The sequence below is a fragment of the Bombina bombina genome, chromosome 3, assembly GCF_027579735.1.
Source record: "Bombina bombina isolate aBomBom1 chromosome 3, aBomBom1.pri, whole genome shotgun sequence".
In the NCBI taxonomy this organism is placed as follows: Eukaryota; Metazoa; Chordata; class Amphibia; order Anura; family Bombinatoridae; genus Bombina; species Bombina bombina.
In genome coordinates this window covers 192996912-193266800 of record NC_069501.1, presented here as the reverse complement: position 1 = coordinate 193266800, position 269889 = coordinate 192996912, and the positions used below count along the sequence as shown (strand labels likewise).

At 39.2% G+C, this 269889-nt stretch overlaps 2 protein-coding genes across 2 annotated transcripts; one reads left to right on the top strand and one right to left on the bottom strand.

The window, feature by feature from the left end:
- Window positions 1-73400: 73400 nt before the first annotated feature.
- On the top strand, window positions 73401-200430 carry TOMM70 (translocase of outer mitochondrial membrane 70). Its single transcript, XM_053706062.1, has 12 exons — window positions 73401-73677; window positions 90164-90337; window positions 97955-98081; window positions 98335-98444; window positions 98837-98985; window positions 101263-101470; window positions 110136-110270; window positions 134973-135080; window positions 136647-136763; window positions 156125-156222; window positions 195469-195591; window positions 196298-200430. The coding sequence occupies exons 1-12, from the start codon at window positions 73456-73458 to the stop codon at window positions 196449-196451; spliced, it is 1725 nt and encodes a 574-aa protein (XP_053562037.1). The 5' UTR covers window positions 73401-73455; the 3' UTR covers window positions 196452-200430.
- A 45769-nt stretch (window positions 200431-246199) lies between these two features.
- Window positions 246200-246616, bottom strand: LOC128651556 (histone H2A, sperm-like). Its single transcript, XM_053704578.1, has one exon. The coding sequence runs from the start codon at window positions 246614-246616 to the stop codon at window positions 246200-246202; it is 417 nt and encodes a 138-aa protein (XP_053560553.1).
- Between the last annotated feature and the right edge of the window lie 23273 nt (window positions 246617-269889).

The following is a 269889-nucleotide window of genomic DNA, read 5'->3' as shown; positions in this document are numbered from 1 at the left end:
TACCAAGTTGCCTGTAAAATAAATATTAATCCTAAAATAGCTACAATGTAATTATAATTTATATTGTAGCTATATTAGGATTTATTTTACAGGTAAGTATTTAGCTTTAAATAGGAATAATTTATTTAATAAGAGTTAATTAATTTCGTTAGATGTAAATTATATTTAAGTTAGGGGGGTGTTAGTGTTAGGGTTAGACTTAGCTTTAGGGGTTAATCCATTTATTATAGTAGCGATGAGCTCCGGTCGTCAGATTAGGGGTTAATAATTGAAGTTAGGTGTCGGCGATGTTAGGGAGGGCAGATTAGGGGTTAATACTATTTATGATAGGGTTAGTGAGGCGGATTAGGAGTTAATAACTTTATTATAGTAGCGCTCAGGTCCGCTCGGCAGATTAGGGGTTAATTATTGTAAGTAGCTGGCGGCGACGTTGTGGGGGGCAGATTAGGGGTTAATAAATATAATATAGGGGTCGGCGGTGTTAGGGGCAGCAGATTAGGGGTACATAGGGATAACGTAGGTTGCGGCGGTGTACAGAGCGGAAGATTAGGGGTTAATAATAATATGCAGGGGTCAGCGATAGCGGGGGCGGCAGATTAGGGGTTAATAAGTGTAAGGTTAGGGGTGTTTAGACTCGGGGTACATGTTAGAGTGTTAGGTGCAGACGTAGGAAGTGTTTCCCCATAGGAAACAATGGGGCTGCGTTAGGAGCTGAACGCTGCTTTTTTCCAGGTGTTAGGTTTTTTTTCAGCTCAAACAGCCCCATTGTTTCCTATGGGGGAATCGTGCACGAGCACGTTTTTGAGGCTGGCCGCGTCCGTAAGCAACTCTGGTATCGAGAGTTGCATTTGCGGTAAAAATGCTCTACGCTTCTTTTTTGGAGCCTAACGCAGCATTTGTTTGAACTCTCTATACCAGAGTTAATTTTATGCTGCGGCCAGAAAAAAGCCTGCGGAGCGTTAACAGCCCATCTACCGCCAAACTCCAAATCTAGGCCTCTGTGTGATGGAGAAAAAAAAGGAGCTTTTTGAGGCCTGTTTCTCATTGAAATTGCAAATCACAAAAACATTTATGAGTGTTTCAATGTACAGATAACATTATTTATGCTACATTTATTGGTCCGATGTATAGGAATATTTGCACCCATGTTTTCATAGAAATATCAATATGTATGTACATAGAAAAATATATGCAAGCATATGTCACCTTTTCAAGATGCAACCTTTGCTCAGGGATGCTATAAATATTCTCAATACATATAGAAATATAATTATATCTAATAATAATAATAATCTTTGCCTACATGTATATATGTATGATAATTGTATACACATCTTTGACCTATATAAACCATATAATTATATTTGATTTTTTTTTAAATATATATGTTCTTGCAAAATAATGCAATCAAATATTTGTGTTATGTCACTTTAAATTAAAGGGATAGTGTATTCACAATTAAACATTTAGGAATCAGATAAATCATTCAATTCCAATCAACTTACATATGTACTCATAATCAATTTAATTTTGTTATGTTTCTTATTTTAATCATGTATTTAAGTTTAGGAGCTGTTCCATTTAATCTTCAGCACCTGTGTTGCACTTGCTGATTGTTGCCTACATTTAGACAACAATCATCAAGTGCTCCCCATGTGCAGAATCAAAATGGGTAGATTCCTAAGCTAACATTCCTGTTTTACAAAATTACAGATGATAATGAAGTTAAATAGATTATAGGAGTACATATTTAAGTATATAAATACTGCATGTTCTGATTCATGAGTTTAATTTTGAATAGACTATCCCTATAAAAAATATGTCAGATGCTCATTTCAAGGAGACAAATCCAGATATAATATAATCCTTAAAATAAAGATACATTATCAATACATACAATCCCCTGAGATTGCACACTTGAATGGTATGTTACCTGATAGAAAATAATATAGAAAAATAAGTAAAAGGAAATAAGTTGTTTATCATGAAGATGAGTTTTATTATTACAGATTTACCCTCATTCAAATGTAATTTTCAATATGAAAATCATTGAACATATTTATTCAATACAAAACGATGACACATTAAAGTATAATGTGGCATAGTACTATTATTTATAAAAAATATGTAATATGTCTGCTAAAGCAGAGGATACATTTGCAATATTTAGAATATTAACCAAAATACATAAGTGCTAAATATTACGTACTTCAAGAGATTTGAAGTATTGTCTTTAACATGGAGTTATTGAATTTAAAAGTGCATTGTGCATTGGTCCCAGGGAGAGTCTGTGTCTGTTCATATAATGTCAATTAAAATGTATTAATAACCTCTATATCATGGCAATCACATATATGTTGTGCATACATCAGTGCTTAAATATCATAGAGATACATTTATCTAATTATTCTAAATATTTAATAATATTCTTGACAAAAAGGAGTGCATTAGTCATGATAGGTATTAGTCATGATTAGTGATGTTGCGAATAGTTTGCCGGCGAATAGTTCCCGGCGAACATAGCATGTTCGCCTTCGCCGCCGACGGCGAACATATGCAATGTTCGGTCCGCCCCCTATTCCTCATCATTGAGTAAATTTTGACCCTATACCTCACAGTCAGAAGACACATTCCAGCCAATCAGCAGCAGACCCTCCCTCCCAGACCCTCCCACCTCCTGGACAGCATCCATTTTAGATTCATTCAGAAGCTGCATTCTTAGTGAGAGGAGGGACAGTGTAGCTTCTGCTGATTTAATAGGGAAATCGATAGCTAGGCTAGTGTATTCAGTGTCCACTACAGTCCTGAAGGAATCATCTGATCTCTGCTGTAAGGACAGCACCCCAAAAAGCCCTTTTTAGGGCTAGAACATCAGTCTGCTTTTTTTTTTTTTTCCTGTGTAATCTAATTGCAGTTGTCTGCCTGCCAGAGTGTGTGTCAGGCTCACAGCGTATACTATGCCCACTTGCCCAGTGCCACCACTCATATCTGGTGTAACAGTAGTGTACATTTAAAAAAAAAAAAAACTTTTTTGACTGTGAAATAATAGTAGACAGCTGCCAGTACCCAAGATGGCCGCCAATAAGGCAGATGGAGAGGGTTAGAGAGCTGTTTTGGGGGGATCAGGGAGGTTGGGGGCTAAGGGGGGATGCTACACCACAGCATATTTAATATGCTATAAAAAAATTTAAAAACCTTTTATTTTAGTACTGGCAGACTTTCTGCCAGTACTTAAGATGGCAGGGACAATTGTGGGGTGGGGGAGGGAAGGGAGCTGTTTGGGAGGGGTCAGGGGGTCTGATGTGTCAGGTGGGAGGCTGATCTCTACACTAAAGCTAAAATTAACCCTGCAAGCTCCCTACAAACTACCTAATTAACCCCTTCACTGCTAGCCATAATACACGTGTGATGCGCAGCAGCATTTAGCGGCCTTCTAATTACCAGAAACGCCAAAGTCATATATGTCTGATATTTCTGAACAAAGGGGATCCCAGAGAAGCATTTACAACCATTTGTGCCATAATTGCACAAGCTGTTTGTAAATAATTTCAGTGAGAAACCTAAAATTGCAAAAAAATATAAGTTTTTTTTAAATTTGATCGCATTTGGCGGTGAAATAGTGGCATGAAATATACCAAAATGGGCCTAGATCAATACTTTGGGTTGTCTACTACACTACACTTAAGCTAAAATTAACTCTACAAGCTGCCTACATGCTCCCTAATTAACCCCTTCACTGCTGGGCATAAAACACGTGTGGTGCGCAGTGGCATTTAGCAGCCTTCTAATTACCAAAAAGCAACGCCAAAGCCATATAAGTCTGCTATTTCTGAACAAAGGGGATCCCAGAGAAGCATTTACAACCATTTATGCCATAATTGCATAAGTTGTTTGTAAATAATTTCTGTGAGAAACCTAAAGTTTGTGAAAAAGTGAACAATTTTTTTTTATTTGATCGCATTTGGCGGTGAAATGGTGGCATTAAATATACCAAAATGGGATTTCCGGTGGGTGGGGCGACTGGAGAGTAGCACGATAACGGAGCTCCATGCCTTTGAGCTCAACATTTGTTTAAACTGTGCTCTCCCGGTCGCCCCCGCAATATCTTCTTGCCAGATAGGCAGCGGAATACAACGTGGACCTTTCTTGCCCGAAAACGGCACCCGCGCAGGACCCTGATATCAGTCCTGGCCCACGGAAGGCAGAGGCGCAGGCAGAGGCGCGAACAATCGCCATCTTGGACAGCGCTCCGCATCGGTCCCTGGGGTAAGAAAAAGTGACAGCTTCCCCCACATAACATCACACTGCCCACAGAAAGCTCTATGTGACTGGGCAGACCTCAGGCAAGCTGCCATAATAATTTGCTGTGACGCAGCTACACCTCAAGGCCCTCATGCTACCAACTTTGGGTTCAAATCACTCTCCCAGTAACCTGAATGGAAATAGAGGGGCTCATGCTACACACCACTCTGTTGCTCCTTGACTGAAACAAGCACAGAGGCAAAACAGATCACTATAAAGCACCATTTTTGGAACACCTGCTGCCTTACAAATCCTTCTTCTTTCCTCCTTTTCAAGCTTTGTATCGCAGGCTGCTTTATGTGCTGGAGGGGAGATAAGCTGGTAACCCTATTAGAAACCTTTATTGTCTAGAAGCAGGCTTATGCTATACCTATTTACCCTGTTTGGACCAAGTGTGGGTTGGAATGCTTGGGACTAGAGACTGTTGTATACCATTGAATTGAGCTGTGGCCCATACTAGACTGGATGCATTTTGTGGTCAACAATATCTTAGCTGCAGCAAAGTTTAAGAACGCTATTGCATTCAAAGAAGGAAAAAAACCATACACCTATTTTTGAGTCCTTTTTTTTTTCTGCTCTATGAAAGTTAACGACTACTTTAAAAGGCTGTCTCCGCCTCTAACAGACAATATGAGTCACAGATCCAGGACACATGACAAAAAACTCAAAAATTCTACGGAAACACCTGCATCTAGCTCCGCAACCTCAGATGGTGAAAACACACCTATTGGTGATCACAGCTCCCTACTACAAGAGCTTAAAGCTTTTTTCTTACCGAAGATGGATTCGCTACAAGCTGGCGTAGACACTCTGACAAGCGAGGTAAGAGCATTCTCCACATGTCTCACGTCTGCAGAGCATAGAATCTCAGAGGTTGAAGATCGCCAACAAGAATCGGCAGGATCAATAAAGAACCTCTTAAAACAGAATCAATACTTGCTAGACAAATTAGAGGATTTGGAGAACCGCAGCCGCAGAAATAATCTGCGGGTAGTGGGTGTACCAGAAACTGTTAGAGATAAGGATTTACTGGACTTTGCTGCATCTACTCTCCCCAGACTGCTGGGAATGTCATCTGACTATTTACCAATAGACATTGAGCGGTCACATCGTATGGGCCCAGACAGACATCTGGGTAACTCCAAAGATAAGCCTCGCCAAGTCATCTTTTAAATGCCTGAATTATCAGGATAAGCTAGCCATGTTGAGAGCCTACAGAACCACTAAAGAGCTTAAGTATGAAGACCGCCGTCTCTTGTTATTCCAGGATTTCTCAGTTGAAGTAACTAGACGGCGAAAAGACTTTGCTCCACTTTGCTCACAGCTACATGAACAGGGTCATCAGGTTACCCTCCTATACCCGGCCAAGTTGAAACTCCAAACGAACTCAGGAACCAAGATTTTTCACTCCCCTGCCGCAGCACAGGCCTACCTGGCTTCAGAGAGAAGACAAGATGCGGGTTGATGCTGTTTCACCACGGATTTGTATTGTTTCTATTATGTCCCTTTTTTTCTTCTTCTCTCTTATTTTCAATCTCTATAGCAATATAACATAAAAAATGTATGCAAATTTAAATACATTGATGCCAGCGCAGGCCCCTTGGACATTATTCCTTATATTGAATTTGGAAAATCTGTTGTATATTATGTTGTATTTTTTGTTGTGTCATGCATTTAAGGTTTTTTTAAGTGTCAGTTTTACACCAGACGTGAACAGGCCAGTCCCACCTCATGGCCCACATAGGCCGAACACACTGTATTGTCAAGGTTTCTATTGTTGCTGCTGTTACAGTTATGTCAGATTTATTCACTATTGTTCCACCCTCACCACCGCCCCAAAAATGTCTTGCCCTGGCGGGGGCGCCCCTAGGGTGTCCAAGCTCTCTTATATACCCTGCTCCTTTTCAGTGAGACTGCACGAGCCTATGTTCCCCGTGGAGGCGCTCCCGCCCTGTGTACAAATAGCCTTCATGTTACTCAGCCATGCTCAGACCCCTGCAAGGCCTTGCCACCCAAGAAAAGTCTGCACATTGTGTACACTTTATTTGCCACACAATTATATTGACAAAACAGCAATGATCTACTATAATAGAAGTACAAGTGAGGTACACCCCCAGAAACACGAGACACTTAGCATAATGCAAGCCTATAACTCCATGCTCAGGGATGGGGAACGATGGGATATCTGTATCATTATGTCTAAAGATGTGTTGTTTTTTTCTCTTATTAGCCTTTCCGCTTTCTGAAGTTGCTGATCAGAATGTAACCTGGGTGTCAGTCCTCTCACCCCCCACAGACTGCGTACATCGGCTGTCTTCTCTACGATACCGCCTAACTGTGAGTTTTTCTACAACTTTGACCTCTCTTTCCAGGTTGTGTTGCTGTGTGGTGCCCGTCCTCTTCTTTCTCACTCAGGGGAATCACATGTTTATCCTCCTACTTGCCAGACCTTGTATACTCCCACACAATAACTTAGCTACACTTTTCACACTTAGCGCTCCATGACTACACAGCTTAAGGTGGTCTCGTGGAATGTGGGGGGAATCACCTCACCCGCAAAGAGAAGCATGATTATTCAGCACTTACAAACACTACATGCAGATATAGCTTTACTTCAGGAGACTAAACTATCCACAGAGGAACATGAAAAATTTAAAATCCGCTGGGTGGGACAGATTCTCTTCTCCCCTACAGAGGGCAGGAAAAGAGGAGTGGCCATTCTGGTCAGGAAGGGTCTCCCAGTTTCATTCTCAAAGATAGAGATAGATCAGAAGGGCAGATTTATATTAGCCTTATTACAAATTAACTCTATCAACTACACCATCTGTAATGTTTATGGTCCCAACAAGTATAGTCCTGTTTTTTGGACGACACTATCAGCTAAAATAATTACTAATAATGCTCCCATAATTCTAGGGGGGGATTTTAATTTGGTTCAGGCGTTGCCCCTAGATAGGTTCAAGGATCCCGCCACAGCATCCACTTCCAAAACGGGTACATCCAGATATAAAAGAGAAGTGAAATTGATTAAATCCTTTAAAGACACACTAGACCTGGTAGAAATATGGAGGACGCAAAATCCGATTAGCAGAGATTACACTTGTTTATCTAGAACACATAATACTCTTTCACGAATTGATTACTTCTTAACTTCATCCACCCTATCACCTCAAATCCACCATGCTACTATAGGTCCGATCACAATCTCGGATCACGATTAGTCTAGTATTCCAGACACTGCCTAACAAACCCCCCAAGAAGACATGGAGATTTCCAACTTATTTATATAACAATATTGATTTCCGTCAGCACCTTAAATCATCTTGGATCCATTATGCATCAGATAATGCCCAGCATAGTGTTGACCCAAATTTATTCTGGCACGCCTCAAAGGCGGTGATGCGAGGACACATCACCTCCTTCACAGCCCATCACAACAAAACTCTTAAAAGGATAGATAATGAATTCCTCTCTAGACTTAACGAGGCATATAATACATATTTGAATGACACCACACCAATATCTAAGCAGAATTATTATGACCTTAAGCAATCCCGAGATACCTTCCTGGCCCAACAGAACAACACCTTTCACATACATAGACAGGGCAGGTACTTCAGACATGGCAATAGATCAGGTAAACTTCTGGCAGACTTGGTCAAGCTATATAGACCGAAATCCTACATCATAGCTATTAAGTCTCACTGTCGCATAACTTCGATGCCCACGGACATTATGACAGAATTTGTAAACTATTACACTAATCTATACGCTAGTCAACCGGTTAACATGGAGGCAAAAGGGCATTTCTGGGGTTCCATAAAAATCCCCAAGATAACGACCGAGCAAAAATCCCTACTTAACGCCAAAATACAAACACGCGAGGTGATTAAAGCCATACGTAACGCCAAACTTGGGAAGGCAGCTGGCCCTGATGGGCTACCATCAGAGTTTTACAAAATCCTAGGCGAAGAAATAGCGCCTACTTTATCATCCCTATACTCGGCTTACATGGAGGGTACCACAGGAATAGATAGTAGATTCACTGACGCAAATATTTGCCTCCTACTCAAACCAGATAGAGAGCCTACCCTTACATCATCGTACCGACCAATCTCACTTCTGAATGGGGATTATAAGATATTAACAAAAATTTTAGCAGATAGGCTAGCGATGGCTTTGCCCTCAATTGTCCACCCAGATCAGACTGGATTTGTTAAGTATCGCTCCTCAGTAACAAATATTAGGAAAACATTAGCAATCATATCCCATTACTGGTATAACACCCATTCTCCTAAACCTCCCACACTGCCAGATGCATGCCTCTTAGCACTAGACGCTGAGAAGGCATTTGATAGGGTTGAATGGGACCATTTACACACTTCTTTAACAAAATTTTACATTACCGGTAACTTCCCAGGCCTCCTTCATAGAATATACAATGCTCCTAGGGCCTCCCTGATCATAAATGGTGAGCGTTCCCCCTCATTTGAACTGCAAAGAGGCACGAGACAGGAGTGTCCCCTCTCCCCCTTATTATTCGACCTGGCCATAGAGCCCTTAGCATGCTACATCAGGCAAAATTGTGAAGGGTTAAAGTTACTGGACCATACACAACATTTGTCATTATACGCTGATGACCTACTACTATTTATAGGAAATCCTAATGCCAACCTACAGCCAGTTTTAAACATAATCGAGAGATTCGGCACATTTACTGGATACAGAATAAACATTGACAAATCGGAGGTTGTATGGCTACAAAACAAACAGAATATCCCATTACAGCACACAGGACTCAAAATTACAGAGGGCTCACTTAAGTACCTAGGTATACAACTACATGTAAATCCTAATAAACTATATCACCTCAACCTCAAAGAAACGGTTCAAAACATCAAAGTCTTACTTTTGGGTTGGGCAAAGCTACCAATAGCTCTCTCAGGCAGGATCCACCTCTTTAAGATGGTTGCACTGCCTAAACTTTTATATCCCCTACAGATGTTGCCACTGCTTCTTACACGACAGGATGCCAACACACTACAAACTGCTCTGGGACAGTTTATCTGGAGATGGAAAAAACATAGGATAGGGAAGAATTACCTGATGATGCCAACGAATAGGGGCGGTCTTCATCTCCCTAATATTGTATGGTACAATTGGGCTACCTTAGCAAAACTAATTCTCGACTGGCTAGTTAGTGATAATCATTTCACGGTCCCTGTCCTGGAACAGCGTCTTATTGCCCCGATACATCTTGTATTTCTCCCCCATGCGGACATGTCCTCGCTGCCACCACATATACAGAGCCATATTCTTTACAGGGACTCTTTGAGAGCATGGGCCAAACTTTGCAGATTTTGGGGGGGTGGATAAGTCGGTGAGTAAATATTTACCAATCCAAGGGAATCTATGGTTTCTTCCTGGTTATACTACAGAAGCCTTTCGGTTATGGCAGGAGAAACACCTCACTACACTTAGGCAGTTGTATAACCCTGTAACCTTGGAAATCCTATCCTTTCAGGAATTACAAAACACGTAGGCCCTCCCCAGCACTCACAAATTCGCATATTTTCAGTGTAGACACTACATAAATAAATTGAAATCAGATGGCTTACTTACCAGGGACGCATCTAATATAGATAAGCTTTGCATATTGGCAAGACAAGGGTCTTATAAACTCACGCATATATACAACCTCTTGCTCCTCCATCTTGAAGACACTGCCATGCAAAAGATATTATCTAAATGGTCTGGATACGATATCCTAACGGTAGACAAACCTTTGATCGAAGATAGCTTAGATAAAATACAGGCCATAACTATTTCCTCCACCCTACGAGAATCCCATTTAAAAATACTACAGCAAGCTTACATAACACCCGGTCTTCGTTCTAAATGGGTACCGGGGGCAAGGAATATGTGCACCAAGTGCAGCTTTGTGGCACCAGATTGGATACATCTTCTGTGGAACTGCCCTAAATTGAAAGGTTATTGGCAGAAAATATCTTACTGGCTGGCCAAGGTCACCAAACTGCGGGTCACACTCTCTGCACAACATATAATATTCTTAGTATCCACAAATGAGAGACTTAATTCAGACACCTTTATCTCCACAGTTATCACACTGGCAAAACAGCACATCTTGGCAGGTTGGGCCAGCAATAAGTCTCCTCCATTCCAAAAACTAATCAGGAACATACATACTCAGATGTTAGTTGAGCAAGCAGATACAAAGGGAGACCCTGAGAAAAGAATTAAACGTTTTCTCCACAAATGGGAAACATATCTACGGTATTTGCCAGAAGCAGTTACAGAAAGGGTTATTTTCCCATTTCGGAATAGCCTATATATCCTAAATGAAAATCTGAGGGGTAATTGGTGCTTCCCAAATAGTGAAACCTAGACAAGCGATACTTGTGTATGAATGTTCTGCTGACTGAACTCTTACCTATCTTAAGATGTTTCTGATGCTGGCCTGCGGGGGGCAATCTGGACGCACTCTGGGTAAGTTAAGTTGAATTAAATAGTTTTACTGTTTTATTTTGTTTTCTTTTTTGTCTATCTTTCTTTCTTCCTTTCTTCCATAAATGTTAAAAAAGAGATCCAGGCCGCTTCATGAAGGACATTTCAACTAAAAGCTGACAGAACTCAGGGTCATGGTATCTTATTATAATACAGCTTGGGAAGTATTATTGTTGATATGTTTGCATTGTGTGTTTAAATATTGTAAGCTACTGTATTCCCATATATTTAATGCCACCCTTCTTGCTGTTGTAACTAATCACAAAGTATTTGCACTACTTGAAATAACTGTGTTGTAAGTAAAATGGATCTTTATATTATAAATAAAGTTATTAAAAAAAATATATACCAAAATGGGCCTAGATCAATACTTTGGGTTGTCTACTACACTACACTTAAGCTAAAATTAACTCTACAAGCTCCCTACATGCTCCCTAATTAACCCCTTCACTGCTGGGCATAAAACACGTGTGGTGCGCAGTGGCATTTAGCAGCCTTCTAATTACCAAAAAGCAACGCCAAAGCCATATAAGTCTGCTATAATGGCATGTCTGGCACACAGTGTTGGGGCAAGCGTCCATCTGACCACTGATACCTGGTCTGCAAAGCATGGTCAGGGCAGGTATATCACCTACACTGCGCACTGTGAAGCGGGCGTAACCCTTACACTACCTGATCGATACAACATCATACCTGATGTTTTAAAGCACATTATTCCAAACAATTTAGGAATGTTAGGTGATTTATGCCCTTTATAGATTAAAACCAGACTCTGTACTTTTCCATGGGAGTTTTGCCATGGATCCCCCTCCGGGATGCCACAGTCTAGTTGTTAGTCCCCTTGAAACAACTTTTCCATCACTATTGTGGCCAGAAAGAGTCCCTGTGGGTTTTAAAATTCGCCTGCCTATTGAAGTCTATGGCGGATCGCCCGGTTCGCAAACTTTTGCGGACGTTCGCGTTTGCCATTCGCGAACCTAAAAATTTGGGTTCGCGAATGGCAAACATCACTAGTCATGATAGGAATAGGTTTCAGATATTACATTCCACATATGACTATAAGAATGAATGTGAGGTATTTGGCCATGTCAACAGGAAGAAGTATTTATTTTTCAACTCTTCTACAACTGGATAACCCTTATTAGCTTCATCTGAAGGAGCAAACAACATATGCTTGTGGAATATAAATTATAACATTTACACATGCCACGTTGACTGATCTTAGATAGCATATACTGTATTGATTTCAGACACCTATCCCCAAGTATTCTTAAATGGCATAATATTCTCGATAAAAGGACACATACATTTATTAACAATGTACACCTGCAAATTAATTGACATCATGTGAAATCAAAATGAATAAAGGTGTGAATTTTTAGCAAATAAACAGCTATTAGAATAATATTAAGATATATTTTCAAATTTGGATTAGAAAAATGTATGCATATTTATGAGATGGAAATCGCACTTAAAAAAGTGCTTTAGTGCAAAGATTAGATATGATATAACTTGGGGGGGGGGAATAATATTACTTAATTCTTGCGGCGGGATTTTGACTTTAAATGAGAGAAACTTGGGGGGGAAGTGTGGCGTCTTGTGCGACGCCCACCAGCTGAATGTGAGGCTAATAGGATTCAGGGTCCTGCAGGGAGATGACGGAGGATGCACGCGAGCCTCTCCACTGCCTCTGCCAGGCGGACGAGTGAGGCATTATGCATGTCCATTTGGCTCTGTATCCTCCTGAAAGTCTGCTGCTGCTGGAGCCTGGACACCCTAAGCTCTCTATGAATCATCTTCAGCAGATCATCCTGCTGGGACTGTGCCGGACCCTGTTGTAGAGTTGGTGTCTCAGGAACCAATTGTTGGATGGTTCCAGGGGTGTCTCTCCGTATTGGTGATTGGGAGGTTGTCTGTGATGGCACTGTTGGTAAAGCATTGGTGGGTGCAGTGGGTGGTGGTGTGGATTCCTGTTGTGCCACAGGAGGGGGAGGCATATAGTACAGATGATGCAGATCTGTATTGCTGCTGTGGTGGGTGCATCATCTGCTGCGGAGGATGATGATGATGTTGTGGGGGGTGCATCATCTGCTGCTGAGGATGATGATGTTGTGGGGGGTGCATAATCTGCTGCGGTGGGTGCAGATGTGGGGGGTGCCATTTGTTGCTGCGAAGTATGGATGAACTGCCAGTGTTGAGGAGGATGAGTCTGCTGGGGTTCAGAACCCAGAACATGATATGTTGTCTCTGAGGTAGATGGAGAAGGGCCTGATACATCCTCCACCTCATATGCCCTGGGCTGCTGCCTTCTAGGAGGCTTATAAAGTGTCACCATAAACATCCTCATCCCCCTCAGTGAATGCAGGAACATCCTGCTGTGGTGTTGGTGCTGCTTCATACTCCTGTTCGTATTCTACAAATAAATATATGTATACATTATCTATCTAATAGAATATATTACTTTGTAGCATAACAATACAAACTATTATATTCCATATTTATGTGTATATATGTACATACATATACATACACACACACACACACACATACATACACACACATATACATACACACATACATATAGTGTGTTTGGTATGAAATCCAAGCATATATGACCATAACTGATGAATCTTTATAGACTGTGTCTTAAAGGAACACTGTCAATGACAGATTTATATGAAATGTTTGATATTCTTGGATATTATATTATCAATTTATCAATATTCTTGCTTGTCAGAGCAGATATACAATACAGAGTGCTTGCTGAACATATTAAATACAACTATGTAAATTGAAATTCGTAGCTAAAAACAGATGGATATTTATGATCTACAACATATATATGGTTATATTTAATATAGAATATTCACCTTCATATACCTTTTCAGGTGGCACAGAGGTGTCCATAGTTCTCTTACATCCTAGGACAGCTTCACCCAAGATGACATTGGACAGCATCTCCTCCCATGACTTTAGGTGAATTCTCTTGCTAGGACCACCACCTGTCTCACGTGCGTATTTGGCCTGCTGTGTCCTCTTCGCTTTTGTTTCCCTCCTGCAATCATGATATCGGTGTTTTATGCTGGCAGTAGAACGATTATGTCCTAAACAGCTGACTGCCACTCAAATCTCCTCCCACAGCTTATTCCGGACACCCGTCCTCAGGTTAGGGTTCTTCAGCCGAGTTGCCCTATCCAAGTAGGCCTCAACAAGAGCCTCTTTCTCCTCCTCAGAGTACCTCTCCTCTCTTAGCGGAAAAAAGGAAGATGGGAATATGGTGGGTTAATGAAAAAAAATGTGAATGTGTTTGTATCAAATAAAAGTGTATGTGTGTGTGTGTTTGTATGTATAAACTAATGTGTGTTTATTAACTAATGTATGGATATGTGTGTGTGTTCCTACTTTCCTAATATATAATATGAGATTACAAATAAATTAATGTATTAAACAAAAATCTCCAACTCTCCACTAACAATAACTATCCAAACCACCAAACTCCTATCAGCGCAACTAGCTCCTGTGTCTTTCTCTCTCGAGGTGATCACAGGTAAAGAGCCCAGGCTCAAACCATTATTCTTATAGACAGAGGTTGGGTTACCCTGGCAATGCACTTGTTATGGCGCGCTTTTCATCGAATCCAACATCGGTTGGCAGCGCAAACTTATGTACGGTCGAAAAGAGCGACTGCACGCAACACGCTATCCTTGCTCCCTAATTAACCCCTTCACTGCTGGGCATAAAACAAGTGTGGTGCGCAGTGGCATTTAGCAGCCTTCTAATTACCAAAAAGCAACGCCAAAGCCATATAAGTCTGCTATTTCTGAACAAAGGGGATCCCAGAGAAGCATTTACAACCATTTAAGCCATAATTGCATAAGTTGTTTGTAAATAATTTCTGTGAGAAACCTAAAGTTTGTGAAAAAGTGAACAATTTTTTTTTATTTGATCGCATTTGGCGGTGAAATGGTGGCATTAAATATACCAAAATGGGCCTAGATCAATACTTTGGGTTGTCTACTACACTACACTTAAGCTAAAATTAACTTTACAAGCTCCCTACATGCTCCCTAATTAACCCCTTCACTGCTGGGCATAAAACACGTGTGGTGCGCAGTGGCATTTAGCAGCCTTCTAATTACCAAAAAGCAACGCCAAAGCCATATAAGTCTGCTATAATGGCATGTCTGGCACACAGTGTTGGGGCAAGGGTCCATCTGACCACTGATACCTGGTCTGGAAAGCATGGTCAGGGCAGGTATATCACCTACACTGCGCACTGTGAAGCGGGCGTAACCCTTACACTACCTAATCGATACAACATCATACCTGATGTTTTAAAGCACGTTATTCCAAACAATTTAGGAATGTTAGGTGATGTATGCCCTTTATGGATTAAAACCAGACTCTGCATCAACTATGTAATTTTCCATGGGAGTTTTGCCATGGATCCCCCTCCGGCATGCCACAGTCCAGTTGTTAGTCCCCTTGAAACAACTTTTCCATCACTATTGTGGCCAGAAAGAGTCCCTGTGAGTTTTAAAATTTGCCTGCCTATTGAAGTCTATGGCGGTTCACCCGGTTCGCCGGTTCGCAAACTTTTGCGGAAGTTCGCGTTCGCCGTTCGCGAACCCAAAATTTTATGTTCACGACATCACTAGTTTCTATCTCCAAAGATGTGGGAGGCCTCCCACCAACCCAAGAACAGGTTGGCATAGGAGGGGGTGAACTTAGCACCCATTGCTGTCCCACATCTCTGGAGATTATAACTTCCTTCAAATTCAAAAAAAGTTATGCTCAAGTATATATTAAATCACAGATACAAAACATTATATCTGATCATGTGTAAAGCTTGTAGCTGAAGCCATAAAATATTCAATAGCTTTTATCTCCCAGTGATGGGGGCTAGAGGAATACAGGGAGACTACATCTATGGTGACCCAACTGTAGTTAGCTTCCCAGGTAAAATCCTGTAGGAGGTTCAAAATATGCTTAGTATCCCTCAATAACTCCACAGTTGGCTCACCATAGGCTGCAGTGCTGAATCAACCCACTCAGAAAGGGGTTCTTGCACTGAATCAATGCCAGACATAATTGGTCTCCCTTGGATGCTATCAAGTGACTTATGCACCTTGGGAAAATGTTGAAAGACTGGTGTTTTGAAGTATTGCACACACAGGAAATCATCCATCTTGCCATCGATATAGCCTTTTTCTTTCCTTCATCTACCAAGGACTTGATCTGATTCTGTATGGTTTTGGTAGGATCGCCCGAAATCGGGATATAGGTATTTTGGTCAGTAAGCTAACGTAATGCTTCTGATACATAATCTTTCCTTAATAGCACAACTGTGCTTCCTCCCTTGTCAGATTTTCTAATGGCAATGCTCTCTTTTAGTTAATCTATGGCAACCCTCTGATCGTTTTGAGAGGTTTTGTATCTATTTCTTATCATTGTGATAGAGGTTAATCAATTCCTGTGCTACACTTTGGTGAAAAGGCTCCAATATATTACCTCTACTCTGAATAGGATAGAAATTGGATTTATTAGCCATAGTGTGGGCCAAAGGTTGCATATTTGGAGATTTAAATTCTGGTTATGTGATCTCACTCTCTACCAATAGTTCACCTAAATCCTGCACACTACATATTTAATCAAACCTCAATTCAGGATTCTTTTGTGCAGATTCATCTTTATTACCATAACCTACAGCACCCAGAGTGATTTTATCACCAAAAAAAAAATGCCTTTTCAAGTTCAGTACTGAATATTGAATATCAAAGAGTTGTAATCTTGATACATTGATTACATGTCCTACTATCTCAATCATTCTACCGTCCTCAATGGCATAGGTTTCCTTCTCTAAGTCCTTTTCCTGACCCCCCCACTTCTGTTTTTTCTTGGGGTATGTAAAAAACCTGTTCCGTACTCTCTATATTCTCTTTATCTTCCAAATATCTATTTCTAGCTTCTTTAGTAGCATCATCTTGCCTATTCCTAAAGTTAGAATATTTCATAGCAGAATCTCTCTGTCTACCATTAACCTGTGTACAGTATAGGATCTTTCACTAGTGTCTAAACTCTTGCTCATACTCATCTGTCACTCCTTAACCTGTGTATTAGATCTCTCTGTGTGTGCTACGCTACCAGATCTCAAAATGGACTGTTTCTTATTTATCCTGCATAGTTCACGAGTTTCCCCATGAGGTTTCAAAGTGTCTCTTTGAAATACATTCAATTGTGCCCCCACATGATCCATCTTCATTTTTCCATCTTCCTCACAGGACTCAGCCTCTGTATCAGAGAAGTTCACTATTTTATTATGTTGGATAGGACCCTTCAGTTCACCCCCTCCCCGAGGTTTAGAACATGTTCTCCATCTCCTTGCCCATCCTATTTTGAAAAAAAAACTCTTGTTCCTCTTCTAAATGAATACTTGGTTATTTCTGTAATCTTCATTATCCCTCAAGTATTTGGAATGTTTGACATCATGAATCTCTTTTTTTGTGCTTTCCACTATAGTTTTAAGAATTACATCCATTTCGCTATAGTTTGGATCCTGTGTAAAGGTGTCTAGAGATAACTGTAACTCCACAATCTTTTCCCTAGTCTTAGAGAGTTCTGTAGATTTGTATTGTATGACCAATAACAGTAATTTCAGGGAACATTCAGCTAAAACCTTGTTCCATTCCTCAACTAACTCATTTTCTGTTACATCAAAGGTAGGGTACTTATTGAACCTCAGCCCCCTAAGGATCATATTTAAATTATGGTTCCTTTCAAGAGTCCATTTGTCAAGTTAAAATGTAAATTTCTTTTATTTTTAGATTCTCCATCTCAAAAAATGGATCACCCAGGGCTGACTATGTTCTACTGGTGGAAAAGATATTTTCAAATTCTGTGCTTTCCAATTCTCGATCAAAGGATTGATCTACAGAATAGTAAGTAACCTTAGCATTACTAGCCTCCATTGTTATAATGGGATAAGGAAATTCAATAAAAAGGAGCTGAGTAGGCTAAATCAGGGAAAATATTGCAGCCCTGAGCCTCAAGTGTTATTATATATTAAATCATATGATTTGCAACTCCATAACACCAAGATTGAATAGTATCATCATAGAGTGAACCAAAAGGAAGAGTTCAGCTGTGCAAATAAAGCCATTAACAATCATCATGTCAGCACTAGCAGTCCTCAGGTAAGGTAAGTCCACACTTCATATAATCAAACCTCAATTCAGGGTTCTTTTCTGCAGATTCATCTTTACTGCCACAACCTACAGCACCCAGAGTGATATTATCACAAAAAAAAATGCCTTCTCATTGTTAAATTTCTAATGAGGCCATTCACATCTGTCAGTGTGTTAAACAAATTAAAGTTACATGAAGGAGCAAAACCTAAACCCAAGTTCAGTACTGAATATTGAATATCAAAGAGTTGTAATCCTGATAAATTGATTACATTTCCTACAATCTCAATTATTCTACCATCCTCATTGACATAGGTTTCCTTCTCTAAGTCCTACTTGTTCTTAGCTGATATCGATCAAATTTAGCCAATCAATTAATAGGAGAGGGTTTAAAAAGACCTACAGACAGCTTAGCCAGTTAACTGTGAGTATGGGTTAATCCCGAAATGCGTCCTATAGCTGGGATGTTGTCGTGCTTATGCTTTGTTGTTTTTTTAATGTCTTTTTGTATGCTTATGCCCACATTGGTACTTTTTACTCAAGAATAAATGTGCTGGAGATAGAGCCGGTTTTTGTTATGTAAACATTTTGGATGATACCATTGGGCTCTCTCTAACATACCGAGATTGTGAACGCTCACCTGGAAGTGATTCGCCCTATAATACGGAAAGTGGAGAGACAGGGGACCGTGCACTGGAGACAGTGTGTAGCCGCTAACTGTGAATGTGAAAACATTGAAGATTTACCAATTTGAACTATCATTAGTGCTCTGTTCTTTATATATACCTTGGTCCATTATTGCCTTACCTTACCTGAGGGTGTCAATTTGTTAAGAGGACTACTAGTGCTGACACGCTGATTGTTGTTGCTTAAAATATAAGCACTCACAGGTTAGCGCTGATATAGTTTAAAGGGACATGAAACCCAAAATTTTTCTTTCATGATAGAGAATACAATTTTAAACAACATTCCAATTTACTTCTATTATGTAATTTGGTTAGTTCTTTATGTATCCTTTGTTGAAGAAATAGCAATGTATAAGGGTGAGCCAATAACACGAAGCATCTATGTGCAGCCACCAATCAGCAGCTATGATCATATTTAAATATGCTTTTCATCAAAGGATATCAAGAGAATAAAGCAAATTTGATAATAGAAGAATAGAATTTGTTTAAAATTGCATGCTCTTTCTAAATCATGAAAGAAAAAATGTGGGTTTCATGTCCCTTTAAAATAAAAAGTTAGTGCATGAACGAAAGTCTTGGGCACGCTAACTTCTAGACATCAGATATTGCAACCACTCTAATCACAGACTTCTATGGGGCGCACCAAAGAAATCCTTTTCATTTTATAGCTCACACAATAACCCGAAGCTGCACAAGACCATCTGCGGTAAAGCCGAAATTATGCTAGGAATACATACATATAGAAATATACTTTATAAGTAAATATTTTTTGTAAAATATATTTACACCTATATATCTATATAAATATATACAGATAGATAGCTAGATAGCTAGATAGATAGATAGATAGATAGATAGATAGATAGATAGCTATAACAGGGCTCAAAATTTCCACTAGCCATTGGCGAGTCGAAATTTAACGGTGGCGAGTGAAAGTTAGTTAGTGAATGTTGAGTCTGAAGTCTGGTGGCATGCTGTAAGTAGCAAAGTTGGCACATTGTATTTGCAGAATGTACATTCCTATTGCAACATTGACAAACACACATTTTGGGCTTTGGGATAAAATAATTATCTAAAGGAATATTATATATCCATGAAATTGCAAGGATATGTCATTCTTCTAGGACTGTAGGGACCCCATTGGTGCTTAGACTGTTATGTCTGAGAGGGTAAACGAGGCAGAGAGAAAGAGAGAGAGAGAGAGAGAGAGAGAGAGAGAGAGAGAGAGAGAGTGGAGAGAAAAGTAAAAGGGGAGAGGAAGGTAGAGTTAAGAGACAATGGAGAAAAAAAGAGTGAAGATATGAGAGAAGGGAAATAAAGGGGAAAGAAAGAGTTAAAGAGAAGATACGGGGGTCGATTCATCAATCTCTGAATCAACCCGATCATATACAATCAGGTTGATTGACAACCCCTGCTAGTGGCCAAATGGCCACGAATCTGCAGGGGGTGGCATTTCACAAGCAGTTCACCAGAACTGCATGTGCAATGATAAATGCCAACAGCATATGCTGTCAACATTTATCGATGTGCGGCATACATGATCGCTACAGCGGATCATGTCCATCCGCACTTTCATAAATTGGCCCCATGGCCTAAGAAAGAAGGGAGAGGGTAAAAAGAGAGATTAAATAGAGGAGGGAGTCGAGAAAGATAGCTAAGAGCGAGAAGGGAGAGATGATAATTATATATATATATATATATATATATATATATATATATATATATATACACCTGTATATATAAAATCTACAGGTCTGCTATGACCTTCCATGACTGTCAGCACTCTCTGCATCCTCAATAACTTACTTTTTCTATCCAGATGTGGTCTTCCCCATAACATCTAGTTGATGTTTCAAACTGCTATGAACTTATTTTTGTTAATTTATAACTGTATGTAGGATTATTTAATTTGTCATGGTATAAAAAAAAGAACAATATTACAAAATGTTTCACAATAGCTAAACATATGCAAAGAGGGTGTGAAGTAGTGGGTGTGGTGTTGGTGGGATTAGAAGTGGCGAGTAACATTTTGTTCTGGCTAGTAACTTAGGACTTGACATTTTTACTGTGTTTTATATATATATATAATGTATATATATATATATACTGCAAATACTATATATATATATATATATATATATATAGATAGATAGATAGATAGATAGATAGATAGATAGATAGATAGATAGATAGATAGATATATAGATATATATATATATATACAGTATACTCATGTATACACATATACATCTTTAGACGTTTTTTTAACCTTTTAAAACATTTTTTAAATATACAAATATTGTTTTTTAATTAAAACATATATCTGAGGGAAATACTTCATTTTAATATGTTGTACGTGTGTTTTGTGAAACTTTATTTTGAATCCTAACACTTTACTTCCGGTCTCAGATTGGCTAACACTTCAAGTACTATTTGGGCTTTCACTTGAGCACAACTCATAACTTGTAATATTAGCGATATTTAGCTCGGTCACGATATCCATTACAGTATAGAGTGTGCTAGAGCAATTTAGAGCTAGGATTAGGCGACCACTGGGCAATCTGGGCCATGCTGTTTTCTGGAATTTCCTCACACAAGATAGCTTTCTCTCAAGCATGAAATCTTTGCTTTCATACATTTGTTTTTAACAGAAATGAGAACAATTCTTATAGATAATGTATTAAAATAGTGCACAATATAAGAGGTTATTTATCATGATGTATACTGCAACCAGGTAGTAATAGTCAGTACCCATGTATATTGTTCAGTGCAAAGGAGTTTTAAGACATGGTCTGGACATTTTTTGAAAGCACTGGTGTTATTTGAATTCTGTCACACGGGAGTCTGTACTTCAGACATGTTCTGTTTATTCTATCTGTCAGCTGTTAGGAAGGTTCTATTTTAGTCTGCAATGTAGTCACAGACATGTAAAAGGCACTTTGTGAATGAGAAAATATTTAGAGATCTTAAAAATTCTACTTTAAAATGCCAAATATATCCATTTATGTGGTTAGGCAAATTTGTAATTAGAAAACTATCTTAACATGATCACAAATTATCAATATTCTTATTTTTGTACTTTAATATGTTACTTTGCATATATTCTTAATTTCTTTTTTATTTTGTTTTGAGTGACACTTCATGGATACCCTGAGATACACACGTGTGTTAAGAATTAAACAGGATTATAAAAAAGTAAATCTGAATGGCTGACAATTTTGAGTATTGTGCTGAATTCCCTGTCTTTTGTATAAGGACTACTGATCCTTATTGCCTCTTTCTATTTATTGTGTATTTATATTAGTTATAAGGGTCTGCACCTCTGTTGTCTATTTAATTAATCAGTTTTACTTTACTATTTTTAGTTCCCTCCATCCTTTATATAGTTTATATATTAAAAAAAGAAAATTAACGTTACTTGGTTCATATTTGATTTAATTCTGTAGTGCTTTTGGGGTAGTAGATAAAAAAGTGTTTTTGCACAGCCCTGGCTGCAGATATTGGATATATACAGCCAGATTACGAGTTTTGCGTTAGAGGCTATGCGGTGCTAACGAGCAGTTTTCTCTCACCACTCACTTACATGCAGCGCTGGTATTATGGGTTTTTACAAAACCGGCGTTAAAAGGCAAGAAGTGAGCGTTGAGCAAAATTGTGCTCCTTACCGCACTTCAATACCAGCGCTGCTTAAGCCAGCAGTGAGCTGGTCGTACGTGCTCGTGCACGATTTCCCCATAGGAATTAACGGGGAGAGCCGGCTAAGAAAAAGTCTAACACCTGCAAAAAAGCAGCGTAAAATTCAGTAGCGCAGCCCCATTGATTCCTATGGGGAAACACATTTATGTTTACATCTAACACCCTAACATGAACCCCGAGTCTAAACACCCCTAATCTTATACTTATTAATGCCTAATCTGCCGCCCCCAAAATCGCCGACACCTACATTATACTTATTAACCCCTAATCTTCCGTTCTGGACACCGCCTCCACCTACATTATATGTATTAACCACTAATCTGCTGCCCCCAACATCGCTGCCACCTACATTATATTTATTAACCCCAAATATCCCTCTCCCAATGTCGCTGCAACCTACCTACATTTATTAACCCCTAATATATGCTGCCCCCAACGTCGCCGCCACTATAATAAACATATTAACCCCTAAACCACCACACTCCCGCCTCGCAAACATAAGTATTATTAACCCCTAATTTGCCGTCCCTAACATTGCCGCCACCTACCTACATTTATTAACCTCTAATCTGCCGCCCCCAACGTCGCCGCCACTATACTAAATGTATTAACCCCTAAACCTAAGTCTAACCCTAACACCCCCTAACTTAAAATATAATTTAAATAAATCTAAATAAAAATTAATATTATTACCTAAATAATTCCTATTTAAAAAAAAATACTTACCTATAAAATAAACCCTAAGATAGCTACAATATAACTAATAGTTACATTGTATCTAGCTTAGGATTTATTTTTATTTTACAGGCAAGTTTGTAATTATTTTAACTAGGTAGAATAGTTACTAAATAATTATTAACTATTTAATAACTACCTAGCTAAAATAAATACAAAAGTACCTGTAAAATAAAACGTAACCTAAGTTACACTAACACCTGACACTACACTACAATTAAATAACTTACCTAAATTAAATGCAATTAAATACATTACATACAATTATCTAAAGTACAAAAAAAACCCTCTAAATTACAGGAAATAATAAACAAATTACAAGATATTTACACTAATTACACCTAATCTAATAGCCCTATCAAATTACCCCCCCCCTTTCCAAACAAAACAAAAACCCTAGCCAAAACTAAACTATCAATAGCCCTTAAAAGGGCCTTTTGCTGGGCATTGTCCCAAAGTAATCAGCTCTTTTACCTGTAAAAAAAAATACAAACAACCCCCCCAACAGTAAAACCCACCACCCACACAACCAACCCCCCAAATAAAATACTAACTAAAACAACCTAAGCTCCCCATTGCCCTGAAAAGGGCATTTGGATGGGCATTGCCCTTAAAAGGGCAGTTAGCTCTATTGCAGGCCCAAACCCTAACCTAAAAATAAAACCCACCCAATACACCCTTAAAAAAGACCTAACACTAACCCCCTGAAGATCGACTAACAGTTCTGAAGACCGGACATCCATCCTCAAGGAAGCGGCAGAAGTCTTCATCCATCCGGGCTGAAGTCCTCAACGAAGCCGGGAGAAGTCTTCATCCAAACCGGGCGAAGTGGTCCTCCAGACAGGCAGAAGTCTTCATCCAGACAGCATCTTCTATCTTCATCCATCTTCAAGACATCCGACGTGGAGCATCCTCTTCATCTGGAATCTTCTTACTGAAGGACGATACCTTTAAGTGACGTCATCCAAGATGGCATCCCTTAGATTCCGATTGGCTGATAGAATTCTATCAGCCAATCGGAATTAAGGTAGAAAAAATCCTATTGGCTGATGCAATCAGAGAAGATGCCGTCTGGATGAAGACTTCTGCCCGTCTGGAGGACCACTTCGCCCGGCTTGGATGAAGACTTCTCCCGGCTTCGTTGAGGAGTCGGACTTCGGCCCAGTTGGATGAAGACTTCTGCTGCTTCCTTGAGGATGGATGTCTAGTCTTCAGAACTGTAAGTCGATCTTCAGGGGGTTAGTGTTAGGTTTTTTAAGGGTGTATTGGGTGGGTTTTATTTTTAGGTTAGGGTTTGGGCCTGCAATAGAGCTAACTGCCCTTTTAAGGGCAATGCCCTCCCAAATGCCCTTTTCAAGGCAATGGGGAGCTCAGGTTGTTTTAGTTAGTATTTATTTGGGGGGTTGGTTGTGTGGGTGGTGGGTTTTACTGTTGGGGGGGTTGTTTGTATTTTTTTTTTACAGGTAAAAGAGCTGATTACTTTGGGACAATGCCCCGCAAAAGGCCCTTTTAAGGGCTATTGATAGTTTAGTTTAGGCTAGGGGTTTTTTTTTGTTTGGGGGGGTTATTTTGATAGGGCTATTAGATTAGGTGTAATTAGTGTAAATATCTTGTAATTTGTTTATTATCTTCTGTAATTTAGTGGGGGGTATTTTTTGTACTTTAGCTAATTGTATGTAATTTATTTAATTGTATTTAATTTAAGTAAGTTATTTAATTGTAGTGTAGTGTTAGGTGTTAGTGTAACTTAGGTTAGGTTTTATTTTACAGGTACTTTTGTATTTATTTTAGCTAGGTAGTTATTAAATAGTTAACTATTTAGTAACTATTCTACCTAGTTAAAATAATTACAAACTTGCCTGTAAAATAAAATCAACCCTAAGCTAGATACAATGTAACTATTAGTTATATTGTAGCTAGCTTAGGGTTTATTTTATAGGTAAGTATTAATTTTTAAAAAGGAATTATTTAGGTAATAATATTAATTTTTATTTAGATTTATTTAAATTATATTTAAGTTAGGGGGTGTTAGGGTTAGACTTAGGTTTAGGGGTTAATACATTTAGTATAGTGGCGGCAACGGTGGGGGCGGCAGATTAGGGATTAATAAATGTAGGTAGGTGGCGGCAATGTTAGGGACGACAGATAAGGGGTGGTGGTGGGTTTTACTGTTGGGGGGGTTGTTTGTATTTTTTTTTACAGGTAAAAGAGCTGATTACTTTGGGGCAATGCCCCGCAAAAGGCCCTTTTAAGGGCTATTGATAGTTTAGTTTAGGCTATGGTTTTTTTTATTTTTTGGGGGGGGGTTATTTTGATAGGGCTATTAGATTAGGTGTAATTAGTTTAAAAATCTGTAATTTGTTTTTTATTTTCTGTAATTTAGTATTTGTTTGTTTTTGAAATTTAGCTAATTTAATTTAATTTATTTAATTGTTTTTATTTAGTTAATTTATTTAATTGTAGTGTAGTGTTAGGTATTATTGTAACTTAGGTTAGGTTTTATTTTACATGTACTTTTGTATTTATTTAACTAGGTAGTTAGTAAATAGTTAATAACTATTTAATAACTATTCTACCTAGTTAAAATAAATAGAAACTTGCCTGTAAAATAAAAATAAACTCTAAGATAGCTACAATGTAACTATTAGTTATATTGTAGCTAGCTTAGGGTTTATTTTACAGGTAAGTAACCAGAAGCATTACTATGACTTGATACACAGACCTAGTCCAGAATACAAAATAGGAGACTTTGTCCGGTTGTCCACTATATTCTTGAGATTAGATCTACCGTCCAAAAAATTGGGCAATCAGTTTATAGGACCTTTCCAGATTAAAAAGATTATTAATGAATCTACTATGTTCTTGGATCTTCCGGCAACTTATAAAATTGATCCGGCCTTTCATGTCTCACTCCTTAAACCTCATGTACCGAATCCCCGTTTTGATAGCAACAGATCCAAACCTCCTCCTTTACAAGTCGCAGATCATGAATAATTTCTAGTTGAGGACATACTGGAGTCTGGCTTCAGGAGGAGGAAATTGGAATATCTCGTCTGATGGAAGGGGTATGGTTCTGAGGAAGACTCTTGGGTGTCAGTCACTGATGTTCATGCACCCGAACTCTTCCAACATTTCCATTTGCGCTATCCACAGAAAGCTCCCTCTGAATCCTCGGAGAGGATTCCTTGAGCAGGGGGATCTGTAAGGCTCATATACCAATACCTACATTTCATTATAAGCCCCTCCTTTCACCTGTATAAAGACTGCATCCTGTGAACCCATCTTTGCTTGATTATTTTGTTCCATACTTCGTACTAGAACTTCCTGCTAAGCATCTCTAAACAACTTCCGTTCTCTACGGAGTCAAGCTATCCTGTGCTTCAACGCACTTCCACTTTTGTTCCACGCTACGCTCTGTTTCAGCTCACAGTTAACCACTCCTTACGGATCTGGGGTTACCTGTCAGAGAAGCCTGATTCTCTGGAGCAGTTTAGTTTCTGCAGCTGCAGTTCCTCAATGTGCTAGGCAGCTCTCACAAGTCTCCAAGCAACAGATCCTCATAACCATGAGCTGTTTTCCGTTTGTACACAATACCTTACTACGGATTCATCTGGACTTGATCTAAGGGATATCATATAAACCGCAAGTATACTGCATGTTAAAAACTGTAACCGTTACTCGTACTGCTTCTCATGTGTCATATTAACCACAAGTAAAGTGCATGTTGTATTCTGTAACTCTGCTTCAGCTAACTGCTACTTAGTTAAGGTGAACATTATCACACTAAATTTATCCTTTTAAAAAAAACAAATCTTTTATCTCATTTCAGGTGAATTCCTGAATGTTGAGATTCTTCACTGTTGAATCAATTGCAAAATGTATAACTCCCATTGTTTCACATATTTACTTTGGGTAATTAAATCTTGCTACAAAACTAACGCCTAGATTACGAGTTTAGCGGTAAGAGGGGTGTGTTGCTAACTTGCACTTTATTCTCACTGCTCACTTACCTGCAGCGCTAGTATTACAGGTTTTATAAACCTAGCGTTAATAGGCAAGAAGTGAGCGTAGAGCAAAATTGTGCTCCATACCACACTCCAATAACCCCTAATCTGCTGCCCCCAACATCGCCGCCACCTACCTACATTTATTAACCCCTAATCTGCCGTCCCCAACGTCGCCTCCACTATTCAAAATTTATTAACCCTTTAAACCTAAGTCTAACCCTAACCCTAACACCCCCTAACTTAAATATAATTTAAATAAATCTAAATAAAATCTACTATTATTACCTAAATTATTCCTATTTAAAACTAAATACATACCTGTAAAATAAACCCTAAGCTAGCTACAATATAACTAATAGTTACATTGTATCTAGCTTAGGGTTGATTTTTATTTTAAAGGCAAGTTTGTATTTATTTTAACTAGGTAGAATAGTTACTAAATAGTTATTAACTATTTACTAACTACCTAGCTAAAATAAATACAAATTTACCTGTAAAATAAAACCTAACCTAAGTTACACTAACACCTAACCTAACCCTACAATTTAATAAATTACATAAATGAAATACAATTAAATTAATTAAATAAAATTAGCTAAATTACAGAAAATAAAAAACAAATTACAAGATCTTTAAACTAATTACAACTAATCTAATAGCCCTATCAAATTAAAAAAGACCCCCAAAATAAAAAAAAACCCTAGCCTAAACTAAACTATCAATAGCCCTTAAAAGGGCCTTTTGTGGGGCATTGCCCCAAAGAAATCAGCTATTTTACCTGTAAAACAAAATACAAACAACCCCCCAACAGTAAAACCCACCACCCACACAACCAACCCCCCCAAATAAAACCCTAACTAAAAAAACCTAAGCTCCCCATTGCCCTGAAAAGGGCATTTGGATGGGCATTGCCCTTAAAAGGGCATTTAGCTCTATTGCTGCCCAAAGCCCGAATGTAAAAATAAAACCCAACCAATACACCCTTAAAAAATCCTAACACTAACCCCAGAAGATCCACTTACCATTAGAAGTCTTCATCCAAGCGGCAAGATGTCCTCAACAAAGCCGGCAGAAGTGGTCCTCCAGACGGGCAGAAGTGGTCCTCTAGACGGGCAGAAGTCTTCATCCAGACAGCATCTTCTATCTTCATCCTTCCGACACGGAGCGGGTCCATCTTCAAGACATCCGGCGCGGAGCATCCTTTTCAATCGACATCTTCTTCTGGAATGAAGGTACTTTTAATTGACATCATCCAAGATGGCGTCCCTTAGAATTCTATCAGCCAATCAGTATCTATCAGCCAATCGGAATTAAGGTTGAAAAAATCCTATTGGCTGATGCAATCAGCCAATAGGATTGAGCTTGCATTCTATTGGCTGATTGGATCAGCCAATAGAATGCAAGCTCAATCCTATTGGCTGATTGCATCAGCCAATAGGATTTTTTTCAACCTTAATTCCTAGTGGCTGATAGAATTCGGTCAGCCAATCGGAATCTAAGGGAAGCCATCTTGGATGATGTCACTTAAAGGTAAATTCACTCCAGAAGAAGACGTCGATTGAAGAGGATGCTCCGCGCCGGATGTCTTGAAGATGGACCCACTCCACGTCAGAAGGATGAAGATAGAAGATGCCGTCTGGATGAAGACTTCTGCCCGTTTGGAGGACCACTTCTGCCCGTCTGGAGGACCACTTCTGCCAGCTTCGTTGAGGACATCTTGCCGCTTGGATGAAGAATTCTCACTGTAAGTGGATCATCGGGGGTTAGTGTTAGGATTTTTTAAGGGTGTATTGGGTGGGTTTTATTTTTAGGTTAGCGCTTTGGGCAGCAATAGAGCTAAATGCCCTTTTAAGGGCAATGTCCATCCAAATGCCCTTTTCAGGGCAATGGGGAGCTTAGGTTTTTTAGTTAGGGTTTTATTTGGGGGTTGGTTGTGTGGGTGGTGGGTTTTAATGTTGGGGGGTTGTTTGTATTTTTTTTTACAGGTAAAAGAGTTGATTTCTTTGGGGCAATGCCCTGCAAAAAGCCCTTTTAAGGGCTATTGATAGTTTAGTTTAGTTTAGGCTAGGGTTTTTTTTTTATTCTGGGGGGGCTGTTTTATTTTTTTAGGGCTATTAGATTAGGTGTAATTAGTTTAAAGATCTTGTAATTTGTTTTTTATTTTCTGTAATTTAGTGGGGGGATTTGTAATTTAGCTAATTGTATTTAATTTATTTAATTGTATTTTATTTAGGTAATTTATTTAATTGTAGGGTTAGGTAAGGTGTTAGTGTAACTTAGGTTAGGTTTTATTTTACAGGTACATTTGTATTTATTTTAGCTAGGTAGTTATTAAATAGTTAATAACTATTTAGTAACTATTCTACCTAGTTAAAATAAATACAAACTTGCCTGTAAAATAAAAATAAACCCTAAGCTAGCTACAATGGAACTATTAGTTATATTGTAGCTAGCTTAGGGTTTATTTTACAGGTAAGTATTTAGTTTTAAATAGGAATAATTTAGGTAATAATTGTAGGTTTTATTTAGATTTATTTTAATTATATTTAAGTTAGGGGGTGTTAGGGTTAGACTTAGGTTTAAAGGGTTAATAAATTTTGAATAATGGAGGCGACGTTGGGGACGGCAGATTAGGGGTTAATAAATGTAGGTAGGTGGCGGCGATGTTGGGGGCAGCAGATTAGGGGTTAATAGGTGTAATGTAGGTGGCGGCGATGTCCGGAGCGGCAGATTAGGGGTTAATAAGTATAATGTAGGTGGCGGCGATGTTAGGGGCGGCAGATTAGGGGTTAATAATATTTAACTAGTGTTTGCGAGGTGGGAGTGCGGCGGTTTATGGGGTTAATATGTTTATTATAGTGGCGACGATGTCGGGAGCGGCAGATTAGGGTTAATAATTTTATTTTAGTGTTTGCGATGTGGGAGGGTCTCGGTTTAGGGGTTAACAGGTAGTTTATGGGTGTTAGTGTACTTTTTAGCACTTTAGTTATGAGTTTAATGCTACCATAAAACTCTTAACTACTGAATTTAAAATGCGTTAGGAATCTTGGAGGTAGAGGGTGTACCGCTCACTTTTTGGCCCCCCAGGACAAACTCGTAATACCGGCACTATGCAAGTCCCATTGAAAAAAGACTTTACAAAATTTACGTAAGTTGATTTGCGTTAAGGCCAAAAAAGTGTGCGGTGCCCCTAAACCTGCAAGACTTGTAATACCAGCAGGTGTAAAAAAAGCAGCGTTAGGACCTGTTAACGCTGCTTTTTCAGCTTACCGCAAAACTCGTAATCTAGCCGTATGTATTCTGTATATAAATAACCTTCGTTAATCAGACTCTTACAACTATCAACCCAACTTTGTAGTATGTAAAAGTAAGGCTCATAACTTAAAAAAAAAAAAAATACATATGTGGCTTAATGTAACTCCAACAGACATCAACTATCCAAAAACCCTCAACACAATAAGACTTAATCCTATATAAAAATTATTTATTGGGGTTCACCTAAATGCCGCATCGTTAAGCTGCATCACTTGTTGGTCTTAGGGATTACCAATACAAGAAGTCCTCATCTCCTTGTATGAGTGTATAGGGTCAAATAAATGAAGATCTTACCAACAACCCAGTACCCAAGGCCTCATACCAATGTGCAAAAAAATATTTATGTGTAATAGTAGGAGGCACCAAAACGCCACTATAGTCACTATAGTGAAATTAATCTTATAATATATATCTTATAAAATATCAAAAGCTCATATATTGTAGTAAGCAATGTTGCCACATATCTACAAGTGATCCACTAATAATTAATCATAGGTATGGCCACCTATATAAGAGTATAAATATAAAACTTGCAAGCCACTTCCTTTTGATACAAATTTAGTTGCAAATTTAGTTGTGGAAAAAAGTCTATAAAATGTATAAAATACTTTATTTAAAAACAGGTGTTTTTAAATAAAGTATTTTATACATGATGGAACATCCACAGCACCTTCTTCCAAAATAAAGCTGGCTTGTCCAAATGTGCGTTTGCATACCTCAAGCGACTCTGTTTGTGGCGTGTGTGCAGAAAAGGCTTCTTCCGAATCACTCTCCCATACAGCTTCTCCTTGTGCAAAGTGTGCTGAATCATTGAACAATGCACAGTGACACCATCTGCAGCAAGATGATGTTGTAGGTCTTTGGAGGTTGTCTGTGGGCTGTTTTTGACCGTTCTCACAATCCATTTCCTCTCCGATATTTTACTTGGGCTGCCACTTCTGGCCTTAACAAGAACTGTGCCTGTGGTCTTCCATTTCCTCACTATGTTCCTCACAGTGGACACTGACAGCTTAAATCTCTGTGATAGCTTTTTGTAGCCTTCCCCTAAACAATAATGTTGAACAATCTTTGTTTTCAGGTCATTTAAGAGTTGTTTTCAGGCCCCCATGTTGCCACTCTTCAGAGGAGAGTCACAGAGAACAACTTGCAATTGGCCACCTTAAATACCTTTTCTCATGATTGGATGCACCTGTCTATGAAGCTCAAGAATTAATGGGCTCACAAAACCAATTGTTTGTTCCAATTAATCAGTACTAGGTAGTTACAGGTATTCAAATCAACTAAATGACAAGGGTGCCCAAATTTATGCACCTGTCTTATTTCGTTTTGATGCATATTGCACATTTTCTATTAATCCAATAAACCTCATTTCACTACTGAAATAATACTGTATCCTTTAGTTATTTGATAGATCAAAATGAAATTGCTGATCCAAACACCCAATTATTTATAAATGAAAATTATGGAAATTGTCAGGGGTGCGGTGCCTAAATATTTGCATACAACTGTATACTTATATTTATATATATATATATATATACAGTATATATATATAAGCGCAACCCAGATTCAAGGAAGTAACACAAAATTTATTAAAACGCAGTGTGCTATATTGCACTTACAAGATTGCAGGTAAAAACAGGCACATCAGAGATATCCTGGCCATAAACAGCTTCACTGACAGCTCAGGATCCACTGCGAGTCCAGTCTTTCAAAAGTCTAATTTTTGCAGATTTAAACAGCTGATTGCTTCCAGGACCGGTAATACATGCAGATCCTTTTGAGATCTTTTAGCTCAAAACTCTAACTCTACGCGTTTCATCTGCCTTCTAAGCAGACTTTGTCAAGATATTTCCAAACAGAACACAGTATGTTCTGTTTGGAAAAGGATCTGCATGTATTACTGGTCCTGGAAGCAATCAGCTGTTTAAATCTGCAAAAATTAGACTTTTGAAAGACTGTACTTGCAGTGGATCCTGAGCTGTCAATGAAACTGTTTATGGCCAGGATATCTCTGATGTGCCTGTTTTTTTACCTGCAATCTTGTAAGTGCAATATAGCATACTGCGTTTTAATAAATTTTGTTTTACTTCCTTGAATCTGGGTTGCGCTTGTGTTTTTTCCCCAGAGTTTGTTCCATTTGATGAAACAGCAGCAACATGTTTCCTAATTCAAGCAGCACCCAGGGAAAAGTTCATTGGATAACACTGTTATTGGAAAATACTGGAATTGATCAGACATATCTACTAGCAAGTTCATTTTGGATAGCATTCTCTCAGAATTGGAGCTTTCCTTAAAGGGCCACTAAACCCAAACTTTTTCTTTCGTGATTCAGATAGAACATACAAATTTAAACAAGATTATAATTTACTTCTATTATTTATTTTGCTTCATTTTTGAGATATCCTTATTTGAAGAAAAAGCAATGCACATGGGTGAGCCAATCACATGAGACTTCTATGTGCAGCAACCAATCAGCAGCTATTGAGCATATCTAGATATGCTTTTCAGCAAAGAATATCAAGAGAATAAAACAAATTAGATAATAGAAGTAAATTAGAAAGATGTTTAAAAATGCATTCACTTTCTAAATCATGAAAGAAAAAATGTGGGTATCATGGCCCTTTAAAGCATTATACCAAATTGGTGACTATGACTCTATGGGGCCCATTTATCAAAGGGCTTGCGGACCTGATCCGACACTGCGGATCAGGTCCGCAAGACCTCGCTAAATGCGGAGAGCAATACGCTCTCCGCATTTAACATTGCACCAGCAGCTCACAAGAGCTGCTGGTGCAACGCCGCCCCCTGCTGACTCGCGGCCAATTGGCCGCCAGCAGGGAGGTGTCGATCAACCCGATCGTATTCGATCGGGTTGATTTCCGGCGATTCCTGTCCGCCTGCTCAGAGCAGGCGGACAGGGTTATGAAGCAGCGGTCTTTAGACCGCTGCTTCATAAGTTGTGTTTCTGGCGAGTCTGAAGACTCGCCAGAAACACGGCCCTTCAAGCTCGTACGGAGCTTGATAAATGGGCCTGTAAGTGTCCTATTCTAATTCATGGACATTTTTTAATAACTTTTTAATACATATATTTTTATACACACATTTTTAAAGGCTAATAGTGATTTCAACTAATATCCATTTGTGCTTCTTCCTATATATTAAGCATTATATTTATCCTATACTGTTAGATTCCTGGTTGCCTTTTCAGCGCTGTGTCTTTGTTTGTTTATATATATATATATATATATAAATATATATATATTACAAAAAAAACATTATATACAGTTGTGCTCATACGTTTACATACCTGGAAGAAATTATGATTTCTTGGCTATTTTTCAGAGAATATGAATGATAACACAAAAACCTTTCTTTCACTCATGGTTAGTGTTTGGCTGAAGCCATTTATTATCAATCAACTGTGTTTACAACAAATGACCCTGATAAAAAGTGTACATACCCTGGTGATTTTGGCCTGATAACATGCACACAGGTTGACACAAAAGGGTTTGAATGGCTATTAAAGGTAACCATCCTCACCTGTGATCTGTTTGCTTGTAATTAGTGTGTGTGTATAAAGGTCAATGAGTTTCTGGACTCCTGACAGACCCTTGCATCTTTCATTCAGTGCTACACTGACGTTGCTGGATTCTGAGTCATGGGGAAAGCAAAAGAATTGTCAAAGGAACTGCAGGAAAAGGTAGTTGAACTGTATAAAACAGGAAAGGGATATAAAAAGATATCCAAGGAATTGAGAATGCCAATCAATCAGTAGTGTTCAAACACTAATTAAGAAGTGGAAAATGAGGGGTTCTGTTGAAACCAAACCACGGTCAGGTAGACCAACTAAAATTTCAGCCACAACTGCCAGGAAAATTGTTTGGGATGCAAAGAAAAACCTACAAATAACTTCAGGTGAAATATAGGACTCCCTATATGTGGTGTGGCTGTTTTAAGATGCACAATAAGGAGGCACTTGAAGAAAGATGGGCTGCATGGTCGAGTCGCCCGAAGAAAGTCATTTGGAGTGATGAGACCAAAATTGAGCTTTTTGGCCACAACCATAAACGCTAGATTTGGAGAGTAGTCAACAAGGCCTATGATGAAAGGTACACCATTCCTACTGTGAAACACATCGCTGATGTTCTGGGGATGTGTGAGCTACAAAGGCACAGAAAATTTGGTCAGAATTGATGGCAAGATGAATGCAGTATGTTATTAAAAAATACTGGAGGGAAATTTGCATTTATCAGCCCTGAAGCTGCACATGAGACGTACTTGGACATTCCAACATGACAATGATCCTAAACACAAGGCCAAGTCGACTTGTCATTGGCTAAAGCAGAATAAAGTGAAGGTTCTGGAGTGGCCATCTCAGTTTCCTCACCTCAATATCATTAAGCCACTCTGGGGAGATCTCAAACGAGCAGTTCATGCAAGACAGCCCAAGAATTTACAGGAACTGGAGGCTTTTTACCAGGAAGAATGTGCAGCTTTACCATCTGAGAAGATAAAGAGCCTCATCCACAAATACCACAAAAGACTTGGAGCTGTCATTGATGTTAAAGGGGGCAATACACGGTATTAAGAACTGGGGTATGTAAACTTTTGATCAGGGTCATTTGGGTAGTTTTTGTTGTCATTATGATTTAAAAAGAGTAAACACAGTTGATTGATAATAAATTGCTTCAGTCAAACACTAACCATGAGTGAAAGAAAAGTTTTTGTGTTATCGTTCATATTATCTGAAAAAGGGCCAAGAAATAATAAATTCTGCCAGGGTATGTAAACGTATGAGCACAACTGTGCATATATATATATATAAATAAATAGAACATATTTTGCTCTGTGAAGAACATTGGAATTTGAAATATTAATATTTTCATGTCCGGTTAGGGTACTCGGGTTTGCTCACGAGTAGGTTTTTTTCCCACTTTTCTTGCTCCATTGACTTCTAAGGGTGAACACGTTAACTCAATCCTCGTTGTTCAGAGGAGGATTGCCCGGAATTTCTGCGCTGGACTTACGTACTATGCAGGATCAGACTGATATACTTCAGGAAAGTTCTCCTCTGTGAAAAGCAAAATTGAGCTAAAAGAGGCTGCTGCTAGGTGGTAACTTGCCATAGAATAAGCTACTGAGCTGTTTGTTTATGGTAGCGCACTTCTCTTTCTGTATGTATTTGTATTATGACCCTGGGGAATTCCTGGCCCAATGTGTTTAGAGGGATATGGATGCACCTCCCTGACGAGACCCACAGAAGTAATATATGAAATTTGAAAAATAGTTACAATAAGGCAATCAGCTGCTGGCTATTAATAAATATAAAATTATCTTTATTACAACATACAATCAATCTTACAATCAATATTCCATTTGTCTGTATAGATAAAACTCGCTACGACACCGGTGTCAGAACCAATCTAGGTTTAAAACCAATTTTAAATTATGTTTGATTTAAATAATCTAAGCTAAAAATGCAACAGATGAGATAAAAGACTTGGCACATTAACAAATTAAATACAATGTTACGCTACTTTCAGAACCGGGTTGAATTAAACCTATATTGCACTGCCTTAGCGGCTCTCAATAGACACTAGTCTTTTTCCTTTATGCACAGTCTTTTAGGTAACAGTGTTCATGTAGATAAGTATTCATCCAAAAGTACTTGTAATTTAGCGACAGGGTCCTTTATAAATAGGAACAGATCTTAGGACTTAAAGTCTTCTTACTCACTAGTGAGCATCTTTCCAATTACACAGGTTGTCAGTCAATGGCAAGTTCCACTTACCCGGTGTTCCGGTGATAAGGGCGGTCTTATTCGATCCGCTCACCTGTATTCCACCTTATACTCCTATTCCGTTGGTAGTGGACTTTAGAAAACTCCAAATGTTTTTTCAAAGTGTGAAAAAACATTTGGAGTTTTCTAAAGCGGAGGATTTCCTGGTATTTCTGGGTTGGACTGACCTTGTTAGGTGGGATCAGACTAATATACTTCAGGAAAGAACAATTGGGCTTAAACAGGCTGCTCCTACGTGGCAACTCGCCATATGCATGCATATACATTATTGCTGTTATACTAGAGGTCATGATATATTTGTAACAATGATTATTGTGTATTTTTGTCATGAAACTATTTTGAAAACAAGTATTTTCTATTGAGAGTGCAATAATACATTCACAGTCTGAAAGTGGTTATCTCTGTTTTATTATTATTATTATTATTATTATTATCAGTTATTTGTAGAGCGCCAACAGATTCTACAGCGCTATGTATATATGTTTTAAATTAAAATATATTTATTTAAAAAAGGAATATTTATATTAGGATACTACTGCTGCTGTAAATTGCATATTGTATAAATAGAGGTCTTAAACTAAGAGTAGCAATACAAAACATGTAATAGACACCACAGTGAGTAGAAAAGTTTTTGCTCTAATGTGACAATAAAAAGGACACATTACTGTGATGTCCTGTACCTACACTGCCATCTATTGGTCAATGACCTAAAACTGCAAGTAGAAGTCACTGCCGATATAAGGCATTCCTGGTTTAAATAATTTCTTGAGAGCTTTTTTTTATCTCTTAATTCTGCAAAAACAAACTGTAAAGGTGCAATGTTGAATGGATGCAGGCATCTTTATATATGTAATGCTGACCATGTATACAATGAATTTACAGTACTTATACACTATGGGCCAGATCACAAGTGGAGCGGTATTTAATGCTCCCGCTCAAGCGTTTAATTGCGCTAGAAATATGTTTTTGCGTGCGTCAGGTTGCGCTCATATTATGAGTTGAATGTAAACTATTTTCGCTCATGCGCTATCCCAACGAGCGCAAAAGGCCAAAATTAGAATATTGTGTGCACGTTCGCGTATTCCCTCATAGAAATCAATTAAGAAAAAAAAAGTGGGAAAAAAACCCCACTCTTGTGCAAACCCGATCGCATATTCTCATGTGCGCCAATCCAACATGAAAATATGAATATTTTACATTCCAATGTTCTTCACATAATAGAATATATTCATAAATAAATATTTCTACATATATCTGATGTTTATTTGTACAATATATATCAATACCTATATATATCCATGATTATGTATAGGTATAGATATATATATATATATATATATATATATATACACACACACAGAGAGAAGCACACTCACAGGAACAAACAACTGGCTCAATACTATTGTTAGCCTGTTCTATGGCGATTTACTACCTGGGTGCAGCTTCTTTTAGCCCAGCAATGCTTTTCACAGAGAAGAACTCTCCTGTAGTATATCAGTCTGATCCCGCCTATTACGGTCAGTCCAGCGCCGAAATACCAGGCAATTCCTCTCTGAACAAGGAACACAGCAACCCCAGACGATCGTTTCAGCCTTCATTGGGCCTCATCAGTGAGGAGTAGCCATATTCCCCTAAGCACACTGAGCAAGGAGTCCACGTCTGGTTTCCCCTTTTTTCCCATAGGGAGACTAAATACACACAGAGAGAAGCACACTCACAGGAACAAACAACTGGCTCAATACTATTGTTAGCCTGTTCTATGGCAATTTACCACCTGGGTGCAGCTTCTTTTAGCCCAGCAATGCTTTTCACAGAGAAGAACTCTCCTGTAGTATATCAGTCTGATCCTGCCATTACGGTCAGTCCAGCGCCGAAATACCAGGCAATTCTGCTCTGAACAAGGAACACAGCAACCCCAGACGATCGTTTCAGCCTTCATTGGGCCTCATCAGTGAGGTGTAGCCATATTCCCCTAAGCACACTGAGCAAAGAGTCCACTATATATATATATATATATATATATATATATATATATATATATATATAGAGAGAGAGAGAGAGAGAGAGAGAGAGAGTAATGTCTGTTTATAAATGCATAGAACATATTTCTTCTATGTGCAGAACATTGGAATGTGGCATATTTACAGTAAATGCATAGTTAAAAAAAAAATTAAATATGAATATTTCATAAATATGATTTTCCATGTTTTCATCTACTAAACTGCTCCAATGCACTTATATATATGTGTTCATATGTATTTATGTGTGTGTATATGTCTGTAAATATATACAGTATACATATATAGGCCCCGATTTATGAAAGGCCTGTCGGACATGATCCGACATTGCAGATCATGTCCGACAGACCTCGCTGAATGCGGAGAGCAATACGCTCTCCGCATTCAGCGTTGCACCAGCAGCTCTTGTGAACTGCTGGTGCAACGCCGCCCCCTGCAGATTCTCGGCCAAGTGGCCACTAGCAGGGGGGTGTCAATCAACCCTATGTTAAAGACCTTTGCCTGCCTTTTTTTTCTAACACCTGAGACCTCCTATCTTTGAGCCCTTATAACTTTTGTGAGCAAAATTGTTTTAAATAATTGTTATTAGATGGTGTTATTATGAGTGTAAGTGTACTTTGTAATGTATTTTGTATGTGTTTTGTGCAACTTTTATGTTTCCTGATACAGTTAACCAGAGCTCTGAAGTCACGGTAATCATTCTAGCGTAAATCGCAATTGCGCTCAAGCGATCGCATTTACTTTCAACTCATAATACCAGCGGTAACCCCGAAGAGCGCAAACCGCCAAGATAAACCCAAATGTTTGCGCTACACTCGGAATCTGGACCTATATTTTTAGCCTGTAAACACATTTTTTTAGTTCTATCACTAGTTAAGTTGTTGGTAAGTAGCACTTATGACTTAAAAAAGACATCTGAGTAAGTAGCTCATTGCATTAGATTAGACATTTACTTAAATGCTTCTTTAAATATGTTATTTTTAGATGAGTCTTTATGTTTGTAAATGGTTTTAAAGGGACAGTCCCAATTTCATTTTCATGATTCAGTCAGAGAATGTATTTTTAAAAAACATTCAATTTTAATTTAAGATTTAACCTAGGTAGGCTCAAAAGCATTAATGAATTACTGGGAGGTAGCTGAATACATTGGATGAGCCAATGACAAGATGTATATATGTGCAGCAACCAATCACTAGCTAAAGCACAAGGCTACATTGGTATGCTTTTCAACAAAGGATACCAAGAAAACAAAGCAAGTTTGTTAATATAAATAAATTAGAATGTTATTTAAAATTTCATGCATCTAGATCATAAAAATTAAATTCTGACTTTACTGTACCTTTAAAGCAAGTTAATTCAAACAAGAGCCAAACAGTATAATGAGGTATATAGCTTACAGAGGAACCCCAGGGCTGGCTTTAAAACACAAACACTGGATCAGCATTGATAAAATGGTAACCCATGGACTGTGTTATGAAAACACAGAAATAAAGTGCATACTATGATGCATACAAATGACATAATAGGATTGTAAAGCAATTGTGAATGAAAGGGTTAATATATCTAACCTCATGAAGGGTGTCTGGGCACACATGCTTTGCAGACGCAGTAGATTGTTAGAGGAGAAAGTTTAACTGAGGCAATGACCAATTTGCTGCATTGTTAATGGACTTAAAGTGCAATAAATTCTACTGGCCTTTTCTACAAAGCAGCTGTATAAGTGCTTGTTTCTCTGTAAGAGGCTTGGGAATGTCTGTGAGTGCACGGTATTAAGCACATTAGGACCATGGTTACCTTCCGACCCACACTCCTTTGCAGGATTATACACAATGTAACTCAGGTTGGTGAACACTGGCAGATTTTTCTTTCCAGATAAAGCACAGATGGTACAGTGTTTTGCTGCCAGTCTTAGGGAGTACATGAAAATAATTAGCATTACCATCACATGGCGTCACATATGTTTTTAATGCCTTACACTAAGTAGGTTTTAAGTCACCAGATAGTGCAACGCTTCAGTTGTTTTCTAAATAGACAGGTCATCCGGATTAAGTTATCCAGATTACATGGTTTTAACAAACTGTGAAAGTGTATTGTTTAACCCACATCTTTACAACATCCATGAATGTTAGGTACAATAACAGCCTGTGGTCTTATTATCAAATATTGATTATGCATTACATAGATGTGTGTGTATGTGTAATCAAAAATCTTGTATAAAACCTAGTAATAGCTTCCCTAATTGATAGTGTGATACAAAATATTATTACATCTGCATATTAATAGTTATTACCAGACAGATACATTCCATATCTCCCAAGACTATTTGGATTCCAAAAGAGAATGAGTGTGGAGAATGATACAGTGTCACCAGTATTCTCTCTAAGGCCACATTTTGTGGGCGGCCCAACAGTGAAACAGTAAGTTAGGGAACCACATCCTGCAGCAATTAGCAAACACTACACATTGCAGACCGCAAGGTACGGTTGCCTTATTAACTGTTTCACTGCTGGGAAGCTCACAAAATGTGGCCTTAGAGAGAACCCAAATGTTTTTCTTTCATGATTCAGACAGACTTTGCAATTATTTTTTTTTTAATCCTTTTATTTTTATTAAGCATCAGGGGTATTTAACAGAACATAAGATCAATTACAATAAGAGAAAAAAAGAATGCATAAAAAAAAGAAAAACCCACAAACAGTGCCGGCCCTTAAAAACACCAGGGCCACATCATGCATAAACAGTAATAAAATCATCAGTTAGTACAGTTGAGTAAGTTATTCAACTACATTCTTTAAGCGTACCACCTGATGCCCCCTTTTTTCTTGTTTTTTTTTTCCCCTCACCCCTCCCTCTAATTTTCCCCAGATTTTATATCAGTTTATTTTAGTAATGTTACATCATCAGTCTTGCATAATATCCATCCATTGTGGAAAAAAAAATAAAAAAAAATAAATAAATAAATAATAAAAAAAAATTTGTGTCGCTCTATTGGCTACGTGGGATTTACCAAACTCCCAAAAGAAGCAGTTCCGTATCTCTGAATGGGTAGATCAACTGATCAATCTCCCTAGGAGGTAAGATTTTAATAAAGTTAGACCATTTAGAGAAAAAACTTCTTACATCCTGGTCGTTCTGTATGTTGGTATCTAATTGTTCCATAATACACTGTTTCTTCAAACAATTTTTTATTTCTAAGATACTCGGGATTGCTCTCGAATTCCACTTCTTCAGAATTAAATATCTCATTGCCAAAATTACCATAACAACAAGTTTAAGATTCTCCTGAGGAAGGCCGAGGTCCTCCGTGGGGAAAATTATGTTTGCAGGAGATAGCTTCAGTGGGGTGATGCCCATCAAGCTAGTAAGCCAGTATTGCGTTCTTAACCAGCAGTTCCTAATTCTTGGGCAGTACCAGAACATATGAATGAGATTAGCCGAGGGATATGAGCATTTTGGGCATTTGATAAAATTATGACTTCGACATTTGACTCCCTTCTCTGGCGTAAAGTACGTCATATGTAATAGTTTAATATGAGCCTCCCGCCAAGTAGCAGAAAGTGTGGCACTTGAAATTGCTTGTATTGATGGAGTTACTACAGGAATGACCACTGAGTTTTCCGGGAGGGTTGCTCTCCATTTAGTCTGGATTTTTTCTACTATTTCTGGGCCTTTGAATGAGGTCAATTTTTGGTATATATATGAGATTGATGACCGGCCATTTTTAACTAATAGTATCCAGTTCTCAAGTATGCCCAGAGACCAATCCCATCCATAATCATTTACTAATTTAAGTGCAAGATGTCTTGCTTGAAGATAAGCAAAGAAGTTTTTATTAGAAAGCTGAAAGTTCTCTTTGATAGAATCAAAGGTTTTGATGCATTTTCTTTGAAAATCGAGTAGTTGAGTGATGTTTGCCAGGCCCAGATATTCCCATTTAGAGAAAAGAGCCGATTGTATCCCAGCCTGAAATTGAGGATTATTTAAGAGTGGTGAGAAGCGTGAAACTCTAAATTGAATATGCAACATAGAGCATATCTTTCTCCACATCTGAATTGGATTATAAATGGACTTTATTTTTTTTATTTCAGGTGGAATTATGTTATTATTACAGTGTAGTAGCGCTATTAAAGAATGTGGATAAGCTATGTTGTTTTCAAGATCAAGACTCGTAATGTAATTAGAACCTGTTAACCAGTCTACCACCACTCTAGCCTGGAAGACTATATTGTATAATCGAATATCTGGTAGCGAAAGACCTCCGTAATCTGTAGAAAGCATTAATTTAGAGAGGGAAATCCTAGGTTTCCTATTCTGCCATAAGAAAAAACGAAGAGCCGAGTTAAAGGAAAGAATATCTTTTGTTTTCAAGACAAGTGGAGTATTCTGAAGAACGTACAGAATTTTGGGGAGAAGAGTCATTTTATAGAGAGCAATACGTTCTGACAAGGACAAAGGAAGTTTATGCCAGTTTTTGAAAGCTTGCTTGACTCTGTTGAGTACCGGGAGAATATTTAAGTCATACCAATTGTTAGGGTTGGGAGAAATCCAGATACCTAGGTATTTAAATGCATCTGTAACTATGGAAAATGGAATATCTACATAGGACTCCTTCGTATGTTTAAGCCAGCATAACTATGATTTTAAAATGTTCACTTTATAACCAGAAAAAGAGCTAAACTGATCTATAATATCAAGAAGTATTGGGATATTTCTGGCAGTATTTGAGATATAAATCAAAACATCATCTGCATAAAGTGCAATTTGCAGTTCTTTTTCCTTAATTTTAATCCCTTCAAGTTGATGACGAATTTGAATAGCAAGGGGTTTGATAGCTAGGTCGAAAAGTAACGGGGAAAGGGGACACCCCTGTCTGGTTCCTCTCGCTAATCTTATATCCTGTGTTAAACCATCATTAACCATGATTCTCGTGGAAGTATTACTATACAGATTATTAAATAAACGAAGGAAGTTACCTCTAAGTCCGAACTGTTGTAACGCAAAACTTAGGTGGTCGTGGTGTACTGAGTCGAACGCTTTTTCAGCGTCAATAGATATGATCGCCATATCAGGGGTGTCCCCTCCCCCCGCCGCCCCCGCCTCAAGCATCTTAAGGTGTTCTATTAGTGTAAATACTTCCCTTATTTTGGCTGATGAATTTCGGTTTGATAAGAAACCAGCTTGGTCTTTATGAATAATAATGGAGATCAGTGGTTGGAGTCTATGCACTAGAATAGATGTAAGAAGTTTGTAATCCGTGTTTAGAAGGGCAATAGGTCTATATGACTCCTTTTTATTTGGGTCTTTCCCCTGTTTTAAAATAAGGGTAGTATATGACGCAACAAATTCTTTAGTTGGTAAGTTACCTGAAATGTAGATGTCATTAAAAAGTGAAGTTAGATGGTTTGTTATTTCAGGTGCTAATATTTTGTAAAACTCGTTTGGAAGTGCATCCGGTCCCGGAGCTTTATTGGAAGACAGATTTTGAATTGCTGTTGAAATTTCTGCTTCCGAAAAGGGGGATTGCAATGTTTGAAGCAGATCAGGCGGCAAAGATAGGAAAACTAATTTATCCCAGAAATTCTCTCTCTGGAATTTATTAGAGATCTTAGAGGTATATAGGGATTCATAATATTCTGCGAATACTCCACGAATTTCTTCAGGAGAATTAAGACTTTTGCTGCCGTTTATGATAGATTTTATTATGCGAGAACCTCTTTCAACTTTAACCAGGTTGGCCAGAAGCTTCCCTGTTTTATTGCCATAATGGTATAGTTTAGACTGTAGTCTAAGGTCTCTCTGGGTAGTTTTATAAAGAAGAAAAGAATCCCTTTCCACTAATGCTGTATTATATCTAGACCAATTTTCTGGAGTCTTATGTAAGATATAACGATTGTATGCATTCGTAACCGCCCTTAACACTTCATTTTCCCTCCTTTTGATTTTCTTAGACCTGGAGATGGTATATGCTAATATTTCCCCACGGAGGACCGCCTTTGCAGTTTCCCAAAATAGGGCAGGTTTGGAGGTATGTTGTTGATTAAACAGTGTAAATTCCTGAAATCTGGAAATAAGCCAATTTTTAAATTTTAAGTCTGATGTTAAATATCGTGGAAATACAAAGCTACCATTCCTGATCCCTATGGAATTTAGGTGGAACTCGAGAGTGATCGGAGCATGATCCGATATGGTTATAGGTAGAATTTTAGTGGAGACTTTCATTCTACATACTCTTTCATCTGCTAGAAAAAGATCAATTCTCGAAAGCGTTTTATGCGCTCTCGAGTGGCATGTATAATCCCTGTTATCAGGATTTTGTAGTCTCCAGATATCACAAAGTTTTAAATTACGAAGCAGTCTAATGAATAATTTGGATTCCAAATTGTCTCGCTTAGTTTTGATTAGAGTAGGGTTCTGTCTAAGCCTATCCAACGGGTGTTGAGGAGCCATATTAAAGTCGCCTGCGAGTATCAAATACCCTTCTGTAAATGAAAAAAGCTTATTTTGCAACGTTTCCCAGAAGGGGAGATTAAAAACATTAGGGGCATATACGTTACATAATGTAAATAGTGTATTTGAAATCTTAATTTTTATCAGTAAGTATCTTCCCTCCTGGTCTGTGGCTATTTGTATTACCTCATAGGGGAGTTTCTTCCCGATGAGAATTGCTACCCCGCCCTTTCTTTGTGTAGAAGAAGAAAAAAAGACTTCCCTAACCCAGGAAGATTTAAGTTTCAAAACTTCCTCTGGTTTTAAGTGAGTTTCCTGTAGGAAAGCTACATCAGTATTTATCTTTTTTAATTGGGCAAGTATGGCCTTCCGTTTAATGGGTGAGGTGAGGCCTCCAATATTCCAGGAGGTCATTTTTAAACTACTCCCCGCTGCCATTTTGATTTAAAATGGAAAAAATAGCGACACACAAAAAACAAAACAAAAAAAAAAAAAAAAACAAAAAAAAAAACAAAAAAAAAGGACAAGGATGGGGGGGAATGAAAGGTGATTTTAACCCTGTAGCCCCTTGTGGGGCAGTTGGCGTGGGAAGACTTAACCTTGCTTCCCAGCGCCTTCCCGTATGCTGTCAACTCATTCATTGGGCTCACTCTAAGTGGGTATCTCTGTATAGCTAATCAGCTTTGCTCAGTTTTTATCCTGAGGGAAAGATTCAGCATAAAATTTAGCTGCTTCTCGTGCTGTATCAAAGAAGTGTGTATGACCATCAAGGGGGAGTTTCAACCTGGCTGGGTATAGCAAGGTTGCTTGCACACCTTTCTTTATGAAATTAGTGCAATGTGGAGCAATTTCCCTTCTTTTTGTAGATGTGCCTATAGAATAATCCTGAAACAGGTATATTTTAGCCTCATTTAAGAAAATAGGTTGCTGTTTGCGAAAAGCTTGAAGTAGTAGCATCTTATGTTGAAAGTTTAAAATTTTTACAATGATAGGTCTTGGTCGGATATTGTTTCTAGGTGTGTTGGGTTGGCCTACCCTATGTATTCTTTCTATGGTTATAGACGAATGAGGTTCTGATATTTGCAATAGCCTGGGAAGTATGACCTTAATTAATTTCTCCAAGTCTTCGTTTTGCCCTTCCTCAGGAACCCCTATGATCCTGAGGTTGTTCCTTCTCGATCTATCCTCTAGATCATCAATTTTGTTTTGCATTTTTGATACAATGTTATTTATACATTCAAAATTTGTTTTATAATTAACAGTCAGGTCTTCCAGATCTGAAATTCTTTGTTCAGCCTCAGATAATCTGCAGGCGAACTGTTTTACCTCATTAGATAGAGAAGCAATGTCTCATCTAATTTCATTTTCTAATAAGTCAAATTTAGGAGATAATGCTTCAGAAATTTTAGAGACTAGTGAATGAATATCTAGTTGTTCTGAGGTAACTAAGGGAGAAATAGAGAGTGGTTGTGTGTCGGCGGAGGTTTCTAAAACGGCTTTATTCCTTTTTTCTTTTTGTCTCCCCGTCATGGCCAAAGGAGAGGTTTTGGGGTGCCCGTGTAGAAATCTATCCATAAGTAATATAATGAATTAAGGATAACTGTGTGAGATTATCCAATTCGTGAAGTGAATAGTGAATAATAGTGCAGTGATTATAAATTAATCGGAGGGGGTAGAAGATACCCAGTGATCATAGGTGTGTCTAAGAACATAAATTTAATGTGAAGTTTAAGGGGTAATGTTACCCTTTTGTGCCATTAAAAAAATAGGAGTGAAGGAAAAGACATGTGTAGAGTGAGGGGAGAGTAAGGAGGAAAAAAAAAAAAAAAAAAAAGGAAGAAAAAACAACAAGGAAAAAGAGAGAAATTCCAGCAGAGAATAAAAAATTATAATTATTCTCCTTTAGGCCGTGACAGGAGGAGTATGCTGAGTTCAAAAGATCTATGTGCCAATGGGAAGACTCAACAGAGAATATTAATTTCTTCAAAGTCAAGTGGATTTCAAATTGAGAAAGATAAAGGATTCCTGAGTGCAGAGGCAATTGTTCTCCAACCCCGCTGTTGAACAGCAAGGAAATATTACTTTACAGAAAATAAATAGACTTAGGGAAATATCAAGGTCTATACTCTTATACAAATTCCCGGGATGGTCCCAGGGAGTATGTCAAGAGGGGAGTCTTAAATTAATTCAGTTAAGACTTCTAAACTAAATTATTTTAGTCACTCCTTCATTTGCCGCCCGGGAAGAGTTGGTTAGTTTGTAAATTCTGAGGAGGAGGAAATGATACCTAGAGGATATGAGATAATACCGTTATCTAGTTCAGTGATTTTTAACCTTTTTTTGCCGTGGCACACTTTTTTACATTAAAAAATCCTGTGGCACACCACCATCCCAAAATTTAAAAAAAATCACACATTGTAGCCTAATACAGCATATATATATATATACACATACACACAAACACACACATACTGTATGTATTGTGCTGTTATGCCATGCCTCCTACAAACTACCCCTGCACTGGGAGTAAAAAACAAGCAAAGTTTAAAAAATATGTCACACTGTTGTCAGTCTGCCGTGGCACACCTGAGGATCTCTCACGGCACACTAGTGTGCCATGGCACACTGGTTGAAAAACACTGATCTAGTTAACCTTCTTCGATTGAAGCAGTATATCTGTACAACTAGAGCAATGAAAACATTATGATTTTAAACAAAATATCTTAGAGTATTATCTCTTGGCCTCCTAAGTGAGGGGGGACTTTATTGAGAAGATATAAGATTTTGTACAGTTACTCTCCCCCTATTCTTTTCCCCTCCTTCTTCTTACTCCTCCCCTCTTCCTTCCCTATCTCCCCCTGTCCCCCTCTGTTCTTCCCTTCCTTCCTACTTCCTTAACTCTTATTAGTTTCCCACAATGAGAAAGCCTGGTTAGTTTTAAAAATAACAACACTATAACCAGTATTCTGCTGTTCAGTAAAGTACAAAATGAAACTTTGTTGTTAGCTTGCGTGAGCAGCTATCTGTAGCAGCCTCAAATTATAGAAGGATATATCTTGTTATTAAATAAAACGAGGAGGTAGAATAATAATATAGCTATCTAGTTAACCTCTTTCAATTGTAACAATATATCTGTACGGCTAAAAAAGAGAAAAATAAAGGCATTATGATATTAAACAAAGTATTTTAAAGTACAATCTCTTAGCCTCCTGAATAAGGGGGGATTTTGATGAGGGAGTATAAAACTCTATGGGTTCCCCACAACAAGACAACCTGCTTAGTTTAAACAATCACAATACTTCAACCAGTACTCTGCTGTTATTAATATACAGACTGCAAATTTGTTATCAATTTGTGAAAAATAGCTTTCTGTGGTAGAATCAAGTTAAACAAAAAAAAACAAAAAAAGAAATATCTCTTGTTAAATAAAGCAGAGTGTGGTTAAGCCAGAGTGACATATAATATTTAGTAATTATCCTCTGCAGTAAAGATAGATACTCAAAAAAGAACTTCTAATTGTGCTCTTTTTTTAACCACAATAGTATCCAATATAGTTATTTTATATACAAAGTTCTGTACTATTGTCCCGTGTATTAAGTTTAATGAGTTCCAAAGAGTTTCAAACGTGGCACCTTTTGCTGATATCCAGAGGGTGATATCCGCCCCGCTAAACCACCAGAGAGAGGGGGAAAAGTAGAACCAACATATACTATGTATATACGTTACCACCTCTCTTTGTGTCCGTCTCCAGGTGTATTAGGTCTCTCTCCACTTTTTTTCTCTTTTTTTCCTTCTTTATCCCTCTCCGTACACTCTGAACCAGGCAGAGATCAAGGAAAGCGGTCTAGCAGGGGTTACCAGCGGCCCAACGGAAGCAAAAAAAAAGAGATCTGGAGGTTCTTTACAGTAACTCCTTTGGAAACAGCTGAGGTGAGGTCTTCCCTGGGTTTTTTAGCAAACCAGCTCTGCAGATTTGCCCAGCACCTGCCCCTCGCGCAGCACCGGTGGGAGGGGGGGTTTGGGTGGCCTTATCAGATGGCCATGGATGCTGTTGATCTCTGACCAGGGGTTGTATCGGTAGCTGGTGAGGAATCACAGGTGTGCCCACACGGAAAAACTTTTGCTGGTATGCAAAAATCCTATCCCTCTCGCAGCTTCGGTGGGAGGGAGCTTCGTGAGCGTTGTTTGAGCCGACCGGTGGTCCACAGTGCAAGTACCTTGACAATGCTGTAGCAGATAGGATTTTTCTGGGCAGCCAGGAAACAGGTGACAACAGGATTCGAACCGACCCGTCAGGCTGCGGTTAGGCAGACACAGCCAGGATTCAAGCTGTATGTGCAAACAAGCAGCGAGAAGTGAAGTCTTTCTTACCCGCCGGGCTGCCGGGAGGCAGATACAGACAAGCTTCAAGCCTGCAGCAACAGGTGGGATCTTTCTTGCCGGCCGGACTGTCAGAGCTCGATTACAAGCGAGGTTTAAGCCAACCTGAGAGGGAGGAGTCCCCTACCAAGACGCAGGTAGCTTCTGTGAATCCAGGTTTGGAAATTCCGATTTATCGATCGGCTTTCCCCTATCGCTGCTGGGTGGGTTATTTCTCCTTTCTGCTGCAGTTATGATATCAGGAAAGTTATTATTCTCAGTGAGTGTGAAAGTTCACTGTAGCGTCCCGGTGCTGATCTCTATATAGGGCTCAAAATGTCTATTCGTTTGTAAAATTAAACATATATAAGAGTGAGCCTTTTGAAGATAGTCAATTATAGCTTTAAAGTGCGGTGTTATGGCACTTATGGAGGTTCTGGTAGCGATGTAATCGGCTGTTCAAGCCACCCTTGGTCTGTGGGTTTGGGCGCGAATCTCTTGCCAGCAGCTTGGGGGAAGGTGATGCAGAACAGGTGCTGTACGTGACCACACACCTGAGCTCCTCCTCCAGAGCCTCTCTCCAGACTTTGCAATTTTAAGCAACTTTCTAATTTACTCCTATTATCATTTTTTCTTCGTTCTCTTGTTATCTTTATTTGAAAAAGCAGGAATGTAGCAAGCTTACAAGCCGGTCCATCTTTGGTTCAGCACCTGGTTAGCCCTTGCTGATTGGTGGCTAAATGTAGCGACCAATCAGCAAGCGCTACACAGGTTACTGAACCAAAAATGGGCCGGCTCATAAGCTTTACATTCCTGCTTTTTCAAATAAAGATACCAAGAGAATGAAGAAAAATTGATAATAGTAATAGATTAGAAAGTTGCTTAAAATTGCATGCTCTATTTGAATCACAAAAGAAAAAAAATTTGGGTTTAGTGTTCCATTAACTTTTATTGAAGTTTCAAATGTATACAAGCATGTAATAAAACAGAAAAACAGGAACAGACATTAAAGTGAATGTAAAGTCACCCTTATTGCTAATCGTCATATTATTAATTTTCAAAAATAAGAGTGACTTTAATTAATCGTTTTGTTATTTACCTTGATATATGTTTATTCTGTGCCTCGATTCCTCCGCCCGCCATTTTTTCCCAGTTTTGCCTTTTGATTGAAAACAGGGATTTCAAATCAATGCCCCCCCCCCTGGGGGGTTCAACCCCTTTTTTGTAATGTCATACGCTTCTCCTGCGCATGCGTTAGGAAGCATTTTCAGCCTCAGAAGCGATGCGCGTCCACGCAACGCGCATGCTCTGTATGATTTATTTAGAGCTTCTGGGAAGATTGAGAGTAGCCGACATAAACGCGTGCGCAGAGTAAGTTTACTTTTTTCAAACGCATGCGCAGATTTCGGCGATTATAATGTAACGCATGCGCGTTGTTAATTACTCATGGGGACGCGCTTTACAGATACGTACAGATCGGGTGAGACCGCTCTATACGTCACTATGTTCAGATACAGGAAGTCGCGAGTAGGAGGAGTCCGGGTGCGACAGGATCAATTCTTAAAATAATAATATTATTTAATATTATAATATATATTATAATAATAATAATAATAATAATAAATAAAATATAACTAAAATTATTCATTTATTTAAAAAAAAATTGCGGTTTAGGTTGTTATATGTTGATAAATCATTACCCAAAGTAAAGGCTGCTAAAATTGCCATTCAGTTTAAAGGGACATTATGCACTCATTTTTTCTTTTCATAAATGTTTTGCAGATGATCTATTTATATAGCCCATAAATGTATAGTTTTGCTTATTTTTAAATAACATTGCTCTGATTTTCAGACTCCTAACCAAGCCCCAAAGATTTATGTGAATATGTCAGATACGTACCTGTTTGTGTAAAGGGTCTTTTCATATGTAAAAGAAGGGGGAGGGGGGGAAGTGTCTTATTTCCCACTTGCACTGGGCTTTCCAGCTACCTTTTCAACAGAGCTAAACTTAGAGCTTCTAAGTAAGTTTTTAAACAGTTTTATACTGGATTTTTATATCAGTATTTGTGCATCTTATTCTTTATAGTAGTGTCTATTACATGCAGTTATATGAAAATTGGTGTATACTGTCCCTTTAAGCACAGGCAAGTTAATATTAGTACAAATCAACATATCAAAATAGTATGAATAGGCAACTTGTGTAAGTCTGGACTGAGATCTCAACTAAGGATTTAGTAGGTTCATAGATGGTCTTGACAACAACTTGATAGAGGTAGCAAAGTGACTCTTTACCAATAACATAAATATTATAGTAAAGTAACTGCGGCATTCAATCTATTAACTTATGGAGAATATATATTCTTCCCAAATAAACTTCATTAAATGGAAAAAATATGAGCGTTTGATCAGTTGGTATTGATAACTCCCCAGGGACAACATTTTTGTAATTTGATTCCTCCATTCATTTAGGTTAGGTAGTGACATTTTTTTCCAGAATCGTGGAATTAGTAGTTTGGCTCCATTAAGTATAATCAGTAAAACTGTAAGCTTCCGATTACATTTCAATTTGAGGGGTTTATTAAATAAAAATAACAAGGGGTTAAATTGAATTTGATGTGCCAGGACTAGTTCTCCTTGTGTATATTGTGCCAATATACTTTTATCTCTGGGCAACACCACCAAATATGGGACAAGGTAAAAATATCCGCACACCCCCCAGCAGATAGTTCTATGTTCTTATAACATTTCTTACATCATCATGTGATATCTTCATCACATTAGGCTATTGTTAATAAGGTTGCTTCTGCTATACCTGGCATATGCTGATTTGATCTGCTTTACTTCTTAGGCACTTACGTAAGGACAGCACATGTAGGAACAGCTCATCTACATACAGTTTAACTCAACAGAGTGCACACTGCAACAAAGATCAATCTAAGGACTTTGTACACAGAGCTTGGGGAATAACCAACCTTCACAAGACAAAAACTGTAGCTGAAATGCAATGTTTCAAATTGTATACAACAACTACTTGGTGTAGAAATGAAAACTAGGATATGACAATCTTTTAACTGTATTTAACTATATTAAAGGAATAGTCTTCTAGTCAAAATTAAACTTTCATGATTCAGATAGATCACCCAATGTTAAGCAACTTTCTAATTTACTCCTATTATCAATTATCTTTATTTGAAAAAGCAAAAATGTAAGTTTAGGAGCTTGCCTAGTTTTGGTTCAGAACCTCGGTAGCGCTTGCTGATTGCGCTACCCAGGTGCTGAACCTAAAACGGGCTGTCTACTAAGCTTACACACATTTTATTTTTCAAACAAAGCTACCAAGAGAACAAAGAAAATTGGATAATAGGAGTAAATTAGAAAGGTGCTTAAAATTGCATGTTCTATCCAAATCATGAAACTTTAATTTGGACTAGACTATTCCTTTAAACGATATAAAGTTTGTTTTGAATACAAACTTTTTTGCAATATATTTGTATTACAGTAAAAACTATCACTATTTCAGAGATGATATGAGCAAATACTGCATGTGATGAGAGCAGGATGTGATGTCACTAGTTTGGGGGCGGGGCTTAGGTCCGGTGTCTGTGTTGCAGTTAGTTTAGTACTATCAACCTGACTAGATGTGAATTGCTATGCTCTGTAATAAAATAGAGTTGTACCATCATTGCTGTGTCCTGCATATATCCTGCATCTCATGACATGGTGTCAGAAGTTCTGGACTACGCTTCTGTTCCTGATCGATTGCAATGTCAAAGTTTACCCCACCTGAGCCTTTTGACTTCTCTCAGCCTGCAGCTTGGCCCACATGGCGTCAGCAGTTTCAGCGCTTCAGGATTGCTTCCAAACTGAACAAGGAGAGTGGTGAAGTACAAGTTAATTCTCTTTTATACTCTATGGGGAAAGATGTGGAGCCAGTGTTCAATGCTTTTACTTTCCAAGAAGGGGAAGAATTTAACTTTGATATAGTTATGGATAAACTCAGTGCCCACTTTGTGCCCAAAAGAAATGTGATCCATGAGAGAGCTTGTTTTCACAAACGTAATCAGCGTGTGGGAGAATCTGTGGAGTCATTTGTGCGCAGCCTGTATGAATTAGCTGAATTCTGTGAGTTTGGTGTTGCTAAAGAAGAGCAAATCAGAGACAGAATAGTTATTGGAATTGCAGATGCTGAAGTCTCCCTGAAGCTGCAGTTAGAGCCTGATTTAACGTTAGATGGGGCTATTAGGATGGCCCCTCAGAGTGAACTGGTGAAAAAGCAAAGTGCTGATCTGAGGTCTGAGAGTATTGTGGATGAAGTGCAACAGTCTAGGAAAACTGCTAGTGAAAGGCACATTGTGAGCGGTAGATCTAAAGTACTGGAAAGGCCTAGAAGTGGATCTGAGAGTATTGTGGATGAAGTGCAACAGTCTAGGAAAACTGCTAGTGAAAGGCACATTGTGAGCGGTAGATCTAAAGTACTGGAAAGGCCTAGAAGTGGATGGGCGCAACATGGCCGATGCACACGGTGCTACCGGGCTCATGATCAGAGTGCTATATGCCCGGCCAGAGATAAAAGATGTAGAAAATGCAACAGAATAGGCCATTTTGAAGCGGTGTGTAAAACTGAATACATTAAGGAGATGCAGGTGGACAGTGACCAGGAGGGTCAGGAAGTGTCTTTTGTGGGGTCTGTTGTGGAACGGACAAGCTCAGAGGAAGATTGGAAAGTTACTTTTACTGTAATGGGAGCCAAAGTTGATTTTAAGATTGACACAGGAGCAGATATCACTGTAATGTCTTTTGCTGAATTTATGAAACTGCCTCGACAGCCCCAGCTGGCGAAGGTTACTACAAATGTCCATAGTCCTGGTGGCCGCATTGATTGTGTGGGGAAATTTCTTGCCAGTTGTGAGTACAAGCAAAGGAAGTTCACCATGTGGGTGCATGTGATCCGAGGCCAGTGTGTTAATAGTTTATTGAGCAGAAAAGCAGCCTGTGACTTGGGCCTCGTGGCCAGAGTGAATGAGATTTCCGAAGATATGTTTGGCGAGTTGGGCCTACTGAACTGCAAACCTGTCCGTATAGCGCTCAAAAGTGACGCAGTCCCATACAGTATTTCTACTCCTCGTAGAATTCCGTTCCCGCTCATGCCTCAAGTGGAGAAAGAGCTTATGCGCATGAAGTCTATGGGGGTTATTGAAGAGGTTGTTGAAGCGACTGATTGGTGTGCTCCCATTGTTCCAGTTGCAAAGAAAAATGGAAAGGTGCGCATCTGTGTGGACCTGAAAAGGTTGAATGAGGCAGTGAAGAGAGAGAGATTTGTGCTGCCGACTTTAGAAGATATAGCTCCGAAGTTGGCTGGGGCGAAGTTCTTTTCCACATTAGACGCTTCTAGCGGCTTTTGGCAGATCCCCCTGGATCCAAAGTGCCGCAGACTGACTACCTTTATCACACCAGTAGGTCGGTTCTGCTTCTGCAGACTCCCCTTTGGGATATCCTCCGCTCCTGAAATCTTTCAAAGGGAAATGAGTTCTCTCCTGAGTGACCACGTGGGCACAGCGGTCGTCATGGACGACATTCTAGTGTATGGGTCTACAGTGGAGGAGCATGATCAGCGTTTAAGTTGTGTGCTACAGGCTATCAAAGAGTCTGGGCTGAAGCTGAATAAAGAAAAATGTCATTTTAGGAAAACTGAATTATGCTACTTTGGGCATATCATCAACGGGGATGGCATCAAGCCAGACCCCGAGAAAATTTGTGCTATTGAACAGATGAAGAGCCCTTCTGATGTACATGAGCTGAGACAGATATTGGGCCTTGTAAATTATGTGGGCAAGTTTCTTCCAGATTTATCAACAGTTTTACACCCTGTCACAGAGTTGCTTAAGAAAGACGTTGCCCGGGTCTGGGGACCTTCACAAGAAAAAGCTTTTCTGCATGCCAAGTCCCTGCTGGGGTCTGCCCCAGTGCTGGGGTTCTACGACCCTTCAAAAAAGACTGTGGTTAATGCCGATGCAAGCAGTTATGGGTTGGGGGCTGCACTCCTGCAGCTGAATGACGACAAACTACAGCCCATCGCCTACTGTTCCAGCACACTGACGGCTGTGGAGTCAAAATACACTCAAATTGAGAAAGAGTGCCTGGCTGCAGTTTGGGCCTGTGAGCGCATTCAGCGTTATCTAGTGGGTTTGGAGAAATTTAGTCTGGAAACTGACCACAAACCGCTAGTCCCTCTAATCAATTCTTCTGACATTGACAAGACACCCTTGAGATGCCAGAGACTTTTAATGAGACTGCTCAGGTTCAATGTTCAGGCAGTGCATGTGCCAGGGAAACAGCTGGTTGTGGCAGATACACTATCCAGGCTCCCGCTGGCTGCTGCTGAAGAATCCTCCACAGAATCGGATGTGAAAGTGTATGTTGATTCAGTTCTGGCCTCTAAGTCCATTTCTTCAAGGAAACTGGAAGAGATAAAGAGAGAGACATATTTGGACACAGATCTGCAAGAAGTTATAAGGTACATAAAAGAAGGCTGGCCCGAGAGCCGGGCAGCCTGGATGTCTTTAAGTGCTTACCTGCCAGAGAGGTCGCAGCTCACGGAGCTGGAGGGGTTGGTGCTGGTGCAACTTTGTTATCAATTTGTGAAAAATAGCTTTCTGTGGTAGAATCAAGTTAAACAAAAAAAAAAAAAAAAAAAAAAAAAAAAAAGAAATATCTCTTGTTAAATAAAGCAGAGTGTGGTTAAGCCAGAGTGACATATAATATTTAGTAATTATCCTCTGCAGTAAAGATAGATACTCAAAAAAGAACTTCTAATTGTGCTCTTTTTTTAACCACAATAGTATCCAATATAGTTATTTTATATACAAAGTTCTGTACTATTGTCCCGTGTATTAAGTTTAATGAGTTCCAAAGAGTTTCAAACGTGGCACCTTTTGCTGATATCCAGAGGGTGATATCCGCCCCGCTAAACCACCAGAGAGAGGGGGAAAAGTAGAACCAACATATACTATGTATATACGTTACCACCTCTCTTTGTGTCCGTCTCCAGGTGTATTAGGTCTCTCTCCACTTTTTTTCTCTTTTTTTCCTTTTTTATCCCTCTCCGTACACTCTGAACCAGGCAGAGATCAAGGAAAGCGGTCTAGCAGGGGTTACCAGCGGCCCAACGGAAGCAAAAAAAATGAGATCTGGAGGTTCTTTACAGTAACTCCTTTGGAAACAGCTGAGGTGAGGTCTTCCCTGGGTTTTTTTAGCAAACCAGCTCTGCAGATTTGCCCAGCACCTGCCCTGGTGGGAGGGGGGGTTTGGGTGGCCTTATCAGATGGCCATGGATGCTGTTGATCTCTGACCAGGGGTTGTATCGGTAGCTGGTGAGGAATCACAGGTGTGCCCACACAGAAAAACTTTTGCTGGTATGCAAAAATCCTATCCCTCTCGCAGCTTCGGTGGGAGGGAGCTTCGTGAGCGTTGTTTGAGCCGACCGGTGGTCCACAGTGCAAGTACCTTGACAATGCTGTAGCAGATAGGATTTTTCTGGGCAGCCAGGAAACAGGTGACAACAGGATTCGAGCCGACCCGTCAGGCTGCGGTTACGCAGACACAGTCAGGATTCAAGCTGTATGTGCAAACAAGCAGCGAGAAGCGAAGTCTTTCTTACCCGCCGGGCTGCCGGGAGGCAGATACAGACAAGCTTCAAGCCTGCAGCAACATGTGGGATCTTTCTTGCCGGCCGGACTGTCAGAGCTCGATTACAAGCGAGGTTTAAGCCAACCTGAGAGGGAGGAGTCCCCTACCAAGACGCAGGTAGCTTCTGTGAATCCAGGTTTGGAAATTCCCCAGGCGGGTTTTATCGATCGGCTTTCCCCTATCGCTGCTGGGTGGGTTATTTCTCCTTTCTGCTGCAGTTATGATATCAGGAAAGTTATTATTCTCAGTGAGTGTGAAAGTTCACTGCAGCGTCCCGGTGCTGATCTCTATATAGGGCTCAAAATGTCTATTCGTTTGTAAAATTAAACATATATAAGAGTGAGCCTTTTGAAGATAGTCAATTATAGCTTTAAAGTGCGGTGTTATGGCACTTATGGAGGTTCTGGTAGCGATGTAATCGGCTGTTCAAGCCACCCTTGGTCTGTGGGTTTGGGCGCGAATCTCTCGCCAGCAGCTTGGGGGAAGGTGATGCAGAACAGGTGCTGTACGTGACCACACACCTGAGCTCCTCCTCCAGAGCCTCTCTCCAGACTTTGCAATTTTAAGCAACTTTCTAATTTACTCCTATTATCATTTTTTCTTCGTTCTCTTGTTATCTTTATTTGAAAAAGCAGGAATGTAGCAAGCTTACAAGCCGGTCCATCTTTGGTTCAGCACCTGGTTAGCCCTTGCTGATTGGTGGCTAAATGTAGCGACCAATCAGCAAGCGCTACACAGGTTACTGAACCAAAAATGGGCCGGCTCATAAGCTTTACATTCCTGCTTTTTCAAATAAAGATACCAAGAGAATGAAGAAAAATTGATAATAGTAATAGATTAGAAAGTTGCTTAAAATTGCATGCTCTATTTGAATCACAAAAGAAAAAAAATTTGGGTTTAGTGTTCCATTAACTTTTATTGAAGTTTCAAATGTATACAAGCATGTAATAAAACAGAAAAACAGGAACAGACATTAAAGTGAATGTAAAGTCACCCTTATTGCTAATCGTCATATTATTAATTTTCAAAAATAAGAGTGACTTTAATTAATCGTTTTGTTATTTACCTTGATATATGTTTATTCTGTGCCTCGATTCCTCCGCCCGCCATTTTTTCCCAGTTTTGCCTTTTGATTGAAAACAGGGATTTCAAATCAATGCCCCCCCCCCCCCCCCGGGGGGTTCAACCCCTTTTTTGTAATGTCATGCGCTTCTCCTGCGCATGCGTTAGGAAGCATTTTCAGCCTCAGAAGCGATGCGCGTCCACGCAACGCGCATGCTCTATATGATTTATTTAGAGCTTCTGGGAAGATTGAGAGTAGCCGACATAAACGCGTGCGCAGAGTAAGTTTACTTTTTTCAAACGCATGCGCAGATTTCGGCGATTATAATGTAACGCATGTGTGTTGTTAATTACTCATGGGTACGCGCTTTACAGATACGTACAGATCGGGTGAGACCGCTCTATAAGTCACTATGTTCAGATACAGGAAGTCGCGAGTAGGAGGAGTCCGGGTGCGACAGGATCAATTCTTAAAATAATAATATTATTTAATATTATAATATATATTATAATAATAATAATAAATAAAATATAACTAAAATTATTCATTTATTTAAAAAAAAATTGCGGTTTAGGTTGTTATATGTTGATAAATCATTACCCAAAGTAAAGGCTGCTAAAATTGCCATTCCCTTTAAAGGGACATTATACACTCATTTTTTCTTTGCATAAATGTTTTGCAGATGATCTATTTATATAGCCCATAAAGTTTTTTTTTTAAAAATCTATAGTTTTGCTTATTTTTAAATAACATTGTTCTGATTTTCAGACTCCTAACCAAGCCCCAAAGTTTTATGTGAATACCGTCAGCTACCTTCTCCAGCTTGCTCCTGTTTGTGTAAAGGGTCTTTTCACATGCAAAAGAAGGGGGAGGGGGGAGTGTCTTACTTGCAGTGGGCTTTCTAGCTACCTTTTCAACAGAGCTAAACTGAGAGTTTCTAAGTAAGTTTTTAAACAGTTTTATAATGGATTTTTATATCAGTATCTGTGCATCTTATTCTTTATAGTAGTGTCTATTACATGCAGTTATATGAAAATGAGTGTATACTGTCCCTTTAAGCACGATACAGGCAAGTTAATATTAGTACAAATCAACATATCAAAATAGTATGAATAGGCAACTTGTGTAAGTCTGGACTGAGATCTCAACTAAGGATTTAGTAGGTTCATAGATGGTCTTGACAACAACTTGATAGAGGTAGCAAAGTGACTCTTTACCAATAACATAAATATTATAGTAAAGTAACTGCGGCATTCAATCTATTAACTTATGGAGAATATATATTCTTCCCAAATAAACTTCATTAAATGGAAAAAATATGAGCGTTTGATCAGTTGGTATTGATAACTCCCCAGGGACAACATTTTTGTAATTTGATTCCTCCATTCATTTAGGTTAGGTAGTGACATTTTTTTCCAGAATCGTGGAATTAGTAGTTTGGCTCCATTAAGTATAATCAGTAAAACTGTAAGCTTCCGATTACATTTCAATTTGAGGGGTTTATTAAATAAAAATAACAAGGGGTTAAATTGAATTTGATGTGCCAGGACTAGTTCTCCTTGTGTATATTGTGCCAATATACTTTTATCTCTGGGCAACACCACCAAATATGGGACAAGGTACCAATATCCTCACACCCCCAGCAGATAGTTCTATGTTCTTATAACATTTCTTACATCATCATGTGATACCTTCATCACATTAGGCTATTGTTAATAAGGTTGCTTCTGCTATACCTGGCATATGCTGATTTGATCTGCTTTACTTCTTAGGCACTTACGTAAGGACAGCACATGTAGGAACAGCTCATCTACATACAGTTTAACTCAACAGAGTGCACACTGCAACAAAGATCAATCTAAGGACTTTGTACACAGAGCTTGGGGAATAACCAACCTTCACAAGACAAAAACTGTAGCTGAAATGCAATGTTTCAAATTGTATACAACTACTTGGTGTAGAAATGAAAACTAGGATATGACAATCTTTTAACTGTATTTAACTATATTAAAGGAATAGTCTTCTAGTCAAAATTAAACTTTCATGATTCAGATAGATCACCCAATGTTAAGCAACTTTCTAATTTACTCCTATTATCAATTATCTTTATTTGAAAAAGCAAAAATGTAAGTTTAGGAGCTGGCCTAGTTTTGGTTCAGAACCTCGGTAGCGCTTGCTGATTGGCGACTAAATGCAGCCACCAATCAGCAAGCGCTACCCAGGTGCTAAACCTAAAACGGCTGTCTACTAAGCTTACATATTTTTTATTTTTCAAACAAAGCTACCAAGACAACGAAGAAAATTGGATAATAGGAGTAAATTAGAAAGGTGCTTAAAATTGCATGTTCTATCCAAATCATGAAACTTTAATTTGGACTAGACTATTCCTTTAAACAATATAAAGTTTGTTTTGAATACAAACTTTTTTGCAATATATTTGTATTACAGTAAAAACTATCACTATTTCAGAGATGATATGAGCAAATACTGCACTTACAGCACACGCCATAAATTCTTTTTAAAATATATCAAATACTGAAAAAAATGGAAGCTAATCAATTTTTCATAGTAAATACAACATAATATCAGACCCCCCAAATATCATAGATTCTGACCTGCTTCCCACCTGCAGCATCTCAATACTCAAGTTTTAAGAGTGTGCACAAGCTCCACCCAAGGTACTCCCAGTCACGTCCACACCCCAGCCATCCGCATTGCCTCCGCCATTCTACAGCCGGTCAGCAAATAAACCACGACCCTGCTCCTCACAATGTGATTCTGTCCACAAAACGCTGGTGACCTCACAAACCTCCCCATCTGGGAAAGCCTCTGGGAAAAGTTAGGAAGTATAAATGTCCACAAATGGACATTTGTGAGTTTGCACACCCAAATTCATAGCACAGTGTTTGTTCCAACATGGAGGGACAAGAAATTTAGTGCACAAAAAGGTGTTTGCCTATTCAGATGTGGAAGCAGCACGTATTACTACTCTTGTGCGTGGTACAAGAGATTTTTTGAAAACCTCACTAACAACAACTGTGAGTAGCAAGTATGAGAGATTGGCTAAGAAACAATTGGCCTTTGAGTTACATTCAACCACTCTAGCAGAATACCATCGGGTAGCCAGGATACCCAGAGGCCTGAGAATGCATGCACGCTCCACCTTAATGTGTGAGAATTAGGAGTACTGTCACAAATTTGAATTTATCCTAAACAAGTGCTCCTTTGATCTTATAGTGCTTACCGTTGAGTTTTTGCAAAAGGAACTTTCTGCTACTGATGCAGAACTATTGCACTTGGAGACTGAACTGAGGTCTGGCTGGTCGACAGAGGACATGGATAAATTCCTTAAATAAGTGAATACCACTATTGTAGAATTGAAAGCCTCTATCCAGGAACGCAAAAGATCGAAATTTCAGAGGGATGAACAAGACTACACCGGAGGGGAAGTCTATCGCTGGCGGACCGGTAATACCGGAAGACTGGGACGCAACACTTCCGGCTGGAATCAAAGGAAGAATTGACGTCCTGGTAAAGATACAGATGGGTCAGCATCTACCTCAGATTCCACGACGGGGGACTCAGAAAACGAGGTCGCCTCAGGAGAGGTGGCAAACGCTACAAAAAGCAACGGAACAGGACCAGTGGATCAAAGGAAGGAGGGCCGGCCCAAACACATGCCGAGGAAACGCTAGTGGTAAATATATCACATTACACACCGTCATCTGTAGAGACGGCCACACTTGAAAAAGGATTGTCCTTTTGTCCGGTAACCAACTGTGACTTTTTTCTCTTGCAACAAGAATTATTTCTGTTTTTTAGGACACTTAAATTGAAATCGTTTTTTTCTGAGGGTCCACAATATCCATGTAATACTAATTTGGACACTAATCAGTCTGATAATGCTAATTTATCTCTCAATCATTTAGGTCTGAGAAACAAAAGTGTATTTTTGCCAACCCGGTATGACCCTAGCATTGATGTGTACATAAAAATTGGTGTCCCAATATATTGAAAAATTGAGACATGATTTACATGCCTATAAAAAAACGATAGTAAATAACTTCACTAAGCAAAATAAAGAAGCTGTGGATTCCTTGGTTAAAAATAAAGAGATCTTGTTAAAGGAGGCTGACAAGGGGGGTGTGCTATTGTTTTTATTAAACAGGGACTACTATATTGAAGAAATCAAACAACAGTTGTCTGATAGAGAGGTATATTTACTTATGGATAATAGTCCGCTGTTAAAAATACAAAGAGAAATACAAGCTTGCATCTCTAGAGCAATTAAACATGATATTATCTCAAAGGATACTGCTAAATTTTCAACTATTGCTAAACCTAGACCTGAACAGACCCCCTGGTAAGCCTATTGCCTCAGGGGTGGGCTCCATTCTTTCCAACATTGCAATTTATTTGGATAGGCTCCTCAGACATTTTGTGGAAAAATCGAACTCTTATATTAGAGACACTAGGGACTTTCTGAATAAATTGCAAAATTTGGTCTTACCCACTGGTAAATATATTCTATATGGTCTAGATGTTTCCAGTCTATATACCTTCATTCCCCATGCTAGCGGGGTTGGGGTAGTGGAAGCCATATTGTCTCAGATGAAAATGCACAATCTACAAGAAATTGAATTTTTTATTGAACTGATGGGAATTGTTTTCCACTGTAATTTTTTTTATTTTTCAAGAAAAATATAACTGCAGTTACAGGGAACTGCTATGGGTTCCAACGTCGCCCCTACATATGCCAATTTATACATGAATGCTTTTGAAGAACATTTTTTTTATGAAAATGTATTATTTATTCAATATGGTGCCACTTGGTGGCGCTATATTAACGATATTTTTGGTATATGGCTGGGCGACGTTGGAACCCTGTTGGATTTTGTATCTTCCATTAAATGCATTAGTTTCACTTTGGAGTACAATGAATGCTCCATTAATTTCTTAGACCCAAGGGTATACAAGGGTCATAATGATCTTGAAATTGATTTATATAGAAAAGAGGTGGATTATGGGGCGTATTAAGGCATAGGCCAACAAGGCCGGTGCCTAGGGCAGCAGATTTTTAAGGGGCAGCAGAATTTTGAGTCCCTAGGGCCACTCTACTGAACTTAGGGCCGGGTGGCTAAATTAACCAATTACTAATGACTTAAATGGCTGGCCCGGCTATTGCTATCCTATGGGATTGTATGTGGGTGCGCATGACGTGGTGACAGTGGAGGCAGAGCTAACTTGCGCAGCCTGGCCTGGACTGAGAGGGAATGCGGTATTCTTCCTGGCTCCACCGCGTGATTGAGACTCACACAGACTACACAGTGCAGTGTGCACTACAACGTGACCACTGTGAAACAGCATAGGCCTTTTTCCCTTCAATACATCTTCATTAGGCATTAACATAACTAAACGGATTAGTCACTAAATACTTGTGCATTTACTGTTTGTCTATCTGTTATACATGCAAAGAATAACTATTTATTGCTGAATCTATACAACTATGTGACTTAAAACACAACTGAAAATATGTTGTATGCATTTAATATATTCAGAAACAATACAAGTATATACTTTATTATGATTGTATCATAGTAACATAGTAGATAAGGTTGAAAAAAGACTGAAGTCCATCGAGTTCAACCTATACAAATCTAAAATACTTACAAAAAGCTCCAGTTAAGCTTAAATAACCCCATTAAAATGTGACCCATTTAATACTAGCAATCATATCCATGAATTTTGTTTATATACAGAAATTTATCCAGACTATTTTTAAATGTATCTATGGTATTGGCATTCACTACCTCCTTTGGTAATGAGTTCCACAATTTTATTGCTCTTACAGTGAAAAAACGTTTCCGTTGCAGGAGATTAAATCTCCTTTCCTCCAACCTTAAATTATGACCTCTTGTCAGAAACAATTTTCTTGGAATAAACAGAGCTTCTGCCATCTCTATATATGGGCCTTGAATATATTTATATAAAGTAATCATGTCACCTCTCAAGCGCCTTTTTTCTAAAGAAAACAGACCCAGTTTGGCTAGCCTCTCCTCATAGGTTAATTTCTCCAATCCCCTTATTAGCTTTGTGGCCCTTCTCTGAACTTTTTCTAGTTCTGCAATATCTTGTTTAGCAATTGGTCCCCAGAACTGCACTCCAAACTCAAGGTGAGGTCTTACCAGGGTTTTATATAATTACAGAATTATGCTTTCCTCCCTTGAATCAATGCCTCTTTTAATACATGCTAGTATCTTATTAGCCTTTGAAGCCGCTGCCCTGCATTGTGCACCCATCTTTAGCTTGTTATCTATTACTACTCCCAAATCCCTTTCCTCCTGTGTTTGGCTAAGTCTTGTCCCATTTAAAAAATACGTAGCCTGCTTATTTTTACTTCCAAAATGTAGAACCTTGCATTTTTCCGTATTAAATCTCATTTTCCATTCACTTGCCCATAGTTCTAATTTTAGCAAATCCCTTTGTAAAGAGAGTTCGTCCTGCTCTGACCTTATGACCTTACTTAACTTAGTATCATCTGCAAAAATAGAGATGTCACTATTTAATCCTTGCTCCAAGTCATTTATAAAAATATTAAAAAGAACAGGGCCCAGTACTGATCCCTGGGGGACGCCACTGATTACCTTTGTCCATTCTGAGTATGATCCATTTACTACTACTCGTTGCTCCCTATCTTTTATCCAGTTATTTATCCATGAGCTAACATTTTCAGCTATTCCCAGTCCCTTAATTTTGTGCATTAATCTCTCATGTGGCACTGTATCAAATGCCTTTGCAAAATCTAAGTATATCACATCAACTGATTCCCGTTTATCTATATTTTTACTTACTTCCTCGTAGAATCTAATTAGATTAGTTTATCCCCTAGGATACAATTCCTAAACCTATCATAACTACTGTTGTATTTTTTAAGTACTTTTAAAGGCCAGTTTGTATATTCATTACATATTTATCCAAGCAGATATTTTGCTTAAATAACTGTCAATCACCAAAGAAGATGTTTAAGGTTAAACAACTACCTACTGACAAACTATCATACAGTGAAGGATATTTTTTCTGATATAAACACTTTAATCATCTGACTTGCAAAATAATGTCTATATATATATATATATATATATATATATATATATATTATTTTTATATATATATATATATATACTGTAAATATATATATCTATATATAAAATTTTATATATATATATAAAATGTGTGTGTGTGTGTGTGTGTGACCAGAGGGAATGCAAGCCCTGGTGAACATCTACTTAAAAAAGACATTATTTTTTTAATTTTTTACACCCTTAAACCTGGGGTGGGGTGGGGGGTGGGCAGCAGAATTTTGAGTGCCTAGGGCAGCACAAAACCTAAATACGCCCCTGGGTGGATATGAATAATCTTTTACATTATAAGAGTTCACACCCTTTAGCTTTAAAGGAGTCTTTACCTAAAAGTCAATTTCTCAGGGTGCGTAAAATAGTCACAAATACTGAAGTACTGGACACCAGATTGAAAGAAATGGCTATGCTTTTTAGACATAGAGGCTATCCAGAGGAGCTGATAGAGGAGAGGAACAAGTACTAAAAATTCCTAGATCTACACTTTTGGCTAAAAATGTGCAAAATAAATAAATTTGAGAATAGGGACAGAATAGACTTTGTCTCTCAGTTTAATAATCAAAGTCCAAAAATGTTGAAATGTATTAACAAACATTGGGGTATTTTGCAACAGAGCAATCCTCTAATAATAGACTTTTTAAAAAAAAAAAAATTATGGCAGCCTACAATGGTTGCTTTCCCTGTTTAGGGTGTATTACCTGCAATAGTTTAATAAGGGGTTCTTACTTTTTCCATCCACAAACTGGGAAAAAATTTGCTATTAATGGATGTTTTACCTGTAACACTGAATATGCCATTTATATCTTTAAATGTCTGTGTTCAAAACTCTATGTTGGTGAGACAACGAGAAGGGTCAGAGACCGTATTGTGGAACATAAATCTAACATTAGGAACGGATATGAAAAATCGCCAGTAGCCTGTCATTTTAAGGAAGCAAGACACTCAGTGAGTCAATTAATATTCCAAACAATAGAACATATATCTGTAGATAGACGAGGGGGGGATAGAGAAAAGAGGCTCAAACAGAGAGAGGCCTTTTGGATCTATCATCTAGAAAGTAGGATACCCATGGGGATGAATAAAGAATTGGATTTATCCCTATTTTTGTGAAATTATATATATTATCTATTTAAGGTCGTATAAAACAATATGTAAAATATACAGATTTTAGGTAATTTTACCTATGTGTTTATATTATGTACTGCCACTTTAAATGTGCATTTGTTTTTTCTATATTAGAGGTTGAGTTGCTCTGTGATGTCAGAGGGGGTGGGGTTTTGAGTGCTATTTAAGTCTGCCACATCTGTAACAATTTATGCATGATTAAGGACTATTGTTTTCGAAACGTTGCTGTTTTAATTTTGTTGCACTTCCAATAAATTTGGAGATCATTTTAAGTGGTGCTGCTGCCTTTTTTCTAAAGTTAGGAAGTATGTAATATCATTCAGTCACATTCCTGTGCACATTGGTTAGAAGACAGTGGTGATAACTTTTACAAATTAACAATACCCTTTATTAGACATGTGCAATTCGTTTCGGACGAATTTTGGTCGATTGTGAGATTCAAATTAATCTGAATTTCCAAATCGGCACCATAACGAAAATTCCAAAAACAAATAAATCAGTTTCCGAATTTTCGGATCCATTCTTTATACATATTTAGAATTTTTCATTGTTCTATTCTAAACCTCCGCTCCCCGACATCGCCAACACTAACGAAAACACTAAATAAAGCTATTAACCCCTAAACTGCCATTCCCCGACACTAACTAAACCTATTAACCTCTAAATCACAGTTCTCCGACATCGTCGACACTAACTAAACCTATTAACCCCTAAACCGCAGTTCTATTCTAAACCTCCGCTCCCCGACATCACCAACACTAACTAAAACAATAAATAAAGCTATTAACCCCTAAACCGCAGTTCCCAAACATCGCAAACACTAACTATACCTTTTAACCCCTAAACCACAGTTCCCCAACATCGCCGACACTTACTAAACCTATTAACTCCTAAACCGCCCCCCCACATCGCCGACACTAACTAAACCTATTAACTTCTAAACCACCGACCCCCACATCGCAACTACCTAAATTAAACTATATTAACCCCTAAACCTAACACCCCCTAACTTTAACATAATTAAAATACACCTTAATTAAAGTTACAATTATTAACTAACTACCTATTTAAAAATAAATACAAACTTACCTGTGAAATAAAAATAAAACCTAAGCTTAAACTAAAAAAACCTAACATTACTAAAAATAAAAAAACTAAGATTACTAAAAATAATAAAACCTAACATTACAAAAAAATTAAAACTACAATTACAAAAAATAAAAAACATTGCAAAAAACGAAATTATCCAAAATAATAAAAATTATTTCTATTCTAATACCTCCATTTAAAAAAAAAAACAACAAAAAAAAACATCCCAAAATAAAAAAAAACTAATCTATAATAAACTACCAATGGGGTGCCCAAAAATGTTTGACCCTTGACAGTGGTATTAGTGTGTGCATGGACCAATTTCTTACCCATGGTATTGCCTTTGCGGTAAGCCGCTCTGGGAAATTCTTTAAATTCCTGTATGTCAGGGCAGGCTTCCTTCAGCATAAACCAATTTTTCTTAATAATTTGGAAGACACTGTTGCTCATAGTGCTAAATGTACTAACAAATGAGATCCTATTAGGAAACCCTCTAGTTTTAGTCAAAGCATCAGCAGTAGGATCCATCTGAATCTGACTAAGTTCATGTAGGCTATACCCTCTCTTGATGAATTTCTCCACCATTTGGCCTGATCTTTCCTGACGTTTCTCAGGGTCACTAACAATTCTATTTACTCGTATGAGCTGGGACTTAGGAACACTTCTAAATACTCTATGAGGGTGAAAACTAGACCTGTGCAACAAAGTGTTGCGATCAGTCGGTTTGGTATACAAATCCGTCTGTAATCTGTCATCAGAAACATATACCATGGTATCAAGGAACTCAATGTTAGTTGTGCTTGTTTTCACACTAAACCTCAAAAATGGGACTTCCCTTTCTATGTCAACTGTTAAAGCACTGAGTTCCTCAAGGGTGCCCCGCCACAGGATGAACAGGTCATCTATATAGTGGACCCACCCTATACACCTTTGCTGAAACAGGGGATGAGTGTACACATATTTCTCCTCCACCCAATTCATAGTAAGACATGCATAAGATGGGGCCATATTCGACCCCATCGCCGTCCTCTTCTTTTGTAAAAAGAATTGATTGTCATACATGAAATAATTATTTGTAAGTACCATCTCAAGTAACCGGATTAGGAAATCACATTGTATATAACTGTACTGACCACATTTGGACAAGGCACTCTGCACACTCTCAACTCCCACACCATGGGGGATGACAGTGTACAGAGACGTCACGTCCCAAGTAGATAACAGAACATCATGTAAACCCTCATATTGTTGAGTTTTAGAAATAAAATCCAAAGTATCTTTGACATAAGATTTGCCAGTACTGACTAAAGGTGACAAAATTTTATCCAGGAACTGGGCTGTAGGGCTTAACACTGAGCCTATGCCTGCCACAATAGGGCGGCCAGGGGGATCAGTTAGGCTCTTGTGAATTTTGGGCATCACATAAAAAACTGGAGTGACACTTAATTAACAAAAACTGGGCTAGTTTTTGACTGATAATCTCATAGCATAACCCCCTTTTAATCTCTTTCTTCAGTAATTTCACAATATCTCTTAAAGGATCACTGTCCAATTTTTTGTAAACAGCAGAATCTCCCAGTTGTCTCAGTATCTCAGTGTTATATTTGTCAGAGTCTAAAATAACCAGGGCCCCACCCTTGTCAGCCGGCTTGATGGTAATGTCTTTGTTATTTTGTATGGATCTAAGGGCTTGGCATTCTTTTTTGCACTTAAGTGCCCGTGTGGCCTATTATACATAGGTGAGACCACTCAGAAGGTCAAGGACCGCTTCTGTCAGCACAAATCAAATATTGGTAATGATAAACAATCCCATCTTCCTGTCCCCTCCCATTTTTTGGATAAGGGCCATCAAGCTAATCAATTAAAATTTATGGTCATAGACCATGCCAGTAAAAAATCCAGAGGAGGCGACAGATTGAGGGATTTATTATACAAAGAAGCCAAATGGATTTGGTTATTAGACACTATGTCACCAAAGGGGCTTAACAGAGAATTTGACCTCATGCCATTAATCTGATCTGTTTGCTCTAGCTTAATAGTGTTTATTTGATCCTATTGTGCTTGCCTCCTATTCTGTTCTGCTATATTGTTTTTAATTGTATATATTTGTTGGACCAATCCCCGTGTCAGTCTCTATTGGGTTAATAACTGATGAATTTTGACACTAGTAGTTGTGTGATGTCACTTTGTTGCACACGCCCCTTATGAGCCTGGGGATTGGCCCTTCATTAATTGCCCTGTGAATAAAGTTATGTTCACAACTCAGTACATGTAAGCTTGAGAAAGAGGCAAGTAGCCTCGAAACGTTGCTCCAATAAAGGTGTTTCCTGTTACAAGAGTGCTACCTTCTCTCCTTTTTGTTCTACTTATACTATTGGACCTTGGAGGGGGTCCTTGAAGGTTTGAGCACCTATATCCTGTGGACTTTGCAGTGTTTTATTTGGATGGGGATGACCCTGGAGTGCTGATCCAAACGCTGACTTTACCTATTATTTTTAGTAGTGTTAGGTTTTTTTTAGTTTAAGCTTAGGTTTTATTTTTATTTCACAGGTAAGTTTGTATTTATTTTTAAATAGGTAGTTAGTTAATAATTGTAACTTTAATTTAGGTGTATCTTAATTATGTTAAAGTTAGGGGGTGTTAGGTTTAGGGGTTAATATAGTTTAATTTAGTTTAATTTAGGTAGTTGCGATGTGGGGGGGCGGCGGTTTAGAGGTTAATAGCTTTATTTAGTGTTGTGATGTGGGGGCGGTTTAGGGGTTAATATCTTTATTTAGTGTCGGCAATGTGGGTGGGGTTGTGGTTTAGGGGTTAATAGGTTTATTTAGTGATGGCGATGTGGGGGGCGACGGATTAGGGGTAAATAGGTTTAGTTAGTGTTGGTAAAGTGGGAGGGTGGTGGTTTAGAGGTTAATAGCTTAATTTAGTGACAGCGATGGGGGGGCGGTTTAGAGGTTAATAGCTTTATTTAGTGTTGGTGGTTTGGGGGCGGTGCTTTAGGGGTTAATAGGTTTAGTTAGTGTTGGCAATGTAGGGGCAGTGGTTTAGGGGTTAATAGGTTTAGTTAGTGTTGGCAATGTGGGGGCGGCATTTTAGGGGTTAATATGTTTAGTTAGTGTCGGCAATGTGGGTGACAGCGGTTTTTTAGATAATTTTGTTTCGGGAATCAGCATATTCCTTATGTTTAGTAAATTCGTTTTCTGATCCATTCTTTATTTCGGATCCAATCTTTATTCATATTCATTATTCTATTCTAAACTTCAGAATAGAATAATGAATATGAATAAAGAATAGATCTGAAATAACGAATGGATCCGTATAACTATTTAACTTAACATAACTTATTTGCCGAAAACGATTTTTTTTTTTAAACTTAACTTATCTAATTTCCTGAAACAATATTATTTATTTATCCAATGAAAACGAAACAAACTAAACGTAATTTTTCGCGTTGAACATGTCTACCCTTTATAAATGCTGCAAGAAAAATCAAATAATTTTCAAGCTCAAGCTCTCCTTTAGATACTAGCTAATATCATTATCATATCACTATAGCATAAATAAAAAAAAGTATTGCTTTAATGGAACATGAGACCCCTTTCTTTATTTCATGATTTAGATAGAGTATACAATTTTAAATTGACAATAGGAGTAAATTAGAAAGTTGCTTAAAATTGCATGCTCCATCTGAATCATTAAAGGGACATAATACTCATATGCTAAATCACTTGAAACTGATGCAGTATAACTGTAAAAAGCTGACAGGAAAATATCACCTGAGCATCTCTATGTAAAAAAGGAAGATATTTTACCTCACAATCTCCTCAGCTCAGCAGAGTAAGTTCTGTGTAAAAAGTTATACTTCACCTGCTCCCAGCTGCAGGTAAAAATAAAAAAAAATGAAGAAATGAACAGCAGCCAATCAGCATCAGCAGTGCTGAGGTCATGAACTCTTACTGTGATCTCATGAGATTTGACTTAACTCTCATGAGATTTCATAGTAAGCTTCCTTTACCTGATTGGTGAAATAATATGAGAGTTCACGAGGCTCATCCCCTAAGCTGTCCCAGGACAGACACACTAAAATGCTGCTTAGAAATCCTTTACAATGGAAGGTGGCTACTGAGGAACTTTTGAGGTAAAATATCTTTCTTTTTTACATAGAGATGTTCAGGAGATATTTTCTAGTCAGCTTTTTACAGCTATGCTGCATCACTTTCAAGTGTTTAAACATTTGGGTATTATGGCCCTTTAAAGAAGCAATTTTGGTTTAGTATCCCTTTAATTCTGCTATTCTGTACTTAATATGTATAGGGTAAAAAGTAGATTTTTCTTATAATTTATGGAGCACCTTAAACACTACATTGACAATTATGCCCTTCTCCATGAGCCTATGAAGTCACTAGATCATTTAGCAGGAAAAATATCTTGTAAATCCAGTTTATCTGCATTTGCCCCACGAGCAACAATGTCACAAGACTGTATTCGTAAGAAACACCAGCAAACTGAAAGTATGAATCCCCAATGTAAATAAGCAGTTCACACTTTAATTTTCTTAAGAAAAAAAAAATCTTACTTCTCCTAAATCTTCTAATTATAAAAAAAATGCAGGTAAAAAACTTAAATAGACATACAAAGCAATAGTGTGCTAGAGCTATGGCATAAATGCATTGTATAGTGCTATCTCTAGAGAGGAGGGAGTTACTACATTGGCATCCAGAATGCCCTTGACATCTATAAGAGAGTACAGTACAAGTCGTTCCCTGGACGCACATGCCATGATTAGAAATTAGCTGTTAGAGCTATACTGTATTGGATACATTCTTTGTTTTCTAAAAAAAAAACATGCATTGTTACTAATTATCATGCTTGCTATTTTGCTAATATATTATAGAAACCATGTAATTGCACAAAGCCAGTGGACTTCAAGTCCAGAGCGTGTGACTAGTGCAGGGCATTAAAAAGTCACAAAAATTAAAATTTTTTACTATCTGATCCTAACTTACTATTTTAATAATTGTATGTGACAGCTATTCATGGATCCAAAGTTCCTTAAATAACTGGAAAACTCTAAAAAAAAAAATATCAACTACACACATGAAAGATGATTATTAAAATGGCTATATATATATATATATATATATATATATATATATATATATATATATATATATATATATACTATATATATATATATATATATATATATATATATATATATAATTTTTTGAGTGAAAAATGCCCCACAAAAGTATATATAATTTTTTTTTTATTTAAAAAAACAAATAAAAAATAACTATAATATCCCTTCATGGTCTTCTCTTCTCAGTATATCAGTCATATACTAAATTATATATCTAAAAACTTAAAGGGATAGTCAACACCAGAATTTTTGTTGTTTTAAAAGATAGATAATCCCTTAATTACCAATTCCCCAGTTTTGCATAACCAACACAGTTATAATTATACACATTTTACTTGTGTAATTTCCTTGTATCTAAGCCTCAGCAGACTGCCCACTTATTTCAGTTCTTTTGACAGACTTTCATTTTAGCCAATGAATTAGAACTGTCTCCATGGTAATTTCATGTGCATGAGCTCAATGCTATCTATATGAAACACGTGAACTAATGCCCTCTAGTGGTGAAAAACTATCAAAATGCATTTAGATTAGAGATGTCCTTCAATGTCTAAGAAATTAGAATATGAACCTCCTAGGTTTAGCTTTCAACTAAGAATACCAAGAGAACAAAGCAAAATTGGCGATAAAAGTAAAATGGAAACTTGTTTAAAATTACATGCCCTATTTGAAACATGAAAGTTTTTTTGGACTTGACTGTCCCTTTAAGTTACAGTTGGGTTGCTCCTCTGATCCTAGGTAATGCAATATCCTGTCTAGTATTGAGACTATAATACCCTGTGTATGTCTCTGGAGTAGGAATATGTAAATAATATGCTAGTAAAATCCATTTCTGCTACAGGTACCATGGCAGAGCTTGGTCCTCCTTCTGTTGTAAGATAAGTTTTAGTCTACACATTTGATGTAAATGCTTCCAGTTAAAAGTAAATGAGTTATCTCTCATTGCCACAGGACTATGTACCTGTGCTTTCCTGAGCGTGCAGTAAGTTTGCCAGCCAATAGGGGGCAAGCGCTCTTTCGCTCTCACTCACAACAACCTCAACACCTCTCTCAACTGCCGGTTACCATCGTGCATTGCGTTTCCGGTGCTCTCCTTCCTGTCTTTCCCCGTGTCCGCAGCTTTCAGGGACGGATTAATCATGGCTGCTTCCAAGCCAGTGGAACCCCAGACTGGCACCGGGATTCCACACTGGAAACTGGCTCTGGCAGTGGGAACGCCCCTGCTTTTGGGAGCCGGAGCCTTGTATCTATGGAGCCGTCGCAGTGCGAACAAGAAAGATAGCGAAAGGCGGACACCTGATGGAAAGGCCAGCCCTGTACCTGAGAAAGGCAATTTGGACCCAGAACGCCTGCAGGATATGGTGAGGGGCTATGGAATCAAAGTGTGGGGCTTGGAACAGGTTAATCTATTGACTGTTCAGTTTGTGCTGATGATAGAAAACATTAGAGCAGTGGCACTGCAGAGAGAAAGACAGTATAACGAGGTTCATCTGTGTATTAGGAAGGCGAGGAAAAAGCGTGAGATAACAGGTTAGGCGAAAGGCATAAATTAGATGTTGAGGATACATTGAGTGGAAGCAGTATGCTGAGAAAACAGTATGTGACAGGTAGTAAAGAGACAGTTTGACAGCAGATTAGTGAGGATAGAGTATGTTGCAACAGGTTCGGATGTTGAAGAGCAGTGTTTTGCAACAGTTTCGGATGTTGAAGAGCAGTGTTTTGCAACAGGTTCGGATGTTGAGGAGCAGTGTTTGCAACAGGTGAGGATGAGGGGTGCAGCAAGTGACAGGTGTGTGATGATAGGTTAGGATGACAGATGCAGCATATTATAGCAGGTTAGGCTGGGAATGACAGTGTAACAGCAGTAGGATGTATATAGCACAGCGCATGCAAAGGCAGAATGGGCTGCAGGCGACGCATCCTGTGCCACGACAGGCAGGGCTGCAGGCAACGCAGCCTGTGCCACGACAGGCAGGGCTGCCGGCGACGCAGCCTGTGCCACGACAGGCAGGGCTGCCGGCGACGCAGCCTGTGCCACGACAGGCAGGGCTGCCGGCGACGCAGCCTGTGCCACGACAGGCAGGGCTGCCGGCGACGCAGCCTGTGCCACGACAGGCAGGGCTGCCGGCGACGCAGCCTGTGCCACGACAGGCAGGGCTGCCGGCGACGCAGCCTGTGCCACGACAGGCAGGGCTGCCGGCGACGCAGCCTGTGCCACGACAGGCAGGGCTGCCGGCGACGCAGCCTGTGCCACGACAGGCAGGGCTGCCGGCGACGCAGCCTGTGCCACGACAGGCAGGGCTGCCGGCGACGCAGCCTGTGCCACGACAGGCAGGGCTGCCGGCGACGCAGGGCTTGAATTATGGATTCCAATTGCTGTTGTATTCCATAAAGATATTATCTTGGTGGTGTGGTCTTTTAAGCTTGTCTGGTCTTGCTTTTAATGAAAATGATCTGATTTCAGGAAATCTCTTTAGTATGCCTTGTACTGCTCTCTGAAAGGGATACTAAACCCAATTTTTTATTGAATGATTCAGATAGAGTAACTTTCTAATTTACTCCTATTATCAATTTTTATTTGTTCTCTTGCTGTCTTTATTTTAAAAGGAGGCATCTAAGCTTTTTTGGTTCAGAACCTGGGTTATGTTTGCTTATTGGTGGATAAATGTAGCCACCAATAAGCAAGTGCTATCCAGGGTTTTGAAGCTAAAATTGGGTGGTTCCTAAGCTTCCCTGCTTTTTAAATAAAGATACCATTTGAACGAAGAAACATTGATAATAGGAGTACTCTAATATTCATTGATGCTTACAACCAACACTAACCTTTCCTAACTCCATTGCTTTCTCCTTGAACCACTTAGTATGTAAGCCTATGAGCCCAGCTGTTTGCAGATCGCCTTCATAAGAGCCGACTATAACAGTGAAACTCTCGGCAGGGCCCTCTACCCACTTGATCCCTGCAAAAGCTATCCTGTATATTGACTATGTTTACAGCGCTGCGGAATCTGTTGGCGCTCTGCAAATACCTGATGATGATGATAATAATAAAATAGAAAGTTGCTTAAAATTGCATGCTCTCTTAATCATGAATGAAAAATTTTGGTTTAGTATCGATTTAAAGGGATATGGAACTCAAAAAAAAAAATAATTGTGATTCAGATAGAATATACAATTTTAAAAACATTTTCAATTTACTTCTGTTATCAAATTTGCTTCCTTCTCATGGTATTCATTGTTGAAGAGATGCCTAGGTAGGTCTCTAGAACACTACATGGCAGGAAATCATGCTGCCATCTCGTGCTCTTGTTAATGGATAACATTCTTGCAAAACTGCTGCTATATAGATCTCCAGACATGTGCACACTCCTGAGCTTAACTTACTACATTTCAACAAAAGATACCAAGGGAACAAGGAAAATATAATAGAAGTACATTAGAAAGTTATTTAATATTTCATGGGCTATCTGAATTATGAAAGTAAATTTTTAGATTTCTTGTCCCTTTTAATATTGAACGTAGCTGCAATTTGGCACTGAGAAAGCTTTCAGGAGAACGACATGTCATCTAATTGCTTCATAAAGCTCCTTTGATGTGGTTACAAATAGTATTCCAATTAATGTCTTTCATCAAATGTCCTAACATAAGCACGTTTGTCGAGCTCAGATTTAGACACACAAGTAGGATTTTTGTGTTTCCCTGGCTCCTAATAAAGTTTCATATAAGCTTATCAACTCTTGGGTTAGGAAGGGGCTGTACATTGTTGGATTGCACTACAGGATAGTTTGGATCTCAAGGTCTCAGTAATTTAAACTGATCTCTCTCTATGAATTTGAAGGTCAAAGTGAAAGTTGTAGATCATTTGTCAGAGTAGAAAAGTTAGAAGTGGTATAAGTGCCAAAGGGCATTTCAGCTATAAAAGTAACAATAAGACACTGGCAGTGAGACAGAGCTAAGGAAAAGAACACTTCTAGAAGGCTGGTGCAGTGAGGTTTTGTTTGTATTTGTGTATACTATATGGATTTCTTTAGTTTTACTGTTCTGTTAAACACGTGGCGTGGGTGATCTTATTATTTCAGTCTCACACTTTAATATTATTGTTTGGGGTCTCCCTCCTCCAGTCTTCAGGACCCACTGACAGGTGAGATTGTCAGGTTACCTTGGTTAAAGGGACATTATGCACTCATTTTTTCTTTGCATAAATGTTTTGTAGATGATCTATTTATATAGCCCATAAAGTTTTTTTTTTTTTAAAATGTATAGTTTTGCTAATTTTTTAATAACATTGCTCTGGTTTTCAGACTCCTAACCAAGCCCCAAAGTTTTATGAGAATACCGTCAGCTACCTTCTCCAGCTTGCTCCTGTTTGTGTAAAGGGTCTTTTTATATGCAAAAGAAGGGGGGGGGGGAGTGTCTTATTTCCCACTTGCAGTAGGCTTTCCAGCTACCTTTTCAACATAGCTAAACTAAGAGTTTTTAAACAGTTTTATTATGGATTTTTATATCAGTATCTGTGCATCTTATTCTTTATAGTAGTGCCTATCACATGCAGTTATATGAAAATGAGTGTATACTGTCCCTTTAAGATCAGGTTAGATCACACAGCTATTGTGCAGCTGATTTTATCACGTGCAGTACTTAAGGTATCCAATGAAACCATGCAATAGCAGCTTACCATGTGCAAACATAGATTTAAAATTTCTGAAAAGGTCTGAATTAAATTGGCACTGAACCCAATTTTAAGCAAATTTCTAGTTTACTCCTATTATCAAATTTTGTTCGTTCTCTTGGTATCTTTATTTGAAATGTAAGTTTAGATGCCGGGACATTTTTGGTGAACAGCCTGGGTTGTTCTTGCTGATTGGTGGAAAAATTAATCCACCAATAAAAGTGTTGTCCAGAGTTCTGAACCAAAAAAGCTGATACCTCCTTTTCAAATAAAGATAGCAAGAGAACGAAGAAAAATTGATAATAGGAGTAAGTTAGAAAGTTGCTTAAAATTGCATGCTCTATCTGAATCACAAAAGAAAAAAAAATTGGGTTCAGTGTCCCTTTTAATGTTTTACAGATCTTCAGCCACAGCACTATGGCAAGGCATATATAAAAAATACCTTTACATGGTATCTAAAATTATATATCTGGCTCATTAAAATTTGTTCTGGCATCTGATTGTGATATACATGTGCCAATTTCTTCTTTTCTGAATAATAATGCAGGCCTTCCTGTATTTAATACTTATTAGATTTTAATGCAACATTTCTCTCTCCACTTGTAAAATAAAATAATGTCGTCATTAGAAAGAAATGCCATGATATAAATCAGGGCTCAACAAATCCAGGTACCAGTAAACCACTGGCTCCCTGATTTAGAGCCCACCCCCCACTTCCCCCTTACACACTTAACATTTAGGTTGGTTAGGCTGGATTCTCTTTGACATTTGTCAGAAAAAATCTACTACTCATTTGAAGTTCAGACAATTGCTATTGCATTGTCTTGCTATCATGCATTTGTTGATTATGCAAATCTATTGTATTAACTGGTCCTTTAAAGTTAAACAACTTTGCAATATTCATTATTTAGTTTGCCCCTTGTCATGTGATTTGGCTCTAAGGACTCAATTTATCAAGCAATGGCAGACAGGGGTGTACATATGTGCCCCTGTCCACCGCAGCCTGCCTCTGGCGGGCTGAATTGAGCTGTCAGAATTCAGCATTGCACAAGAGCGATATTTTGCGCTCTTGTGCAACGCTGACCGCACACAGCCAGTCATGCGCTGGCAGGAGCTGTCAATCTCCCCAGTCTGATGATACCGGGGAGATTAAAATTCTCCACCTAAGAGGGAAGGGAAGCAGCGGTCTGATAAATACTGACTGCAGGTTCTCTTGTGAGAACCTGCAGTCGTGGGGGGCGAAGGCAGGTGAAGCCTTTGATAAATCAACCCCTAAAAAGGTGAGGATTTACTAATTCTCAGAACGGGAAATGCTCCCTGGTGCCTTCTCAAGGCTATCTCTGCTACATACCCTTGGCTTATAGGGTATTCTATAGTAGCACAACAGAAATGTCTTTTAAATACAAGGTGTTTAGTGCACCGTTAACTGCATGAACATATATTTATTTGTGTACACACCAATAAATTTTGCGATCTGAGTCTGATAAAGGTTCTGCTCAAGTTTCTACAATTTCCTACTGCAACAAAATGCTCAATTTTTACTCTGCTTTTGAAGCTATTTAGACAAGAATATACTGATCAAACATATGTCTCTAAATGTTCATATATTTCACTGGGTAATTCCCTGATGCTCTTTAGACAGGAAATCTCTACATTAGTAAAGATGGAATATGCACTTTTCCAAGCTTTGCTGGTCACTCGCTGAGGTTGAGTTAAACATTAATTGCAGTTGCTTTTCCATTGTTTATTAGCAGTTATTCATCTATTGAGTGAGATCAATCGTGAAAGTACATTACAGAATCAAGCTTTGCATCTCTGTGAGAATTCCAGATCTCATAGGGACCAGTTATAATTTGTTAGTGTGGGTACTATTCATTTATGATTAGGTACAGCTCTTACATATGGTTACTATTGCTTGACAAAATTAAGCAATTTCTCTATTATTCCTGGGAAATTTCATTATGTCATTTTCTGATTGCTGCTAGTTAAGAACTGGTGGTTGTACAAGGGCAATTATATCACAATTTTCTGTTTCAAGGAAAAAAGTCAAAACCTGGTCTTTTGAAGGGTCAAGATAATAGGTGCTTTGGGATTTGTATGTGTAATGTTGATTTTATGGCTCATAAATGTTTCTCCTGATTTATGTTTAGATTATATGGTCTAATCTTCATTTGTTTGAAGCTCATTAAACTTTGATTTCTTAGAGGTCCTTCTTGTGTTGTTATTAGCCGTTAATGTCCTACTTCTGATTTTAACAAAATATTTTATTTATCCACCCCCTTAATTGAAAAATATGACATACTTTTCCTCTAGTTAGTGTACACTATCTGAAATGACATACATTTTCAAATGCTTGAGGTTTGGGACTATATGAGCACATGCAATAGTCATCAGCACAGTAAGTTTCCTCAGTATAGGAGTGAGACTTATTGAAGGGACATTGTACATTAGATTGTTCTTTGCATAAATGTTTTGTAGATGATCCATTTATATAGCCCATCTGGGGGTGTTTTTGTTAAAATTTATAGTTTTACTTATTTTTAAATAGCATTGTACTGATTTTCAGACTCCTAACCAAGCCTCAAAGTTTTGGATACAGACTTCAGATTGCTTCTATTTGTATAATGGGTCATTTCATACATAGGGGAGAGGGGGTCTGCTCTTAGCCCCTTTCAGTGGGTGGGTTTCCCAGGCTAATCTCTAAGTACGTTTTTAAAAGGTTTTATACTGGATTTTTATATCAGTATCTGTGCATATTATCCTTTATAGTAGTGTCTATTACATGCAGTTACATGAAAATTGGCGTATATAGTGTCCCTTTTAATGGTGCAAATGTTATACACTTTGATGAAACAGTAGGTAACAAAGTGCTGTTCAAACATTATCAAACAGAGTCTTTTAGCTCACAGGGCTGTGAAGCATAAGCTTTATTTACCTTAAAGGGACACTGAACCCAAATTTTTTCTTTCATGATTCAGATAGAGCATGCAAATTTGAGCAACTTTTTAATTTACTCCTGTTATCAATTTTTCTTCGTTCTCTTGCTTTCTTTATTTGAAAAAGGCATCTAAGCAATTTTTTTGATTCAGGACCATGGAAGCATTTGTTTATTGGTGGGTATCAATCGGTTATTTTCTTCCCATATGCTACTTCTGTCTACTCCTTGTATTGATCTCTGCCCTTGGCTGTATATCTTTTTATTTATTTTTTTACCTCCTGGTCTTCCCTCCGAATCCCACAATAATATATCTGTTGTAGCCAGTGGCACTCTGAAAGTGTAAATGTGCATGCAACCTGCCGCTTTATAAGCAGAACTCACATGCACTTAAAATAAGTATTTTTAATATATTGCAAACATGCTTCTAAATGAGTTTGAAATGCATTGATATGTATTTTAAATACCATTTTGTACCTTTTACCATGTTTTGTTATTTACACAATGACAATGTGTTTATTTTCATTGTAGTTTCCTATTTTCAGAGCTTGACAAACCCAGGAGCCAAGCACTAACTTTTTGGGTGATTCTCCATGTATCTATATACAAATACCACTGTCTGGCTCCAAAATATTCTTACTGCCTCCTAAATTTTTAACAGATTTGTCAACCACTGTCTATTTTTTATATATTTGTACCCTTCAAATGGTTTTGAGTACCCAGTATAATTATTTCAGTTTTATCAGACAGATGCATCCCTTTTTTGCCAGACTCCTACAAATTAATGGGATTCTACACCCAAACTAAGAACATTATAGAACTCCCTGTGAATGAAACAGCTTTAGCTCAGCATGTAAAGATATATACATACCTTGGTCCTTTTCTTTCATGTAATTAGCAAGAGTCCATGAGCTAGTGACGTATGGGATATACATTCCTACCAGGAGGGGCAAAGTTTCCCAAACCTCAAAATGCCTATAAATACACCCCTCACCACACCCACAATTCAGTTTTACAAACTTTGCCTCCGATGGAGGTGGTGAAGTAAGTTTGTGCTAGATTCTACGTTGATATGCGCTCCGCAGCAAGTTGGAGCCCGGTTTTCCTCTCAGCGTGCAGTGAATGTCAGAGGGATGTGAGGAGAGTATTGCCTATTTGAATGCAGTGATCTCCTTCTAAGGGGTCTATTTCATAGGTTCTCTGTTATCGGTCGTAGAGATTCATCTCTTACCTCCCTTTTCAGATCGACGATATACTCTTATATATACCATTACCTCTGCTGATTCTCGTTTCAGTACTGGTTTGGCTATCTGCTATATGTAGATGAGTGTCCTGGGGTAAGTAAGTCTTATTTTCTGTGACACTCCTAGCTATGGTTGGGCACTTTGTTTATAAAGTTCTAAATATATGTATTCAAACATTTATTTGCCTTGACTCAGAATGTTCAACTTTCCTTATTTTCAGACAGTCAGTTTCATATTTGGGATAATGCATTTTAATTTAACATTTTTCTTACCTTAAAATTTGACTTTTTCCCTGTGGGCTGTTAGGTTCGCGGGGGCTGAAAATGCTTCATTTTATTGCGTCATTCTTGGCGCGGACTTTTTTGGCGCAAAAATTCTATTTCCGTTTCCGGCGTCATACGTGTCGCCGGAAGTTGCGTCATTTTTTTGACGTTATTTTGCGCCAAAAATGTTGGCGTTCCGGATGTGGCGTCATTTTTGGCGCCAAAAAGCATTTAGGCGCCAAATAATGTGGGCGTCTTATTTGGCGCGAAAAAATATGGGCGTCACTTTTGTCTCCACATTATTTAAGTCTCATTTTTTATTGCTTCTGGTTGCTAGAAGCTTGTTCTTTGGCATTTTTTCCCATTCCTGAAACTGTCATTTAAGGAATTTGATCAATTTTGCTTTATATATATGTTTTTTTTTCTCTTACATATTGCAAGATGTCTCACGTTGCATCTGAGTCAGAAGATACTACAGGAAAATCGCTGTCAAGTGCTGAATCTACCAAAGCTAAGTGTATCTGCTGTAAACTTTTGGTAGCTATTCCTCCAGCTGTTGTTTGTATTGATTGTCATGACAAACTTGTTAAAGCAGATAATATTTCCTTTAGTAAAGTACCATTGCCTGTTGCAGTTCCTTCAACATCTAAGGTGCAGAATGTTCCTGATAATATAAGAGATTTTGTTTCAGAATCCATAAAGAAGGCTATGTCTGTTATTTCTCCTTCTAGTAAACGTAAAAAATCTTTTAAAACTTCTCTCCCTACAGATGAATTTTTAACTGAACATCATCATTCTGATTCTGATGATTCCTCTGGTTCAGAGGATTCTGTCTCAGAGGTTGATGCTGATAAATCTTCATATTTATTTAAAATGGAATTTATTCGTTCTTTACTTAAAGAAGTACTAATTGCTTTAGAAATAGAGGATTCTGGTCCTCTTGATACTAATTCTAAACGTTTAGATAAGGTATTTAAAGCTCCTGTGGTTATTCCAGAAGTTTTTCCTGTTCCTAATGCTATTTCTGCAGTAATTTCCAAAGAATGGGATAATTTGGGTAATTCATTTACTCCTTCTAAACGTTTTAAGCAATTATATCCTGTGCCGTCTGACAGATTAGAATTTTGGGACAAGATCCCTAAAGTTGATGGGGCTATTTCTACCCTTGCTAAACGTACTACTATTCCTACGTCAGATGATACTTCGTTTAAGGATCCTCTAGATAGGAAAATTGAGTCCTTTCTAAGAAAAGCTTATCTGTGTTCAGGTAATCTTCTTAGACCTGCTATATCTTTGGCTGATGTTGCTGCAGCTTCAACTTTTTGGTTGGAAACTTTAGCGCAACAAGTAACACATCGTGATTCTCATGATATTATTATTCTTCTTCAGCATGCTAATAATTTTATTTGTGATGCCATTTTTGATATTATCAGAGTTGATGTCAGGTTTATGTCTCTAGCTATTTTAGCTAGAAGAGCTTTATGGCTTAAAACTTGGAATGCTGATATGGCTTCTAAATCAACTTTACTTTCCATTTCTTTCCAGGGTAACAAATTATTTGGTTCTCAGTTGGATTCCATTATTTCAACTGTTACTGGTGGGAAAGGAACTTTTTTACCACAGGATAAAAAATCTAAAGGTAAAAACAGGGCTAATAATCGTTTTCGTTCCTTTCGTTTCAACAAAGAACAAAAGCCTGATCCTTCATCCTCAGGAGCAGTTTCAGATTGGAGACCATCTCCGGTCTGGAATAAATCCAAGCCAGCTAGAAAGGCAAAGCCTGCTTCTAAGTCCACATGAAGGTGCGGCCCTCATTCCAGCTCAGCTGGTAGGGGGCAGGTTACGTTTTTTCAAGGAAATTTGGATCAATTCTGTTCACAATCTTTGGATTCAGAGCATTGTTTCAGAAGGGTACAGAATTGGTTTCAAGTTGAGACCTCCTGCAAAGAGATTTTTTCTTTCCCGTGTCCCAGTAAATCCAGTAAAAGCTCAAGCATTTCTGAAATGTGTTTCAGATCTAGAGTTGACTGGAGTAATTATGCCAGTTCCAGTTCCGGAACAGGGGATGGGGTTTTATTCAAATCTCTTCATTGTACCAAAGAAGGAGAATTCTTTCAGACCAGTTCTGGATCTAAAAATATTGAATCATTATGTAAGGATACCAACGTTCAAGATGGTAACTGTAAGGACTATCTTACCTTTTGTTCAGCAAGGGAATTATATGTCCACAATAGATTTACAGGATGCATATCTGCATATTCCGATTCATCCAGATCATTATCAGTTCCTGAGATTCTCGTTTCTGGACAAGCATTACCAGTTTGTGGCTCTGCCGTTTGGCCTAGCTACAGCTCCAAGAATTTTTACAAAGGTTCTCGGTGCCCTGCTGTCTGTAATCAGAGAACAGGGTATTGTGGTATTTCCTTATTTGGACGATATCTTGGTACTTGCTCAGTCTTTACATTTAGCAGAATCTCATACGAATCGACTTGTGTTGTTTCTTCAAGATCATGGTTGGAGGATCAATTTACCAAAAAGTTCTTTGATTCCTCAGACAAGGGTAACCTTTCTGGGTTTCCAGATGGATTCAGTGTCCATGACTCTGTCTTTAACAGACAAGAGACGTCTAAAGTTGATTACAGCTTGTCGAAACCTTCAGTCACAATCATTCCCTTCGGTAGCCTTATGCATGGAAATTCTAGGTCTTATGACTGCTGCATCGGACGCGATCCCCTTTGCTCGTTTTCACATGCGACCTCTTCAGCTCTGTATGCTGAAGCAATGGTGCAAGGATTACACGAAGATATCTCAATTAATATCTTTAAAACCGATTTTTCGACACTCTCTAACATGGTGGACAGATCACCATCGTTTAATTCAGGGGGCTTCTTTTGTGCTTCCGACCTGGACTGTAATTTCAACAGATGCAAGTCTCACAGGTTGGGGAGCTGTGTGGGGATCTCTGACGGCACAAGGAGTTTGGGAATCTCAGGAGGTGAGATTACCGATCAATATTTTGGAACTCCGTGCAATTTTCAGAGCTCTTCAGTTTTGGCCTCTTCTGAAGAGAGAATCGTTCATTTGTTTTCAGACAGACAATGTCACAACTGTGGCATACATCAATCATCAAGGAGGGACTCACAGTCCTCTGGCTATGAAAGAAGTATCTCGAATTTTGGTTTGGGCGGAATCCAGCTCCTGTCTAATCTCTGCGGTTCATATCCCAGGTGTAGACAATTGGGAAGCGGATTATCTCAGTCGCCAAACGTTGCATCCGGGCGAATGGTCTCTTCACCCAGAGGTATTTCTTCAGATTGTTCAAATGTGGGAACTTCCAGAAATAGATCTGATGGCGTCCCATCTAAACAAGAAACTTCCCAGGTATCTGTCCAGATCCCGGGATCCTCAGGCGGAGGCAGTGGATGCATTATCACTTCCTTGGAAGTATCATCCTGCCTATATCTTTCCGCCTCTAGTTCTTCTTCCAAGAGTAATCTCCAAGATTCTGAAGGAATGCTCGTTTGTTCTGTTGGTAGCTCCGGCATGGCCTCACAGGTTTTGGTATGCGGATCTTGTCCGGATGGCCTCTTGCCAACCGTGGACTCTTCCGTTAAGACCAGACCTTCTGTCACAAGGTCCTTTTTTCCATCAGGATCTGAAATCCTTAAATTTAAAGGTATGGAGATTGAACGCTTGATTCTTCGTCAAAGAGGTTTCTCTGACTCTGTGATTAATACTATGTTACAGGCTCGTAAATCTGTATCTCGAGAGATATATTATAGAGTCTGGAAGACTTATATTTCTTGGTGTCTTTCTCATCATTTTTCCTGGCATTCTTTTAGAATACCGAGAATTTTACAGTTCCTTCAGGATGGTTTAGATAAGGGTTTGTCCGCAAGTTCTTTGAAAGGACAAATCTCTGCTCTTTCTGTTCTTTTTCACAGAAAGATTGCTATTCTTCCTGATATTCTTTGTTTTGTACAAGCTTTGGTTCGTATAAAACCTGTCATTAAGTCAATTTCTCCTCCTTGGAGTTTGAATTTGGTTCTGGGAGCTCTTCAAGCTCCTCTGTTTGAACCTATGCATTCATTGGACATTAAATTACTTTCTTGGAAAGTTTTGTTCCTTTTGGCCATCTCTTCTGCCAGAAGAGTTTCTGAATTATCTGCTCTTTCTTGTGAGTCTCCTTTTCTGATTTTTCATCAGGATAAGGCGGTGTTGCGAACTTCTTTTGAATTTTTACCTAAAGTTGTGAATTCCAACAACATTAGTAGAGAAATTGTGGTTCCTTCATTATGTCCTAATCCTAAGAATTCTAAGGAGAAATCGTTGCATTCTTTGGATGTTGTTAGAGCTTTGAAATATTATGTTGAAGCTACGAAATCTTTTCGTAAGACTTCTAGTCTATTTGTTATCTTTTCCGGTTCTAGAAAAGGCCAGAAAGCTTCTGCCATTTCTTTGGCATCTTGGTTGAAATCTTTAATTCATCTTGCCTATGTTGAGTCGGGTAAAACTCCGCCTCAGAGAATTACAGCTCATTCTACTAGGTCAGTTTCTACTTCCTGGGCGTTTAGGAATGAAGCTTCGGTTGACCAGATCTGCAAAGCAGCAACTTGGTCCTCTTTGCATACTTTTACTAAATTCTACCATTTTGATGTATTTTCTTCTTCTGAAGCAGTTTTTGGTAGAAAAGTACTTCAGGCAGCGGTTTCAGTTTGAATCTTCTGCTTATGTTTTTCGTTAAACTTTATTTTGGGTGTGGATTATTTTCAGCAGGAATTGGCTGTCTTTATTTTATCCCTCCCTCTCTAGTGACTCTTGTGTGGAAAGATCCACATCTTGGGTAGTCATTATCCCATACGTCACTAGCTCATGGACTCTTGCTAATTACATGAAAGAAAACATAATTTATGTAAGAACTTACCTGATAAATTCATTTCTTTCATATTAGCAAGAGTCCATGAGGCCCGCCCTTTTTTGTGGTGGTTATGATTTTGTATAAAGCACAATTATTCCAATTCCTTATTTTATATGCTTTCGCACTTTTTTATCACCCCACTTCTTGGCTATTCGTTAAACTGAATTGTGGGTGTGGTGAGGGGTGTATTTATAGGCATTTTGAGGTTTGGGAAACTTTGCCCCTCCTGGTAGGAATGTATATCCCATACGTCACTAGCTCATGGACTCTTGCTAATATGAAAGAAATGAATTTATCAGGTAAGTTCTTACATAAATTATGTTTTTTGCCAGACTCCTACAAATTAATGGGATTCTACACCCAAACTAAGAACATTATAGAACTCCCTGTGAATGAAACAGCTTTAGCTCAGCATGTAAAGATATATACATACCTTGGTCCTTAAAGGGACAGTCAAGTCCAAACATATTTTTTTTATGATTTAAATAGGGCATGCAATTTTAAACAACTTCCCAATTTACTTTTATCACCAATTTTGCTTTGTTCTCTTGGTATTCTTAGTTGGATGCTAAACCTAAGAGGTTCATATGCTAATTTCTTAGACTTTAAAGAATGCCTCTAATCTTAATACATTTTGACCACTAGAGGGCATTAGTTCACATGTTTTATATAGATAACATTGAGCTCATGCATGTAAAGTGACCTAGGAGTGAGCACTGATTGGCTAAACTGCATGTCTGTCAAAAGAACTGAAATAAGGGGACAGTCAGCAGAAGCTTAGATACAAGATAATTACAGAGGTAAAACGTGTATTATTATAACTGTGTTGGTTATGCAAAACTGGGTAATGGGTAATATAGGGATTATCTTTCTTTTTAAACAACAAACATTCTGGTGTTGACTGTCCCTTTATGGACCGGGCATTTCAGACAAAACTTCCCCAAAAGACCAGAGCATTTTCAGCATTTTTGCCATCACTACGTTTTAAACAGAAATAGAGCCATTTTTTTATATTTCCCTATCAAAACTATGTATATATTTTTTTTTTAGTAGACAACCCAAAGAATTGATCTAGGCCCATTTTGGTATACAGGGAGTGCAGAATTATTAGGCAAATGAGTATTTTGACCACATCATCCTCTTTATACATGTTGTCTTACTCCAAGCTGTATAGGCTCGAAAGCCTACTACCAATTAAGCAAATTAGGTGATGTGCATCTCTGTAATGAGAAGGGGTGTGGTCAAATGACATCAACACCCTATATCAGGTGTTCATAATTATTAGGCAACTTCCTTTCCTTTGGCAAAATGGGTCAAAAGAAGGACTTGACAGGCTCAGAAAAGTAAAAAATAGTGAGATATCTTGCAGAGGGATGCAGCACTCTTAAAATTGCAAAGCTTCTGAAGCGTGATCATCGAACAATCAAGCGTTTCATTCAAAATAGTCAACAGGGTCGCAAGAAGCGTGTGGAAAAACCAAGGCGCAAAATAACTGCCCATGAACTGAGAAAAGTCAAGCGTGCAGCTGCCAAGATGCCACTTGCCACCAGTTTGGCCATATTTCAGAGCTGCAACATCACTGGAGTGCCCAAAAGCACAAGGTGTGCAATACTCAGAGGCATGGCCAAGGTAAGAAAAACATGATTTTCATGCAGGACAATGCTCCATCACACGCGTCCAAGTACTCCACAGCGTGGCTGGCAAGAAAGGGTATAAAAGAAGAAAATCTAATGACATGGCCTCCTTGTTCACCTGATCTGAACCCCATTGAGAACCTGTGGTCCATCATCAAATGTGAGAATTACAAGGAGGGAAAACAGTACACCTCTCTGAACAGTGTCTGGGAGGCTGTGGTTGCTGCTGCACGCAATGTTGATGGTGAACAGATCAAAACACTGACAGAATCCATGGATGGCAGGCTTTTGAGTGTCCTTGCAAAGAAAGGTGGCTATATTGGTCACTGATTTGTTTTTGTTTTGTTTTTGAATGTCAGAAATGTATATTTGTGAATGTTGAGATGTTATATTGGTTTCACTGGTAAAAATAAATAATTGAAATGGGTATATATTTGTTTTTTGTTAAGTTGCCTAATAATTATGCACAGTAATAGTCACCTGCACACACAGATATCCCCCTAAAATAGCTATAACTAAAAACAAACTAAAAACTACTTCCAAAACTATTCAGCTTTGATATTAATGAGTTTTTTGGGTTCATTGAGAACATGGTTGTTGTTCAATAATAAAATTAATCCTCAAAAATACAACTTGCCTAATAATTCTGCACTCCCTGTATTTCATGCCACCATTTCACCACCAAATGCGATCAAATAAAAAATTGTTAACTTTTTCACAATTTTAGGTTTCTCACTGAAATTATTTACAAACTGTTTGTGCAATCATGGCACAAATTGTTGTAAATTCTTCTCTGGGATCCCCTTTGTTCAGAAATAGCAGAGATATATGGCTTTGGCATTGCTTTTTGGTAATTAGTAGGCCGCTAAATGCCGCTGTGCACCACACTTGTATTATGCCCAGCAGTGAAGGAGTTAATTGGGTAGCTTGTAGGGTTAATTTAAGCTTTAGTGTAGAGATCAGCCTCCCACCTGACACATCCCACCCCCTGATCCCTCCCTGACCCCTCTCAAACAGCTCTTTCTTCCCCCACCCCACAATTGTCACCGCCATCTTAAAAAGAATGTGTTTTATTTTTTTGTTTTAATATAAATATATATATATTTTTTAATATTTTCTGCAGTGTAGGGTCCCCTTTTACCCACAACCTCCCTGATCCCTCCCCCTCTACCTATTTGACATCATCTTAGGTACTGGCAGCTGTCTGCCAGTACCCAGTTTGCTGCAAATTTAGGCAGATTTTTGTAAAAAAAAATACCCTTTTTTTCTGTAGTGTAGCTGCTCCCCCTCATTACACTCCCCCTCCTAGATCCCCTTCCCTCAATGGATCCCACATATGACCCCCCTTATTGCCCTTCCTCCTACCTCACTTCCCTGCTCTTATTTTTTTATTTTATTTTCCCTGCTGTGTAGCGGTTCCGCTCTCCTCCCGCCTTCTCCAGCGATGGGCTGCCCAACCGCCTCCCTCCTTACGCTCCCACCCACCAACGACCGGCACCACCGATGTCTGATGCAGAGAGGGCCACAGAGTAGCTGTGCAAATCTATTTCTGCAGCCCAGGACTGCAGCGACGTACAGGGTACGACGCTGGTCATTAAAGGGATACTAAACCCAAATTTTTTTTATTTCGTGATTCAGATAGAGCATGCAATTTTAAGAAACTTTCTAATTTACTCCTATTATCAATTATACTTAATTCTCTTGTTATCTTTATTTGAAAAATCGGAATGAAAGCTTAGAAACTGGCCCATTTTTGGATCAGCACCCTGGATAGCGCTTGCTGATTGCTGGCTACATTTAGTCATCAATCGGCAAACGCTACCTATTTTCTAAACCTAAAATGGGCCGGCTCCTAAGCTTACATTCCTGCTCTTCAAATAAAGATACCAAGAGAATGAAGACAAATTTATAATATGAGTAAATTAGAAACTTGCTTAAAATTGCATGCTCTGTCTACCATGAAAGAAAAAAATTGGGTTTAGTATCCCTTTAAGTAACCACTAATAGTAATCGCACATTTGTACTCGGTGAAATATCCTAATTAGTTTTACTTTAGAATTATTGTTATACATGTCTCTTTTTACTAAATTAGGGTGTTACATTTATGTTTAAGACTCCTCAAGATTTATTTTTTTTCTTTGCAATTTGTTTTGATTTAAGTATGTTTTTTTTGTTTGTTTTTTCTAGAACCCTCTTGAAAGAGCCCAAGCAGCAAAGAACAAAGGTAACAAGTATTTCAAAGCTGGCAAATATGAACAAGCCATTCAGTGTTATACTGAGGCTATCAGCCTCTGCCCCTCTGAGAAAAAAAATGACTTGTCTACATTCTATCAGAACAGAGCCGCTGCTTATGAACAGCAAGTAAGTATATAAACAGAACCTTCACAGGTGATAATTAGTATCTTGTGTATTAAACACATGTGACATAAGTGTATGTCAGTAATGTTTATTAACAAAGTTTGTTGTAATGACATCTTCAGTCTGTTATACAGAATCCTAACACCCTGCAGTTGAAGATAAAATAGAAATATTCTTTTAGTGCATTTCCCCGCCTCCCTCTAGTCATGGGAGGCACCACATGTGCAGCAACTCTTATTCAGATACCTTCAGTGTAACCTAAGTTCCAAAATGGTGGCACTCATGATTAGAGGTAGTTGCATGAAATGTATTTAGTGTTTAATGTCCTTTTTTATCGGTTTAAGTGATATATGCACAGAAAAAGCTTGTAGTAATGCCCTTTCAAAGAAATTAGCAAATTATAAACCTATCTTCTCAAGTATGTGTTTACTTATTGCTTCTGTGCTTTTCCTTGGACCCAATGAAACATGATTTTTTTTTTATTTTTTTTTTTTAAAAAAGCTTGAACTCTGTGCTCCCCTCATACGAAAATATTTGTATTGATTTATCTGATGGGTTAGCATGCAGTTTGTTCAAACAATGCTGCTTTAATGTGACCGTGTCTTTTCTACATAACTAACTTAAATTCACCAAAGTACTTTAACAGTGTATTTTCAAAATTATTTATCTTTGCTATAATAATTAGGGATTCTTAGTGTTGCCATAAATACATAAACATATTTTAGCTTAACACACACGCATTCAGAACTTCATTTAGATTGTGCTAGCTGCACAGTATATTCTCATTTCCACTTGCATCTAAATGTAACTAGTGCAATGGTAATGTAGAAAACTAGTGTGTGTGTATGTATATGTGTGTATATATATATATATATATATAACACCGAGCACTCACCAGCTAGCTCACAGCTAAGATAAAATCACAACTGGAAAGGTTAGTCACCGCATCTGGCCAAATGGGAAAGCTCAGGCACCACGTCAAGGTCCTTTCCACCGCCTGAGTCCCTAACACAGGCACACCATCATGCGAGCTCACAAAGCTAAACAAACTGAAAACAAAGAAGGGGTGCACAGGTGGCTGTAATCACCCATAGAAAATACAAAACATGGAAGGGAACTGCACTCCAAGACCGGATCAGGTACACATCCTGTGACTCAGTAACATCCAGCCCTGGGTGCTAAATAGCACTCCAAAAAAGCTGTGATGTCACCAGAGCCACAGGCAGTTAACCCCAGTCCGGAATGGGTGCAAGAACCAAGGGAGATTACAAAGAAAAAGTAATACAACACACCGGATCAGGTACACATCCTGTGACTCAGTAATATATATATATATATATATATATATATATATATATATATTCTGGATAAGCTTAAACACAACAAATAATTTATTCGCCAGTGACGTTTCGGGGCATTCACCCCTTCCTCAGTCTGAGGAAGGGGTGAATGCCCCGAAACGTCACTGCCGAATAAATTATTTGTTGTGCTTATCCTTGTCCAGATTGAATATCTTGTTAAGCACCCTGGTCTGTGTTTGGGTTGGCAAGTGAGAGTGCACTTATTTGGAGTATGTATGTGTGTGTATGTGTATATATATATATATATATATATATATATATATATATATATATATATATATATATATATATATATATATATATATATATATATATATATATATATATATATGTGTGTGTATATATATATATATATATATATATATATATATATATATATAGCGTGTATGTAAATACATACGCGCAAATACACACCTATACGTACCTGGCTCTTAGATTTTGAACATATTTATCGAGCACTGACCTAGCATCAGGTGGTCGTCAAGAATGTAATTTATGCAGGAATTTGTACCCTGTGGGTGGGGAAAAAAAGGGGTTGTCGCAAGGTGTTTGGATGTTCTATTATCTCCATGTATTCTGCAACACTAGAAAATGGAAATTAAACCATATTGTTTTCAGGGTACATTTAGCAATGTGTAAATGATTGTTAGAACTGTTCATGATGGGGTTTAATGTAAGATTGAGTTACCCCGCTACAATTAAGACGTCTTTGGTAAAATTTAAAATTGCATTCGTAACTTTATGGTAAAAAGGCATTTGTTGGGAATTCGAAGCATAGAGAATTGGCTAAGGTAATTTGGCACTCAAACATCAAGCCATGTATTCCTAAGTATCTCCCTTCTTGGTCGTAGTCTAGTTTTAACAACTGAAAGGGTATAAAGTTGTAAATGAGTATGCTAACCCCATTAATCTTCCTGTCTTGGTTGCTTATATGGAGATGGGTGGGAAAGTTGTGTGGAAAATATTACAGCTCTTTACCTTTTTTGAAAATTTTTTTTTTTTTTGAAGGAATAAAATTACTCCAAATTGAAGCTTACAGGCTAAAATTGCTATGGGTTGTTTGTGATGTATATTCAGACCTTTGGTGTGTTTATTTACCTAATAGTATAGTAACAGGCTTGTATTTAAATCCTTGAGTTTTATAAATAATATAGTATAACCATGTTTAACAAACTCATGAGAGAAAAAGAACAAAAGTAGAACATAAAAATGTAATTTTACTTTTCAGTTAACACTTTCTAGAATTAGGAGAGGGCACATCCCTGTCCTCCTCAAATGTATGAGTTAAAAATATAGTTCCAGTAAAGCAAGGAAATTACCATAAAAACAGTTATGAGAAACTATAAATAACATATAATGTATAAGTAACTGTCCCTCAAGCAGAGTTCCACAGATGCATTAAAAAAAAAACTTACCCTTTCTAAGCGTTCTAGTTCTTACCACAGTTCATCACCCAGCATCCTTAGAGGGAGAAGGTTTTGAGATCTTGGCCTTTTTTGCTGGAACATTTTGCAATTTAGGACTTGGTAGCTTCAAACATAGAGGATCAGAGGGCTCCATTGGGATATTAGTTAAAGGAGGTGAAACTTCCTTCAGTGAACTCAGATTGAGTTCCTTACAGAAAGTATCTATATCAGCAGGATCTTTGCAGATAACGTTTTGTCCCTCATGCATTACAAATAGAAAACATACAAAACCCCAACGATATTGGGTGCCCTTAGACCTAAGTAGTGATGTCGAGGGTTGGAATTTTTTCCGTCGTTAAAGGGTGAGTGCAGCTAAGTATTTGAAGGTCATGGTCTGTAAAAGAGATTTGATTAATTAGCCTTGCTGCTCTCAATATATCCTCTTTAACTTGGAAATCTCTCAGCTTGAGGACTATGTCTCCAGGTGGCTCATTGCAGGTGGTTTTAGTTGTAGTGCTCTATGGGCCGTATCAATTGCAGTTGGTGTCACTTTATCGGGGCCCAAGCTATGGGCAAACAATTCTTGAAGAAAGTCCTGCAGGGAAGGCAGTAAGGACAGATTCAGGGACTCTTCTGTTTCGCAAGTTCTGCCTGCGTTCTCTGTTTTCCAGGTCCTCCAAGTTGTCCTGTAATTTTAGAATGATTATATCTTTTCCTTGTACATTTTGTTGAACGTTGGCCAGTTCAGTTTGGTTACTTTCATTTTCCTTTTCTAGATATTCTGCACGGTTTCCTATCTCAATGATTTATTTGCATATTTTGGAACTTTCCTCCTTTAACCATTTAATGGTATGTCGCTAGTCTTTCTATGGGAATTTTTTTCTCAATATCGTGGTCTTGCCTTCAGCAGCGAGACCGCAATATTTTAGGAAGTATGCAGAAGGGAGGGAGGGTCTAATACGGTGGTCTTGCCATTTGCTGCAAGATCTGCTCTATTAGCAGAAAAGACTTTAACGACCAGCGACATACAGGGTACATTATGGTCGCTAAGGGGTTATACATTGACATACTTTATTTACTGGAGAACACTCGGGTATCAACACAGGAGTTTGAACCAGGCTGCAGTAATAAATGCAATACAAACGCGTATAACTTTACAGTTGTAAGAAAAACATAGATGTTGAATCTAAAGTGAGCCAATCATGATAATGCAAATGATAAATGCAGTGTCTGTGATACATGAGCACTTTTGTAATTATGTCCCAAGGAGGATTACTCCTCAACTAAAACAATTTAAACAAAAGAAACCATTAAACCAAATAAAAAATAGGAAGTAAGGAATAAACAGGTCTCTGTTACATTAAAGATGAATAAGAATGGACATGTGAGCAAACGTGCATCCCTCCAAGCCTCCGCCTGAGATAGGACAATCCTCATGATATCAACCTGTAGTCAAGTAACTAAGGGACACCATCCGCCATGGAAACTCTTCAATGTAACTTTAAAAAAAAATAAAGTTCATGCCATATTTGTTATAAAAACCTCTTTTTATTTGTATTACTTCTTTTAAATACTTTCTTTTTATTAATCTAATATCTTATGCTCCCCTGTCAGTTGCGCTCTCTCTCTCTCTCTCTCTCTCTCTCTCTCTCTCTCTCTCTCTCTCTATATCTATATATATAATGATTCAACTTACTTGACTTTATTGCTTAGGTATTAGTCAGTAGAATACACGTTCTGCCAGTAAACAGAGAATCTTCTAATCATCTGTTCACTTAGCAGAACTGATAGAAATATAAGAGGCTTGTGAATACCTGTTACTAGGGGAGCTTGATCGCTCCTGTGTAGTAACAGGTGTTTAGTTGGCCCTAAAAGCTCGTAATTTTAGACAAGAGCTGATTGGAGGTATGTGCTTAGATAATAAAAAACAGCACACAATTAAATAATACAGGTTCCACTGCTATTATGCTATAAAAAATTGGAGGAGAAGTGGGTAAAAGCATCCACTAGTTGAACTCCCCCATTTAGTGTGAACGGTTTCTTCCTTGTGTCTAAAAGTCATTCAACATCTGCCTGTTCAATAAATAACAGTGTGTGTAGGGCAGTTAATAAATTTTTTTTAAAAGGAGGGTCTCTACTTTTGATCCAGCATTGAAGGATACGTTTTCTGGCCATAAGCACAGCCATACTGATAAACTTTAGATTTTTGTGTTTACTTTTGTCATCTTGTAAGAAAAAAACATGTTTTACGTACAGTGTTATCTGATCTTTAAGGACTTTAGAAAGCCAATATGACACTTTGCCACAGAACCCTTGCAATTTAGGACAGTCCCAGATTAGATGTATAAAGATCCAAGGAGGAGGCCGAACATTTGTTAATGTCATGTGCTTCGGGTATCCTTTGTGAGCGTAGTTTAGCTGCGATATATGCCTGGTGTATGAATTTTGCTTGAGTTTCTCTAAGATAAGCCGATAATGGCCTCTTGCATCCTGAGAAAGTACGATCTTTTCATGTGATAACACTGAAGAAATGACACTTTGCTACAATGTAAAGTAGTGAGTGTACAGCGTGTATAACAGTGGAAATTTGCTGTCCCCTCAAAATAAGTCAACACACAGCCAATAATGTCTAAACCGTTGGCAACAAAAGTGAGTACACCCCTAAGTGAAAATGTCCAAATTGTGCCCAAAGTGTCGATATTTTGCGTAGCCACCATTATTTTCCAGCACTCCCTTAACCATCTTGGGCAAGGAGTTCACCAGAGCTTCACAGGTTGCCACTGTAGTCCTCTTCCACTCCTCCATGATGACATCACGGAGCTGGTGGATGTTAGAGTGCTCCCCCACCTTCCGTTTTGAGGATGCCACACAGATGCTCAATAGGGTTTAGGTCTGGAGACATGCTTGGCCAGTCCATCACCTTTACCCTCAGCTTCTTTAGCAAGGAAGCGGTCGTCTTGGAGGTGTGTTTGGGGTTGTTATGTTGGAATACTGCCCTGCAGCCCAGTCTCCGAAGGGAGGGGATCATACACTGCTTCAGTATGTCACAGTACATGTTGGCATTCATGGTTCCCTCAATGAACTTTAGCTCCCCAGTGCCGGCAGCACTCATGCAGGCCCAGGCCATCACACTCCCACCACCATGCTTGACTGTAGGCAAGACTCACTTGACTTTGTACTCCTCTCCTGGTTGCCGCCACATACGCTTGACACCATCTGAACCAAATAAGTTTATCTTGGTCTCATCGGACCACAGGACATGGTTCCAGTAATCCATGCCCTTAGTCTGCTTGTTTTCAGCAAACTCTTTGCAGACTTTCTTGTGCATCATCTTTAGAAGAGGCTTCCTTTTGGGACGACAGCCATGCAGACCAATTTTATGCCGTGTGCGGCGTATGGTCTGAGCACTGATAGGCTGATACCCGACCCCTTCAACCTCTGTAGCAATGCTGGCAGCACTTATACATCTATTTCCCAAAGACAACCTCTGGATATGATGCTGAGCATCTGCACTCAACTTCTTTGGTCGACCATGGCGAGGCCTGTTCTGAGTGGAACCTGTCCTGTGAAACCGCTGTATGGTCTTGCCCACCGTGCTGCATCTCAGTTTCAGGGTCTTGGCAATCGTCTTATAGCCTAGGCCATCTTTGTGTAGAGCAACAATTCTTTTTTTTTTTTTTTTTTTTTTTTTTTTTTTTTTTAGATCCTCAGAGTTCTTTGCCATGAGGTGCCATGTTGAACTTCCAGTGACCAGTATGAGAGAGTGTGAGTGATAACACTAAATTTAACACACCTGCTCCCCATTCACACTTGAGACCTTGTAACACTGAGTCACATGACACCGGGGAGGAAAAATGGCTAATTGGGCCCAATTTGGACATTTCCACCTAGGGGTGTACTCACTTTTGTTGCTAACGTTTTAGACATTAATGGCTGACTTATTTTGAGGGGACAGAAAATTTAAACTTTTATACAGGCTGTACCCTCACTACTTTACATTGTAGCAAAGTGTCATTTCTTCAGTGTTGTCACATGAAAAGATATAATAAAATATTTACAAAAATGTGAGGAGTGTACTTACTTTTGTGAGATACTGTATGTGATTGAGTGAGCTCCCTGCTTGGCTAGAATACAAAGCCTGTCTACATTCGACATTGTAGAAGTGAAATGACCAATAGAGAGGAGAGAGTGTATACAATGACAGCATTGAAAGTAAACAATTTTATGGGTGTTAGGTAGTGTTAACCGTTCCTGTAAAGGGAAAGACTTGCAGAGATATACAGGGTGTAACTATTGTGCCACTGAAGAAAGTCACAGATTTCCCCATTTTTGAAAGCCTTTGTAGTAAAGCCAGCCTAGATGTGCTAATTGCCTATACCATTATTCTATGGTTTTTATATATATATATATATATATATATATATATATATATATATATATATATATATATATATATATATATATATATATATATATACTCTCACACATTAAATTCATCCAATTAATTTGTGCTTTAGATAGAATAAAATGTTAGAACATTACACTGCCCTTCATAATGCCACCCAGCTGGCAACATTTTCTGTGTAGAACACTGATATACGTTTGTGTCTTTCTGTGTGGCTCGTTTAGTTTTAGACTGATTTGTCAACCTCTAACATTATTCCTTGTCCAAGATGAAATTAGGTTTTAATTGTCTGGCCAGTCACCCAAGGTTACCATCTTTTCATTGGCTTCCTGAGTTCCATAACAAACTACAACTATCTTAAAACCTTGATGTTGTTACAGAGCAGCATAAAGTGGTATTTCATGCACCTTCTTTAAATCATTTATTCATCTTATTCTGTCTTTTGCAGCAATCCTGGAAAGAAGTCGTACAAGATTGCACTAAGGCAGTGGAGTTAAATCCGAGATATGTCAAGGCTCTTTTTCGAAGGGCAAAGGCCCAAGAAAAGCTTGACAACAAAAAGGAATGCTTAGAAGGTATTAATATTTCTGTTTTAATATTCTTGATCAGTTTTAACCTTATTTAGTACCAATTCTGATCTTGATGTTGGAAGGCGTGGGGAGTCCCCACACTTGTATCTTTCTTTTTCATTCATTTAGCACTTTAAAATGTAGAACATCAAAGCACAAGTGAGGCCGTTTTTTCCATTAGTAATATCAACTGAACACTTCTATTTATTTTTTTATCATTTTTATTTCAGAAGATTAGAATTTATGTTCTTGTTTCTAGATGTCACAGCTGTCTGTATATTGGAGGGTTTCCAAAACCAACAGAGCATGCTGCTTGCAGATAAAGTCCTTAAGCTGCTGGGAAAAGAAAAAGCCAAAGAGAAATACAAGGTACTGTTGATCAGTGCATCACAAAACAATTCATTTTCTCATTACCATGAACAACGTATACATTATCAAATGAGTGCTGCATTGCAAGGATCCTTGTACCAAAGAATTGTTTCACATTAACGGCCCTTTGTCTTCATTATGTAGTGTGTGATTATCTTGCAGCTTTGTGCCACCATGGTCCGAGTATGTTAAAAATGACCTTGTTTTTTGTTTCTCCTGTGCATTTTTGGTTTTGTATTCTTACAATTAGTCTTACAGCTATTGACATGAAATCCTGCACTTAACACTGGTTGTGTATCACTGTTTTATTGCTATGGTTTGTGAAAAGTAATGTCAAATGTGGTATGAAAATTGGGGGGGAAAAAGCACTAATATTAGTAGTTCCTTTTCAGAACAGGGAGCCACTGATGCCTTCTCCACAGTTCATAAAGTCATATTTCAGTTCGTTCACTGATGACATCATCTCCCAACCTCTTCAAAAAGGAGAAAAGGCTGATGAGGATAAGGACAAAGAGGGAGAAGCATCGGTTGTTAAAGAGAAGTAAGTTGCTTTACTAGCCAGCTGCAACCTACACAAATTGTTATATAGTTCTATAAGCACATAAGTTAGGTATATGAACTTAACTGTGCTCTATGTTGGTTGCTAAAGCCACCATCAGTTGGGAAATAGAGGGCTGCAGTGGAGCAGCATGCACATTCTGTTGAGTTGGCTGAGCCCAGACAGTAACCTTATGTAGAGAAGCATAGTCCTAACTTTTGTATGCTCGATGGACTCCATATTAAAATGCAATATGGTAATAAATTTGCAATATACGTAATACTAGAAATGTGCCAAAATAATTACAATAAATGGGGGAATCAGTGAAAATAATTCAACATGTGACAACAATGTTCTTTGTATTTAAATCTTAGTGAATAGCATCCTGATATTTTTATAATAATCAGTATGCAAGATGTATCAGATGTTTTTCTTGTGTCCTAATCATTACAAAACAGTTTTCTAATGTGACTCGGTATTCTATGAATATCTTCTTTACGCTTACTTATAATAATTATGTACATAATATTTATGTGTATACTTATCCCAGTGTCTAGACACCAGATGATTACCCTTGTTTATCCTCATTTATACAAGCTATATTTAAACTTAGTGCCGGTTAACTGACGGACTAGGCAGCATCCACAAAGGCAAGACCCAGTATTTTTTAACAAATAATTCAATGTAACACTTAAGATATAAATAATATACTCCCTAAATAATTCACTCAGAGCTTAAGTGCTAAACAGCAGATACATTCTAAATCAATATGAATATATTGTTTATGGCAACAGAATGAGATCACTTTGTGCCCCTCCTTTGTGTTTGAGTACAGTCCAAAATAAGCTAATGTAAAACGACATTAATTGGGGGGGCATAATATAATATATGCTATATATAACTAGAGGCATCGTAAGTGCTGGTCAACTCATCTGGGAAAAAGTATTGTACATATCTGGAGGAGAAATATGGAGATGAGCACAATTGGACTACAACTTCTCTTCTTAACCAAACGCCTATATGCAGTTATAATCTGCAGAATAAAACATGAGGATCCTAAATTTTATTATCTTTGATCCATATGAAATACTTTAAATCACAAATTGCATTACACACTCTATAGATGGTATTAAATCCTATCTATGTGAAGTATATAGCGTTTAACTTGTAAAATTACAAGTATAAAAGTATAAACCATAGTCATCTGTTTTTATCACAGTACTTAGATGGAAAACCCAGACATCAGTCCAAAGTCCCTTTGATTGCCTGGAACACAAGTACCTGTGTCAACCTTTGATTGCCTCTGGTGACACCCCTATATATATATAATTTTATTATTTATGTATTTAATTTTATTTATGCCTAGGGCACCTTAGAGTCTGTCGCTGCCCTATTATAGTCAATCAGTTAAGTCACTAAAATGGTGCCCAGAGGAAAAAAATGCCATTTTGTCTCTAACACACCATTCATAAAAAAAAAAAAAAAAACAGGGTGTGTAGAAGGAAGTGACACCAGTCACCCCAAACTGTGCCTCAATATCACTGTCAATATTCCCACCACCACAGTAAGGCGTATGTATTGAGGGGGCACCAGGAGGTAGGCACATCTAGTGTTTAGGGTGACAGTTTCTGTGTTCCAGAAAACAAAGGATAAAAAGCACACGGCTAATCTATGCGTCACACAGGGGCTAGCCTTTTGGCGTAAAGAAACAAAGCCAAAAAAATAGAGCATGGGCAGTCAGATGGTTAAATTGCTGTGTGTTACATAATTGTAGTAGTGTTTTCGCCCTTTGATTGCCCTGAATGCTTACAGTACTGAATTAACCCATTGCTTGTGACACGTGCTCTCTTGGCAGTGAAGTTAGTAGGACATAATTAACTCTTGCACTGTATTTTAGAATTGTCTCTTTTGGAAGGATAGTTTTACAAAACTGAATATGTACTTGTCGGTGGAATGTTCTGAGAACAAATGGCTAAAATACTGATGTATATTTACTATGTCCAGTTTATGTCAGTTTGTATTCCCTTTCACCATTTAAGCACTAGTTTATTTTCATTAGTGGGTTGGATTGTTTATATGCCAAACTAATGAGCCAGATGGAATGTTTAAATGGCAGGAAAAGAGCAATCTCAGCTGAAGGATACCATTTTGAAGGATACCATTTTAAATATTTAGGAGTCCATCTCGCAGTGTTCTTAATATGTATATAGTGTGTATATTCACATGATTTATAGGTTGAGAATAACCAATTTTTCAATAAAAATTTTGTTTCTTTAATAGATCTGGTTATTTAAAAGCCAAACAGTATATGGAAGAGGAGAACTATGACAAAATCATCAGCGAATGCACAAAGGAGGTGGAGGCGAAAGGCAAATATATGGCAGAAGCCTTACTGCTAAGAGCGACGTTTAACTTACTCATAGGCAATGCAGCTTCCGCAAAACCGGATTTAGATCAGGTTATCAGCATGGAAGAATCGAATGTTAAGGTATTCCATTTTTGAGATAAGCTGTGTTTGACATTTAAAAATAATTTTATGGCAAATAAGACGCTGGTGGCTTATATAGTCCTCTGATCTGATTTAAAACCACATATAACTAGATTGGCCGTTATCCCCACCATTTTTGATTTGTGCAATAGAACATTTTCCAGATTTCGTATCCCTCTTAAAGCTTTCATACCACCCCTTCTGCCATCAGCACCACAGTGTCTCCTCACTGTATCTTTTACTATGTTCTATTACTACAACATCAGTGATGAGTATTATTGCCAATAAAGAAAATAAGTGGGTGCATTAAAGGGACAGTCTACAATAGAACTTTTACTGTTTTAAAAGATACATAGTCCCTTTATTACCCATTCCCCAGTTCTGCATAACCAACACAGTTATATTAATATACTTTTTACCTCTGTGATTACCTTGTATCTAGGCCTCTTCTGACAGCCCCTGATCACATGACTTTGTATTTATTATCTGTTGACTTGTATTTAGTACTGTGTTGTGTAAACTCTTAAATAACTCCCCGTGCCTGAACACAGTGTTATCTATACGGTCCACATGAACTAGCAGTCTCTTGTTGTGAAAATCAATTTAAAAAGCATGTAATAAGAGGCAGCCTTCAAGTAATTAGAAATTGGCATATGACCTACCTAGGTTTAGTTTCAACTAAGAATACCAAGAGAACAAAACAAATTTGATGATAAAAGTAAATTGGAAAGTTGGTTAAAATTACAAGTCCTATCTGAATAATGAAAGTTTAATTTTGACTAGACTGTCCCTTTAAGCAAACACTTTTCTGAAGTCTATAGGTAAGCATGTGATGAATAAAGATGGTTTCCTATGCTTTACTTTCTTTCACTCAAATGTTTTCTAAGTTCCTTTAATGCATTGAATACTTTTTTACTGTTTTTACTTATTCATAGCATATATAACCCTGGTGTTTTACACTAAATCCTAAGTATAAAATCTCCCTGAAATTAAATAAATTGGATGATTATTCATATGTAAAATGTCATTATTGATTCCACATATTTTCATGTATATCTAGGGGGGGGGGATTCAAACTGAATTGTCTTGTTTAATAAATGTATTTGTGTTAAGTAGAGAGTTTAATAATAGAAGCCATCAAAATGAATATAGCATCTACCTTTGAACAAATACATTTTCTAAGATATTTACAGCATAGTTTTAGCATTGTACATTAGTCTGATGCTCGTGAACATCCTAACCCTTGTTGTCGCAGGCTACCTGCTGGTGATGCATGGTTTTTGTTAAAGCTCATTAGATCTAGTTCTTATTATGCATCTTTCTGGTCCATGTAGGTTTTGCTGATGGAATTTGTAAGTGTTGAATTTTATAGCTCCTTGTAATCCAATTCCATTGACTCTTTGATTTGAACAAGAAAAAATTAACTGAAAAAGGCCAGACTTGAACATATGTTTAACTGGGTAATTAATAAACGTAGTTCTAGCATGAGCCAAATGAAAAATCTTTATTTTTATTGATGGATAGATAGATAATTTTATTCTGGAGCTGAATTTATGGTGCAGTCATTGGAATGTTTATTTTAAAAAGTAGTGTCTTTACGGTGTGCCTAAATTATCCTATCCTAAAAGTTTTAGTTGTACATATGAAAGCGTGCCAATAAAATGTGTAAAATATTTTTGCACAACTGAATACTTCTGTATTAATGTTTACTGTTAAAGGGATACTAACCCCAAATGTTTTCTTTCATGATTCAGATAAAGCATGGAATTTTAAGCAACTTTCTAATTTACTCCTACTAACAATTTTACTTTGTTCTCATGTTATCTTGATTTGAAAAAGCAGTAATGAAAGGTTAGGAGCCGGACCATTTTTAGTTCAGCACCTGGGTAGGGCTTGCTAATTGGTTTGCTACATTTAGCCCCAAATCAGAAAGTGCTACCCAGGTGCTGAACAAAAAATGGGCTGGCTCTAAAGCTTACAGTACTGCTTTTTCAAATCAAGATAGCATGAGAACAAAGAACAATTGATAATAGGAGTAAATTAGAAAGTTGCTTAAAATCTCATGCTCTATCTGAATCATGAAAGAAAAAAATTGGGCTTAGTGTCCCTTTAAGAATTGGAACACATGCTCTTGCGAAAATCACTGTCATGTATCTTAAAGGATTACTTTCTGTTATTTTTAAGCTAAACAACTAACATATTAAAGTTAATAAACATTAATTAAAACCTACTGACCTATATTTTCTCCAAAACGAAGTTTCATAACGTTCTAAAAGTTATATCTTTTATTCGCCGATGATGTCACATTATCCTGCCCACTATTTTCAGCACTGAGTGTTCAAAATACTTAAACCAATAACTTTGTGTTTAAAGCGCCATTTTGAAACCAAGGTATTGTAAACGGATTGGTACAGAGCAAAGGATACCCACGGAGTGGGTTTGGAAAACAATTAAATTTGCAGACAAGATTTCTGATATACGGTAGAGATATGTTAATGAAATGGTATTGATAAAAAGAGTATTTGGGGTAGTTAGTTAGTACCAGGCATAGAAAATATTTACTTACAGTGGCCCTTTAAATGGATCTGTTTCTATATTATTTTCTCCAACATTGGTGTGTCCGGTCAACGGCGTCATCCATTACTTGTGGGATATTCTCCTCCCCTACAGGGAAAGGCAAGGAGAGCACACAGCAAGAGCTGTCCATATAGCTCCCCCTCTGGCTCCGCCCCCCAGTCATTCTCCTTGCCGCTCTGAACAAGTAGCATCTCCACGGGGATGGTGAGGAGTTTGTGGTGTTTAGTTGTAGTTTTTTATTCTTCTATCAAGAGTTTGTTATTTTAAAATAGTGCTGGTATGTACTATTTACTCTGAAACAGAAAGAGATGAAGAGTTCTGTTTAAAAGAGGAGCATGATTTTAGCAGCAGTAACTAAAATCAATTGCTGTTCCCACGCAGGACTGTTGTGCTGAGAGAACTTCAGTTGGGGGGAACAGTTTGCAGACTTTTCTGCTCAAGGTATGACTAGACATTTTTCTAACAAGACTGTGTAATGCTGGAAGGCTGTCATTTTCCCTCATGGGATCGGTAAGCCATTTTCTTAGACTTAGAAAGAATAAAGGGCTTATTATGGGCTATTAACTGGTGGACACTCTTAAGGGCTAAATCGATTGTTTATTTAAGTTGTTTTTTAAAAGTTTGAAGTAATTTTCACACTTTTATTGTTTGGGGAACGTTTTTATCGCCAGGCACTAGTTAAGACACCTTCCCAGTCAGGAAGGGCCTTTCACTATAGTAGGTAGAGCCTCATTTTCGCGCCATTATTGCGCAGTTACTTTTGAGTACAGTGCATGCAGCTGCATGTGTGAGGGTCTGGCATCCACTGAAAACGTTCCTAGAAGGCTTGAATTGGTATCGTATACCCCCCTGGGATAGGTGAAGTCGCAACAAAGGCTGTGGCTGGGACTGTAGTGGGGTTAAAATTGCAAACGGCTCCGGTTTCCGCATTTTAATTAAGGGTTAACAGCTTGAAAATTGGGGTGCAATACTTTGAATGCATTAAGACACTGTGGTGAAAATTTGGTAAAGATTGGATAATTCCTTCATAGTTTTTCACATATTCAGTAATAAAGTGTGCCCTTTTTAACATTTAAAGAGACGGTAACGGTTTTGTTTAAAAACGGTTTTTGTGCTTTATTAACCAGTTTAAGCCTGTTTAACATGTCTGTACCTTCAGATAGATCATGTTCTGTATGTATGGAGGCCAAGGTGGTTCCCCCTTCAAATGTATGTGATAATTGTGCCATGGCGTCCAAACAAAGTAAGGACAGTGCTGTCACATTTAGTAAGATTGCCCAGGATGATTCCTCAGATGAAGGAAGTAGGGATAGTTCTGCATCCTCTCCTTCTGTGTCTATACCAGTTATGCCTGCGCAGGCGACCCCTAGTACTTCTAGCACGCCAATGCTTGTTACTATGCAACAATTGACGGCAGTAATGGATAACTCCATAGCTAATATTTTATCCAAAATACCAGGTTTTCAAAGAAAGCGCGATTGCTCAGTTTTAAACACAGCAGGAGGGCGCTGATGATAATTTATCTGTCATACCCTCACACCAGTCTGAAGTGGCAGTGAAGGGAGGGTTTGTCAGATGGAGAAATTTCTGATACAGGAAGAATTTCTCAGCAGGCAGAACCTGATGTTGTGACATTTAAATTTAAATTAGAGCATCTCCGCGCATTACTTAAGGAGGTGCTATCTACTCCGGATGATTGTGACAATCTGGTCATCCCAGAAAAATTGTGCAAGATGGGCAAGTTCCTAGAGGTCCCGGTGCACCCTGATGCCTTTTCAATACTTAAAAGGGTGGCGAACATAGTGAATAAGGAGTGGGAGAAGCCAGGCATACCTTTTGTCCCTCCTCCTATATTTAAGAAATTGTTCCCCATGGTCGACCCCAGGAAGGACACATGGCAAACAGTCCCTAAGGTCGAGGGGGCGGTTTCTACACTAGCCAAACGCACGACCATTCCCATTGAGGACAATTGTGCTTTCAAAGATCCTATGGATAAAAAATTGGAGGGTTTGCTTAAAAAGATTTTTGTACAGCAAGGATACCTCCTTCAACCTATTTCGTGCATTATTCCTGTCACTACAGCGGCGTGGTTCTGGTTCGAGGAACTGGAAAAGTCGCTCAGTAGGGAGACTCCATATGAGGAGGTCATGGACAGAATTCACGCACTTAAGTTAGCTAATTCCTTTATTTTAGACGCCGCTTTGCAGTTAGCGAGATTAGCAGCGAAAAATTCAGGGTTTGCAATTGTGGCGCGTAGAGCGCTCTGGCTAAAGTCTTGGTCGGCGGATATATCTTCCAAAACAAAATTGCTTAATATCCCTTTCAAGGGTAAGACCCTGTTTGGGCCAGAATTGAAAGAGATTATTTCAGACATCATTGGGGGAAAGGGCCATGCCCTCCCACAAGATAGGCCTTTCAGGGCCAAGAATAAGTCCAATTTTCGTTCCTTTTGCAATTTCAGGAACGGACCGGCTTCCAACTCTGCAGCCTCTAGACAAGAGGGTAACGCTTCCCAGACTAAACCAGCTTGGAAACCAATGCAAGGCTGGAACAAGGGTAAACAGGCCAAGAAGCCTGCTGCTGCTACCAAAACAGCATGAAGGGGTAGCCCCCGATCCGGGACCGGATCTAGTAGGGGGCAGACTCTCTCTCTTTGCTCAGGCTTGGGCAAGAGATGTTCAGGATCCCTGGACACTAGAAATAGTCTCTCAGGGTTATCTTCTAGAATTCAAGGAACTACCCCCAGGGGAAGGTTCCACATTTCTCACTTATCTTCAAACCAAATAAAGAGACAGGCATTCTTACATTGTGTAGAAGACCTGTTAAAGATGAGTGATACACCCAGTTCCAACTGTGGAACAAGGTCAGGGGTTTTACTCAAATCTGTTTGTAGTTCCCAAAAAAGAGGGAACCTTCAGACCAATTCTGGATTTAAAAATTCTAAACAAATTTCTTAGAGTTCCATCGTTCAAAATGGAAACCATTCAAACAATTTTACCTACAATCCAGGAGGGTCAATATATGACTACCGTGGATTTAAAGGATGCGTATCTACATATTCCTATCCACAAAGATCATCATCATCAGTTCCTAAGGTTCGCCTTTCTGGACAAACATTATCAGTTCGTGGCTCTCCCATTCGGACTAGCCACTGCTCCCAGAATTTTCACAAAGGTGCTCGGGTCCCTTCTAGCGGTTCTAAGACCAAGGGGCATTGCAGTGGCACCTTATCTGGACGACATTCTAATTCAAGCGTCGTCTCTTCCAAGGCAAAGGCTCATACAGACATTGTTCTAGCCTTTCTCAGATCTCACGGGTGGAAGGTGAACGTAGAAAAGAGTTCCCTGTCTCCGTCGACAAGAGTTCCCTTTTTGGGAACAATAATAGATTCTTTAGAAATGAAGATCTTCTTGACAGAAGTCAGAAAGTCAAAGCTTCTAAACGCTTGTCAAGTTCTTCTCTCTATTCTGCAGCCTTCCATAGCTCAGTGCATGGAAGTAGTAGGGTTGATGGTTGCAGCAATGGACATAGTTCTTTTTGCTCAAATTCATCTAAGACCATTACAACTGTGCATGCTTCAGTAGACCAGATGACCAGAGACTCACTCCGTTGGTGGTTGTCCCAGGATCACCTGTCTCAGGGAATGAGTTTCCGCAGACCAAAGTGGGTCTTTGTCACGACCGATGCCATTCTATTAGGCTGGGGCGCGGTCTGGGATTCCCTGAAAGCTCAGGGTTTATGGTCTCAGGAAGAGGCTCTTCTCCCGATCAACATCCTGGAACTGAGAGCGATATTCAATGCTCTCCGGGCTTGGCCTCAACTAGCGAAGGCCGGATACATAAGATTCCAGTCAGACAACATGACGACTGTAGCTTACATCAACCATCGGGGGGGGGACAAGGAGTTCCTCGGCGATGAGAGAGGTATCCACAATCATCAAATGGGCGGAGGATCACTCCTGCCACCTATCTGCAATCCACATCCCAGGAGTAGACAACTGGGAGGCGGATTATCTGAGTCGTCAGACTTTCCATCCGGGGGAGTGGGAACTCCACCCGGAGGTGTTTGCCCAGTTGACTCAATTATGAGGCATTCCAGACATGGATCTGATGGCGTCCCGTCAGAACTTCAAGGTTCCTTGCTACGGGTCCAGATCCAGGGATCCCAAGGCCACTCTAGTGGATGCATTAGTGGCGCCTTGGTCGTTCAACCTAGCTTATGCGTTTCCACCGTTCCCTCTCCTTCCCAGGCTTGTAGCCAGGATCAAACAGGAGAAGGCCTCGGTAATTCTGATAGCTCCTGCGTGGCCGCGCAGGACTTGGTATGCAGACCTGGTGAATATGTCATCGGCTCCACCATGGAAGCTACCTTTGAGACCGGATCTTCTAGTACAAGGTCCATTCGAACATCCAAATCTAATTTCTCTGCAGCTGACTGCTTGGAAATTGAACGTTTGATTTTATCCAAGCGTGGGTTTTCAGATTCATTGATAGATCCTCTGGTCCAAGCCAGAAAACCTGTGACTAGAAAGATTTACCATAAAATATGGAAAAGATATATCTGTTGGTGTGAATCCAAGGGATTCTCCTGGAGTAAGATTAAAATTCCTAAGATCCTCTCCTTTCTCCAAGAAGGTTTGGATAAGGGATTGTCAGCGAGTTCTCTAAAAGGACAGATTTCTGCTTTATCTTGTTACACAAACGACTGGCAGCTGTGCCAGATGTACAAGCTTTTGTACAGGCTTTGGTCAGAATCAAACCTGTTTACAGACCTTTGACTCCTCCTTTGAGTCTAAATTTAGTTCTTTCAGTTCTTCAGGGTCCGTTTGAATCCTTACATTCCATAGATATCAAGTTGCTATCTTGGAAAGTTCTGTTTTTGGTTGCTATTTCTTATGCTAGAAGAGTTTCTGAATTATCTGCTTTGCAGTGTGATCCACCCTATCTGGTGTTCCATTCAGATAAGGTTGTTTTGCGTACCAAGCCTGGTTTTCTTCCAAAAGTTGTTTCCAACAAGAATATTAACCAGGAAATAGTTGTTCCTTCTCTGTGTCCGAATCCAGTTTCAAAGAAGGAACGTTTGTTACACAATTTGGATGTAGTCCGTGCTTTAAAGTTCTATTTAGAAGCAACAAAGAATTTTAGACAAACCTCATCCTTGTTTGTCGTTTACTCTGGTAAGAGGAGAGGATAAAAAGCTACTGCTACCTCTCTTTCTTTCTGGCTGAAAAGCATTATCCGATTGGCTTATGAGACTGCCAGACAGCAGCCTCCTGAACGAATCACAGCTCACTCCACTAGGGCTGTGGCTTCCACATGGGCCTTCAAGAACGAGGCTTCTGTTGATCAGATATGTAAGGCAGCGACTTGGTCTTCTCTGCATACTTTTGCCAAATTTTACAAATTTGATACTTTTGCTTCTTCGGAGGCTGTTTTTGGGAGAGAGGTTTTGCAAGCCATGGTGCCTTCTGTTTAGGTAACCTGATTTGCTCCCTCCCTTCATCCGTGTCCTAAAGCTTTGGTATTGGTTCCCACAAGTAATGGATGACGCCGTGGACCGGACACACCAATGTTGGAGAAAACAGAATTTATGCTTACCTGATAAATTACTTTATCCAACGGTGTGTCCGGTCCACGGCCAGCCCTGGTTTTTTAATCAGGTTTGAAAAATGTTTCCTTTTCTTTATACACAACAGTCACCACGGCACCCTATGGTTTCTCCTTTTTCTCCTAACCGTCGGTCGAATGACTGGGGGGCGGAGCCAGAGGGGGAGCTATATGGACAGCTCTTGCTGTGTGCTCTCCTTGCCTTTCCCTGTAGGGGAGGAGAATATCCCACAAGTAATGGATGACGCCGTGGACCGGACACACCGTTGGAGAAAGTAATTTATCAGGTAAGCATAAATTCTGTTTTTTGGGTAGCAGGTTTTTTTTTTTTTTTTTCGGATTGACAACAGCCTCTTGATGTAAAATTATGTGCCATATTTTATGTTGCTACTTAGTCATCCAGTTTGTATATGTTAACTATAATATTTTTGTCTTCAGAAACATACATTTTGATTTTTTTAAATTTATTTATTTTTTAATAGCTACGTGCAAATGCCCTTATCAAACGTGGCAGCATGTACATGCAGCAACAACAGGCTCAGCTTTCTACACAGGACTTCAACATGGCAGCAGACATAGATCCACAGAATGCAGATGTTTATCATCACAGAGGACAGGTGTGTGTGATGCTTGTATATGAAAGCTGCATGTTTTACCGTAAACACTGGTGCTGGCTCCTAGCTTAATGCATCAGTTTAACAGAATGCAGATGTTTATCATCACAGAGGACAGGTGTGTGTGATACTTGTATATGAAAGCTGCATGTTGGGAGTTTTTGGGAAGTTTATTTTAAATTGAAAGTTCTTAAAGGTGCGAAGCTCATGTTTTACCGTAAACAGTGTTGCTGGCTCCTAGCTTAAAGCATCAGTTTAAGAGCATGGCACAAACAGAATTCAGTTAATAACATTTGAAAACAATCCGTATAATATACAGTTTTATGTTAAATTAGGAGTTGTGGGTTATTTGCCAGAATTTGCTAAATTTGTTACTTTACCCTTTTTGTATGCACAGGAACATCTACAACAAATAGACTAAGACTACTGTGCCAGATTATTTTATTATTAATCAAATTAATGCATAAAGGGACAATCTACTCCCGAATTATTGTTGTTTAAAAAGATAGATAATCCTTTTATTACTCATTTGCCAGTTTTGCAGAACCAACAGTTATATTAATATACTTTTTTTTACCTCTGTGATAACCTTATATCTAAGCCTCTGCAGATTGCCTCCTTATTTTTGGTTCTTTTGACAGACTTGCATTTTATCCAATAAGTGCCCCCTCATAAGTAAGTGAGCACAATGTTATCTATATGGCGCACATGAACAAAAGTCCTCTAGCTGTGAAAACTGTCATATGCATTCAGATAAGATGCAGCCTTCAAGGACTTAGAAATTGGCATATGAGCCTACCCAGCTTTCAACTAAGAATACCAAGAGGACAAAGCAAATCTGATAATTAAAGTAAATTGGAAAGTTGTCCACCTGCAATCTTGATCATTTTTTCCGATTGTGGCCTTAAACTTTATTAATTTACAAACAGTGATAAACTTTTCTTTAGGGACATAAATTCCTAAATTTTATTAACAAGCCATGAGATATGACAATTTTTTGCAGCTTTAAAGGGGCACAAAACTTGAAAAAAGATTATATATAGTAGTTATCTATCGAAGCACGATTCTATTCAGACTTCTTGGAAATACCCCCTAACCCTGGAATAAATTACCCGCAGTCCACCTCACTTTTTTATTTACTGCATTATGCATTAACTGGTGCAAACAATCATTAGCTTTATAATTTCCTGCTACTAGCCCTTTACATTGTAAGCAGTGATGGGTCTTGCATTCGTGGTGGTCTGCAAATTGGAATGTTATTGTGCTATGGTAGATAAACTATTGTACTTATTTTAGGCTAAATTACAAGTGGAGCGCTAATTTATCACCTGCAAACAGGCAAATTCACATTGCAAGTGGCTGGTTATTGCTACCGCGAGCTTGCGGTATCAATTAGCACTCAAAAAAATTAACTGGTTAATTTTATATATATATTTAAAAATTCACTTAGCAGTTTTCCATCTAAAGGGGAGGAGAGTCCATGGCTTCATTCATTACTTATGGGAATTAAGAACCTGGACACCAGGAGGAGGCAAAGACACCCTAGCCAAAGGCTTAAAGTGAAGGTAAAGTTTTCAGAGTTGGAACACATCAAAGCATTTGTTAATCCTTAGATAAGTTAATTGCTAACTTTTTTTCTCTATATCATTTATATTTTGCAAAATATAAAGATTTATAATTCCCTACCGTTTCCATTATTGACGACTCCTAAACCCTATTTCCTGCTTTTCTGATCTTTGACGTATAGAGCGGTCCCACCCACTCTATACATCTCTCTAAAGCGCGTTCACGACATCCCTCTCTACCGCGCATGCGCTAACCAGCAAACCCCTTCTGAATTGCGCATACGTTAAATGACTGTAAACACATTTATAATAATGCCCAAAATATTACTTTAGCTGCTATAAGTAAAGGCGGCTGAGTGATAAAGTACGGTGACAGTTAGAAGTCAGTCTGTTAGGATCATGCATATAATTGTGCCGCTTACATTGACAAACAGTTCAAACCAGCTCCATTAGCCCTGTGCCCCCTTACCACACTTCCGACACAAACAGCGATATCTGTTTACTTCATGTGTCCGTGGTATCTCTATGAGGCTGGCATCCCTGTGGAGCTGGAAACTCTACTCCTCCTCTTTTCGGGGGGGGGGGGTGTCCGTCTTGGCCAATCTCTAGTCAATGCGGCAATGTGGTTATGATCCTGCTCCAATCACATTGCAGGATACCGGTTTCATCTGGCGGCTCAGCTGATTCCAAGCAGGTACACAAAGAAAATGTTTGCCAGATAAAGGATATATTAAAACTCACTCTTTATTAGCATCTTTAAAATTGCACAGTTTTTGGAGGACTGCAACAGAGTAAAGAAATCACACAAGCACACTGGCGTAGCACAGAACGGCTTACGTGTTTCGGCTTAAACAGCCGTAGTCATAGCCTGATTTCTTTACTCTGTTGCAGTACTCCAAAGACTGTGGAATTTTAAAGATGCTAATAAAGACTGAGTTTTAATATATCCTTTATCTGGCGAACATTTTCTTTGTGTATCTGCTTGGAATCAGCTGAGCCGCCAGATGAAACCGGGTAAAAGTAATTTCCTCACCGCTTGTAGCCGTCCGTATTGTCTGTAGGAAGCCTAGTTCGTATTATTATGTTTCAAGATAACATTATGCATGCGCGAATCTGGAGCGCGTGTGGAGTCAGAGATGAGGAAAGAAAAAATATAACGCATGCGCATATAGTAAAGGAGGCGAATGACGTTGATTGACGGCCGCCTAACGGCCAGATTTTCAATAGGCTAATATAAAAACGTGATCCACACAGGAAAAAATAAATAAAAAATTTGGGTTGAATTTACAGACCATCAAACAGTTAGTAAAAAAGGGCATAACTTTATTTACACTCAGAATTAAAAAAAATGATGAATTAAACTCACATTCATTTTGAGGAAAGCATATTATTCCGGATAGAGATGAAGGTACCTTTACCTTCACTTTAAATACCTCCCCCACTCCCCTCATCCCCCAGTCATTCTTTGCCTTTCGTCATAGGAGGATGGCAGAGAGGTGCCGAAGTTTCGGAGGTCTCTTATGGAGAGTACTGCTCTTCGCTATGGGAAGGGAGTTTAAGTAGCCCTAACAAGCCTTTCAGTTGAGGGCCTGGGTGAAAGTTAGAGTCCGGAGATGCAGGGAGAGCTCTCCTCTGCGACACCATCCTGACTCCTATTAACAGCTCCTACAGCAATTGGTGTTGACGAGTTTCGCGGACTGCTTTCTTCTCTCAAGTCCATATCAGGAACGATGCTACGACCTGTCGCTCTTGAAGGGCCATGTTCCTGTTCCACGGCGTGGATTCTGGTAAAATCGTTGAATTTTTTTATTATATAATAACACAGAAGACAGGGTCACAGTTTGGCGCCTTTTATCTTTGTAGAATCAAGGGTTAATATTCCTGGTAAGGGGATTATTGAATAATGTGGTGGAACTGACAAGTTCTTTCCGGGAGTTTTGCAGGCCCTTTTTTTGGCGTGTTTTCAACCTTTAGGCAGGGGCGGTTCTGTGAGGGCTCTTCACTTCCGGTCTGATAGGCGACGGAGGATACAAAGCGGTTTCTCTAGTCGGGGTCATAGGAGGTGGTGAGTGCCCCGGCCATTGGCGGTTATAGAGGTGCCTGTTCTTAATTTTGCTAATTAAGATAAAAGCTATGGAGGATTCTGACGCCTTGGATGGTACTCCCTCTTTATCTAAGTATTTTTCCTGTGTTTATTGTAAGGTTATGATAGACCAACCTGCGCAACTATGTTCCACATGCCTTGATAAAGCTGCGACTGCTAAAAATAAAAGAATGTCTAGTATTACTGAGCTGTCCACCTCCGTCCCGTGAGGTGCGTTCCCTAATTGCATCCCCTATTCCACATGCAGTGCCCCAGGGCCCAATTGTTAACCTTTCGGGGGAGATTTGCTGGCCGCCAGATTTTGTGGACCAACTTCAAATGGCAGTCTATAAAGTGATCCATGCTTTACCGCGTTCTGCTAAGCGCAAGCGTAGAGCCTTTCAGAGTGGCCCGAATCAGGATTCCTCTGTCAGAAACTCCTGTGGAGTGGTACGACGATGAGGCCCACTCCGACGCTTCGGTGGGGGTCCTTTCCGGTTTGGATTCCGTGTCATCTAAATCTCAGGCGGCGGAGGAGGAGCCTGTGTATATAGGTTTAAAATTGAGAATTTGCGCTTTTTGCTGAAGTAAGTGCTTGCTACTCTGGAGGTTCCGGAGCCGAAGCTTCCAGAGGAACCTTCCATTCCTAAGCTCGGCAAGGTGTATAAGGACAGGGTGGTGCCCCAGACCTTCCCGGTTCCTGTAAAGATGGCAAATGTTAAAAAGAATAAATGGGAGTGATTAGGTTCTTCCTTTTCCCCTTCTTCTAACTTTAAGAAGCTTTTCCCCATTCCAGAGTCCCGGCTTGAGCTGTGGGGAACCATTCCCAAGGTGGATGGAGCTATCTCCATGTTTGCTAAGCATACGACTATTCCTCTTGAGGATAGCTCGTCGTTAAAGGAACCCATGGATAAAAAGTTGGAAAACATGTTAAGGAAAATGTTTCAGCACATGAGGTTTGTTTTTCAACCGGCAGCAGCCGTTGCCAGAGCTGCATCATATTGGTTGTTCAAAATGGAAACAATCAGGTCCATTTTGCCTCTAGTTCAAGAGGGGCAGTTCATGACCACAATAGACTTGAAGGATGCCTACCTGCATGTTCCAATTCACAAGAACCACTTCAAGTTTCTCAGATTTGCGTTTTCGGACCAAAATTTTCAATTTGTGGCCCTTTCCTTAGGTCTGGCGATGGCCCCAAGAGTCTTCACAAAGGTTCTGGGGGCGCTGCTTGCAGTGGCCAGATCCAGGGGTATTGCTGCGGCGCCCCACCTGGACGACCTGGTTCAGGCACCGTCCTTTCATTTGGCAGAAGTCCACTCAAGGGCTTTGCTTCTGTTACTTCAATCTCACGGTTGGAAGATCAACTCCGGAAAGAGTTCCCTGGTTCCCCAGCACGAGAGTGGAGTTTCTGGGCACGATACTAGACTCCGTGTTCATGAAGATATTTCTCACAGATCAGTGATGCTGGAAGATTGCATCTGCCTGTCCTCAGGGAGTCCCTCAGTAGCTTAGTGTATGGAGGTGATTGGGCTCATGGTCTCCAGCATAGACGTCATTCCATTCGCAAGATTTCATCTCAGACCTCTTCAACTGTGCATGTTGAGGCAGTGGAACGGCGATCATTCCAATCTGTCACAGCTGATATCCATCTTCCCTCTCTTGGTGGATCCGTCCGGTCCAGTTGTCCATGGGGACATCCTTCTTGAGACCGTCCTGGGAAATTGTGACCACGGACGCGAGTCTGACGGGATGGGGAACTGTTTGGCGTGCCAGGAGGGCACATGGAAAATGGTCTTGTCTGGAGTCTCTTCTTCCGATTAAATATCCTAGAACTGTGAGCGATCTACAACGCTCTGAAGGCGTGGCCCCGTCTGGGGGTGTGCAACTTCATCAGGTTCCAGACGGACAACATTACCTCGGTGGCATACATCAACCACCAGGGGGTACGAGGAGCTCCCTAGCAATGAGGGAGGTGTCTCAGATTCTGGAGTGGGCAGAGGCCCACAGCTGTTCGCTTTCAGTGATCCACATCCCTGGAATGGACAACTGGGAAGCGGATTTTCTCAGCGGACAAACATTTCATCCGGGGGAAGGGTCTCTTCACTCTGAGGTGTTTGCAGAGATTTGCCGCAGATAGGAAATGCCAGAGATCGATCTCATGGCGTCTCGATTAAATTGCAAACTTCCCCGATACGGATCGAGGTAGAGGGACCCCCAAGCGGAGCTGATAGATGCGTTGGCGGTACCTTGGGGGTTCAGTCTAGTGTACATTTTTTCCTCCGTTACCACTTCTACCTCTTATAGTGGCACGCATAAAGCAGATGAGAGCGTCGTCCATTCCGATTGCTCCTTCGTGGCCGCAGAGGACGTGGTTTGCAGATCTGGTGGAGATGTCATCCTCTCCGCCGTGGAGGTTACCCTATCGCAGGGATTTGCTGGAACAGGGTCCTTTTCAACTTTAGAATCTAGATTCTCTGAGGCTGACTGCGTGGAGATTGAACGCTTAGTCCTAGCCAAGAGAGGTTTTTATGAAACCGTGATTGATACTGTGGAGAGTTGACCTGGTGTGAGGGGCATGGTTATCCTTGGCACAAGGTGAAGGTATCCAGGATTTTGTCCTTTCTCCAAGAGGGTTTGGAGAAGGGTCTTTTCGCTAGTTCCTTGAAGGGACAGATCTCGGCTCTACCAGTGTTGTTGCATACGAAGCTCGCTGAGCTCCCTGACATTCAATCTTTTTTCAGGCCCTGTATAGAATCAGGCCTGTCTTTAAGCAGTCTTCTCCCCTGTGGAGCTTGAATTTGGTTCTTAAAGATTTACACAGGGCTCCGTTTGAGCCTATGCATTCTCTTGACAAAAAGATCCTGTCTTGGAAGGTTCTTTTCCTGTTAGCCATTGAATCGGCCCACAGAGTTTCCGAACTAGTGGCCTTGCAACCTGAGCCCCCTTATCTGGTGTTTCACGCGGATAAGGCTGTTCTTCGCACTGGCTTGGGATTTCTTCCCAAGGTGGTGTCTGACCGTAACATCGAGGAAATAGTTGTTCCTTCTTTGTGTCCTAGCCCCTCTTCTTCTAAGGAGAGGCTACTTCATAATCTGGATGTGGTTCGTGCCTTGAAATTCTATCTTCAGACGACTAAGGATTTCAGACAATCTAACTCTTTTTGTAATCTATTCAGGGAAGCGCAAGGGTCAGCGGGCCTCTGCTGCTACTTTGTCTTTTTGGCTGAGGAGCTTGATCCGCCTTGCCTATGAGATGGCGGGACACAAGCCCCCTCAGAGGATTCCGGCTCATTCCACTAGAGCAGTGGCTTCATCTTGGGCCTCCAAAAATTAGGCTTCTATGGAGCAGATTTGAAAGGCGGCTACCTGGTCCTCCTTGCATACTTTAACAAAGTTTTACAAATTTGACGTTTTTACTTCTGCGGACGCTGTTTTTGGGAGAAAGGTTCTACAGGCTGTGGTGCCCTCAGTTTAAGGGTCCGCCATTACTCTCCCGGTTTTCCCTTCCGCCATGGACTCTCCTCCCCTTTAGATGGAAAACATAAATTATGCTTACCTGATAATTTCCATCGTGGGGAGGAGAGTCCACGGCTCCTGCCCATATCTCCGGTGGGCGGCCCTAAAAAAATTTTTTATTTATTTTTTAGATTGTTTTTATTGAGGTTATACCATCTACAAATCCAATATTGGCAGTATTGTAAATGTTACATTGTTGCATTAAAAGTTCAACATATAATAAAAGTTTGACCTTAATTGGAAAGTTGGTATAGATTTTCAGCTAGACAAAGTAACAGCTAATGACACTTGTACGTAATTACCTTACAATATAAAAAGTAAACCTCTTATTTATCCATTTTTTATATGTGGTCATATATCCCTGTTAAGTCATAATGAAGCCGCTCACAGACCTTTACCCTTCTATAGTAAGCTAGGGTCACCTATGGGCCCTCAAAGTAGTGCCTTTGTCAAGGAAGGAATTTACGGGGGATGGAGAAACAATAAAATAGAATTTCCATAAGATGTAGTTTCTGATGCTTATCTAATAAGGCAATGGGAGGGAGGACACAAATGACGTTGGGAAATTGATAAACTCTGAAAAAACAGAACAAAGAAAATAGGAGTCAACATGATATATCATATTAACCTCACATGAACAATAACAGCGTTCTGGGTAGTTCCTTGTTAAGCTAAAGACATATATATGTGGAGAAAGAGTTGTCTTCTATGGATTGACTTATATATAAATTATAGTCATACCTAGAGTTACACTTCAGATACATAAGGGTTGGGGTGGGGAGTTATAGTTATGGTCAATACTGCACCATCTCGGCCGCCAAAATCCTGGTTTAAATATCGTATCCCCCTCCAATACATCAACTGCATACAAAAATATAACCTGCAGTGAGACGTAAATAAATGTGTTATATTTTCACTTGCAGGGTATATGAGCTAATAGAATCCTAATCTCATTGTGTAAAGCTGAAAGGGGGACCGCAAAAGTATTAACAAACAAACTATGTAGCCTAACCTGTTAGGTTTGAGAGGGGATTCTCAACACATATCTCAAGCCATACCCAACATTGAGCTTGAAGTATATGAATTCCTCTACTGTGAAAAGTATGTAACCCTGCGAACAGAAAGGATGACCTAAAGTATACTGTCGATCAATCTCTGAAGTTTTTCCCCATTACCCTACATATATATCATATGGTTCATCAGGCTGTGACTGCTATCCAGTGGTAGAAGTTGGGAACACGTATGTATCTCAGGCTGCTTTACTATGAAAATCTCTATCAAGCCATAACTTAAAATCCAAAAGAACAGGTTAAACAACATATATCATTCCCAGTTAAAAGATCTGCAAGAGTCACATGTTTAAAGATAATCTATTAACTAACTGTGTGCGGGATATATACTAAAAACGAAGCTGAATGCTTCACTGTTAATGTGGCTGCTCATAGGTCAAATGTTGCCACTAGTTATATTAGCATGGGAGAGGGGAAGTGCTTAGGTTCTTAATTGCAGAAGTAGATTATAGTATTAGGTAGGGTGCAAGTATCTTTAATATAGTAGTATATTAGCCTCAGCCTGCTATATACAACTATCACCCACAAAGTGCAATACATATAGGTTTTACAGGTTAAGTAGTGAAAAATCTTCAATAGATAGAATATGGAAATATGCTATTATTCAAATTATGTTGAAATCAAAAAACAATTAAGAGCATGATAAAAAAACATGAACCATCTCCCTATAATCAAGTATAATTGACATTATGCATAATAATAGCAACAACATCTACGCAATCCCTTCTATGGGATATACTATAAAAGCAAGACCTAAGGTTAAAATGAAACGTAGCTTAGTTCTTTCAGATAGTAAACAGGCACAGTATAGTTACAATTAACGTTTTCTCAGTGCACAGTGCATAAACTTGTAATTTAGACCTGCATGGTAGAAAAACGAGCAGTTTAAACGTGGGAGGGTAAAACACATAAACATATAACTTGGTATCTCGTGTTAACTAGATATCGGGCTCTTTAACTGATGTCTCTGATCAGAGCTAAGTAGCTCCCCAATAAGCTCATATCTTTTAGTACACTCCACATCTTAACAGACTATGTCCCATAGTGGTAATATGCTTCTCTCCGGGGCCCGTTAAATTAGTCACTGGTTGACCCTGGATCATTGGAAGCTGAACGAGCACGGAATGTCTACCTCAGAGGGAACAAATAATGTTCCTCTAATGCTGGCTGCAGAGCTAGCCGGGTCAGCGGGCCGCTGTTTCACACTAATCCAGCCCACAGCTATCTGTCTCCACTGCAGCGATCCCAAAAGCAGCGTTTCCTGGTGTTCCCGTGCCCCACCGCTATTGTCTGCCTCGTTGTTTGACTCTCCGCTCATCACCTCCCCCGGCTGCATCCAGTGGACCTCCATGGGACTGCTGTCCTGGTCTATGGCTTTGGCTTCTTCTCTACACGGACCAGCAGGCAGGGTAAGTGTAGTGTTCGCTAGTCTGTAAGGTTGTAGTGGGGAGTTCACCAAATCACCTACATCCAATGTGGAGTCTGCAAAGGGCTGCATATGACCGCTGTTGTTCTGAAGTTGTACACTACTGGTTTCTTCCGCCATTATGGCGTACTTAGGTCGAGTAAACTGGGTTAGGTGGACCAACTCCTGTATAAACGATTCCCTAAACTTTTCAAAGATTTTATTCAATGCGGCAGTGAAATCCTCCATGCTGCAGGTTGAAATGATTAAAACAGGGTCAATTCTAATAATAGTTGCTCTTACAAGCGTGCTTGCAGGGATAAAGCCAGTTATCTAGGCTTCAAAACCAGCCCCTTGTTCCGTCCGAGGAGTCTGGATTAAAATATGGACATGGCCAATAATCTTAATATGATACTGGTGGTGAGGAATGATGTTCTCACTATCTTCATATTTCTGCGTTCCAGAGAAATGTAATATGTTGTATATTAATCTCAAAAAAGGTAAATAAATTCAGGAGCTCTCATGATTCACGTCCTGTTGCTTTGGCTGCAGGCTCCGCCCCCCCCCGGGCGGCCCTAAATTTAATATTCTGGCACCATTTATACCCAGATATTTCCCCTACTGTTGCTTGTTCCCTCAGCAGAATGACTGGGGGAGGTATTTAAGCCTTTGGCTGGGGTGTTTTTGCCTCCTCCTGGTGGCCAGGTTCTTAATTCCCATAAGAAATGAATGAAGCCGTGGACTCTCCTCCCCACAATGGAAATTAAATTATCAGGTAAGCATAATTTGTGTTTTTTGGGGTCTAAAGTTGGCGGGAGTGGGGGAAAAAGCGTTACATTGACCTTTACATTGCGGTCTATGGGGACTGTATGTTGCCAATAAATAAATATGTATATGTTTACATACACATATTAACACATAAATATATATGGTTATAATAAGAAATTATTATTAGATCTAAGATTTAGCGCTGGTGACTCTTTCCTCATTCACATAAATATATATGTATATATTTATGTTTGCTGTCCATCACTGTGTCTCTTACCCCCTTCGCTGCGCTAGTTCTCATGCCGTATCTTACTGTCCTGCTGCAAACAATTAGCTATAAAAACTGACTAATACAAACCAGGTTGTGTAGGATTTCAAACGGCCTTATTTACACAAACTATGTATTGCCTGATTTATAAATCTTTTCCTAATCTCCACAGAAAACAGATATACAGGTGGCCCTCGGTTTACAACGGTTCAATTTGCACCGTTTCAGAATAACAACCTTTTTTTTTTTGTCATGTGAGTGCTATTGAAAAGCATTGAGAAGCAGTGCATTAATTTTAATAGCCAGTAGATGGAGCTGTCTGCTTGTGTTGCAGCAAAGATATGCAAGCCAAGCAAGCTGAAATTAATCAGTTTAACCAGACCTGAGCTATCTAGCAGCTTGCAAAGGAACATGATCTTTCTATCTATAAATCAGTCCAGATTGGAATGTATAGAAAGAACTGTTTGCAGAAAAATGCAAGTAAAGTCTGTTGTGTGATTATTTTATTAGGTTTATAATGCTGTTTAGCAAATGTTTTTGTTCATTTGACTTAGTTTAATTATATATTCTGTGTTGTGTGATTATTTTATTAGGTTTATAATGCTGTTTAGCATTTAAACTCTTCATTTCAAAGCTTTAAAAATAATGTATTAGGTGTTACTTATGCCAATTTTGAGAGGGGCCTGGAACTTAAAGGGACACTGAACCCAATTTTTTTTCTTTCATGGTTCAGATAGAGCATGACATTTTAAGCAACTTTCTAATTTACTCCTATTATCAATTTTTGTTTGTTCTCTTGCTCTCTTTATTTTAAAAGCAGGAATGTAAATCTTAGCAGCAAGCCCATTTTAGGTTCAGCACCATGGATAGCGCTTGCTTATTTGATGCTTTCATTTACCCTCCAATAAGCAAGCATAACCCAGGTTCTCAACCAAAATTGGGCCGACTCCTATGCATCATATTCCTGCTTTTTAAATAAAGATAGCAAGAGAACAAAGAAAATTTGATAATAGGAGTACATTAGAAAGTTGCTTAAAATTGCATGCTCTATCTGAATCATGAAAGAAATTTTTTGGGTTTAGTGTCCCTTTAACTTCCTCACTTCCCATTGACTTACATTATAAACTGGGTTTCAATTTACAATGGTTTCGATTTACAACCATTCCTTCTGGAACCTAACCCGGCGTAAACTGAGGGCTACCTGTACATAGAAAACTTTTTCAAACATGGCAGCACCCATTACTTTATAGAAACTAAACTTTTACACTTACATCATCACTATTTAAACGACTAATATAATGGTAATAAAATACAGCTTCATATTAACCTAAGGCTAATCTTTGCTTTAAATACATCATTATGTGTAGCATGTACTTACTGTTTAATATCCTAATTAAATATATAGGGTTTACCAGAGGATACAAGGCGGCAAATACTTGTATATCTGTTTTAAAACAAAGTCTAACAGATGTCCCCCCCCACTCCCCCTCTGCTTTACAAACATGACACAACAAACTGGCCTTATTTGTCAATAAATAGTTGTTCAGCTGTATCCAACATGAACTTTTACTATTGAAGACTACATTCAAATGCTATCTACCATGGTAATGCAAATAGTACATGCTGTAATTAGCAAATTTCACAATTGCACTACTCACCATAGAACTTTGTGTTTAATCCTCGCAAAAGGGCAAAAAATATGTCCCCCTGAGCTAAGCACAGCTTGTGATTGGCTGTGTCATGTGACTGCTAATTGTCTCGCACCCGTTTCCTTTTTCCTCCTGTATCTGTGTTTACCATGTTCCATTGTTAGTAGTTTAAAAATGACACATTCTAACAAATTAGAGCATTGATTTTTTGCACTACAATGTTCCTTTAAAAGGAATAGGAAAGACAATAATTAAGTTGCATAAATCATGCACTTTGTTTTCTTGGTATCCGTTGTTGAAAAATAAGTACATATCCTACACTACTTGGTGCTAGCTGGTGATTGGTGCCTGCACACATTTGTCTTTTGTGATTGGCTTACTAAATGTATTCAGCTTGCTCTCAGTAGTGCATTACTGCTCCTTCAGCAAATGATACCAAGAGAATGAAGCACCGTAGATAATAAAAGTAAATTGGAAAGTTGTTTAAAATTGCATGTTCTTTCTGAACCACGAAAAAAATAATTGTACGTTTCATGTCCCTTTAAATATATATTGTACAATGTGAAACATTCTATGTAGTTTTCTGTCCAAAAAATATTTTATTTAAAATACTGCACAATACCATGCAAGAAAACACTGAAGACTATTTTCTGTTCACAGTTTATCAAGCAGTTTTTTCTTTACCATGAAAGTCAATATGTAGTTTGATACATTTCTCTTGTGGAATATAGCTTAACATTCTGTATTTAAAGGCAAGCATACATGCATAGTATATATCTTAATATTCCTTTATTATGATCAGGCTATCTGTAATTGACTTACACTTCTTCTGTAAGCAATCACTATGTACTATGTAGCCAGGTCAGATCATCTGAAGCGCTTTTCAACATAACTTAGTTACAGGCGTTGACACTAAATTTGAGGTATTTTATAGCAAATGCAATAAAAACATGTATATCACAATGTAGTCTTTATTTTACTTAAAGGGACACTAAAACCCTGATGCAGATTCTGCAAACTAACTTTTGCTGTCAGTCCATAAATCTACTACAAATCTAGTAAAGGATTTTATTTCATGTAATTGGCAAGAGTCCATGAGCTAGTGATGTATGGGATATACCTACCTCCTACCAGGAGGGGCAAAGTTTCCCAAACCTCAAAATGCCTATAAATACACACCCACAATTCAGTTTTACAAACTTTGCCTCCTATGGAGGTGGTGAAGTAAGTTTGTGCTAGAGTTCTATGTTGATATGCGCTTCTCAGCATGCTGAAGCCCGGTTCCTCTGAGTGCAGTGAATGACAGAGGGAATTGAATGGAGTATTACCTATTACCTAACGGGGATCTATTTCATAGGTTCTCTGTTATCGGTCGTAGAGATTCATCTCCTACCTCCCTTTTCAGATTGACGATATGCTCTTATATACCATTACCTCTGCTGAGTCTCGTTTCAGTACTGGTTTGGCTATCTATCTATTGTAGATGAGTGTCTTATGGTAAGTATGTTTTCCTTTATTAAGACACTCTCAGCTATAGTTTGGCACTTTAATTGAAAAGTTCTAAATATAATGTTTGTACTTATATTTGCCATGATTCAGGTTTATCAGTATATTTCCTTTTTGCAGACTGTCAGTTTCATTTTGGGAAATGCACATATTAAAAAAAAAAAAAAAATTCTTACCTGAAATTTTCAAATTGACTTTCTTCTAAATTGCGGGCTATTAGGCTCGCGGGTGCGCAAAATGCTATAATTTATTGCGTCATTCTTGGCACAAGACTTTTGGCGCAAGAATTACGTTTGTTGACGTATTTTCGTCATTTCCGGCGTCTTAGTTGGCGCCGAGAATTTTCACGTAGTTGCGTCATCTATGACACTCGTGTTTGTTGCAGACGTTTTTGGCGCCAAAAATATTTTGTCAGTTGTGGGCGTCATACTTGGCACCAGACTTTTGACATTATTTAAGTCTTCATGTATTTTTGCTTCTGGTTTCCAGAGGTTTCTGTTTGCATTTTTTCCCATTCCTGAAACTGTCATATAAGGAAATTGATAATTTTGCTTTATATGTTATTTTTTCTCTTACATATTGCAAGATGTCTCAATCTGATCCTGTTTCAGAATCCACTATTGGAATCCTGCTGCCTGATGTCGGTTCTACCAAAGCTAAGTGTATTTGTTGTAAACTTGTGGTAACTGTATCTCTGGCTGTAATTTGTGATAGTTGCCATGACAAACTTTTACATGCAGAAAATATTTCCATTAGTAGTAATCCATTACCTGGTGTTATTCCTTCAACATCTAATGCTCAGGATATTCCTGTTAATGTGAGAGAATTTGTTTCTAATTCTATTCAGAAGGCTTTGTCTGTCATACCACCTAAAAAACGTAAAAGGTCTTTTAAAACTTCTCATAAAATTGATGAATTTTTAAATGACCGACAACATTCTGATTTATCTATCTCTGATGAGGATATATCTGGTTCAGAAGATTCTGCCTCAGATATTGACACTGACAAATCTTCATACTTATTTAAAATGGACTATATTCGTTCCTTATTGAAAGAGGTGTTGATTGCATTAGATATGGAGGAGACTAGTCCTCTTGATATTAAAACTAGTAAACTTTTAAATTCAGTTTTTAAACCTCATGTAGTTATTCCAGAGGTTTTTGAAGTTCCTGATGCTATTTCAGATGTAATTTCTAGGGAATGGAATAGACTGGGTACCTCTTTTACTCCTCCTTCAAGGTTTAAGAAGCTGTACCCTTTGCCGTCTGATAGATTGGAGTTTTGGGAAAAGATCCCCAAAGTTGATGGGGCCATCTCTACTCTTGCTAAACGTACTACTATTCCTACGGCAGATAGTACTTCTTTTAAAAATCCTTTAGATAGGAAACTTGAATCTTATCTAAGGAAGGCTTATTTATGTTCAGGTCATCTTCTTAGGCCTGCTATTTCTTTGGCTGATGTTGCAGCTGCTTCAACTTTTTGGTTGGAAACCCTAGCGCAACAAGTATCAGATCATAATGTGTATAGCATTGTTAAGTTAATTCAACATGCTAATAATTTCATTTGTGATGCCATTTTTGATATCATCAGAATTGATGTCAGATAACACAATTTATGCTTACCTGATAAATGTATTTCTCTTGTGGTGTATCCAGTCCACGGATCATCCATTACTTGTGGGATATTCTCATTCCCAACAGGAAGTTGCAAGAGGACACCCACAGCAGAGCTGTAATATAGCTCCTCCCCTAACTGTCATAGCCAGTCATTCGACCGAAAACAAGCCGAGAAAGGAGGAACCATAGGGTGCAGTGGTTACTGTAGTTTAAATTTAAAAATTACCTGCCTTAAAATGACAGGGCGGGCCGTGGACTGGATACACCACAAGAGAAATAAATTTATCAGGTAAGCATAAATTGTGTTTTCTCTTGTAAGGTGTATCCAGTCCACGGATCATCCATTACTTGTGGGATACCAAAGCTAAAGTACACGGATGAAGGGAGGGACAAGGCAGGAACTTAAATGGAAGGAACCACTGCCCGTAAAACCTTTCTCCCAAATATAGCCTCCGAAGAAGCAAAAGTATCAAATTTGTAAAATTTTGAAAAAATATGAAGCGAAGACCAAGTCGTCGCCTTGCAAATCTGATCAAAAGAAGCCTCATTTTTAAAGGCCCAAGTGGAAGCCACAGCTCTAGTGGAATGAGCTGTTATCCTTTCAGGAGGCTGCTGTCCAGCAGTCTCATAGGCTAAGCGGATTAAGCTTCTTAGTCAAAAAGAAAAAGATGTTGCCGAAGCCTTTTGACCTCTCCTCTGTCCAGAGTAGACAACAAACAAAGCAGATGTTTGACGAAAATCTTTGGTAGCTTGTAAGTAAAACTTTAAAGCATGGACCACGTCCAGATTGTGTAACACAAGGATGGAACGACAATCTCTTGATTGATATTCTTGTTAGATACCACCTTAGGTAAGAACCCAGGTTTGGTACGCAGGACTACCTTATCCGTATGAAAAATCAGATAAGGAGAATCACATTGTAAGGCAGATTGCTCAGAGACTCTACAAGCCGAGGAAATAGCTACCAAAAAAAAAAGACTTTCCAAGATAAAAGCTTGATATCTATGGAATGAAGAGGTTCAAACGGAACTCCTTGAAGAACCTTAAGAACCAAGTTTAAGCTCCATGGTGGAGCAACAGGTTTAAACACAGGCTTATTTCTAACTAAAGTCTGACAAAATGCCTGAACGTCTGGAACATCTGCCAGACGCTTAACCTCTTAAGGACATATGACGGAATTTTTCCGTCATAAAACAATTGAGCAAACTGAAAGCTGTGTCCTTAAAGGGTTAACTAGCTGACAATCCTTTTTCCAAACCTTCTTGGAGAAAAGATAATATCCTAGCAATCCTGACCTTACTCCATGAGTAACCCTTGGATTCACACCAATAAAGATATCTATGCCATACCTTATGGTAAATTTTCCTGGTGACAGGCTTTCGTGCCTGTCTTAAGGTATCAATAACTGACTCGGAGAAGCCACGCTTTGATAAAATCAAGCGTTCAATCTCCAGGCAGTCAGCCTCAGAGAAATTAGATTTGGATGGTTGAAAGGACCCTGAAGTAGAAGGTCCTGTTTCAGAGGCAGAGACCATGGTGGAAAGGATGACATGTCCACTAGATCTGCATACCAGGTCCTGCGTGGCCACGCAGGTGCTATCAGAATCACCGATGCTCTCTCCTGCTTGATCTTGGCAATCAGTCGAGGGAGCAGAGGAAACGGTGGAAACACATAAGCCAGGTTGAAAGACCAGGGCGCTGCTAGAGCATCTATCAGTGACGCCTTGGGATACCTGGATCCGTAACACGGAAGCTTGGCGTTCTGGCGAGACGCCATGAGATCCAGTTCTGGTTTGCCCCAACGATGAATCAGTTGTGCAAATACCTCCGGATGGAGTTCCCACTCTCCCGGATGAAAAGTCTGACGACTTAGAAAATCCGCTTCCCAGTGCTCTACACCTGGGATATGGATAGCTGATAGGTGGCAAGAGTGAATCTCTGCCCAGCGAATTATTTTTGAAACTTCTAACATCTCTAGGGAACTTCTCGTTCCCCCTTGATGGTTGATGTAAGCTACAGTCGTGATGTTGTCCGACTGAAATCTGATGTACCTCAGAGTTGCTAACTGAGGCCAAGCCTGAAGAGCCTTGAATATCGCTCTTAGTTCCAGAATATTTAATGGAAGGAGAGACTCCTCCTGAGTCCACGATCCCTGAGCCTTCAGGGAGTTCCAGACTGCACCCCAACCTAGAAGGCTGGCATCTGTCGTAACAATTGTCCAATCTGGCCTGCGAAAGGTCATACCTTTGGACAGATGGACCCGAGATAGCCACCAGAGAAGAGAATCCCTGGTCTCTTGGTCCAGATTCAGTTGAGGGGACAAATCTGTGTAATCCCCGTTCCACTGACTGAGCATGCATAGTTGCAGCGGTCTGAGATGTAAGCGTGCAAACGGCACTATGTCCATTGCCGCTACCATTAAGCCGATTACTTCCATACACTGAACCACCGAAGGGCGTGGAATGGAATGAAGAACCCGGCAGGAATTTAGAAGCTTTGATAACCTGGACTCAGTCAGGTGAATTTTCATTTCTACAGAATCTGTCAGAGTCCCTAGAAAGGAAACTCTTGTGAGTGGGGATAGAGAACTCTTTTCCTCGTTCACTTTCCACCCATGCGACCTCAGAAATGCCAGTACTACATCCGTATGAGACTTGGCAATTTGGAAGTTTGACGCCTGTATCAGGATGTCGTCTAAATAAGGGGCTACTGCTATGCCCCGCGGCCTTAGGACCGCCATAAGCGACCCTAGAACCTTTGTAAAGATTCTTGGGGCTGTAGCTAATCCCAAGGGAAGAGCTACAACTGGTAATGCCTGTCTTGAAAGGCAAACCTGAGAAACCGATAATGATCTTTGTGTATCGGAATGTGAAGATAAGCATCCTTTAGATCCACTGTAGTCATATATTGACCCTCCTGGGTCAGTGGTAGGATGGTATGACTAGTTTCCATCTTGAACGACGGAACTTTGAGGAATTTGTTTAAGATCTTTAGATCCAAAATTGGTCTGAAGGTTCCCTCTTTTTTGGGAACCACAAACAGATTTGAGTAAAAACCCTGTCCCTGTTCCTCCTTTGGAACTTGATGGATCACTCCCATAACTAGGAGGTCTCGTACACAGTGTAAGAATGTCTCTCTCTTTATCTGGTGTGCAGATAATTGTGAAAGGTGAAATCTCCCTTTTGGGGGGAAGCTTTGAAGTCCAGAAGATATCCCTGGGATATAATTTCCAACGCCCAGGGATCCTGAACATCTCTTGCCCACGCCTGGGCGAAGAGTGAAAGTCTGCCCCCTACTAGATCCGTTCCCGGATAGGGGGCCGTTCCTTCATGCTGTCTTAGAGGCAGCAGCAGGCTTTTTTACCTGCTTACCTTTTTTCCAGGTCAGGTTTGGTCTCCAGACCGTCTTGGATTGAGCAAAAGTTCCCTCTTGTTTATTATTAGAGGAAGTTGATGCCGCACCTGCCTTGAAGTTTTGAAAGGCACGAAAATTAGACTGTTTGGCCCTAGATTTGGACCTGTCCTGAGGAAGGGCATGACCTTTTCCTCCAGTGATATCAGCAATAATCTCCTTCAACCAGGCCCGAATAGGGTCTGCCCCTTGAAGGGAATGTTAAGTAGCTTAGATTTTGAAGTCACTTCAGCTGACCATGATCTAAGCCATAGCGCTCTGCGCGCCTGTATAGCAAAACCAGAATTCTTAGCCGTTAGTTTAGTCAAATGAACAATGGCATCAGAATAAAAGAATTGGCTAGCTTAAGTGCTCTGTTTGCCAAGTATGTCATCCAATGGAGTCGCTACCTGTAAAGCCTCTTCCAGAGACTCAAACCAGTACGCCACAGCAGCAGTGACAGGGGCAATGCATGCAAGGGGCTGTAGGATAAAACCTTGTTGAATAAATATTTTCTTAAGGTAACCTCTAATTTTTTATCCATTGGATCTAAAAAAAAAAGCACAACTGTCCTCGACAGGGATAGTAGTACGCTTTACTAGAGTAGAAACGGCTCCCTCCACCTTAGGGACTGTCTGCCATAAGTCCCGTGTGGTGGCGTCTATTGGAAACATTTTTCTAAAAATAGGAGGGGAAGAGAACGGCACACCTGGTCTATCCAATTCCTTATTAATAATTTATGTAAACCTTTTATGTATTTGGATAAACATCAGTACACACCGGCACTGCAAAGTATTTATCCAGTCTACACAATTTCTCTGGCACTGCAATGGTATCAGTCATTCAGAGCAGCTAAAACCTCCCTAAGCAACACGCGTAGGTGTTCAAGCTTAAATTTAAATGTAGAAATATTAGAATCAGGTATCTTTCCTGAGTTATTAACATCACCCACTGACTGAAGATCTCTTTCCTCAGCTTCTGCATATTGTGAGGCAGTATCAGACATGGTTCTTAAAGCGTCAGTATGCTCTGCATTTTGTCTCACTCCAGAGCTATCTCGCTTACCTCTAAGTTCAGGTAGTCTGGCTAATACCGCTGACAGTGTATTATCCATGACTGCCGCCATGTCTTGTAAAGTAAACACTATGGGCGCCCTAGATGTACTTGGCGCTATTTGAGCGTGAGTCCCTTAAGCGGGAGTCAAAGGGTCTGACACGTGGGGAAAGTTAGTCGGCATAACTTCCCCCTCGTCAGATTCCTCTGGTGATACATTTTTTAAAGACAGAAAATGATCTTTATTGCATAAAATGAAATCAGTACATTTGGTACACATTCTAAGAGGGGGTTCCACCATGGCTTTTAAACATAATAAACAAGGAGTTTCTTCTATGTCAGACATGTTTATACAGACTAGCAATGAGACTAGCAAGCTTGGAAAAAAACTTTAAATCAAGTTAACAAGCAAATATAAAAAATGGTACTGTGCCTTTAAGAGAAACAAATTTTGTCAGAATTTGAAAAACAGTGAAAAAATGCAGTAAATCAAACGAAATTTTTACAGTGTGTATAATAGGCTAACAGAGCATTGCACCCACTTGCAAATGGATGATTAACCCCTTAGTTCAAAAAATGGATCAAAAAAATGAAATAGACGTTTTTTAACAGTCACAACAAACTGCCACAGCAAGCTGTGGCCCTACCTTCCCCAATAAACGACTTTGGAAAGCCTTTGGGCCCTTTAGAGATGTCCTATAGCATTCAGAGGGCCTTTGAGGGAAGCTGGATGTCACGGTTTGTAATTTTAACTGCACCAACTGTAACTTTTATAATACAACAGTGGAAAGCTGTTTCTAGTCAAAATTTAAGCCAGCCATGTGGAAAAAACTAGGCCCCAATAAAGTTTTATCACCAAAGCATATATAAAAACGATTAAACATGCCAGCAAACGTTTTATATTGCAATATCATAAGGGTATTACCCCTGGGAGTAAGCATGATACCAGTCGTTATTAAATCACTGTATTCAGGCTTAACTTACATTAATCTGGTATCAGCAGCATTTTCTAGTGTTTTCCATCTCTAGAAAAAATTATAACTGCACATACCTGATAGCAGAATAAACTGCACGCCATTCTCTCGCTGAAGTTACCTCATCTGTGTAATCCCCTCAGACATATGTGAGAACAGCAATGGATCTTAGTTACAACCTGCTAAGATCATAGAAACCTCAGGCAGATTTTTCTTCTATTTACTGCCTGAGATAAAATATCACAACTCCGGTACTATTTAAAAATAACAAACTTTTGATTGAAGAAAATAAACTAGCTATATTTAACCACTCTCTCCTACAACGTCCTTGCTTGTTGAGAGTTGCAAGAGAATGACTGGGTATGACAGTTAGGGGAGGAGCTATATTACAGCTCTGCTGTGGGTGTCCTCTTGCAACTTCCTGTTGGGAATGAGAATATCCCACAAGTAATGGATGATCCGTGGACTGGATACACCTTACAAGAGAAATGTCTTTAGCTATATTAGCTAGAAGAGCTTTATGGCTTAAATCTTGGAATGCTGATATGACTTCTAAATCAAGGTTGCTATCTCTCTCTTTCCAAGGTAATAAATTATTTGGTTGTCAGTTGGATTCAATTATTTCAACTGTCACTGGGGGGGGGGAGGGAGCTTTTTTGCCTCAGGATAAAAAATCTAAGGGTAAATTTAAGGCTGCTAACCGTTTTCGTTCCTTTCGACAAAATAAGGAACAGAAACCTGATCCTTCCCCTAAGGGAACGGTTTCCAATTGGAAGCCTTCTTCAGTCTGGAATAAATCCAAGCCATTTAAAAGATCTAAATCAGCCCCCAAGTCAGCATGAAGGTGCTGCCCTCATTCCAGCTCAGCTGGTAGGGGGCAGACTAAAATTCTTCAAGGATTTTTGGATCAATTCAATCCAAAATCATTGGATTCAGAACATTGTTTCTCAAGGGTACAGAATAGGTTTCAAAGTAAGACCGCCTGTGAGAAGTTTCTTTCTCTCACGAATTCCAGTGAACCCAGAAAAGGCTCAGGCTTTCCTGAAGTGTGTTTCAGACCTGGAGGTATCTGGGGTAATTGTGCCAGTTCCTGTTCAGGAACGGGGTCTGGGGTTTTATTCAAATCTGTTCATTGTCCCAAAGAAGGAGAATTCTTTCAGACCAGTTCTGGATCTAAAAATTTTGAACCGTTATGTGAGAATACCAACATTCAAAATGGTGACTATAAGGACTATTCTGCCTTTTGTTCAGCAAGGGCATTATATGTCCACAATAGACTTACAGGATGCATATCTTCATATTCCGATTCATCCAGATCACCATCAGTTCCTGAGATTCTCTTTTCTAGACAAGCATTACCAATTTGTTGCTCTTCCTTTTGGCCTAGCAACAGCTCCAAGGATCTTTTCAAAGGTTCTCGGTGCCCTACACTCTGTAATCAGAGAGCGGGGTATTGCAGTGTTTCCTTATTTGGACGATATCTTGGTACTTGCTCAGTCTTAACGTTCTGCAGAATCTCACATTAATCAACTAGTGTTGTTTTTTCAAAAACATGGTTGGAGGATCAATTTACCAAAAAGTTTCTTGATTCCTCAGACAAGGGTAACCTTTTTAGGTTTCCAAATAGATTCAGTATCCATGACTTTGTCTCTAACAGACAAGAGACATCTGAAATTGGTTGCAGCTTGTCGGAACCTTCAGTTTCAATCATTCCCTTCAGTAGCTATGTGCATGGAGGTTTTAGGTCTCATGACTGCAGCATCGGACGCAATCCCTTTTGCTCGTGTTCACATGAGACCTCATCAGCTTTGTATGCTGAATCAATGGTGAAGGGATTATACAAGGATATCACAATTAATATCCTTAAATCCCAATGTTCGACTATCTCTGACTTGGTGGTTAGATCACCATCATTTGGTTCAAGGGGCCTCTTTTGTTCGTCCAACCTGGACTGTGATCACAACAGATGCAAGTCTTTCAGGTTGGGGAGCTGTCTGTGGATTTCTGACAGCGCAGGGGGTTTGGAAATCTCAAGAGGCGAGATTACCAATCAATATTTTGTTACTCCGTGCGATTCTCAGAGCTCTTCAGTTTTGGCCTCTTCTGAAGAGAGAACCGTTTCTTTGTTTTCAGACAATGTCACAACCGTGGCGTATGTCAATCATCAAGGTGGGACTCACAGTCCTCAAGCTATGAAAGAAGTTTCTCGGATACTTGCTTGGGCGGAATCCAGCTCCTGTCTAATTTCTGCGGTCCATATCCCAGGTATAGATAATTGGGAAGCGGATTATCTCAGTCGCCAGACTTTACATCCGGGAGAGTGGTCTCTTCACCCAGATGTGTTTTTTCAGATTGTTCAGGTGTGGGGGCTTCCAGAAATAGATCTGATGGCTTCTCATCTAAACAGGAAACTTCCCAGGTATCTGTCCAGGTCCAGGGATCCTCAGGCGGAAGCAGTGGATGCGTTGACACTTCCTTGGAGTTCTACCATTTTGATGTTTTTTCTTCTTCAGAAGCAGTTTTTGGTAGAAAAGTACTTCAGGCAGCTGTTTCATTTTGATTCTTCTGCTTATAATTTCATTTTTTTTTTCATTATAAGATTAAAACTTTTGATTTGGGTTGTGAATTAATTTTTCAGTGGAATTGGCAGTCTTTATTTTTATCCCTCTTTCTCTAGTGACTCTTGCGTGGAGTGCCACATCTTGGGTATTTGCTATCCCATGCGTCACTAGCTCATGGACTCTTGCCAATTACATGAAAGAAAACATAATTTATGTAAAAATTTACCTGATAAATTCATTTCTTTTATATTGGCAAGAGTCCATGAGACCCACCCTTTTTATGGTGGTTATGGTTTTTTGTATAAAGCACAATTATTCCAATTCCTTGTTGATGCTTTCTCTCCTTTCTTATCACCCCACTTCTTGGCTATTCGTTAAACTGAATTGTGGGTGTGGTGGAGGGTGTATGTATAGGCATTTTGAGGTTTGGGAAACTTTGCCCCTCCTGGTAGGAATGTATATCCCATACGTCACTAGCTCATGGACTCTTGCCAATATGAAAGAAATGAATTTATCAGGTAAATTCTTACATAAATTATGTTTTTAGGCAGTCTGCAGCTTTACCCCCGTTGTATTCAAGAAGAGTTTTGTTAAACAGAATGGTGATACTGAGCTCAAAGCTGCCATGTTGTAACGCACGTTGCACACAGGCACAGCAGTCACGTGATACACATGGCAGATAATCTTATTAATGAGTTTAGAGAAGTATTACCAGAATGCTCTCTCACAGTGGTGCTAAGTGAGTGCTGCATTAGCTGTATAAACATTTTTCATATGTGCCTCATATTTATATAAAAGAATATTCTGTTTGTGCATGCATTGTATTAATATCAAAAACTCTAAACTTTTTATAAGTTAGAAGAAATACGTCTGCACTATTAAGTGCACGGCTAGAGGAACTGTTGTTTTAGCTAATAGCCGTGCACTGAATAGTGCAGACGTATTTCTTCTAACTTAGAAAACGTTTTGAGTGTCACGTGACTGCTGTGCCCATGTGGCAATATGGTAGCATCACCAAGCTGCGGATCAGCAGTCTAATTAAAGACACTCTTATTGAACTGTTTGGAGTAAACTGAGTGACAAGAATAGAAATTCATGATTACTTTGTTGTTGTTATTAGTAAATATAAGTTAGTTTAAACAGTTTTTAGAAGGTGTTATAGGTCCCTTTAAATTCTAGGTCATTGTTTTTTTGCATTTAATATCCCTTTAATCTTATATCAAGTTCCACTAATATATCTTCAGAACGCAGTTGTTGATCAGTATTCAATTTTTTTTTCCAGCTGAAAATCCTTTTAGACCTAGTTGAAGAAGCTGTTTTAGACTTTGATGAATGTATACGACTGCGACCTGATTCTGCTCTAGCGCAAGCGCAGAAATGTTTTGCATTAGTAAGTGCCTGTGTGTTTGTTATATGTATAAGATGTATTATGTGTCTGATAAAATGAAAAAGCCATAAATAAACCCGTTCTTTCTTGGAATAGTTGTAAAATCTGCACATTTGGGCATTATATCCAGTGTATTACTAAAAGTCACCCCACAGGATCCACAAGGTCTAGATGAGCTTACTGAACATTCTGATATTTGTGAGATCTAATTTGTATAATCCTTGTAGAGAGGGCACCATCCAATCCTGTATACTTCTAAAGTTTCCCACCCTCACTAATAATGGTAAGTGTGGTTAAAGGGACACTGAACTCATTTTTTTTCTTTCATGATTCAGATAGAGCAGGCAATTTTAAGCAACTTTCTAATTTACTCCTATTATCAATTTTTCTTCATTCTCTTGGTATCTTTATGTCAAAAAGAAGGTATCTAAGCTTTTTATTAGTTCAGTACTCTGGACAGCACTTTTTTATTGGTGGATTAATTTATCCACCAATCAGCAAGAACAACCCAGGTTGTTCACCAACAATGGTCTGGCATCTAAACTTACATTCTTGCATTTCAAATAAAGATACCAAGAGAATGAAGAAAATTTGATAATAGGAGTAAATTAGAAAGTTGCTTAAAATTTCATGCTCTATCTGAATCACAAAAGAAAAAAATTGGGTTCAGTGTCCCTTTAACATTCACAGTGTGATGTCCACACAAAGTAACATTATTTATAATGTATCAGGGATTGACAAATATATATCAAGCTTAGCAGCCATTAGTAATATGAAGTAGCCAATATTGAGATAGGTAGTGTGCAAGACAATATACAAAATAAGTATGGAGCACTACATGACCGGAAATAGTGCTGCCATCTAGTGCTCTTGCAAAACAGCTGCCATATAGTGCTGCAGACACGTGCACGCTCCTGAACCAAGAAAATGTGAGACTAGAAGTTACTTGGGACGTTATTAAAAATTATATGGGAAAAAAAAGTTGGGTTTTATGTCCGATTAAATTTAATATGAGTTAGTAAAAAAAGGTTTTGACTGTTCTTAAACCACATAGGCTGATAGATGCTTAAAGTGAAGGTAAACTTTGGTGAATGAAAGCCTGTTTTTTAAAATTACTATTAAAAACAGGGGCACTTTCATTCATCAAAGATTACAAAGCAGCCGTTTTGTTAAAAAAATTACCTTTTTTTTTTCTTTTCACAGCCAGAGCAGCTTCCCCCACAAAGAGATCCTCTATTCACACATCAGCAATGACTAATCCTGCTTCCTCCAATCACAGTATGGCCTCAGGCAATGACTACCCTGGGGTGAAAGCTGTGATTGGAGGAAGCAGGATTAGTCATTGCTGACGTGTGAAGAGAGGATCTCCGGGTGGGGCAAGCTGCTCTAGCTGTGAAAAGAAAAAAAAAAGGTAATTTTTTTTTTTAACAAAACGGCTGCTTTGTAAACTTGGATGAATGAAAGTGCCCCTGTTTTTAATAGTATTTTAAAAAAACGGGCTTTCATTCACCAAAGTTTACCTTCACTTTAATGTACTTAATTTGAATCTGTGTTTTCTTTCTATTTTAGTACCGTAAAGCTTATACTGGCAGTAACCCACTACAAATTAAAGACGCAATGAAAGGTTTTGAAGATGTAATTAAAAAGTTTCCAAAGTGTGCTGAAGGCTATGCCCTATATGCTCAGGTAAGTGTTGTGCTTTTCTGCTCTTTAGTTAAGCTGTAATATTGTGTGTTATATTTCCTTATGTAAAATTATTCTTAAAGGGTCATTATAATGAAAATATTACATGATCTAATTCTTATGGGCATGTAATCTTAAGCCTAAGCACTTTGCAATGCTTTGTGTTTTTAACCACTCACAAATGGGTTAAACACACAGTTAAAGTACCCCTTTCAGGAGCCATAAAGCATTGTAGGTCCTGAGCAGACACTTTGCAGGGGTAAAAGGCGTTTCTCCTTTGGGAGCTTGTCTCCCATTTAATTAGCTTAACGTAGCATTATTATTAATGTTGATACATATACAATAATCGAATACTTGACTAATATGTGAATATTTCAGCCAAACAGGCTTTTTTCAGGTGCTTGATTGCAGTACATAACGTTAAGATTTTTTACAGTCACAGATTGAAGGGACTTGGCTTTTTGATTTATATTTGCTAACAGCAGCCTTTATTTCTAGCAATATTGCGAATCACAATGAATCCTTTAGTATTCAATGCATTTAGTGTGCTTAGTTTACATGTACTAATACCAGCACCCTAGTTTATTTATGGGTATTACCCTCTCTCCGTCTCATATCTTTATACCAGTTAAACACATAGCATCGCAGGGTCAGTAGTGTTAAAATTGCATGCTCTCTAAAAATTAGAGCAACCTAAGTTTCCAAATGGTTTATTTGTTCATCATATACTTTAGAATTTGTGAAAATTTTGTTTTCTTTCCTAAAATATGGTGAGTCAACAGCATCCTCAATTACGGAGGAGAAGGTGAAGTTTAGTGTCTGTAAAAGATTTTTCTTCAGTCAAGATTTTTCTTCAATCAAGATTTTATTATTTTGAAAGCCAGAGTAGGTTTGCTCGGATCTTTCCTGTCAAGATTGGGTCTAGCTGTACTCCACGTTGGTCTCTTCAGTAGGGCGGTGGTAGCTTTCAAGCAGTTAGGAACACGCAGTGAGGCCCACCTCACAAGTTCCTAACAGGTTGCTGCCCTTGCATAGAAAACCAGAGTAGGCTTACTCTGTCCTTTTCTTGTTTTCACAGGTCTCTGTGAAGCGTGGCTTCCTCTCATACCGGGTGAGCTGTCCTCCTGCCGTACAGCCAGAGGTGCAGGCAAGTGCCATTTTTTTTTTTTTTCGTGAGGAAACAGAACACTGGCACTAAAGCTGAATAAGCTGTACTTTATCTGGGACTAGATTCCTGCATTAACTAAACAGGATTCATTTGGCAGGGAGCAGGCACTGGGGCTTAGAGAGTTTGTGTTAAATCACTGGTGGCTCAGTATATTCCCTGGGGATCCGGTTGTTAAAATGGATGGGTCTGATACATGTCTCAGTTTAGAAAAGGAATATAACGCCTGAGACATGTCACGGAACGTGACGCCGGGACCGCCTCTGTCATACTGAAGAGAGGCGGATCCATCTTTAAAGTGGTAACTTTTCCAAAAGTGCACATTTTTGTTATTGTGGTGTAGCTTATGGTGGAAGTGGATGTATTTTCGTCACGCCTCTGCAGAAATTATACGCACCTGCTAGAAATTACTACAGGCTCTGTCTTCAAGTCGGCTTACTATTCTGGAGTGCAGAGGGGGCAGGTAGGCACCTCCCAGTAATAATGCTGAGGTGTAGAAGTATCCTGTTCTAGTCTAATTTCTCCTTAGTTGGTCTGGGCATTAATTTAGCTCACAATTTATATTGGTAAATTAAAACAGAGGTTATATCAACCCTGTCTAGCAGTCTGTATTTTCTTTTGGGAACAAATGCTCTTAAAGGGACATTAAGAATTTTTATGTGTGTGTGTGTTTTTTGTTTTTCGCTTGTGCTGTCAATTTTAATTGCAATATGGACCAGGAGTCTGTGCCTCCTGCTGAATGCAAGCTTTGTCTAGATAACCAAGTTGAACCTCCTTTGCCCTTTTTGTTCTGCTTGTATTAAGAGAACATTAATATACAAAGATATCATTTTTGTTGCTGAGCCACCACTCTCTCAGGTTGATGCTGTTCAGGCAATGCCACAGCTTTCTCCTCAAGCGTCCCAAGCTTTAACGCATGCAGTGCCCTGTGGTTCCTCGCAATCTCCTGGAGGAGTATTTCTTTCATGTAATTGGCAAGAGTCCATGAGCTAGTGACATATGGGATATACAATCCTACCAGGAGGGGTAAAGTTTCCCAAACCTCAAAATGCCTATAAATACATCCCTCACCACACCCACAATTCAGTTTTACAAACTTTGCCTCCTATGGAGGTGGTGAAGTAAGTTTGTGCTAAGATTTCTACGTTGATATGCGCTTCTCAGCATTGTTGAAGCCTGATTCCTCTCAGAGTACAGCGAATGTCAGAGGGACGTGAAGGGAGTATCACTTATTTGAATACGATGATTTCCTTAACAGGGGTCTATTTCATAGGTTCTCTGTTATCGGTCGTAGAGATTCATCTCCTACCTCCCTTTTCAGATCGACGATATACTCTCAATTTACCATTACCTCTACTAATAACTGTTTTAGTACTGGTTTGGCTATCTGCTATGTGTGGATGGGTGTCTGGGTAAGTATGTTTTTATTACTTAAGACACTCTCAGCTATGGTTTGGCAATTTATGCAATTATATAAAGTTCTAAATATATGTATTGTACTTATATTTGCCATGAGTCAGGTTCATGTATTTCCTTCTGCAGACTGTCAGTTTCATATTTGGGAATATAAACACTTTAAGAAATTTATTTCTTACCTGGGGTTTAGTTTTTTTTTTTTTCAATTTGACTACTTTTTGCAATTGCGGGTGTTAGGCCCGCGGGTACGTCAAATGCTAGACTTTATTGCGTCATTTTTGTCGCGGAAAAATACGTTTATGACGCAACTTCGTCATTTCCGGCGTCATACGTGACGCTGAGACCTTTCACACGGCGGCGTCATTAGTGACGCAAGTGTGTCATTTCCGGTCATTTTTGCCGCCAAAAAAGTTTACGTTACGTTGTGCGTCATACTTGGCACCAAATTTTTTTCATTATTTCAATACCCCATTCATGTTTGCCTCCTGCTTTCTTCTCTATCAAGAGGCCTTTGCTTTTGCATTTTTTCCCATTCCTGAAACTGTCATTTAAGGAAATAGATAATTTTGCTTTATATGTTGTTTTTTCTTTTACATTGAGCAAGATGTCCCAATCCGATCCTGTCTCTGAAGTTTCTGCTGGAACATTGCTGCCTGACATCGGTTCTACCAAAGCTAAGTGCATTTGTTGTAAAATTGTAGAAATTATTCCACCGAATGTCATTTGTAATAGTTGCCATGATAAACTTTTACATGCAGATAGTGTTTCTATCAGTAATAGTACATTGCCAGTTGCAGTTCCTTCAACTTCTAATGTGCATGATATACCTGTTAATTTTAAAGAATTTGTTTCTGAATCTATTATGAAGGCTTTGTCTGCATTTCCACCTTCTAATAAACGTAAAAGGTCTTTTAAAACTTCTCATTTAGCTGATGAAATTTCAAATGACCAACAACATAATTCATCCTCTTCTGATGAGGATCTATCTGAAAAAGAAGATCCTTCCTCAGATATTGACACTGCCAAATCTACTTATTTATTTAAAATAGAGTATATGCGTTCTTTATTAAAAGAAGTGTTAATTACTTTGGATATTGAGTTAACCAGTCCTATTGACGTTCAGTCTAATAAACGTTTAAATGCTGTTTTCAAACCTCCTGTGGTTTCCCCAGGTGTTTTCCCCATTCCTGAGGCTATTTCTGATATGATTTCTAGGGAATGGAATAAGCCAGGTACTTCCTTTATTCCTTCTTCAAGGTTTAAGAGATTGTATCCTTTACCAGCAAAATCTATAGAGTTTTGGGAAAAGATCCCCAAAGTTGATGGGGCTATTTCTACTCTTGCTAAACGTACCACTATTCCTATGGAAGATGGTACTTCCTTTAAGGATCCTTTAGATAGGAAGCTTGAATCTTATCTAAGGAAGGCCTATTTATATTCAGATCATCTTCTCAGACCTGCTATTTCTTTGGGTGATGTTGCGGCTGCATCAACTTTTTGGTTGGAAAATTTAGCGCAACATGAATTGGATTCTGACATATCTAGCATTGTTCGCTTATTGCAACATGCTAATCATTTTATTTGTGATGCCATTTTTGATATTATCAAAATTGATGTTAGATCCATCTCTTTAGCTGTATTAGCTAGAAGAGCTTTGTGGCTTAAATCTTGGAATGCTGATATGACATCTAAATCTAGATTACTATCTCTTTCTTTCCAAGGTAATAATTTATTTGGTTCTCAGTTGGATTCTATTATTTCAACTATCACTGGAGGAAAAGGAGTTTTTTTGCCTCTGGATAAAAAACCTAAGGGTAAATCTAAGGCTTCTAACCGTTTTCGTTCCTTTCGTCAAAATAAGGAACAAAAACTCAATCCTCCTCCCAAGGAATCTGCTTCCAGTTGGAAGCCTTCCTCAAATTGGAATAAATCCAAGCCATTTAGGAAACCAAAGTCTGCCCCTAAGTCCGCATGAAGGTGCGGCCCTCATTCCAGCTCAGCTGGTAGGGGGCAGGTTAAGGTTTTTCAAGGATTTTTGGATAAAATCTGCCCAAAATCCTTGGATTCAGAGCATTGTTTCTCAAGGGTATCGAATAGGATTCAAAGTAAGACCTCCTGTGAGAAGATTTTTTTTCTCTCACGCATCCCTGTAAATCCAGTAAAAGCTCAGGCTTTTCTGAAGTGTGTTTCAGACCTGGAGTCTTCAGGGGTAATCATGCCAGTTCCTCCTCAGGAACAAGGTTTGGGGTTTTATTCAAACCTATTCATTGTACCAAAGAAGGAAAATTTGTTCAGACCAGTTCTGGATCTGAAAATTTTGAATCGTTATGTAAGAGTACCAACTTTCAAGATGGTGACTATAAGGACTATTCTGCCTTTTGTTCAGCAAGGACATCATATGTCCACAATAGACTTGCAGGATGCATACCTTCATATTCCGATTCATCCAGAACACTATCAGTTTCTGAGATTCTCTTTTCTAGACAAGCATTACCAATTTGTTGTTCTTCCATTTGGCCTAGCAACAGCTCCAAGGATCTTTTCAAAGGTTCTGGGTGCCCTACTATCTGTAATCAGAGAACAGGGTATTGCGGTGTTTCCTTATTTGGACAATATCTTGGTACTAGCTCAGTCTTTACATACTGCAGAATCTCACACGAATCAACTAGTGTTGTTTCTTTGGAAACATGGTTGGAGGATCAATTTACCAAAAAGTTTCTTGATTCCTCAGACAAGGGTCACCTTTTTAGGCTTCCAGATAGATTCAGTGTCCATGACTCTGTCTCTAACAGAAAAGAGACGTTTAAAATTGGTTGCAGCCTTACGGCCAGATCTGCAGGTTACGTCTGAAAGACTATGGTGTCGTAGGTCAGTTTGTGACTTTACAGATGGATCAGATGTAATTTGGTGGGACTTTTCATCACACTATTTGTATGCACATCATTAGCGTGTAAGACATCACAGAGGATGTTGCTATTACTTCAGAATGCATATTGAATTTAGTAAGAGCATTAAAATATCTGCATGTTTGTGGTTGGAAAGATGAGATATTTGTTAAAAGCTACGATATCTTCTAATCAGTCTACATATGTTATTCTACAATAGAGTATATTTGTGCGCACGTTTGCCTTAATAATTACACTGTACCATGCTCATACAAGCTACCACCTTGCCTCTCTTGAAGTACCCCACAATATAGTTTCTAGAGGTCTTACCACACCTTCTCTTATAGGTGTCAGGTTACCTGCTGAGAGTCGTTTGCTTAGCAGCCAGTAGATTTTTACATCTTCTAATCATTACTAGGGCTTGCATCTTTATAACTATAACATAGCCGCCCTTGGGTGTAGGGCCCATACCTAGAGGGTAGTCCTAATTTTATAAATAGCCCCTGTCTTGAACGAATAAATGCTATGATATTATATATCTATATACTGGCGGTAAAAATGTGGGTACGTGGCCATTAATGCAGATCTGAGCTGGTCATCGGCCTGCAGCTCAAAGTGACTTTTGGGTTATCTCACCTAGAATTAAGGATCTTCCTTCTTTTTTGGATGTGCACATCTTTCCCCCCCCCCCCCTCCCCCTACTTCAATTTTAAGAGGCATTTCTCTAATGTTGAATGTAGTGCTCCAAGGTGGTAAAACCTACTTAGTTATTTCATATCTATACATTCACTTCCGGGAGGGGGTGACTCTATATTATTTCATTATTGTTCACCCAATATGGTGAATTCTACTGCGGTACTAATCCGCTACCTTCCATATATTTAAGCCAATTTTCCTCTTATGTGACATAAACACGAATAGGTTCTAGAGTAACCTTATATGTTAAGTGAAGAAACATGGTTTATGGTGTCAACTATATTGTGTATTTTATCTCTTTATTATTACTACTATACTTTAATTAGTATTTTGCACCCTACGGGGTAAAAATGTATCTCTCATTTATAATCTTTATTCTACATATGACAGTTGAAAATATCATTCTAATGGACAGAACGCTTTGCTAATGAGGTACTATAGTAATATTATGTAAAAAATAAAAATATAAGGTATCACTGTAAATCTTACAATGTATATATCCGAGATATACTGGTGATATAGTAGGATATGCATGTTCTCAATATGTCTAACATGATTTACTATTGATATTAGCCATGTTCATTTTGTAATAACTTGTTTTCTTGTCTATATGTGACTCTTGTTTGTTTTTCTAATTACCTTAATAAAAATCTTTGATTTAAAAAAAAAAAAAAAAAATTGGTTGCAGCCTGCCGGCACCTTCAGTCTGTCATTCCCTTCAGTGGCTATGTGCATGGAAGTTTTAGGTCTCATGATTGCAGCATCGGACGCAATCCCCTTTGCTCGTTTTCACATGAGACCTCTACAGCTTTGTATGCTGAATCAATGGTGCAGGGATTATACAAATATATCACAATTAATATCCTTGAATCCCAATGTACGACACTCTCTGACATGGTGGATAGATCACCATTGTTTGGTTCAAGGGGCTTCTTTTGTTCGCCCAACCTGGACTGTGATCACAACAGATGCGAGTCTTTCAGGTTGGGGAGCTGTTTGGGGGTCTCTGACAGCACAAGGGGTTTGGAAATCTCAAGAGGCGAGATTACCAATAAATATTTTAGAACTCCGTGCAATTCTCAGTGCTCTTCAGTTCTGGCCTCTACTAAAGAGAGAACCGTTCATTTGTTTTCAGACAGACAATATCACAACTGTGGCTTATGTCAATCATCAGGGTGGGACTCACAGTCCCCAAGCTATGAAAGAAGTATCTCGGATACTTACTTGGGCGGAATGCAGCTCCTGTCTAATCTCTGCGGTGCATATCCCAGGTGTAGACAATTGGGAGGCGGATTATCTCAGCCGCCAGACTTTACATCCAGGGGAGTGGTCTCTCCATCCAGATGTGTTTTCTCAGATTGTTCAGATGTGGGGGCTTCCAGAGATAGATCTCATGGCCTCTCATCTAAACAAGAAATTTCCCAGATACCTGTCCAGGTCCAGGGATGTTCAGGCGGAAGCAGTGGATGCGCTGACACTTCCTTGGTGTTATCAACCTGCTTACATCTTCCCGCCTTTAGTTCTCCTTCCAAGAGTGATTTCCAAAATCATCATGGAACAGTCTTTTGTGTTGCTGGTGGCTCCAGCATGGCCACACAGGTTTTGCTATGCGGATCTGGTTCGGATGTCCAGTTGCCCGCCTTGGCCACTTCCGTTACGGCCGGACCTACTATCTCAAGGTCCGTTTTTCCATCAGGATCTCAAATCATTAAATTTGAAGGTATGGAAATTGAACGCTTAGTTCTAAGTCATAGAGGTTTCTCTGACTCAGTGATTAATACTATGTTACAAGCTCGTAAATCTGTCTCTAGAAAGATTTATTATAGAGTTTGGAAGACTTACATTTCATGGTGTTCTTCTCATAAATTCTCTTGGCATTCTTTTATAATTCCTAGAATTTTGCAGTTTCTTCAGGATGGTTTGGATAAGGGTTTGTCTGCAAGTTCCTTGAAAGGACAAATCTCCGCTCTTTCTGTTTTATTTCACAGAAAGATTGCTATACTTCCTGATATACACTGTTTTGTACAGGCTTTAGTTCGTATTAAGCCTGTCATTAAGTCAATTTCTCCTCCTTGGAGTCTTAATTTGGTTTTGAGGGCTTTACAAGCTCCTCCTTTTGAACCTATGCATTCTTTGGACATTAAACTACTTTCTTGGAAAGTGTTGTTCCTTTTGGCTATCTCTTCTGCTAGAAGAGTTTCTGAGCTATCTGCTCTTTCTTGTGAGTCTCCTTTTCTGATTTTTCATCAGGATAAGGCAGCTTTGCCGACTTCTTTTCAATTTTTACCTAAGGTTGTGAATTCTAACAACATTAGTAGAGAAATTGTTGTCCCTTCTTTATGTCCTAATCCTAAGAATTCTGTGGAGAGATCCTTACATTCTTTGGATGTGGTAAGAGCTTTGAAATATTATGTGGAAGCTACTAAACATTTCAGGAAGACTTCTAGTCTATTTGTTTTATTTTCTGGTCCTAGGAAAGGTCAGAAAGCTTCTGCTATTTCCTTGGCTTCTTGGTTGAAACTTTTGATTCATCAAGCTTATTTGGAGTCGGTCAAACCCCGCCTCAGAATTACAGCTCATTCTACTAGATCAGTCTCTACTTCATGGGCTTTTAAGAATGAAGCTTCAGTTGATCAGATTTGCAAAGCAGCCACTTGGTCCTCTTTGCATACATTTACTAAATTCTACGATTTTGATGTATTTGCTTCTTCGGAAGCAGTTTTTGGTAGAAAAGTTCTTCAGGCAGCTGTTTCAGTTTGATTCTTCTGCTTTTTGATTTAAGTTTTTTTCTTTCAAAAGTGAAAATAAACTTATTTTTGGGTTGTGGATTATTTTCTCAGCGGAATATGGCTGTTTTTATTTTCCCTCCCTCTCTAGTGACTCTTGAGTGGAAGACTCCACATCTTGGGGTATTGATATCCCATATGTCACTAGCTCATGGACTCTTGCCAATTACATGAAAGAAAACATAATTTATGTAAGAACTTACCTGATAAATTCATTTCTTTCATATTGGCAAGAGTCCATGAGGCCCACCCTTTTTATGGTGGTTATGATTTTTTGTATAAAGCACAATTATTTCCAAATTTCCTTTTTTGATGCTTTCTACTCCTTTCTTTATCACCCCACTGCTTGGCTGTTCGTTAAACTGAATTGTGGGTGTGGTGAGGGGTGTATTTATAGGCATTTTGAGGTTTGGGAAACTTTTCCCCTCCTGGTAGGATTGTATATCCCATATGTCACTAGCTCATGGACTCTTGCCAATATGAAAGAAATGAATTTATCAGGTAAGTTCTTACATAAATTATGTTATTTGCATACAGAAATGGCTGCCCAGGTATCCTCGGCGGTATCTGAGGCATTAGTTACAGGGAAGACACAAGAGGAAAATTAGAGAATCAGATTGTAAGGTTTCTGATCCAGTCCCGGCTAACCAAGTTGCTCTTTCTCATAAGTCTGAAGAGGAAGATATTTCGGTAGCCTCTGAGGGTGAGATTTCAGATTCAGATAGTATAAATCCTTCTGATGCTGAAGTTGTTTCCTTCAGATTTAAGATTGAACACTGTGTTTTGTTAAAGGAGGTTTTGGCTACCTTGGATGACTGATACCCCTGTGGTCAACCCTTAGAAATCTAGCAAATGAAATAGATACTTTTATGTCCCCTCCTCTTTAGAGGTGTTTTCCATGTCAGACCGTGCTACAGAGATTATTGCCCGGGAATGGGAGTGACCTGGAATTCCTTGTTCCCGGTGGCTGACTCCATTAAGAAGCCGTGGAAGGGGCGATTTCTACCCTACCTATGGACAAGAAGCCGGAGGCTTACTTGAAAAAGATGTATTTTCATCAAGGTCTCCAATGGCAGCCGGCGATGTGTATTGCTACCGTGACAAGTGTGGCAGCCTATTGGTTTGATGCTTTGTCTGAGTCCCTTCAAGCAGAAACTCCTTTGGAGGAGATACAGGATAGGATTGAGCGCCCTTAAGTTGGCAAATCCCTTTATTACTGACACCTCATTGCAGGTCTTTAAGTTGGGAGCCAAAATATCTGGTTTCTTGATTTTGGCACGTAGAGAGTTTTGGCTGAAATCTTGGTTGGCAGATGTTTCCTCTAAGTCTAAGCTTTTGGCGATTTCCTTACAAGGATAAGACCTTGTTTGAGCAGGGTTTGGCAGAAATTATTTCTGATATCATGGGTGGTAAAGGATCTTTTCTGCCACAAGATAAGAATAGGCAGAAAAGACGTCAGGGTAATTTTCATTCCTTTCGTAACTTCAGAGGTAAGTCTTCCCCTCTGCCAAGCAGGAACAGTCCAAGCCTTCTTGTATGTATGTATGTATTGGGTACTTGTAAAGCGTGTCTAATTACCCGTAAGGGTTTTAAGGCGCTGCTCATTTTCTTGGAAACCCAGTCAGTCTTGGAACAAGGGGAAGCAATCTAAGAAGCCCGCAGCTGAGTCTAAGTCAGCATGAAGGGGTTGCCCCAGATCCGGGACCGGATCAAATGGGGGGCAGACTCTCTGTTTTCTCAAGCATGGATACGAAATGTTCCAGATCAGTGTGCTGTGGACATAGTATCCCCAGGGTTACAAATTGGAATTCAAGACCGTTCCTCCCAGGGGCAGGTTCCACCTCTCAAGATTATCTGCAGGCCAAATAAAAAGAGGCGTTCTTGAAATGTGTACAGGATCTTTCCCTCCTGGGAGTGATAGTTCCAGTACAGGAACAGTGTCTAGGGTTCTATTCCAATCTGTTTGTGATTCCCAAAAAAGAGTATCTTCAGACCTATTCTAGATCTAAAGTGTCTCAACAAGTTTCTCAGAGTGCCGTCCTTCAAGAGTATCCGCTCCATTCTTCCTTTAGTGCAAGAGGGTCAGTTCATGACGACCATAGATCTAGAGGATGCGTACCTCCAGGTTCCTATTCACAGGGATCATCACAAATTTCTGAGGTTTGCCTTTCTGGACAAACTCTTTCAGTTTGTGGCTCTTCCATTTGACCTCGCCACAGCTCCCAGAATTTTCTCAAAGGTCCTGGCAGCTCTTTTGGCAGTGATTCGGTCTTGGGGAAGTACAGTGGCACCTTATCTGGACGACATTCTGGTTCAGGTGCCATCTTTTCAACTTGCAAAATCTCACAGAGATATCTTGTTGTCTTTTATTCGCTCCCACGGATGGAAGGTGAATTTGGGAAAGAGTTCCCTTGTTCCGGCTACAAGGGTGGTCTTCCAAGGAACCATTATAGATTCCCTATCAATTAAAATATTCCTGGCGGAAGTCAGAAAAGCCAAGGTTCTTTCCTCTTGCCTATCTCTACAGTCTGCTGTATGGCCATCAGTGGCCCAATGTATGGAGGTAATTGGTCTGATGGTGGCTTCCATGGCTCAGTCAATGGAATGGGCATTATGCAGATCTGTCTCAGACAATAGTTCTAGATCAGTCGACTAGAGACTCTCTTCCTTGGTGGCTTTCTTGAACATCTGTCTCAGGGGACAGGCTTTCAGAGACCCTCATGGGTGATTGTGAACCCGGACGCCAGCCTGGTGGGCTGGGGAGCAGTCTGGGACTCATTGAAGGTGCAAGGACTTTGGTCTCAGGAGGAATCTGCTCTCCCCATAAACATATTGGAGTTGAGAGCGATCTTCAATGCCTTGATGGCTTGGCCTCAACTGGCCTTAGCCCGGTTTTCAGGTTCCAGTCAGACAACATAACCTCAGTGGCTTACATCAACCACCATGGAGGAACTCTGAGTTCCTTAGCCATGAAGGAAGTGGCTTGAATCATTCAGTGGGCGAAAGCTCACAATTGCTGTCTATCTGCCATCCACATTCCGGGATAACTGGGAAGTGGATTTCCTGAGCAGACAGACTTTTCATTCTGGGAGTGGGAACTCCATCCGGAGGTGTTCTCCAGCTTAACCATCAAATTGGGGGTAGCAGAATTGGATCTGATGGCGTCTCGACAGGACACCAAGCTTCCAAAGTACGGTTCAAGGTCAGGGGATCCTCAGACCTTCCTGATAGATGCTCTGGAAGTTCCTTGGAACTTCAGGTTGGCATACCTTTTTCATTTGTTTGCTCTCCTTCCATGAGTCATTGCTCGGATCAAGCAGGAGAGAGCGTCAGTGATTCTAATAGATCTAGCGTGGCCACGCAGGATCTGGTATGTAGACCTAGTGGAAATGTCGTCTCTGCCACCGTGGAGACTTCCTCTGAGGAAGGACCTTCTACTTCAGGGTCCTTTTCTTCATCCAAATCTTGTTTCTCTGAAGCTGACTGCTTGGAGATTGAACGCTTAATTTTATCTAAGCGTGGATTTTCTGAGTCGGTCAATGAGACCATGATTCAGGCTTGTAAGCCTGTCACTAGAAAGATCTGCCATTAAGATATGGCATAAATATTTTCATTGGTGTGAATCCTAGGATACTCTTGGAGTAGGGTCAGGATTCCAAGAATTTTATCTTTTCTCCAGGAAGGTCTGGAGAAGGGTTTGTCTGTCAGTACTCTGAAGGGCCAGATTTCTGCTCTATTTTCTGCACAAGCATCTGGCGGACGTGCCAGATGTGCAATCCTTTTCTCAGGCCTTGGTCAGAATCAGCCATGTGTTTAAATCTGTTGCTCCACCTTGGAGTCATAACCTAGTTCTTAAAGTTTTGCAACAGGCTCCGTTTGAGCCAATGCATTCCATAGATATTAAGTTATCTTGGAAGGTTTTGTTCCTTACTGCTATCTCTTCTGCTTGGAGAATTTCAGAACTCTCAGCTTGCAGTGCGATTCGCCTTATCTCATATTTTATGCAGATAAAGGAATTTCTTCGTACCAAGTTTGGGTTTCTTCCTAAGGTTGTTTCGGTTAGAAATATTAATAAGAAAATTTTTGTTCCTTCTCTGTGTCCTAATCTTTCTTCTCATAATGAACATTTGTTGCACAACCTAGATGTTGTGCGTGCTCTTAAATTCTATTTGCAGGCAACTAAGGACTTTCGCCAGTCTTTTGCATTGTTTGTTTTTCTGGGAAACGTAAAGGTCAGAAAGCTACTTCTACTTCTCTTTCTCTCTGGTTGAGAAGTATTATTCATTTGGCATATGAGACTTCTGGACAGCAGCCTCCTGAGAGAATCACAGCTCATTCCACTGGGGCTGTTTCTTTTTCTTGGGCTTTCAAAAATGAAGCTTCTGTGGATCAGATTTGGAAGGCTGCAACTTCGTCCTCTTTGTATACTTTTTCAAAATGTTATACATTTGATACTTTTGCCTTGGCTGAGGCTTCTTTTGGGAGAAAGGTTCTTCGAGCAGTGGTGCCTTCTGTTTAGGTATATCTGTCTTGTCCCTCCCTAGCCCTCTGTGTTTTTTAGCTTGGGTATTGGTTCCCAACAGTAATTGAGGACAAAGAAAATAATAAAAGGGGGCCCCCTTACTATGATGGATAATAGATATTCACCACTCTAAAAAATATATTTGTAGGAGGTTGTCTAATCTTAGTCTATGTGACCAGAGAATCACAAATGGATGGTATGTATATAATATATAAACTCAATAGCACAAGATGTTAATATATATTCACATATAACCACAATAATGTTAAGACCCTGAGCTATATAGAAAACATTTAGTGTAAATATATATCCAAAGATTATAATATATACGAGAAATATAGTCTCTTTTAAAAGGTGATGGTATCAATGGAGGCAGCAATCTGAGAAGGACCAGGTGTGAATCCAGAGTTAGTGATCTAAAACAATTCAAGAAGACAGATGCACCACATGGCCCAATATTGTTGGTACAGAGATAGAGTTGCTATATGTGTCAGATACACTCACATGCGATGGAGCACCTCTAGTGATGTAAATGGAGCAGTCTGGGGTCAGTAACAGTCACCCAGGAGACTGGCCTCCCGAGATTGTCAGAATATCTGTGACTAGTGGTACAAAACACAGGGTGCCTATATGGCCTAGTACTGTTGGACCCAAATAGAATGATAATAAGTGTTAAAATGCACTCACATTTGTAGAAGCATCTCCTTTGATGCTATTGGAGCAGGCTGGGATCAATATAGTCACCCAACAGACTTAATTCCACAGATAGTCAGAAGATTCCAGGAATCCAACGAAGATAATTGGTAACCCAATATAGTGTTCCCAAAGAATATCAAATATTAAGGCAGCAAGTGGTAAAAGTAATCAACTTACTTTATTATTAAAGTTAAAAACAATTAGCAACGTGTTTCTCAGCCACCAGTGGCTGTTTCATCAGGCTTAATAAAAATTAGTAACATTCACTTGCTATATATGCCATACAAACAAATTGGGGTAATTGGCAGCTCCTGATATGGGAGTTGCCTAGATTGACACTCGGGTAAGTGGTGGCCAATCAAACAAATTCACATATACTGACATCAGCATGTAAACATTGCAATAATTGTGGATCCTATGACAGATAACAATATAGTGCAATACATAATATTCACAGGTAAAATTCAACAGTCATATATATATTAACAATAACGAAGTCACTGGTGCCTAAACAATGAAGTAAAATAATGAACATCAATATATCAGATCGCCTATATAAATTTCTTATGAGACAGGAGAGAGCCATTATATGCACAAAAGTACAACATGTGTCCATGTAGGTTTATGAGCCCAACCATCTCATGTAATGTTAGTAATCTGAGGATAGAAAATTAACTTGTAAGCGTTATCTAAATTGTTTGTTCATAAATGTATACGATCAGGTGACTTCACATGTATAATATGAAACCGCCAATACTTGTGCTTAATAATAATGCACTATAACAATAGAATCGATTTTATAACACATTACTTACTAAACATATGTTAGATCCTAGTGTCGTAATTGTTAGTTTGATACGTCCAACTAGCCGCTCTGCGCATGTCTAGCCATTAGCTGACTCAGTGATGTCAGAAAAATCGTCATAGAAGGGGCGGAGCTTATACAGAATGAGAACAGTGTATCTAGATGTCAGTTACATCGATGTGTATATAACAAAGTCAAGATAGAATTAGTCCGATAGAAGACAGAGCTATATGTGAATGAACAATATTGTCTCATTAATCACAAATATGTGACAAGATCATAACATTAACCTATGAAGGATCATAATCCTACAATGTAATATCTGTTTAAGTGGAACTCGTCCAATAAAGGTCCAAACTTTGTGTGACATGACAATAGATCAGTATCGTCGGAGAAAAGGAGTGGGGCTTGATATAAATGTACGCTCATAATAATTGTCTGAGAGTTATTCGTGTCAGCGTGTATGTGATCTAATAAATGAAGGGAGCTATACACTAACGCTAAGTGATATAACTTGGTCTGTGCATAGCTAGGGGGTAATAAGCTCGGTGTTTAGATGTGATAGTGAAACGCTTAACGTAACCGCTATATTATATAATCCGGCTATCAAAAACTAAGTGTATACTAAATATATACTACCCACATAACCAGCATAGTGCTCATATGTAGGAGGAGTGTTCAATGATTTGAACGTGATAATGCTTATCAATAAAAAAACCTAAAAGTGGAAGTGTGATTCAGGTTCTTCTTATAAAATATATATGTCCTGATAATTCTCTAAGAGAAGATAACCTAACAAAGGTGTGATAAGATCACATAATTAATGTGTTTAGTGTTATTAGCATAATGTATATGGGAGACTACATCATACCAATATATGTTATCTAAAATCATATAATGCTCAAATGTGAATGAAAGTGTTCAGTAATATGAATGTGACAGTAATAATATATATCAAAATAACCTAATATAGGATATGTAATGGGAGTTCTACTTATGATAAATATATATATATATATATATATATACACACACACAAATAGGTGGTGTGATAATTAAAAAGGATAAACTAATAAGAATGTGGTAAGATGACATAATAAATTATCTAACTGGTGTAATAAACATTTAGTGTGGAAGCTGTATCATACTATATATAGTGATGGAGCAATTTATGAGTAGTGGTTCAGAGTTATATTATGAGACACCTTCCTCTGTTATAGAGGTGTGTACTAATTATATTAGAGGTTTCCCTTGAAGTGTTAAATGTGATATTAATACAAACTACATAGTGTGAGGGATAGTGTCAAAGATCAAATGCTGCAAAGTCCACACATTCATTCAAGCCACCTGGAGCTAAAGTGTTTAATTTGTGTATCCAATAAGTTTCTCTACAACGAAGACTTAGTTATGGCCGTTTCTTGTTATCAGTTCAATGGGGATAATGGAAGTTGTTTTTAAACTTCCTTTATGGGCATATGCACAATGTCTTGATAGGCTATGTTTCATAAACTTCCTTTTTATATTATAGGTGTGTTCACTCCATCGTCTTTTGATAGTACAGCTAGTGCGTCCTACATATTGTACCCCACAAGAACATTCAATTAGATATACCACATAGGTAGATTCACAAGAGAGTCTTTTTGTTATTTTAAATTGTTCTGCTGTGTGGTGAGAGTGGAAAACATTAGTCCCACTTTTCACCACCTTACACATATTGCATCTGGATTTTAGGCACTTAAATACCCCATTCTGGGGCATGAAATTACCCAGGAAAGTCCCATTAGTTTTTACATTGATGTTGTTAAGGTTTATTTTGTCTCTAACAATTTTGCTGGGTGCTAATTTGTTCTTGAGTGTGGGCGCCCTTCTATAAACTATTCTTGGTTTAGAAGAAATATACTTCTTAAGGTATGGATCATCACAAATTATAGGCCAATGATTTGTTAAAATTCTTTTAATTTCACGATATTGACTACTATACCCTGTAATGAATAAAGATGTATTAAAGTCATCCTTTAATTGTTGTTTACTATCTTTGTTTTTATTTTTATCTTGCAAAAACTAAACCGTCCTATCCTCATGCAAGGCTCTGAGTTAACCTTTTTGTATCAAATCTAAGGGGTACCCTTTTTCTAAAAATCTATCCTTCAGAATAATGGACTGTACTTCATAGCTCTCTATAGTGCTGCAATTTCGTCTTATACGTCTGAATTGCCCATAGGGCACATTTTTCTTCCAACTGTAGTAATGATTGCTATTGAAATTGAGAAAGCTATTATCAACTTTTTTGAAAAAAGTCTCTGACATAATTTTGCCAAAAAAGGAGAAGTATAGTGTTAAATCTAAGTATTCAATCTTTGTGGATTGAATATTGCTGGTAAATTCCAAACCAAAATCATTGACATTCAAAGTTGCAGAAAAAAGAGAGGCCTCCTCATCTAAAAATAAAAATAAGGTCATCTATGTACCGGCCATAGAACACCAGACTCGCACCCATAGGTGACCCATAAACGTGTGATGAAGGATGAAGTATATTATTTCACTGATAAAGTGTTGTTTGATGGGCATGTACAGGTTAGTTTCCAAATAAGATTGGATCACTGTCAATCCTTTATCATGGGGAATGTTGGAGTATAGTGAGCTAACATCACTCGTAATCCACCACAATTCTTGATCAACTTTGGTAATTCCTAAACCTGTCAATTTGTTCAGTAAATCCGGTGAGTCCCTAATGAAAGAGGGCAAGGCTATAACGTGCTTTTGTAAATATGAATCCACATAAGCAGAGAGATGGTCAGTAAGGCTGCCGATGCCAGCCACTATAGGACCCCCTGGAGGATTTTGTGTATTTTTGTGTATCTTAGGTAGATGATAGTAAAAAGCTGTATTGGGAGCTTTTGGATACAAATAATCTTTTTTTCCTTTTTGGTAAGGATACCTTTCTCAAAACCCTCTAATAAGAGGGAGGATAACTCTCTTGTTTTTTTTTTTTTAAATATATAAACATAACCTGAGTGCTGGTGAACGACACGCGATAAACACCCTAACAAATAATAGAGATCTAGTAATCCGCCAGGCGGACAAAGGTTGAGGAATTGTCCTTCAGAATATCAAGGACTATGTTCTTGAAGCAGATCGAATTCTTAAAGATGACAGCTATTATAGGGTATTACCAAGAGATCCCACTATTTAAAACAGTTGTCAATATAGGCAACTCCCATATCAGGAGCTGCCAATTACCCTAATATTTCTTATGGCATATATAGCAAGTGAATGTTACTCATTTTTATTAAGCCTGATGAAACAGCCACTAGTGGCTGAGAAACGCGTTGCTAATTGTTTTTAAGTTTTTTTTAATAAAGTAAGTTGATTACTTTTACCACTTGCTGCCTTAATATTTTATATTCTTTGGGAACACTATATTGGGCTACCAATTATCTTCGTTGGATTCCTGGAATCTCCTGACTATCTGTGGAATTAAGTCTGTTGGGTGACTATATTGATCCCAGCCTGCTCCAATAGCACCAAAGGAGATGCTTCCACAAATGTGAGTGCATTTTAACACTTATTATCATTCTATTTGGGTCAAACAGTATTAGGCCATATATGTACCACTATTCAGATATTCTGACAATCTCGGGAGGCCGGTCTTCTGGGTGACTATTACTGACCCTAGACTGCTCCATTTGCACCACTAGAGGTGCTCCATCGCATGTGAGTGTATCTGACACATATAACAACTATATCTCTGTACCAACAATTTTGGGCCATGTGGCGCATCTGTCGTCTTGTATTGTTTTAGTAATTGAGGACGCTGTGGACTCGCCATATCTTAGGGGGAGGGGAATTAAGTTTACCTGATAAATGTCTTTCTTTCCGGATATGGTGAGTCCGCGGCCCTCACTTTTTTTTTCTAAGACCGTCTTTTTGACTAAATCTCAGGCACCTCTACACCTTGTGTCTCTCCTTTTCTCCATTTTCTTTCGATCGAATGACTGGGGATTGTGGGAAGGGGAGGGATACTTAACAGCTTTGCTGTGGTGCTCTTTGCCTCCTCCTGCTGGCCATGAGTGGCATTCCCAACATTAATTGTGGACGCCGTGGACTCACCATATACGGAAATAAATAAATTTATCAGGTAAGCATACATTTTGTTTTCTCTTGTTTGAAATGTACCTACGTAATATCCTTGATTTTGCCTTGAATATTTATTATATTGACCTTTATATTAATAGTTTGCTGACCTCTTTTATACAGGTACTTTAAATGTGTCTTTAAACATTTAAGCTTATGCATTTCATCTTCTTGTAACCAATACATATTTCATAGCTATAAGAATATTAAAACATCTTGTTGCTGCAAGCTATCTAACTAATACAATCTTTTTCTACAGGCACTAACAGACCAACAACAGTTTGGAAAAGCTGATGAAATGTATGATCAGTGCATACAGCTTGAGCCTGACAATGCTACCACTTATGTTCATAAAGGGTAGGTATTGTCTAAAGCTTCAGTAATAAGGCTAGTCCTGTTCATACAAAGGGGTAGATATTACCTAAAGCTTCAGTAATAAAGCTAATCTTGTTCATACAAAGGGGTAGATATTACCTAAAGCTTCAGTAATAAGGCTAGTTTTGTTCTTATAAAGGGTAGGTATTACCTAAAGCTTCAGTAATAAGGTTAGTCTTGTTCCTGTAAAGGGGTAGATATTACCTAAAGCTTCAGTAATAAGGCTAGTCTTGTTCATAAAGGATATATATTACCTAAAGCTTTAGTAATAAGGCTAGTCCTGTTCATTCAAAGGGGTAGATATTACATAAAGCTTCAGTAATAAGGCTAGTCTTGTTCATACAAAGGGGTAGATATTACCTAAAGCTTCAGTAATAAGGCTAGTCTTGTTCATATAAAAGGTATGTATTACCTAAAGGTTCTGTAATAGGGCTAATTTTGTTCATATGAATGGTAGGTATTACCTAAAGCTTCAGTAATAAGGCTAGTCTTGTTCATATAAAAGGTATGTATTACCTAAAGGTTCTGTAATAGGGCTAATTTTGTTCATATGAATGGTAGGTATTACCTAAAGCTTCAGTAATAAGGCTAGTCTTGTTCATATAAAAGGTACATATTGCCTAAAGGTTCTGTAATAGGGCTAATTTTGTTCATATGAAGGGTAGGTATTACCTAAAGCTTCAGTAATAAGGCTAGTCTTGTTCATATGAAGGGTAGGTATTACCTAAAGCTTCAGTAATAAGGCTAGTCTTGTTCCTATAAAGGGGTAGATATTACCTAAAGCTTCTGTAATAGGGCTAGTTTTGTTCATATGAAGGGTAGGTATTACCTAAAGCTTCAGTAATAAGGCCAGTCTTGTTCATATTCTCAGTATATACCAGGGTTATAATTTATTTGCTATTACTCTTTGAAATAACCTCCAATAAAAATGTATATACAAAACAATTGAAATGAATATTTATTCCTAAATTCTTTAAGATTAGTTACATTTCTAAACACATTATATTAATAGAAACCAGACTATGAATCAACTATGCGTACTTATGCTGTTATAATATTCTTTGCAAAGATCATAAAAGATATACCTTTTAAAATTAACTTTACTCACAACGAATTGCATAAAATACCACAATAAAATACCAGAATCTTCTGTTATTAGTCAATAATTATAGTTTAATGCCCAATATGGATTACCAACTTAGCGGTGTTTAGTTAAACAGTATAACAACATACTTTAACAGCAAATTTATATGCAATTTATCTGAGCTGAAATAAACTTTTTTTTTTTTTTTTTTTTTAGCTACAATAAGGCAAATTCTAATATATATATATATATATATATATATATATATCAATAATAAGCCTTACTTAGTGATATGAAATACAAAAGACCTTTATCTAGCAAATAAAATTTAGCATTTGTGACTATTTAAAACTACACAGGACTATGGATATAACTTAAAACACCAAATATGTTCTTTAAATTATTAGCTGCAATTTAACTGTAGCAACAAGATACCTTTTTGATTTAAATATTATATATATATATATATATATATATATATATATATTTAGCTTATACTTTACCAAATAACCATATGAATATTCAGTTTTTTTTCTTGTGAGTCATCTAAGAAGAATTTATCCGCTATGCGCAAAGGTACAGGCCTCAAAATTGTTAATATTCCTTTGTTCAAGAAAGTGTCCCAAAATGGCAGAGAATATACTTGGCACAAAGCCTGTGTATTTTCCTCTCCAAAAATGTATGCTTCTTTGAGTCTGTGTGTCCTCCGTCTACTGTGTGTGTCTGGGTCTTTATTTAAAAAAAATAAAGAATCCCTCCTCCTTTTCTTTAATCATTCCCACAAGAATTTGGATAGGCCCTTACTGATGCGTGTCCCTGATTGGTTATTTGGGAGACGCCTCCCTGATTGGCTTATTTGGATTTGCAAATGTTCTAATAGTCAATTCATTTGGCTGTCATATCATTTCTGAACTATTTGTGGCAACAGATAACCAGAAATGCAGTCTCACCATGAATATTAATAGTCTAACCTTTAAAATATTTATTAAATATACTTTAATTTCCAGTATTAACAAACCACATGTTCCATGTGTATTGGATTATGTCATACTATTTACCCTGAGTATTTCAAGATTAAACATGAATATACTCCACTTATAATATCTTAAAAATGCGTTTAAAAAATCATATCTTCTATGAAAAGATTTAAAAGGACATCATGGACTCAATTACTTTCTCCGCTTAATATCACATACATACCTTGAGATCAGCAATTAGATGTAATTTCACACAATTATATCTATACTGGACTATTTTCCCATAATGTATTAATATAAATATTTAATATCTGTACATCTCTTGCTGAGTGTATAAAAACATATGATATTATTTATAGCCCCAATTATATATGTACTTATTAGATGCCTGAAAAATATAAGAATGTTATCCATTTTGAACATTTTGAAACAAGTTGATTAAACATTTTATATTTGTTATCAAATATTTATCTAATATGTTACTGTTAGGCCTTTCTTCTTAGATCCACAAATACACATTTATACAATTTTCTTGGACAGTCTGAGGTATACATTAATTTGTCTAAGAACTATGTAGATAATTTGTTATCAAAAGTACATAGGTTAAGATATTTTGAAATCTTGATTTGTAGGCCTTCAACTTCCCATATGTTAGCTGTAACATGAGTTCAGATTCTTTGTATCTAAAACTAAGCATGGCACAATTTAACACTTAGCCGATAAGGGCCATTTCCCCTGAGTATGTTTGTGTATTTCATTATCAGTTCAGACTGAGCGACTGTTCTCTACAGGGGTTCCTGTGATCTAAGTAATGAATTTCTTAGGCTAAATTAATTTAGAGATTTCAATCTGAGAAGGCTATCCAACAATAATTCATTATAAGTTACCTCTCTTCTGCGACCGTGATCAAAGGCTCTTTAGATGTGACATTATCTCTTATAGTTTGGGACCAATGTTTGTTTTTTTAGAAGTCCTGTCTATTTCGTTTGTTCTACAAGTCTGTAGTTGAGAGCAAAAGGGAGGGCTTCATATCATCCATTCCAGTGTTTGTTCATAATGCAGCTAAATTAATTCATAGTAGATATTGGCTAAATGGGATATTATGTAATATCCAATGCCACTCAGCCATACCCTGACAATATAAAGGGGTAGATATTACTTAGAGCTTCAGTAATAAGTCTTGACTTGTTCATAAAGTGTGGATATTACCTAAAGCTTCAGTAATAAGGCTAGTCTTGTTCATATAAAGTGTAGGTATTACCTAAAGCTTCAGTAATAAGGCTAATCTTGTTAATAAAGGGTAGATATTACCTAGAGCTTCAGTAATAAGGCTAACCTTGTTCATATAAAAGGTAGGTATTACCTAAAGCTTCAGTAATAAGGCTAGTCTTGATATAAAGGGTAGGTATTACCTAAAGCGTCAGTAATAAGGCTAATCTTGTTAATAAAGGATAGATATTACCTAGAGCTTCAGTAATAAGGCTAATCTTGTTTATAAAGGGTAGGTATTACCTAAAGCTTCAGTAATAAGGCTAGTCTTGTTCATCTAAAAGGTAGGTTTTACCTAAAGCTTCAGTAATAAGGCTAGTCTTGTTCAAAAAGGGTAGGTATTACCTAAAGCTTCAGTAATAAGGCTAGTCTTGTTCAAAAAGGGTAGGCATTACCTAAAGCTTCAGTAAAAAGGCTAATCTGGTTTCTATAAAGGGTAGGTATTACCTGAAGCTTCAGTAATAAGGCTATTCTTGTTTATATAAAGGGTAGGTGTGACAACCAGGGTTATCCAACCCTGCTCAAATCACTTGTTTGGCACAGAAATAGTTATCAGACCCCTTCTACTGTCACTAATATGTCACAATCTAGCCACGCCAGGCAAGTTAGTGATTTAGTTCAGTGGGTGCAAGGGTTAACAACACTCTTTAGTCTGTACTAGACATAAAATAAATTCTCCAAAACTCCCCTTTAATGCCACCCACACTAAACTAACTATAATATCTATCTGCCACCACTTAAGATTATATGATATGGGAAATCTTAAGGAAGCCCCAGATTACACATTAACTCTCCGAATACAATTTAGCAGAAAATAACCTAAAATATACAGTTCTATTACTCCATTCTCTTTCAGTAACGTGGTTCAAATATTAGACAAAGGCCAAAGCTTAATAAATGAATTATTTATTATGCCAAAAATTATTATGGACAATGCATTATTAATAAAAAGTTGTTACAAATAAAATTTCACACAAACAGTTTTTCAAAATAAAAAGAAGAAAATAGAAACCTCATACTGTACTAGTCTTTGGAATCTGTGTGCCAGAAAGATGGCATGAAGCAATGGGTCCTTACTCTGTAGAACAGCTTCCCTTGTAAGAATGACAATTTTACATGTTAAAACACAAAACTTTATACAATTTTCAGGAGATTAGTTTGCTTGCCCAACCCTCTTTGCAAGGGCTGAGAAGCCCCTTATCTTTTACGACTGTCAAACTATAAGTCTTTGCTTGAAATTATAGAACACATCATAATTTCTGCTAGATACATCCATTTTCATATAGACAGAAAGGAAATCTCTTATTTACATTGTGAGAATCAATTTGCTACCAAATATAACAAGGTTGTCATATTTACCTTCATCTAATGTCATAACATGTTTTAACACACATCTACATTTTACCCATGTCCCTTTATTGACCTTATCAGTTTCTGGGAAGAAGCACTGCTCTGTGTCTCTAAAACCGACACTTTTACTACCTGAATGCACCAATGCCTGTGTAATAACATTTATTCAAGTGGAACTCTGAAACAATTTATAATGGGGTCTGGTTTTATCACAAAAACAAACAACATAAATACAGGACACAGTTCTTCTTGAAATGTGTTTTAGCTCACAGGCTAAAGAGAATTAACCCCTTGGCATCTCAGTCACGGGGTATTCGTGACAGTAGGCATTACCTAAAGCAGGGGTCGCCAACCTTTTCGGACCATAGGGACCACTAAACTCACAATTTTGAATCCTGTGGACCACTAACATGAATTTTTTTAAAAAGTTACAAGCCTCTATAATGTGTGTGTGTATATATATATATATGTGTGTGTGTGTTAGATAAATATGGCTACACCTCATGGACGAGGCCCAATGAAGGCCGAAACGATCGTCTGGGGTTGCTGTGTTCCTTGTCCAAAGACAAATTGCCTGGTATTTCGGCGCTGGACTGACCGTAATAGGCGGGATCAGACTGATATACTACAGGAAAGTTCTTATCTGGGAATAGCATTACTGGGCTAAAAGAAGCTGCACCCAGGTGGCAAATCGCCTTAGAACAGGCTAACAATGGTATTGAGCTGGTTGTTCGTTCCTGCGAGTGCACTTCTCTCTGTATGTGTGTGTATGTGTGTATATATATATATATATATATATATAATGTACGCACGCACTGTACATAACTAATATAACCATAGCTTAGTTTACATTATGTATATGTTTACACATTTTAACTAATTGAATGACAGAACTGAGAGAATACTTCCAAATGACAGATGAAGGGTGAGTGCCAACTTTTGAGCTGGAAACAGAGAGGCAGAAAGTGGGGGAAAAAGAATTATGTTTAAAAGGATGACAAAACTTCCAAGTTACCTCCCCAGTTAGGAATTATTAAAAACTACTTATGATCATGGCCAGACATTGGAGTCACAAATTAAGTTTATATCAGAAAGCTCTCAATATGGATGTGAGCTAACCACGACTGATGTTACTGGCAATTACTTTAATACTGGTGGGATATGGCTGATCTGCTTGATGGCAATTACTGGAATTTAGGTGGAATAAAATTATTAGAATAAAAAATAATTAATATTTAATACAAAACAATATGGATGGGAGGAAGACAAACAGTGATGTAAGTCCATCTGAAGGAATTAGGAAAACTACTACAAAGAGACAGGTAAAGGGAAAAAATAAATGAAATATTAGAGAGAATTTTTTTTAACCCCTTAACGACTGAGGACGTGCAGGGTACGTCCTCAGAAAAAAGGCAGTTAATGCCTGAGAACGTACCCTGCACGTCCTCAGTGTGGAAAGCAGCTGGAAGCGATCCTGCTCGCTTCCAGCTGCTTTCCGGTTATTGCAGTGATGCCTCGATATGGAGGCATCCTGCAATAACCTTTTTAAGTAATCCGGTGCAGAGAGAGCCACTCTGTGGCCCTCTCTGCACCGGAGATCGGTGGCTACCTGCGTTGGTGGGTGGGAGCCGGACCGGGAGGCGGGTGGCGGCCATCGATGGCCCTGTTGATGTGAAGGGGGGCGGGATCGTGGGCGGGGGTGGCTGGGGGCGCGCGCGCGTGCACGGGGAGGGTGGGGGCGGGCGCGTGCACGGGCGGGAGCGGGTGGGAACCGCTACACTGCAGAAAATATTGAAATAAAAAAGATAAAAATATAGTAAATTAAAATAATCAGCAAGGTGGTGGGGGTTTGTCTGTGGGGGGTGGGGGGGGGCGGAAGCTACACTACAGAAAAAAAAAAACAAAGAAAAAAAAAGCACTTTTTATTGTAAACTGGGTACTGGCAGACAGCTGCCAGTACCCAAGATGGCCCCCAATAAGGCAGAGGGGAGGGTTAGAGAGCGGTTTTGGGGGGGATCAGGGAGGTTGGGGGCTAAGGGGGGGATCCTACACAGTAGCATATGTAAATATGCTAAAAAAAATTCATTTTTTTTTTAAAACCCTTTTATTTTTGTACTGGCAGACTTTCTGCCAGTACTTAAGATGGCGGGGACAATTGTGGGGTGGGGGAGGGAAGGGAGCTGTTTGGGAGGGATCAGGGGGTGGGATGTGTCAGATGGGAGGCTGATCTCTACACTAAAGCTAAAATTAACCCTGCAAGCTCACTACAAACTCCCTAATTAACCCTTTCACTGCTAGCCATAATACACGTGTGAGGCGCAACAGGATTTAGTGGCCTTCTAATTACCAGAAAGCAACGCCAAAGTCATATATGTCTGCTATTTTTGAACAAAGGGGATCCCAGACAAGCATTTACAACCATTTGTGCCATAATTGCACAAGCTGTTTGTAAATGATTTCAGTGAGAAACCTAAAATTGTGAAAAATTTTACGTTTTTTTTAATTTGATCGCATTTGGCGGTGAAATGGTGGCATGAAATATACCAAAATGTGCCTAGATCAATACTTGGGGTTGTCTACTACACTACACTAAAGCTAAAATTAACCCTACAAGCTCCCTAATTAACCCCTTAACTGCTGGGCATGATACACTTGTGGTGCGCAGTGGCATTTAGCGGCCTTCTAATTACCAAAAAGCAACGCCAAAGCCATATATGTGTGCTATTTCTGAACAAAGGGGATCCCAGAGAAGAATTTACAACCATTTATGCCATAATTGCACAAGTTGTTTGTAAATAATTTCAGTGAGAAACCTAAAGTTTGTGAAAAAATTTGTGAAAAAGTGAACAATTTTTTGTATTTGATCGCATTTGGCGTTGAAATGGTGGTATGAAATATACCAAAATTGGCCTAGATCAATACTTTGGGATGTCTACTAAAAAAAAATATATAAATGTCAAGGGATATTCAGGTATTCCTGAAAGATATCAGTGTTCTAATGTAACTAGCGCTAATTTTGGAAAAAAATGGTTTGGAAATAGCAAAGTGCTACTTGTATTTATGGCCCTATAACTTGCAAAAAAAGCAAAGAACATGTAAACATTGGGTATTTCTAAACTCAGGACAAAATTTAGAAACTATTTAGCATGGGTGTTTTTTGGTGGTTTTAGATATGTAACAGATTTTGGGGGTCAAAGTTAGAAAAAGTGTGTTTTTTTTTCATTTTTCCTCATATTTTATCATTTTTTTTTTATAGTAAATTATAAGATATGATGAAAATAATGGTATCTTTAGAAAGTCCATTTAATGGCGAGAAAAACGGTATATAATATGTGTGGGTACAGTAAATGAGTAAGAAGAAAATTACAGCTAAACACAAACACCGCAAAAATGTAAAAATAGCCTTGGTCCCAAACGGACAGAAAATGGAAAAGTGCTCTGGTCACTAAGGGGTTAAAGATATATAGATATATAGATATATATATATATATATATATATATATATATATATATATATATATATATATATATATATACTTTAGATATTGTAATTTAATTACTCCCCCGTTGGTTTTCACTGATGTCCAGCCAGACACTGTAGGGAGTTGCGGCGCAACGGGGTGACACCATCAGAGGAGATGAATTCCTGCTTGATGGTGTCAAGGACCACCAACATCTTCTTGTGGACCACTGGTTGGGGACCGCTGACCTAAAGCTTCAGTAATAAGGCTAGTCTTGTTCATAAAGGGTAGATATTACCTAAAGTTTCTGTAATAGGGCTAGTTTTGTTCATATGAAGGGTAGGTATTACCTAAAGCTTCAGTAATAAGGCTAGTCTTGTTCATATAAAAGGTACGTATTACCTAAAGCTTCTGTAATACAGCTAGTCTTGTTCATATAAAAGTTACGTATTACCTAAAGCTTCAGTAATAAGGCTAATCTTGTTATAAAGGGTAGGTATTACCTAAAGCTTCATTAATAAGGCTAGTCTTGTTCATATAAAAGGTACGTATTACCTAAAGCTTCTGAAATACAGCTAGTCTTGTTATAAAGGGTAGGTATCACCTTAAAGCTTCAGTAATAACGCTAGTCTTGTTCATAAAGGGTAGATATTACCTAAAGCTTCTGTAATAAGGCTAGTCTTGTTCATAAAGGGTAGATATTACCTAAAGCTTCTGTAATAAGGCTAGTCTTGTTCATAAAGGGTAGGTATTACCTAAAGCTTCAGTAATAAGGCTAGCCTTGTTTATAAAGGGCAGGTATTACCTAAAGCTTTAGTAATTAGGCTAGTCTTGATCATAAAGGGTAGGTATTACCTAAAGCTTCAGTAATAAGGCTAGTCTTGTTCATAAAGGGTAGGTATTACCTAAAGCTTCAGTAATAAGGCTAATCTTGTTCATAAAGGGCAGGTATTACCTTAAGCTTCTGTAATAAGCTTCCATTATCCAAATGTGCACATGATTTTTATATTATAATACAGCTAGTCATGTTCATATAAAAGGTACGTATTACCTAAAGCTTCAGTAATAAGGCTAGTCTTGTTCATAAAGGGTAGGTATTGCCTAAACTTTCAGCAATAATGCTAGTCTTGTTCATATGAATGGTAGCTATTACCTAAAGCTTCAGTAATAAGGCTAATCTTGTTATAAAGGGTAGGTATTACCTAAAGCTTCATTAATAAGGCTAGTCTTGTTCATATAAAAGGTACGTATTACCTAAAGCTTCTGAAATACAGCTAGTCTTGTTATAAAGGGTAGGTATCACCTAAAGCTTCAGTAATAACGCTAGTCTTGTTCATAAAGGGTAGATATTACCTAAAGCTTCTGTAATAAGGCTAGTCTTGTTCATAAAGAGTAGGTATTATCTAAAGCTTCAGTAATAAGGCTAGTCTTGTTCATAAAGGGCAGATATTACCTTAAACTTCTGTAATAAGCTTCCATTATCAAAATGTGCACATGATTTTTATATGCACACTTCCTGAGACACCAGCTCCTACTGGGCATGTCCAAATAGAAAAAAAGACACTCACTGAAAAATTAGTAATCTTTTTCTTTGCTGTATCATGCATTTGACAAAGTGGACGTAACGTTCCCGAAACGTTATGCTTTTTATGTAACTTATTAAATGTTACGTTTTAGATAATTTTTCAGTGAGTGCCTTTTTTTCTTTTTGGATTTTTGTATATTTTTTAAGTGCACCCTGGAGGCTGTTACTGTTTTATGGAGTGCCTATTCTACTGACTATAATATATACTGGCTATAAGCCAAGACCACCAGCGTAGCTACCTGAATTGGCAGAGACGAGCGGAATCTTACCACCACAGTGGAGTGGGAGTTAGCTGGACAACTCTGAGGGTCCAGGAGGCACTTGTGACACTTTTCAAGTCTCCTTCATCCTGTGAGTATTTGGTTTTATTTGCACTGCGTGTCCCATCTCATTGGTAACCGCACTATGTTGGCGCCTTCTTTTATCTCCTTTTCTATTTAGTATCCACCCCTGGGTCACCAACAGGGATCGTTTGAAGAAGTGCTTGCCTCCTGTGATTTGGACAATACGTCCACCACATTGTTATAACTTTGAACTTTGATTATTGGGACGATTTCACTATATCGTTGTACCTATTAACGATTCAACTACATTGCTGTGTCTATTAACAACCTTTGCCTTGTATTTTAAATGCCAGTACCCCCTTTTTTATTTAAGGAGTATACTGCCAAGACAGCACTAATTTACTATCACTATGTCATTTGAGTTTAGACCTAGGAATAACTTATTTGTTTCCTACTTGGTCTTAATTTTTGAAATTATCACTTTATGATTGCCACTTGCATATACACTTTTTATTCACCTTTATATTGATAGTTGATTTTAGACCGTTGGCGCACTAATTATACACTTTTATATTTTTGAAGTGGCATCTTGGCAGACTTTTCTCAGTTCATGGGCAGTTATTTTGCGCCTTGGTTTTTCCACACGCTTCTTGCGACCCTGTTGACTATTTTGAATGAAACGCTTGATTGTTCGATGATCACGCTTCAGAAGCTTTGCAATTTTAAGAGTGCTGCATCCCTCTGAAAGATATCTCACTATTTTTGACTTTTCTGAGCCTGTCAAGTCCTTTTTTTGACCCATTTTGCCAAAGGAAAGGAAGTTGCCTAATAATTATGCACACCTGATATAGGGTGTTGATGTCATTAGACCACACCCCTTCTCATTACAGAGATGCACATCACCTAATATGCTTAATTGGTAGTAGGCTTTCGAGCCTATACAGCTTGGAGTAAGACGACATGCATAAAGAGGATGATGTGGTCAAAATACTCATTTGCCTAATAATTCTGCACTCCCTGTATATAGTGGATATAAAAAGTCTACACACCCCTGTTAAAATGCCAGGTTTCTGTGATGTAAAAAAATGAGTCAAAGATAAATAACTTTTTCCACCTTTAATGTGACCTATAAACTGTACAACTCAATTGCAAAACAAACTAAAATCTTTTAGGTGGAGGGAAGTAGAAATAAATACTTTGTTGAAGCACCCTTTGATTTTATTAAAGCACTCAGTCTTTTTGGGTATGAGTTTTTCAGCATGGCACATCTTGACTTGGCAAGATTTGCCCACTCTTCTTTGCAAAAACACTCCAAATCTGTCAGATTGTGAGGGCATCTCTTGTGCACAGCCCACTTAAAATAACCCCACAGATTTTCGATTGGATTGGTCTGGGCTCTGACTGGGCCATTCCAAAACTTTAATCTTCTTCTGGTGAAGCCATTCCTTTGTTGATTTGGAAATTCTTTTGTACTGTTCTCCTGACTGATACATTTTAACAATGAGATCCCTCTGATGCTTTGGAAGCTCTCTGCGAACCATGGCTTTTGCTGTAGGTTGCGACTAAGAAAATGTCAGGAAAGACCTACTAGAACAGCTGAACTTTATTTGGGGTTAATCAGAGGCATTTTAAATGATGGCAGGTGTGTACTGACTCCTATTTAACATGATTTTGAATGTAATTGCTCAATTATAAACACAGCTACATCCCCAGTTATAAGATGCAACCATATTATTTTAGTTTTTTTTAGTTTTACTTCCCTCCACCTAGAAGTTTCAGTTTGTTTTTCAATCAAGTTGTACAGTTTATAGGTCACAATAAAGGTGGAAAAAGTTCTGAAATGATTTAAATATATATATATATATATATATATATATATATATATATATATATATATATATATATATATACATAAATAAATTAGTATCTATAGTTTGTTTTTTTTAGTAATATGATTATCTTTCACTGTGGTGAAATAGTGCACCTGTTTGCATCTAGCAAGCGTGTCGCTAATTTTCTCAGATATTAACGATTTTAGGATGTTGGCACATTGATCAAGTATTAATAATAATGTTTTATTTTTTCCACAAAATTATATGATATATCTGTCCTGTCAAATGTAGTAGGTAAGGCCTCATCCTTTACGCTTAGGTTGGCATACATATCACATATAGAGTATATTGTATTAGACAATCACATCATTTAAGATTTGTGTTATTCTCGCACTTACTCTTTTGATTATAGTAGTGGTTACTTGGTTACCAACTCTGTTTCTGTGGATGACGTATCCCCGAACACAACCTCTCTTGATCAGTTGCATTGGCTGATTGACCGATGACGGAGAGAAAGTGGGAGGGTCTGAATGCAGACACCATATGGCATATGCAAGAGCCTTTTGATATTTTGGCATATTATTTTATGTACACGATAGGCAGTATGACACTTGACACGGTTCTTCTGCCGAGGGACCTGGTATATGAGTATGACATATGCTTCTACACATACGATCACCACAACTATATCTATTAGCTCACCGCTCTGACACAGATGAGACAATTATACTGACTAAGATGAAAGTTAATTAGTGATTGGCATGCGTACCGAAAGGAGAGGGAGGGCTCTAATTTAATAGGTTACAGATCTCTATTTATAGGTAAAAGTAGGTCTATGAACGGCAGATTGCAGAGAAACGTGTTGCATTGTTTTAAACTGTATATGCTCATTTGAGTTGGTTCATTTTGAGTGATTTTTAACTGGTGTTTTATGTCATTTTAAATAAATGTACTTTTCTTTTTATCATCCTCTGAACCTTTGCTTTTTATGAGCTAAACGTTACCTATTGGAGCCATTTGTTTATTGCTGAAGACACAGCGTTCCTGTTCAGACCGGAGTTCAGCTAGCTGGGTTGCTGAGAACATCCAGCCTGTCCCATTTGGCACATCAGTTTGCCTTTCACAAATGGGAGTACCCTGTGCGTTCTGTACTTATACATGTTCTGTACTTATTGAGAGACACAGGAGGCGCCTCTCTTGTTGTATCATTGTTCTTTAGATTTGAGAAGAGTGCAGCCATCACCTGATATAAGAAGATTATCTTTTCTTCTGTTAAGTGTGATCAGTCCACGGGTCATCATTACTTGTGGGATATTAACTGCTCCCCTACAGGAAGTGCAAGAGGATTCACCCAGCAGAGTTGCTATATAGCTCCTCCCCTCTACGTCACCCCCAGTCATTCTCTTGCACCCAACGACTAGATAGGATGTGTGAGAGGACTATGGTGATATATTTAGTTTTTATATCTTCAATCAAAAGTTTGTTATTTTATAATAGCACCGGAGTGTGTTATTCCTTCTCTGGTAGAATTTGAAGAAGAATCTACCTGAGTTTTTCTATGATTTTAGCCGGAGTAGTTAAGATCATATTGCTGTTTCTCGGCCATCTGAGGAGTGAGGTAAACTTCAGATCAGGGGACAGCAGGCAGATTAATCTGCAAAGAGGTATGTAGCAGTTTATTATTTTCTGACATGGAATTGATGAGAAAATCCTGCCATACCGTTATAATGTAAACTCAGCCTTGAATGCAGTAGATGTAGCTGATATCAGGCTGTCATGTATGTATATTTTACACTTCAGTTTTCTGGGAAATGGTACTTCTCTGGCTTTTAAACTGTATACATAGACTTAACCTATTTTGCAGGGACTTGCAATAGGTTTTAAATGACAATTAATTATTGAGGTAAAATGTTTTTTTGCTGGCATGTAAAAACGTTTTTTTCTCTGAGGTACTGGGTGAAAAAATGTTTTGGGCACTTTTTTTCCACTTGGCAATAGTTTTGATTTAAATTAGAGCAGTTCACTGATCCCTCTCACTGTTATGTGTGTGGGGGAGGGGCCATTTTGGTGCTTTCACTATGCATCAGAAAAACTCAGTCAGAGGTTCATTTTCTTCCTGCATGATCCGGTTCATCTCTACAGAGTTCAGGGATCTCAAGAGTCTTTTTTGAGGGAAGTAATCATACAGCAGAGCTGTGCTGATTGTATTGACTGTGATATAAAAAACGTTTATTTGTGTATTTTTTTCTGCTGCCTGGGTTAGTTATCATTTGCTGAGGGGAACAATCCTTTGCTAAAACTGTATATTCTGACAAAGATTGATGCTATAACTTAATTATTTTATCTGTTATAATATTTTTCTGTGCTTCTTAAAGGCACAGTTCGTTTTCATATTATTTGTAAATTACTTTGAAAAGTATTTCCAAGTTGCTGTTTATTTGCTAGTGTGTTAAACATGTCTGATTCAGAGGAAGATATCCGTGCTATATGTGTTAATGCCAAAGTGGAGCCCAATAGAAATTTATGTACTAAATGTATTGATGCTACTTTAAAAAATAGTCAATCTGTACAAATTGAACATATTTCACCAAACAACGAGGGGAGAGTTATGCCGACTAACTCGCCTCACGTGTCAGTACCTGCATCTCCCGCTCAGGAGGTGCGTGATATTGTAGCGCCGAGTGCATCTGGGCGGCCATTACAAATCACATTACAAGATATGGCTACTGTTATGACTGAAGTTTTGGCTAAACTACCAGAACTAAGAGGTAAACGTGATCACTCTGGGATGAGAACAGAGTGCGCTGATAATGCAAGGGCCATGTCTGATACTGCGTCACAGTTTGCAGAACATGAAGACGGAGAGCTTCATTCTGTGGGTGACGGTTCTGATCCAAATAAACTGGACTCAGACATTTCAAATTTTAAATTTAAGCTTGAGAACCTCCGTGTGTTACTAGGGGAGGTATTAGCGGCTCTGAATGATTGTAACACAGTTGCAATCCCAGAAAAAATGTGTAGGTTGGATAAATATTTTGCGGTACCGACGAGTACTGACGTTTTTCCTATACCTAAGAGACTTACTGACATTGTTACTAAGGAGTGGGATAGACCCGGTGTGCCTTTCTCACCCCCTCCTATATTCAGAAAAATGTTTCCAATAGACGCCGCCACACGGGACTTATGGCAAATGGTCCCTAAGGTGGAGGGAGCAGTTTCTACTTTAGCTAAGCGTACCACTATCCCAGTGGAGGATAGCTGTGCTTTTTCAGATCCAATGGATAAAAAATTAGAGGGTTACCTTAAGAAAATGTTTGTTCAACAAGGGTTTATATTGCAACCTCTTGCATGTATTGCGCCTGTCACGGCTGCAGCAGCATTTTGGTTTGAGTCTCTGGAAGAGACACTTCAATCATCCACACTAGATGACATCACACACAAACTTAAATTCCTTAAGTTAGCTAATTCATTTATTTCAGATGCCGTAGTACATTTAACTAAACTTGCGGCTAAAAATTCAGGATTCGCCATTCAGGCACGCAGAGCTCTGTGGCTAAAATCCTGGTCAGCTGATGTTACGTCTAAATCTAAATTGCTTAATATTCCTTTCAAAGGGCAGACCTTATTCGGGCCCGGCTTGAAAGAGATTATTGATGACATTACAGGAGGTAAAGGTCATGCCCTGCCTCAGGACAAGGCCAAAGCCAAGGCTAGACAGTCCAATTTTCGTTCCTTTCGTAATTTCAAAGCAGGAGCAGCATCAACTTCCTCTGCACCAAAACAGGAAGGAGCTGTTGCTCGCTACAGACAAGGCTGGAAACCTAACCAGTCCTGGAACAGGGGCAAACAGGCCAGAAAACCTGCTGCTGCCCCTAAGACAGCATGAATTGAGGGCCCCCGATCCGGGACCGGATCTAGTGGGGGGCAGACTTTCCCTCTTCGCCCAGGCTTGGGCAAGAGATGTTCAGGATCCCTGGGCGTTAGAGATCATATCTCAGGGATACCTTCTGGACTTCAAATCCTCTCCCCCAAGAGGGAGATTTCATCTGTCAAGGTTGTCAACAAACCTAACAAAGAAGGAAGCGTTTCTACGCTGCGTACAAGATCTTTTATTAATGGGAGTGATCCATCCAGTTCCGCGGTTGGAACAAGGACAAGGGTTTTACTCAAATCTGTTTGTAGTTCCCAAAAAAGAGGGAACCTTCAGGCCAATCTTGGATTTAAAGATCCTAAACAAATTCCTAAGAGTTCCATCGTTCAAGATGGAAACTATTCGAACAATTTTGCCCATGATCCAAGAGGGTCAGTACTTGACCACAGTGGATTTAAAGGATGCTTACCTTCACATACCGATTCACAGAAGTCATTACCGGTATCTAAGGTTTGCCTTTTTAGACAGGCATTACCAGTTTGTAGCTCTTCCATTCGGACTGGCTACGGCTCCAAGAATCTTCACAAAGGTTCTGGGCACTCTTCTGGCGGTACTAAGACCGCGAGGAATTTCAGTAGCTCCGTACTTAGACGACATACTGATACAAGCTTCAAGCTTTCAAACTGCCAAATCTCATACAGAGATAGTACTGGCATTTCTAAGGTCGCATGGATGGAAAGTGAACAAAGAGAAAAGTTCTCTCTTTCCACTCACAAGAGTTCCCTTCCTGGGGACTCTGATAGATTCTGTAGAAATGAAGATTTACCTGACAGAGGACAGGTTAACAAAACTTCAAAGTGCATGCCGTGTCCTTCATTCCATTCAAGAGACCAGAAATTCTCTTCTATGGTGGCTTTATCGGCCACATCTGTCCAGGGGAATGCCATTCAGCAGGCCAGACTGGTCAATTGTAACAACAGACGCCAACCTACTAGGTTGGGGCGCTGTCTGGAATTCTCTGAAGGCTCAGGGACTATGGAATCAGGAGGAGAGTCTTCTTCCAATAAACATTCTGGAATTGAGAGCAGTCCTCAATGCTCTTCTGGCTTGGCCCCAGTTAGCAACTCGGGGGTTCATCAGGTTCCAGTCGGACAACATCACGACTGTAGCTTATATCAACCATCAGGGAGGGACAAGAAGCTCCCTAGCAATGATGGAAGTATCGAAGATAATTCGCTGGGCAGAGTCTCACTCTTGCCACCTGTCTGCAATCCACATCCCGGGAGTGGAGAACTGGGAGGCGGATTTCTTAAGTCGTCAGACTTTTCATCCGGGGGAGTGGGAACTTCATCCAGAGGTCTTTGCCCAAATACTTCGACGTTGGGGCAAACCAGAGATAGATCTCATGGCGTCTCGACAGAACGCCAAGCTTCCGCGCTATGGGTCCAGATCCAGGGATCCGGGAGCGGTCCTGATAGATGCCTTGACAGCACCATGGACCTTCAGGATGGCTCATGTGTTTCCACCTTTCCCGATGCTTCCTCGATTGATTGCCAGAATCAAACAGGAGAAAGCATCAGTGATTCTAATAGCGCCTGCATGGCCACGCAGGACTTGGTATACAGATCTGGTGGACATGTCATTCTGTCCACCTTGGTCGTTACCTCTGAAACAGGACCTTCTGATTCAGGGTCCTTTCAAACATCAAAATCTAACTTCTCTGAAGCTGACTGCTTGGAAATTGAACGCTTGATCTTATCAAAGCGTGGTTTTTCTGAGTCAGTTATTGATACCTTAATACAGGCTAGGAAGCCTGTTACCAGAAAGATTTACCATAAAATATGGCGTAAATACCTATATTGGTGCGAATCCAAAGGTTACTCTTGGAGTAAGGTTAGGATTCCTAGGATATTGTCTTTTCTACAAGAAGGTTTAGAAAAGGGGTTATCCGCTAGTTCCTTAAAGGGACAGATCTCAGCTCTGTCCATTCTGTTACACAAGCGTCTGTCAGAAGTTCCAGACGTTCTGGCTTTTTGTCAGGCTTTGGCCAGGATTAAACCTGTGTTTAAAGCTGTGGCTCCACCATGGAGTTTAAACCTTGTTCTTAACGTTTTACAGGGTGTTCCGTTTGAACCCCTTCATTCCATTGATATAAAGTTGTTATCTTGGAAAGTTCTATTTTTAATGGCTATTTCCTCGGCTCGAAGAGTCTCTGAGTTATCAGCCTTACATTGTGATTCTCCTTATTTGATTTTTCACTCGGATAAGGTAGTTCTTCGTACTAAGCCTGGGTTCTTACCTAAGGTAGTCACTAACAGGAATATCAATCAGGAGATTGTTGTTCCATCCTTGTGCTTAAATCCTTCTTCGAGGAAGGAACGTCTTTTGCACAATCTGGATGTAGTTCGTGCCCTTAAATTTTATTTACAGGCAACTAAAGATTTTCGACAAACGTCTTCCCTGTTTGTCGTTTACTCTGGTCAGAGGAGAGGTCAAAAAGCTTCTGCTACCTCTCTCTCTTTTTGGCTTCGTAGCATAATTCGTTTAGCTTATGAGACTGCTGGACAGCAGCCTCCTGAAAGAATTACAGCTCATTCCACTAGAGCTGTGGCTTCCACTTGGGCCTTTAAGAATGAGGCCTCTGTTGAACAGATTTGCAAGGCTGCAACTTGGTCTTCGCTTCATACTTTTTCCAAATTTTACAAATTTGACACTTTTGCTTCCTCTGAGGCTATTTTTGGGAGAAAGGTTCTTCAGGCAGTGGTTCCTTCTGTATAAAGAGCCTGCCTATCCCTCCCGTCATCCGTGTACTTTTGCTTTGGTATTGGTATCCCACAAGTAATGATGACCCGTGGACTGATCACACTTAACAGAAGAAAACATAATTTATGCTTACCTGATAAATTCCTTTCTTCTGTAGTGTGATCAGTCCACGGCCCGCCCTGTTTTTTAAGGCAGGTAAATATTTTTTAAATTATACTCCAGTCACCACTACACCCTTGGCTTCTCCTTTCTCGTTGGTCCTTGGTCGAATGACTGGAGGTGACGTAGAGGGGAGGAGCTATATAGCAACTCTGCTGGGTGAATCCTCTTGCACTTCCTGTAGGGGAGCAGTTAATATCCCACAAGTAATGATGACCCGTGGACTGATCACACTACAGAAGAAAGGAATTTATCAGGTAAGCATAAATTATGTTTTATCTGCCCTTGGATTGGAGTGTTCACACTCACATTTGGACTCCACCTGGTGATATTGGTCACATCATTTTATACATCTATTCATTTATATGTGTGTGTGTGTATATATACTGTGTGTGTATGTATATATATATATATATTATTATACTATTATATTTCTCTTGTAAGGTGTATCCAGTCCACGGATCATCCATTACTTGTGGGATATTCTCATCCCCAACAGGAAGTTGCAAGAGGACACCCACAGCAGAGCTGTAATATAGCTCCTCCCCTAACTGTCATAGCCAGTCATTCTCTTGCAACTCTCAACAAGTTAGGACGTTGTAGGAGAGAGTGGTTAAATATAGCTAGTTTATTTTCTTCAATCAAAAGTTTGTTATTTTTAAATAGTACCGGAGTTGTGCTATTTTATCTCAGGCAGTAAATAGAAGAAGAATCTGCCTGAGGTTTCTATGATCTTAGCAGGTTGTAACTAAGATCCATTGCTATTCTCACATATGTCTGAGGGGATTACACAGATGAGGTAACTTCAGCGAGAGAATGGCGTGCAGTTTATTCTGCTATCAGGTATGTGCAGTTATAATTTTTTCTAGAGATGGAAAACACTAGAAAATGCTGCTGATACCGGATTAATGTAAGTTAAGCCTGAATACAGTGATTTAATAACGACTGGTATCATGCTTACTCCCAGGGGTAATACCCTTATGATATTTACAATATAAAACGTTTGCTGGCATGTTTAATCGTTTTTATATATGCTTTGGTGATAAAACTTTATTGGGGCCTAGTTTTTTCCACATGGCTGGCTTAAATTTTGACTAGAAACAATTTCCACTGTTGTAGTATAAAAGTTACAGTTGGTGCAGTTAAAATTACAAACTGTGACATCCAGCTTCCCTCAAAGGCCCTCTGAATGCTATAGGACATCTTTAAAGGGCCCAAAGGCTTTCCAAAGTCGTTTATTGGGGAAGGTAGGGCCACAGCTTGCTGTGGCAGTTGGTTGTGACTGTTAAAAATGTCTATTTCGTTTTTTTGATCCGTTTTTTGAACTGAGGGGTTAATCATCCATTTGCAAGTGGGTGCAATGCTCTGTTAGCCTATTATACACACTGGAAAAAAAAAATTTGATTTACTGCATTTTTTCACTGTTTTTCAAATTCTGACAAAATTTGTTTCTCTTAAAGGCACAGTACCGTTTTTTTATATTTGCTTGTTAACTTGATTTAAAGTGTTTTCCAAGCTTGCTAGTCTCATTGCTATTCTGTATAAACATGTCTGACATAGAAGAAACTCCTTGTTTATTATGTTTAAAAGCCATGGTGGAACCCCCTCTTAGAATGTGTACCAAATGTACTGATTTCATTTTATGCAATAAAGATCATTTTCTGTCTTTAAAAAATGTATCACCAGAGGAATCTGACGAGGGGGAAGTTATGCCGACTAACTTTCCCCACGTTTCAGACCCTTTGACTCCCGCTTAAGGGACTCGCGCTCAAATGGCGCCAAGTACATCTAGGGCGCCCATAGCGTTTACTTTACAAGACATGGCGGCAGTCATGGATAATACATTGTCAGCGGTATTAGCCAGACTACCTGAACTTATAGGTAAGCGAGATAGCTCTGGGGTGAGATAAAATGCAGAGCATACTGACGCTTTAAGAACCATGTCTGATACTGCCTCACAATATGCAGAAGCTGAGGAAAGAGAGCTTCAGTCAGTGGGTGATGTTAATGACTCAGGAAAGATACCTGATTCTAATATTTCTACATTTAAATTTAAGCTTGAACACCTCTGCGTGTTGCTTACGGAGGTTTTAGCTGCTCTGAATGACTGTGATACCATTGCAGTGCCAGAGAAATTGTGTAGACTGGATAAATACTTTGCAGTGCCGGTGTGTACTGATGTTTTTCCAAATACCTAAAAGGTTTACAGAAATTATTAATAAGGAATGGGATAGACCAGGTGTGCCGTTCTCTTCCCCTCCTATTTTTAGAAAAATGTTTCCAATAGACGCCACCACATGGGACTTATGGCAGACAGTCCCTAAGGTGGAGGGAGCAGTTTCTACTCTAGTAAAGCGTACTACTATCCCTGTCGAGGACAGTTGTGCTTTTTTTTTTTTTTTAGATCCAATGGATAAAAAATTAGAGGTTACCTTAAGAAAATATTTATTCAACAAGGTTTTATCCTACAGCCCCTTGCATGCATTGCCCCTGTCACTGCTGCTGCGGCGTACTGGTCTGAGTCTCTGGAAGAGGCTTTACAGGTAGCGACTCCATTGGATGACATACTTGGCAAACTTAGAGCATTTAAGCTAGCCAATTCTTTTATTCTGATGCCATTGTTCATTTGACTAAACTAACGGCTAAGAATTCTGGTTTTGCTATACAGGCGCGCAGAGCGCTATGGCTTAGATCATGGTCAGCTGACGTGACTTCAAAATCTAAGCTACTTAACATTCCCTTCAAGGGGCAGACCCTATTCGGGCCTGGTTGAAGGAGATTATTGCTGATATCACTGGAGGAAAAGGTCATGCCCTTCCTCAGGACAGGTCCAAATCTAGGGCCAAACAGTCTAATTTTCGTGCCTTTCAAAATTTCAAGGCAGGTGCGGCATCAACTTCCTCTAATAATAAACAAGAGGGAACTTTTGCTCAATCCAAGACGGTCTGGAGACCAAACCTGACATGGAAAAAAGGTAAGCAGGTAAAAAAGCCTGCTGCTGCCTCTAAGACAGCATGAAGGAACGGCCCCCTATCCGGGAACGGATCTAGTAGGGGGCAGACTTTCACTCTTTGCCCAGGCGTGGGCAAGAGATGTTCAGGATCCCTGGGCTTGGAAATTATATCCCAGGGATATCTTCTGGACTTCAAAGCTTCCCCCCCCAAAAGGGAGATTTCACCTTTCACAATTATCTGCACACCAGATAAAGAGGGAGGCATTCTTACACTGTGTACGAGTCCTCCTAGTTATGGGAGTGATCCATCCAGTTCCAAAGGAGGAACAGGGACAGGGTTTTTACTCAAATCTGTTTGTGGTTCCCAAAAAAGAGGGAACCTTCAGACCAATTTTGGATCTAAAGATCTTAAACAAATTCCTCAAAGTTCTGTCGTTCAAGATGGAAACTATTCGTACCATCCTACCACTGATCCAGGAGGGTCAATATATGACTACAGTGGATCTAAAGGATGCTTATCTTCACATTCCGATACACAAAGATCATCATCGGTTTCTCAGGTTTGCCTTTTAAGACAGGCATTACCAGTTGTAGCTCTTCCCTTGGGATTAGCTACAGCCCCAAGAATCTTTACAAAGGTTCTAGGGTCACTTATGGCGGTCCTAAGGCCGCGGGGCATAGCAGTAGCCCCTTATTTAGACGACATCCTGATACAGGCGTCAAACTTCCAAATTGCCAAGTCTCATACGGATGTAGTACTGGCATTTCTGTGGTCGCATGTGTGGAAAGTGAACGAGGAAAAGAGTTCTCTATCCCCACTCACAAGAGTTTCCTTTCTAGGGACTCTGATAGATTCTGTAGAAATGAAAATTCACCTGACGGAGTCAAGGTTATCAAAGCTTCTAAATTCCTGCCGGGTTCTTCATTCCATTCCGCGCCCTTCGGTGGTTCAGTGTATGGAAGTAATCAGCTTAATGGTAGCAGCAATGGACATAGTGCCGTTTGCACGCTTACATCTCAGACCGCTGCAACTATGCATGCTCAGTCAGTGGAGCGGGGATTACACAGATTTGTCCCCTCAACTGAATCTGGACCAAGAGACCAGGGATTCTCTTCTCTGGTGGCTATCTCGGGTCCATCTGTCCAAAGGTACGACCTTTCGCAGGCCAGATTGGACAATTGTTACGACAGATGCCAGCCTTCTAGGTTGGGGTGCAGTCTGGAACTCCCTGAAGGCTCAGTGATCGTGGACTCAGGAGGAGTCTCTCCTTCCATTAAATATTCTGGAACTAAGAGCGATATTCAAGGCTCTTCAGGCTTGGCCTCAGTTAGCAACTCTGAGGTACATCAGATTTCAGTCAGACAACATCACGACTGTAGCTTACATCAACCATCAAGGGGGAACGAGAAGTTCCCTAGAGATGTTAGAAGTTTCAAAAATAATTCGCTGGGCAGAGATTCACTCTTGTCACCTATCAGCTATCCATATCCCAGTGTAGAGCACTGGGAGGCGGATTTTCGTCAGACTTTTCATCCGGGAGAGTGGGAACTCCTTCCGGAGGCATTTGCACAACTGATTCATCGTTGGGGCAAACCAGAACTGGATCTCATGGCGTCTCGCCAGAACGCCAAGCTTCCGTGTTACGGATCCAGGTCCAGGGATCCCAAGGCGACACTGATAGATGCTCTAGCAGCGCCCTGGTCTTTCAACCTGGCTTATGTGTTTCCACCGTTTCCTCTGCTCCCTCGACTGATTGCCAAGATCAAGCAGGAGAGAGCATCAGTGATTCTGATAGCACCTGCGTGGCCATGCAGGACCTGGTATGCAGATCTAGTGGACATGTCATCCTTTCCACCATGGTCTCTGCCTCTGAAACAGGACCTTCTACTTCAGGGTCCTTTCAACCATCCAAATCTAATTTCTCTGAGGCTGACTGCCTGGAGATTGAACGCTTGATTTTATCAAAGCGTGGCTTCTCCGAGTCAGTTATTGATACCTTAAGACAGGCACGAAAGCCTGTCACCAGGAAAATTTACCATAAGGTATGGCGTAGATATCTTTATTGGTGTGAATCCAAGGGTTACTCATGGAGTAAGGTCAGGATTGCTAGGATATTATCTTTTCTCCAAGAAGGTTTGGAAAAAGGATTGTCAGCTAGTTAAGCGTCTGGCAGATGTTCCAGACGTTCAGGCATTTTGTCAGGCTTTAGTTAGAATCAAGCCTGTGTTTAAACCTGTTGCTCCACCATGGAGCTTAAACTTGGTTCTTAAGGTTCTTCAAGGAGTTCCGTTTGAAACTCTTCATTCCATAGATATCAAGCTTTTTTCTTGGAAAGTTCTTTTTTTTTTGGTAGCTATTTCCTCGGCTCGTAGAGTCTCTGAGCTATCTGCCTTACAATGTGATTCTCCTTATCTGATTTTTAATACGGATAAGGTAGTCCTGCGTACCAAACCTGGGTTCTTACATAAGGTGGTATCTAACAAGAATATCAATCAAGAGATTGTTGTTCCATCCTTGTGTTACACAATTTGGACGTGGTCCGTGCTTTAAAGTTTTACTTACAAGCTACTAAAGATTTTTGTCAAACATCTGCTTTGTTTGTTGTCTACTCTGGACAGAGGAGAGGTCAAAAGGCTTCGGCAACCTCTTTTTCTTTTGACTAAGAAGCTTAATCCGCTTAGCCTATGAGACTGCTGGACAGCAACCTCCTGAAAGGATTACAGCTCATTCTACTAGAGCTGTGGCTTCAACTTAGGCCTTTAAAAATGAGGCTTCTTTTGATCAGATTTGCAAGGCGACGACTTGGTCTTCGCTTCATATTTTTTCAAAATTTTACAAATTTGATACTTTTGCTTCTTCGGAGGCTATATTTGGGAGAAAGGTTTTACGGGCAGTGGTTCCTTCCATTTAAGTTCCTGCCTTGTCCCTCCCTTCATCCGTGTACTTTAGCTTTGGTATTGGTATCCCACAAGTAATGGATGATCCGTGGACTGGATACACCTTACAAGAGAAAACACAATTTATGCTTACCTGATAAATTTATTTCTCTTGTGGTGTATCCAGTCCACGGCCCGCCCTGTCATTTTAAGGCAGGTAATTTTTAAATTTAAACTACAGTAACCACTGCACCCTATGGTTCCTCCTTTCTCGGCTTGTTTTCAGTCGAATGACTGGCTATGACAGTTAGGGGAGGAGCTATATTACAGCTCTGCTGTGGGTGTCCTCTTGCAACTTCCTGTTGGGGATGAGAATATCCCACAAGTAATGGATGATCCGTGGACTGGATACACCACAAGAGAAATAAATTTATCAGGTAAGCATAAATTGTGTTTTTCTATTGGCTACATGAGCGCCCCCTATTGATGGTGTGTTTATATATCTATTTTTTAGTCTTGAATCTGTAAATTGACATAAAAATCCCTATCAGATATAAGAGCACATTGTTGACACAACTACAATACTATAGTTACTCACCTTTTACAGACTGCTGTATCATATAGTTTGGGTTATCATGCATAATACACAGAAGCGTATGCATAATACACAGAAGCATGTGCATGTCTTATTTCTTAGGTGTGGAGATACATATAGATGTGTGTATGTGTGTATATGTATGTATGTGTGTGTGTATATATATATATATATATATATATATATATATATATATATATAAATCAAAAGTGTGTGTACGGTATATATTACCTAACTTTAAAAACCAGCCAAAATGTAAAGCTCCCACTCGGTATTGAATGCTAACCCAAAGTGCACAATAAAGCCATCAAAAAGCCAGCAACATCACTAATCTGTGAATATACACTGCTGCTGTCACTGAATGCAAGAATACCTAAGTTCCAAGATAGCGGAACCTCTAAGGGATTAAAATAAGATAAATGCTTAGAATAGTGCTGTGCCAAGCAGCTTAATATATCTAGACTGGCAGGATTTTTTATTTTTTTTAAGCGATATTAAATTTATGAGCATTTTTGCAATTGCTACCAGTTGTTTATGCCAGACGTGACCTAGCCTAACAATATTGTATGAGAATATGTGAAAAGATATCATGAGGCCTCTGTTTGTTGGGTAAAGAGTATTAGTTTTCTACCATTCCTTTATGAAATGTAGTCAGCAAGCTATTATGGTACAATGGCTGACTGTACGTATTATTTTCTTCATAAATAGAGTCCACAGCTGCATTCATTACTTTTAGGAAATTCAGAACCTGGCCGCCAGGAGGCAGCAGACACCCCAGCCCAAAGGCTTAAATACTCCTCCAACTTCCCTCATCCCCCAGTCATTCTTTGCCTTTTGTCCCAGGAGGTTGGCAGAGAAGTGTCAGTTTTCAATAGTCTCTTATGGAGGGTAGTACTCTTTGGCATGGGACTGAAGTTTTAAGTAGTGCTGTCAGCCTCTCAGTGAGAGCATGGGTGAAAGTTAGAGTCCGGAGATGCAGGCAGAGTCTTTCTGCAAAACCATCCCGACTCATATTAACAGCTCCACAAGCAATCAGCGTTGACGAGTTTTGCCACCTGCTTTTTTCTCTCAAGTCTATTGCAGAAGCAGCGCTACTATCTGTCACACTTGAAGGGCCGTGTTCCTGTTCCACGGCGTAGATTCCGGTAAGATCATTTTATTTTTCTTTCATCATAAATGTATTGTAATTACTACTGTTTATCCAAGAGGGGCTACAACCTTTCGGAATAACTTTAAGATAGTCTCAGTGAGGCTCCTTTTTGTATCTAGGAATCAAGGGTTAATATCTCCTGAGGGGGGTTATTGAACAGGGGGGTTTATAATCATGTTTGTTATGTGATTCTGTCTGCTACTGTGTAGTGTTGCTTCGGCTCGTGGCTATTTTGGAACATAATGGCCTATGTCTAGTGATGCAGCCTTTAGGGTCAGGCACGATTTTGCATGGACTGCATGGTTTACCTTGTGACTCCATTTCTGCATTCCTGACTGTGTGGCAACGGAAAAATCCTGGTCTTCTGGTGTCTGGTTCTCTGGAGATATGGAGTGCCCCAGCCTTTGGGGGTGTAAGGTGCCGTTTAGATTTTTCTTATTGGTCCATTTTTTATTCAGTGTCCCAGTTATGTAGGATTCTGATTGACTCCTTGCGGAGAATATTAATTCGCCCGGGTGATATATGCCCATCAGTTATATTCCGAATGTCGTTTTAGAGTACTTTGTTCCTCGGGATCTGGGAATCAGGTGCCCACTGAGCCATCCACCTCTGGGGATTCTATTTCCCACGAGACATGTTCCCTACCACCAGCTCTTACTACGCATGCAGGTAACCCAAACCCTACTTATCCTTCTATGGAGTGTGGCCTGTTCCCACTGGAGGTTACGACACGGTTCCGCACGGCCTTATGCATGGCGCTGGCACATCTCCACCTCCCGGAAGTGTGCTTATGATATTGTCTGTGTTCCGTTAACCGGGCTCGTCAGACATGGGATCACCTGGTCCAGTTCAGCCCTCCAGGGGAGCAACTGCCCCTGAGGCCTCAAGGGGTCAACCTTCGGGCCGGTGTTTTCTTTTGTCCCGGCGGAGGTATGTTGCACCTTTCGTTTATAGACTCGTTGCTGGAGTATCCCACTCTTAATAGGTCTGGGGATTCTCAGTCTTAATCTTTGACTGGCTTGCATGTATAGACAGAAGGGGATGAAGTAATCTTTTTATAGTGTCTGTTATTTGTGTGTCCTTTTCCAGTTCTGAGCTTGGAAGTCTCGTACCCCTGTTGGGCTGGTCCTGCAGGTCTGTCCGTTCTTCCTGGGCGATAACCTACGGGTTGCCTTATCTTTTATTTCATCCGGTGAGGATGATTTTTATTTGGTCTAAAGCTCATGTTGTGGTGTGTTTCCTTCTGGAACTTTCTTCTCTGGAATTGATACTCGTGATTTTGTGGTTGCACTGTTTACAAAAGTCTGTCTGACTGTTCTTTATCCCTCCATCTCGGGGGAGACTCTATGTGGCCTTGACATTGCTGGGGCCCTTGGTTTCAGGCTGGTCCTGACTGGGTACAAATCCTTCTGTCTTTGAGGCCTAGTTCAGACACATGGTGTCTTTTTTTATGTCCGGTTGGTCCGTTGAGGGCGCCTAGTGATCACTTTGTGGTGTTTTTTTTCCTTTTGCATGATGTACCGAGTCCACAGATTCATCCTTGTGGGATATTATCCTTAATAACAGGAAGTGGCAAAGAGAGCACCACTGCAGAGCTGTCTATATAGCTCCCCCCTTAACTCCACCCCCCAGTCATTCTCTTTGCCGGCTCTAAGCAGGAAGGTTAAAGTGAAAGAGGTGTTAAGCTGTTAGTTTTATTTTATCTACAAAATAGAGATTTTTTTTTTAAATAGCACCAGTGTTGTACTATTTACTCTTAGGCAGGACATAGATGAAGATTTCTGCCTGGAGGATAATGATCTTAGCATTTGTAACTAAGGTCCACTGCTGTTCCCACAGAAGCTGAGGAGTACAGGAAAACTTCAGTGTGAGGAACGGTTTCTTGCTATACAGCAATGAGGTATGTTCAGTCATATTTTCTGCAGAGACTGTGTTAACTCAGAAAGGCTGACAGTATCCCCATTAGGGGAAGGGGAAGCAGTAATCCTAGTTTGAAAGAGGCTTTACTAGCTTGCATAAAGTGCTAAGTTTTTTGGGCACTCAGTTTGTTTATGAGAAATTGGGACAAAAGTTTGTGTGTTCTGGGAGTAACGTTTTTTTATGTTTTTGGGACATTTGCTTGAGGGGTCATTTGGCTTATTTGGGGTTGTTATAACCCGCATGGTTTTCAAACTAGGTTTGTTAGATTTGTGTAGGCCCCAGCAACATCGAGTGCGGTGGGCGGGGCCTATTTTCACGCCTCAGTTGCGCATTTAGTTATACAGACAAGCAGCAAGCAACTTCTCCTGAGGTCCTAATAATCTTCTGAGGGCCTATTCGAAGCTTTAACCCCATATTATCGTTCCTAAGGGCAATTAGGGCCACAGCAGAGCTGTGGCAAGGTGCTAATAGGGGTTTTTAACCGGTTTTAGACAAATTTCAATATGGTTTTTGCGTTTGGGGGTTTATTGCTTATTTACTTGTGGTGCAATCCTTCTAAAGCTTAGTGGGAAAATTTGAAGCAATTTTAACCTGTTTTGCCGTTTTGTGTATGCCTTTTTTTTCTCTTAAAGGCACAGTACCGTTTTTGCAAATCTAATTTCTCTGACTGCTTGGAGATTGAACGCTTGATTCTATCAAAGCGGGGTTTCTCTGAGTCAGTCATAAATACCTTGATTCAGGCTCGGAAGCCTGTTACCAGGAAAATCTATCATAAGATATAGCGTAAATATCTTTTCTGGTGCGAATCCAAAGGCTTCTCCTGGAGTAAAATCAGGATTCCTAGGATTTTGTCTTTTCTCCAAGAGGGATTGGAGAAAGGATTGTCAGCTAGTTCCCTAAAAGGACAGATATCTGCTCTGTCTATTTTGTTGCACAAGCGTCTGGCAGATGTTCCAGACGTTCGGGTTTTTTGTCAGGCTTTAGCTAGAATTAAGCCTGTGTTTAAACCTGTTGCTCCTCCATGGAGTCTAAATTTAGTTCTTAGTTCTTCAGGTGGTTCCGTTTGAACCCATGCATTCCATAGATATTAAACTTTTATCTTGGAAAGTTTTGTTCCTAGTTGCTATCTCTTCAGCTCGAAGAGTTTCTGAACTATCTGCATTACAATGTGACTCACCTTATCTTGTGTTCCATGCTGATAAGGTGGTTTTGCGTACCAAGCCTGGCTTCCTACCTAAGGTTGTTACTAACAGGAATATCAATCAGGAAATTGTTGTTCCTTCCTGTGTCCTAATCTTTCTTGTAAGAAGGAACGTCTGTTGCACAACTTGGACGTGGTTCGTGCTTTGAAATCTTATTTGCAGGCATCCAAAGATTTTTCGTCAAACATCTTCTTTGTTGTCTATTCTGGAAAGCGTAGGGGCCAAAAGGCTACGGCGACTTCTCTTTCGGCTGAAAAACATCATCCTTTTGTCTTATGAGACTGCTGGACAGCAGCCTCCTGAAAGGATTACAGCTCATTCTACTAGAGCGGTAGCTTCCACATGGGCTTTTAAAAATGATGCTTCTGTTGAACAGATTTGTAAGGCTGCGACTTGGTCTTCGCTTCATACCTTTTCAAAATTTTACAAATTTGATACTTTTGCTTCTTCGGAGGCTATTTTTGGGAGAGAGGTTTTGCAAGCAGTGGTGCCTTCCGTTTAGGTTTCTGTCTTCTCCCTCCCTTCATCCGTGTCCTAAAGCTATGGTATTGGTATCCCACAAGTAAGGATGAAACCTCATGCAAAAGAAAACAAAATTTATGCTTACCTGATAAATTTCTTTCTTTTGCGATGTACCGAGTACACGGCCCGCCCTGTCAATTCAAGACAGATGGTATTTTTTTACTTCCGTCACCTCTGCACCTTATAGTTTCTCCTTTTTCTTCCTTGGCCTTCAGTCGAATGACTGGGGGGTGGAGTTAAGGGGGGAGCTATATAGACAGCTCTGCTGTGGTGCTCTCTTTGCCACTTCCTGTTAGGAAGGATAATATCCCACACATAAGAATGAATCCGTGGACTCGATACATCGCAAAAGAAAGAAATTTATCAGGTAAGCATAATTTTTTTTTTTTTTTTTTTTTTTTTTTTTACAAGCTTCAACTAGCATCCTGAGAGGATTTGAGGGTCCGTGATTGCTTAGGGGCATGGGGGATTGGTTCAGTCCTCATTCGCATTTTAATCTAGTGGGCCGGGACTCCGTTGAGATCTGCGGCAACATGCTCAGTCAGGAACTAGAGTGTTCCTTCCCGTTGTGGGTTGGATGCTTGGAGGATTTAGGTCCTTCATTCCGCCGTTCTTACAATTTTGCCTTTCATGGTCTCTTTGGAAGTGTCCTTTTAGGACTTATTCCTTTTAGAGGTTCTCTTCCTTTGGGTCTAGACTTTCTGGACTTCGTCCGTTTTTTCTGGCGGCTTTGGCTGCTTAATTAGGAAGGCTGTGATGATCTGTCTTCGGGAGTTAGTCGTCTCCATATCAGGGGCAATAGGAGGTGTTGTCTCTTTTTCCAAGCTTTTGCTTAGGGGATGTTTTCCTGCCTGGGTTCGAGGTGCTTTGCATTCTTCTCTCTTGGGTGTGGTCCTCTGGAACGTTAATCTGAAAGGATTATGGAGACTAGCCTTTTTTTCTACTCTCTTTTGGGTGACTCTGTTCTTGTTCTCATTTCCCTTAGTGTGACTTTGTTGCGGCCTTGCATCTTGTGACCTCCGGCTAAGGGTGTTCTCTTCCCTTTGGGCTGGGAATTACGAGTGAGTCCTGTACCCGTTCTCCAGGTTTCCCGGTTCTCATCCCCTGTGAGGTCTGATTGCTTCAGACAGGGTATCTTGTGTTCCCAGAGGATGTCGTTCTAGGGCTATTCTGGGTCCAGGGTTCTTGTCTTGGATCCTTCTTGGATGTCTGGAGACTTATGATCCTGTGGACTGGTTCGGGACCACCCAGTTTTTTCAGGGACCCTATGTTGCGACATAGGGGCTAGCTCTTTGGGCTTGCAAGCAGGAAGACCAGAGTTCACATCCACCTTCGGGTACTTGTTATAAACTTTAAGGCCTGACTTGTCCTTCGGACGGAGTGTGCTCCTTTTCATGGGGAGTTTTTTCTCTGTTGGGTTTTTTCATTCGGTCCGTGTTTGATCATACTATGGCTTCATGTCTTGGACATGTATGCTGTTCTTATCTGTACCCTTCCCTTTTGAGGGGATAGTATGTCTTCTTTATGAACTGGGTTTTCCCCTCTCTGGAGGGTCATTGTCCTGCCCTGTGGGTAGGAGGTTGGATAATGTGGCTTATCTCTGTAAGGGTCAGCATCTGCTGCTCTGTGGGCTCCGTTCCACCTGTTGGAAATTGATCTCTCTACGTAGAGACTGTATAAGAGAGTTGTGACAGGTCTTCCTACGGATCTATTGCACTTTTCTCTGTTCCTGGTCCTAGGGGGTTCTCCTTGGGAGTGCCTTATTTCGGAGGAGCGGAATGGGTTGGCACCCAAGCTCTGTTGGGGTGGGTGAGACCCCCCTTTTTTCTGTCCATTCCCTGGGGGCTTGTGGTTGGGGTCTTTCTGTCCCCCCTGTCTATTTGACATGTCTGTCGCTTGGGCTGGTCCGGTATTGGAGCAGGATCTGAGACCTGTTGCTCTGCTATTTCGTCCTCGGAGCATTCAAGCCTCTTTGTGGTTTCTCCTTTCTCCATCAAGACTTATGGGAAGGACTGGCGGCTCTTAGCCTGCAACGTTATCCGCTGGTTAGTGGATACTTGGCAATCTGAAGGATCCTGTCTTCAGCTGCCTTTTACTTGCCCTGCAAGTTAAGTTTGAATCATTTTTAGATGACTGTAGTGTGCAGTGTTTTTTCTTCAGGTGTTGTTTGCCAGATCTATCTGAGCTTGCTGCACAATGTTTCGTTTCTGAATATTTCGGTATTATAAACTACCTTTTTGCGACTTGGGGACATTCGTCTTCAGTTGCTTTCTAGAGTGCGGTTGCACTGTGTTAGGGGAAGATCCTCTCTCTGTTTCAGACTCCCGGCCTTATCCTGTGGTTTCTGTATTTCTCGGGTCTGGGCATTGCCTCCCCTTGTTTCTATGAGACTGGTTGGGTCTCTGTTAGCCTGACCCAGTTTCTCTGTTTTTTTTTTTTTGCTCTGGTTCCTTATGCTAGCTGGACAGCTAGCTCAGCATACTAATGCACTGTGACTACCCTGCACTGTAGCAAACCAAGGTTTGCAAGTTCGATCCCCGGCGAGGTCTTCTCAGCCTTTCCTCCTTTCGAGGTTGATAAAGTGAGCAGCGCCTTGAGTCCCTTAAGGGTGATTAGCCGCGCTTTACAAGTATAATCATGTTTTCTCAGTGTCTTTTCTTCTTTGTGGAAGAATACGGTAGTTTGTAACCTTTCTTTAGTAACGGGTGTGTTGTTTGGAGACGGACTGCTGGGCGACGGTGTCTCTTGGAGGCTGTTGACTCGGTTGAGTCTAGTTCCTGCGGTCTCTAGCAAGGCTTGTGGACTATCTGCGGGTCAGTGTTCTTGGGCTTTTTTCTTTTTTTCAAAGTTGTTCTCGGCTTCGGACAAAGTGGGATTTTGTTGGGTAGGGGTTTTCAGACCTGTGTTGCCCTCAAAATGGGCCGCCTCTTGTACCCTCCCGTTTTTTGCATTCAGTGTCCTCTATAGCTTGTGTATTGTTTTCCCAAAAGTAATGAATGCAGCTGTGGACTCTTTCCATTTATGAAGAAGAACTTAAATTATGCTTACCTGATAATTTTCTTTTCTTCAGATGGAAAGAGTCCACAGCTCCCTGCCCGTGTTTTTTTGTGGGGCCACTGTAATTTCTTTCATGTAATTAACAAGAGTCCATGAGCTAGTGACGTATGGGATATACATTCCTACCAGGAGGGGCAAAGTTTCCCAAACCTTAAAATGCCTATAAATACACCCCTCACCACACCCACAAATCAGTTTTACAAACTTTGCCTCCAAGGGAGGTGGTGAAGTAAGTTTGTGCTAGATTCTACGTTGATATGCGCTCCGCAGCAAGTTGGAGCCCGGTTTTCCTCTCAGCGTGCAGTGAATGTCAGAGGGATGTGAGGAGAGTATTGCCTATTGAATGCAGTGATCTCCTTCTACGGGGTCTATTTCATAAGGTTCTCTGTTATCGGTCGTAGAGATTCATCTCTTACCTCCCTTTTCAGATCGACGATATACTCTTATATTTACCATTTCCTCTACTGATTCTCGTTTCAGTACTGGTTTGGCTTTCTACAAACATGTAGATGAGTGTCCTGGGGTAAGTAAGTCTTATTTTCTGTGACACTCTAAGCTATGGTTGGGCACTTTATTTATAAAGTTCTAAATATATGTATTCAAACATTTATTTGCCTTGACTCAGAATGTTCAACTTTCCTTATTTCCAGATCAGTCAGTTTCATATTTGGGATTATGCTTTAATTATCATATTTTTCTTACCTCAAAAATTTGACTTTTTCCCTGTGGGCTGTTAGGCTCGCGGGGGCTGAAAATGCTTCATTTTATTGCGTCATTCTTGGCGCGGACTTTTTTGGCGCAAAAATTCATTTCGTTTCCGGCGTCATACGTGTCGCCGGAAGTTGCGTCATTTTTTTGACGTTATTTTGCGCCAAAAATGTCGGCGTTCCGGATGTGGCGTCATTTTTGGCGCCAAAAGCATTTAGGCGCCAAATAATGTGGGCGTCTTATTTGGCGCCAAAAAATATGGGCGTCGTTTTTGTCTCCACATTATTTCAGTCTCATTTTTCATTTGCTTCTGGTTGCTAGAAGCTTGATGTTTGGCATTTTTTTCCCATTCCTGAAACTGTCTTATAAGGAATTTGATCTATTTTGCTTTATATGTTGTTTTTTCTCTTACATATTGCAAGATGTCTCACGTTGCATCTGAGCCAGAAGATACTACAGGAAAACCTCTGCCTGCTGGATCTACCAAAGCTAAGTGTATCTGCTGTAAACTTTTGGTAGCTATTCCTCCAGCTGTTGTTTGTATTAAATGTCATGACAAACTTGTTAATGCAGATAATATTTCCTTTAGTGATGTACCATTGCCTGTTGCAGTTCCCTCAACATCTAAGGTGCAGAATGTTCCTGATAACATAAGAGATTTTGTTTCTGAATCCATAAAGAAGGCTTTGTCTGTTATTTCTCCTTCTAGTAAACGTAAAAAGTCTTTTAAATCTTCTCTCTCTACAGATGAATTTTTAAATGAACACCATCATTCTGATTCTTTGGACTCTTCTGGTTCAGAGGATTCTGTCTCAGAGATTGATGCTGATAAATCTTCATATTTATTTAAGATGGAATTTATTCGCTCTTTACTTAAAGAAGTACTAATTGCTTTAGAAATAGAGGATTCTAGTCCTCTTGATACTAATTCTATACGTTTGGATAAGGTTTTTAAAGCTCCTGCGGTTATTCCAGAAGTCTTTCCTGTTCCTAATGCTATTTCTGCAGTAATTGCTAAGGAATGGGATAGATTGGGTAATTCATTTACTCCTTCTAAACGTTTTAAGCAATTATATCCTGTTCCGCCTGACAGATTAGAATTTTGGGACAAAATCCCTAAAGTTGATGGGGCTATTTCTACCCTTGCTAAACGTACTACCATTCCTACATCAGATGGTACCTCGTTTAAGGATCCTTTAGATAGAAAAATTGAATCTTTTCTAAGAAAAGCTTATCTATGTTCAGGTAATCTTCTTAGACCTGCTATATCATTGGCTGATGTTGCTGCAGCTTCAACTTTTTGGTTGGAAACTCTAGCGCAACAAGTAACAAATCGTGATTCTCATGATATTATTATTCTTCTCCAGCATGCTAATAATTTCATCTGTGATGCCATTTTTGATATTATTAGAGTTGATGTTAGATTTATGTCTCTGGCTATCTTAGCCAGAAGAGCTTTATGGCTTAAGACTTGGAATGCTGATATGGCTTCTAAATCAACTCTACTTTCCATTTCTTTCCAGGGAAACAAATTATTTGGTTCTCAGTTGGATTCTATTATTTCAACTGTTACTGGTGGGAAAGGAACTTTTTTACCACAGGATAAAAAGTCTAAAGGTAAAAACAGGGCTAACAATCGTTTTCGTTCCTTTCGTTTCAACAAAGAACAAAAGCCTGATCCTTCGTCCTCAGGAGCAGTTTCAGTTTGGAAACCATCTCCAGTCTGGAATAAATCCAAGCCTGCTAGAAAGGCAAAGCCTGCTTCTAAGTTCACATGAAGGTACGGCCCTCATTCCAGTTCAGCTGGTAGGGGGCAGGTTACGTTTTTTCAAAGAAATTTGGATCAGTTCTGTTCACAATCTTTGGATTCAGAACATTGTTTCAGAAGGGTACAGAATTGGTTTCAAGATGAGACCTCCTGCAAAGAGATTTTTTCTTTCCCATGTCCCAGTAAATCCAGTGAAAGCTCAAGCATTTCTGAATTGTGTTTCAGATCTAGAGTTGGCTGGAGTAATTATGCCAGTTCCAGTTCCGGAACAGGGGATGGGGTTTTATTCAAATCTCTTCATTGTACCAAAGAAGGAGAATTCCTTCAGACCAGTTCTGGATCTAAAATTATTGAATCGTTATGTAAGGATACCAACGTTCAAGATGGTAACTGTAAGGACTATATTGCCTTTTGTTCAGCAAGGGAATTATATGTCCACAATAGATTTACAGGATGCATATCTGCATATTCCGATTCATCCAGATCATTATCAGTTCCTGAGATTCTCTTTTCTAGACAAGCATTACCAATTTGTGGCTCTACCGTTTGGCCTTGCTACAGCTCCAAGAATTTTCACAAAGATTCTCGGTGCCCTTCTGTCTGTAATCAGAGAACAGGGTATTGTGGTATTTCCTTATTTGGACGATATCTTGGTACTTGCTCCGTCTTTACATTTAGCAGAGTCTCATACGAATCGACTTGTGTTGTTTCTTCAAGATCATGGTTGGAGGATCAATTTACCAAAAAGTTCTTTGATTCCTCAAACAAGGGTAACCTTTCTGGGTTTCCAGATAGATTCAGTGTCCATGACTTTGTCTTTAACAGACAAGAGACGTCTAAAATTGATTACAGCCTGTCGAAACCTTCAGTCTCAATCATTCCCTTCGGTAGCCTTATGCATGGAAATTCTAGGTCTTATGACTGCTGCATCGGACGCGATCCCCTTTGCTCGTTTTCACATGCGACCTCTTCAGCTCTGTATGCTGAACCAATGGTGCAGGGATTACACGAAGATATATCAATTAATATCTTTAAAACCGATTGTTCGGCACTCTCTAACGTGGTGGACAGATCACCATCGTTTAATTCAGGGGGCTTCTTTTGTTCTTCCGACCTGGACTGTAATTTCAACAGATGCAAGTCTCACAGGTTGGGGAGCTGTGTGGGGATCTCTGACGGCACAAGGAGTTTGGGAATCTCAGGAGGTGAGATTACCGATCAATATCTTGGAACTCCGTGCAGTTTTCAGAGCTCTTCAGTTTTGGCCTCTTCTGAAGAGAGAATCGTTCATTTGTTTTCAGACAGACAATGTCACAACTGTGGCATACATCAATCATCAAGGAGGGACTCACAGTCCTCTGGCTATGAAAGAAGTATCTCGAATTTTGGTTTGGGCGGAATCCAGCTCCTGTCTAATCTCTGCGGTTCATATCCCAGGTGTAGACAATTGGGAAGCGGATTATCTCAGTCGCCAAACGTTGCATCCGGGCGAATGGTCTCTTCACCCAGAGGTATTTCTTCAGATTGTTCAAATGTGGGGGCTCCCAGAGATAGATCTGATGGCCTCTCATCTAAACAAGAAACTTCCCAGGTATCTGTCCAGATCCCGGGATCCTCAGGCGGAGGCAGTGGATGCATTATCACTTCCTTGGAAGTATCATCCTGCCTATATCTTTCCGCCTCTAGTTCTTCTTCCAAGAGTAATCTCCAAGATTCTGAGGGAATGCTCGTTTGTTCTGCTAATAGCTCCGGCATGGCCTCACAGGTTTTGGTATGCGGATCTTGTCCGGATGGCATCTTGCCAACCATGGACTCTTCCGTTAAGACCAGACCTTCTGTCTCAAGGTCCTTTTTTCCATCCGGATCTGAAATCCTTAAATTTAAAGGTATGGAGATTGAACGCTTGATTCTTGGTCATAGAGGTTTCTCTGACTCCGTGATTAATACTATGTTTCAGGCTCGTAAATCTGTATCTCGAGAGATATATTATAGAGTCTGGAAGACTTATATTTCTTGGTGTCTTTCTCATCATTTTTCTTGGCATTCTTTTAGAATACCGAGAATTTTACAGTTTCTTCAGGATGGTTTAGATAAGGGTTTGTCCGCGAGTTCTTTGAAAGGACAAATCTCTGCTCTTTCTGTTCTTTTTCACAGAAAGATTGCTATTCTTCCTGATATTCATTGTTTTGTACAAGCTTTGGTTCGTATAAAACCTGTCATTAAGTCAATTTCTCCTCCATGGAGTTTGAATTTGGTTTTGGGAGCTCTTCAAGCTCCTCCGTTTGAACCTATGCATTCATTGGACATTAAATTACTTTCTTGGAAAGTTTTGTTCCTTTTGGCCATCTCTTCTGCTAGAAGAGTTTCTGAATTATCTGCTCTTTCGTGTGAGTCTCCTTTTCTGATTTTTCATCAGGATAAGGCGGTGTTGCGAACTTCTTTTGAATTTTTACCTAAAGTTGTGAATTCCAACAACATTAGTAGAGAAATTGTGGTTCCTTCATTATGTCCTAATCCTAAGAATTCTAAGGAGAAATCATTGCATTCTTTGGATGTTGTTAGAGCTTTGAAATATTATGTTGAAGCTACGAAATCTTTCCGTAAGACTTCTAGTCTATTTGTTATCTTTTCCGGTTCTAGGAAAGGCCAGAAAGCTTCTGCCATTTCTTTGGCATCTTGGTTGAAATCTTTAATTCATCTTGCCTATGTTGAGTCGGGTAAAATTCCGCCTCAAAGAATTACAGCTCATTCTACTAGGTCAGTTTCTACTTCCTGGGCGTTTAGGAATGAAGCTTCGGTTGACCAGATCTGCAAAGCAGCAACTTGGTCCTCTTTGCATACTTTTACTAAATTCTACCATTTTGATGTATTTTCTTCTTCTGAAGCAGTTTTTGGTAGAAAAGTTCTTCAGGCAGCGGTTTCAGTTTGAATCTTCTGCTTATGTTTTTTGTTAAACTTTATTTTGGGTGTGGATTATTTTCAGCAGGAATTGGCTGTCTTTATTTTATCCCTCCCTCTCTAGTGACTCTTGTGTGGAAAGATCCACATCTTGGGTAGTCATTATCCCATACGTCACTAGCTCATGGACTCTTGTTAATTACATGAAAGAAAACATAATTTATGTAAGAACTTACCTGATAAATTCATTTCTTTCATATTAACAAGAGTCCATGAGGCCCACCCTTTTTTGTGGTGGTTATGATTTTTTTGTATAAAGCACAATTATTCCAATTCCTTATTTTATATGCTTCGCACTTTTTTTCTTATCACCCCACTTCTTGGCTATTCGTTAAACTGATTTGTGGGTGTGGTGAGGGGTGTATTTATAGGCATTTTAAGGTTTGGGAAACTTTGCCCCTCCTGGTAGGAATGTATATCCCATACGTCACTAGCTCATGGACTCTTGTTAATATGAAAGAAATGAATTTATCAGGTAAGTTCTTACATAAATTATGTTTTTTGTTGTTCTGGCACCTTTTCACCCTGATATTTCTTCTACTGTTCCTTGTTCCTCGGCAGAATGACTGGGGAATGAGGGAAGTGAGAGAAGTATTTAAGCCTTTGGCTGGGGTGTCTTTGCCTCCTCCTGGTGGACAGGTTCTGAATTTCCCAAAAGTAATTAATGCAGCTGTGGACTCTTTACATCTCAAGAAAAGAAAATGATAAGGTAAGCATAATTTATTTGGTTACTGATTGAGAATTATTTATTATTGCTTTAAAAATAATTGATGCTACTGATTTGTAAAGATTAACCTGTACATATGTTTTGTCTTTGCTGTATAATCACATAAATAACAATCACATAAATAATTACCTATTTTTTTATCCTTTACATTGTTAGTTTACTTCAGCTTCAGTGGAAGCAGGATTTGGACAAAGGATTAGAACTGATCAGCAAGGCCATTGAAATTGACAACAAATGTGATTTTGCCTATGAAACAATGGGTACAATAGAGGTACAGAGGTAAGTGAATACTTGAAGACAAAGCAACACAAATGAACTATAAGGAATTTGTTAATATACAGTTCTATACTGCAGGTTTTCACTCTCTGGGTAGCTCATCTTAATGCTCATTTTACAACTAAAGTCTTACTGTTTACATAACTCTTACTTTGCAAAGCTTTTTGTGATTGCAAACTTAAGCAATATAATTACTTTAGCAAAAATGCATCTAGAAAAAGTTATTAGTGGTCAGTGACATACATACATAGGCTGTGAGAGTTGTGTGCCAGTATTCATGCTCAGAGAGCTTGTAGTGGTGTGTATTTAACCTGTGAAGACTTTATTTGTGTCATACAGGCCACTTTTGACTTGAGAAGGTGTAGTGTTTGAATGCTGGTGCACAGGCTCTCACAGCATATGTGCGTATGCCACTGAAAAACGGTAATAACTTTTACTAGATGCATTTTTGCTAATGTAAGTATATAGCAAAAATGCTTCTATATACAATTGAAATGCACACATGCACATTTCTAATTTTAGCTCTCTATCCCTTTAATACCTGAAGTGGAATTCTTCCTACATAGTTTGTATTATTGTAATTAAATGGTACATTGTATAGCACGTTTTACAATAATTGTGTAGTAATTCAGCTCTGTCATTGGCAGCACGTCTGTTGGAGATGTGTTTAAATAGACCCTGGGTTACTTTATCTGTGTATTTATTTTAGGGGAAATTTGGACAAAGCCATTGACATGTTCAACAAAGCAATCAACTTGGCCAAGTCTGAAATGGAAATGGCCCACCTCTACTCACTATGTGATGCTGCTTATGCCCAGACAGAAGTTGCAACGAAATATGGATTGAGACCACCGACGTTGTAAACTGACTTTTATCTCTAAAGTATGCATCCAAAATGTGGAATGGTGGAACATGGTTTTTCTGATTGTGGTGTTGTCGTTCATTCCTTCTGTCAGATGTGTATGTGGTGGGAGTGGGGGATGTCTGCCATGTTTCCCTTTGCGACACTAAGGGAAAATAAAGGTATATTTTGCATGAGAACAGAAGGAAATGTTTTGGCCATGCAAATAAAACTGCTTAATTTGTTTTTCTGGTTCATCAAGCAATGGGTGGTTACTATGTGAGCAAGTTTCTTTTTTTTTTATCGGACACTTTTTACAGTTTCTTTTTTTTTTTTTTTTTAATTAAAGTTAATTCAGAACTTTCTCAGATTTTCACAATGATTTCATTTGTATATAGCAGATCTAAAAAAAATGGTTGATTCTTTTTAGTGAAAAGTAACTATTATTATTTTTTAATGTGGTAAATATTCTTCATGCACAACCCTTTATTTCCCCTTTAATCAAGAAATGTTAAGTTTATGTAACCACACTTACCTTGTATCAGGGAATTGCTTACTATTTATCTTTCTGTGCTAAGAATCACAAGCGGAACTAACAATTCATATTGTATCTTACTGGTCGAGAAAACAATGGAGTCCATTACCACCTCCTCAATGATCTACCATGTGAATACTCTTTTGTTGTACACAGATTCTTTTTTGTATTGCTGTTATATACCAGAGGTAGCACAAAGAGAGGCAGAAATATCCATGGAAAAACAGCCTCGTTCACTAAAATGTTGTCTAAAATAAATGTTCTCCTGCACTCTTTAGCTTTTAACATTTGTTCTCCTTTTGCTGATCATTGGTTAATTTAGGTTTGTGCATTTGCTCTGCAGAATAAAGTTTAATTACTGTACTGATTTATTTCAAATTAAGCCGTTTTCAGTTCTGAAGCATATTGGCACATTATCACCTCATGCTAATCACATGAAATTCTGAATGTCACTTTTTAAATTTATTATCCATTCTGAACTCTGACTTTGGTTATGCTCACCATCAAGCCAGAGCAGACAGAGGAATAAGTTACACAAGGTGGATAGTGCAAGAAGAAGCAGTGCCTTTGGCGTTTTCAAGAGAATAATTTTGTTTTATAATTTCCAGAGTGTAAAGCTATGTGTTTCTTTTAGATTTACAACTGTACTACTAGTTTTCTAATCTGTGTGGTGGCACTCTTGTCAACAACCAAAGTCCAATATACTAAACCCAAAATAATACAAAAAAATGTCCTTCAAGTGTGATAAAAATCCAACACCTAGGAAAGAACCTGCCCAGGCCGCTCCACAGTCTTCAGCCTAGTCAGACTCTCAAATCGATTTCTTCAATTACAAGAAACATACCAGGCCAACACAAGACATGATATCGTCCCATACACAGAGATAAAAATAAAGATGGTTGCACCTCTGGGTGCTATGATCTCAGGCTAGCTCAACTGATCTCTCTGGTCTCGCACTTCCCTCAAAGATTATTCTGGTTTTGCTGATATATGAGGGCTGCTCTAATATCTGCAGTTGTCCTCACCGATGTGTTTACATTTAAAACATCCGGCTTATGTGTTGCTATGTTTTCATTTGTTTTATTAAACTTTTTATTCCTCATATCATACTCTGCTGATATTTGTTGTTAACCACTTTTTCGAGTCGGTGATGACTGCGGATATTGCAGCAGCCCACTGAAATATCGGTGAAACCAAAATGATCTTTAAGGGAGGTGTGGGACTAGAGAGGCTAGGTGTCTGTAAAGTCCTAGCCTGTGATCATAGCGCCTGGCACAGTGCAATATATCTTATGAGTGAGTCCTTTACTTTTATCTGTATGCCATGTGGTGCCCTGGTGTGAACTTGCTGTCACTGCAGGGCAGGTGGCACATGGTAGTAATCCTGTAAATTGCAGTAGACTTAAAGGGAAAATAACATATTTATTAACTATTGCATCACGTCCACTGCAGAGAGACAGTTTATTTTGCTTGTGGAGAAAATATTGCTTCATAATAGTCTTCATATGTTAGTAGAAAATATGTATTGCTGTATTGGTCCTTGTCAAAGTAAGATGGTTATTTTACTTTATCCCATTTATTATCAGCTTAAAGTGCATCACAATATTTTACAGTACTACTGGCTAAAGGGCTATTCAATTTGACCATCCCTCCTTATGCACATTAAACTTGTATGCAGGATCAGTTACAGTCTTTAGAAATGTGGGTTGTAATGTACCAATACCCCATGGATTTTAAAACTCTCATTAAAATACTGCTTTAAAAAGTGTAACTGCTTTCATAATCACATAGCTTATTTACTGTATGAAATACTCACATTTTTATTAAACAAACTTTATGTGCATTGCCACTGATACAAAACCTCACTGCTTTATTATTACTAGTTTGTTTTTTTGTTTTCAATGGGGGTTAATCCTTTATCCTTGATGGCCACACACGCCAGCTGACGCTAGTGAGTTCTGATTGACAGCAGCATTCACTTTATAAAAAGAGAATACACTATTCACATTTTAGCTTCTTTACAGTGTTATAGTTGGATTTTATTTTCTTCTTCCTTTTATAAAGTGAGGTATAATGGTAACAAAAATGCAGAATTGTAATAAACCACAAATATATGCATCCATTGTCTTCCCTTAAAGGGACAGTCTACTCCAAAGATTTAATTTTTAAAAAAGATAATGTATTTACCCATTCCCCCAGCTTTCCACAACCTGCATTGTTATATTAATCTTTCTAACCTTTAAAACTCTAAATTGCTGCCTGTCTCTAAGCCACTAAAAACCACCTCTTATCTCAGTGCCTTTTTATAGCTTTTTCACAGCAAGACACTGCTATTTGGTGTGCTCACTTCTGTGGAGGTATTTATGACTAAAATGCAAGTCTGTAAATAGCACTGAAATGAGGGGGGCAGTCTGCAGAGGCATTAGATACAAGATAATCACATAGGTAAAACAGTATTTTAATAAAACAGTGTTGGTTATGCAAAGCTGGAGAATGGTCAAAGGGATTATCTATCTTTTTAAACGATAAAAAAATTGGACTAGACTGTCCCTTTAAATACAGATGTAAGGTAATTTGTAAGCAACCCTGGTATATTTCTAAATATTGTGTGATTACTCAAGTTCTGTTTAAATGGAGGGAATACCTCAAGGGTTGTCGATGTAAATATATAGATTATTTAGCCACTTGACGCAGATTTGTTTACCTCTAATTTCCTATTACTCCCTGGTTGAAAATCTCATCTGTAAATACAACCGAGGACCAATTATTCTGAATTGTTCATATTGTTTCTGGAAATATTTTGCAACTTCAAAGAAAAGGGTAGCCAAGCTCAGCTTATATTTAGTTTTGCCATCTGCTTTCTGGGTATTATATTTACCAGTTCAGTTACATGTATACACTAATGGAAGAAAGGTACTTTTTTTTTTTTACTTTTTTTACTTTTTCCCTCCTTGTATTGTAAAGGTGGTGCCAAAAATCACCAGTTAGTTAAAGATTTACATATCTATATTCAGTTTAAAAAATAAAATACTGACACAAAAGCCACGTAAACCAACGTGTTAAATGTAATGTCCACCTTGTACATGTTAAAAATAAGTGCATTTTTTTCATGCATTGTAATTTAAAATGGTTATCTGAATACATTAGAAGTGTTATGACTGCAATGTGGATACTAAAGGGAGTGTAACATGCAACTTGGCATTTGGGTTACTTTGTGGCTAGATCATTTAAGTGTATATCTGATTTTTAGGCATCTTCCTAGAGATCTTTTTGTACCTTTCACATAAAATAACAATCATACATAAAACATGTTTTCTTTTGGATTTATTGAAAGAAAAAGAAATGCTAAGAAAACAAGAACTGTTGGGTTTTATTTGCATGGCTTCTCATAGTGCCATTCATTTCTTCCTGTTCTGTACCTTATTATAAACAGGAAAGCATGTGCAGAATAAAGCTTGTATTCCACACCAGACTGCCTGTTCTTTGAATAATAGAAACTGCACTAAATATTTGTCTGTATTTTTTTTATTTTATAACCCCTTGGCAAAAAATCCAAATAAATATTACATATTATACATTTAATTTGTATATTTTCCTTGGGGTTGAGAGAACATTTATATTATACTACTTTAAATCAATGTAAAATAAATTTAAGAGACTGTTTTGTGGTTTTGCTTTTATAGGTCACTAATACCAAGGGCACCTATATTAGAGTGAATTGGGATCTGTTTGTTATTGGAATCTATTTGTGTGTTTAGTGTGTCCCAGATAGGACTTATTCTGAGGTTGCAGGTCTGGTAGAACATATACTTATCTAATATATACATTTGTTTTTAATTTGAGACCATATTTTTCTACTGGTTGAATGAAAAAGGGAAATCCTATTATGATATACTTCTCCTCACTTTAGACAAATGGATTGCTTCAGTATGTTATGGCTAGTTATTTTTCTATACAGCTTAAACCAATTTTGACATGCCTTCATTTTTCCATCTTAATATGAGGAGAGTCCACGGCTTCATTCCTTCCTTGTGGGAATACAGAACCTGGCCACCAGGAGGAGACAAAGAAACCCCAAACAAAGGCTTAAATAGCTCCCTCATCCCCTAGTTATTCTTTGCCTTTCGTCACAGGAGTATGGCAGAGAAGTGTCAGAAGATTCAGAGTAATCTCTTATGGAGGGTAGTACTCTTTTCTATGGGACTGGAGTTTTAAGTAGTCTTGTCAGCCTCTCAGTGAGAGCATTGACGAAAGTTAGGGTCTGGAGATGCAGGGATAGTCTTTCTGCGAAACCATCCAGACTCGTATTAACTCCTAAGCAATCAGTGTTGACGAGTTTCACTGCCTGCTTCTATCACTGAAGTCCATGTCAGGTGCAATGCTACAAGACTGTCAAACTTGAGAGGCTATGTGTCCCACGGCGATGATTCCGGTAAGATCGTTTCATTTTATATCATATGATAATGTAAGAATACAGGGTCACAGTGTGACTCCTTTATCTGTATGGAATCAATGGTTAATATCTCCGGAAGGGGATTCATACATGATTTGTTTTATTATGTTTTATGCTGCGACATGTGTGAGATGAGACTGGCAGATGTGGGAACAGTCAGGTTTTACTTTCGTTTTGGATAACCGTGCAGCCTGTCAGTTTGGCGTGCTTTTCTTCCTGCAGCAGTGGCGGTCCTGCATGGCACTCCATGTGACTGGGTGTGGCCTCATTAACTTCCTCTTTCCTGACCGTGTGGTTTACAGAAGAAGCGGTTTCTCTGTGGGGCCTGGGTCATAGGAGGTGGTGAGTGCCCCGGCCGGGGTATAAAGGTGCCATTTACTTTTTCTATAGTCCATTTTAAAAGTGCAAGCTATGGAAGACTCTGATGCATTAGAGGGTACTTCCTCTTTACCAAGAGCTAATACCTGTTTTTATTGTGAGGAGGCTACAGTATACCCACCTGCTCAACTATGTTCCACATGCCTTGAAAAAGTAGTTACAGTATATCTAAAAAGACTAAGATGTTTAGTACAACTGAGCCGTCCACCTTTGAGGGGTCTCTGTCCCGCGAGTTGCGTTCTCTGCAATACTCCTTTGGGAGAGACCCTCTTACCGCCAGACTTTTCTAAACAGTTGCTAACGGCAGTGTCTGCGGCCTTTAGTGCTTTACCTCGCCCTGCTAAGCGCAAGCAAAAGGTTAAATACTGCTATCCTTCCCAGGGGTCATCTACCACCTTGCTGGATTTATCTGACACTAGATTATCCGCTGATATTTCAGAGGAGGCTCTTTCTGGGTCGGAATCGTCTACATCTTAGCCTCCGGCTGCGGAGGAACCTGACTTTAGATTTAGGATACAGCATTTACGCTTTTTGTTAAAGGAAGTGTTGGCCACGTTAGAGGTTCCAGAACCAAAGTTACCTGAGGAACCTTATATTCCTAAGCTTGATAAGGTTTATGAGGACAGGGTAGTGCCACAAACTTTCCCGGTTCCTGTCCATCCTTTAAGGAGCCATGGATAAGAAGTTAGAAACTCTGTTGAGAAAGATGTTTCAGCACACGGTTTTTATTTCAACCTGCAGCGGTGGCTGGAGCCGCTACCTATTGGTGTGACTCTCTATTGGAGATGATCGAGGTGGAAACTCCCTTCGATGAGATCCAGGAAAGAATTAAGGCCTTGAGGGTAGCTAATTTGTTTATTTGCCATGCAAACATGCAGAATATTCGCTTGAATGCCAAGACATCAGGCTTTTCTGTTCTGGCCCGTAGGGCTCTGTGGCTGAAGTCTTGGTCTGCTGACATGACTTCAAAATCTAGATTGCTTTCCCTTCCATTTAAGGGAAAGGTTCTTTTCGGTCCAGGACTGGACTCTATCATATCCACGGTCACTGGGGGCAAGGGTGACTTCTTACCGCAGGATAAGACTAACAAACCTAAAGGACAGGGTCCTAATTTTTTGTCCCTTTCGTTCGGATAAATCCCAGCGCCAGCAGCCCTCCGCGAAGCAGAATCAGTCCAAGGGAACTTGGAAAACATCTCAATCTGGAGGTCATTGCTCAGGGTTACAGGATAGGTTTCAAATCTCATTACCCAGAGGCAGATTCCTCTTATCAAACCTGTCTTTAAGACCAGAAAAACAGGATGCTTTTCTAGGGTGGGTGAGAGATCTCTCCTCCTTTGGAGTGATTGTGTCAGTACCTCTAGCAGGGAGAGGTCTGGGATACTACTCAAACCTTTTTGTGGTCCCAAAGAAGGAGGGTATGTTTCACATGATTCTAACCTAAAGTGCTTAAACAAGTTTCTGTCTGTGCCATCGTTCAAGATGGAGACAATAAGGTCGATTCTGCCCTTATTTCGAGAGGGACAGTTCATGATAACGATAGACTTAAAGGATGCTTACCTTCATGTGCCAATACACATGAATCACTTCAAGTTCTTAAGATTCGCCTTTCTGGACCAACACTTCCAGTTTGTGGCTCTCCCATTTGGTCTGGCTACTGCCCCAACAGTCTTTATGAAGGTTCTAGGGGCTCTGCTCGCGGTGGTGAGATCCAGGGGTATTGCAGTAGCTCCATACTTGGATGACATCCTGGTCCAAGCTCCGTCCTGCCGGCTGGCAAAAGACCATTCAATAGCTCTGCTACTTCTTCAATCTCATGGATGGAAGATAAACTTAGAAAAGAGTTCTCTGGTTAACAGTACCAGAGTGGAATTCCTGGGCACGATCATAGATTCCATATCCATGAAAATATTCCTTACAGACCAGAGACGTTTTACTTCCAACTGTCTTGCCCTCCAGACCTCCTTAAAACCATATGTGGCCAGGTGTATGGATGTAATTGGCCTCATGGTGTCCAGCATAGATTTCATGCCATTTGCCAGGTTCCATCTCAGACCTCTTCAGTTGTGCAGTGGAACGGCGATCACTCTGATCTATCCCAACAGATTTCTCTGGACAACCGGTCGAGAGAATCGCTCTCTTGGTGGCTCCGTCCAGATCGCCTGTCCCAGGGGACATCCTTCTTGAGACCATCCTGGGAGATTGTGACTATGGACGCAAGTCTATCAGGATGGGGAGCTGTTTGGGGTGCCAGGAAGGCACAGGGTTGGTGGACTCGAGAGTAATCTCTTCTCCCGATCAACATTTTGGAACTTCAAGCGATCTTCAACGCTCTAATTGCTTGGCCTCTTCTGGGTTTGTCCCAGTTTATCAGATTCCAAAATCAGACAACATTACCTCAGTGGCTTACATCAACCATCAAGGGGGAACTAGAAGCTCCCTAGCCATGAGGGACGTATCACAGATTCTGGAATGGGCGGAGGCCCGCAGCTGCTCGCTCTCAGCGATCCACATTCCGGGTGTGGACAACTGCCAAGTGGACTTTCTCAGCAGACAATCATTTCATCCGGGGGAAATGGTCTCTCCATCCCGAGGTGTTTGCGGAGATTTGCAACAGATGGGGGATGCCGAAGATAGATCTCATGGCGTCCAGACTCAATGTTACGCTACCCAGATATGGGTCGAGGTCCAGGGATCCTCAGGTGGAACTGATAGATGCCTTAGCAGTGCCCTGGGGTTCAACCTAATTTACATCTTTCCACCAATACCATTTCTCCTACATTGGTGTGTCCGGTCCACGGCGTCATCCTTACTTGTGGGATATTCTCTTCCCCAACAGGAAATGGCAAAGAGTCCCAGCAAAGCTGGTCACATGATCCCTCCTAGGCTCCGCCCACCCCAGTCATTCTCTTTGCTGTTGCATAGGCAACATCTCCACGGAGATGGTTAAGAGTTTTTTGGTGTTTAAATGTAGTTTTTATTCTTCTATCAAGTGTTTGTTATTTTAAAATAGTGCGGGTATGTACTATTTACTCTGAAACAGAAAAAGGATGAAGATTTCTGTTTGTAAGAGGAAGATGATTTTAGCAGACAGTAACTAAAATCAATTGCTGTTTCCACACAGGACTGTTGAGATGAAGTAACTTCAGTTGGGGGAAACAGCAGACTTTTCTGCTTAAGGTATGACTAGCCATATTTCTAACAAGACCATGTAATGCTGGAAGGCTGTCATTTCCCCTCATGGGGACCGGTAAGCCATTTTTTTAGTTAAACATAAAAGAATAAAGGGCTTCAAAAAGGGCTTAAAAACTGGTAGACATTTTTCTGGGCTAAAACGATTGCTTTACTAGGCATATTATGCAGATTCTAACTAATAATTGGTATTATAATCTTGGGGAACGTTTAGAAAAACGGCAGGCACTGTGTTGGACACCTTTTTCAGATGGGGGCCTTTCTAGTTATAGACAGAGCCTCATTTTCGCGCCATTAATGCGCAGTTGTTTTTGGAGAGCAAGGCATGCAGATGCATGTGTGAGGAGCTAAGAATCACTGAAAAAGCTTATAGAAGGCGTCATTTGGTATCGTATTCCCCTCTGGGCTTGGTTGGGTCTCAGCAAAGCATATAGCTGGGACTGTATAGGGGTTAAATGTAAAAACGGCTCCGGTTCCGTTATTTTAAGGGTTAAAGCTCTGAAATTTGGTGTGCAATACTTTTAATGCTTTAAGACACTGTGGTGAAATTTTGGTAATTTTTTAACAATTCCTTCATACTTTTTCACATATTCAGTAATATAGTGTTTTCAGTTTGAAATTTAAAGAGACAGTAACGGTTTTATTTTAAAACGTTTTTTGTGCTTGGTTGACAAGTTTAAGCCTGTTTAACATGTCTGTACCATCAGATAAGCTATGTTCTATATGTATGAAAGCCAATGTGTCTCCCCATTTAAATTTATGTGATAAGTGTGCCATAGTGTCCAAACAAAGTAAGGACAGTAATGCCACAGATGATGATATTGCCCAAGATGATTCCTCAAATGAGGGGAGTAAACATGATACTACATCATCCCCTAATGTGTCTACACCAGTTTTGCCCACACAGGAGGCCCCTAGTACATCTAGTGCGCCAATACTTATTACCATGCAACAATTAACGGCTGTAATGGATAACTCCATAGAAAATCTTTTATCCAAAATGCCTACTTATCAGAGAAAGCGCAATTGCTCTGTTTTAAACACTGAAGAGCAGGAGGGCGCTGATGATATTTGTTCTGACATACCCTCACACCAATCTCAAGGGGCCATGAGGGAGGTTTTGTCTGATGGAGAAATCTCAGATTCAAGGAAAAATTTCTCATCAAGCTGAAACTGATGTTGTGACATTTAAATTTAAATTAGAACATCTCCGCGCACTGCTTAAGGAGGTGTTATCTACTCTGGATGATTGTGACAATTTGGTCATTCCAGAGAAAGTATGTAAGATGGACAAGTTCCTAGAGGTTCCGGTGCCCCCCGACGCTTTGACAGTCCCCAAGGTCGAGGGGGCGGTTTCTACTCTAAACAAACGCACTACTATTCCTATCGAAGACAGTTGTGCTTTTAAAGATCCTATGGATAAAAAAATTAGAGGGTTTGCTTAAAAAGATTTTTGTACAGCAAGGGTTCCTTCTACAACCAATTTCATGCATTGTTCCTGTCACTACGGCAGCGTGCTTCTGGTTCGAGGAACTAGAAAAGTCGCTCAGTAGAGAATCTTCGTATGAGGAGGTTATGGACAGAGTTCAAGCACTTAAATTGGCTAACTCTTTTGTTTTAGATGCCGCTTTGCAATTAGCTAGATTAGCGGCGAAAAATTCAGGGTTTGCTATCGTGGCACGCAGAGCGCTTTGGCTAAAGTCTTGGTCAGCGGATGTGTCATCCAAGACAAAATTGCTTAACATTCCTTTCAAAGGTAAAACATTATTTGGACCAGATTTGAAAGAGATTATTTCAGACATCACTGGAGGAAAGGGCCACGCCCTCCCACAGGATAGGTCTTTTAAGGCTAAAAATAAGCCTAATTTTCGTCCCTTTTGCAGAAACGGACCAGCCTCTAATTCTGCATCCTCTAAGCAAGAGGGTAATACTTCACAACCCAAACCAGCCTGGAAACCAATGCAAGGCTGGAACAAGGGTAAGCAGGCCAAGAAGCCTACCACTGGTACCAAAACAGCATGAAGGGATAGCCCCCGATCCGGAACCGGATCTAGTGGGGGGCAGACTCTCTCTCTTTGCTCAGGCTTGGGCAAGAGATGTTCAGGATCCTTGGGCGCTAGAAATAGTTTCTCAAGGTTATCTTCTGGAATTCAAGGAACTACCCCCAAGGGGAAGGTTCCACAGGTCTCAATTATCCTCAAACCAAATAAAGAGACAGGCATTCTTACATTGCGTAGAAGACCTGTTAAAGATGGGAGTGATACATCCAGTTCCAATAAAAGAACAAGGAATGGGATTTTACTCAAATCTGTTCGTAGTTCCCAAAAAAGAGGGAACATTCAGACCAATTTTGGATCTGAAGATCCTAAAAAAAAATTTCTCAGGGTTCCATCGTTCAAAATGGAAACCATTCGAACGATCCTTCCCACCATCCAGGAAAGTCAATTTATGACCACCGTGGATTTAAAGGATGCGTACCTACATATTCCTATCCACAAGGAACATCATCAGTTCCTAAGGTTCGCTTTTCTGGACAAGCATTACCAGTTTGTGGCACTTCCATTCGGATTAGCCACTGCTCCGAGAATTTTCACAAAGGTACTAGGGTCCCTTCTAGCGGTTCTAAGACCAAGGGGCATTGCAGTAGTACCTTACTTGGACGACATCCTAATTCAAGCGTCGTCCCTGTCAAAAGCAAAGGCTCATACGGACATCGTCCTAGCCTTTCTCAGATCTCACGGATGGAAGGTGAACAAAGAAAAAAGTTCTCTGTCCCCGTCAACAAGAGTTCCCTTCTTGGGAACAATAATAGATTCCTTAGAAATGAGGATTTTTCTGACAGAGGTCAGAAAATCAAAACTTCTAAGCTCTTGTCAAGTACTTCATTCTGTTCCTCGTCCTTCCATAGCGCAGTGCATGGAGGTAATAGGTTTGATGGTTGCAACAATGGACATAGTTCCTTTTGCACGAATTCATCTAAGACCATTACAACTGTGCATGCTCAAACAGTGGAATGGGGATTATACAGACTTGTCTCCGATGATTCAAGTAGATCAAAAGACCAGAGATTCACTCCGTTGGTGGCTGACCCTGGACAATCTGTCACAGGGAATGAGCTTCCGCAGACCAGAGTGGGTCATTGTCACGACCGACGCCAGTCTAGTGGGCTGGGGCGCGGTCTGGGAATCCCTGAAAGCTCAGGGTTTATGGTCTCGGGAAGAGTCTCTTCTCCCGATAAACATTCTGGAACTGAGAGCGATATTCAGTGCTCTCAAAGCTTGGCCTCAACTAGCAAAGGCCAAATTCATAAGGTTTCAATCAGACAACATGACGACTGTTGCATATATCAATCATCAGGGGGGAACAAGGAGTTCCCTGGCGATGAAAGAAGTGACCAAGATAATTCAATGGGCGGAGGATCACTCCTGCCACTTGTCTGCGATCCACATCCCAGGAGTGGAAAATTGGGAAGCGGATTTTCTGAGTCGTCAGACATTCCATCCGGGGGAGTGGGAACTCCATCCGGAAATCTTTGCCCAAATAACTCAATTATGGGGCATTCCAGACATCGATCTGATGGCGTCTCGTCAGAACTTCAAGGTTCCTTGCTACGGGTCCAGATCCAGGGATCCCAAGGCGACTCTAGTAGATGCACTAGTAGCACCTTGGACCTTCAACCTAGCTTATGTATTCCCACCGTTTCCTCTCATTCCCAGGCTGGTAGCCAGGATCAATCAGGAGAGGGCCTCAGTGATCTTGATAGCTCCTGCGTGGCCACGCAGGACTTGGTATGCAGACCTGGTGAATGTCATCGGCTCCACCATGGAAGCTACCTTTGAGACAGGACCTTCTTGTTCAGGGTCCATTCGAACATCCGAATCTGGTTTCCCTCCAACTGACGGCTTGGAGATTGAACGTTTGATTTTATCAAAGCGTGGGTTTTCAGATTCTGTAATAGATACTCTGATTCAGGCTAGAAAGCCTGTAACTAGAAAAATTTACCATAAAATATGGAAAAAATATATCTGTTGGTGTGAATCCAAAGGATTGCCATGGAACAAGATAAAAATTCCTAAGATTCTATCCTTTCTACAAGAAGGTTTGGAGAAAGGATTATCTGCAAGTTCTCTAAAGGGACAGATTTCTGCTTTATCTGTCTTACTACACCAACGACTGGCAGCTATGCCAGATGTTCAAGCATTTGTTCAGGCTCTGGTTAGGATCAAGCCTGTTTACAGACCTTTGACTCCTCCCTGGAGTTTAAATCTAGTTCTTCAAGGGGTTCCGTTTGAACCCTTACATTCCGTAGATATTAAGTTACTATATTGGAAAGTTTTGTTTTTGGTTGCAATCTCTTCTGCTAGAAGAGTTTCAGAGTTATCTGCTCTGCAGTGTTCTCCTCCTTATCTGGTGTTCCATGCAGATAAGGTGGTTTTGCGTACTAAGCCTGGTTTTCTTCCTAAAGTTGTTTCTAACAAAAATATTAACCAGGAGATAGTTGTACCTTCTTTGTGTCCGAATCCAGTTTCAAAGAAGGAGCGTTTGTTACACAATTTGGACGTTGTCCGTGCTCTAAAATTCTATTTAGAGGCTACTAAAGATTTCAGACAAACATCATCCTTGTTTGTTGTTTATTCTGGTAAAAGGAGAGGTCAAAAAGCGACTTCTACCTCTCTTTCCTTTTGGCTTAAAAGCATTATCCGTTTGGCTTATGAGACTGCCGGACGGCAGCCTCCTGAAAGAATCACAGCTCACTCCACTAGGGCTGTGGCTTCCACATGGGCCTTCAAGAACGAGGCTTCTGTTGACCAGATATGTAAGGCAGCGACTTGGTCTTCACTGCACACTTTTGCCAAATTTTACAAATTTGATACTTTTGCTTCTCCGGAGGCTATTTTTGGGAGAAAGGTTTTGCAAGCTGTGGTGCCTTCCGTTTAGGTGACCTGATTTGCTCCCTCCCTTCATCCGTGTCCTAAAGCTTTGGTATTGGTTCCCACAAGTAAGGATGACGCCGTGGACCGGACACACCAATGTTGGAGAAAACAGAATTTATGCTTACCTGATAAATTACTTTCTCCAACGGTGTGTCCGGTCCACGGCCCGCCCTGTTTTTTTTTTTAATCAGGTCTGATGAATTATTTTCTCTAACTACAGTCACCACGGTATCATATGATTTCTCCTATATATATTTCCTCCTGTCCGTCGGTCGAATGACTGGGGTGGGCGGAGCCTAGGAGGGATCATGTGACCAGCTTTGCTGGGACTCTTTGCCATTTCCTGTTGGGGAAGAGAATATCCCACAAGTAAGGATGACGCCGTGGACCGGACACACCGTTGGAGAAAGTAATTTATCAGGTAAGCATAAATTCTGTTTTCTACCTCGGGTAGTGGCCCGCATCAAGCAGGAGCAAGCTTATATTATTCTAATTTCTCCATCGTGGCCTCAAAGGATGTGGTTTGCGGACCTGGTGGGGATGTTGTTATCTATTCCATGAGGTTACCTTGTCGCAGGGATCTGCTGGAAAAGGGTCCTTTTTGTTCATCAAAATCTGGATTCTCTGAGGCTGACTGCGTGGAGATTGAACGCCTAGTCCTAGCCAAGAGAGGTTTTTCTGAGAGAGTGATACTCTCATTCAAGCTAGAAAGCCGGTCACCCTTCGCATTTATCATAAGGTGTGGAGGACCTACTTATTCTGGTATGCAGAACATGGATTCCCTTGGCATAAGGTTTAAAGTATTAAGGATTCTTTCCTTTCTCCAGGATGGCTTGGAGAAGGGACTTGCTGCTAGTTCCTTAAAAGGATAGATCCCAGCGCTATCTGTGTTATTACACAAGAGGCTAGCTGATCTTCATGATATTCAGTCTTTTGTTCAGGCTCTGTCCAGACCTGTCTTTAGACATTCAACTTCTCCTTGGAGATTAAATTTGTTTTTTAAGGTTTTGCAGAGGGCTCCGTTTGAGCCCATGCATTTGGTTGACATTAGGTTATTGTCTTGGAAGGTTCTTTTTCTACTGGCTATTACTTTGGCACGCAGAGTCTCTGCTCTGAGATGACAGCCTTGCCATGTGAGCCTCCTTACCTAGTTTTTCTTGCTGATAAGGCTGTTCTTTGCACTGGGTTGGGTTTCCTCCCTAAGTTGTGTCTGATCGCAACATCAGGAGATCGTGGTTCCTTCCTTGTGTCCTAATCCTTCTTTTTTGAAGGAACGATTACTTCATAATTTGGATGTGGTTCAAGCTTTGAAATTCTATCTTTAAGCTACGAAGGATTTTAGACAGACTTCTGCATTGTTATCTATTCCGGGAAGCGCAGGAGGCTTCTACCACTTTTCTATCTTTTTGGTTAAGGAGCATTATCCATTTAGCATATGAATCAGCGGGACATAAGACTCCTCAGAGGATTACGGTTCATTCAACTAGAGCTGTGGCTTCTTCTTGGGCCTTCAAAAATGAGGCCTCTATGGAGCAGATTTGTAGGGCTGAAGCAGCTTTTGGGAGAAAGGTTTTGCAGGCTGTGGTGCCATCAGAATAAGGTCTGTCTCTTTTTTTTTTTTTTTTTTTTTTTTTTTTTTCCCTCCCGTTTTTAATTCAGTGTCCTCTAGAGCTTGGGTATATGGTTCCCACAAGTAAGGAATGAAGCCGTGGACTCTCCTCATATTTAGATGGAAAACATAAATTATGCTTGCCTGATAATTTCATTTCCATCTGTAGGAGGAGAGTTGATGACCCCCACCCATTTTCTCCGCTGGGCGGACCAAAATGTTTGTTCTTTTGGCACAATTTATACCTTGATATTTCTCCTACTGTTTCTTGTTCCCTCGGCAGAATGACTGGGGGATGAGGGGAGGTATTTAAGCCTTTGGCTGGGGTGTCTGTCTCCTCCTGGTGGCCAGGTTCTGTATTCCCACAAGTAATGAATGAAGCCATGGACTCTCCTCATACAGATGGAAATGAAATTATCAGGTAAGCATAATTTATGTTTTTATTACATGTCATTTCTCTTATAAGATTGTGAAAGTCCACAATATAACACATGGGAAAACTCACCCTGTCCACAAGGAGGAAATATAACACTGCTACATAACCAGATTTTTTAACTCTTCCCGCGTCATCCCTCAGTCAAATTTTTACTTCCTTGATGGAGTGAGGTGAAATTCTGAAGCGCTGATCAACAAGATACAGAAAAGAGGTTCTCAAATAGGTCAGCTAATCCATTTCCTTTTCAGAGAGCCTATAAACAGAAGAGAGGGGTAGACGGGAGTTTTTCAGTGTGAAGATGGTACAGGCCTCCCAGGTGAAATGTGTTTTTATTTACAACTTCCCTGGTCTACATAGTGCTATTCCCTGTATGTGGGCACTGTGACCCCAGGTGAAATGTTAATCTGTTAATATCCTGGTATATAGTGGCCACTCTTTAAAGAAACCTTAGCACTGTGCTTGTACTGCCTCAGATGGGCTCATCTACTGGCTATATTCTAAAACTGAGGTGAGCACGGTAGACACAGGTGCTGACAGGTAAGTACTAATGAACTTCATAGTCCACTGAGTATTCACATGAAATATTAAATATACAATATAAAATCATTTTAATAGGTCAATATACATAGAGTAATATACTATTAGTCATGGCCACAACTTTTCTAAAATGTGAATACAAATTATTCCTTAATTGGTATTAGTCCTGATAAGTTACAGTCTGTTCAAGAGAAAAGCAGATGCCGTGTTTGTTAAAACTGGAACAAGCAAATGCTACAATGTACGCAATTGTGTATGATCTACAAGTATATGTCCCCAGACGATGTAACGCATCTGTTCATGTTCATACTAATAGCTAAATCAGTAACAGCATTTACAACCCAGAAGGGGATTGGTGGACATTTCTCCGTGAGAAAAAACCTTTTACTGCCTAGCTAATAACTCCTTGTCAATCCCTCTGTGACAGATTACTGCAAGGAGGATCTAGGCCTCAGGTCTGTTATAAGAATCCTTTCGATGATGAGCAGATCTACACTTTCACCTCACTCATCAAGGAGGCAGAAGAAAATGATTAAGGATCACAGGAAGTGGGAGAGATTTAAAGCCCCGGTGTGTTGAGGTATCTTTTGCCTCCTCCTAGTGGTGGGAAAGGGAATTCCCACGTGATAACTCATGGATGATTACCATATGATGAAATGTAAATGTTCCTAAAATAAGCCCAAACAGTAATAAAGTTACGTGTTGTGTAATTATATGTCACCAGGATATGTGAATGTGTTCATATGATATCATTTTAATAGGTCAATATACATAAAGTAATATACTATTATTCGTGGTCACAACTATTCTAAAATGTGCATATGCATTTAAAATTTGAATACAAATCATTCCTTAAGCAGTATTTAGTCCTGATAACAGTTACAGTCTGTTCAAGAGAAAAGCAGATGCCGTGTTTGTTAAAACTGGAACAAGCAAATGCTACAATGTACGTTACCCGTGGTAGTTTGTATCACTGTGGAACAAGCAATTGTCATATGCACTAACTATGATAGTTTGTGTCTCCATTGTTTAGGATCAAAAGTTAGAATATACACACAGTCCGATTCAAATAGACATTTTTTTAGGGGAGAGTTCCAAGAGAACAGATACTTCATTGGGGAATCAAGTAGAATACCCAAAAAGAAACACCTGGTTACAGATAGGATAAAGAAGGTTAGAGTAAGGAGGCAAAGTGGAAGAAAGACAAGGAAACAAAAGATTGAGATAAATAAAACTAAGAAAGAGACAGGAGGAATTTTTAACTTGTCACACTCCGTGAGGAACAAGAAAATATTCTCATTAGGAGACGATCATAGAAAAGGCCTGCAATGTCCTTCAAGCTAAAGGTGACCTATAAAACCATACTAATTTAAAACCGAAATCAACATACTATCCAACAAAAGATAAGGGCAAATATCTAGATTTATTTGAAAAATCGGTAAGAGGACTTACAAAAGTGTAAACTTAACAAAAGACCATCCTTTAATCTAACAAAAAACGAAAACCAAACTCTTAAAGAGTTGAAGAATAATCCAAACAAAATAATAAAACCAGGTTATATTAAATACTGAGGATTATGTAAACGAAGCATACCGCCTATTAAATGATAACAATTCTTAGAAAAGTGACAGATGTTACCCATACCTGCTGCCTACCATTGAAGTGAAACGCGCAGAAACACTTCAAATGGATTACACAAATACTCTGTAAATCTGAGTGAAGAAAACAGCACATAAAGCAAAGAAGTCTTTTTGAAATATATCCCGGCTTCCCTATTGGCTCATGGGGATCACGTGACCGCCTCCGTGGACTAACTGCCAAAACAGTACAGGTGATTGCCAGGACGCTGACTCGAGTGGAAGACCTCCACAAACTGGATCTCGGTGAACAACCACCTAAGCCATTCACACATTGCAAGTCTGGTAAGGACGTACATTCAGACACTCTGACTATGAGTGTATATTCTAACTTTTGATCCTAAAAAACGGAGACACAAACTATGGGTAGTGCATATAACAATTGCTTGTTCCACAGTGATACAAACTACCATGGGTAGCGTACATTGTAGCATTTGTTTGTTCCAGTTTTAACAAACATGGCATCGGCTTTTCTCTTGAACAGATTGTAACTGTTATCAGGACTAATACCGATTAAGGAATAATTTGTATTCAAATTTTAAATGCATATGCACATTTTAGAATAGTTGTGGCCACGACTAATAGTATATTACTCTATGTATATTGACATATTAAAATTATTTTATATTGTATACTTAATATTTGATGTTTTCTTTGAAAGGAAATCTCTTTTAAAATATCTTTTCCCTTAACTTGCAGGTTGCAAGCGCAACTCTATAATTTTAGTTCATACAATTTATTGGATTGTGTGTGAGAGACTCACAATCTCAATAGAGTGTGCTATGAGGGATCCATCTACCAGAGTCTAGAAATTGTTTTTTATGACTATTCACATGAACATGCACACATTCACATAGCCTGGTGACATATTTACACACCACATAACTTTATTATAGTTTGGGCTTAACTTTCACATTTCATCACATGGTAAGCGTCCATGAGTCATCACGTGGGAATTCCCTTCCCCACCACTAGGAGGAGGCAAAAGATACCCCAACACACCAGAGCTTTAAATCTCTCCCTCTTTCTGTGATCCTCAGTCATTTTCTTCTGCCTCCTTGATGAGTGAGGTGAAAGTGTAGAGCTGCTCATCATCGAAAGGGTTCTTATAACAGACCTGAGACCCAGATCCTCCTTGCAGTAATATGTCACAGAAGGGTTGACAAGGAGTTATCAGCTAGGCAGTAAAAGGTCTTTTCTCACTGAGAAATGTCCACCAATCCCCTGGGTTGTAAATGCTGTTACTGATTTAGCTATTAGTATGAACATGTACAGATGCGTCACATCGTCTGGGTACATAGACTTGTAGATCATACACATTATACTAGCAGTTTATAGCACTTTTGGGCACTTTTAATTTTTTTTAAGGTTACCATTGCTTTAGCCTTCAGGTTAAGCGCTCACCAGTAGCACAGATTTGCTAAGGGTTATCAAGTTTTGCTCTCTTTTTAGCGTGCCTTTTCTGAGATATATTTTCCTGTTTCTATGTTACTGTAACCTATTCAACTTGTAAGGAAGGCTCTCGAAACCAGTGGAGGTGGTAAGGCACTCTTATAAACAGCTTGGCTTTAAATTTGTGATACCATTTTTATTTAACCCTTCTTTTGACTTTTTTTTTTTTTTTAAAGCCTTTTGCATTTTTTATAGTTTTTCAGCAAAATAAGTACTTTATTATTGTTACTGTTTCCGTCCTAAAGGTTAATCAGTTTTTCATTATGCCTTTTCTTCCCTTCAGGGTTAACTATATTTGTGCTTCAGTCTATCTCTGCCTCGTAAGCTATTTCTTCACTGTTACTATGGAGCAAACTAGTGCAGCTCAGGCCTCTGGTCCATTATCAAGGTGGTGAGAGTCCACAAGTCCTTAATGTTCTGAATTCAACACCTGGCCACCAGGAGGAAGTAAAGACAGCCTACACCAAGAGTTTTTAATCCATCCCACTTCCGTGTACTAGACATGTGCGATTCGTTTCGGATCAATTTGGAAAATTCGGAGATTCGGATCGAATTTCCGAATTAAAATACTACCGAATTTACTGAATAAATCCGAATTAGTTTGGATTTATTCGGTAAATTCGGATGGCCATGGACTACACTAGTATTGTACAGTATATTAGGTTATATCACTCTGCTATGGGTTACACCTAATATACAGTACATAATACTAGTCTAATACACAGCATATCCCACCTAACACATACCGAATTTCCGAATCCAGCCAAATTTTTTCGAATCCGAAACAAATTCATTCGAATTTTTCAGACGGAAACAAAATTTTCAATCATGCACATATCTACCCTGTACCTCCCAGTCTTTTCTTTGCCTCTCCAGCAGAAGATGAAGATTTGAGGTGCTCAAGATCATTTCTGGAAAGAGGATCTTTGATCCAGGGGTTCCCCTCATAAGGTGAAACTTTGAAGAGAGGGTCATAACAGAGTACTTGGCTGAGTAATGTAATCCTCCTGCAGGAGCTTTTGACCACAAGCCTGCCACAGGTGTAATTGGGACTGGTCCTTCAGCCTCCTAATGTTTGGCCATGTAGTTTCACCCCCACAATGAAACATATGTTGTTCAATGCAGTACTGCATGGGCTCTCTACTGTACACAAGCATTGCAGCTGGGTAAGCACAGTAGAGTGGGTGTTCTGCTAGGTAAGTGCTTTTGTTTCATACAAGTGGTGAGAGTCATTACTCCAGGGAATTGATCTGCCATGACAGTCTTCTTGGATGCGAGTCTGGCATGAAAACAAGCAAGCTGTGTCACTCCCAGAATTTTGAGTGCCCACATCTCCTATCCCCTTTTGGGATTGTAGTGCTGGGGACTCCAGATAAAGACGGTGAACAAGCCAGAGATGGAAAGAACCTCTCACTACCGGTGGTCATAAGCGTAGTGAGAATGTACTAATACTAAATTGTGTGGCTACTTTACACACTTTTAAAGAAGGATCCATTACAGCATACCAAACAGATTGTTTTAAGAAGAATATCTCCCTGTATGTCCACAAGTCTGGATTAAGAAACAGTGACTGCAACCCTGAGATATACATGGAAGAATTACTTGTGAGTAAACATATGTAAGGGCCCAGGTCTTAAATACCCACAATGGAAAAATGGGGCTGTATGTATGTCACGTTTTAATGAAGAAGCCAACAGGGAGGGAACATAATGTGAGGTAACTTTAAAGGGATAGCCTAGTCAAAAATAAACTTTCATGACTCAGATAGGGCATGCAATTTTGAACACCTTTCCAATGTACTTTTATCATCAATTTTGCTTTGTTCTCTTGGTATTCTTAGTTGAAAGCTAAAACTAGGAGGTTCATATGCTAATTTCTTAGCTTTTGAAGGCCACCTCTTATCTGAATGCATTTTTTTTTTAAAATCACAACTAGAATACGTTAGTTCATGTGTGCCATATAGATAACATTGTGGTCATGCCCATATAGTTACCTAGGAGTCAGCACTGCTTGGCTACAATGCAGTCTGCAGAGGCTTAGATACAAGGTAATCACAGAGGTAAAAAGTATATTAACCCCTTAACGACCAAGGATGTGCTAGATACGTCCTCCAAAAAATGTCCCTTAACGACCGTAGACGTATTTAGTCAGTCCTTTGTCAAAATGAGTGCTGGAAGGCAAGCGATTGTGATCGCTTCCAGCCACTCTCAGGGTACTGCAGCGATGCCTCGATATTAAAGGGACAGTCTACACCAGAATTTTTATTTTTTAAAAAGATAGATAATCCCTTTATTACCCGTTCCCCAGTTCTGCATAACCAACACAATTATATTAATATACTTTTTAACTCTGTGATTATCTTGTATCTAAGTCTCTGCAAACTGCCCCTTTATTTCAGTTCATTTGATAGACTTGCAGTTTAGCCTATCAGTGCTGGCTCCCAGGTAACTTCATGTGCATGAGCACAGTGTTAACTATATGAAACACATGAACTAACACCCTCTAGTGGTGAAAACTGTTAAAATGCATTCTGAAAAGAGGTGGCCTTCAAGGGCTAAGAAATTAGCATATGAATCTCCTAGGTTAAGCTTTCAACTTAGAATACCAAGAGAACAAAGCAAAATTGATGATAAAAGTAAAATGGAAAATTATTTAAAATTACATGCCCTATCTGAATCACAAAAGTTTATTTTTGGACTAGACTGTCCCTTTAAGCATCATGCAATACCCTCCGGTCAGTAACCGATACAGCTATACTACAGAAAGAAAAAAAAAATCTGTTTTCTAAAAAGTAAAAATTGCAGCAAACTGGGTACTGGCAGTTTTTTTTAAAACAAATTCATCATATTTTATCATTTATTTTATAGGAAATTATATGATATGATGAAAATAATGGTATCTTTAGAAAGTCCAATTAATGGCGAGAAAAAACATATATAATATGTGTGGGTACAGTCAATGAGTAAGAGGAAAATTACATCTAAACACAAAGACCACAGAAATGTAAAAATAGCCCTGGTCCCTAACGGTAAGAAAATGGAAAAGTGCTGTGGTCACTAAGGGGCTAATATAACATTGTTGGTTATGCAAAACTGGGAAATATATCTTTGTATTTGTCATTTTAAACAATAACAATTCTGGAGTAGACTGTCCCTTTAAGTACGGAACAATGCTTAACCTGTCATCTGATTCTCTTGCACAGTGTTTTAGTTTATCTGCTTATACACATATGCCGAAACCTGTGAATACTTGTCTATTATTTGTCCATGTATGTTTGTAATAAATATTTTACGTTATCTCTGGAGTCTCAATATATGGTACCTACACATCTATTTCACTGAGAGCTCTTTAAAGTGTGATTATTATAATCGGTCTTGTGAAATGCATGTAGCCTGCTAAACAAACCACTATTATCCATTTTTTCCTTTAAGGAGATATTGGTGGACTGTGCAGATCCCATTTCTAGGTACCTGATAATTCCATCCACCTGGATAAATCTATTCATCTGAATAAGTGGTTTCCGCTTCTACAATTTGGACTATATATAATTTCTTGATTACTTGGTTTTATTCACTTATTATTTTTGTATTGTATTTTTAAAGTGTTTATCACCATTTGTGTTTACCTGCATTATTTTTTATTTCCTTAGAGGAATATGTTCACTGTGTTCCTGTGGTGCTTACTTGATGCTTCAAAGAATCCTTGAAGATGGAAAAATGTGTCTGTGGGTAATGTTTTAGAGCCTGTTTAAGTCCAACTTAAAGCGTCATGAAACCCAAATTTTTCCTTCCGTGATTCAGATAGATCATACAATTTTAAACAAATTTCCAATTTACTTTTTATCATCTAATTTGCTTCATTCTCTTGGTATCCTTTTCTAAAGAAGTCGCAATGCACTACTGGGAGCAAGTTAACACACTGGGTGAGCCAATAACATGCAGCCACCAATCAGCTTCTCCTGAGCCTACCTAGGTATCCTTTTAAAGATACAGAGAGAAAAAAACAACAAATTAGATCATAGATGTAAATTGGAAAATTGTTTCAAATCACTCGCTCTATCTGAATCATGAAAGAAAATATTTGGGTTTTATGTCCCTTAAAAATAATAATAATCTTCCTTAAAGGAAACTATATACCAAATCAATGCTGTGAGTATATCATTAAGATGCTGCTATAGTGTAACATCTTGATTAGGAATAAAATCTGTGATCCAATCAAAGGTGTTGAAGCAGGATATCTGTATAAAATTTGGTTGAGTTAAATTTTTGCATATTTCAAATTTACTTAGGAGAAAGTATGTGTGATAGCAAGCATGAAGATTGCTCAGTTGCAGGGTAACATCTAGTTTGGTATAAGAATGATTTTTTGAGAGTTGAAGTAATAGTCTGTATGTAACTCGACAGAACTTACCTGACTCACATCATCCATATAAGTCACTACTCAAGGAAAGTCTATATTCTATTATCAGTTTGGTCATCTGAAATCTGTGCCTGGGAATTTATCTATATAATTTAGTCTTCTTTTAAGAAGAGTATAACAGAGGCTACTATACAGAATAATCGATGTTGATACCAACTAGGGGTCTCAGTGCAATACTAGTATTTGGACCTTTTTAAATTAATACTGGCAATATTGAATAGTGTCACAGATACCAGGCTGCCAAGGCTACTCCCACCCCCCTACTACCTGGCTCACTGTTTTTTACACTATTTGTGGCCCTTTCATGGCTTACGGTATCTCCCAAACTCTTCCTGTTTCTTGTTTTGCTGTTTGTACCTCCTCATGGAAGAGCTGAGCACATACAGCCTGATTCCTTTCTGGCTGGCCAGGCTCCTGGAACTACTGGCCAGCTGAATTACCCCTGACGCCCACTGACCTTTACCCCAGGTTGCTCCAGCGGCCCTTTGCCCCAGAGCTTCGCTCTTTTGGGGATTGGTATCTCCAAGAGAGGGCAAGAGGTGGGGTGATTGCCGGAAGGGAGCTCCCTTGGGAACTTGGGGTTTTGGACCCCCTTCTACAACCCTACTCCCCCTGGCTTTGATCCTCTGCTGCTCTGGCCCCCAGCGACAGATCATGTGGCTTTTTGGACTGGAACACCTTGGGGCCCGGAGCTCTCCATTGGTACCTGGGGATAACCACTGCTCCCTCTGGATCACCCCGAAACCACCACCTCTGTGTTACAGAGACTGTATGGGATTATGGATGCTATGGGGGGCGCCAGTCTGTCTGGAGGGGAGGGAATGGCGGGATATCCGGGGGTCAGATATGACCCTTATCATGATGAGCTGGGTGTATATAAGTGTGTGTGTTTCACAATAAAATCTGTTCGTGTTTCACCTGAATACTGGTTTTGTCTGGTTATTTGGGTGGACTCTGGCTATAATCCCTTTTCTCAACTCTATAACTACAAGTTCCAGGTATAGGAAGGACCCTCTTGGTGAAGCTACCCAGTCGGGGTAGCCGCAGTCTGTCACAACTGGTTGGCAGCGGTGGGATACTTACGTCTACCTGGGACATCCAAACCACCAACTGAGCCCTCTTCGGATGGAGCAGCAGTACTCTGAGCTCAAAAACAGTACGCTCAAAGATTTAATGGAGACTTGTGGGCAAGTGGCTGGCAACAAGTCAAAGGCAGCGATCATCGCCGAGCTAATGGAGGGTGATCGAGCTAGTGAGCCCGGCAGCAGACGAGGCAGTGACTGGCCTAGCGAGGCATCAACAGGCAGGACAGAAATGTCCGAGATCCAGAGGGAGGTCCTGTGGCAACGCCCTCTACGAGAACACACCACCACAGGAAATTATCACTCGGATAATTGCCGACACCACCTGCCTCAGGATGTTGAAGGTCCAGAAGTCTCTGGGGGAGCCATGCCGGTGACTCTGGGGCCTCCTTCTCCTCCAAAGAAGCTACCTCATGAGACTTTCTCTGCCTTTAAAGATGGAGATGAGGAGATAGACATATACCTCCAAGTGTTTGAGATACAGTGTAAACTACAGGGCATTAGCAAGAAGTTTTGATAGAACCAACCAGCGCCTACGGGAGGCTAAAAAAAACAAAGAATGGATACAATATGTTTAGTCAAAAAAATGATTTAATTTATTTAAGATAAAGAGTATTTTTTTCTTTTAGTCAAAAATACGTTCATAGGACTGAATAAAAATATGTATATAAAAAAATATTTCAAGGGATATGTTTCCTGTCAAAATGCCCAAATTTAAAACAAATAACGGTTGGCCAACCTAAAATAAAACAGGATATTTCATATATCACAATAACCTAGCATTTAAAATCTCTGACAGTGACTCTGAAATAACGCTGAAAGAAACATAGATATTGTGATATATTTTTGTAGTGATTCTGCACAGTATCACTCACACTGTATCAGTGAGAAACTAACGCTGCGTTAGTGTATTACCTTTACAATTTGGAATTAAAATAGGTGTGATAATTGTTTCACAGTTTCTCAAGAAAATTGTTTAGCAACAGTTAGCTCCTTGTGCCTATGGGGATAACAAGCAGCAAGTAGAGAGTCAATACTCTTTCGAATATCCAAAAGTTCCAAAAGGTACCTGGGTTCCGTGGACAAGTGCACTTGTTCCTAGGTTGTTTACCTGATCCGTTGACAGTATGTAATCCTCGCCGGTTATGGAGCCGTCAGTTGCCTTTCGGCGTTCTCCCGCTGTGTGAACAGAGACCGCGCCTTCTCCAGAAGGGGCTCTGATTGGTTCACTTCTTGGAGGTGTTGTCGTTCTATCGATATTGACGGCTCTGCGGCAGTGATCCCTGTTTATCTCTGTATGGAGTTGTAAGCAACGCGTTTCCGCTGAACCTAATCAGCCTTTCTCAAGCTATCTCTTCATACTGTTTCGGTAGTTTAAATATCCAATCCTTTACTCCCATTGGCTCATTCATATTAATTCTTGCTTTACAGTTTTTTACACTATTTTATCAGCATACTTGTGTGTGTACACCATATATAAACACCACCAAATTTATATAAATCAAACGTAATCTGAAAAATACATGTAAAATCATATATTAAAAACTTATATTCAAAATTTGGGAATTTTGATCAATTAAACATGATCTAAGACACCAATTGAATCACCAGGAGTTACAACTTAAAGAGAAGTGGACATATTTTTATGTCTTGGGCATAGTTTCTTATAAAAAATGTTACAGAATTTAAGAAGAACCGTAGTTCTTAATATTTAGTAACTTAATAATATACATTCTTTGCGTGTAGTTCTTACATGGTAAAAATATTTTGGTATGTTCATTTTATTATTTGCCAACAGAAGCTGTGTGTGATTATTTTTGATACAAAAGTGGGGAATTTGCAGATAGTCTTAAGTAGTATTTCTAGTATTTAAAAATAGAGGATTTAAGAATTTAGGATAATCCGACAGGAATATATAAGATGTTTCTTAAACACCATCTAGACAAGGCCCAAGAAGTAGGCATCCTGAACAATAAAGAATATGACTTCTTACTCCCTCAATTCCCTATTATGCCAGTTCTCTATTGAAAACTCAGAAAAAGAGAGGAATAAAGATCTTCCGGTAGCTAAACACTTTAGAACATGTTGTAATAACAACTTACAATTTTTTAGCTTCACAGTAATAACCAAATTAAATGAGAAAAAAAGAGGTGGTAATTTATCAAATATACTACTACAGAAAGAGGCCAAGTGGATCTTCAAACTCCAAACATTAAAACCAAAAGTATTAAACTTAGACTTCAGTTTAAATTGCTTCCTAAATTCTTAAATCCTCTATTTTTAAATACTAGAAATACTACTTAAGACTATCTGCAAATTCCCCACTTTGTATCAAAAATAGGCGCACACAGCTTCTGTTGGCAAATAATAAAATGAACATACCAAAATATTTTTACCATGTAAGAATTACACACAAAGAATGTATATTATTAAGTTACTAAATATTAAGAACTACGGTTCTTCTTAAATTCTGTAACATTTTTTATAAGAAACTATGCCCAAGACATAAAAATATGTCCACTTCTCTTTAAGTTGTAACTCCCGGTGATTCAATTGGTGTCTTAGATCATGTTTATTTGATCAAAATTCCCAACTTTTGAATATAAGTTTTTAATATATGATTTTACACGTATTTTTCAGATTACATTTGATTTATATAAATTTGGTGGTGTTTATATATGGTGTACACACACAAGTATGCCGATAAAATAGTGTAAAAAACTGTAAAGCAAGAGTTAATATGAATGAGCCAATGGGAGTAAAGGATTGGATATTTAAACTACCGAAACAGTATGGAGAGATAGCTTGAGAAAGGCTGATTAGGTTCAGCGGAAACGCGTTGCTTACAACTCCATACAGAGATAAACAGACCGACGAGGGATCACTGCCGCAGAGCCGTCAATATCGATAGAACAACAACACCTCCAAGAAGTGAACCAATCAGAGCCCCTTCTGGAGAAGGCGCAGTCTCTGTTCACACAGCAGGAGAACGCCGAAAGGCAACTGACAGCTACATAACCGGCGAGGATTACATACTGTCAACTGATTTACCTAAACAACCTAGGAACAAGTGCACTTGTCCACGGAACCCAGGTACCTTTTGGAACTTTTGGATATTCGAAAGAGTATTGACTCTCTACTTGCTGCTTGTTATCCCCATAGGCACAAGGAGCTAACTGTTGTTAAACAATTTTCTTGAGAAACTGTGAAACAATTATCACACCTATTTTAATTTCAAATTGTAAAGGTAATACACTAACGCAGCATTAGTTTCTCACTGATACAGTGTGAGTGATACTGTGCAGAATCGCTACAAAAATATATCACAATATCTATGTTTCTTTCAGCGTTATTTCAGAGTCACTGTCAGAGATTTTAAATGCTAGGTTATTGCGATATATGAAATATCCTGTTTTATTTTAGGTTGGCCAACCGTTATTTGTTTTAAATTTGGGCATTTTGACAGGAAACATATCCCTTGAAATATTTTTTTATATACATATTTTTATTCAGTCCTATGAACGTATTTTTGACTAAAAGAAAAATATACTCTTTATCTTAAATAAATTAAATCATTTTTTTGACTAAACATATTGTATCCATTCTTTGGGTTTTTTAGCCTCCCGTAGGCGCTGGTTGGTTCTATCAAAACTTCTTGCTATTGGTCATCCCCTGGGGATATTGAGGAAAACCCCTCTGAACACACCAGTTTACACCCTCTATCTTGCGCCATCTATAAAAATCCACTAACTTAAAACTACAGGGCATTGCCAGTGCTGACCGAGTCACCCTCCTGATTGGGAAACTTTCAGGGAGAGCCTTGAATGTTTTCAAAGCTATCCCTTCGGAGGACAAGAGGAAATATGACCGGGTGAAGGAACGCATCCTAGCCCGATATGAGGGGCAGCCTTTCATGGAGTGGGCGCACCAGTTCACCTGCTCCCTGGACTACTGGTTTGCAGGCTGCCAGGTAACTACCCTGGTCGAAGCCTCCCAGCTCATTCTTCTCGAACACTTCTACGATCATTCCCCACCGTAGCTACGTGAGTGGGTCCGGGGATCGGAAGCCCTAGACAGCTGCTGTCCTAGCTGATCAGTTCCTGGATGCTCGGCGTCAGGTGCAACCCAAGCCTCGCCCGGTGGGTCGCTCCACTGCAGCTCCGGCTTGCCCTCCAGTGGCTCCAGGCCAGCCAACACAACCCCCACCCCTCCGGGCCCAGTCCTCCCCGAAAGATGGGAATCCAGTGCTACGAATGCAATCAGATGAGACATGTCCGAGCCAACTGTCCGGCGGTGGAAAAAGCAAGGAATCCAGCCCTGACCCAATGGACAAGAACACCTGCTGGGAGCTCCAAGGCCTCCACTCACTGCTTGGAGGCGGAGAGCCCCACTGACCATGCTGCTTGGACAGAGGAAAAGTTTGGGGTCCTACACGAGGTGGACCCCATAAAAGCAGCAACAGATGACAACCGCCTGCACCACCGCCAGGTCATCTGGATCTATGGCCAGCAGGCACAGGGACTGCGGGACAGCAAAGCAACTGTTACCCTTGTCCAGCCACACATGGTCACCAATTTGGAACCAACACAGAAGTTCATTACAGTTTGTGTGGATGGGGGTAAGGTGCTCCGGATCCCTACAGCACAGGTTCACCTGGATTGGGGTGCCGGCTCCTGAGCTGTGGAAGTAGGGTTCATGAATCATTTACCCAAAGAGGTCTTTCTGGGAAACGACTTGGGGCACCTCATCTCCTCATTTGTATTGGATAGCCCCACTGAGGCTTACCCAGTTACCAGCCACCAGCAAGCCAGACGTCAGACCACTGCACATGATTTGGGGACCCAGGTAAGCCACTATACCCCGACTCTTACCCTGACCACCTGGGCATCCCCTACCAACTTCATACAGGAGACCTTGAGGGACCCGACATTAGCTCCCTACCATGCCTGGGCAGGGACCGACCCAGGGGGGCTAGGAGAGGACCGTTTTGAGTCGGACAGAGAGCTCCTTTACAAGGTTATAGGGAGGGGGAGGCAGGCTGATGCCCAAGCGCCAGATATAACCCTCATCATGATGAGCTGGGTGTATATAAGTTTGTGTGTTTCACAATAAAATCTGTTTGTGTTTCACCTGAATACTGGTTTTGTCTGGTTATTTGGGTGGACTCTGGCTATAATCACTTTTCTCCACTCTATAGCTACAAGTTCCAGGTATAGGAAGGACCCTCTTGGCGGAGCTACCCAGTCGGGGTAGCCGGAGTCTGTCACAACTGGTTGGCAGCGGTGGGATACTTCCGTCTACCTGGGACATCCAAACCACCAAATGAGCCCTCTTCGGATGGAGCAGCAGTACTCTGAGCTCAAAAAGAGTACACTCAAAGATTTACTGGAGACTCGTGGGCAAGTGGCCGGCAACAAGTCAAAGGCAGCGATCATCGCCGAGCTAATGGAGGGTGATCGAGCTAGTGAGCCCGGCAGCAGCTGAGGCAGTGACTGGCCCAGCGAGGCATCAACAGGGAGGACAGAAATGTCTGAGATCCAGAGGGAGGTCCTGTGGCGACGCCCTCTACGAGACCACACCACCACAGGAAATTATCACTCAGATAATTGCCGACACCACCCGCCTCAATGAAGGTCCAGAAGTCTCTGAGGGAGCCATGCTGGTGACTCTGGGCCTCCTCCTCCTCCAAAGAAGCTACCTCATGAGACTTTCTGTGCCATTAAAGATGGAGACGAGGAGATAGACAGATACCTCCAAGTGTTTGAGACACAGTGTGAACTACAGGGCATTGCCAGTGCTGACCGAGTCACCCTCCTGATTGGGAAACTATCAGGGAGAGCCTTGAATGCCTTCAAAGCTATCCCCTCGGAGGACAAGAGGAACTATGACCGGGTGAAGGAACGCATCCTAGCCCGATATGAGGGGCAGCCTTTCATGGAGTGGTCGCACCAGTTCACCTGCTGCCTGGACTACTGGTTTGCAGGCTGCCAGGTAACTACCCTGGTCGAAGCCTCCCAGCTCATTCTTCTCGAACACTTCTATGATCATTCCCCACCAGAGCTTCGCAAGTGGGTCCAGGATCGGAAGCCCTAGACAGTCAACCAAGCTGCTTTCCTGGCTGATCAGTTCCTGGATGCTCTGGATCAGGTGCAACCCAAGCCGCGCCGAGTGGGTCTCTCCACTGCAGCTCCGGCTTGCCCACTAGTGGATCCTGGGTACCCCCCAGGCCAGCCGACACAACCCACGCTCCTCCGGGCCCAGTCCTCCCAGAAAGATGGGAATCTAGTGCTACGAATACAATCAGATGAGACATGTCCGAGCCAACTGTCCGGCGGTTGAAAAAGCAAGAAATCCAGCCCTGACCCAATGGACAAGAACACCTGCTGGGAGCTCCAGTGCCTCTGCTCACTGCTTGGAGGCGGAGAGCCCCACTGACCATGCCACTTGGACAGAGGAAGATTTTGTGATCCTACACGAGGTGGACCCCATAAAAGCAGCAACAGGTGACAACCGTCTGCACCACGCCAGGCCATCTGGATCTATGGCCGGCAGGCACAGGGACTGCGGGATAGCAAAGCAACTGTTACCCTTGTCCAGCCACACGTGGTCAGCAATTCGGACCCAATACGGAAGTTCATTACAGTTCATGTGGCTGGGGGTAAGGTGCTTTGGATCCCTACAGCACAGGTTCACCTGGATTGGGGTGCCGGCTCCTGAGCTGTGGAAGTAGGGGTCATGAATCATTTACCCGCAGCTGGGAAATGATTGGGGCACCTCATCTCCTCCTTTGTATTGGATAGCCCCACTGAGGCTTACCCAGTTACCACCCCCGAGCAAGCCAGACGTCAGGCCACTGCACACGATCTGGGGACCCAGGTAAGCCACTAAACCCCGACTCTTACCCTGACCACCTGGGCGTCCCCTACCGACTTCATAAAGGAGACCTTGAGGGACCCGACATTAGCTCCCTACGGTTACCTTTTGAAGTGTTGTCCTACACGGCCGGAAAAACCCTCACATCTAAGGTCTTGTCGGGGGCAGACCTTGGGTGGTTTATCCTCGTCCCCGGAACCGCTAAACGAGAAACCTTTGGTCACGGTTTTCCTTTCCTGGGAGGACTCCTCCATAGTCACCCATGCTCTTGTTGACTCCGGTGCTGTGGGCTATTTCATTGACAGTGCTTTTTTATCCAAGCACTCCATTCTGGTTTTGCCTCGGTCCGCTTGCTATTGAGGCCATTGATGGCAGGCCCCTTCAGCCATCACTCGTTACTCATGAGACTGCTCTGTTATCCATGGCTGTTGGGGCTCTCCATTTTGAAACCCTCCAGTTCCAGGTGATAAATTATTTGCATTTTCCAGTTGTTCTGTGTTATCCATAGCTCCAAAAGCACAATCCCAGTGTCGACTGGTGCAGGTCCAAAATGTTGTTGTGGTCTCCGCAATGTATTTCCTCTTGTCTTCGGAAAGCAGTTAAAGTCTTGTGCACTTCTTTGGTATTTCAATTGCTAGAGGAGTACCGAGAGTTCCTAGACATTTTTGACAAGGTGCGTGCTGGTACATTGCCTCTTAACCGGTCTTACGATTGTGCCATAAACTTGCAACCCGGAGCCATTCCTCCTCGGGCCGGGTTTACCCTCTGTCTGTTGAGGAGAATTGTGCTATGGAGGAGTATGTTGCCGATGCTCTGTCATGGGGGATAATCCACAAATCCTGCTCTCCTGCAGGGGCTGGCTTCTTCTTTGTGAAGAAAAATCGTGGCGAGATAAGACCATGCATCGATTATAGGGGTCTTAATCGTCTTACCATTAAGAATGCTTACTCTATTCCGCTCATTACGGAACTCTTTGACCGCCTCAAGGGAGCTACAGTCTTTTCTAAACTTGATTTGAGAGGAGCAAAAAATCTTGTTAGGATCAAGGAGCGCCACGAATGGAAAACAGCATTTAACACCAGGAGCGGGCATTATGAGTATCTTGTAATGCCGTTTGGCCTATGTAATGCTCCTGCTGTTTTCCAGGAATTTATTAATGATGTCCTAAAAGATATGTTGCAACAGTGTGTTGTGGTGCATTTAGACGACATCCTCATACACTCACCCAAACTTGAGGCTCATCGTTCTGATGTTACACGGGTTCTTCAGAGACTACGTGAGAACGGCCTGTTTTGTAAACTCGAGAAATGTGAGTTCTATCAGACTCAAGTAACCTTCCTAGGTTATGTTATCTCTGTTGCAGGGTTCTCCATGGATCCTGACAAGTTGTCTGCAGTTCTGCAGTGGCCTCGCCCAGTTGGTCTTCGGTCTAATGTTTTTTGCGGTTCACCAATTACTATAGAAAGTTTATTAAAAACTTTTCTTCATTGGTCAAACCTATCACAGACATGACCCGTAAAGAGAATGATCCACTCCATTGGTCACCTACTGCCATTAAGGCCTTTGATAGTCTTAAGACTGCCTTTGCTGCCACTCCAGTTCTGGCTCATCCTAACCCTGCCCTGCCTTTTGTTCTTGAGGTCGATGCGTCTGAGACTGGAGTAGGTGCCCTCTTGTCTCAACGTCCTACACCCGACGGTTCCTTTCATCCATGCGGTTTCTTCTCTAATAAATTGTCTCCAGCAGAGTGCAATTATGAAATTGGCGACAGGGAATTACTGGCCATCATTTTGGTACCCAAGGAATGGAGACATCTTCTCGAGGGTACTAGCGTATCAGTGCTAATTCTTACTGACAACAAGAATTTAACTTATCTATCTGAAGCAAAACGTTTGTCGCCCCGACAGGCCAGATGGGCGCTATTTTTGTCTCGGTTTAATTATGTGGTCTCCTACCTGCCTGGTAGTAAGAATGTTAGGGCTGATGCCCTCTATTGACAATTTTTGCCTCTGTCCAAGGAGGAGTCTGTACCTACTCCAGTTATACCTCCTGACCATATTTTGGCTACCATACGTACTAATTTGACTTCTCCCTTGGGGGAGGAGATCCTGGCTGCACAAACCAATGCACCTCCTGAGAAACCTAGTGGTAAGTGTTTTGTTCCTGAGAATCTTTGTACTAAACTTTTGCAAACTTACCACTATCCTAAAGCCGCAGGTCACCCAGGCAAGAACCAAATGATTTGGTCTGTCACTCGACAATTCTGGTGGCCAGGTCTTCGTTCTGATGTTGCTGCGTATGTTGCCCCCTGCTCAGTTTGTGCACAGAATAAGACTCGTCGACGTCTTCCTGTGGGTCTTCTTCAACCTATTGCTAATGGTGAGCATCCTTGGACACATCTTTCCATGGACTTCATAGTCAAGCTCCCTGTTTCCAATGGCAATACTGTTATCCTTATTGTGGTTGACCGTTTTTCTAAAATGTCACATTGAATTCCCTTGAAGAAGCTGCCTACCACTCAGGAGCTTGCTTCAATTTTTGCCCGGGAGGTCTTCCGTTTACATGGGTTACCCAAGGAGATAGTGTCGGACCGGGGTAGCCAGTTTGTCTCCAGATTTTGGCGTTCCTTTTGTGCTCAAATGGGGATCCAGCTTTCCTTCTCCTCGGCATATCACCCTCAATCCAATGGGGTCGCGGAACAGTCTAATCAAGCTCTGGAACAGTTCCTCCATTGCTATGTCTCAGATCACCACAATAATTGGTCTGAACTGTTACCTTGGGCAGAGTTTGCTCGTAATAGTGCTATTAATGCTTCCTCCAAGTTATCCCCGTTCATGGTGAATTATGGGTTTTTCAATCATCTTTGTTGCCCGATTCATTCATGTCTCAGGGTATTCCGGCTTTGGAGGAGCATCTCCGGCAACTCCGTTCCACGTGGGTGCAGATTCAGGATTGCCTTCATCGTTCTATGCAGCGCCAAAAGTTCCAGGCTTATCGTAGGCGTCTGCCTGTGCCTTCCTACCAGGTTTGTGACAGGGTTTGGCTGTCCTCCCGCAACTTGAACCTTTGTGTGCCTTCCAATAAACTGGCTCCCTGTTATGTTGGTCCTTTTCGAATACTCCAACGGGTCAATCCAGTGGTCTACACTCTTGAACTTCCTCCTGCAATGCGCATTTCCAATGTTTTTCATGTCTCCCTCTTGAAACCATTGGTTTGTAATCGGTTTACCACTGTGTTGCCTCATCTCCGTCCTATCTTTGTTGACAACCATGAAGAATATGAGGTCAGCAGCATTATTGACTCTCATATGTCCAGGGGCCGCATACAGTATTTGGTTCACTGGAGGGGTTACGGTCCAGAGGAGCGTTAATGGGTTCCTTCCTCTGATATTCATGCTCCCGCCCTCCTCCGTGCCTTCCATGCCCGTTTCCCCAATAAGCCCTTTGTCCTCCCGTGGGGGAGGGGTTGTTGAGGGGAGGGTACTGTCAGGGTTTTTTCCCTGCTTTGTTTGCCATGTGCTGCTAGTAGCCATTTTACTCACCTCTCTTGCTGACTCTGGTGCATAGTGTGTGATGCTGCTCATTTCCTACATACCCTTTTATGGCCAGACTGGTGTACATCATCCATGTGAGACAGGTTGTAGTCTCAGAATTGCGATGTCATCACTTATTATTTAAAGGGCCTCTGTTCAGTATGCTTTGCCCATTGCATTGTATCAGATCTGTTTGTGAGAGCTCCTGTGTATTACCTGGCTGTCTGACGTCCTTCCTGGTTCCTGATCCCTGGTTTGTTCCTGACGCTGCTGTTTTCCTTGTTCCTGATTCCGGCTCGTCTGACTACTCGCTTTGGCTCCTGACTTGGCTCGTCTGACTACCTGCTCTGGTTTTGACTCCTGGCTTGTTATTTGACTTGTGGACTTTTATTATTTTTTGCTATTATTAAAGATGTGATTATTTTTGCACTTCTCGTCTCAGTCTGATTCCTGGCACCCTGACAAGCGCTAAGTGAGTGACGTCATATCAGTTTTTGAAATAGTACATGAAATCGTGATAATTTTATACTGCAAAAATGTTTTGTGAACGTAATCTGCTGTATATTGTTTGTATGTAGATAATTATGTATGTGATGGTATTTGTACGGAGATGTAGCTAAATGAGTGTATGTTCATTCAAAGAGAAAGGTGTCCAATGGCACTACTTAGGTGAATTATCAAACTTTTATCCCACTATAGTAATGATATGTAAGCCACTTGTAGTATGCAAACCGTAAGTATAATATTATTGTGGGTAGTGGGTGCTGTGTGTATGTTTCAGAGACTTAAAGGGACATGAAACCCCAAAATTTTCTTTCGTGGTTCAGATAGAGAATACAATTTTAAACAACTTTCCAATTTACTTCTATTATTTCATTTGATTCCTTCTCTTGTTATCTAGGCAAGCTCATGAGCTAGCTGTTGATTGGTGGCTATCTAGGCAAGCTCATGAGCTAGCTGTTGATTGGTGGCTATATATATATATATATATATATATATATACATATATTTATTTATTGGCTCACCCATGAGTTCAGTTAGAAACCATTAGTGCATTGCTTCTCCTTTAACAAATGATACTAAGAGAATGAAACAAATAGATAATAAAAGTAAATTAGAAAGATGTTTAAAATTGTATTCTCTATCTGAATCATGAAAGAAAAAATGTGTGTTTCATGTCCCTTTAAAGAGAATATGAAGACAGGTAAGAGGACATAATCTTCAAGAAGAAAAATACACAAAGCACTCTCAATTTGGGGTAATCATACAGCTGTATCAGCTGCAAGTAATAAACCGTTTATTCACTGGGGAACTGGGGCTCACAAAAATAAAATAAAATATAACTTTGAATGAGCTGCAGAATAAAATAGGAAATTATGTTAAAAACGCACTTAGGTTCCTTATTGTTAATGCAAAACGTTAGAGGAGTATACAGATAAGTTTTAACCACTGATTCAGATTTGGTTGATCATATACTGATAGCAACCATGTTAATATATCTTTAGTGTGACGTTCTGATGAAACGCTGCTAAAGCACAAAGTGCAGGCAACAGTTGCCAGTGGAAATTCATATAGTTTCCCAGAGTTTGGGTAAGTCTAAAGTCTGGAGTTAACACAAGAGGGTGATCTAACATGTACTGTAAAAAAACAAGGTTGCGTAATGCTTGATAAATTAGTGGTGTTTGCACACAGGAGCGATAACAGTATCCTGTGATTCTGGACCTATATTTTAAGCAGCACATGATCAGTGGTTAAACCTTACCTGCATACTCCTCTAATAATTGTTTGCATTAATAAGGTACCTAAGTGCGTTTTTAACATGATTTCCTATTTTATTCTGCAATTCATTAAAAGTTATATTTTATTTTTGTGAGCCCCAGTTCACCAGTGAATAAACGGTTTATTACTTGCAGCTGATACAGCTGTATGACTACCCCAAACTGAGTGCTTTATGTGTTTTCTTTGTGAAGATTAGGTCCTCTTACCTGTCTTCACATTCTCTTGTATGTTCATGTATGTGAGTCAATGTAAAATGGGATTGTGTGCATTTTTATTCTAACACCCGAGATCTCGTATCTTTGTTCCCTTATAAAAAACAAATTGAAAAATGTTATTAAAAATTAAGTTATTGTAGTGTTTGTATGAGTCTAAGTGTACTTTGTATAATATTTTTGAAGTGATTAGTGAAGGTTTTTGGTTGCGATATATCAATATCTTATTGTCCTGAATAGCGTTATGGATTTGTGCGTAAATAGGGATTTTAATGGCGCTATGGCGGTTTTTCAAACTTGTAATGGCTGCATTATGGAAATTTATGCGTTATGGGCCATAACGCTACAATTTGAGTCATAACGCAAAACTTGTTATCTAGCTGAAAGTGTCCAACTAGCTGAAAAAACGATATAGTCTCTATAAACGGGTGCAAATCTCACTTCAAATTAATAAATATGGCATATTACACCAACATGGGCTGCTAAATGGTCCGGTATTAATGTGCATTGCTCTAAATGTCGGGCTAGAGACGCAGACATTTTACATTGTTTCTGGAAATGCCCAAAAGTTTTTCAATTTTAGAGCAAAATCATTTTTTGGTTAAATTGACAATTGGGAAATGATATCAAAATACAGCCAGTACAAGGGGCCGATTTATCAAGCTCTGTATGGAGCATGATGCCCCTTGTTTCCGGCGAACCTTCAGGTGCAATGATAAATGCTGACAGCGTATGCATTTATCGATGTGCAGCAGATGTGATACGCTACATTGTATCATGTCCGCTCACACTATGTTAAATATACCCCCAAGTCTTTTTTCACTTTAAATATTCACCTCTAAACCCAGCCTACAGACTTGTAAATACAGTTATGATAATGCAGAATTTAATCCTAAAAAAATGGAAAAGTAGAGCTGGGCTCAAATTTTCTGAATTTTTGAAAATGCTGCAAAATCAAATGACCTTGGAACAATTCGGCCTGAAGATCTATAATGAAAAAGGAGGTAAGAACAGTTTTTCCCATTTTAGAAAGAAACGTTTTATCTCTTCCTCCAGAAATCCAAATCCAGGTGGTCTCTTAAGAAATCAGATAGGTTCAACCAACAGATAATTAGAGGTATTTTCCCAGGTTACTGGCAAAGGAGGAGTTAAAATCCATTTTCCTTCCCCTCCCCCTCTTTTTTCTCACCTCCCTCCCCTTTTTTTCTTTTTCTGTTTGGTGGGTAATGCATGCAAGCTTAATGGTAATTCCTGTTTTGCATTTTTAGAGATGCTATTATCTGCATTTTTTGTACTGAATACAATAACTAGTTTATGGGGAGAAGGCCTTAGCGCAGTCTCGATATCCGAAGGCCTGAAGTTTGCGCGCCCGAGTCTTTTGCTTGTATTCTAACATTTTACTTTCAACTTTAAGAAAACACTATTATTGCTGCACTCTTTTTTAAAATTTGAACGCAGTTAGTGCTCAAGCAGGGAAAATTAGCGCGTAACTTGTAAACTGGCCATTTATGGGGAAATACATTTGCGTTACCTGTCCCTTTAAATTGAAATACAGTATTTGTTTTTGTGTTTCATAGTAATCCTCACTTGCTGATAAATTACAGCTGACTTTACTGGTGGAGAATGTGTCTCTACAAAAAAAAGGATTGGTTATTTTGGCATGGGAAAAATATATACAGTATATATATATTTGAACTACGGAAATGCCATGTTTAGATGAATTCAAGAAAAAAGTTGCATACAATGTCCCTCTAAGTATGCTGCTGTTCTCGTGTACTTGCTCTGTACTACACAGTGATTTATTAAAGCAGTGCACAAGCTCCTTTGCACATGATCATATTTAGGCACGATTAAAAGGAGACCATTTATAAAGCATTGGGGCTTAATGTTGATTCTTGCCATGTAAAACATCCAATTGTGCTAAAGAGAACCTGTTTAATCTTTTTATTGCATATGCAAATATATTATTTAACCCTTTAAGGACACAGCTTTCAGTTTGCTCAATTGTTTTATGACGGAAAAATTCCGTCATATGTCCTTAAAAGGTTAAATTAGATTTTTTTTTATTATTATTTTTTTTTATATACAATGCTTTTGAGGGGGGGGGGGATACCTTTTAAGATAAATTGCAGGTAACCCCACTTTATAGCGCTTCGCTAATACAGCGATTTGTGTAGCTGAAGTTCAACCTCCAAGGATTTTGAAACAGTGCTGTAATCATCGTGAGATTGCGAGAAACGTGACTGGCACCATTTTGTTATGCCAAGTTCACTGTTTACAACATTACAGTGCAATCTGTGTCTCAGTGCTATAGTCTAGCAAATTTTACTACAGTAATTGTCACTATTTTACAGGTACAGTATTTATTGAATACAAATTGAATACTGTGCTGTGCTAGTGTTAAACTAAACATAGCATTATTGTACCCCTAATATATGTTAGTTCAAACATGTTTTCAAGTTTTTAAATACACTGGCAAGTGAAAAGAAAGCTAAAACCGCCTTGTTTCACTTTAAGGCGGTTTTCACTTTACAGCAGGGCTCCGGTCCCTAACCCTCTGTATGAGTGGGGTATACCTGTATAGTCCAAATATTATTAATCCCAAAATAAGGATTTGTTATTAATTATGTAGCACAAGGCTGTAATGTTTGTTAGGTAAATTAATTCCATTCACAATATCATGCTGTCCGAGGGGTTTCTGTAAGATTTTGGACATTTTTATTTAGATGCTATCACATTCTTGTTTTTAGTTCTCAAAGCTGAATTTGAGTCTGCAGGGAAAATAAATACTCCTTTTCAAAACAAAAATGTTCTAAAAACATTCTTTTGAGATTCAGATAGAGAATACATTTTTAACCCCTTGGTGACCGAGGCACGTCCTACAAAGGGTGTCAGTTAAGGACCAAGTACATGCCTGGCACGTCCTTGGGTAATCTGAGCGCTGCAAGCAATCGAGATCGCTTCCAGACGCTTGAACAGTATCGCAGCGATACCGAGGCATCCTGCAATACTGTTCCTGACTGCTGGGCTCCGAGAGAGAAAAAAAAAATTTGTTCAAAATTGTGAGAGCCAAAAGGTTCTTGCTCTCTGTACATTTTTTTTAGGGGTTAATTTTTTTTTAGTAATTTTTTGTGAAACCCAATGGCTCTTTTAAGAGCCATTTAGTTCATTTACATTTTCTGTTGATTTATTTTTAATAATTTTTTTTCTCTGTGACAAAAATAAATCATGTCACAGAGAAAATATAATGCTGCAAAGGCGTATGTCATTCTTGCGTCAGAGTCAGATGCCTCTATGTCTGAGTCAGACCCCAATTTTGACCCTGCCATATGCTCAGATGCAATCACCAAAAGATAACGGCACAGGTGTAAAACTTAAAAATTTACTTTATTACTTCTTCTTAAAACATAGCATATTCTTAAAAACACAGCACAAATCTGATAGACATGTCTAACATGTTTCGGCTTCAGTTAGCCTTAATCATAGACTCTACTTGTCATAACCAATTGGTGTCTTTTATTTCACTCCCTTTGTGTTGATTGGTTGTCTGTGTTAAGTATTCCTAATTTCTTTTCCCTATTTGTCTGAGGAAACTGGTTACTTACTGGTGCTTACCTAAAGGATATTTTATTATATAAACCGATTGATATACTATTTAGTAATGTTAGATAAGATAACATATATGCACAGTTCATTTGCAATGATTGCCAATGCTTCTAACTGATTAGCAATGTTGTTAAAATACATTGTTTGCTTTTATTTTATTTTTACAACTCCCATTGCTACCTTTAGCATTCTATCTTCCTACTCTCATTACATATATTTCCAAAATTTGACATAACTCAATCTTATGTATGTTCCTATATATTTGTGCACACATATTCCCCATTGTTATTATTATTATTGTGGGTTTATCAAACAGAATTACTGTTCAGGTATCAAAGGTGGGGGCACCTTCTAATCCCTCCTAGTTGTTATCAGTGATGTCTATTATGATGTTACCCTTAGAGTAGTGTTTTTTATCTATTCGTTGGCATAACTTAGGGGCTGATTGGAAAATACAAATGGAACACAGTACCTTTGTTATATATTAGATTCTCAGTTTATTTATTGCCAGTGATTAATGAGATCAGTCTCAATATTTAGGCCATTCGGCATTCGTGTGTTCAATTTGAAGATCCAGAAAGCCTCCTTTTTATATAGCTCCTTTGCTCTACTGCCTCCTCTAGGTTTGTTTTTGATAATATCTATAATCATCCAGGTAAATGTTTTGACACTACCTCCATGTTCATAGATAAAGTGCTTAGATGCCCCTGTTGCTGTTCTCCCTTTCTCAATGTCATTCAAATGTTCACGTATCCGTTCACGTGTCTCTCGTGTCGTGCACCCTATATACTGCTTCTGACAAAATGTGCAGGTGATTGCATAAATTGCAAATTCAGAACGACAATTAGTACAGTAGTTACAGTCAAAAACTCGTTGCGTGTAGCATGACTGAAACACCTTACCACATGTAGTATATCCACATGCAGTGCAGCCATGTGATCCACATTTATAATGTCCCTTACAGCTAAGCCAACTGCTTTCCTTCTGTGATTTCTTAAGGGCACTGGGTGACACAATGTTGCCTATTGTTAAGTTTCTTTTTGAAACAAATTGGCAACCTTTATCTATCACTCCTTTCAATGCTTCATCTGCCCTTAAGATTGGCAAATTTTTCTTGATAATCTCACAAACCTCCCTGTACTGATTTGAGTAGTTGGTCACAAATGTAATCTCACTTTGCCTTTTTGTTGCACCTGATGCTTTTGGCTTGAGTAGATCTGCCCTAGAGATTTTTTGTACATCATAGTAGGCATTTCGTAAAGGCCCATCTGGGTAACCCCTGGCCTTAAGTTTTTTCCATAACAACTTACTTTCTACTTGATAATCTACTTCTCTAGAGCAGTTGCGTTTCAGCCTTATGAACTGTCCCTTTGCCACTCCATAGTTCATATGGCGTGGATGACAGCTCCTCGCATGGAGAAATGCATTAGCCGTGATTGGTTTTACATACAGGGTAGATATTACTACACCCTCTGCTCTATCCCCTTCCAATTCAACATCTAAATATGGTACTTTCTTGGTATCAAAGGCATAAGTAAACTGCAAACCAACTCTATTGCAGTTTAGGTATTCCATAAAGGATACACTCTCTGCTTCCGTACCTGACCAAACCATTATCAAATCGTCAATGTAGCGCTTGTATGCTACAATTGATTCTCTGAAGGGATTGTCATCTGCATAGACGTGGGACAGCTCCCACCAGCCCATATAGATGTTTGCAAAGGCCGGGGCAAATTTTGCCCCCATGGCTGTCCCACGTCTCTGCAGATAAAACAAGCCATCAAACTCAAAATAGTTATGAGTTAATAGAAATAGGAGTGTTCGCAAAATATAACTTTTAAGGTTGGTGTCGTAATCACTGAAGCTGTCTAACATATATTTAACAGCTTCAAGGCCTTCCTTGTGGGGGATAGCTGAATACAGTCCCACCACGTCTATGGTGAGCCAGTTATAATTTGACTCCCAAGCCAATTCTTCTGTTAAATTTAACAAGTGCTTGGTATCTCTTAGAAATGATGGCAGTTTCCAGACGACGGGCTGGAGCAGGGATTCTATCCAGTTAGACAGGTTCTCAAAAAGAGAACCTATACCAGACACTATTGGGCGTCCCTTGACATCCTCCAAGGTCTTATGCACCTTTGGCAAATGGTGGAAGATCAGAGTGACCGGCTCCTCCACCATTAAGTAATCAAAGGTATCCGGATCTATTATCCCAAGCTCCAGCCCGTCGTCCAGCAAACTCCTCATCTCTTTTTGGAAAGACAAAACCGGGTTCCCCCGTAACACAAGGTACACCTCCTCATCATTGAGTTGTCTCAATGCCTCTTGGACATAGGAGCTTCTATCCATGATTACAATGGAGCCTCCCTTGTCCGAATTCTTTATTACCACATCAACCCTTTGCTTCAGAAGTTTTAGACCAGCTTTCTGTCTAGCTGTAAGGTTCTCTCTATGGCTTTTTCCCTGTGACTTCAGTGCCACTAAGTCTTCCTCCACTCTCTTGTGAAATTGTTCTAATATATTCCCTCTGTTTCTGGTGGGGTAAAATGTAGACTTAGGTCTATAGCCTATGTGTGAGTTTTTGGTGTTTTCGTGTATATTACTATCCTTTTCCAACTGGTACAAAGATAGAAAATCCACTGCATCCTTGACCTGAAAGTAATCATTTTCCACCCGTCTATCAACACTGACTTTAATCTGTGCAGCATCTGACTCAACCAATTCTGTATTGAAAAACTTTTTTAATGTTAGTTTGCGAACCAACTTGTTCACATCAAGTAAAGTCTCGAAAACATCAAAATCTACTGAGGGTACAAAGTTGAGACCCAACCTGAGTACTTCTAACTCTGATTCTTCTAGTGTGACAGATGATAGGTTTATTATTTTCAAACTCTGTATTTGTTCTTCCTCCCTTTCCTTAATGTGTATCTCTCCCTCTGAGCCTGGGGCTGCTCTCCTCCCTGCATTGTTTGGGGTCTGTGTATCCCACCTCTCCCCCTTCCGCCCCCTCCCTGTCCGGCTGCGGCCTCGTGAAAAACCTGCGGCTGCTCTATGTTTACCCCTTGTTTAGGGTGTCCATCTTTCTCTAAAGCTCTACCATATCTATTTCTACCAGCCTGCTTATGTTTAAGTATGCCTTCATTTGCTTTCGCCTGTGGAAATTGGGGCTGTGGGGTATGGTGTATTTCTAATGTATTTATCACATCAATATCATTAGTTAATTTGGCCTCATCTGATGAAGGCCCACTGGTCATAAAGTCCACAAACTCTTGTACTTCATATTCATCATTAGACTCAGGGTCCGTGTCTGAGAAAGTCACTTGTTTCTTAGTATTTGAAGACTGTTGTTGCGTTTGTGTCTCTTTGGGCTCTATGTCACCCCCTTTGTACTGCCTACGTTGTCGTCTATTTCTTTTGTTCTGTTGCGTGTTCTTTAAGTAAACCCTGTTATGGGTATAGTCCTCAGAATCCCTTGTAAATTTACGAAACTTTAATTTATCAATGTCTCTTTTCATATTATCTACAGTTTGTTTAAGTAGATTATCTAGTTTCTCATAGCTGTTATGTCCCACAAAGCTGTTTAGATCTTTTTGTATGTCTTGTATGGAATGTCTTGCCTCAATCAGTTTTTGTTCTTTATGTTTGATTATTAGATGCATAAGCCTTATTGAGCACTCTGTGAGTATGTCATTCCACTCATTAAGAAAAGCATCATCCACCTGTAGGAAAGTTGGCCTTTTCTTTAGCCTTAGGCCCCGAGGTACCATATTTAGATCTATATATTTTTCTAGTGATTTTTTGTCCCACCATATGCTCAGATGCATCATTAGATACAGTCTCAACTGATAGGGATGTATCTGTGGCTGCTAGCCCCTCTGCCAGAAGGAGACATGTTGCTCCAGCTGCCATTGCTGCTAAAGAGTGGGTAACGCCTCATCACCAGAGGCCAGATATCCCACTTTTCTTTACAAATCATGGCATAAATGTGGATATGGCAGGATTTAGCCCCCCAACAGTTTATGGAGGTGTTTCTGGGCAATGATGTATTGGGGAACATTGTCGCCCAAACTAATTTATATGCCCATCAGTTCTGTAATGCAAAGCCTGGCACTTTTTTGGCAAAGCAGCAATGGGCCCCCATCAAAAAATGGGGGCCAATTTAAAAAATTCTGGGCACTCACCATGCTGATGGGCATCATAAAGAAAACCTCCATCTGCTCCTACTGGAGCAGTAGCCCCATTTGCTTTACCCCCATTTTCTACCAGAGTATGTAGAGGAAGAGGTATGAAATGATTCTACATTTCATGCACTTTAGCGACAACAGCCTGTGCCCCCCTAGGGAGCACCCCCAGTTTGACAGGCTGTATAAAATCCACATCCTGATTACCCACTTTACTGCCAGGTTTGCAGAAGCTTATACACCTAGAAGGAATATATGCAGGGATGAATCCCTGATAAAGTATAAGGGAAGCGCTCCAGGTATGGAGTAAAGGTTTATAAGCTCTGTGAGAATGAGACTGAGTATACTCAGGCCTACTGGGTGTACAAGGGAAAGGATATCCACTTTGACCCTCCAGGCTGCCCAGAATATATGGGAACCACTAGCAAGATTGTCTGGGACCCGATTTTACCCCTGTTGAACAAAGGGTACCACTTGTATGTAGACAATTTTTATACAAGTGTCCTTTTGTTCAAACTACTGCATTGTTTTGATACAGTAGCTTTGCGGTACAATTCAAAAGAACGATGCAGGTTTCCCAGGACAACTTGCACGGACCAGGCTACGAAGGGGTGAGACCTCAGTTCTGCACCAAGAGGAGCTGTTGGCAGTTAAGTACAGAGACAAGAAGGATGTATACCTTCTTACCACCATCCACACAGAGGACTGTGGAGGTCTCTGTACATTGAAACAGAAATAAAGTCCAGCACTCAGTAGAATTATGCAGGTCACAGTGACCAACTTCCAAAGGTCACAGAAGCGATTCAAAGAACAGCAAGGAGTGACAGCATAATAAATTTATTATAAAGACAAGCAGGGTAATAACAGCAACGTTTCGGGACAGAGGTGCCAAAACGTTGCTATTATTACCCTGCTTGTCTTTATAATAAATGTATTATGCTGTCACTCCTTGCTGTTCTTTGAGGTCTCTGTACATGGCAGAGCTGAGAGCACAATGAAGCCAGTGTGCATCAAGGTTTATAACCGGCATATGGGTGGGGTTGATCTAGCAGATCAGCCCTACCTAATTATGCGGAAGACAACGGCCTGGTACAAAAAAAAAAGGTTGCAATTTACCTAATGCAGATTGCAACCCACAACACTTTTTTGTTCAAAAAAGCAAACCCCGAAATGAAACTGACTTTTTTTACAGTTACAGCTCCAGATCATTTCAGGGATTTTGCACCAAGATGCACCTGCTCCCCAGGTGGTGATGGGAGAGCAGAGTTGGGGCTACCCATTTTATATTTTCAAAATCCCCCTACTGCGGTGAAGCAGAATCCTCAGAAAAAAAAAATGCAGAGTCTGTACCAAGAGGGGGCAGAGAAAGGACACCACCTTTTACTGTCCTTATTGCCCTGGACTCTGCATTGGGGACTGCTTCAAGTGTTATCACACACTGGTGATTTTTTTTTTTTTTACATTTGCCGTTGTGTTTTATTCACAAAAAAAAAAAATTGTGGGGGGGGTTGGTTACTCTTTACTTTTACTGTTACCCCTGTCCAACCTATTGCATGGGGGTATGGGTGTACTCAGGGAGTGTTTTCTTGCAATAACTTACAACAGGCTCTTCTAAATCAAAGTATATTATAAAAAATAAATTAAAAAAAAAACTGCTTAAAAATGTAAATTGAAGAAGAAAAAAACCCCATATACTTTCTCCAATTACTTTTGGCTACAACAGTTGTATTAAAGGCATCAAAACCCTCCATATACACAATACATTGTGGTGTAAACTTTTCAAATAAATGCACATTCATGGCAAACTAATAAATTGGGGTATGTAAAAAGGCTCCAAAAAAAGATAGGCAAAGATATTGTAAATTTGGAAGAAAAAAAAAAAAAAAAAAAAAACACCATTCAAACAAACACATGTCAGAAGTTTGGCATTGCACCCCCCAAACAAGCCAACAAACTTATGCATAGGTTGTATCACTGTACTCAGGATATGTTGCTGAACACATATTCGGGTCTACCCAAAAGTTTGACAAAGACTGGTGGTTGAATTAGTGCATGGAAAGTGTTAATATACCACCATTTCAAAAAATATATGGTTTGATGGGGGTAAATTACATTGGAATAGGATAAATGAATACAGCACCCACTACTCACAGGAGCACGGATGATGCTTACCAAGCCCAAACTGATCCAAATAAAAAGGTGATCTCCAGCTGTGGTGAATAAAGTGACCTTTATTTTAACATACAGGGTCCAATACAGCAAAGCAACGTTTCGGGCTAATAACAATCGCTTGAGAAAGGGCTTATTGTTAGCCTGAAATGTTGCTTTGCTGTATTGGACCCTGTATGTTAAAATAAAGGTCACTTTATTCACCACAGCTGGAGATCACCTTTTTATTTGGTAAATTACATTGGCCGGCTTAAAAAATAGGATATGTGTACATGATGACAGATGTGAAAATTCCAAGTTGGAAAACTGGAATGTGCCCACAAAAAAAAGTTTAGCCCCCAGAGAACCTGACACACCTATACATGGTTATTACTTTACTCAGGAGATGTTGCTTAACACATATTGGGGTGTTATTTGGCAGTTACCCTTAACGTTCTCAGTAAACTTATGCTTAAAATTGCTATTGACAAAAAAAAAAAAAAAAAAATTCTTCAAATTTTGACATAGATTGGAGGTAAAATGGTTGCATGAAAAGAGTTAAAATACCAAGTTTAATACCATAGGTTGTCTTCTTTTAACCCCTTGAGTGCCAACGACGACTAAGCCATCAGAGTCTACCACTCTGGTGCCAATGATGGCTCAGAGCCATCGCTAACCCTCTTCCACCTTGAGGGATATCTGGGGACTCCCACCCCGGTGATAGGGCCTGCATAGCGACCTCACACACAATGACGTCACCACGCAACTTTATTTATACTTAATGTTAAGTACAGGAGCAGAGGGTATGCTGCTTAGAAGTCTGTATTTCATGCATCTACAGACCCCCAAGACCCACCGATGGAAAGGTAATCGCCTAAACGTTCCAACAGTTTAAGTCTTGGGGGAGGGAACAAAAAAAAAAAAAAAAAAAAAAAAAAAAAAAAAAAAACCTTAGTACCCAGGTGGGAAAGTGCTTAGCACTCAAAGGGTTGACATATATACATGTTAAGGGTTATTCAGAGATTCCTGACAGATATCAGTGTTACAATGTAAATATCACTAATTTTGAATTAAAAAAATGGTTTGGAAATAGCAAAGTGCTACTAGTACTTATTGCCCTATAACTTGGCGCAAAAAAAAAATATTAAAAAAAAAAATTACAAAACAAAGAACATGTAAACATTGGGTATTTCTAAACTCAGGACAACATTTAGAAACTATATAGCATGGGTGTTTTGGTGGTTGTAGATGTGTAACAGATTTGAGGGTCAAAAGGTAGAAAAGTATTTCATATTTTATAAGAAAAAAATAAAATATGGTATCTTTAGAAAGTCCATTTAATGGCGAGAATAACAGTAAATAATGTGTGGGTACAGTAAGTTAGTAAGGAAAATTACAGCTAAACACAAACACTGCAAAAAAGTAAAAATAGCCCTGGTCCAAACGGTAAGAAAATGGAAAAGTGCTGTGGTCACTAAGGGGTTAAGCAACTTTCCAGTTTACTTCTAATATATATATATAAATAAATAAATAAAAGTACATTCTCTTCATATACGCGGTTGAAGGAGCAGCAATGCGCTACTGGAAGCTAGCTGAACACACTAGGCAATCCAATGAAGAGGCATCTATGTGTAGCCACCAATCAGCAGCTAGCTTCCCTGTAGTACATTGCTGGAAAAACACACGTGTGATCAAGAGTATCAAAGAAGAAGACAAATGAAATGGACATACATTAGAAATTTTAATACTGCATGTTCTAGCTGAATCTTGAGTTTCATTTTGTCTTTACTGTATTGTTCTCCTGCAATTACACACAGAATTAACCCCTTAAGTTTCAGAAACCTCAATGAAAAGATTGTAGTGGAATAGAGCTGTACAAGGACATAATTGTGAGGATGGAGAGGCAAACAAATTAAACCAATGGTATTTTAAATACAAATTGTTATGTTAATTTTCTTTAAATTACATACTATAAAAAACAAAAACAATCCCAATATTAACTCCTTAGTGGCAATCTTAGTTAAGGTCTAGCTACACTTTCCAGCACAGTTTGTTAAAGAGCTCCTTGCCTTTTCAAAGTTAGAGATAGTAAAGTCCAAATTAAACTTTCATGATTCAGATAGGACATGTAATTTTAAACAAACTTACCTTTATCATCAAATTTGCTTTGTTCTCTTGGTATTCTTAGTAAAAAGCTAAGCCTAGGTAGGCTCATATGCCAATTTCTAAGCTCTTGAAGGCCACCATGTATCTGAATGCATTTATGTGTTTCATATAGATAATTGTTCTTACACATGTAATTTCAACACTAATTGCCTGAAATTCTAGTCTGTAAAAATATCTGAGATAAGGAGGCAATTGCAGAAGCTTAGATACAAGGAAATTAAAGGTAAAACGTGTATTTCTATAACAGTGTTGGTTATGCAAAACTGGGGAATGGTAAATAAAGGGATTATCCATCTTTTTAAACAATAAAAATGTGTTTTACTATATGTTATAGCTTCTGTCACCCCCAAGTGAAACAAACCAGTTCCTTCACACCTTATACAGGACACAAAGCAATAGAGTTTATAAAACTATAAATTTTATTTGCATAAATTAAAATGTTAACAGTAACCTGCTATTCAAATTAGAGTAAAAACTATCCAAGACAATAAAACATTGATTTTCAGTTTTATCATTTAAGCTACTGGGATTCAGCAACATTAGGTTCTTGTGATGATAAAGGATGTTCCCCAAAGAGAAAAAATCCCCTAAAGTGTGTTTTTTGGTCCAATTTAAAAGTCCTGGGATTCAGCAGCTTTAGGTTCTTGTGATGAGGAGCCTTTAAAGGTTTTCTTTGGTAGAAGCTGGGCATGGATGTTTGGCAAGACACCCCCATCAGCAATAGTGATGCCATCAAATAGCTTAGCCAGTTCCTCATCATTCCTGACTGCCAGCTGGATGTGCCTGGGTAAAATCCTGGATTTCTTGTTGTCTCTGGCAGCATTTCCTGCCAGCTCTAAGACCTCTGCGCAGAGATATTCCAGAGTAGCTGCCATGTAGATAGCAGATCCAGACCCAATCCGCTCTGCATAGTTTCCCTTCTTCAGGAACCTGTGGATTCGGCCGACTGGGAACTGGAGGCCTCCCTTAGCGGATTTGGATGTCTTGCCAGCTGCAGGCTTGGTGACCTTCTTTCCACGACCAGACATTCTAAAACTAAGGGGGAGAAAAAAAAATATGAAAATGTTTGGTGCACTTCAAAGAACAAAGGAAGCCACACAAGCCATCAGTAGCCGCTCATCTACACAGTAGTGGCCAGTTAAAGGGACATAAAATCACTTAAGATTCGGATACAACATATTCTCTTCAGATGTTTAAATTTGCATTAAGATGTAATGGCTCTTGCTAGCTCTTGTTGGAAAGCAAGCACGTGGCTGCAGCATTACATGGCAGCATTTTTCATTCCATGTAATGCTAGACATGTGCACACTACCTACGCATCTAAAAATACCATGATAAAGAAGCAAAGCAGAAACTTCCTATTATGGTGTCTGTGTGTTGTGTCCCTTTAACGACATCTGAATGAACTCCTACACTGACAGCCCTGTGTAAGTGGTTTAGGTCAGGGTTCTGAATACTGTAGTATGCACGCAATGTTAGGCAAGATATTAATTGTGTTGTGAATTTTTTGCAACAGAATTAAAAGTACCATATTAGAGGAAAATGTAAATTTATTTTTTATTTAAACTGGCTATAGCATTATAGGTAAAATGCACCTAAAACATACGGCAATAGCCCTAAAGAGGAGTCAAAGAAGCAGGTGACTGACCAGGAAGGAAATTCAAATGCCAAAACGTTATAGCAATGTATCCTGTTCAGGAGCACGTCTAGTATTCATTCTAAAGTTACAGCTGCATTCCATAAATTGCTGAGAAAAAGAAACCACTTGTTTATCATGGCCATTGGATTTTCTACCAACAAAAACGACAGTTCACTATAAAGAGGATATGAAATCCACACAGTATGTGACTAAACAGCTTTCCAGTTTACTCCATTCTACTGGTATCCTTAGTTGATAAGCATACCAAGAAAGGCTCAGGAGCCGCAATGCATCATTGGGCACTAGCAGCTGATTGGTGGCTGCACACAAATTCATCTTTTCACTTGGTGTGTAGCTAGCTCCCAGTAAAGCATAGCTGATTTTTCAACAGAGGATACCAAGAGAATGAAGCATATTTGATAACAGAATTAGATTGGAAAGTGTTAAAAAGACTATATCTATCTGGTTTTAATGTCTAGTAGCATAAACATTGTACCTTTAAACCACTCATTCTCATTAGGGTCTCTACAATCTAGGGTGCTCTCCTAGACAAGTGCCATGTTCAAATAAAAATGCCCAATACAAAGATATCATGGTGGTAATCTTATACCTAGTATTGGGGAAATGAGTGCCGAGTCTGTCAGAATTAAAGGGATACTAACCCCACATTTTTCTTTCACGATTCAGATAGAGCATGCAATTTTAAGCAACTTTCTAATTTACTCCTATTATCAATTTCTTTGTTCTCATGTTATCTTGATTTGAAAAAGCAGTAATAAAAGGTAAGGAGCCAGCCCATTTTGAGTTCAGCACCTTGGTAGAGCTTGCTGATTGGTTTGCTACATTTATCCAAAAATCAGCAAGTGCAACTCAGGTGCTGAACAAAAAAAAAAAAAATGGTCTGGCAATAAAGCTTACAGTACTGCTTTTTCAAATCAAGATAGCATGATAACAAAGAAAAAATTGATAATAGGAGTAAATTACAAAGGTGCTTAAAATCTCATGCTCTATCTGAATCATGAAAAAAAAAAAAAAAAAAAAAAAAAGGGGGGGGGGGGGAGAAACAAACTAATGTATACCGCCGTTTTTGTTTTTAAAATAAAAGCTCATACACAGTTGTTTCAGAGGAGACAAGGATTTAACATTTACAAGGGGATTGCTCTGTATTTGCAAACTGTGCCAATATTTTTTTTTTTTTTAACACTTTCCTAAATGCAGCTATTTTGCAATTCACTGCTTTGGTGCAAAAATTGTTTTAACAACATCCCTTTATGGACAAAGCATTAGTACATTTTAGTCAGTAAATTTAGGATCTCAAAAATAAACGCTTGACAAGCTAGTCTGACAGTGACAGAGAATGGCTTTCTTGGCATTATCAAAATAAGCCTGGGAGTATCACTTTTAAAACAAAATGAGAACAATCCTAACTTTAAAACAATAAATGTATTAGTAAATTCAGGAAAAAACCACCAGACCCACTTACCTGAATAAGCAATCACCAAACTACCTCTACCAGATAGCAATGTCTTATTATTAGCAGAACTTAATCTTTTATAGTTTACTTTGGTAATTGTAATTACACACACCTGGCTCATCCCATGGTAACAGCATCTACAGATTAACTCATTTAGGACCAAAAAACCTTAACCTTTAGGAAAGGGTATAGTTAAAGGGATCTTAAAGGGGCAGTCTAAACCAGAATTTTTATTGTTTTAAAAGATAAATAATCCCTTTATTTCCCATTCCCAAGTTTTGAAAAAATAACACTGTTATATTAATACACTTTTTACCTCTGTGATTACCTTTTATCTAAGCCTCTGCAAACTGCCCCCATATTTCAGTTCTTTTGACAGACTTGCATTCTAGCCAATTAGTACTGACTCCTAGGTAACACCACGTGCTTGAGCACAATGCTATCTATATGACACACATGAACTAACATCCTCTAGTGGTGAAAAACTGTCAAACTGGATTCAGATAGGAGGTGGCCTTCAAGGTCTAAGAAATTAGCATATAAACCTCCTAGGTTTAGCTTTCAACTAAGAATACCAAGAGAACAAAGCAAAATTGGTTTAAAGAGTAAATTGGAAAGTTGTTTAAAATTTCATGCCCTATCCAATCATGAGACTTTATTTTGGACTAGATTGTCCCTTTTAACAATGCTTCTATAGTAAAAACAAATATGTTACATCAAAGTGAAAATAAAAAGAAATAAATTGTGCAAAAAAAAAACAAGCAAACAACTTACTTGTTTCCTTGCAAAATAAGCATTTAGACATTCTCAGTGTAGCCCCTGCCTCCGAGATATAAGGGTATAGGCATCTTTTGAACTTGCATTCTGACATTTCTGAGCATGAGCAAAACAGACTTACTGTCTATCTAGCATTATCTAAATACTAAACCAGCTCATGTTGCTCTAGAAGTTTTATGACATCAAGCTATAAATTCCTTTCTGCAGAGACCTCAGCCTCCTTGTAGGGACGTGACAGGAAGTAATGGACAATGCATAAAGTGAAGTTTAAAAAATAAATTAAAGGTAAAATCTGTTTAATGTGATGAATTCATATTGCAATGATTTCTATTAAGTATGACCCACTGCGTAGTGCTTTTTTATTACAACAATGAAACTGACTGTTTAACAACCATTTGAAGGGACATGAAACCCACAATTTTTCTTTCATGATTCAGATAGAGAACACTATTTTAAACAACATTCCAATTTACTTCTATTATCTAATGTGCTTCATTCTTTAGATATCCTTTGTTGAAGAAATAGCAATGCACATGGGGGAGCCAATCAGTCATCTGTGTGCAGCCACCATTCAGCAGCTACTAAGCCTATTTAGATATGCAACAAAGGATATCAAGAGAATGAAGCAAATTAGATAATAGAAGTAAATTGGAAAGTTGTTTAAAATCATGAAAGAGAACATTTTGATTTTAATGTACCTTTAAGAATTAAGGAAGAATCTTTCATCCCATTTCTTAATAGGAGATCTATATATATATATATATATATATATATATATATATATATATATATATATATATATATATATATATATATATATATATATATATGTGTGTGTGTGTGTGAATTACTTAATCTAAAATATAATTGACCTAGATGTCTTACTAGTCAGTTATTATCTGTTAATAAAATGCCAACATTTTACACAGCTTAATACAGGTGAGCATATATTGCACATTGTACTTTATACATACAGAGCCAGTGTCAATGGCAGTTCCAGGAATTTAGTTTTTTGGGGGCAGGTAATTACCCTAACTGAAACAGGGAGGCATGTAGGTGGATTAGTGAATATATTGCATGAGTGTAGTCAGTGTGAGTTAATGGGGTATGGTTCAGACAGAGCATACATGTTTAAAAAACATTCAAATTTCCCTCTATTATCAATTTAATCTTGGTATCTTTTATTGAAGGAGCAGCAATGCACTGCTAGGTGCTAGCTGAACACATTGGTAAGCCAATAACAAACGGTATATATGTGCAGCCACCAATCAGCAGCTAGCTCTCAGCTCCTACCTAGGTATACTTTACAACATTGGGAAGTTGTTTAAATGGTGTGCCACATCTGAAGCATGAAAGAAGAAAAAAAAAGAGTTTAATGTTTCTTTAAGGTGGAGCTGGGCAGTCTGAGGGCATGCCTGGAAATCTGGGGCACGGCAAAGGCAGTCTGGGGGCTTGGTTAGGCTGTAAGACTTAGCTGTGGGGAAGTAAAATTAATTTACCCACAGAACTCCCATTATTTTTATGTTTAAACCCATCAAGACGACATTCTCTTCTATATATCCAATTCTAGGGTCAACATTCCACGTATCATTGATTTAATTGGGGAATTTAGTAAATTTTCAGGATACCAAATCAATCTAAATAAGTCTGAGATCCTTTGAATTATTAAAAAAAAAGGAATAGTTTGTTGAATAATCCATTGAAAATAGCATTAGGAAAAATTAAGTATTTAGGGATATTACTGTCTAAGAACCCAGAGGATTGGTATAGTCTGAATTATACTCCTGTATGGCAAAAATGTATCGACAATCTGAAAAATTGGGAAAAAAATCCTCTTTCTCTGTCAGCTAAAGTACTACTTATTAAAATGATGATTTTTCCAAAGATTTTATTCCTTATGCAGAACATTCCAGCTTTCATAATGGCAAAGGATCTTAAAAAAATTTAATTCGCAATGCACCATATTTTTTTGGGGGAAAGGAAAACCACGAATAGGTTTAAAAAAATTATCTTATTTAAGGTCTGATGCGGGGGTTCGCCCTGCCTAATCTAAAAGTATATAACTGGACATGTTTAGCAAAAATAGCTTTGGATTGGATAACGGGTGCAGAATATCTATCTAACTATCAAAATGAGGAAATAGCAATAGCGCCAATATCTCTGAAAGCTCTATTACATTCCCCGTTATTAAAATCAGCTGATAGATCTAGCTTTAAATATACAATCCATAACATAATTATAGCATGGAAGAAAATATGTCAGTCATTGCAAATAGACTATAAGATATCACAATACCTGCCTATAAGGGGGAATCCATATTTTATAAGTGGAATGGAATCATATGTTTTTCGTCAATGGGCTCAGAAGGGTTTAATTTGGGTCAAGCAGTTGCTAGATATACAGACCAACACGGTTAAACCCTTTAATTTGTTGGTCAAAGAATTTAAACTGGAGAACAAAATTTTTTTTGCCTACCTACAAATTCGACATTTCATTGATACAAATAAATTAGCAGAGTTTAATCAATCGAGCCTGAGTAATCTAGATGCGATTATTAGTATCTACCGGTCAGGGAATCATTCTATTTCCCTACTATATAGAAATATTGTCTCTTTTGAAGCTAAAGATAAAGTATCATTGTTATTTGATAAATGGTGTGGAAATTTCAGTCATTTAAGTAGGGAGCATTTTATAAAAAGTCTTTCACTGATCTCAGAGTATTCCCAGGAAATTTCATTTAGAGAGTCTCATATTAAGCTATTGAATAGAGCTTACTTAACTCCGCTCTCTATGTCAAGATGGAAAAAGGAAATAGCAATGAAATGTACAAGATGCGGTTTATTAAACATAGAAACATAGATATTGACGGCAGATAAGAGCCATAGGCCCAGAAAGTCTGCCCGACCTTACCTAACAGTATAAACTTATCTAGTTCGTAGGATAGCCTTATGCTTGTCCCATGCATTTTTAAAGTCCCCCACAGTGTTTGTTGCTACTACCTCTTGAGGAAGTTTATTCCATAAATCAATCACTCTTTCTGTAAAGAAGTGCTTCCTCAAATTACTCCTGAATCTACTACCCTTTAGCTTGAGCTCATGACCCCTTGTTCTTGAATTTTCCATTTTATGTAAAATACCCACAGCCTCAGTTTTACTAAACCCTTTAATTTACTTGAAAGTTGCTATCATATCACCTCTTTCCCTTCTCTCCTCTAAGCTATACAAATTTAGATCATTGAGCCTATCCTGGTAAGTTTTATTTTTTAGACCATGTACCATTTTGGTAGCCCTCCTTTGCACAGATTCAAGTTTGTTAATATCCTTCTGAAGATATCGCCTCCAGAACTGCACACAATACTCAAGATGAGGCCTAACTAATGATCTATAAAGTGGCATAAGAACCTTACTATTTCTGCTGCAAATACCTCTACCAATACATCCAAGCATTCTGCTAGCCTTACTCGCTGCATTACTACATTGTTTACTAAGTTTTAAATCATCTGAAATAATAATTCCCAAGTCCTGTTCCTCGTCTGTAACAGTCAGTAAAGTGTCATTGAGTCTGTAATTAACATTTGGATTTTTCTTCCCTAAATGCATTATTTTACACTTTGCTGTGTTAAACTTTAGATCCCAGTCATTTGTCCAATCCTCCAATTGTTGTATATCACTTCTCATTTTGTCTACCCCCCCCCCCCCCCCCGGAACATCCACTCTGTTGCAAATTTTTGTATCATCTGCAAAGAGACATACTTTCCCCTGTAGCCCTTTGCTGATATCGCAGATAAATATGTTAAACAAAACAGGCCCCAGAACTGACCCCTGAGGAACACCACTAGTAACAGCCCCCTCTGCTGAATGAACTCCATTTACTAAGACACTTTGTTTTCTGTCCTTAAGCCAGCATTCCACCCAGTTCACAATTTTTTAATCTAGACCAAGGAGATATAGTTTGTGAATAAGTTTATTGTGTGGGACAGTGTCAAATGCTTTGCTGAAATCTAGATATGCTACATCAACTGCTCCTCCCTTGTCTAATACTTTTGTTACATAATCAAAGAAGTCAATTAGATTAGTCTGACATGATCTCCCTGAAGTAAAACCATGCTGATTTTGGTCCTCTAAATTGTTTGTCTTTATGTAAGTCATAATTCTTTCTTTTAAGAGGCTTCCCATTAATTTCCCTACTACTGAAGTTAAACTAACTGGCCTGTAGTTGCCAGATTCTTCTCTACTGCCCTTTTTATGAAGAGGTATTACATTTGCTATTCTCCAATCATCTGGGACAGCTCCTGTTAATAGTGACTGATTAAACAGATCAGTTAATGGGACAGTTAGCACTGATCGAAGTTCTTTTAAAACCCTTGGATGAATATTATCAGGACCCACTGCCTTTGTAACATTTATTTTTGATAATGCTAACAAAACCTCATCCTCTGTAAAAAGATTACTATTAAGCTTGTTTCTATTTTTCGTAGCATCCCTTAATGTAGACATTGTATCTTCACAATCTTTAGTGAAAACAGAACAGAAGTAATCATTGAGACAGTCTGCAATCTGCTTATCTTCTTCTATTATTCTACCATCAACTGATTTCAATTGTACTATTCCTACCTTATTTTTTCTTCTTTCACTGATATATCTAAAGAATGTTTTGTCCCCATGTTTTACTGACTGTGCTATCTTCTCTTCTGCATGAGCTTTAACCTTCCTAATTAACTGCTTAGTCTTTTTTTGTTGGAGTCTCCATATTTTCATATCATCATCTGCTTGTGTGTGTCTGTAATTTTTATAAGTTATCTTTTTTGTCTTTACAGCATGTGCTACTTCTTTGGAAAACCAAATTGGTTTCCGCTTTCTTTTACTTTTACAGACATGTCTAATACAGTGTGCGGTTGCATCTAAAATGGCACCTTTCACAAAAATTATTAACACCTATACCAACCTATGATTATTATGTATTTTACCCTTATACAAAAATTTTACCCTTATACAAAAATTATTAGAAGCAGATTCACACCTTCTATTCTTGTCCTAATATCTATCAGTTCTGGTGTAAAATAGAATATTGGCTCAATAGATTTCTCCCAAATAAGATTAAGTTAAAGAAAGAGCAGGTTATATTTCTCATTCAAGAGAAAGAGGTACAAAATAAGAAGCTAGCTAATACAGCAATCCTGGTAGCGAGACAATTAATCTTGAGAAATTGGAAAGCGAACAAAGCACCAAGTATATCTACATTTAACAAAAATATGCTCATTCAATTAGCATTAGATATTAAGGATCCGCAGATCTTTTTAGAGAGTAAATTAGAAAAACTTATGATGAAATGGGAGAAATTTCTACTATCACAGCCGCGGGAGATACAAAAACAAATTATAGCTCCACTACAAGAATCTCAGACATTTCACCAGCTAACATTGCAAAATAAGTACCAACATTTGGCTATCTGAGAGAATTGTGGGAATGGGGAGGGGGAGGTTTCCCCTTTTTTTTTGTGGTGTATTATGTTGGTTTATTGTCGTTGTCAGTGTTTTTGGTTGTTGTTTTGTGAGGTTTGTTTGAGTGATTGACACGCCTATGGTGTGTAGTTAATTTGGAGGATAATATAAGGGTAAAATACATAATAATCATAGGTTGGTATAGGTGTTAATAGAATTTTAGAGCTCTAGAATATGATAGTAATATGTCAACATATCCTTAGAGGGGACTGATTAAAGGAAGGGTTATAGTTTTTTTTTTGTTTTTTTTCGTTTTTTTTTCTTCTCAATGGTCAGGTATACACCCTGTGTGGTGAAAGGTAAGCCCGATTGAGAGGCTGTTTATATGATTTATTAATGTGTTAATAGGCTATGAAGTAGATAGCTTGAGTAGTGATCTATATACCCGCTGGGGAGAATGCTTATTTGGATTTGTATCTCCTTTATTATTATTCTGTATAAGATGAATTGTAAAATTATGTGAAAGATATGTATTTTCACCTTTATATGTATCAATAAAAAAAAAATTGTAAAAAAAAAAAAGGTGGAGTTGGGCAGTCTGAGACCATGCCTGGAAATCTGGGGCACGGCATAGGCAGTCTGGGGGCTTGGTAAGGCTGTAAGACTTAGCTGTGGGGAAGTAAAATTAATTTACCCACAGAACTCCCATTATTTTTATGTTTAAACCCATCGAGATTTATTTTACTGCCTTAACAAAAGACGCACCCCTTAAAGGGACAGTCTACACCGAAAACAACGATACCCTGCATCCGTATTTTCGCTTATTCGCTTACCAACATTTGCAGAAAAGAAGTTTATATTCCATGATTTAAAAATGGCCGTCTAACTCCTCCCAATAGCTTCTCCTGGAAGCAATACCAACACTCATAAATATATAATAGGTAATTTGCAACTCTTTATTTTATTTTTTTTCAGCGATTATCAAACACTATGATCTTAAACATTTTATAGAAATAATTACTCAATAATTGTTTTATTATGTTATTAACAATTATTTCAAGTAGATTATTTATTTATTTCAACTGTATTATTTCCACCTTTTTACACAATCGATACCCCAAATAAAGAGATTTCCAATTTTTTTATTTAACTATTGCCATTTTACTTTGATTGAACGTATTTAACATATATGTTTGAGATGTGTGTATACAGTCCTGACTATATGCTCCTGATCAAGCTATTATAATTACATACAACATTTTTAAAATATTAAATCGATCTTTATGAATTTAGATTATACAGCAGTGAGTATATCTGTATTTTCAAAAAGATATTTATACATATAGATATATATATATATATATATATATATATATATATATTATAAAATCTCTTTTTTATTTATTAGATGTTTTAATATAGAACAGTGAGTATATGGTTTTTAAAAGGTTGTAATCTTACTATAGATATCATATAAAATGACTAAGTTCTTTATTTATGTGTGTCATTATACAGTATAGATTATGGGCGCGATCCAATATACGGCGCAGGTTTCGGCGCAAGCGTGGGAACCTGCGCCGCCCGCAATTTCACCTCGCACATCGGGGTATTACATATACCCCGCCGGCAGTTCCTAAAGTGCCGTAAGTCTGATAAACTAGCGATGTCCAGAAATGAGCGTAACTACAAATTTCTGGAGTCGCTAATGACTTACGGCACTTTAGAAACTACCGGCGCCTAAGAAAAGTAAACAAAATATTAAATTTCCCGTAAAGGTCTAGCCTGCCTCCCAAAAATAAGCCTGACACGTAAAACCCCTATATCCGCAATCTCCCCTCTCACTACTAATAATAAATATATTAACCCCTAGACCGACAACCCCCCACAACGCAATAAGCCTAATTATTAACCCCTAAACCGCCATAGCCCGCACCGCAAGTAATAACTAAATTATTAACCCCTAAACCGCCATAGCCCACACCGCAATAAACCTATTCTAGTATTAACCCCTAAACCGCCATAGCCCACATAGCCTAATAAATCTATTAACCTCTAATCTGCCGCAGCCAATGTCGCCGCCACTATAATAAAGTTATTAACCCCTAACTTAATTATTATTTAAATAAATCTAAATAATATTACTATTATTAACTAAAGTATTCATATTTAAAACTAAATACTTACCTATAAAATAAACCCTAAGATAGCTACAATATAATTAATAATTACATTGTAGCTATTTTAGGATTTATTTTTATTTTACAGGCAACTTTGTATTTATTTTAACTAGGTACAATAGCTATTAAATAGTTAATAACTATTTAATAGCTACCTAGTTAAAATAAGTACACATTTACCTGTAAAATAAAACCTAACCTAAGTTACAATTACACCTAACACTAATAAATTAACTACAATTACCTAAAATTAAATACAATAAAATAAAATAAACTATAGTACAACCCCCCCCCCCCCACTAAATTACAGAAAATAAAAAATTACAAGAAGTTTAAACTAATTACACCTAATCTAAGCCCCCTAATAAAATAAAAAAGCCCCCCAAAATAATAAAATGCTCTACCCTATACTAAATTACAAATAGCCCTTAAAAGGGCTTTTTGCGGGGCATTGCCCCAAAGTAATCAGCTCTTTTACCTGTAAAAAAAGAAATACAACCCCCCCAACATTAAAACCCACCACCCACATCCAACCTTACTCTAAAACCCACCCAATCCCCTCCTTTAAAAAAACCTAACACTATCCCATTGAAAATCACCCTACCTTGAGCCGTCATCATCCAGCCGGGCAGAAGTCTTCATCCGATCCGGGCACAAGTGGTCCTCCAGCCGGGCAGAAGTCTTCATCCAATCCGGGCAGAAGAGGTCCTCCATCTGGGCAGAAGTCTTCATCCAAGCGGCATCTTCTACCTTCTTCCATCCGACGAGGAGCGGCACCATCTTGAAGACATCCGACGCGGAGCATCCTTCCTGGCCGACGGACTAACGACAAATGAAGGTTCCTTTAAATGACGTCATCCAAGATGGCGTCCCTTGAATTCCGATTGGCTGATAGGATTCTATCAGCCAATCGGAATTAAGGTAGGAAAAATCTGATTGGCTGATGCAATCAGCCAATCGGATTGACCTTGCATTCTATTGGCTGTTCCAATCAGATCAGCCAATCAGATTGAACTTCAATCCGATTGGCTGATTGCACCTACTTTATAACCTAAAACCTAGAAGTTACCCAACAGAAAGAGTAAAAGTACTCACAACCATATCCTTTCTAAGGAGTAAGCCTAGAGTGTGGGCAGACACGTTTTTTGAAACCGACAATCCTATATTGGGATCTGTACAGGATTTCTTCTCATCTATGGATGAGCTTTACTTAGATACAGACATTCAACTAACCGCCGAAGCCTCAATGAGAAATTTAAAACAAGGAAAAAGACCTGTGGAGGAGTACATAATTGAATTTAAGCAGTTTGCAACAGACACACAGTGGAATTCTATAGCCTTAAGAAACCAATTTAGATTGGGTCTTGCTGAAGGTTTAAAAGATGAACTCAAAAGAGAGAAAGAAAGAAGGTAGTCTATAGCCCCAAATGTATTTAAAAATAGTTTTGTTTTATGTGCAATATTAGACAATAGTGAAAAAGTAACATATAAAATAAGAATGTTCTGATATGGCCGCAAAGTATTGGCAACATAAAAAATAGATACTTAGAATCAAGACGTTTTCCTAATATGTGTGTTTAGATATGCTCTTAAAAGGCTGTGAATCATTATCCTTGTCACAGTTTTTTTTACGATACGGCTTTTTTTCTGATCATTTGATCCTTTTAAATTGTGTATTCAAATTATACATTTATTGTGTAAGGTTGGCCAACCTAATTGATTTATTCATAACTATTGGAAAGAGAATAAGAGAAGAGTTATAAAATACTCATTGTTTTTTAAGGTTGTTTTTTAAAGTTGCATCCATTTTGCTCCACCTTTTTTTAGATTTGATACGATCATTTTTGAATATAACAATAGAGCTCATCTGAACAAAGATATAATTTTATATTTTTTACACTTTGCATTTTAGTGTTTCATATCAGAACATTCTTATTTTATATGTTACTTTTTGACTATTGTCTAATATTGCACATAAAATAAAACTATTTTTAAATACATTTGGGGCTATAGACTTCCTTCTTTCTCTCTTTTGGGTATTAGCTAGTAGCACTCTTGTCTCTTATCCCCCTTTCTTCATCAAGTAAGTCTTTTGGGTGCATAGAGATAGCCCCCATAGATTCAAGAGCATATACCCACATAGCGCAAGAGTATATTCACCTACAAACCATTAAAAGATGAACTCTCCAGAACTGATTTACCTAACACACTAGAGGCTTTGATGAGGTTGGTTACTCAGATTGACAGAAGACTTCGTGAGAGAAGGGCTGAACGAAATGTTACAGATAGTCTAACAAAGACTTATTCTGCTTTTCACCTACCACAAGTATGTAACCCTATGCACACAGTCAAGGATTGCCCTGTACTACAGAAAAACAAGAAATGTAAGTTTATTTCTATGCATTCTTCACAGAACCCAGAAAATGAGTCTTTTTATTGTATCCTACCTCTTCTATTACAGTGGGATCAAAACCAAGTGACTACTGATGCCATTATTGATTCAGGAGCTTCCGGAAATTTCATTGATTTCAGTATTGTTAAAGCTATTGTTAAAGCTAATAAAATCCCTTTGATTCTGAAGAAAACACCAGTCACTGTTAGAGTTATTGATGGGTCAACAATCAGTACAGGGCCTATCACACACCACACAGTGCCACTATTAGTGAACACAGTAACTGGACACACTGAATTACTCTCTTTTGATGGCTTACCTTCTCCGCATCTTAAATTTAGCTATTAACGAAGAACACCAAGAGAACAAAGCAAAATTGTTCATTACATTTAATGTAAAAAAAATTTTTTAAAGAAATTTCTCTATCTGAAACATTACATTTTATATTAGAAGAGACATTTAATTAAAGGGACAGTAAACCTAAAAAATAATGTTATATAATTCTGCACATAGTGCAGAATTATATAACATTATTTTAGTGCTATCGTTATAAAACGTTTTTTTCCATTTGAATTTTTAAAAAATATGCCTGTTTTACAGACCCGCTCTCTGCTCTCTGCTGAGCGGATCTGTTTTTTTAGTCAGCGCATCGGGCCAGTTGTATAGTCACAGCCCGGCCCGACCGCGCCATAACATTAAGTGCAGCTCGCTCCTGCTCTGTCTGACAGCAAGAGCGAGCTGCACTTAATGTTATGGCGCGGTCGGGCCGGGCTGTTACTATACAGCTGGCCCGATGCGCTGTGTAAAAAAAACAGACCCGCTCAGGAGAGAGCAGAGAGCGGGTCTGTAAAACGGGCATATTTTTAAAAAATTCAAATGGAAAAAACATAATTTTTTAGGTTTACTGACACTTTAAATAATTAATTATATTGCACTATCTCTCTCCTTTTCCTTCTTAATCATTCATTCTTGAAATATAAATATATTTATATATATATTTATCTCTCTCTATGTATCTCTCTCTCTATCTTTCTCTCTATCTCACTCTCTATCTCTCTCTCTTTTTATATCTCTTTATCTCTTTCTATCTCTCTCTCTATACATCTCTTTCTATCTCTCTCTCTCTCTGTCTCTATCTCTCTCTCTCTCTCTTTATCTCTTTCTATCTCTCTCTCTTTCTCTATCTATCTCTCTATCTCTCTCTATCTCTCTCTATCTTTCTTTTTCTATCTCTTTATCTCTTTCTATCTCTCTCTATATATATATCGCTCTCTATCTCTCTCTCTCTGTCTCTATCTCTCTATCTCGTTATCTCTTTCTATCTCTCTCTCTATCTCTCTCTTTATCTCTCTATCTCTCTCTCTCTATCTCTTTTTCTATCTCTTTAGCTCTTTCTTTCTATCTCTCTCTATCTCTCTCTCTCTCTCTCTCTCTCTATCTCTATCTATCTATCTCTCTCTCTCATGTCATGGATTCAGGAGGTCTGATCTCTTTTTATTTTAAGCAGTACAAACTACTGGGTTACTATTCCTTTAATTCCCTTCAATCAATTAAAGGAACACTCAATCAAAATTAAACTTTAATTATTCAGATAGAGCATGCAATTTTAAACAACTTTTCAATTTACTTCCATTAACAAAATGTGCAGAGTCTTTTTATATTTAAACTTTTTGAGTCACCAGCTCCTACTAAGCATGTGCAAGAATAAGTGTGTATGCATTTGTGAATGGCTGATTGCTGTCACCTGGTACGTGTATGTATTTGTGATTGGCTGATGGCTGTCACATGGTACAGGGGGAGTGGAAAAAGACAACTTTTAAAATTGTCAGAAAAAAAAAATCTATTACTCATTTGAAGTTCAGACTAAGTGCTATTGCATTGTCTTGTTATCTTACATTTGCTGATTATGCAAATCTACAGTGTTGACTGGTCCTTTAACAACTTCAGTAACCTTTAAAAGTTAGACACACCCTAGAACCTGTGCTTAGTATTGTTTTCATACGCCTAGATTACAAGTTTTTTCCAGCGCTCCCTTAAGCCAATGCTGATATTACGAGTTTTCTGAATGGCTGCGTTAGCCTCAGAAAAGTGATCGTTGAGCAAATTTAGCTCCACTTCAACCCTCAATACCAGCGTTGCTTACGGTAGCGGTAAGATGGAAAAACGTGCTTGTGCACGATTTCCCCATAGGATACTTATTAACCCCTAATGTGCCGCCCCCGCTATCGCTGACACCTGCATTATACTATTAACACCTAATCTGCCTCTCCGGACACCGCTGCCACCTACATTATCCCTATGAACCCCTAATCTGCTGCCCCAACATCGCCGACACCTATATTAAATTTATTAACCCCTAATCTGCCACCCCCCCAACATCACCACCACCTACCTACACGTATTAACCCCTAATCTGCCGACCGGACATCGTCGCCACTTTAATAAATATATTATCCCCTAAACCGCCGCACTCCCGCCTCGCAAACACTCTAATAAATTTTATTTACCCCTAATCTGCCCTCCCTAACATCGCCGCAACCTACCTACAATTATTAACCCCTAATCTCCTGCCCCCAACGTCGCCGCTACTATAATAAAGTTATTAACCCCTAAACCAAAGTCTAACCCTAACCCCCCTAAATTAAATATAATTTAAATAAAACGAAATAAATTTACTATAATTAAATAAATTATTCCTATTTAAAACTAAATACTTACCTATAAAATAAACCATAAGATAGATACAATATAACTAATAGTTACATTGTAGCTATTTTAGGATTAATATTTATTTTACAGGCAACTTTGTATTCATTTTAACTAGGTACAATAGCTATTAAATAGTTAATAACTATTTAATAGCTACCTAGTTAAAATAATTACAAAATTACCTGTAAAATAAATCCTAACCTAAGTTACAAATACACCTAACACTACACTATCAATAAATTAATTAAATAAATTAAATACAATTTTCTAAAATAAAATACAATTAAATAAACTAAACTATATTACAAAAAAATAAACACTAAATTACAAAAAATAAAAAAAATATTACAAGAATTTTAATCTAATTACACCTAATCTAAGTCCCCTAATAAAATAAAAAGCCCCCAAAAATAATAAAATTCCCTACCCTATACTAAATTACAAAAGTAATCAGCTCTTTTACCAGCCCTTAAAAGGGCTTTTTGCGGGGCATTGCCCCAAAATAATCAGCTCTTTTACCTGTAAAATAAAAAAAAAGACCCCCCAACATTACAACCCACCACCCACACACCCCTACTCTAAAACCCATCCGATCCCCCCTTAAAAAACCTAACACTACCCCACTGAAGATCACCCTACCTTGAGCCGTGTTCACCCAGCCGGGCACTGATGGGCCAGAAGAGGACATCCGGAGCGGCAGAAGTCTTCATCTGATCGGGGCAGAAGAGGTCCTCCATCCAGCAGAAGTCTTCATCCAAGCGGCATGTTCTATCTTCATCCATCCGGTGCGGAGCGGGTCCATCTTCAAGACATCCGACGCGGAGCATCCTCTTCTTCCCGAGACTAACGACGAATGAAGTTTCCTTTAAATGACGTCATCCACGATGGCGTCCCTCGAATTCCGATTGGCTGATAGGATTCTATCAGTCAATCGGAATTAAGGTAGGAAAAATCCAATTGGCTGATGTAATCAGCCAATCGGATTGAAGTTCAATCCGATTGGCTGATTGGATCAGCCAATAAGATAGTTGTTGACTATTTAATAGCTATTGTACCTAGTTAAAATAAATACAAAGTTGCCTGTAAAATAAATATAAATCCTAAAATAGCTACTATGTAACTATTAGTTATATTGTATCTATCTTATGGTTTATTTTATATGTAAGTATTTAGTTTTAAATAGGAATAATTTATTTAATTATAGTAAATTTATTTCATTTTATTTAAATTATATTTAACTTAGGGGGGTGTTAAGGTTAGGGTTAGACTTAGGTTTAGGGGTTAATAACTTTATTATAGTAGTGGCGACATTGGGGGCGGGAGATTAGGGGTTAATAATTGTAGGTAGGTTGCGGCGATGTTAGGGAGGGCAGATTAGGGGTTAATAAAATTTATTATAGTGTTTGCAAAGCGGGAGTGCGGCGGTTTAGGGGTTCATACATTTATTATAGTGGCGGCGATGTCCGGTTGGAAGATTAGGGGTTAATAAGTGTAGGTAGGTGGCGGCGACGTTGAGGGGGCAGATTAGGGGTTAATACATTTAATATAGGTGTCAGCGATGTTAGGGACAGCAGATTATGGTCCATATCTATAATGTAGGTGGCGGCGGTGTCCGGTCGGCAGATTAGGGGTTAAATAATTTTATTATAGTGTTTACAATGTGGGGTGGGGGGCTCGGTTTAGGGGTTAATAGGTAGTTTATGGGTGTTAGTGTACTTTTTAGCACTTTAGTTAAGAGCTTTATGTTCCGGCATTAGCCCATAAAACTCTTAACTACTGACTTTTAAATGCGGTAGGAGTTTTGGAGGTAGAGGCTGTACCGCTCACTTTCTCCAAGACTTGTAATACCAGCGTTAGGCAAATCCCATTAAAAAGATAGAATACGCAATTGACGTAAGGGGATTTGCGGTAGCCTCGAGTCGCGGAAGAAAAGTGAGCGGTAGACCCTTTCCTGCCTGACTCGTAATACCAGCGTTAGATAAAAAGCAGCATTGGGACCTCTCAACGCTGCTTTTTAAGGCTAACGCAAAACTCGTAATCTCGCCGATAGTGCCTACCAGCAACTACTGAGAATCTGAGCTCTCTCCTATTGGAATTTAAAAGTGGAATCTTTCTTTGGGAACCTGAAGTTTTTCATCAGCTTAAGTGGATTCAACAACTCTCTTAAGGTACCGTTCAAACTTAAAGATCGTATCACCTACTTCTGGATTTGTTTAACTAGCAGGAATTCTATAACTTTTATTCAGTGACTTTCTATGAAACTGCATTGTATATTTTTTGTCGCTCTGTCATTAAGTGCATACAGACCTGCTTCTGATATTTGCACCGTTATCCTGTCTGACCTTTTAAACAAATTGTCCTCTTCCTTAATACTGAATCATAAATGAGAGTCTGTTATCCAAACATCCATTAGACACTTTTGCAGTAAGGTTTAAATAAAATTATTACTGCTTAAACTCATAACAACTTCCATAGTAACTAAAGCTTAGTTGCTAGTTCATTATATATATATGTAGGTGGCGGCGGTGTCCGGTCGGCAGATTAGGGGTTAAATAATTTTATTATAGTGTTTACAATGTGGGGTGGGGGGCTCGGTTTAGGGGTTAATAGGTAGTTTATGGGTGTTAGTGTACTTTTTAGCACTTTAGTTAAGAGCTTTATGTTCCGGCATTAGCCCATAAAACTCTTAACTACTGACTTTTAAATGCGGTAGGAGTTTTGGAGGTAGAGGCTGTACCGCTCACTTTCTCCAAGACTTGTAATACCAGCGTTAGGCAAATCCCATTAAAAAGATAGAATACGCAATTGACGTAAGGGGATTTGCGGTAGCCTCGAGTCGCGGAAGAAAAGTGAGCGGTAGACCCTTTCCTGCCTGACTCGTAATACCAGCGTTAGATAAAAAGCAGCATTGGGACCTCTCAACGCTGCTTTTTAAGGCTAACGCAAAACTCGTAATCTCGCCGATAGTGCCTACCAGCAACTACTGAGAATCTGAGCTCTCTCCTATTGGAATTTAAAAGTGGAATCTTTCTTTGGGAACCTGAAGTTTTTCATCAGCTTAAGTGGATTCAACAACTCTCTTAAGGTACCGTTCAAACTTAAAGATCGTATCACCTACTTCTGGATTTGTTTAACTAGCAGGAATTCTATAACTTTTATTCAGTGACTTTCTATGAAACTGCATTGTATATTTTTTGTCGCTCTGTCATTAAGTGCATACAGACCTGCTTCTGATATTTGCACCGTTATCCTGTCTGACCTTTTAAACAAATTGTCCTCTTCCTTAATACTGAATCATAAATGAGAGTCTGTTATCCAAACATCCATTAGACACTTTTGCAGTAAGGTTTAAATAAAATTATTACTGCTTAAACTCATAACAACTTCCATAGTAACTAAAGCTTAGTTGCTAGTTCATTATATATATATATATATATATATATATATATATATATATATATGATATTCACTTTAATCGTAGTGAATATCCTAAGTATAGTGATACAAACTTTTATATTAAAATAATTTATTTAATCTGCAGCTGAGATCCATTAATACATATAACTTCAGCTTGAAGTTCTTTACAATGCTAGTCCTAAAGCTCGTTCACACGGGCCATTTTTTGCAGTACAGCGGACCCATCCCTTGCGCTCTCTCTCTCCCCTCTCTTTTGTGCTCTCTCCCCCCTCTCTTTTACGCTCTCTCTCTCCCCCCTCTCTTTTGCGTTCTCTCTCTCTTTTGCGCTCTCTCTCTCTCCCCCTCTTTTGTGCGATCTTTCTCCCCCTCTCTTTTGCGTTCTCTCTCCCCCCCCCTCTCTTTTGCGCGCTCTCTCTCTCCCCCCTCTCTTTTGTTCTGTCTCTCTCTCCTTTTTTTTGCTCTCTCTCTCCATCCCTCTCTTTTGCTCTTTCTCTCCATCCCTCTCTTTTGTCTTTCTCTCCCCCCTCTCTTTTGCTCTCTCTTCCCCCCTCTCTTTTGCTCTGTCTCTCTCCCCTCTCTTTTTCTCTATCTCTCCCCTCTCTTTTGCCCTCTCTCTCCCCCCTCTCTTTTGCTCTGTCTCTCTCCCCCCTTTCTTTTGCTCTCTCTCCCCCCTCTCTCCCCCTCTCTCTTTTGCTCTGTCTCTCTCCCCTCTATTTTGCTTTCTCTCTCCATCCCTCTCTTTTGCTCTGTCTCTCTCCCCTCTATTTTGCTTTCTCTCTCCATCCCTCTCTTTTGCTTTCTCCCCCTCACTATTGCTCTCTCTTCCCCCTCTCTTTTGCACTCTCTCCCCCCTCTCTTTTTCTCTCTCTTCCCTCTATTCTGCTCTTTCTCCTCTCTTTTGCTCTTTCCCCTCTATTTTGCACTCTCTCCCCCTCTCTTCTGCACTTTCCCCTCTCTTCTGCTCTTCCCCCTCCTTTTAGCTCTTTCTTATCTCTTTTTGTCTCTCCCCCTCTCTTTCTATTTCTCTCCCCTCTCTGTCACGCCAACCGCGCACAGCCATGCCCACCGCCGCACCCGACCATGCCCCTGTCACGCGTCAACCACGCCTCGACCATGCCCGGTCACGTCCACGCTCCTGTCCGGCCACGCCCATGTTCCCACCCGGCCACGCCCACTTTCCCTTCCAACAGATTGTCAGGTAAGGCCAAGTGTGTTTGTCCTCGTGCTGTCTCTACTGCGCATGACAGCTTCGGACAAATATACTTGGCCTTTTATATAATAGGATATATATATATATATATACATCTCGAAAGTACACATACATTATTTTTTTTAATTAATTGAGTAAAACATGAAATTCAATAATCTTTAATCTTTCAATGACTAACATAAGTTTGATATCAATAAAAATAAGTTGAAATTGACTAACAATTTTTCTTATTACTCTTTCAGATTAGAAAATGGCAGTATGCATTGTCAAAACTTGTCAAAACTCTAATAGGAAGACAAAGCTAACAGCATCTACTTCATTTCACAAATTTCCACCATCTAGTGAACTTGTACGGGAGTGGTTAATTCAAACTAAACAATTTGATGAGGATTTGATGAGGATATAGAAGCAATAGTACAGCGGGTTTTAGAAACCAACAAGTTTGGAAGATATAGAATGTGTTCATTACACTTCACACCAAGAGATTTTTATTCTACTGGTCTTCAAATGTTTCTTAATAAACATGCTGTACCTACTATTTTTGGAGAGAATCTAAAAAAGAAAATATTAGGTCTGCAACAAGTTTCCTCTACAATAACTACTCATACAGCAGCAAGGAATGTTGTTGTTTCATTATAAGAAGGTAACATTACTGAAACAGTTATTGATCCAGTTCTTCATTCTGCTGCAATATCTTCTGTTGGAGTTTCACATGTTGTTAATTGCCCAACATGTGGTCATTGTGATGAGAGCAGGATGTGATGTCACTAGTTTGGGGGCGGGGCTTAGGTCCGGTAGTCTGTGTCGGAGTTAGTTAGTACAATCAACCTGAATAGATGTATGTTTCCATGCTCTGTAATAAAATAGAGTTGTACCATCATTTCTGTGTCCTGCATCTCATGACATGGTGTCAGAAGTTCTGGCCTGCGCTTCTGTTCCTAATCGATGACGATGTCAAAGTTTACCCCACCTGAGCCTTTTGACTTCTCTCATGGCCCACATGGCGTCAGCGGTTTCAGCGCTTCAGGATTGCTTCCAAGCTGGACAAGGAGAGTGGTGAAGTACAAGTTAATTCTCTTTTATACTCTATGGGGAAAGATGTGGAGCCTGTGTTCAATGCTTTTACTTTCCAAGAAGGGGAAGAAGTTAACTTTGATATAGTTATGGATAAACTCAGTGCCCACTTTGTGCCCAAAAGAAATGTGATTCATGAGAGAGCTTGTTTTCACAAACGTAATCAGCGTGTGGGAGAATCTGTGGAGTCATTTGTGTGCAGCCTGTATGAACTAGCTGAATTCTGTGAGTTTGGTGTTGCTAAAGAAGAGCAAATCAGAGACAGAATAGTTATTGGAATTGCAGATGCTGAAGTCTCACTGAAGCTGCAGTTAGAGCCTGATTTAACATTAGATGGAGCTATTAGGATGGCCCGCCAGAGTGAACTGGTGAAAAAGCAAAGTGCTGATCTGAGGTCTGAGAGTATTGTGGATGAAGTGCAACAGTCCAGGAAAACTGCTAGTGAAAGGCACATTGTGAGCGGTAGATCTAAAATAATGGATAGACCTAGAAGTGGATGGGCGCAGCATGCTTGATGCACACGGTGCTACCGTGCCCATGATCAGAGTGTTATATGCCCGGCCAGAGATAAAAGATGCAGAAAATGAAACAGGATGGGCCATTTTGAAGTGGTGTGTAAAACTGAATACATTAAGGAGATGCAGGTGGACAGTGACCAAGAGGGTCAGGAAGTGTCTTTTGTGGGGTCTGTTGTGGAACGGCCAAGCTCAGAGGAAGATTGGAAGGTTACTTTTACTGTAATGGGAGACAAAGTTGATTTTAAGATTGACACAGGAGCAGTTATCACTGTAATGTCTTTTGCTGCATTTATGAAACTGCCTCGACAGCCCCAGCTTGCGAAGGTTACTACAAATGTCCATAGTCCTGGTGGCCGCATTGATTGTGCGGGGAAATTTCTTGCCAGCTGTGAGTACAAGCAAAGAAAATTCACCATGTGGGTGCATGTGATTCGAGGCCAGTGTGTTAGCAATTTATTGAGCAGAAAAGCAGCCTGTGATTTGGGCCTCGTGGCCAGAGTAAATGAGATCTCCAAAGATATGTGTGGCGAATTGGGCCTACTGAATTGCAAACCAGTTCGTATAGCACTTAAAAGTGACGCAGTCTCATACAGTATTTCTACTCCCCGTAGAATTCCGTTCCCGCTCATGCCTCAAGTGGAGAAGGAGCTTATGCGCATTAAGTCTATGGGGGTTATTGAAGAGGTTGTTGAAGCAACTGACTGGTGTGCCCCCATTGTTCCGGTTGCAAAGAAAAATGGAAAGGTGCGCATCTGTCAGGATTTGACTTAGGCTCTGTACCTTTAAGTCAAATTCTCCGCCTCTCATATCTCCTTATTTAAGTTGCTGCTTTCCCAGAGTTCATGGCTTGATTATTCTGTGATAAATAAAACTGGTTTAAATAAAACATACCACTAGTTCACTGAGTGTATGCTTTCATTATCTCCCAATAAACAGATATTGATTATAGGGAACCTGTATGAGAGCAATTTGATATTTAAGGATATGTGATGGTGAAATCATAGGGCTGATAGACTTGCAATCTATGAGAACTCTCTTATTAAAGAAGAAATATTTCTGTTCAAGAATTATATTTAACCCATCAAAAGGATAAACAAAGCAAGATTACAAAACCAAATGTTATTTCATCATATATGAATGGAAGGAACTGATTGTTGAAATTCCTAATGCTTAGTATATAATATTGGAGTAGTTGCATAAAAATTCATAGAAGTGCTTAGCTGATTTTTAAAAGAGATAAACATTAAACATAACTGAGGAACAAGATAAATCAGGGTTAAACAACCAAGTGTTCAAGTTGTTATAGCGTAACTGAATAGGTGGTGAGGCGGTACCGCCAATATTGCTTGTTTTTAGAATAAAATCAGAATTGCTCAAGGTTTAGTTTGTTTAACAAGCATAAGGTATTGTTTCCTGACCACATACCTTGGTGAGATGCTTGTAGCTGATGCGGAAAGTGAATAGGGGATGAGGA

What these genes read in the sequence shown, in the direction of transcription:
- TOMM70 (XM_053706062.1), top strand. Translation starts at nt 73,456, where the DNA reads ATGGCTGCTTCCAAGCCAGTGGAACCCCAGACTGGCACCGGGATTCCA. An exon ending in AAGCCAAAGAGAAATACAAG is followed by an intron (nt 98,445 to 98,836) that starts GTACTGTTGATC and finishes GTTCCTTTTCAG; the next exon opens with AACAGGGAGCCACTGATGCC. An exon ending in ACCACTTATGTTCATAAAGG is followed by an intron (nt 156,223 to 195,468) that starts GTAGGTATTGTC and finishes TTACATTGTTAG; the next exon opens with TTTACTTCAGCTTCAGTGGA.
- LOC128651556 (XM_053704578.1), bottom strand. Translation starts at nt 246,616, where the DNA reads ATGTCTGGTCGTGGAAAGAAGGTCACCAAGCCTGCAGCTGGCAAGACA.